Source organism: Lissotriton helveticus, unplaced genomic scaffold (genome assembly GCF_964261635.1).
Source record: "Lissotriton helveticus unplaced genomic scaffold, aLisHel1.1 SCAFFOLD_468, whole genome shotgun sequence".
Classification (NCBI taxonomy): domain Eukaryota; kingdom Metazoa; phylum Chordata; class Amphibia; order Caudata; family Salamandridae; genus Lissotriton; species Lissotriton helveticus.
Genome location: NW_027612038.1, coordinates 22,173 through 310,530, shown reverse-complemented (window position 1 = coordinate 310,530; position 288,358 = coordinate 22,173). Strand labels below are relative to the sequence as shown.

General features: G+C 44.8%; 1 long non-coding RNA gene across 2 annotated transcripts; it reads right to left on the bottom strand.

Annotated features, from left to right (window-relative positions):
* Nucleotides 1-261,564: 261,564 nt before the first annotated feature.
* On the bottom strand, nucleotides 261,565-262,476 carry LOC144807614 (uncharacterized). 2 transcript variants are annotated; one of them, XR_013606360.1, is made up of 5 exons: nucleotides 262,430-262,467; nucleotides 262,279-262,338; nucleotides 262,129-262,188; nucleotides 261,932-262,004; nucleotides 261,565-261,845 (listed from the first exon to the last, which is right to left on the bottom strand). It is a non-coding gene; the product is annotated as an uncharacterized LOC144807614 (long non-coding RNA). The 2 variants fall into 2 exon arrangements; XR_013606359.1 differs by having other exon boundaries at nucleotides 262,129-262,476.
* Nucleotides 262,477-288,358: the final 25,882 nt, after the last annotated feature.

Sequence of the window (288,358 nt, the reverse complement as noted above, 5' to 3'; positions counted from 1 at the left end):
CCGGAGGAGGAAAGGTCTCCGTTCCACCCTCCCCCCGACCTCAGCAAGAACAAAAATAACAAACGAAAGACAGAATAATCACAATGTAGAGGGGCGCCGGCCAACACTCCTGATAGTGTATACAAAATAAGACATAAGAGCCGAACAGTTAGATCTCCACACCACCTTCGGCACCACCCGGGTGAGCGGCGGAGTCAGTCTCAGGAGGACGATCAGGCAATGAGTCCAGCCAGTCATTAACAGCATCTGGCCGATCAAAGAAAAGGGTACGCTCATTGTATTCGACCCGAAGTCTGGTGGGAAAGAGCATGGCGTAACGTAGGCCCCGATCCCGAAGACGTTTCTTGGCACCACGAAACTCCATACGTTGTCTCTGAACCTGTTGAGAAAAGTCCGGGTAAAAGTTCACCGTAGCATTCTCAAAGGCCACCGGGCCCTTCACCCGCGAGGCCTGCAGGATAGCGTCCCGGTCTCTATAATGAAAAAGCTTCGCTACAATGGGTCTCGGCGGGGCTCCCGGCTTGACTTTGCCCCCTGGAACACGATGTGCGCGTTCCACCGTGAAAAATTTTGTAAGACCAGAAGGGGCCAGATGGTTCAAGACCAGATCCTCAACAAGGAGATCCACCGAGTGGGGTTCAGGGTTCTCCGGTACACCAACCAGGCGAACATTGCAGCGACGCGCCCTATTTTCAAAATCCTCCAGGCGACGGGTCATGAAGTCGTTCCCCCGACGGAGATTTCCGATCTCTGTCTGGAGCTCTGAGACGTCCTTCGTAAGGCTAGACGATTTAATATCCAATGATTGTACCCTCTCATTCGTCTTGCCGAGATCAGCACGAATCAGATTCACCTCAATAGCCACGGTGTCAAGTTTATGGGCCAAGGCCTCGTACTGTAGGCCGATGGATTCCCTCACACCCGAGATGGCGCCCATGATATCCTGTAGGGAGGGCTCCGCCGACTCTTCCAAAACTCGTTCGGACGCTATACTGGAACCAGGCAGGGCAGCTCCGGGGGACCCCTTAGAATGGGTATAACGGTCCATGACATTTGATTGAACTGGAGCTCCGCGCAGAGGTGTTTTCGTCTTGCGCGTCTCTCTGTCCCCTCTGCCCGCCATTTTGAAAGATGCGTCACAGGACAAGCCACCAGGGTCGACGGGCCCGACACCCAAAGTACAGGATCAAAAGTACACTAAAAAAGGGGGCACCACTCGGGTAGAGGTCGCCAAGCCAGCAAATAGGTCACATGAAAGCCCAACAGCCGATCTGCCTCCAAGTCTCGGCCGCAACACGATATCCACACCCGTGGCCCAAGTCGGAACAGAATCGAAACCGAAACTTAGGAAGGGGGGACCCACAAGGCCAGATCTCCTGCCGTTGTTGTTCAATTGCAGGACGGCTACAGAACCGCACCCCGTCCCGGGCGCACCTCAAGGGCGGAGCCCAAAAGTTCAGAGCACCATATCTCAGGAATACGAGATCCAAATCAATTTCCGAAAAGTGCCAGGGTAATCAGCCAAACGTCCCCCACACGAATTCTTGCAAGAAATCAGGATTCAGCCAGGATAAGATGCCGGGAGCGGCGAGGGTCCGGAGAGCGCTGTGCTCACGCGGCCATCTCGGATGCCCGCCAAGCTCCTCCTCCATGTATTTGTACTTTTAATCCCTAAACTGAGCTAACTACCTCCACCCTCACCCTCCACCCCCCTTCCTGGTCTGTCTGTGTTCCGCCATCTATTCCGCCTCAAAACCTTGAGATAGCATTGATTTCAACCTAGACCTCTGATGTACTAGGGACCTTTCCACATAGTTTGATCTAGTTGTCGCTGGCTTTATGACAAGTGTTGAAGTTAATCAGGAGAGTGGGTCAAGAGATGTAAGTGGGATATCCAATTGTGTGAGTCCTTCTAACATAATGTCCCATTCCATGGAGATGGGACGTTTCCTCAACCCCCTCGCCTCTTCACGTCTAAGCGCAGCGCTTTAAGTGCTACCCCATCTGATTACCTTCTCTCTCCATATATGCAGTGGGGGGCTCATTGGGATCTCATAGTAAGTGCTCTAATAGCCAATATAAGCGCTAGGTCTAGAAAAAGCAGGTAAACTTTCTGGGCTTTGGTGCGCTTGCGTAGGCCCAGTAGGCACTCTAATATGCTGTCTGTCATTCTGAGATGTGTGATTTCCCCTAGCATATTACGAATGTGTCCGCAATAATCCTTAAGGTGTGGCCAAGACCATAACATTTGAACAAAGCCAGCCTCCTCCTCCTTGCATCTCGTGCAGCAGGTCACGGCCTCTGGGAACATGCATTGTATCCGCTTCGGGGTTAGATAAGCTCTATGGAGGGCCATATATTGTATAAACTTCCAAAATGCTTTCCCAGGCTTTATCTGAGATTACCATGTCTGCAGTTTCTGCCGATTTCCCACAAAGGTCCGTAAGGCAGATGGAGGTCTGTGCTCGAATGCCGGTATACAGCCACTTAACTAGGTGTCCACTCCTCCCCATGTAGTAAAGCAGATGTACCAAGTCATGTTGTGGGGGCTTGCTACGTTGAGGTGCCCATGTCGTCCTGATGTAGTGCACTATCACTGCATGTAGCAAGTAAAGGCGGTCAGGAGCCCCGGTGTTTGTCACGAATGTAGCATGATCTAAGAGTACACCATCTCCGAAGAATGAACGCACCTCTGCCACTCCCGCACCTATGCTATCCTGCAACCTAGCCATTGTAAGTTTACCACCCATGACTGGCAGCCCCACTAATGGGATATTAGACGCATAGGGAATCGTGGTCAAGGTGTACTGTAGGGCCGCTGTTGAAGTGCCGTCTTCAACAGCGGTGGGCCGTCTGAGGGCAGTTTCACTTTTTGGGAGCAGGATATTGTGCAGTGTACCCTTTTCCAGATCTTGTGCATTATAGTTAATATCTTCTAGGTTCCTGCCTGCCGTCCAGAAATACAGCCATTGCAATTGGGATGCATAGTAATATGCTCGGAAATCAGGGACTACCAGCCCTCCCCTGTTCGATGCCAATTGTAATTTCTTGAGGCTTACTCTGCGCCTGCCACTGCCCATATAAGTTCCAACAAGAGTGTGTCTAGGGTGCAAAATGTGGACTGAGGCACCATCAGGGGCAAATTAACAAAGAAGTCTAATAGACTGGGAAGCATCACCATCTTGGAGATGGCTATCCTCCCCATCACGGACAGTGGCAGGGATGTCCAGAAGGAAATGCCGGGGCGCAGAGAAACAATGGCCTTCATTAAGTTACCTTCTAGTTGGTCCAAAGTAGTCCTGTATACGTGGATACCCAGATACTTAAATGTATCCAGTGCTACAGGTATCTGATAGGTAGCGAATTGGATTATATCTGGGCGCAGACCCTCTTGGAAATAAAAGGCATGAAACTTCATTGCATTAATTGCCAACCCCGTTATGGCCTCGAAGGCGGAGAAGACAGCAGGAAGCGGGCTCGCCTCGCCCTCCAAGTCTCGCAAAAATATGAGGCTGTCTTCTGCATATATTGAAATAAGGTTTGTAGCATCATGTATGGGTATTCCCAAAGCCCCAGACGACTGCCTCAAAGCTATGGCCAACGGTTCCAGCGTGAGCACAAACAGGCGAGGGGAGAGCGGGCACCCCTGCCTAGTACCTCTGTGTACCGCGTATTCTGGGGAGATATACCTTCAAGTACGTGCCCTTGCAGTGGGTTCGTCATAGAGTAGGAGTATCCACCTCAGAAAATTTGGGGGGAGGCCAAAACGCAATAGGGCTGCAAACATGTATACCCATGTTATGGAGTCAAATGCCTGACGTAGATCTAACACTAGGCATCCCGCCCTGTTGTCCTCACTGGGAATGGTCCTCCTTATATGATGAAGTCTCCTAGTATTGAGTGAGGTGCTACGTGTAGGAAGAAACCCGCATTGGTCACGGTGTATAAGGGTGGTGAGAGCAGGTACCAGGTGGTTGGGAAGGGCCATACTAAGGATTTTATACTCGGTAGCCAGTAAAGACAGCGGTCTGTAGTTGGACATCTCAGTGCTGATCCCGCCCTGGCTTGGGGAGCTTGCATTGTGGATTGCGGTAGATTATCAGTTTTCCATGCCGTCTTATATAGCTCCTCTAGTTTAGGTATTAAGACATCCGAGTATGTCGCATAAAATTCAACGGGCAGGCCATCTAGGCCCGGGGCATTATTGCGGTTAAGACCTTTGATCGCTGCTCCTATTTCATGTTGGGTGATTGGACCTAAAAGATCCCTCCGTATAGCCTCCATGATCTTGGGGAACTGCAGGCGATCTAGGAAGGCATCCATTAGGCCATCATCTGTATGCATTTGTGCTGCATACAGGGTGCTAAGGTAATTACAAAATGCTTCATTAATCTCAATTTGGGTATGGATCAGCCCCTTCAGTGGTGAACGGATACAGGTGACCGAAGGCGTATCCAGGTTATCCCACAGTAGCCGAGCTAGTAGTGTTCCCAATTTGTTGGCGTCTGTGTGTTTCAGTTGTGTGTAAGCTCGGTAATCCATGAGCATAATTGTTTCCAGAGTCTCTGCGTGCCTAATACGAGCCTCCTGAACAGATGCCTGTTTTTCATCGTCTGTTACTGCAGTTGGTTCTAGTTCTGTCATCAGCGTCTTTGTATCTATAAGTCTTTTGTGTGCTTCTTGTCATGCCCCTACAGTAGCACTATTTGATGATCCTCGAACCACCACTTTGAACGCGTCCAGTCTATGAGGTTAGAGGAGGCTGTATTCCAGTTGTCTGTGAAGTAATTATTAATGGTGTCTAGAAATGTGGTCCGAAAGGGGGCATCCTCTAGTAATTGGGGCCAGAGTTTCCAAGTCGGTACAGGTGTCAGGACCCTGCCCCACGTCAGATTTACTTCCAGGGGATTATGATCTGAGAATGTTTTGGCTAGATATGTTGATTGGTGCATTTGTGCGGCTATTGTGTGGGAGCAAATAAATCTATCAAGCCTGGTATGAAGCTGATGAACTGGGGAGTAAAAAGAATATTCCTTGTGTGTAGGATGTAGCATTCACCATGCGTCTATGAGTCCCCAGCCCCGCATCCAAGTATTCAGAGGTTCAGCCTGTTTGTGTGTACTGGCCCAGTGCAATGGAGGATGGGATCTGTCTATCTCTATGTCTAGGATCGCATTGCAGTCTCCCCCTAAGATCCAGGGAAAGGTATCAGAGCTCTACCCAGGTCAGAGAAAAATGTAACTTGATCAAAATTCGGTGCATATATACTACCTAGGATTACGGGTAGGCCATCTAGAGTGCCCCTCAGAAGGATATACCACCCTTGATCATCTGTACGCCGGTCAACTTCCGTAAACAGGACTCCATGGCGAATCCAGATGGTCGCCCCTCTAGCAAAGGCTGAATAATTAGTGGTATACAATCGGCCTCTCCATTTTTTCCGAGTTTTCACTGACTCTGAGGTGGGACTCCTGTAGAAACACAATATGTGCCCTTCTCCTAAGAAGGTAGGCGTGGACTCTGTGGCGCTTGTGCACAGCCCCCAGCCCCGTACATTCCAAGTCAACAGGTTCAATGAGCATAAGCTGGTTTGTTTACGAGACATATAGTTGCTACATGTGTTGTTCTCCGTGCAGTATGGAGCCCATGAGTATGTACAGACCAGAAAGTCCCCATCCCTTGCAAACTAAACATACATGGTGCAGCCAATAAACAATGCTGAGCCAAACCAATAACTAAAACATACGAGAACCATAGAACGGTGCATGCACTTTGTGAGGGGCAAGCGATGCCAACCATACTGCTGACTGTGTAGGTGTAGAACTCCGGTGGCTCTACTGTACTGGACCCCGGGGGGGAGGGGGGGTTTACCTGTCAAAATATACTCATCTGCGCACTTTATAGGAAGGGTTACCAAACTTGAGACCGGCGGTCCACTATAGCATTCTGACCATGATTACCCGGTATTAGAAACAGACTTTTAGAATCCTACTGGTTGAGATTATCAACCATTGTGCAATTAAAGTAAAAACATAGCCAAAAGGATCATAATATATGCATTACATACATTATTATGTGCACAGTCAAACCATTTCAATAAGAAAGGATACTGTCTAACGTTTGATATCGTGTTAGTGCTCAAGCAGTCAGCCCCATGTGGGCCTAGTGTGGGAAGATTTCAATTACGTCCCTCAGTTGTCAAGCAGGCCATCCCCTGTTTGGGGCGTCGCAGAGGGGAAAAGAGTAATGCTATGTTCCGAGTCTGATTGTAAGGTACTGTCCTCTGAATCTGTTGAGATCTTTGTATTGTCCTGACGGAAGGATTCAGCGACTGCCAACGCCTCCGCCCTGTCCTCCATCTTCTGAGCCGGGGTCGGACCTTGTCTTTTAGAGTTCCTCGAGCCTCCTCCCCGGCCCCGGGGTAGCTGTTGTTCTGACGGTACAGGTCTATGTCTCACCGAGCCTGACAATCTCTCCTGACTGTGTTCTAGGTCCATTACCTATAGCCATTCTTCCACATCATTGGGGCTGTTCAAGAAATAAGATTTCTTATTGTGCATGACTCTGAGCCTAGCTGGGAACAAAAGCGCAGCTTTTTTTTCACTGCCTGGAAAGAGGTTTGCTGGCGCTGTACCATTATAGTGTAGTCCGGGTAGAGTGAGATCAGCTGATTTTCAAATTGAATGTTCGTCTTTAGCCTTGCTTTTTGGAGTAGCATGTCTCTGTCCCTGTAATTCAGGATTTTGACAATCAGAGGGCTCGGGGTTGCTCCCACTTTTGGTGCGCCAGTTGGAATCCGGTGCGCCCTCTCCACACAGAAATATGGGGATAGAACTTCAGGGGCGACATGCTCTCGGAACAATGCTTCCATAAAATCTGCTGGTCTCGCACCTTCGCTTCGTTCCGGTAATCCTATAACTCGAACGTTATTTTGTCGATTGCGACCCTCCACATCCTCAATCCGGTCCTGGAGTCCAGTGACTTGGTGTTGCAGTTGTTTTATTTGTGTTGCGTGTTCCTTAAATTGGGGGTCGATGCTTGTCAATGCCTTCTCATGAACCCGCACCGTATCAGCAAGCTTGCCATGTTCTACCCGCCGGAGAGTAAGGCCGGTTGTGAGGGCCCCTATCTGCTGTTCCATTATCTTCTTACATTCTTGGATTTCCTTCAGTATTAAGTCCAGTTTCTCCGAGTGGGACTCAGCTGGGTTGGTGGTGGAAGTGCCCGGCGCCGGGTCTCTGTCGTTAGATTCGAGTCCCCGCTGCCATGCCAGTGTCCAGAACTTTACCCTTGAGCCTGCCCATCTCAGAACCCAGTCAATCTCTAGCTTGGGTATTGATGTTGTGGCTGCCTTCTGTGCCCAGTATGTCCACCTGTTAGTGACCGCACCTGGGATCCCCACTCCTCACCAGGCAGTAATCTGCTGTGCCCACAGACCTGTTAACGTTGTCTTTCCCCTCTCCTTTCCAACTGTCTCTGTCTCACAGCGCACAAGTCCCCACAACAGCACCAGGACCCGTCTCCTGGCAGGTTGTTGTCCGCGTCGCTGCACTTTAAGCCGTCACATCAGTCAGAATCCTCACACCCTCGGATCGTGTCCCGATCGGCTCCAGTGCAGCTCAGCAGAGATCGGGTTAGTCCTAGTTTGCACCCCTTAATGGGTGGGGGAGGAGCTCTCACACTGCCCAGCCGGGCGCCGCCGCCGAGAAGGCACTACTGCGCCGTGTTCTCAATCCAAGCCAGCCCCTATACCTGTGGAATTTTACTTCGTGTACTGAACATCATCTACGCCATCTTGCAGACTCACGTACGAGCATACACGACAGCCATTTTAGGTACCATGGTCTCCCTGTTCACGATCGCCCGTCAGCACACTTCCCTGAACCTTGCAAGCCTTCCCCACGCACCCTGGCTGCCCCCGCACTCAAATGCACAAGTCATGAACCCTCCCCTCCCATGACTCTGTCTCAGGGAGTCACACCCCGCGCCTGACCAACACCTCCTTTCCGTCCATGAATACCCCTCCTTTGATGACCCCTTCCTCTGAGCCCGACTGCCTGTACGAACCGCTGGTCATCCTTTAGCCCGAGGATACAGTTTATTGCCCACTACTGTATGCACTCGCCTCTCCTGAAAGGAGCCACTATTGATCATGACCTCCCCACCCCATGAGATTCGATCAGGCGCACACATTCCGTAGGAATCGGCAGAACACTCAGCTGCGTGATAGCCTCCTCCCAATCATATGAGGGGAAAGGGCCTCTACTGTTGTCATGTGTTGGAATGGGCCGGAACTGGGGGGTGCCAGGGATGTCGTTCTCATACTTCACAATGCCCTTGTTGTAATAAAGAACGTTCACATGTCTTAAACCAGTGTATAAAAGACCAGGTCTCAAAGAGGCAGAGAGAGCACCTCGAGACGATACCTTGTTGTCCGATCTGATGTGTTCTACTCCGTCGGAATAAAACTTGTTTCCTGTCTTCCTGTCTCCAGCGCCTGCCTCTTTATTGAATAACTTCGTATGGTATTAGAGGCGTTTTTACGCCGGGCAAATTTAACTTAGGAAACATCAACTGAAATCGCCTGACCATTTTGAATTGATCTTTATCAATTGGCGTCCCAAACGCGGGGCCCATCAGCGACACGTGGATCCAGTGGGAGAGGTCCCGACGACAGAGTGAACGACTGCAACGATCGGGAGAGCTCCTGTCCAATAGACCCTCGTCTGACAGCCGATCATCTGAACTTCACTGATTCCGAGCAGACCTCTCCCGAATGATCTACGGTCCTGACTGGGAACCACCAGGAGTGCCGCGATAGCAACAGAGAGTAGAGGACTATCGGGCGCTGGAAGCGGAAGACGAGAAACTGTCCATGCGGTCCGGGTAAGGTCGTGACACACGACAAATTGCGAAATTGATTGATTGATTGTTTGAAAATACTAGTATTACTTATTGATTGTTTCTGAGAGATTCTCTATTTGCAAACAAGCACAGAGTCGCCATACTCTGTTTAGTCTTTGCAGATAGTGAAGGATAGGTAACGCGGACTTTTGTCCCCCATTGTAATCTGCCGTGCCTATTTTTCTCCCCATTGATTGATTGTTTGAATCGAGCATTGAATTGTTCGAAGTTGGTTCTCTTAAGGATCTTCTCTGCCTGCAAACGGGGAAGAATAGGAATATTCTCTCTCCCTTTGCAGATAGTGAAGGGTAGGTAACGCAAACCTTTAACACGTCGTGCCTATTTCGTTCCTCATTGATTGATTGTTTGTCCAAACATTGACTGTTTGGAATTGGTTCTTTCTGGAGGTATTCTCTATTTGCAAACAGCGTAGAATAGAATATTCTGTCCAGTCTTTGCAAGTAGTGAAAAGATAGGTAGTGCAGGCTTTTGCCCCCCATTGTAATCCGTCATGCCTATCTTCTCCCCATTGGTTAATAGTTGGGTCAACCCGGACCGCTTATTAGAGATGAACCATCCAGCTCCACTGGAAGGCACCCCTAATAAGGACATGTTTACTAAGCAAGGACTAGTCGCTATAGCTTATAGTAAGTTATGGCATAAATATACAAAAAAGGATCCTGAAAGTCAGTGGCCACTGATAGGTTCTTTTGATGAAAATAAAATAAAAACACTAGAAGCAGCTGTAAAAATAAATAAGGTAACGCCCACTATGCTCGATAGTATTGGCATGTGGCGCAAAGAAGCAGAACAGCGAAGGAAAAGAGAAGAAGCGAAAACAGTGAAAGAATTACAAAAAGCAGCCCATCTGGCCGCAAAAGAACTAGATGAAGAAATAAGAAGAAGAGAGGAAGTTAAACAAACACAAGAATCAGGCCTGGCAGGCCAATGCCCTGTCAGGACCACCCCTACGCTCTACCCGGAGATGCCCTCCAAACAGCGGGCAAATGACGAGTTACTGCTCGGTCCTCCAATTATCTACATGCCTCCTCCATATGCTCCCTGCCAACCTCTAGCACAACACTCACCAGTTCAAAATGCAGGCGTGGGTGACTCTAGCGCTAGTGCCCCGGCTCTTACGGCCTTCGTACCGGCCGCATTGGTAACAACACCAGATGAACTCGAGGCTGGCAAACAGCTAACAGCCAGACCAAATAGGTTGAGCAAAGATGAGCGGGATGGAATCAACCAGATAGCAAAGACCCTGGTAGAACGGAAGGAGAGCGAAGAGTATACGATGAATATGCACAATTCACATGCCGGTAGTCACAGACGGCATTTCATTTTACGGTTCAGCTACCACACCCTGAACGCCTATGAGGATAGGTACCAGAATAAGGGTCCTGCTAAACTAACGGCTCTATATAGAAGGGTCGATGTTGGAGATGGGACTGAAAGCGATGTGGCGGACCTCTTCATGCAAACGCTTGAGGTTTTCCGCTACCTCGCGGAACAGAAACCAGAGGTCAAGATCACAGTCCCTGAGACGATTGAGCCCTCATTAGAAGCAGCCAACACTATGATGCCTATCAGAGAAGCCGCCCCCTACTGGGTTCCCCCAAGAGGTCAGGGAACAAATGATGATATCAACCACGCAGATGCAAAAGGGAGGGTTGTGTACAACTGGGTTTACCAACCATGGGATCGGCAAGATATTTTAACTTTCAGGCAAACCCTGCCCGATTTAAGAAAGAACCCTACAGCATTTTATACCGAACTAGGCACAGCCTTGGGCTCAACCATAATGACTCTATCGGACATTGATTTGTTTTTCGGGTTGTGTCTACCGGCTGATGTGTGGAAGCAAATCCGGAAAGCCGACCACACGGATCTGTTCGGACACACCTGGAAACAACTCACTGAACTAGATGGGCAGCGAGAGCCCGGAAAGAAACCTGTAAAAGACATACTGGAACTCCCCGACAAAATAGTGCAGAAGCTAAAGACGTTGATCCCAGAAAAGAAGGTAGACTGGTCGGTAGTCACGGCTTGCCGCCAGAAACCTCAGGAGGACGTATCAGAATACTTCTCCCGATTTGAGACGGTTTTCTCCGACTACAGTGGCCAAGACATGACCACCGCAACCGGACAACACCTATTCGTCCAAAACTACGTAAAGGGGCTATCGCAAGAGGTCTCCCAAAAGTTACAGACGAGTGAGAGTAGTTGGGGAGCCTCCAAACCTGCAGCTATCCTTCAGGTGGCTCAGTATTATGAACACCAAAAGAACGAGAACGAGAGGGCGAATGAGAAAAAGAAAAAGGACTTAAAGGAACGAGTGATGATTGCTCAATTACATGAAGTGACTACAGGAAGGGAACGGTGTAGGGGAAACTACCAGTCGAATGCCCCTAGGAATTCGCCCCCTAGAGACCGCAACCCCACACCTGGTGCTCCACGAACCGACCTCGATGAGAACCAGTGTGCCTTTTGCAAAGAATTTGGACATTGGAAGTCCCAATGCCAGGCCCTTCGGGAACTGATTAAAAATAAAGAGACAAGGGACATGGCAAATGGCCCCAAAACTGGAGGGCAGAGGCGAGGGCAGACCCGCGACACCACCAATGACCGACCTGGCAGACCAAACACATTTGACCGCCCCCGACAGAATCAGTGCCAACAGTCCGACTGCAACAATGCTCACGACTCTGCATAGGACTGCCAGGGGCAAGGGAGGGATCCAGTCGAGCTCTGTGTTGACCAGCAAGGTCCTTACGTCACTGCTAAGGTCCTGGGTACAAAGTCTCCATTTTTGGTAGACACTGGAGCGACACGTAGTGTATTATCAAAACGACTGATTCCAAGGGCACCCTTGTCTGGCTCACACATTACCTCAATAGGTTTCGATGGAACGCCCTCCACTAATCCCCTGTCTGTACCTATCTCCTTTGACCTAGGAAACAATCCCACTGACACCACGTTTCTGCTCTCCTCCAACTCCCCTGACGCCATTATGGGTATTGATTTACTGAAACATTTCCGCGCTACTATTAGGTGTTCCCCGGATGGAGTCCGAGTCATCCTGTACGACAACCCGAACATGTCCAGACCCTACCCCGCACGACATATGTACACCATAGCAGATGCTGACCTATCCTTGCTCGATACCCTACCCCTGTACCTATGGGCCAGAAACGACTCGGATGTAGGACGAATGATGATCGATCCTGTACACATAACTGTTCGACCAGATGCAATACTCCCGAAACTCCCACAGTACCGGATATCGCCCGAAGGCGAGAAGGCATTGGTAGCGATTATTCAGTCCTTGGTAGAAGCAGGAGTGGTAGAGGAAGTGGTTAGTAATGTCTGCAATAGCCCTATCCTACCCATTGTTAAAAAACAAGGTGAGGGAGATGAGAAAGCGTACCGCTTCATCATCGACCTGCGAGAAGTCAACAAAGTAGTGGTGCCACAGTACCCCGTAGTCTCAGACATCGCCACCATTCTGACTCTCATCCCGTCCACTGCCACCACCTTCACCGTTATTGATCTTAAAAATGCATTTTTCTCTATCCCCATCCATCCAGACAGCCGTTATCTCTTCGGCTTCACTTTAAAAAAACGTTCATACCGATTTTGTAGAGCTCCCCAGGGCTACACTGAAAGTCCCAGCATTTACAGCCAGGCCCTCAAAAGACAGCTGGACGCCGTCCAGCTACCAGATGGAGTGGTGTTGATCCAATATGTTGATGATATCCTTTTGGCGGCCGACACCACTCCACTTGCAATCACAGCCACCATCCAACTCTTGCACTTTCTTGCGGAGAATGGCCACAAAGTCTCCAAAAAGAAACTGCAGTTCTGCCAGCCCCAAGTAACATACCTATGCCATCTCCTGTCCAAAGAAGGGAGGAAACTTACGCCCGACCGAATCCAAACCATCCTAGACATCCCCATTCCAAAAACACAGAAGCAAGTCCGTTCATTAGTGGGCCTTACTTCTTTCTGCCGACAATGGTTACCAAATTTCAGTCTCATTATAAAACCCCTACTTTCCCTGTTGGCCAAAGATGTTCTGTTCCCACTCCCTTGGACTCCCGAATGCCAAGCATCCTTTAAGGAGTTGCGGGATGCCCTTTGCTCGGCACCCGTTCTAGGAACACCAGATTACTCCAAGCCCTTCTCCCTCTTCACTCACGAAAGGGAGGGATGCGCATTGTCTGTTCTAACTCAGCCCATCGGCGCCAAACAACGCCCTTGTGCCTACTTCTCTGCCACTCTTGATCCAGTCGCCAGAGCCCTACCTGCCTGCCTTCGAGCAGTAGCCGCTGCTGCTGTCTCTATCCGCCAGAGTGAGGGAATTGTGCTTTCGAACTCTCTCACGGTATTAGTGCCCCATGCAGTTGACACCCTTTTGAACCAGACCAAGACTCAACACCTGACTAGTGCACGACTGACAGGGTATGAATTGACTCTACTTGCACCCCACATCACCCTGAAGAGATGCACGACATTGAATCCTGCTACACTGTTACCCTTGCCCGAAAATTACCCCGACGTGCCCCCTATACACGACTGTGTGACCCTCACGGACGAACAGACCAGGAGTAGAATTGACCTCCGAGACGTTGCTTTTACAGACCCTGATGGAGAACTATGGGTAGATGGCTCTTGTATCAAACTCCCAGACGGCACCACTTCTGCTGCCTATGCGGTGACGACAGCTCGAACAGTAGTTGAAACAGCTCGCATCACACAACGATCCGCACAGGCAGCAGAACTAATTGCCCTCACTCGAGCATGTATCATAGCAGCAGGAACCACGGCAAACATTTACACGGACAGCCAGTACGCCTTCGGGGTGGTTCATCATTTTGGGCTCCTGTGGAGGGAAAGGGGATTCCTGACGTCCCACGGTACGCCCATCCTTCACGGAGATTTAGTCTCCGCCCTGATTGAAGCAGTTCTTCTCCCCAAACAATTAGCAGTGATCAAATGCCAGGCACACAAGAAAGTGACAGATTTAGTTGGACAGGGAAACGCACTAGCCGACATCACTGCCCGAACCACAGCTGAGAATAGGACAACGACACGCATGTATGTGACCAGGTCACAAGCAGAAAAATGGACCGACGCTAGGGAGACAATCAGGGACATCCAATCAGCCAGCACACCACACGAACTGACTGAGTGGGCGCGGGTTGGTCTAAGGGACGATGAAGGCTGCTGGCGGACAAAAGACACGAACAAATGGTTGCTGCCTGATGCATATTTGATCCCCATGCTGACAATGGCACACTCCCCTGCACACATAGGCTCTGCCCCCATGATTGAACTCATTTCCAAAGTCTGGCACAACAACAAGATCCCCGACTCGGCCAAACGCCTAGTCCAGCAGTGCCTTATCTGCCTACAACACAACCCCGGGAAAGGAACTGTGGTACCCCGGGGAGGGTTTGGGATCCCCGACCACCCCTTTGAGGTCCTCCAGATGGATTACATCCAATTAGAGAGGTGCCAAGGCTAGAAGTACGTATTAGTCATTGTATGTGCCTTCAGCAAATGGGTGGAAGCCTATCCGACCCGAGATAACACTGCCATGACTACTGCCAAAGTACTACTGAAAGAGTTTTTCCCTCGCTACGGCCTTTGTCGAATTTTATGGAGCGACAATGGCCCCCACTTCATAGCTGAAGTTATCCAATTAATCCTGAAGGGGTTGGGGGTAAAACAGAGGTTCCATGCAGTCTTCCACCCCCAATCTGCTGGCCTGGTTGAACGACACAACGCTACACTGAAACTGAAACTGTCAAAAATAGTGGCCACCACAGGACTTAAGTGGCCAGATGCCCTTCCACTGGCATTACTATCGATGCGCTCCACTCCCACTAAGCACCACTTGACCCCCTACGAAGTTGTGTTTGGGCAGCCTATGAACCTCTGGACTGCCCCCAAACCGACCTCCATTCACGATGTCCCCGACGTCCTGCTGTCAGATTATTTATACAAATTAACTAAAACATTGTCTGTCATTCATCAACAGGTGCAGCAGGCCATCCCCGATGCTTCCAGGGGTCCCGGTCACGATATCCAACCGGGAGACCACGTCCTAATCCGGAACTTTCAACGAGCGAAGAGTCTGGAACCCCGGTGGACGGGCCCCTGGCAAGTACTGATCACCACTCGGACGGCTCTTCGAGTGGAGGGGAAAAAGAACTGGCTGCACGCACACCACTGCAAGAATGTTTCCTCGACCCTGGCCACGACAGACAACGTCAGCACCCAAGAAGAGCTCCTGAACAAAGACCGACCGTCACTGAACTGCTATCCTGATACCGAGGCACTTGAACTTGCAAAACACTCTGATCCCACTGTGCCTTCCCGAGAAGGGTATTTCCTGCGTCGAAAGGAGGGAGCTTCGGCTAAGTAGGCCACTGACTAAGTTAAAAATCTCAGAACGGTTACCCAAAGCAACAAAGGGTTACCCGGAGAGAAGCTAAACAAAGTCTGTGGTTCTGCCCACTACCGAGCACCTTGAAGATGAAGATGATGGAAGTGCCAGATAAGAAGATGATGGAAGCGCCAGATAAGAAAACGTCGGAAGCAACAGGAAATACCCGCTACAGGAACCCAAAGACTGATAATTTGCACAAATCAAAGACAATCGCTTTCTTCATTGTCTTCCTCTTTTGCCTCCTCCTCATGACTTCCTTCTGGATCTTGGAGGAAAGCACACCCGCTCACCAGATGTTGCCAACCACTGTCCAGCCAAACACCATGAAAGAGCACCACCTGATCACCCTTTCACCTCAGCTCCGAGAAAGGCGTAAGGAGTTCTGGAACAATTCCTTCGTACAACTGTTGCACCAGCACAACCTTGCTGCAAATGCCACGAACTGCTGGATATGTGGGTTGCTCCCACATGCTACCGGACACTCCATCCCCTTCATCCCTTCTCCTTTCTCAGTTCACGGCTCCTGCCTCGCCTGGTTGATCCTCATGCAGGAAAGCCACAAGGACAACGCCGCTTCTGGTCAAACAGTGTCACACTTCTACTATGGGTTCTGGCTGAACAAAACAGGAAAGACATCTGCTCCCTTTTGTCCTGCAATTTCAGGTTCAACCTTCCTTACGAACATCCCTGCCAAAGAAAGGGTCGAAATGCAAGTGCTCCACAATCCAGCCAGACCCACCTTCTCCCACCTGCGGAAACAAACGGCTGCCACCCTGACCGTGGCCCTGTCTGTCATCAATGTCACAGGACTCGTATGCCTCGAAGGACAAGGAACGCAGCTGGTGGGTCACAGTTCTTGCCGCATCACCAAAACATTGGTCTCAGCTGACCCCCCCTCCTTTGTTGCTTCCCCGAATATGTACTTTGTTTGTGGCACCAAAGCTTACACCTGGCTCCCAAAAGGCTGGAGGGGTACGTGCTACATCGCCTTCATTCTTCCCCCCACGTATGTGGCTTCAGCCTACCACCACCGGCAAAAGCGCGCCGGAGATGTTGAACAAGCCGACTCCACCGGAGCACAGTTCCTGGATGCAGCAAAGGGACTTGTTCCTCTGTGGGGACCAATGGCAAATAGCCGCGCTATCCGACACCTGACTCAGGCAGTAGAAACAACCATTAACATCACCGCTGGCATCCTTGCTAACAACACGGCTGAGCTTCAGGCAGTCCGCCTGGTGGCTCTTCAAAACCGCCTTGTTCTAGATGTGGTTCTGGCCGACCGTGGAGGTGCATGCCGCATCATCGGCTCCAGCTGTTGCACCTACGTGCCAGATAACTCACCTTCAGTCTACAAAGCAATCGAACACCTCCACAGACTGTCCTCGGAGGTTCACCAGGAGCAGGAAGGATGGTCGCTTGGAGGCTGGTTCTGGGACACTTTGAAGGACTGGGGATGGAGATTGTTTACGTTTATATTGATACCAATCATGATACTGTGTGGGTGTTGCTTAGGTATTCAATGTTTACCACCTTTATGTGCACTCATTTCCAACTGTATGTGCCCAAAGACTTTGAACTTTAAAACTGAGCACATGAGTCCCCTATACGAGATAGAGGTGCGTGGTCTCATGGGGATTGATCCGAACTGACAAGCTGGCGAGACATGTTAAAGGGAGGACTGTGGAATTTTAGTTTGTGTACTTAACATCATCTACGCCATCTTGCAGACTCACGTACGAGCATACACGACAGCCATTTTAGGTACCATGGTCTCCCTGTTCACGATCGCCCGTCAGCACACTTCCCTGAACCTTGCAAGCCTTCCCCGAGCACCCTGGCTGCCCCCGCACTCACATGCACAAGTCATGAACCCTCCCCTCCCATGACTCTGTCTCGGGGAGTCACACCCCGCGCCTGACCAACACCTCCTTTCCGTCCATGAATACCCCTCCTTTGATGACCCCTTCCTCTGAGCCCGACTGCCTGTACGAACCGCTGGTCATCCTTTAGCCCGAGGATACAGTTTATTGCCCACTACTGTATGCACTCGCCTCTCCTGAAAGGAGCCACTATTGATCATGACCTCCCCACCCCATGAGATTCGATCAGGCGCACACATTCCGTAGGAATCGGCAGAACACTCAGCTGCGTGATAGCCCCCTCCCAATCATATGAGGGGAAAGGGCCTCTACTGTTGTCATGTGTTGGAATGGGCCGGAACTGGGGGGTGCCAGGGATGTCGTTCTCATACTTCACAATGCCCTTGTTGTAATAAAGAACGTTCACATGTCTTAAACCAGTGTATAAAAGACCAGGTCTCAAAGAGGCAGAGAGAGCACCTCGAGACGATACCTTGTTGTCCGATCTGATGTGTTCTACTCCGTTGGAATAAAACTTGTTTCCTGTCTTCCTGTCTCCAGCGTCTGCCTCTTTATTGAATAACTTCGTATGGTATTAGAGGCGTTTTTACGCCGGGCAAATTTAACTTAGGAAACATCAACTGAAATCGCCTGACCATTTTGAATTGATCTTTATCAATGTTGATATCATCGTTTGTTCCCTGACCTCTTGGGGGAAAGCACACCCGCTCACCAGATGTTGCCAACCACTGTCCAGCCAAACACCATGAAAGAGCACCACCTGATCACCCTTTCACCTCAGCTCCGAGAAAGGCGTAAGGAGTTCTGGAACAATTCCTTCGTACATGGTGCAGCCAATAAACAATGCTGAGCCAAACCAATAACTAAAACATACGAGAACCATAGAACGGTGCATGCACTTTGTGAGGGGCAAGCGATGCCAACCATACTGCTGACTGTGTAGGTGTAGAACTCCGGTGGCTCTACTGTACTGGACCCCGGGGGGGGAGGGAGGGTTTACCTGTCAAAATATACTCATCTGCGCACTTTATAGGAAGGGTTACCAAACTTGAGACCGGCGGTCCACTATAGCATTCTGACCATGATTACCCGGTATTAGAAACAGACTTTTAGAATCCTACTGGTTGAGATTATCAACCATTGTGCAATTAAAGTAAAAACATAGCCAAAAGGATCATAATATATGCATTACATACATTATTATGTGCACAGTCAAACCATTTCAATAAGAAAGGATACTGTCTAACGTTTGATATCGTGTTAGTGCTCAAGCAGTCAGCCCCATGTGGGCCTAGTGTGGGAAGATTTCAATTACGTCCCTCAGTTGTCAAGCAGGCCATCCCCTGTTTGGGGCGTCGCAGAGGGGAAAAGAGTAATGCTATGTTCCGAGTCCGATTGTAAGGTACTGTCCTCTGAATCTGTTGAGATCTTTGTATTGTCCTGACGGAAGGATACAGCGACTGCCAACGCCTCCGCCCTGTCCTCCATCTTCTGAGCCGGGGTCGGACCTTGTCTTTTAGAGGGGTCTGGTGGCTCAGTGGACTAATGCGTCTACTGCAGGGGCCTGTGTTCGACCTCATGGTCACAGGTTCAAATCCCGGCGGGTCCACTCAGCCTTTCATCCATTGGGGTCGATAAAATGAGTACCATTGAGTTGGGTAACAACAAACATCTGTTATTTCAGCGCCAAGATGCCCGTAGTGGTGAACGCGCGCTTTACAAATACTCATGTTAGAGTTCCTCGAGCCTCCTCCCCGGCCCCGGGGTAGCTGTTGTTCTGACGGTACAGGTCTATGTCTCACCGAGCCTGACAATCTCTCCTGACTGTGTTCTAGGTCCATTACCTATAGCCATTCTTCCACATCATTGGGGCTGTTCAAGAAATAAGATTTCTTATTGTGCATGACTCTGAGCCTAGCTGGGAACAAAAGCGCAGCTTTTTTTTCACTGCCTGGAAAGAGGTTTGCTGGCGCTGTACCATTATAGTGTAGTCCGGGTAGAGTGAGATCAGCTGATTTTCAAATTGAATGTTCGTCTTTAGCCTTGCTTTTTGGAGTAGCATGTCTCTGTCCCTGTAATTCAGGATTTTGACAATCAGAGGGCTCGGGGTTGCTCCCACTTTTGGTGCGCCAGTTGGAATCCGGTGCGCCCTCTCCACACAGAAATATGGGGATAGAACTTCAGGGGCGACAAGCTCTCGGAACAATGCTTCCATAAAATCTGCTGGTCTCGCACCTTCGCTTCGTTCCGGTAATCCTATAACTCGAACGTTATTTTGTCGATTGCGACCCTCCACATCCTCAATCCGGTCCTGGAGTCCAGTGACTTGGTGTTGCAGTTGTTTTATTTGTGTTGCGTGTTCCTTAAATTGGGGGTCGATGCTTGTCAATGCCTTCTCATGAACCCGCACCGTATCAGCAAGCTTGCCATGTTCTACCCGCCGGAGAGTAAGGCCGGTTGTGAGGGCCCCTATCTGCTGTTCCATTATCTTCTTACATTCTTGGATTTCCTTCAGTATTAAGTCCAGTTTCTCCGAGTGGGACTCAGCTGGGTTGGTGGTGGAAGTGCCCGGCGCCGGGTCTCTGTCGTTAGATTCGAGTCCCCGCTGCCAGGCCAGTGTCCAGAACTTTACCCTTGAGCCTGCCCATCTCAGAACCCAGTCAATCTCAAGCTTGGGTATTGATGTTGTGGCTGCCTTCTGTGCCCAGTATGTCCACCTGTTAGTGACCGCACCTGGGATCCCCACTCCTCACCAGGCAGTAATCTGCTGTGCCCACAGACCTGTTAACGTTGTCTTTCCCCTCTCCTTTCCAACTGTCTCTGTCTCACAGCGCACAAGTCCCCACAACAGCACCAGGACCCGTCTCCTGGCAGGTTGTTGTCCGCGTCGCTGCACTTTAAGCCGTCACATCAGTCAGAATCCTCACACCCTCAGATCGTGTCCCGATCGGCTCCAGTGCAGCTCAGCAGAGATCGGGTTAGTCCTAGTTTGCACCCCTTAATGGGTGGGGGAGGAGCTCTCACACTGCCCAGCCGGGCGCCGCCGCCGAGAAGGCACTACTGCGCCGTGTTCTCAATCCAAGCCAGCCCCTATACCTAGTTCTCCCATCGTGTAGCCCTGCAGGATTTCGGCATGCCTCAGAGGGGAAAAGAGGTGGAAAGGGACGGCCGCTCCCAGTCCGATTCATTGCATTGGCGTCTCTCACCTCTCTGTGTTGGTGCGTCACTTCTCGGCTCACCCGACCCGCTGTCGATCACTGATCCCTGTACCATCAGTTGTCTACATGCAGGTAATCCAGAGCCAGGCAGCGATGTGTAAATGTCGGAATCCCATAGACACCGCTTAGAATCCGTAGCACAGTGATTTTTCAGAATGTTTCAACCCCAGGATCCGGAGCCTCACCAGGTCGCGTCTGCCATCTTAGGCAGTTGGCCACGCCCCCTCGGTTCTCACTCCTTGAGGGTAGCCTTATTGTGTGTCATGCAGCTGGCCATTTGATTCTAAATAGGCATAGAGTTATCTATTAATTAGTTTTTCTGCTATTTTTGCTGCTGTCAGCATGATGGAGATTGGTCTGTTTTGCTCTGTATGCCCGGATTGGCAGATGTTTTTTTTTTTTTGTCAAAGATATGTTTATTAATTTTTGTAAACAACTCATGGCACAATCCGCCCATTTTCCCACGCAGGGGTGACCTGGTCATAGGAATGCGAGCAAACGAGCAAGAATGAACCCCAAGAACTAGGTTCACGTACCCCGGTCCCAACGTACAAGTCTATTTATAGGTTACAGTTTTGAAGAAAGACGGGTACTCCCATAAGCCATTCTTAGCATGAATGTCAGTAGCAGTGCAATTGGTTCCAACGTCCCTGAGGACGAGCCTGCGCTCAGATGGGTTCATCAGTGGGTAAAGTCCAGTGCTCGTAAGAGAGGAATGATCGCCCCCTGGGGCTCAAAAAGAGAGAGATAGATGAAAAAAAAACATTGATAGCAACCATGAGGCAACCCATAAACAGAACTCCCCCTCCCCTCTCCTCAAGTACCCCCCCGCCTCCCCCCTCCCCCCTGGTGGTGGCGTTAATCTTTAAAGTGATGTCGCAAGAATGGGTGTAATTAGAGTTGAAACAGATGTAAAGCCCGTACTGTGGGCGGGCAGACCGCTGAGGGCAATCCGCGAGACAGGAAGGTGACTAATGGACCCCACCGGAATTCAAAGTTCTTGAAGTCCTCCCCAAAGATGTCGGACATGCGCTCCATACTGAGAAGCCTCCAGAGACGGGAGTGCCACAAGTACATTGCCGGCGCCTCTCTCTTCTTCCACGCAGCTGCGATCGTAATTTTAGCAGCCCCTATACAGAGCCACATGATCCTCTTGTCAGCCCTGGTTTGGTGCTCCAGCATAGGGTCTCGGACACCCAACAGAGTCTCAGCCATGGAAGTCGGTATAGGGTACCCCAGCATGTCCTTCATTTGCGCTAGAATTTCTTCCCAGAAGGGTTTAATAGAGGGACAGTCCCACCAAATGTGTTGAAAGTCTCCCAGAAGACCGCACCCCCGCCAGCACCTATCTGATGTTCCCGGGAAAATTCGAGCAAGTTTAGATGGGTAGAGATACCAATCCATCATTGTCTTTAAGTGTGCTTCCCTTAAATCTGCAGATTGATTAAATTTAAAAATGTCTGACCATATATGAGACCACTCCTCGTCGGTAATGTCCCGTTGGATCATCCCCTCCCACATTGTCATGTATCACGGTCGCGGGGATGGTGATGTGGATAGCAGGAGTTTATATAGAAAGGAAATGGCCCCTTTCATACTCGAGGATTTGACTAGGAAGGATTCGAATTTGGTGAGGGATCGAGTCTCCCCGTCGCGTACCTGTGGACCAAGGGCCCAGTGTAGCAACTGAGTATGGTGGAACCGTTCAGAGTCTTTTATCCCATAATCCCTCTTGCAGTTGTCAAATGTGAGGGGATCGTAATTGTGGAACAAGTGGGTCAAGGCCAAACAACCTCCCTCCCTCCAGGTGTCGAATGGTCCTTCTTGGAGTGCCGGGGGGAAAGCCAAGTTGAAGTGGATAGGGGTAAAGGGCGAGGGAAAGGAAGACCAGTCATCTAGAGTCGCCACAGAGTCCCAGACTTTCAGAGTGGTGCGTGTAGGGGTGCTAAGGTAGGCGTTCTTGGGCCTATCGTGTTTCGGTCGCCAGATTAGGTCCCAGATCGTCCTTCCCGCCACGCTACGGTCCATATGGAGCCAGTGTTTCTCGGATTCTTTTTGCGAGTATTCTAAGTTGGGCTGCTTTGTAGTAAAGTTGCATGTCTGGAAGGCCAGTGCCACCTTCTCTCTGGGGGCGTCGGAGCATATGGAAAGAGAAACGCGCGCGTCCTCCCTGCCAAATAAAGCGTAGGATCATTGCCTTCACCTTCCTGAAGAATTCTTGGTCCATCTCTATAGGGAGGGACTGGAATAAGTACAACAATTTGGGGAGGAGGGTCATCTTTACTGCATGGATGCGCCCCAACCAAGAGAGGAAAAGCGGCTTCCACCTTGTGAGGTCCGCTTGGATGCGAGACAGAATAGGAGGAAAGTTGGCCTCGTACAGTTTCTCCACTCGTGGTGTAAGCTGCACTCCCAGGTACTTAAGCGAGGAGGGCGCCCATGCCAGGGGTGACAGTGTCTTAAGGTGACTGGTCTCTGCCGGGGAGAGGGTAAGATTCAGTATGTAGGATTTAGTCAGGTTGACTTTGAAGCCAGCCACCCTTTCGAAGCGGCCCAATTCTGTCTGTAGGTGCGGGAGAGACGTTCCTGGATTGGAGAGGGACAGGAGGACATCATCCGTGAAGAGCGATATTTTATGGGTCTCGCTTGTGAATGGAAGGCCTTCAATCCCCGGGTTTTCCCTGATGGCGATAGCCAAAGGTTCTATACTAAGGGCAAACAATAAGGGGGATAAGGGGCACCCTTGTCTAGTGCCGCGGGAATGGTAGAAGGGAGCAGATTGGATGCCATTAACCGAAACCCTAGATCTCGGGAGCTTGTAATTGGCTTGAAGTATTTGGATAAATTTGGGGGAGAAGCCAAACGCATTAAGCGTAGCTAGAAGAAACTTCCAATCAACACGATCGAAAGCTTTCTCCGCATCGAGTCCGACTAGGACGGCAGGGATCTTAAATTTGGTAGCCTTCTCAATTAGGTGAATGATACGCCGGGTGTTGTTGTGCGTTTGGCGTCCCGCAATAAAGCCGGACTGGTCAGGGTGGATAATGAGCGGCATCAGACCGTTGAGCCGTTTTGCTGGGATCGAGGAGTAGAGCTTGGCGTCGATGTTTAAAAGGGCGATCGGTCTGTAGGAGGCGCATAGCGTGGAGTCTTTCCCCGCTTTAGGGATCACCGAGATCACTGCTTCGGTCATAGAGTTCGCCGTGTCGCCTTCGGAGGCCATCTGGTTAAACAGCCGGACTAAGTGGTGACTAAGGTCGGCTGCAAAAGTTTTATAAAAAAGCGCAGTGTATACATCTGTGCCCGGTGCTTTGTGGGGTTTTAAGGCTTTGATAGCGGAGAGCACCTCCTCCAGTGTGATCGGAGCAGTCAGCTCATCATTCCAGGCCGGGGAGACCTGTGGGATAGGCAGTCGTTGGAGAAAATCTTGCTGCGCGCCGGAGTCTAAAGCGTCTGCAGAATACAACGCTTTGTAGAAGTCCCCGAACAGATTAGCTTTATCCTCATCACCGTGGCAAAGCGCTCCCGAAGGATACCGCCTATGTACTCTCGCTCCCGTTTGTCTCGCAGCTGCCTTGCAAGCTGTTTCCCCATTTTGTTACCCTGAGTGTAAGAGAGGTTACGCAGTTTAAGGAGAGTAAATTCAGCCCGGTTATTATAAATGGCCAGTAGCTTGCCTCTAACGGCCGTGAGGTGGCGGAGTGTTTGTCTGGTGGGTGCAAGTTTGTGGGAACTTTCGACCGCTGTTAATTCCTCCTCCAAGGCTTCCCTATCTTTTGCTCTTCGCTTATTGAGGGCGGAGTTGAGAGCTATGCATTTACCCCGGAGCACAGCCTTAAGGGCATCCCAGGTATTGTATTCAGAGGTGTCCTCCGGTTTATTATGCGCATAGAAATCCTTGATAGCCTCCCGTAGGAGAGTGCACAATTCCTTATCCCGCGTCAGGGCTGCTGGGAAGTACCACCGGGCCGGTGAAGGGGCGTTGCCAAGCCAGGACATGCAAATTTAATACAAGCCGTGATCCGATACAGAGATAGGAAAGATCTTAGCCTCCCTAAGGCTGCCCTGGAGAGACTGGCTGGTGAATATATAATCCAGTCTAGAGTAGGAATGGTGTACGTGGGAGAAAAAGGAGTAGTCTTTGGTGTGTGGATAGAGGGTGCGCCAGGTGTACAGTAGCCTCATATCTTGGATAAGCCCCTGAGTGTCTGAATGGAAAGAGCCCAGACCAGAGTGGTTAGTGTGTGTGCTATCAAGCGCGGGGTGCCAAACCAGATTAAAGTCACCTAGGAGAAGTAAGGGGCCCTCAGCAAAGTCTGTCACCTTACCCAGGAGTGTGTGCAGGAAGTCCTTCTGCCCGCTGTTGGGGGCATATAGCGTCACAAAGGTGCACAGTTTCCCTTTCAGTCGTCCCTTGACCATCAGCCAGCGGCCATCCTTGTCCGACAGTATACCCAGGGTTTGAAAGTGAGTGGAAGAGTGGAATAGGAGTGCCACCCCCCTGTGCTTGGAAGGAGCGGAGGACTTATAGATAAGCGGGTATAGTTTATGTTTCAGGCGAAAGTCCTCCGTTTTCATGAGATGGGTTTCCTGCAGTGCGATGATATCTATGTGGTGGTCTAGGATGTACTTCCACACTTTCTGCCTCTTCTAGGGAGAATTAAGCCCTTTAACATTCCAGGTGCCTATTGTTATCGGCATTGCAAATTGGATCCTAGGGTGCCGATACGGAAGAGGGTATCCAGTCCCCAGTCAGGCACCACGCGACGTGTCTCCCCCTATCACTGCTCGGGGGCCGACCTATCGCCGACTCCGGAGCTGAGTCTGTACCCCCCCCCTCGTGTTGCAATGAAAGTTACCGTTACTTCTCAGCCAGACTGTCTTTCCCTTACTACTCCCCCCACCTGAGCCAACCCGCAAAAGCAAGAACGGGCCGCCACCACCAGTTATCCCTCCCTCCCCACCCCCCCCAAAATCGATAACAGAATAAACAACCATAACAAAAAATGTGAGAACTTAGGTAGTCGCCGCGTGGGATAAATCACCCCACGCATAAACTAGTGGGAACTACGGGTCCTGGGATCCGGACCGCGCGACACTACAGCAGTAGCAATATAAAGTCAGTGGAACTAAGAAGTCACTTACAGTTCGTCTCTGACCACTTAGCGATAGCCAACCGTCTGAGCGGGGTGGGCCTCAGCAGTCGTAGCAGGGTAGATTCGCCCCCCCAGCCAGGGGGAGTCGGCCCTTATCTCCGCAGTGTCTCCTCATGATAGAAATGAAGGTCTTGCTCGCCTGGCAGATCCATCAGTGGTTTTTCTTGTTCGTGCTCTGTGACCAAGGCGAGGTGGAAGCCGCTCCGCCTGGTGAGGTCTCCGATGTTCCCGGTGCTGGGTCTACCTCCTCCGCCTGCAAACCCAGTATGCGTATGCCTTCTCCCAGGGTGGTGAGGTGGTGTCGTTTGTTGTGCATTTCGAAGCTGAGGCCAAAGGGATAGGTCCACCTATATTTGATGCCGTCGTCCTGGAGCTTAGATGTGATAGGACGCAGAGTTTGTCTTCTCGCCAGGGTCGATGGTGCGATGTCCTGGAAGACGGAGCAAGTAAAGTTCTGGAAGGAGACAGAGTCTTTGGCTCTTGCTGGTTGCAAGACCTTTTCCTTCACTTTGAACGAGTGGAATTTCGCCAGGATATCCCGAGGCCGCCGCCGATCGCCCTTCGAGGGAGGGCACACTCTGTGTACTCTGTCAAGCTTGATTTTGAGCACCGTGGGGTGTAAGATTTCCGCGAAGAGGCCCTCCACGAAGGCCTCCAGGTCAGGCCCCTCCGCGCCCTCCTCCAGGTCTTTGATGCGGACATTTTCCCACCTCGCGCGGTTCTCCAGGTCCTCGGTCTTCAGTTGAGTTTGCAGGAGCTGATCTTTCAGAGACCGGATGTCATCTTGGCATTCCTCCATCACTTGCTTATGTGTTTGATGATTGGCTTCCAAGTCAAGCCCTCACGTACCCACTGAGTCCACATCACGTTGAAGTGTGGCCATGCGCTCCGTGATGTCTGAACGCAGCTGATCAATGGACGATTTCATGTCCTGACTCAGCTCCTTCCGCAGTTCTGATTTGAAATCTTTAAACATAGACTGGAAGTCCGCCTTAGAGAGAGCCATGTTCGCCTTTTCGGTAGAGCCCCGAAGAGCTGGCCTGGGGCCACTAGATGACTTCAGCGCTGTCCATTCGCGCTCACCACAGTCATTAGCGGGAAGCTAGAGAGTGCAGGGGCGTCTGCAGATCCCTACGAGGCTGCTGCTCGGTCAGGACGTCCCAACGGCCGCCATCTTGGGGTCAGGCAGCCGGGGTGTCTGCCTCCGTGTAACCGACAGTCATCCAGCTGGCACCTGGACCTCAGAGGGGGCCCATGTTCCTGATAGGACCCCCAGGCCGTCGCTCACCTCCCGACGCTGGTAGCTGGAAGCCGGTGTTCCCGGCGGCCGACACGATTCACTCGTCAGCCGCCATTTTGCGAGTCGGGTCCGGCGCCGAGCAGAAGGAGCGTAGTTCGGAGTCCCAGGGCCTCTACGGTGGCAGGAGAGGCAGGTTGAGGCATCCTAGACGGTCCGCCTGCAGCCTCGCACCCGAGCAGCGAAATCCGTTCCACTGCACCTACAGGTGAGCCCGCTGAGCGCCGCGCGGTCCGGGAGCCGAAGCAGGTCACGTCTGCTCGGCCATCTTGCCCGGCCAGGCCCCGGCAGTTGGTTTTTTTAACAGTGGTTAAAGAAAGACTTGTTTCTATTCTGATGAAAAGAGACCTACTTCTAAAGATTGATTCAGAATCTTGTTGAAAACTGGATTATTAGTTGGAGCAATCAGTTTATAAATTCTAGGTGGAAATGGGTCAGTTGGGGATCCTAGTTTGCATTTTGTTAGTTTATCTAGAGAAGTTTCCGCAGGAATTTCAAGGAAGTTTGCTAGTTTATTTTTGTGGGTAGTGACCATGTCTGTCCAAGTGTCTGTTCTAAAACTTCAGGGAATACAGCATAGATATTTTTTCCTCAAAAGATAATGACAGGTCATCACACAATTCCCTAAAATTATTTTTGAAAACCTATGGGGAAAAAAAAGAGTGAATAATTTGTGATACTTCCCGAAAGGTGTTTGGCGCCATCAACATTCGTGAGGCAAAATATTCTTTCTGCCCTTCATGGGTAGCCTTGGAAAAGAAATTCACAGAGTGTTGAGAAGTCTTGAGAGACACTTCTGACGTTTCCTCTTGAGCTGCAAACTCCCAACTCCCTCAAGGATCAACCAACCCAATCAGGAGGTAAACACTGACTGAGTTAACTTCTCCTCCAGGGAAAGGGGAAGTGGACAGAGAAGACTCACAACAGATAAAGAAACAAGAGCTTTCGTTGTAGTCTCTCTAGGAAGTGTTCCAGGTCTAGGATCCTTCTTTGTTGGGAATTTTGAACGGAATCCTTTGCAACTCTGCAGTACAATATTTACAAATATTTAACTCTTCAGTCAGACTTCTTAAATACTAAATATGCTTAACATTCACTACTACTGACCGTTAATGTTGTAGACCCTTGTTCACACTTAGTTGAAGCTGATTTTTGCACAGACTCAGACTCAAGGCTTCAAAAATAAATGTATTACATCAGTTAAACACTTCTTTAACAATGGTTAGTTAGTTGTTAATAAGTTTTAGTGGAAGAACTTCTAACTTGCTACTTGGTCCTACCTTGCTGTTTCAGCTTTCATCAAAACTGAAGAATCTGTATTGGGAAGACAATAAAGAAAAACAACATCCTACTCCCAATACAAATGAGACTTAGAGTTTCTCCAGATTACATTCAGGAATTAATTAATTCTAGAATTCGTTCTAATTCCAAAATCAGTTCTTAATGCCTGTCCAGAAGATTTGACTCTTTATAAACTTTTGCCTTTGCCAAGTCTTGTTTGTAGGTTTAACATATAAATAATAAGACTTCAAATTCACTGAAGACAGTTGACTCCTTTCAACGCTTTGCCCTACTGTCCAAAGCTGTATTAGAAACCACTCTTCTATCTTTCAAAACTCTTGCCTTAGCCTATGCTTGATTAAACCTCGCACTGTTTGCTTCACAACTTCAACTCGGAAGTCTGTCTTGTCACTGGAATCACTGTTGGCAGCTGACTGCGTTAGCGCGACACAACCAAACACTGCGCCACTGAAATAAACTTAGCAGACCTTACTGACTTTTCAACGAAGTGAAGGTATTCGAGGGTTCAGGATACTCGATCGTCATCTGGCGCAGGAAACGTCAACCCGGGCTCCCGGCTGACGGAAGACTGAAGGAGGCGGGACACGCGATCACAATTAAGATCGCGACGCAGCTGAACTTACAGCTGAAACAGGGAAATGTCTTTAAAATACAAAGGGGAAAGGTACTCCCGGAAGACTCTCAGGAGAGCCCAAACTCAAGGGTTAGGAAGGAATTAATCCAACGACGACGCCATCTCGGAAACAGCTGTGCTCTTCAAGACAGCAACGAGAGACGAAGCGTCAACCGTTGGCAGGGAAACCTATTTATAGCCTAAGTCACGAGCCTCTGCGCGAGCTCGTTTCTTGATGCAATTTAACACTTGAACCAACACGCGCCTCTCTCAATTGAGCGCACAATCTAAACAGTTGCTTAAAATACCATTACTAAACAAGCATTGTCAAATGCAAATTTTAAAATATCCTTAACTTTTCATAGAATTAAATTGTAGATCTACAGAACGCTTTCAAAAAGCCAATTTTTATTTAATTATTCCTAACCATTAAAGGACTCTTTAAGAATTCACAGAAAATTTACAATATTTACAGAATCATTTCAGCAATTAAGTGAGACGACCGGTAGCACCCCTAACAGTTCCTCCCCCCAAAGGTCGTCTCACAGGTCGAGGTTTTTCAGGATGTAAGGCATGAAAAGATCTAACAAGCCTGGGAGCATGAACATTCCTTTCAGACTCCCAAGATCTCTCAGAAGGATCATAACCCTTCCAGTCAACCAAATAAAACAAGACACCCCGCACCCTTTTTGAATCTAGGATAGATTTGACTTCATATTCAACATGATCACCAATAACCACAGGTGGAGGTGGATTATCCAATCGAGTACTAGGCTCAAAAGGTTTCAAAAGCGATACATGAAATACAGGGTGGATGGCATATTCAGCAGGCAGAATCAATTTCACAGACACAGGATTCAGAATTTTCTTAATCTGAAAAGGTCCTATAAATCTAGGTTTCAACTTTCTAGGACCCTCTAACTGAATGTTTCTAGTAGATAACCAAACAAACTGACCTTCTTGATATTCAGGGGAAGATTTACGATGAGAATCAGCTGTTCTTTTCATAGTCATCTTACTTTTCAACCAAAGTTTCCTAGCTTTTTCCTGAATACCCATTAAAAAGGTCAATCTGTCTGTAACTGCTGGCATGGATTGCTGCTCCTCAGGTAAAAGAATGGGGAGAGACCTAGGATGCAGACCCGTGAGAAAATAAAAAGGAGAACAACCCAAGGCCGAATGAGTGGTGTTATTATAAGAAAACTCAGCCCAAGGTAAAACTTCAACCCAAGAACTAGAGGAAGTAGATAACAAACATCTTAGTTCCTGTTCTAAATGTTGATTAACCTTTTCCGTTTGTCCATCAGTCTGAGGATGAAAAGAAGAAGACAATGCTAACTCAATTCCTAACTGTTTACTAAGTTGTGACCAAAACTTAGATATAAATTGAGGACCCCTATCTGAAATAATCTTTGAAGGGAGACCATGGAGTTTAACAATATTAGCTAAAAACACCGTACTGAATTCTACTGCAGTTGGAATCTTGTGTAAAGGAATAAAATGTCCCATTTTAGATAACAAATCCACCACTACAAGAACTGCTGTGTAACCATTAGATTTTGGGAGATCAGTAATAAAATCTAAACTAATCGTATGCCACGGTTGAGGCGGTATAGTCATAGGACGTAGTAAACCCATAGGAGCTGCATGTAAGGCTTTTTGTCGTGAACAAACTGGACAAGTTTTAACAAAATTCTGAATTATTGGAATCATCTTTTCCCACCAAAAATGACGTTGGCATAAATCCAAGGTTTTATTAATACCAGGATGTGCAGCCATTGCCAAATCATGATTCCAATGCATAACCTGATCTTGCAAACCTTTCGTGGGAACGAACAATTTATTGTAATGATAGAACAGACCCTCTCTGATAGAATTCCCTTTCTTAGAGAGCCATTCATCAGAATTAAAGGATTTCAACTCCTCCTTAATGGAATTCAAAAAATTTTCAGAATGGATCTCAGCACATATTTTTTCCACGGGCAAAATACTAGGCGGTTCTTTAACTGGACTAGATTCCTTTTCACAAACCAATCGTGAAAGTGTATCGGATTACAACTGCTTATTACCAGGCCGATACATAATCAAAAAATCGAATTCACTAAAAAATTGCAACCATCTCATCTGTCTAGGAGTAAAAGCCTTAACAGTAGAATAAAATTGTAAATTTTTATGATCAGAATATACAGTGATAGTGTGTTTAGCCCCCAAAAGATGATGCCTCCATTCCTGAAACACATCCTTAATCGCTAACAGTTCTCGTTCTGCAATTGTATAATTCTGTTCAGCCAATAATAGCTTCCTAGAAAAAAAAGCAATGGGATGTAAATGACCAGAATTTGAATCCTTTTGAAGCAACACACCACCAATAGCTGTTTGCGAAGCATCTGCTTCCACAAAAAATGGCCTATCCGGATCAGGATGAACTAATATTGGAGCAGAAGTAAAAGCCCTTTTCAATAAAGAAAAAGCTTGATCAGCCTCCTCAGTCCAAGAGAAAACTTTCCCCTTTTTTAATAATTGAGTAATGGGAGTAACAATTTCTGAAAATTTTGAAATGAATCGCCTATAAAAATTGGCAAATCCCAGTATTCTTTGTGTGTCTTTAATAGAAACAGGAGTTGGCCAAGTTAAGATTGCTTCCACTTTCTTAGGATCCATATAAATCCCCTCGGGTGATAAGCAATAGCCAAGAAACTCTACTTCAGAGGCATTAAAGACACATTTTTCCAACTTCGCAAAAAGTGAATGATCACTCAGTCTCTGCAAAACAGACTGAACATGTTGTACATGTTCTTCCACATTCTTAGAATAAATTAAAATATCATCTATATAAACTATGCAACATACATCCAACAGATCATGCAAGACTTCATTAATGAAATACTGAAAAGCTGCAGGAGCGTTGCATAGACCAAAAGGCATGACAGTATATTCAAAAAGGCCAAATTTCGTACGAAAAGCGGTTTTCCATTCATCTCCTTCTTTGACTCTAATCAAATGATATGCCCCCCTTAGATCCAGTTTGGTATAAATACTGGAACCCTTAATTTGATTAAGGAGCACAGGTATCAGAGGTAAAGGGTATCTATTTTTAATTGTTGCTTTGTTTACAGCTCTATAATCAATACAAGCCCTCAAATCACCAGTCTTTTTAGCAACAAAGAAAAGAGGAGACGAGACAGGCGAAGTTGAGTGACGGATAAAACCTAATTCTAAAAGTTCATCTAGATATTTTTTCAAGTAATCATTTTCTGGTTCAGTTAACGCGTAAATCCTACTGCAGGGTAGAATAGCACCAGGTACTAAATCTATCCTACAATCATAAATCCTGTGCGGTGGTAATTTAGTTGCTTCAACAGGATCAAAAACTTTAGAAAAACTTTTATACTCATTCGGGAGTCTATTGATCTCAGGATTCATGGCAGCACAAAAAAGAGGCATAACCGGATCCCTGGTCTCCTGATAACAATGCAATTTACAAAAAGATGACTCCAGAGTTACAGTTCTTTTAACCCAATCTATTTTAGGATTATGTGTTTCCAACCAAGGAATACCTAAAATTACTCCAAAGGTCGGGGCATCAATAAGATCAAAAACCACCTTTTCAGTATGCCCATTGTCTGCCACTAAAATCAATGGTTCTGTGTTATGTTGAATCATACCAGAAGATAAAACAGAACCATCCACAGCCCTTACAGACTCTGGTTCTTCCTTAGTGATAAATTTTAAATTTAACTTATGTGCAAATTCAATATCAAAAAAATTCCCAGTGGCACCAGAATCTAAAAGTACCGGAATACTATGTCTCTGAAGAGAGGTTAAAATAAAAACCATCCGAATAGTAAAATGCTTAGGAATGAGAGTAGTTACATTAGTGACAAATTGAGAGATCTTAGAAGAAGATTTTCTCGAGGAAACAATCTCAACTTTCTTCGAGAAACCTAGTTTTCCGACAGATCAGATGAAGGAGTCTCAATCACCAAGATCTTTTTCTTTGCAGGTTTAACAGAACAATCTTTAGCAAAGTGTCCAGGCTTGCCACAATATAAACATAAATTCCCCTTACGTCTACGTTCCTTCTCCTCAGGAGTTAATGGCCCCTTGAAACCTCCCAACTGAACAGATTCAGCTATTGAATTTTTAACATCAGGCTCCTTTTTCTCAATCTTAAAATGTGAACTTCTAAAATTGCTCCTAGTCTTCTCATTTCTACGTTCACCTAACCTATGTTCAAGTTTAACCACCAAATCCTGAAAATCCTTAAAATCCTCAGGCAGATTAACAATATGTGCTAGAGAATCTTTCAAGTCATCCTTAAGCCCTCTATAAAACAAAGAAATTCTTTTCTCTTCGGGCCAATGTGTCTCAGTCAAAAGTCTATTAAAGGTGGTCATGTAGGAAATTAGATCCTTAGATCCTTGACGAAGATTCAGCAATTCATTATCCGAAGCCTGAACCAAGGTATGCTTCCCAAATAATTTTGACATAGCTGATTTAAAATTTTGCAGATTATGCAGTAAAGGATCATTACTATCAACCAAAGGCATTGCCCAATTTGCTGCAACCCCTCCAAGATAAGAAATTATAAAAGCTATCTTAGCCGTATCAGAAGAAAAAATTTGAGGCTTACACATAAAATGCAACTGACATTGACTAAGAAAAGTGGCAAATCTACCACAATCTCCGGTAAACCTTTCAGGATTTGCCAGTGGGACAGGAGCTGGGGTAATTACAGTGACTTGGACTGGTTGAGTCCCAGACTGATCATCAGAGGAATGAGACAGATGGACATCAGAACCAAATCTAGTTGGAGCTAAAACTGGTTTTCTTTCCTTTGTTGGATCCCTCCACATAGAAAAACTTGCTCTAGTTTCGTCTAACTCTTGACGAAGCGATAGATTCTCCAAACGGAGATTTTCCATTTCAGCACTCAATTTCTGAACCAATTGCGTCAACTGAGAAGTATCCATGGGGATGGGTTCACAAGCTCAAGAGGAAACGAATTTTTATTGGCTTCGTCTACTGTTGAGAAGTCTTGAGAGACACTTCTGGCGTTTCCTCTTGAGCTGCAAACTCCCAACTCCCTCAAGGATCAACCAACCCAATCGGGAGGTAAACACTGACTGAGTTAACTTCTCCTCCAGGGAAAGGGGAAGTGGACAGAGAAGACTCACAACAGATAAAGAAACAAGAGCTTTCGTTGTAGTCTCTCTAGGAAGTGTTCCAGGTCTAGGATCTTTCTTTGTTGGGAATTTTGAACGGAATCCTTTGCAACTCTGCAGTACAATATTTACAAATATTTAACTCTTCAGTCAGACTTCTTAAATACTAAATATGCTTAACATTCACTACTACTGACCGTTAATGTTGTAGACCCTTGTTCACACTTAGTTGAAGCTGATTTTTGCACAGACTCAGACTCAAGGCGTCAAAAATAAATGTATTACATCAGTTAAACACTTCTTTAACAATGGTTAGTTAGTTGTTAATAAGTTTTAGTGGAAGAACTTCTAACTTGCTACTTGGTCCTACCTTGCTGTTTCAGCTTTCATCAAAACTGAAGAATCTGTATTGGGAAGACAATAAAGAAAAACAACATCCTACTCCCAATACAAATGAGACTTAGAGTTTCTCCAGATTACATTCAGGAATTAATTAATTCTAGAATTCGTTCTAATTCCAAAATCAGTTCTTAATGCCTGTCCAGAAGATTTGACTCTTTATAAACTTTTGCCTTTGCCAAGTCTTGTTTGTAGGTTTAACATATAAATAATAAGACTTCAAATTCATTGAAGACAGTTGACTCCTTTCAGCGCTTTGCCCTACTGTCCAAAGCTGTATTAGAAACCACTCTTCTATCTTTCAAAACTCTTGCCTTAGCCTATGCTTGATTAAACCTCGCACTGTTTGCTTCACAACTTCAACTCGGAAGTCTGTCTTGTCACTGGAATCACTGTTGGCAGCTGACTGCGTTAGCGCGACACAACCAAACACTGCGCCACTGAAATAAACTTAGCAGACCTTACTGACTTTTCAACGAAGTGAAGGTATTCGAGGGTTCAGGATACTCGATCGTCATCTGACGCAGGAAACGTCAACCCGGGCTCCCGGCTGACGGAAGACTGAAGGAGGCGGGACACGCGATCACAATTAAGATCGCGACGCAGCTGAACTTACAGCTGAAACAGGGAAATGTCTTTAAAATACAAAGGGGAAAGATACTCCCGGAAGACTCTCAGGAGAGCCCAAACTCAAGGGTTAGGAAGGAATTAATCCAACGACGACGCCATCTCGGAAACAGCTGTGCTCTTCAAGACAGCAACGAGAGACGAAGCGTCAACCGTTGGCAGGGAAACCTATTTATAGCCTAAGTCACGAGCCTCTGCGCAAGCTCGTTTCTTGATGCAATTTAACACTTGAACCAACACGCGCCTCTCTCAATTGAGCGCACAATCTAAACAGTTGCTTAAAATACCATTACTAAACAAGCATTGTCAAATGCAAATTTTAAAATATCCTTAACTTTTCATAGAATTAAATTGTAGATCTACAGAACGCTTTCAAAAAGCCAATTTTGATTTAATTATTCCTAACCATTAAAGGACTCTTTAAGAATTCACAGAAAATTTACAATATTTACAGAATCATTTCAGCAATTAAGTGAGACGACCGGTAGCACCCCTAACACAGAGCTTCCTTGTATAGGGCTTTCACTTCCAATCCATCGGATTTACTGCAGGCCTGTTCTAACTTTTTACAGTGGCTTTTTTTCTCCCTCAGTTCATGCGAGTACCAAGGGGATGAAGGCTTGGTCGTTTTTAATCCTAGAGGGTTTCATGATCTTAATGGTGACTCCAAGGCATCAGTAATCAATGTAGTAAACTTGGCCAAATCTGCTATCTAGACTCCTGGTTAAGAGGGCTGTCATGGATTGTAACTTGTGTGTGAGAGATGTCTCTGTGATTTTGTGCCATGCTCTGGAGAGTGATGGGTAGAGATTACTGTCTTCCTATTTAGTATCACATTAAAAGAAATAGGGATTAAAAAGTGAGCAGACTAAATAAGACATTTTGCTGGAGAAACCTGTAGAAACCTGTAGGTCATGAATATTTTAAGAAATCTGGTCAAAGGTAGGTCCTGCCTTATGGGTGGGTGTTTGAACCCATTGAGGGAGGTTTAGGCCTGCTAAAGTAGAACTAAGATGTACTGCTTGCGAGCATTCCGGGCCATCTGTGTGCACATTAAAATCCCCTAGAACTATGAAATTTGTATATTGTTGAGACAGTTGGACAATCAAATGAAAGAGTTTAAGGAGGCCATTCTTACACAAGTGTGCAGGCCTATATAGCAGTATCCCAGAGAAGGAAAAAGAAGGAGCTAATTTAAGACTGAAAATCATACCCTCAATACCATCTTTTTGCTCTAGTAGGGTGGAAGTGCCCTCAAAGGTATCCCTAAGGATTACTTGATTACTGTGACCCCCCCATGTATTTACCATCTTGACTGACAAATAGGATTCAATATCCTGGGGGATAGCTAGCATTTAGTCAGGGCAAGTAACTTCATGGAGCAATGTTTCTGTTAAAAATATGCCCCAAGTATTGTTAGAGAGTAGGTTGAATATCTCAAAAGAGTGTTTGGATAGGGATCTACAGTTAATTAGATAGGCGCTATCTTGCGGGGTATGTGCACTTACACATAGTGACTCATTATTCTTGAGCTTAGAATTTGAATCAGCTAGTGAGTTACAATACATGGTCAGCCCACAGCTGTCGCAGGCACAGTACTGATCTAGGTTGAGGGCTAGGAGTGTAGAACATCCAATTTTACTTAAGTTGAGAAGCATCTCCTTAGTGTATGATGTCACATGGGGTATGTCTGAATCCATTTGGGCAGCATGGTTGGTGCTGGCCACGCTCTGCCTGCAGATGGGCTTCCCTTTGACATGCCTGCTCCACGCGTCCGCTGCACATTAGTGACAGGCTCGTCTTTTATCTGGCCAGATAGTGAGGAAAGAGGAGGAGGATTGCCCTGTTCATCTGACCACTAGATCAGTGACTAAAATGATGACTTCTCAGTGGTGGTGGTGAACAGGATTACAGATGGCCATCCTCCCTGAAGCACTCATTACAGTAGTACACAGCTCATATTATGTGCAAAATAGCAATTTAGATATGTGGCTTCCCCTGACAGAGGGGAAGACTTCTCTGTGCACTGCTTCAAAAGACAGAGTCTTAACCCTGAATAGGGTTTGAATATAAGTCGATTTGACAATAAATTGAGCTTTACTTCATTTGAGTATTTATTTTTTCATTCAATAGTTTGTGTTAACTCATTCCATTTCTTGATTATAACACATCGGTACATCCACATATAGTCCAAAAATAGATCAAGTGTCCCAATGCATTTCGGGCTATATGTCAGCCCTTCATCAGGGGATAACTTTGGGAATGTGAATGCTACCGCTTCCGTCCGTTCCGTAGCTCAAGAGAAGTGCCCTGGCTTTGCACTTACAGAGAAGTTCATTCCTGAAGCGGCACACCACCAAAGCTGCCGGGTGGGGCTCAGAACAACTCCAAAGGTCTCCAAAAAATTGAAAGGCTGTTTTTTCAATGGCTGAGAAGAAAAAGGCCACATTTCCAGCAATTGTGAAAGATAATCCTGAGGCCAGCATGTCACAAGGCCTCAGAGATGGTTTGCATGAACAAGATCAGCAAATAGCGCCTGAGAGAACGCTACGCTTAACGATAGTAAGTTCCACAAACAACTATAAAGATGCTGTCTTCCTGAAACCACACCACCATTCGATACCAGAATATTGGCAACTGATGGATTCCTTGTATAGAGACATTTGATGATTTTATTGATGCAATGGAAGAAACAGATAACAAGAATAGTTTCAAATAATGTAAGAATCTTGCCAGAAGGTGTAAAAGTAGTCATAAAGAAAATGCTGCAAGCTGATGAAGTTACATACTGTCAAATAAAAAAAACCTTGAACCTCAAATTTAATCCAACGCCGAATGTTGATTACGAGCGATACATTTTTAGTTGAGAACGGCAGAAAGACGGTGAAACAATTGATGAATTTGTTGAGAGACTGAATATGCTCATCAAACACTGTAAGGTCAAATAATTCAATGATGAGGATGCTATATGCCTCAGGGTTATTTGATGGATGTCTGCCAGATTGATTCAGATGACAAATGCTGAGAAAAACTCTTAGTCTGGAGCAAGTTCTCATACCTTCCAGAGCTAAAAAGTGTGCTGACCGACAAACTGCTGACATGGAGGCCAGAGGTGCCCATTAACATCAAAAGTAAGCCAAAACACAAGGTTGAATGCACAAACTGATGTCTCTGCAAAAAAAATTGTGCTTCAGGTGTGGCTTTTCCTTTCCACACAAAGGTAAATGTCCCGCCATTGGACAAATATGCAGAAGCTGTGGAAAGAGGAACCATTTGGTGATGGTTTGCAAGGGGAAGGAAAGAGTAAGAATGTCACGGCAAGAAGACAAAACGGCTGCTCGAACGTTCCAAAAGGCTAAGTGGCAACACCAGTTGAGGCAAATCGACACCAAACGAAGTTGATCGTCATCTAAATCTTCGTCAAAAGTTCTTCCGTATCAATATTCAGTGAAAGCGAGGATGATGGTTGTGCGATGTCAATGTTTACCTTAGAAAATCATGCACATGTCAGACTAGCTGGGTGTGAAGAAAAATGCAAGTCAAAGAAAAGTTGAATAGAAAAAGCATCAAAGTCCTTCAAACATCATCATAGCATTACGCAAAAAGTAAACAGTTGTTTAATATCTTTTATTACGATGGTGGTGGTCGATAAACATTATGCCTGAGGCGAAGTACAATGATCTGTCTCCATTGCCTGGCCTGATGCTACTGCGTTTTCTACTGAAAACAAATGTGTACATGCCATTAGAAAGTCAAGGTTCATTTGTAGCAACGATGATACACAAGAAGACAAAAGTACAAGCTCCCATTCACGTACTTCAATGTACTGCACCAAGTGCCTGTTTAGTAAGTTTTAGCACAGCTGCTGATATGGGACTGATATTCGTGAACTACAGCATGAATGCTCATCGTAAAATAGTAAGTCAGTTCCCTTCGTTGTTTCATGAGTTAGGAAAACTTAAGACTATGAAAGTACAATTGCATATTACTTAGTCCTGTTGCTCAAAGACAGACAAATTGCATTTCATTTACAAAAGCTGTGGAGAACATGATATAATTGGTTGTTCTACTGGTCCATCCTCATGGGTTTCTTCCATAGTGGTAGTGCCAAAAAAAGAAGCTATATGCAACTGTGGTGATATGTGTCAAGCTAACAAGGCAATTGAAAGAGGACGACATCCAGATCTGCAGCTTGTTGACATGATCACACAATTGAATGATGTGAAGGTCTTCTTTCACCTTAATTTGAACAAAGGACATCATCAGTTAGAACTCTAGGAGAATTGCAGGTACCCTACCACCTTTCATACACATATTGGTCTGTTCTAATATAAGAGACTATGTTTTGGTGTGTTATCAACTGCAGACCTTTTTAAAGATGTCACTCAAAGTATCATACAGCCTGTCATTAATGCTTTTATAATGATGATATATTGGTTTTCAGAGTTGCGCAGAAGGAGCACGATAAAGCTCTCACACAAGTGTGTTGTTTACTTGCTGATGCAGGCTTAACTTTAAATGATGAGAAATATGAGTTCCTTAAGACATAACTGAAATTCTTTAGCCATATCTGTTCCGATGGGGGTATGACATCTAATCCAGCTAAAGTGCAAGCATTGTCATCTGACAATCCCCCGCAAGATGTTTCCATGGTACGTTCATTATCTGGCAATTTTTATTCATTATGATTTGGAATTCCGAAGAATTCCACATAAAAATACATCTTACAAACACATTACATTCCCAAAAATTGCCAATCTAAATTCATCTTGTCATTTCATCTAAAAACACAGATGAGCAAATCAGTAGCAGCCATTCTAGAGGTTTTCCAGTGCCAGAAGGGGTGAACCATGAGTAGTCGGATTGCCATACATGAATTCTTACCGATTTATACGGGCTTATAATCTAATACTATCATAAAACATTCAGAATTAAAACTTATTGTAAAGGGCAGATATTTAACATTTGCTACACACTACTAGATAATGAACAAAATGACCATGTAATAAAATATAATGTGTCTATTCACTAAACCGTACTGTATAACCAGCAGCATAATGACTGTGCAAAGCAGTTCAATGCTAAAGACTCGCCTTTGTTAGGGTGAAGTACATGATACTTTAGCAGCAAAACAAGGATTTAGTAAGGTACTTGAGATCCTTGAGAATAAGTAACTAGCAGCAGAAAAAGTTTATAATAGTGCACATGCTTGATTTCAAACATAGTAAATCGGTCTTAAAGACCGAAGGGTCAAGAAAGTGCAAATGCTCAGTGCATACATAATAAAAAGATTGTGAAGTACATGGTGGTTTAGCAGCAAAACAAATTTAGTAAAGTGCTTGAGATCCTAGAGATGAGTAACTAGCAGCAGAAAAAGTTTTTGAGAGTGCACATGCTTGATTGTAAACCTAGTAAATCGTCCTTAAAGACCGAAGGGTCAAGAAAGTCCAAATGCTCAGTGCATACATATTAAAAAGATCCTTACAACATTAATATATATTAAAAAAGTGTTTAAAATAGCTAAAACATTTAAAACACATGAGTTCAGATGGGGGACAGCAGACAATTTCGGGCCTCTTCTGCTGTGGTAATATTATACTTTAAAAAACAATTCCTTAGGGGCGTGGCTTGCGCGCCGCCACGAGATGGCGGATTGCGCTTGAGCTCGGGAATCACAGCGGCTGTCGGGACGATTTTGGGCTCCCGTTTCATGCCATTTTTCAGTCCCGAACTCGGAATATTGCCTCGGAATATATCGTGAACGTTTTGCTGCACGTTCCAACAGCTGAAGAAGGCAAGAACTGATCTTTTCCTCGTTTGGCAGTCTCGCTATTGGAATTGCTGCGAGCGGCCGCCATTTTGTTTTTGCGGTGGCGACGCTCGTGTTTCCTCTCACAAGCGCAATGCAATGGAGCGCTTCTCCTATTTTGAAGTCGACATGAGGTGATATTTTCTATTTTTTATATATTGTTGATTCTTCGAAAGTGTTTCACTGCTCGCAGGCGCAGAAATAAGCTTTCTGCTTCTATGGATTCCTGACTGACATTTCTTACCTCCCTCTGCTCTCTTTTTATGCTATACTACCTCATCTGGAGTGTTTGCTCTACGTAACCTGATCTAGAGGTTACTTCTCAATAGAAAGACACTGTTTTTCTGCGCTCCTCTGGTAACTTAAATACTTTTTCAAGTGCCTCAGCTGTTTATATCCGCCATTTTGTGCTCTAAATGTCACGGCCATAGTCTGAGCTTTTTGGTCATCCTGTGTTCACTTCCAGTGGGACTTGGTGAGGTGTCATTTGTGTCACATTTGGCCTCTCTTTTGCTTTGGCCCTCTACGCATTCCTACTCTGGTGCATTTTTGGTGCGTTTACTGGGTCCTGCTCCTATGGCAGACACCATGGGTCCTTCCCCCACTACTAAAGACTCTAAAGGGACTCTAAAAAGATCTAAACAACAGTCCCCCACTCCTGAGTCTTCTCAGAAGGATGCTAATACCACTTTGGATGCTATTTTGGCGCGCCTCAATGCTGTACATGATATTGCGCAATATACCAAAACTAATACCGATTTATTGCAAGTTGAGTTCGCAGCTATCAGAAGTGACTTTAAGGCATTATCTCTCAGAGTTACAACTGCAGAATCCCATATCAGTGTGGTGGAGGATAATGCACATCAACATTCGAGGGCTCTTCACCAGATGGAACGTTCAATGGTGGCTTTGCGAAGAGACCTCACAGAACAAGAGGATCGTAATCGGAGGAGTAATTTACGTATTTTTGGTCTTCCTTAAGATGCGGAACAATCGGCCTCCTCAATGATTGATTTTCTATCCAAATGGCTTCCTTCTACCTTACAAATTTCTTTTCAGAGAGACTTTGAAATTGAAAGAGCCCATTGAGTTCCTATGTTCAAACCCAAATCTTCCACACATCCGAGGGTGGTAATTTTTAAACCGCTGCGTCATTAGCATTCGGAACAAATTTTGGCTCATATGAGGAAGGTTAAATCGGTGACTTGGGAAGGACATCGGATTGCTATCTCACAGGATTTTGCTAGGGACACGGTAAATTCGAAGGAAAGGTTTTCTTAATCTGCGCAAACGTCTTTTGGACATGAACATTCCCTTTTCTTTTGCTGGTCCTTCCAAGTTTCGCATCACTTTTAAGGGTCGATACCGTATTTTTGACGAACCTTCTGATCTTTCTTCCTTTTTGGATAACCATTCTGAAGCACAGATGGATTCTTCGCCTGCTCCTGGTCCTTCGTCTCCTACTCCTGGCTCTTCTGGAACTTGATTCTCTTTATGTTTCTCCGTTTGTGTAGATTCTTACATGTTTCTGTCTGCAATATGTAACTGTTTCAATGCTGCGTGTTGCTTTTGGCTCATCTCACCCTTTCGGGTGTCTTGTTATTCGTATTTCCCTCATTATTGCTACCTGTGTTTTTCTTCGTAGCCTATTGGTTTCTTTGTTCTCCCTGACGTTTTGGTCTCTTCTTCTTTGTATATTATTTTATCTGCGTTAGTTGCTCTTTTTGTATCCTTAGTTCTTATTCTTCAATTTTAGTGTTATTTTATGGCGGTTCCGTGTCATTATCTTTGACATTAGCTGTATGTGGTGTTCTTTTCTCTTTTTCTAGTCTTTATACTTTTTGTCAGGATTTTTCACCTCCTCATCTTCACCTCGCGTGCTATTATCCCGCTTCGTATTATCTTGTTGTTTTTTCCTTCCCTGCATTGTCCCTCGCCTTATCTGTTGTTGTTGATGTTGTTGTTGTTTTGGTCTTCATTCCACTTATTCTGTTTTTTTCGTATATACCTCTTTCTTATACGCCTCAATTCTTTCTTCTTCGTTCTGATGTAATGTTTCTTGTAATATTTCTGCTTCAATATTGTTACATAGTTACAAGGTCTATTCATGCTATCTTTGTATTATGAACATTGTTCGCTTGATGGACTCTCTGTTCCACATGTTGAAAGTACTTCATATGTTGTTGATTCCTTTCTTCTTGTTCTCTATTGATCATATGTTGATTTATATCTTTTTGTTTTGTGCCTACGATGTTCATTCGGTTTACACTCGGTTCAATAATTTATAAGCTCATTGTACCCTCTATCTAAATGTTTCATTATACGTTTCCTTTTCTTACACTTTTGATGACTTTCTATTTATTGTTATTTCTGGTTCATATTCATTCATGATGCTTTCTATTACAGTATTTATTACGCATTATTCTGTCTGTTGATATGTTTGCTTCCTTCCCTGGTGGTTTATATTTTATGTATATAGTTCATTATTTTTTTATTCCTCTCAGGATTTATATTGTCCATTTCTGGCTCATAGTTTTGCATTATATTTCTTTCTTATAGAATTTCTTAAACGATAACTCTGCATATTTTGTACTTATGGTCCATATACAGGGTACTTGTTATTTCTTTTCATTTAGTTGTTTGTTTGCTTTTTAGATCGCCTTTTTTATATGATGATTGCTTGCTCATATATTTTCATGATGTTTTTATTTTACTCTGTATTGCGCCTTTGTTTTCCTAATTTTATTTAGCTCACAGACCTCTTAAGACCTTCACACTTCTATCTCACTCTCTTTTTTCCATTGCTCTGCTTCTTTTATTACCTTTTTTGCCTATCACCTACTTTTCTGGCTATTATTGGGTTGTTACCTTCAATTTGATTATTGCCTGTCTCCCGGCAGTCTGCTTGCTTCCCGCATCCATGTCTCCCCTGGTATGAGTTTGGTCATCTCTAGACCTCCCCTGGTGGGTCTCTTTCCTTTGCTTTTTCTCTCCTTTTCTGGTACTTCTCTTTCTCTTTCTCCTCTTCTTTTCCCCTTCTTCTCTTCATTCCCTTTTCTTCCCCTTTTTCCTTCTGGATCCTCGTGTAGTGATCTCTTTTGGTATAGAGCATTGTTGGTTCCTGGTATGTGTTTTGTTTGACGTCTTACTCCCTCTACCATACGTCTTGCTCGGTTTTTATTTCTATGTTAGCCTATGTCTGGTTTGAATGTAGTTTCCCTTAATGTTAAGGGATTAAACCATCTGGTTAAGAGGGCTAAGGTTCTTGATTATTGTAAATCTCTCTCTTCGGATTTAGTGTTCTTACAAGAAACAAAGGTCTCCTATAAAGAAGCGTTGTTATTACGGAAAGAATGGGTTCTTGATGTGATGTGTTCGGATGCCCTTGGCAAGAAGAATGGGGTCATAACACTTATTTCCAAAAAATGTGGGTTATCAGTCATTTCTATTGAGCATGATTCTGAGGGCCGTTGGTTGTTATCTCGATTGTCTAATGGTTCTGCTGATCTTTATGTTTTGAACATTTATGCCCCAAATGCTGATGATCCTTCTTTTTGGCAAAAGATCACTAAACATTTAGCTCTTACTCCACATAATGGTAATTTGATCGTTGGTGGTGACTTTAATTTACCACTTGATCCAGTGTTGGATAGAAATTCGGCTTTCTCTTTCCGCCCTCCTAGATCTCATAAACAATTGTTGAATATGTACTCTTCTGCAAATCTTCAAGATATTTGGCGCCTCCATAATCCTACGGGTAGTGATTTTTCCTTCTTTTCCCCCCCCTCATTCTAGCTTTTCCCGTATTGACTATCTCCTAGTGCATTCGTCTTTAGTACAGCACTCATCTTCTCCGTACATTCATCCTATTCTTATCTCTGATCATGCGGCTGTTTCTTTTTCTCTCCTAAATCTCGCTCCTAAAAGTAAACCTTCCTCTTGGAGACTTAATACCGAAGTTCTCTATGATAATGTTCAAGTTCAAAACATACACGATGAGATTGAACATTTCTTTTCTGATAATGAAGGCTCAGTTAGTTCTCCGGTGGTCTTATGGGACGCTTTTAAATGTACTCTCCGAGGACACAGTATTAAAGTTATGGCGAAAAGAAATGCTGACATCAAAAGGGAACTTGCGGAGTTAGCAGATAGTATTAAACAGCAGGAGCTTCTTTTTCGACGTACTAATGATAAACAATTGTTGCACTCCATCAAAAATTTGAAATATTCCTACAACACTATCGTTACCAAAAGAGCTCATATTCGGGTTCAGGCCCAGAAATCCAAACGGTTACTCCTGAAGAATCGGGCTGGTAAGATTCTAGCTGCAACTTTGAAATTTCAGGAGTCTAACTTTAAATCCTCTCAAATTTCTTCTATTACTGATAAATCTGGGGTTAAAAAATTTCAAACTAAAGAAATTCTTGAGGTGTTTCGAGATTTTTATAGTTCTCTCTATACCCCCACTCATCATTTGAAGCTTGCCAGGAATTTTTAAAAACTATTCCTCTACAATCTGTCTCTTCTGCGGATGGAGAGAAATTAGGTGGCCCCATCACATCTGCTGAAATTACACATGCTATCAAGTCAACCCGGTCTGGCAAAGCTCCTGGGCCGGATGATTTTCCCATTATGTTTTATAAGACCTTCCTCCCTTTTATGGTTCCTCGTCTTAAAGCTGTTTTCGATGTCTTTATTCATGAGAGCGTGGTTTCTGGTACTGCGGCAGATGCCACTATTGTCGTACTTCCGAAAGATGGCAAAGATATCTCAGACCCTAAAAACTTTCGCCCTATTTCTCTTCTTAATATGGAGGCTAAAATCTTTGCTAAGATTCTTGCCAAGCGGTTAGAATCTTATATTCCATCTTTAGTTCATTCATCTCAGACGGGTTTTGTGAAGGGTAGACTTGCTAGAGACAATATCCGTACCTTCTGTCATATTCTCGGTATAGCTAAACGGTCTACGCTTCCAGCGGTGGCTCTCACCTTAGATGCCGAAAAGGCTTTTGATAAGGTTTCTTGGCCTTTTCTCCATGCTGTTCTTCGTGCCCATAATCTTGGTGACTCTTTTGTCAACATGGTTATGTCCTTATATGCCCAACCGAGAGCTAATATCCGTGTCAATGGGGCTACTTCTGAGTTTTTTTGTCTCCGTCAAGGTACCCGTCAAGGCTGCCCTCTATCCCCGCTTTTGTTTTTATTATCTATTGATCCTCTTCTTAGACTCATTGATCTGCATCCAGATATCAAGGGGTTTACTTTTGGTCCGCATCGCATAAAAACAGCGGCTTATGCGGATGATGTTCTTATTTTTTCGGATGATATTGTTTCAGCTCTTCTCGCGCTTACAGATATTATTGCTTGTTTTTCTACGGTCTCTGGTTATACGCTTAACAGAGACAAGACTGAGATGTTTCCCCTGAATGCTTATTGTTTTCCTGCACATATGGGTACAGCTGGCTTTAAGTGGCAATCTAAACATCTCAAATATCTAGGGATTTGGTTTTGTGGTACGCTCTATGATACTGTGGCACATAATGAGGCGCAAACTCTTCTCAAAGTTCGTCAACTTCTAGATACTTGGTTCCCTAAACACATTTCTTGGTGGGGTCGTATCCAAACTCTTAAAATGATGGTTACTCCTATTATTAACTATGTTTCCTCTATGCTTCCGGTGAAATTGTCCTCTTCTTTTTTTCGTGAGATTGAATCCATTACTTCTAAGTTTCTTTGGAGTGATAAGAGGGCTAGAATTGCATATAAGTATTTGAGGAAACCTTATGAGATGGGTGGTTGTAATTTTCCTGATTGGGAAAGATACCAGACTGCTTTTTTGGCTTCCCAAGTTGCTTTGTGGTTTTCCTCGTCTCCTGTACACACGCCTTCCTGGGTGTTTATTGAGCAACATCTCTCATTTCCCTTACCACTTTCCTCCTTTATAACCAGATCCACTTTATCTATTCCTTTTTCACGCTCCATTATCTTAGATACTATTGCAGCGATTAAGTCTGTGGATAAGAAAGTGGCTACCCCGATCCATAAATCGAGGTGGTCTTCTTTATGACGTAATCCTAGATTAAAATTTGTTATTTTTCCTGCGTTGATCCCTTACTGGTCCTCTAAAGGAGTAACTTTAGTTCGTCATCTATATGACTCCAATAATGATCCATTGCCCTTTTCCTCTTTAGCTCAACAGTTCTCGCTCTCCAATTTGGACTTCTATACTTTTCTAAAAATCAAAGTAGCTCTTGCTAAAGTACGCCTGGAGCCCATTTCTCCTACTGTTATGTCATTTTCCTTGTGGCTTCGATCTGGTCATGTGGCTTCAAAGATCTATAAATTTCTGTCTTCCACTTCCCCTGCCTTACCTACTGTTACCCAACAAAAGTGGTTACATCATTTTGATAAGGATCTTACCGACCATATTTCGCCAGAAACCTGGCAGCTGATTGGCAAATTTTCTCTCCGTGATAAGATCGCCCCTTCTTTAACCCAATCTAAAACAAATTCTCTCAACCTTCTCCATTGGACTCCTGTGCGTTTGCATTCGTTACACTTGAAGGACGATGATCTCTGTTGGAGCTGTGGTCTGGCTACTGGCGATTATCTGCATATGTTTTTTACAACCCTTCTGGGATCTCATCAATAAACATCTCATATTAATTTTTAATACTGATTTTCAGCTTTCCTTCCCCATGATCCTCTTGGGCCCTTTAGCTTCCCGAGTGCTCTTCCCTTTGGATACCTTAGATATGCAATTGCTTGATCTTTTACTGACAGTTGCCGTTAAGGTAATCCTTATGGAATGGAAGTCTTTTTCTTCCGTATCATATCATACATGGTGGGCATGGGTTTCTTTTTTACGCAGCGCGCACATCTCAGTCGATGTGGCTCATCTTACCCCTACGATTTCTAGTAATGTTTGGAAAGCTCTGGACGCTTATATGGATTTGGCTTCGAAGGGTTTGGTTGCCCAGTATCCTTTTGTGTCCTCTACTTGATTGCTGTTTGTTATTTATGTAGTGTGTGATTGTAGTACTGCAGTGGATCCTTCCCTTCCCTTCCCTCTCTCTTTTTTTCCTTCTCCTTGCTACCTCTTTTTCTACTTTTTCTTCCTCTGTCTTCTTTTCCTTTTTTTTCTCTCTTTCTACTTCTCCCGTTCATAATAGTGATACTATTTACGGATATTCCACTTATGAGTTTCTTATATTTTACCTCTATATTGTTGCGGGAATTATTTGTATTTGATTCAATTATAAGTACTATGTCTATGGATTTCAATTGTATCACTATGTATTGTATTTATCTACTTCTTAAACTTAATAAACTTATTGAACACAAAAAAAAAAAAAATTCCTTAAATATCTATGCTGTGTTGATGGTAATGCGGGACAAACAAATAAAAAAAGAATCAGGTCTTGTATACAGGAATTACATACATGACAATACCTTTCGTGTCCAGGAATACCCTCCCAAGCTCCTGTTACAATTCTTAGAGGGAGTAAATTCAATCTCAGTAGCAGAATCACCCTGCACACTCCATATTTAAGATTCCATGAAACATAAGGTTGGTGTTTTTTAACAATACTGCTCCCCACGATACAATCAGTGTTTCTATTCTCTGAGCACATTTTAATATCTCTTTCTCGAGAAACCTCGTAGATTGTTTTCTTAATTATAGTTTTCAAAGCCCTTTTGCAAAGAACCACTGCCCCATCCTTATCTAAACCAAACATTGTTAATGCTTTTAAATTATTCCTAAAATAGCACTTTTTTCTTTCATATTTACAAATATTTCTCTGTACAGTGCTACCCGTAGCAGGTTCTCAGAGCTATTTAACAATGCATTGCACCATCTTAAGCATGCGGCCATTGATAGCACATAAGTGGAAAGTAGACCAAATTCGAGCCTAAGCGCTGCAAAAGGTGCCGCACGATTCAAATTGCATATTTAGCACCTGATTTGCCCTTCCACCTTCTCAAATTTGTCCCACTCTTGTGCATCTATTGTTTCACAGGCGTAGCTCAGGCTTGGTGGGATCTTTATTTTATAGACCGTTATAATGTGTGAGAAATGTCTTTTCCCACAGTGTGTGTCCAGACGGTTAATTGCAAAGGCTTGTGAAATTGCTTTGCCTTTGCAATGGTCCATATGTCTATTTGCTGAACACCTATTTGTAAATATTTTTCCCAAATATGGATACAATTTTACTTCTTCCAATTTCTCTTTTCCCAAGAACCAATTCAAATTTTTTCTGACCGTACATCCTTGATAACAAAAAATCATGATTTTACTCTTTAAAATATTTATTTTTTAAAAATACTCTTCTGTGTATCTAATTAGCTCAGCAAGTCGTCTTTGCAGTCCAATTAGGGTTAAATCCATTATTATGGCATCATCTGCATATGGCAAACAACTCAGCTCTAACAGCCAGATGCATCAACCACAATAGCGATCGCAATAGGTGCGAATTAGCTATAGCGATCGCTAATAAAAAAAAGCTATTCATGATGCGAAAAAAAAACAAATTGCGAATTCGCAAAATCGAATATGCGAATTCACTAAATAAATCGCAGATTCCAGGTGGAACCCCCTTAGCGAATCGGAATTTGCGGGAATCCAAGGATACTGCGATATATTTTGCGATTTCTCAAAATCGATTTTGCGAAATCGCTAAATAATCGCAAACACAAATCATGAAAAATCGCAAATAGCGATTATATAAAAAATCGCTATTTTGCGATAGCAGTTTAAAGGGAATCACAATCAGGTGGTAAACAAAAAAAATACTTTACTCACCTGCTATCCATCTGAAGCCTATTTAAACAGACCCATGAGGCCATAGTGGCCTTCCACAATGGCAGCACTCTTCATTTTTGCGAGGAGGAGGAGGATACTTGCAGCAGGCCAGCCCAGAAGGAGAATCCAGGAGAGAATCTTCCGCCTGCGCATTACTTTGTTGGGACAGACTTGTGAGCAAATATATGACAAGTACAGGCTGAATGCTGCAATGATTCACTACTTAATAGATGAATTGGACCCACTATTGCAGCACCGAACACTTAGGACCCAGGCCATTCCAACTCATGTCCAGGTGCTATGTTGCGGGCACCTGCTTGCGTCAGGTAGCATCCATGATGTAGTGGCAGAAGCTGGAGGGGTATCACAGAGCTCCCTTTCGCGGTTCTTTAAATCCTTCCGGGCCGCCATGATGTCTTTGATCAACAACCACATCACCTTCCCCACAACCCAACAGGAATTGACCCAAACAAAACAGAACTTCTACCAAGTTGCCCAGTTTCCACACGTGATCGGATGCATAGATTGCACCCACATAGCCATATGTCCCCCTGCCGTAAATGATTATATCTCCCGCAACCAGAAAGCATATCACTCAATAAATGTCCAAGCAGTGTGCAATGCAAAAAACATCAATACCGACCTCGTAGCACAATACCCTGGGAGCAACCACGATTCCTACATCTTCCGCCATAGTGGCATGCACACACGTCTGCTCAGGGGTGATTTTGGCGACGGACACCTGCTAGGTAAATTGAATACAATACTCATCACTGAAGTATGTAATGGCAATGCATACCTGACACTAACACATTGCTTGTAACCCTGTAGGTGACAGTACATACGCGGTGAGGCATTACATCATGACTCCATACTTGAACCCAGCCAGCCCACAACAACAGAGGTACAATGCAGCCCACATCAGGACACGTAATGTAATCGAACGGACATTTGGATTGCTCAAGAGTCGCTTCCGCATCCTGCATAAAACTGGAGGAGCAATGCTGTACCAACAGGAAACATGCTGCAGGATAGTGGCGGCATGTGCTATGTTGCACAATATAGCAACAAGGAGAGGTATCCCCATTGAGGAAACCGATACTGAGGGCAACCAGCCCCCAGCACACCCACGCCGGGCACATCTTGCGAGTTCAGCGGAGGGGCAAAGAAAATGTACAGACATCACCCAGCATTATTTCTAAGGTATGTAATGATGACACACAACACTTATTTGCATTTGAAGAAAAATATTTATTACCATGTGAAGCGGTAGGGGTGTATAATTGAACATAGCTGGTGTCCATTAGCACATTAACTGCTTGCACTGAAGGACATATGAGATACACAAAGGACTTGAAATGCAGTCACAAAGAATGTCTTGGACATGGTTACGTCACCATGATGAATTCCACCCTTCTGATTATGTTTAGCGTTTCCTTCCTCTCACACCCGAACGTCTTTCACCTGCATCTGAATCTACATTCCCGGATGCAGCGGTAGGTGTTTGTCTACGGCTACTGCTCCTCCTGACAGTGGTGAGTGGCGCAGTGATGCTGCTTAGGCTGGATGCCTCACTAACCTCTTACCCTGTAACATTGCCGTGCTCACCAGTGCTAGACTGCATCAGTTCAATGGCAGTGGTAATTTGGCCAAGTGCTTTGGACACATCCCCACAACAATGGCCCATATCAATCTGCATTTCCACCAACCGATGTGACAGCTGTGCTATGCTGTTGAAAATCTTGTTGTTGGACCTGGTATAGCCAGCCATGCAGGTCACAAACTGGTGATGCCTCCTCCTCTGTGTGGTGTGTCCCTCCTGCATCACACGCGCCACCTCCTGCAGTGTGTTGTTTGATTGTCTGTTTGCTTCCACAAGTGCAGTAGTTAGTTCCCTCACACACTAGGCCATGACTGATATGCTTTTGTTCATTTTCGTCATCTGCAGGTTGATGGCTCCCATATGCCACGCTTGCAGGCGCTCTACCCGCAACATCTGTGACTCCACGCCACCCCACTCATTGGGAGTTCCTGCCTCCTGTGCCCAGATATGGGTCCTTGGCCTGCGTCTTGTTCCTGGACAGACATGTGCCTGGGGTGTAGTTGTGCGGCTCTCACTTGGACGGCTTGTCCCAGGAGCAGTTTCTGGTTCCTGTTCTGTCTCCATTGGCTGCAGTGGTGTAACTGTGGCCCTGCGTTTTGCTGGTGCCTTGGATTTGGGTGGTGGTGTCACAGGTTTTGACACGGCAGCCTCTTCAATGACCTGTGTGCTGTCTCCACAATCACTGTCATCAGTGTGTACTTCTGCTGCATCTGTGATGTGAAACAGTGCAATGTTATTTTATGTTGTTGCATAAGTTGAGCAACATTGAAATTCTTTACATTTATGCTTTCACTGTCTCTCATCAATGACTGTACTGCATTTTGGTAGCATTTGGGCTTACAATGTTGGATTGTGACAGGCAATTGGGTTCTACAGCCTACAGGTCCCATAATGCATTAGTGTCCCTATGTAAAATGTGGACTGGACTATTTCTACTGTGATTTTGTTGGTTGATTAAAGTTTGGGTACAATCAGTATGTACATTGATATGTTGATTATCATGCATCTTACCTTGTGTGCTACTGGCCGCCCCGGATGTATCCAGCTGTGTTACTCCCACCACTGCTTCAGGCTCGATTGTGCCCTCAACCATGTCCTCCAGGGCTGTGTTGTCTGGTACTGTTGAGCTTCCTCCTCCGGTCCCCTTCGCCACCTTCAGCCTTTCCGCTATCAGCTCCTTGTCACGGCTACGCAGGTCGTACCATCGTTTCTTTAAGTCATCTATGCTGCGGTGGGTGACCCCCCACAGCATTCACTTTGTTTTTAATCCGGTTCCAGATCCTTCTTTTTTCAGCCTCTGGTACTTTAAGGGAGAGCTTCCCAAAAAGCTTCTCATGGTTGTTTGCCACCTCCTCGATGAGGTTCTCAAGTTCACTCTCACTGAACTTTATTTTTCTCTTCCTGGCCACTGCACCCTCCTCTGTAGCTGTTTGGGACATTTTGGCTGTCTGCACCTGTCAGCAAACAACAGTTTGTGTTTTCTGCTCTCTCCCCCAGCACTCTGCTTCTGCCTCTCTGTTCCTCTGTGCACAGGTGGCAGCATGGGCTGATTGACTTCCTGATTGTGATGTCATCAGCCTGCTCCCAATGCGACTCTGTAGTTTTCACAATATCGCTATTTGCGATATCGCAATTTGCGATATCGCAAATAGCGGGATCGCACAATGCGAGAATGGAGGTTTTTCACGATAGCGATTCCTTAACATGGAATCCCTATTGTATTTAGCTAATTTTAGAAAATCATTATTTTTTCGCTATCCTCATCATGCATAGCTAACAGCAAGTCCTTATTTGCGATTCCTTAATAATCGCTAATAAGGAATCGCTATTTCTTTGCTTGATGCATCTGGCCCTAAGTTTCCTAATTTAAATGGAAAAAAGAAAAGGGGCCAAAAGGCACCTCTGCTTCAACCCATTGTTGTTTACTATTATCCTGGAGAGGCATTGTGTTCCCCTCAATAAAACCTGAGTCCAAGTGGAGGAGTGGAGAGCAATTATTAATCGTAAAAGAATCCCTGGTATCCCCATGGTGACCAATTTCCCCACAGCTTCCCCCGATCTACCCTGTCGAATGCTGTGGAGTAATCTATAAAAGCCAAATATAACGGCACACCTCGACTTACTGGATATTTTTCAGTTAAAGTTTGCAGAATGGTGATATTATCCAGTGTGCCACTATTTGTATGAAATCCTGTTTGTTCCAAAGGGATAAAATTATTTCCAAATGCCCACTCTTGAAGATGAGAGAGAATACTCTTTGCAAACAGTTTACCGGTTGCATCCAGGTGAGAAATCTGTCTAAAACTGGCAGGGGAATTTTTTGGACCCTTTTTGTGTAGCGGAACTAGTATACTTCCCTTCCAGTATTGTGGAATATCACCATGGATACAACAATGGACGAAAAACGGATGCAGAAATTTTGCTCACTCTTCACAATCCTGTTTTATTATGGCTTCTGGTATATCATCTGGGCCCATTGCGCTGGAATATCTTGCCCCTTTAGTGTAACCCTCAATCTCAATTCTCGATACAGGAGGATCAGTGGCAGTGGTCCTCCTGGATTTGAGCGCGGCCTTCGACACTGTCAGCCACCAGGTCCTAACCCAACGCCTAGAAAACATCGGAGTGAAAGAGACGCTGCTGAAATGGCTCTCGTCCTTTCTTTGCCAACGCTCTTTCCAAGTCTGGGAAGGTGAAGGCCGCTCCCCCGCCATCCCCCTCCGGTGTGGTGTGCCACAGGGCTCTTCACTAAGCCCCACGTTATTTAACGTGTACATGGCCCCACTGGAGGGGTTGGTCTCCCCATTTGGAGTCACCATCGTCAGCTATGCTGATGATACACAGCTGATGGTAACTCTCTCTCACCCGAAAAAAGAGCCCTCCAATCTCCATGACTGCCTCTCCAATATACATCAATGGATGAGCGACTCAGCCCTGAAATTAAATGGGTCCAAAACAGAAATTCTTCTCCTAGGTCAAAAAACACTGAATTTACCCCCAAACATCTGGCCCGCCTGTCTGGGTGAACCCCCTACCCCTAAGACAGAAGTTAAGAGTTTGGGAGTATGGTTAGAGAAAGATCTCACCTTCAGAACGCAGGCAAGGAAAACGGCCGGCATTTGTTACGGCCTACTTAGATCATGTAGGAAGGTGCTCCCCCTACTCCCTTTCAAGTCCCGACTACTGCTGATCCAAGGCCTAATTGGGTCCAGGTTGGACTACAGCAATGCCATTTACTTAGGAGCCCCGGAAACCACTCTCCAGATACTACAGAAAACCCAGAATGCTGCGGCCAGGCTGCTCACGAATACCCCATCCAGAACATCAGCCAAACCCGCACTGAAAAAACTACACTGGCTTCCGATCAGGGAAAGAGTGATATTCAAGGCACTATGCCTGGCTTACAAAGCACTTCACAACGCAGGTCCACCAATCCTCAACAACTGTATTGTACCTTACAGACCTACTAGAGCGCTTCGATCAGACCATGGAAACCTTATTGTGGTTCCCAGGGTGAAAAGGGCCCGGACAGGAGGCCGCCGCTTCTCGGTCCACTCAGCGAAACAATGGAACGCGCTCCCACTGAAACTTAGATCAGAACCTAACCTCCTGCGTTTCAGGAAATCCCTCAAAACTTTTCTTTTCCCTTAAACCACTTTCACCCCTGCACGTTCATCCATCAGGACCACGAGGTTAGCGCTGGGATACTCTTGGGTGACTACGCGCTCTATAAAAACCTAAAATAAATAAAAATAAATAAATAAATGCATGATGGTGCACCATAATCGCTCCTCGCAGTTGGGGTAATGCTAACCTCTTGGTTCTGTCCAACTGCGAGATTTGAAGCATAAAGCTACATGGACCATTCCGATTCTGGGATTAAAATAGGTTTTGACTTCTCTCTCCCATTACAACATTTTGCTATCAATGCCCAATACTTCCTAGTGTCCCCAGAAAGAGCCACCTCTCAAAGTCTAACCCATTTTGCGTCTTCAGCCCTCCTACAATCAGATGTTATTTTCCTTTTCCGTACCTGTTTCAGTCTACCTATTTCTCTCTGACTTTGTATCGTGGGCTCCCTAAATTGGTCTCTAATTAAACCATTAATTTCCCAATTCAGTTTTCTAATTTCCCATTTCCTAATGGAATAAAACTAATGACTTGCTTCTTTCTTCCAAAAGTTCTAATTGCAGCCATGATTCTCTCAAACCTCTGAGCCAGGGTTTCTTGGCTGGAAATAAAGGCAGTTTCAAAAACCCTCTTAAAATTTCGAAGCAAATTACGCCCATTATTATGATTATAAGAAACTTTTTCATCCCTCTGATTCCAAAGTTCAGGCTTCTCAATTTCTATGTCCATTTTTACAGCTAAAATTGTGGCAGATACCTTAAATTGTGTACATACATTAAATAGTTGAAGAGATACTGCAATATAATCAATTAAGGAGTGACCATATACACCCCGGAAGGTATAAGCAGCGGGGGAATCCTCCGGAAATATACAGTTTAACGTTACAAGGTCTATACTTCTAAAGTTTTGCAAAAGTACCGAGCCTCGTTCATCTGACCCTGGATGGACTGGCAGTACAGAATCTGGGATGGCCCATGCCTCCTCCAGTTCCGGGTTAAAAAAGACGTAACTGCACTATTGGATAATTTTGCGTTAAAATCCCCCACCATCATTATATGTGAGCATTCTTCATTGTTACTTAACCTTTGCACAAAGGTACAGATAGAGTCGACCAATATGTTTGACGCTCTCCCTGGGGGAATATACACATTTACCAGTAAAAGAGAAATTGCTTGCCCCAGGTTATCTTCATCAATCCTCAACTTTCCTCCGATACAGCATTTTGAGGGGTGCTTATTGATCACTGGATCCAAAATTATGTCACAGCTAAGTAAAATAGCTAAACCTCCACTTGCGTGCCCTTTTACAGATTCTTTTGCTATACAACAGTACACATAAAAATTCTCAAACTGAAACTCCTCCCCCATCCACGTTTCCTGGAGGCAAATTCTTATTGTGATTTAAGCTTACAGCTCGTTTTTCCTACCCCGCCACATTCCAGGATAAGATGTTTCCCAATTGGCTACCCCCGCACTTTGGGCTTTGTGGTAGATATTTTTGACCCATTCAAGGTACCTGCTACCCAGCTCCATTTTGCTACCTCATCCTCCACATTGGGACTACTAGGCCTTTGGGCTTCAGGTGCTAAAATGTTAATTTTTCGGTTTCCTAGGCTTCTCCCTACTGTCATTTCGATGTCTTTAAGTTTTATGGGAATGTTTGCACCCCTATTTTTAGACAACCCATACCCTTGCATCTGATGAATCGTTCCTAAGTTTTCTGATTGGACTCTGCAAGGGGGTACACTAGGGATCACATCTATACCTCTTTTTCTAAAGCAGTCTGCATTAGCTATAACCAGTGTTGAAACTACCCCTGACGAGAATGTAACTCTAGTACTTGGGGGAGTGCTCCTCCAGTCTAAATAGACCACCTCAATATCTTTACTTGTTATTGGACCCAAGTCCTTTATTTCTCTTAACAACTAATGGAGGGCACTTCTATTAAATAACATTGGTTCAGTTTCAAACAGTGAGATGAAAGTCAAGGTCCTGCTCACCTGCCCGACTCCTGGCCCTGTATTCCTTATAGGACTATTACCTGGCTGCCCTAAAACCGAGTCTCTCTCTTACTTGACCCTATTGCTGTTAAAAACTGTGAACAGGTCCCCCACTCCAACTGTCCCCTGGCTGGAATCAAACCATGCTGGGAAAGTATCCCGTCTGCGGGGATGGAAAGGGGCACCTCCGTTAGCTGAATATTGATCTATTACAAGCTCATGTAAGTTTTCCGTTATATTTCCTGATATGGGTCTTTACTTATCTCATGATTTATCCCACTTTCTTCCTTGCCCTCTTGGCGCTGTTGGTGAGTCGGCACCAGATTTGAACAGATCGACTGGTTATCATTATCTTGCCCAGTCTTTTGACCCGTATTAAATATGAGTTGCCCCAAAGTCCCTGTGTCCTTTCTACTTGGAGGAGATTTTGTACTATTTACCTCCTCGCTTACTGGAGGGAACCACAATTTTTTCTGTATCCGTTTAGGGATACGTCGAATCCTGTTCTGCTTCTTACCCCTTCGACCAATTCTGATATTACTTTCATTCAATACTGGGGCCTCCCCTGAGGGTACAATATCTGAAGAATTTACTAATTCTTCAATTAACTGTAGGCTTCGGTTGTTTGCAATGTTCCCTCTAATGTTTTTCTTCTGTGTGTGGCTGTATAAGGTCTCTGTGTGCTGCAGCCAAGGCTATGTGTGCCACGAACCCAACCGGGTGTGTGAGTGCAGCGACAAATATCAGTGCAAATATCATCAAACATTTGCTTAATAAAGTTAAAAGACAGTGAATTTATACACATACAGCACCACATGAAGGGTCTTAAGACAGGTTTGCAACTTACAACAAACATAAAAAGGATACAGTATTCAAAAGCATATTCTCTATTAAAAGTCTTTTAATGTAACAATGTATACCTTGCTATCACTTTTGTTAAATACCCATAACGAAGCACCATACAATCTGAGGCCAGTCCTGAAAGGCCAGGCCAGGCCCGGCCTCTCTCCTGCAATAATCAGCAAAGCAACACCAATTACCCCTAACCCCATCTCAACCTGGCCTGAATCTTGCCTGGCACAGGTGAGCTGAACACTGCAGATGTGAATGTGGTTAAGATGGACTGCAAAGGAGCAGGTTGGTTCCGGTGGATATGAATGGAGTTAGCTCTAATGGCTGTGTGGTGTTTGAATGGACTGTGTGGGGCAGGTTTGTTCATATTGGGAATGGGGTTCTAGTTTACTGGGTAGAATAAGGCTGAATTTGCTCTCAATAAAGTGTCACTCAAAGCCGTTGAAATGTCACTCATAATTGCACTCTGGGTACGAGTCGGGGGTACATGTGGGTGGATGGCGTCCACTCACTTTTTTCACAGGGCGAATGCGGTCCACTCTGCCAAGAATTTGGGCCCTACTAAATAATGTTCTGAACTCGTCCAGGTATAATTTCAAACAATGGGACACTTTCAGCAGCACCTGCATGTTGTCTGCTTTCCATCTGCACCAAGCAACAACGTTCAGGCGAGGATGGGGCTTTCTTATTTAAGACTCCTGCTGGGCCCATTACAAAGGCGGAATTTGAGGGGTCATCAGGCCTCTTTGTGTTTGAGTCCCTTTGCTGTGAGCAGTCAGGAGTCTCACACCTGATGTAAATTAAGCAGAGGGGAAACAAAGGCTCAAACCTTGATAGCTCTTCACACTTACTTAAGAGAGGCAGTTTTTCACTCCCTGCAGTCCCTGTTTAGGAGATATGTAGGAACTGGAAGAATAGAAATAGACCAAACAGTGGAACCCCATGGGACTCTGCACCTAACTCACTACCAATATATAAATGGTGTGGAATTACCCAGAAAACAAGTGTGCACACTGAAAAACACCCACTGTCACAGTGTAATTCCCATACAGGAGTTTAGCAATTTTTACTCATTAGCACAGGTGCACCACATAACAAATTGGACAACGGATTATATAAAATACATATCCACAAAATATTCTTCAAAATGTATATATTATATTTATATAGAGCTTACTTCCCCTGAGGTGGCGTTGAAATAATTTAAGTACCACTATTTTTTCTTATATAGCACTACCCATTCCAATGCAGGGTGTCAAAGTGCTTTACATCAACACGTGCATATTACATGTACAATAAGTTATATAAGTTTGTAAATGAATGTACAGGATGTGTAATGTAAAACTGGGGGATTGCGAGGTGTAGAAGTCACATATCCTCTTCATAGCTCACTGTGCTATTATCCTCGCAATGCTCTCAAACATACACATGATAGACCCGCTAAACATATATGTGAAGGCTTTAGATCTGATGTCACTTCCTGTAAAGTCGTGGCTTGTGATGCCACTATGATGTCAATTCCCGTGATGCCATGTGTGATGTCAATTCCTGTGATGCCATGTGTGATGTCGCATGCCGTTATGTCGTGCGCCTTGATGTCACTTGCATACTGCCTAACTAGGTTAGTCCCCCCACTTCTATTTTTTAGGACTTGTGCCTTGATTGCACTGAAATTCTGAAAATGTCACACATAGCAATCTGATACCTTAGCAGCTATGTGTAGTCCATTTTCTGTTTGAGTGAAATGTCCCGTTTTTGGCTTTACAATTCTGGTCGCCCTATCTACAAAAGGCACACAGCAAGCCTAACAGCACTTCACAATCCCTAATATATATTAGGGATTGTTAAAGCACAAGTCGTGTTTCGTGCCTTTTGTTAATAGTGTGCAGCAGATAGTGTGCCTTTTTAAGAGTGTTCATGTTAATTTGCAGCTCCCGACTTGCTCGGGCTGCAGTTAACTTAAAAACTTTCAAAAAGGCACACAAACTGCAGTGCTCTGTTAAGAAAAGGCAGGCAGCAAGCACAACTGCACCACTTGTGCTTTCACAATCACTAATACATATTAGTGATTGTGAAAGCACACTTGTGCTGTTAGGCTTGCTGCCTGCCTTTTGTTAATGAACTTCGGCGGATTGCATGCCTTTTTGAAAGTTTTCTTGTTAATTGCAGCTCCCTTAATGCTTACGCAAGGGGCTGCATTTAACATAAAAACTTTCAAAAAGGCACAGAAACTGCTGTGCTCTGTGAAGAAAAGGCAGGAAGCAAGCTTAACAGCACGACGTGTGCTTTCACAATCACTAATGTATGTTAATGATTGTGAAAGCACACATTGTGCTTTTAAGCTTGCTGCCTGCCCTTTCTTGATGGAGCGTGCTGGGGGCAGATTGTCTGCTTTTCTTCAAGTATTTATGTTAATTGCAGCGCCCATCATGCTTCTACAGGGCGCTGCGATTAACATGAATTCTGGCCTCTGGTGTTGTGCGCGCTTCAAAGAGGTTACTGCGCACTCAGATTCAACAGGTGCGCGGGCGCACAGGCGCGCAGGTTAAAAGGAGCAGTGGTTGTTTGGGTTACTTTTTTTAAAAATAGGGTAGACTCATAATGGGGGAGTGACTGGGGATACTTTTAAATTTAATTTTCCCCCTTGGCTGGTATGCTATGCACTCTCAGGGAGTTTAACTGAGGGTAAACTTACAATTGGACTACCTCTAAGCGAGACACTTTTAGAGCCTTCATTCATTTCTTTTGTTTCCCCGTCCACAAATTTAGTACCACTTTTTGGCATCCTGTTACATATTTGACATAGATGACTGGGTACTTTAGGAACCTTTACCAAATTCTTTATGGCTTGCTTGATCTGATTGAGCTCTTGGACCCCTATTAGTATGGGCGAGAGGACTTCCAATATATGATCAGTATTTACTGTGCTTTATTTCTAGCAAAGATAAAATTGAGGCGAGAATTCTCTCTAGTGTGTAAAAAATCTCCAAGGTTCCCTCCATCCACGCATTCTCAAATGAGTTCATAATATTCTCTACCCCCTTATCCAGTAATACTCCTGATGTCCTTTCAGCAGAAAGTTCTAATAAATGAGCATGGGATGAACTATTGGGTGTACTACTATCCAGAGCAGGCATATGTGGTTGACCGGCTATTAAAACCGGAGACAGTTCCTGATCCATCTCCATGGAGCCTGTCTTTTTCAGCTGTACCATCAGTTCTTCATTCTTTTCCATTTGTTTAGCAATATCCTGTAGGGTATAATCCTCCATTTTCGCCTGCTCAGAGCTATTGCTAAGGCTAAGTTCTGTACGCTGTGACACTTTTAGTGACAGTTCGCCCAGTTTAGTCGGGCATGGCAAGTTACTGTTCCACATACATACAAGACTTTGCCACAGTGAGTGCTCCGTTGAGAGACGACAAACATTTTTTTTCATTGCATTGGTCTCACGAATGTGAGCAAAGATTTAAGAAAATCAAATAGGCTATCGAGAACACCACTGAAATGGCATACTTTGATCCAAAGTTTTATAAAGAGGTTGCTGTCAATGCTAGGTCAGTTGGGTTAGGAGCAATCCTTGCACAGCACAGTGGACACCCAGATGCTCAAAGGCATATTGTGGCATATGCAAGCAAATGTTTGTCCCAAATAGAAGGCCTTGTCCTAATCCGAAATGAATACAATCAACAACAATTTATCAGTAGTCTGTGCTGTATTCATATATAAATTATTTTATAGCAAATATCATTTCCTACGTTGATGAAACTCAACTCATCTTCTCACGAGCCCACAAACCCACAACCACCAGGACCAGTTTTCACAGATGCATGACAAACATCATCAAATGGATGAAGAATACCTGCCTGCTGCTGAACACAGACAAGATGGAAATATTGGTCTTTGGCAACGTGCTGGTGGCCATCAGACCTAGGTCCTGCACCCACTCCCTCCAACCATGCCTGAAACCTCTGAATTATCACTGGCAACAAGCCTACCATGAAATCACAGATCAACACCATCTCCTCCGCCTGCTTCTTCACTCTGTGCATGCTACATAAGTTCTTCAAGTGGCTACCCCTACACATCAGAAGCACCGTGACACAAGCCCTCATCACCAGCCAACTGGACTATGGCAGTTCCTGATATGCAGGAATCACCATACACTTTCTACAAAGACTTTAGACAACACAGAACGCCATGGCCAGACTCATTCTTGGCCTTTCCTGACAAACCCACATCACACCCCACCTCGGGAAACACCACTGGATCTCTGTACAGAAGAGATGCCAATTCAACCAAGGACTGGCCTATATTATCCTCCACCTGAACTTCCACCAACCATAGAGAAGACTACACTCCACCTCCCTTTCACTTGCCCATACTACCTGCATCTACTGAAGAAGAAGTGGAAACCCTCCTTCACCCACATCACAGCAAAGACCTGGAACAGCCTCCCCATGCACTTCCGGATCATTACCTCACTTCCGGAATTCCGAATAGCTCTCAAGACCTGGCTGTTCGAATAAGTCTCCGGGGCCTGCAAGCGCCTGGATACCCTATCGGGTGATGAGCCACGCTTTATAAATCCTGATTGATTGATGGCCACTGCGAAGTGAGTCGTGAACTGTGTTGGACCAAATAGGGTCATCTTCCAATTGCAGGTTGGAGGTCAGCCAACCCCTTATGCCAGGTGGAGCTGTTTGCTGCTGTGCCGATCGGGCCATAGCTGAATGAGTGAGGACGGTGGACCCAGGGCAAGGCAAGGAGCGTGGTCTGGTCAAGACCTTCGTTATGAGGAGGAGGATGCCATAGTGACCAAAGCAGGCCCAAGCCTTGACTGAGAACCAGCACCAGGAGCTACACACCCCCTAAACCTATGGGGGAGATCCCAGGAAACATACCGGCATTGAAGGAGCATCGAAGATGTCCCGGCTGCTGCCTCTGCAGGACTGCATGAGAGGAACTCGAGGCCTTACTACTGCTGCCCCTCCTAGGTCGTGTGTGAAGAACATACTGGAGAGAGCAGCTGCAGCTTTAGTGCCCACAAAGGGGGCTCGCACAGAGACTCCAGTTGTTCAGAGCCTGCTGGTGCAGTTAAGACTGATTTCCAGGCCAGACTGCCCAGGAGGAACTTGCCTGCCATATAGAACTTCGGAGCTTCAATAGTGGAGCTTAGCCTGAATGTAGCCTACAGTGAATGAGGAGTGGGACACAGGAACCTGCCTTTAAAACACTAGGCCTGACCTCAGAGGACTGTGTGTATTGTTTGTGAATGCTGTATTTTTCTTTGTGTTCGCAAATAAATATTCCTTTTTTAAAAAAAATAAGAGTATCAAGTATTTGACTGGATAATAATTTATTGCTGCTGCTGAATGCATTTTGAGTTGTGAGTGTGTGTTCATCCGTCTGTGTCTACCTTCCCCCCAAGAAGCCTTGGACTGCTCCACCTGCGCTACCACTGAGAGTCAAGTGCTGAAATGATACTTGACCCAGTTACTCAGGATCCATAGTAGGTCATTCACCAAGCACAGTAGCTCCTGCTCACCCCATGGCCTTCTAAACAGAGTTCTACCTATAATGACATATCTCCTTTCCTTCAGGTACGAACCAAAGCCTACAAACAGTTCTCTCAATAAGTAAAGTCTCAGAAACACAAGGTGTCGACCAAGCTGATACTGCCACCCTCGGTGGCACTTGACGCAAATTCACCACTAAAATATACAAGAATGCTGTCCTTTGAACAGATCTTCCATCATATCCAAATTATCAAACTGAAGGCTACTGAAACATAAAATTAACCTGAAGATGAAACCATCTTCCCAATGTTCTGCCCATACCACAGTTAGGATACATCACAAGTCCACCAGCCTCCCATTCTCCCAGTCTCCTGCAATACCACTTCCGCTTCTATGAAACCCCTGGTCCAGGGAAGAACCCTTCTCAACACTAGTCCTTTGTACCTGAACCAACCTGCTGCCACCATGCCACCCAGCCAAAACCTCACATAATCCAGATGCCCTTTTACTGCCACCCAGAGCACTAAATAACTGCAACCACCTGAACCTCAATTATGCACACTTTGGAAACCCTTAATTGTTACATGAAATGCTTGAGATGACGCCACTGTGCCATGTCTGGTATATGAGTAAGTAAGTACAATCTTTATTCGGCATTCATTTTCCATGAGTTACCATAAAAGCAGATGTGTTATGTCGTGTATATGAGAAAATCCTGTCTCAGTAGAACAAGAAGAACATAAACGAACCAAACGCTAGCAGCTGTGGTTCACGTCATGTGCCAATGAAGATTTATATGAAAACATGAAATCCAGAGGAAACACAATTATTGTTAGTAGCACTAGTAATATTACCAGTTAGAATTATCAATAATAATAATACAAATCTTCATCTTAATAATTATGCCCCAACCCAGTACGACGGGGGTCATGATGAGTTTATTTCATGTGCCCACTAATTATTCTCAGAAATATTCCATTTGCCTTTACTGGTTCTTTTAAACTCCTGGTTGCTGTAGATCCTATTTTCCGTTCATTTTTAAATGTGGACTTTGAGAATATTTCAAGTAGATTACAGTCATTTAATGTAGTTTAAAAATCTATCAACTACGTCTGCGGGGTCAAAACAATAGCACTGCGTAGACTTCAAGGGCGCTTCATAACCTGCTGAGAGAACGTTAATGTGAAAACAATTCCAACATGACTGTCCCAGTATTTCAGTGGAATTTCAAAAATTGACAAACAATCTGTTTTTAATTAACAGATGTCCATTGTTGTGAGATAAATTATTATGGGACTCTTTTAGAGTTGGATGAGAATGTCTGAGGATCGATTTTGATTTCAGGGATGAGCGCGAGAAGCATGCAACATATCTCAGGGAGAAAAGGAGATGAGAAAGGGAGACAGAGGGGCAGAGAGAGCTGGGTGGGACCAGTACATGCCAGAAACTGAGGTTTCTCGAAGCCTTACCTGACATAAATCTGAAAGTGAGGGCCATACATGTGAGGGATTCTGAGACATACAAGAAAGGGAGTAAGGGGGATGAAAGAGATAACGAAAGAGAGAGCGAGCGCTCATGAGCTAGAGAAAGGGAAAAAATAAAGGCAGAAGCAGACTGGCCTTGCTAGCTTCCCACACATCTTTCTCGGAGAGACCTGCGGGAAGTCTGGAAGAGAAACGCACGTGAACGAGAAGTCTGATAATATGAGAGATTGTGGGGCAAAGAAGGGGAAGAAGAGGTAGGACAAATCGAAGGATGTATATGTACAAGTGTCAATTTACATATGTGGTTGTGCTTGTGAAGGCGAGAAAAAGCGAAAAAACGAAAGCAAGATTCTACTTATAGTTCTTAAAAGGGGACAGAATTGTGAGATAATCGAAAAATCTGAAAGCAAAGAAGGTTAGACTGAAAAAGTAAGGCCGGCGGCGCATTTCTAAGAAAGAACGGGTCAAAGTGAGAGAACGGGCTGAGTGGGAAATGTGACTGTTTCCTAGAGACAGAACTCAATTAGAAGAGGGAGGTCGACAGTGGTAATAAAATGAAACATTCGTTGCCATGAGCAGCCATTTCCTTTGGGGGAAGTGCTTAATTTGAGCCAGGGTTTGCCGATGGGGGCCTATGGCACTTATTTTGCAAACATTTACACAGTGTAAGAGGACACATACACAGATCGTAAAGACAGAGGAAATAAAAGAGAACTCCACAAAAACAGAAAGCAGGAACCTGCAATAGTGAGAAAAAGAGGCAGGGACTCTGGTAGTGAATTAAAGATAGGGTGGCCAGAATTGTACCGGCCTCCAACTTTTGAACAGAGCTTCGGGCACCAGCGATCTTGCTTTCACAAATTAAGTACTGCTTTATAGAAACTGTTGTGTCAGGGATGCGCTCACAGCGTCCGACACACCGTGAAATGTAGCGCGCTCCAGGGGGGTCACAGCATCCATGACGCACATACAAAAAAGTGCGGACACAGTGTTGGTGATTGTGGAGTCCCGGCTAATGTGCTCCCCTGACGTCACATCTGCCTGGGCTCTCATTTATTAGCGCTCAAACGTGACTCAAGTGCACCACGTTAATGGCGAGGTCAGAGGGGTGGTTTACATGTGGTTCCCTCTGTCCTGCATTCCCAGTGGTTCAATCAATCAATCAGGTGTTTTAAGGCGCTGGGGGGACTGGGGGTGTAAGTAGGCTCCAGTCCATAAAGGGGTGGGTCTGTCGAAGAGCCAGGTTTTGAGGTTTCTTGGGAAGATGGGGAATGATGTCTGTCTGAGGTGGAGCTGCAGGGCGTTACAGGTTCCGGCAGTGAGGAAGGAGAAGGAGCGCCTCCCGATCTGGTCTTTCTGGTGCGGGGGACCACAGTGTAGGAGAGCTGGGCAGATTGTAGGGTCCTCTGGGGTGTGTGGAATTTGAGTTGGCTGTTCATGTATGCTGGATCGGTGTCGTGGGGGGCCTTGTGGGCATGGGTGAGCATCTTGAAGGTGATTCTAGTTTCAATGGGGAGCCAGTGGAGAGTGCGCAGGTGCTGGAAGATGTGGTAGTGTCTTGGCAGGTCGAGGACCAGTCTTGCGGCGGCGTTCTGGATGTTCTGTAGGTTGCAGGTGAGGTTTTTGTTCATTCCAGCATAGAGTGCGTTGCCATAGTCGAGTCTGCTGGCGACCAGGCTGTGAGGGACGGTCTTTCTGTGTTCGAGGGGGAGCCATTTGAAGATCTTACGTAGGAGGCAGAAGATGTAGAAGCAGGAGGACGAGACGGAGTTAATCTGATGGTCCATTTTGAGCTCGGAGTCCAGGATGATTCTGAGAGAGCGCAAGTTAAGAAAAACTGTAGAAGTGCAACATATTTACAAGCACGTTGTATTAGTCTAGTAAACATGTTATAAGAGTGTCGATTTAAGAGAGTGAAAATATACAAGAGTGTTTAACTAAATGTAGAATGCATATATCTGTGTGAGAACTAATGTAGAATTGTGTAGAAATAATAAGATGAGGTTGGAATCCTACATTATGTGGCTGTGGAAAGGGAAAATGTAATTCTGCTAAACGTAGAAATGTGTAGGCCACATGGCAGTTCACAAAGAGTACAAGAAGCTGATGCATTTCCACATAATCTGGATTTTAATGTTATTATGGTTCAAGTATTATTGATCATGGAACTGAAATATATTTTATAGAAGTGTTTTCCATATAATTTGTGTGTGTAGTAATTTAGAATACTGTTTAACAAAGAAATTAAATGTTTTACAGAGTGCATAGGCTTGTTTCATGTAATCCTAATAAGCCTAAAAGGACAAAGTCATTCCTTTTGATCTGCATGTGCTCGTTAGAGAAAAGTCGTGTTAGGCACAAACTGTAGAGCCTGTTCAAATGTTTTACGACTTAAAGATATGGTAGGAGGCCGGAATTTGGGGCCTACAGAGAGAGTGTCTGTTTGCAGGTGCGAGGGGGTCTAATCAGGAAAGTGATGAATAGACTTTTGTTCAAGAGAGCCAGGCACAGGCCTGTAGGAGTCTTCAGGAATTTCTAGGGGGTACCGTCCTGCCGGAGAGAAGCCTGGGAAGCAAGGTCAACGCTAACGATGGGCCTAGAAGGAGTACCAGCATGGAAGTTGCCGCCAGAACCGACACCACGTGAGGGGCGTCTCTAGGGGCGTTTCTAATGTAAATGTGATTTTGTATTAGGGACAGCACCCCTGGGTGGAGGCAAGGCAGATGATCTGAGGAACCTAAGAGAGCGGATGGGTAGGCAGATAGGGAACTGCGAGACTTCGACTTTGAAATAAAGACTAAGGGAAGTGTGTGATCTTCTTTGGAAGTCACCACTGCTGACACCTTTTTAGGTTAAGATCTTGCTTAGTAGGGATGTCACTTAGTCTAGAGTAGGGACAGTCTAATCTGATTTTCTTCTTTTCTGTAAATGACTCATAAGCTACAGCTTGTGTTCATCCTCGTAACTTTGCTAATTCTAGAATTGGTTTTGGTGATATTCTTTTGCCGACTGAAAGCATTCAGAAAATTTATGTTTGTATTGATACCAGTATATCTCTTGAATCTTATTTTGAGATGTTTGTATCTCCAGTTAAGTTTGGCTTTGTAATAAACTTTTTTAACTTTTAAGTTTCAGTGGTTCTTTAGAGTGGAGTAAGTCTTTAACTGATTAACCTAGAAGTGGATTGCCTTTTACTCAATGACAGGTACCAACGGTTCAGTCGACCTGAGTTGGGATCTAGATCTATAACTATAGACTAGAAATCCCGCGTTAACAGTTGGTAGCAGAGTGAGGATGGTTACCTTCTTGAGGAAGGTGATCTAGACTAGGTTAGTTTATCCCAAGGTCCCTAGAGCTCGAGAGGCGGCCTGCCGAAGAAGGCACTGACGGAGAGAGAGAAAAGCAGCAGTATCGGACGAGAGTGAGTATAACAAGGGTCATGCGTGGACAGATTGCGGTGTTTTGTGTTGTATTTGTATTGTAATGTCATGCGGAGTTGAATGCCTGTAGTGTGATTGTGAGAAGGTTGTGAGCGCGCGCAACCTGGTAAAATCTTAAGTTCGGGGTAGAGCTTAAGTGGTTCGGGTGTATCGAACATCCAGAGTAATTGTCGACCAGAGTAAGGAGGTCATGAGGTACCATTGACCGCCGCAGGACCGAGATAGGGGGAATGCAAGAGTGCGTGTGTGGGTAGCGGACGCAGGTCAAAAGTTACCGTGTGCAAGTAACCTATCAGAGAAGGCGATTGTCTGGACGTACAAGAAAAGACATTTCGTCGGTTAAGGTGACAATTACAGTTAGACTGTGGACGTACAGTCAGAGAGAAGTGATCGCTTGGTCGGAAGTAATCATTTTTTTCAGAGTATGAATGGGACGCATGCATGACCGGGAGACGAGCGGAGAAAGGAGGGGAACTGCTGCAAAGGGGGACGAGTGACGTCAGCGAGAGCCGCGCTGAGATAGGTCGGTCAGTGTGAAGCCGCGCTGGAACGAGAGACGTCAGCGAGAGCCGCGCTGTGATAGGGCGGTTGGGGTGACGTCGGCTAAAGCCGCGCAGTGATAGGGCGGTTGGTGTGACGTCAGCGAAGAGCCGCGCTGTGATAGGCTAGTTAGCGAAAACCGCACTGGGATTGGTGGATTGTCATCAGGAAGTAAACGAACGCGGAGAAAATAGAAATTCGTAGATTTTGAACATGAAGTGTTTTAAATGTTTGAGAGGGATTTTTAAGAGAAAAAGAAGGGAATCTTATTCCAGGGAAGAGGCACCGCCAGAGGGTACACCAGCTTACTATATGGCAGCAAATGTTGGGTTGCATACTATACTGTGGCTCGATACTTGGAGTAAGATTACAGAAGGGAATGAGGAATTGACCTTTCCGAAATATGGAACTTTTAGATTAGAAGTGTTACATCAGCTCAAAGCAGTCATATCCTCACTGAGACCTTTGCCTAGACCAACACAGTTTGAGGCCCTTAATGCGTGGATTAGGGCGGCGCACGACAGGAATCAGAACAGACGCCAAGAGAGGGGCGATCAGTAAGGGCAGTGCAAGATGCTAAATGGGATGAGGAAGCCAAGAAATGGAGGGTACGGACGATTGAAGTAGACAAGTTGTACCCCATGAGAGAGGTTACAGGTGAAAAGAAACCCATGGAAGAGGATAATGAGAGTGAGTCGGAGGACGGACTCATAAATAGGTTGTTGATAGATAGACCACCTCCGGACAATATGGAGACAGAAGGTACGGGGCTCCCAAAAGAAGACAGGGTTGGCATAGAAGGGTATAGGTCACTCCCTATAGCGGATTGGGTACCTACCAAAGGTGAAAAGACACCTCAACATGGTCCTGTACAGAGTGTGGTCGGAAGGTTTGTGGTGCAGAAGGTGCCAGAAACAGAGAGGGTTGAGTCTCATGGATTGCCAGATGCTCTTCAAGTACCTGTTACCATAGGTCCTATACGGTCGATTTATAACCCAGAGAAAGCGAGGGAAGAAGAACAGGTACAGCTAGACAGAGAAAGAGTCGAGATGGAAAGAAGGAATAACATGACCAATGCCTGGAGGCAATTGCCAGGACCAGTTACTTGGAGCACCCCATTGGATTCAGCAGTGGGTCCCATAGTAGAAAAGGGGGTTCAGAGAGGACCGATGGATCTGAGGGGACCACGGCCGAAATCTTACAAAGAGCTGAGGGCTGACTTGAGAGAATGGGAAGCGTCGACAGAAGCACAGAGCAACAGGCCAAGAGCAGAAGCAGAATGGGGAAGTCGAGGCAATGGAACATTGTCTCACTGCGGGGCTAGCGCAAGCAGTCAGGAGTGGGATGGTAACAGTCAGGAGAGTAGAGGAGTTACACGTCATATTGACGGTGGAAATGGGCAGGAGAGAAGTGAGAGAAGTACAGGATGTGGAGAGACGTCCCGTCTCATTACAAGTGAGGGAGACCGAAGGACACAAGAATACAGGGATAGGTTTAGGTGCACTCACCATGCACCTAATGATAATGTACAGCACTGGAGTCGTGGGAGCATGGGGAACAGTGAAGGATCTTGCCATGGGTCGAGAGATCAGAGACCACTGGCAAATGATGAAGAAAGGGGGAATAACGGAATGTCTTATCATGCATCTAGGGAAACCATGCAGGATGGGACTTGTGGGACTGTGAGAAATGGGAAGGTGTTTCACCATACACCCAGAGAGGATGGAACTGCATGGGATCTGGAGAGATGGGAACATGGGAGGACTCCCCACAACTCGCCTGAGCCTAGACGTAGGACTCAGAGCTGTGATGGGAGAGATGTGCACAGACTCTCTAGAGATGGCGTACTAAAAGCTGTGATAAAAGCCAAAAGACTCGATGTGACCAGTTTAAGATCTGATCTGAACGATATCATAGACGGTACATTGGCTTTAGAAAGGATTGAGATGTATGAGCAGGATGAGCTACTGTTTATAGCAAAGGACATCACTCGAAAAGCCAGAGAAACTCATGAGAAACTGTCTGAATTGGCAGACAAGTATATGGTAGATTTGTCCAGAACCAAGGCATTACAGGGTAACCACAGGTTGCAATATTCAGATCAGGATTTAGATGAGAGGAGGACAACTGGGTTAAAAACACACATAAGGGAACTGATCACCGGAATAAGAGCATGGAGGGATCTGGACAAATGGGAAGAGAGGTGGTCCAAGAAGGGAACTGTCAGGCGGAGTGCGAATGTGATGTCTCCAGAGGGAAGGCTAATGCAGATGGAGGCATTCCCTTTGCGGGAAATATCGAATGGGAATTATGTACATGTGCCCTGGAGTAGGGGAGATTTGGCTGCATTTACCAACTCATTTCCGAAATTAAGGGAGAACCCGGTCGAGTGGTACAAGCAGGTAGATAGGTTTGTGAAGATCTCAAAGGTATTGTGGATTGATTTGAACACCTTGTTTGACATTGTGGTCCCAGGAGACTTGTGGATGACATGCAAGGTTAGTGTTGAGTGGCCAAATGCAGAACCAGAAAGGAATCCTCGTACTAATGGACCGTCAGAAATAGTAATGTTAAAATACGATAGGGTAATAACATGGCTAAAGGAAAAGGTGCCACTACAAGACATAGATTGGGTAAAAATAGACCGAACAAGACAGGAACCAAAGGAGACAGTCCATGAGTATTATGAGCGATTACTGAAAGCATTCAAACAATACAGTGGACTAGATGTAATGGACCCCAAGGATATAGGACAGTTTGTATCAAAGTTTGTTTTGGGGTTGAGACCTGATATTTGTCTGATGATTCAGCAGCATCTAATTTGTTGGCAAAACAAACCCTTGGATGAGATTTTGAGATACGCAAGATACTGTAGTGATGAGATAGAGTCCAAAGCAAAGAAATTAAAGGAAAAATTGATGGTAGTGCAGATGCAGTCAGCCGGAAAGGGTGGACAGCACCAACAGGGAACAGGGACAATGGGACGAAAACCAAACGGTCAGAATAGAGACAGCGAGGAAAACCCGAGACCTAGAATAGACCTTGCTACGTTGAAGAAAACGACGAAGTGTCATCAGTGTCACCAGGTGGGACATTGGAGACGCGAGTGTCCCTATAACCCTGAAAATGGAGAAATAGAAGTAGAGGAGGAAGTTCAGGAAGTTCCAGTTCAAAGGGTGACGGTGTCAAGAAGTAATGTGGCCAAAGGGGGGACTTCGGCTCCACGAGCTCAGTTCCCTCAGCCACCAAAGATTGCCACAGGAGGAAAGGTCTATAGACAAATGCCTTTGTTCACAGGTAAAGAAGAGTGTTACTACGTTGATCCATTGACGGGACGACGTGTAAGTAGAGAGGAGGACTGCACCCTCGGGGCAGTTCTAGAAGTGGATCAAAGAGGACCGTTCGTTGAGGCAGAAGTGGCAGGGTGTCCTACAACATTTTTGGTGGATACTGGAGCTACTCGATCAACTTTGCGATCGGCAGTGGTTCCAGGTCTACCAATGTCGGGGGAAACGATCCAGGTGGTAGGAGTTGCAAATAAGAGAATGAATAGCCCTTTGACGGAACCAGTGTCAGTGAAAATAGGAAACTACTCGGATGAACATCAATTTGTGGTATGTGATTCTAGTCCTGTGTGTCTGTTAGGAAGGGACTTATTGTGCAAACTGAACTGCACCATATACTGCACACCTCAGGGAGTAGAGGTGGAGACGACAGATGATGACGCTACCTTCAAAGTTGTAAATTCGAGAACATGCATAGAACTGTATCCTACACTGACAGTGGAGGAGCTCCCATGGGATTTACGAGGTGCAGTGTCATCCGAGGTATGGGATTTTACTGGGGAAGAGATAGGACTGATCCAAGGAGTAGAGCCAGTGAAGATTATGGTTAAACCAAATGCGGAATATCCAAGGACGCCCCAATACAAACTGACCCCGGAGACGATTGCAGGAATAAAACCCGTAATCGACTCTATGATTCAACAGGGAATACTGAAGGAAATCGTGGGAAGTCCATGCAACTCCCCGATTATGGGTTTGCAGAAACCTAGTGGGAAATTTAGAATAGTGCAGGATCTTCGAAAAATTAACAACATAGTTGTTTCGTGTTGTCCAGTGGTACCGAATCCATCAGTGATATTGTTTCAGATACCATTCCAAGCTGAGTGGTTCACAGTGATAGATCTTTGTCAGGCTTTCTTTTCAATCCCATTGGATGAAGAGAGCCAGTACCTTTTTGCTTTTAAAATGGAAGATCGCGTTTTAACATGGTGTCGAATTCCACAAGGGTTTACAGATAGCCCATCAATCTTTAATCAGATACTGAAGAAAAACCTTGAAAGTCTGGTACTGCCCCATAACTCGGTTCTGGTCCAGTACATAGATGACCTACTTGTTGCGTCAGAGACAGAAGAGGCTTGCAAGACAGATACCATTGCCTTGCTGAACCATTTAGCTGAAAATGGACACAAGGTATCTCCGAGCAAATTGCAGTACTGTCTGACAGAAGTACTGTACTTGGGTCACCGGATAGAAAAAGGAAAGCGCAAGGTGTCACCAGATAGGATAGAGGCGATAATGAAAATGAACGCGCCTACGACACAGAGAGAAGTCAGGATGTTCCTAGGAATGGTTGGTTATTGCCGACAGTGGATAGCTAACTTTTCACTGAAAGCAAAACCCTTACAAAAATTGACGCACACGGAGGTGAGTGATCCGGTACCATGGGACAATGATTGTTTGATGGCGTCCTGCAGCTGAGAGAGGACTTGTGCCGTGCTCCGGCTTTGGGAATGCCTGATTATGAGAAACCATTTGCACTTTTCTGCTGTGAGAGGGAGGGTTGTGCTTTATCAGTTTTAGTGCAAATTCATGGAAATGCCCGTAGACCAGTTGCTTACTTTTCGGCTACCTTAGATCCAGTAGCCGCAGCGTTGCCCGGATATCTCAAATCCGTTGCTGCAACAGGTGTCAGCATTGAGCAGTGTGAAAATATAGTAATGGGACACCAGTTAGTGGTGTATGTACCGCATTCTGTAGAATTGTTGATGACCAGGACCAAGACACAGCACATGACCAATAGTAGGCTCACGCGCTACGAGCAAGTTATTCTTGCTGCAGAGAACGTGACCCTTAAGAGGTGCTCTGTTTTGAATCCTGCTACTCTGATGCCACTTCCTAACGATATAGAAGGCGAGGAATGTGAAGATCACGATTGCCTTGATGTGACTGAACTATGCACGAAACCAAGACCAGATATCGTGGATGAACCATTGATCGACCCCGATGAAATCTTCTTTGTTGATGGCTCATGTTTAAGAGACGATACTGGTCGGTTGAGAGCAGCTTATGCTGTTTGCACCATTACTGGAGTTGTGGAAGCCGCTTGCCTGGAAGGAGTACACTCCGCTCAGGTAGCAGAAATCATTGCATTGACACGTGCCTGTATAGCAGGAAACAAAATTAGAGTCACCATCTATACGGACAGCCAATATGGTTTCGGTGTAGTTCATGATTTTGGGCAGTTGTGGACTCAGAGAGGTTACATGACCTCCTCTGGATCGCCTATTCGAAATGGAGAATTTGTGCGATTACTGTTAGAAGCATTACAAGGTCCAGCTGCAATCGCAATCGTTAAATGTGAAGCTCATACTAAGAATACTGATTTTGTTTCACAAGGTAATAGATATGCAGATGAAGTTGCCCGCTATTGTGCGGAGCAATTCCCAGGTTGCATGCGTGGTCCGTGGGGGCGGGTGGGCTTCCGAGGGAGGGGGGCCACCAGGTGTCATTCCATGCGTCGGGGTGTGGGCCCATGATGAGTACTTCTGGTTTATCCCGTGTCTCACCTATTGCGTCACCGGGGCGACACTATAGAAATGGTGGTTCACTAACCAGTAACATCCTCAATGTTTGAGAAGAGCTATTAGGGAAAGGCAATCAACGCCCCTGCAAATCTCACAGCTTTTAAACTCACCTTCCAAACACACAACTCAAACAATCATGCCATTGAAACAAAATAAGCAGTTTAAAAAATACCTTCAGTATTAAAACCATAGTTAAAAAAGAGACGGGAAACATTAAGTCTCCAGCTGGACGCATCCTTCGGATGCAGTACCAGCGAGACCTAACAAGGGCTAAGTAGGATCAGCAAATGTAAATGTGTTTCATTTGGTACCAGAGCTGAAACATCTGCACCCATTTATTTCCTCTCCCAAAACCACTCATTTCCTGTTCTAATGGACATTCGAGACCGGAGATTTGCTAGTAAAGTGCAAGCACACCTTTCGTAATGTACAAATCTTACTTTCACTTTTACCTGAAGTGCACTGCTGTAGATGTTACCAGTCTTATTTGAATCTTCGATTTCCCAGTCCCCGGCATCAGGGCCAGGGGGTGTGGGTGACTTTAGCTACCCCGCCAACCCTGCAGTCTCCACTCCCGCCATTCCTGCCATGAGGTACCGAGGACTTTCTGGTGCAGGCAGGTGCAGGTGCAGGTTTGCTACTACAGCCTGTGATCATCAACTCATTAACCCATTAGTCTCCAGATTACAGTGGGCACCGTTGCTCCGCTCAGTTCTGCTCACCTGCTGTGCCATCTTGTTTGCTGTGGGCTGTGGAGTCAGTTGGTGCTCAGTGCACCCCTGGTCCCTGTCCCACAGCCCCCGGCTTCCCCCCTGGTTGGAGTCGGCTCGATTCAGGACCCAGGAGCACTGACTAAATCACCTTGCTTTGTCTGAGCAACATGCGGAGCACCTAGGACCTGGCACCTCTAAGCTTCCTGGCCAAGGGACAAAAGGATCATAGGACCAGTCTGTAAGAAGAAGAAGAGGTGAGGAGGCTGAGTGTGGAGGGCGTAGTGTCCCTCTGTGTAGAGCAAAGCCCGGCCTCCCCCGCGGAGACGGGCCAGCTAGGACTGGGTGCTGTTTGTGGAATGGCCTGGTGAGTTCCACTCAGTCTTTCCTCGCATGTTGGCCTACTTGTTCTCCACTGTTCTTCTGTTCAGCTGCTCAGCCAGTCAACCTCAGTTTCTTTTCCTTGTATGTTTTATTTGTGTTGCTCACAGTGCTGCATCAATCGCTGACCTGGGCTACTGCAGTTCACATTTAATAAGCATTTACAGAGCCCAGAGGAGCTCTACAAGGGCCCAGGGGCAGCCGCTAAACCCTGCCTTTAGAGCATAGGATCATAACATTGTAGTTACTTGCCACTGCCTCAGCAGCGCCTTGTATACCTCACAGTACCATTGCCTTTTCCACAGTTGAAGTTACTGCTGAATCTGGTGCCACTGCCAAAAAGTCACTGGAGTCATTGGATGAGCCAGAGGGCTGGTTGTTGTAGAGAGATTCTTGTTTGCAAGCCACAAATTATATAATTAGCTGGTAATGCCCTCAAGGTGCTTACGCTCAGGGCTCTCAATTGCCTCTTAAGGATCACCAGCAGGATCGCCAGGGTCCACATTAGGGCCAGCTAGTCTCACCTCTGATCACGCTAGTCCTCTAAGTTACTAAATACCATCAAGCAAAGAAACCCCGGGGTCACTTGTTACATCTGAAATCCCATCCCACTGTGATGTCGATGTTCTCAAAAGGCACGAGGGGCACAGTGTTCAAGGCTAAGGTCCCAGAATTGGCCTACAGGGTAGTTTGTGTGGACGAGGTGGGTGTCTGCCCCAGTCTTTCAGAGCTGACTGTTTCCCATTTGTAAGAGTTTTATCAGAATATTGGGGAATAACATCAATACATTCATTAACACAGGCCATTGATGAGTGCGCTCTACGGTATACAACCGTTTCAACGCAACTTTTACAACAAACTACTTTTACAACGCAACTGTTACAACGCAGGATCCATTACAATGAATGTCTTTACAACGCATGTTTTTACATCGCAGGTGCCTTTACAACGCATGCCATTACAACGTAAGTATTGGTAAGTATATAATTATATTAAAATTGTTATTTAAATATTATTTATTTAAAAAAATAATTTATGTAATTTTATTATTAATTAATATTTTTATCTCTACACTATCCAACACTTACCCTACTATTACACCCCCCTGGAGTTAGAATAGTAATTTTTACCCCTACACTATCCAACACTTACCCTACTATTTCACCCCCCTGGAGTTAGAATAGTAATGTTTACCCCTACACTATCCAGCACTTACCCTACTATTTCACCCCCCTGGAGTTAGAATAGTAATTTTTACCCCTAGACTATCCAGCACTTACCCTACTATTACACCCCCCTGGAGTTAGAATAGTAATTTTTACCCCTAAACTATCCAACACTTACCCTACTATTACACCCCCCTGGAGTTAGAATAGTAATTTTTACCCCTACACTATCCAGCACTTACCCTACTATTACACCCCCCTGGAGTTAGAATAGTAATTTTTACCCCTACACTATCCAGCACTTACCCTACTATTACACCCATTATTTTAAAATACATAAATTATTTAATAAAAAAATATATATTTATAAAAAAAAGTAAAATTAAAATTACATTAAATTAAATTATATTAATTTAAATTAATTATATTTAAAAAAAATTATATACTTACCAATACTTATGTTGTAATGGCATGCGTTGTAAAGGCACCTGCGATGTAAAAACATGCGTTGTAAAGACATTCATTGTAATGGATCCTGCGTTGTAAAAATTGCGTTGTAAAAGTAGGCGTTGTAAAAGTATGCGTCGTAACGTCATACATCCGCGCTCTACCATTTGTGGCGGAAGATACGGAGATGGAAATGGACATGCCCATGGAAAATGTTGAGGTTTAACCTGAAATAAATTCTGCTGAAAAGTCGTTGTCTGTACCTGCGGGGCCGGTATTCTCTGTCAATAAATTTAGTCCTTCCAGCAATGCTGCGCAATCTCTTGGTCATCTTTCCCTTAAAATGTTCCTACACATGCCACAGACTGTAGACTGCAGCCTTGAACCTGGGGATTTGGAGGATTATACAATGCCGGCCATTGCCATACTAATGGAAAAAATTAAATATTGGAGGCCAATTTGAAAACACCAGTCGCTAGGGAGTTGGTACAGAGGCTGTCATCAGATATTCATGCTAGTTGCTCCTATTTGCCAACTCTGTACAGTAGCACCCCCTCCAGTGTGTCCCATGGACATTCATTAGATTTGACAAATCTGGGGGCATCAGAGGAATCGCCAGATAAAGGGGTACATGATTTTCTGCAACTATTAAATGTAGCAGAGAACAGATTGGGGGGTAGGGGCATTCTTGAGATATTTTATGTTTTAGAGAGGATTCTCTTGTCTGTTTTATCCTTGTTGGAGAAAACCACTATTAATTCTGATCATATACTGGATGTCCTTTCACCAACTTTAATGGGTTTCAGTAGCTCAATTCTCTCAATCCCAGGATAAGTAAGCTAGAAAAGGGCTTTGAAGTAAAATCTCAGGCATGCCAGATATGTATAGAGGTGTCTGGGTTGGGAATCCAAGTTGAGGTTCCGGAAGATAAGGGGGTTTCCTCCACCTCACCGGTTAGAGGTAGTTCCTCATGGTAAGCCCCTGAAAAACAATGGACAGGGGATATTTCGTACATTAGTCCTGGGGGTAAACACAAATGTAACCGTACCGATGAATCCATTACAGGTGTACCCTATTATAAATAAAGGGAACCCTAACAGGTCCTGCTCGACCAAACTATTAACCGACACCCTCCATGTCAAACGGCCAGGGATAGTTTAGATGCTGTTCCCCTTGAGTAGGGTGCCCTTCCAAAAGAAAGTAATGGATTAAAAGGTCGGAGGGAGAAGAAGAACAGGATCCGGCGCATTCCAAGGCGTAAGACCAAAACATTGAGGTGTCCTATGGTAATTGAGGAGTCAGATATTTCAAATCTGCCTCAAAGTAAGAATGATCCTAGACATCTAGTCTCTGATGATGGCTAAAATTTGGGGTGTTCGGAGATAAATCCCCACCTTCCTACTACTATGGCAGTTGATCCTTCATGGAAGGGATTAAGGGAGCTGAAAGGGCAGGCAGATAGAGGGATACCAAAAATAAATGAGGGGGAGTGGAAAATATATGGGAGAGATTCAAAGAACAAATCAACCCGAAGTTGCGCACCGCGGAATCAGGAAACACCATGATTTAGTGAGCTTAACAGTACAAACTTATGCCGCTATGCCAGATTTAGGACAGGCCATGGATAATGTCCCCTTCATCCTTTCTGTCCGGAGTACTCTCTCAGTACGGATTGATCCCGGCCATGGGAGGTTCTTGAAGGGGTCCCGACTTTTTTGCTTCCCGTACAAGGCAGATGTCAGTGTTGGGGATCTGACCTAAGGTTAAGCGATAATATGTGTGCAGGAAATAATTCTGGGCAAGCAACTAAAATTCTGATCTTTCCCGCCCTGTTTGATACAGAATCAGCTCTTTTCAACAGAAGCTCTCCGCTGCAGTTGCTATTAGACTTAAAATTAGTAATAAGTAAAGATATTGAGCTGGTTTACCTAGATTTTAGTAGTGGTCCCCAAATACTAGAGTAAAATTTAGTTCAGGGATATTTGCAATGGTAGTGCTCGCTAACGTTGATTATTTTAGGAAGAGAGGGATAGATGTATTTCCAGATGTGGACTCTTTCGTGGCCCCTCTCGAATCCCACAGGAAAGAATGCTAGGAGCTAGGTAGTACATTTTCCAATATAAGGGGTGTCATAATCCGAAAAATATATCCACTCCTTCATTATAAAAGTGTGCTGAAGAATGATAAATATTAGGAGAGATATATATTGAATGAGGAACTGGCTTCAGTGTGTGGGCACACCCCAATTCAAGGTCAATGTCCGGACCACTAGCCCTGAGACCTACCCGATTCAGCAGGGGCTGCACACAGGTCAACATCCAACCTTCTGGGTAGTGAGCACAGACCAGGACCATAGAGCGGCTCAGATCGAGGTCACCAGTGGTTCCCTGATCATTCTGTCAGCGAGCAAAACAGAGATGAATATAGAGCCAGCTCCAGTCCGGTAAATGGGGATCTGACATAAAATGGCAGCCATGTGTACTATCGACACAATTCACGATCATTGATAAAAATCGAAATCTGACTTGTAAATCATAGGGACAGTAATTAAATATTTCACTTAATAATGTTTTGGTGCAGCCGCGGCCCAAAGTGGGAGTTCCGTGGGGCATAAAGGCGGGGCGGGGAGGGGCAGGGTGGAGGGAGCTAAATACCGGAATATGGATAATGTGAGGTAAGTAAACAATTTAATAAATAAAACAAATTTCGTAGCGCGCCCTGCATCTCTAAATGCGATGCAGGGCGCGCTACGAAATTAGTTTTATTTATTAAATTGTTTACTTACCTCACATTATCCATATTCAGGTGTTTAGCACCCCCCACCCTGCCCCTCCCCCGCTCCGCCTTTCTGCCCGACGGAACTCCCTCCACGGGCCGTGGCTGGTTTGGTGGCAGAACAGTACATGAAAATTTTGTTGGCTGAACTGAGGGAGTATTAAAAATCGGCCTTAGACCTAAAGTAACATCAAAGATTGTACAAGTGTCAATCATATAAAAAATTTAAGTGTGGCTATGTTTCTTTGAAAGAAGCTCTTTCTTCCAGGGAATCCTTTCAAATGACTCATGAGTTGATTCAATGTATTGCTCAATAGTTGCACATGTAAATTTCACCAAAAACACAATATCAGGATTCAGCAGAGATCAACATTCAAGGTAACACAGCTGTTTGAAACGCTATTTTATTAGTGTGTATATCAAACACAGTCATTTGGTGGTTTAGTTATATCAGATAGCAAGGAAGCAGACAGTAGGTATGGGGTGGAGTCAAATAATATATGTCTACTTAAAAGATATTGGAGACTTTGTCTGAGTCAACAGGGTATGATGGTGCTTCTCCATAGATGCAAAAGAACAGTGGAGGAGAAAGGAGAAATATTCCGTAAAGTAAATGTCATCTACCTAAGTTAGTCTGGGAGTTGGGGAATCATAATCATTTGACTCACTTCAGGCTACTTCTTGAGTGCACATCCTAAACACTTGCTGCAGCATTTACAGGGCCCAAATGTCACATAAATATTTTCAATTGCTGGACATAACTATCTTGTCTTTGGTCCTCCGATTGATCTTTCTCATTGCATTCAAGGGGGGAGAAACTAGGGAGTCAACTATTGGCTACCCAACAAGGACCAGCAATTGGTAAACAACTTTACAGATTAGAAATTAGATTCACATATACCATTCTCATGAACATATTAAAAAGGTATAGGATGGCAGCAGGAAGTCAAAACCTCCTGAAGAAGTTTAGTCAAACCAGAATCCTACCAACTAACAACTCTGCTACAGCTATAAAAAAAATAGATATTGATGTTATGAGAATCATCTATGACCATCTCTGTTATACATTAGAAATTCAGGTATCGTATGGAAAGAACATTAGTGAAACTCTAAAGACTCAAACATTTAAGGTTTCAAATAGTCTTGTATTAAGTAATTAGAGAAATCAATGCAATAATCAGCATTTCAGAAAGTTCAGTCATGAGTCTTTGTTTACAAGTTCAGATGTAGTATAAAACTACACATTAAACAAAGCCTAAAGAACAAAAGATCCAAAGTCCATAGGGAAAGCTAATTAGGAAAGCAGGTTCATTGGAACTCTCAGCTGGGCATTGAAAGTTATGGTTCGGTCAAGTACTCCAAGGAATGTCCGCTAGGCATGGTGTTCCTGCCCCCAGCAAGGGCAGGGGAAGTCCACAAAGTTCTCTCAGCTGGCATAGAGAATGGTCAATAGCAAAGGTAGTAGAGAACTGAGAAGCCGGCAAACCAGGAAAGCCAGCAATTGCACTAGCATGAGCTCAAAGGTCATCAAAGCTAAAAGGGACATCCGCTCGAATGGAATGAGAGAGAGAAATGCACTTGTGAGTGTCTCCGCCTTTCCTCCAAAGAAGCACTCGATAATATAGTTCAACAAGTCCAGAGATTACATTGACTGTCACACGATCAGTGTTCGAGATTCCATGAAGTAATCATCTGCTCACAAGGAGCAAGAGTGACATCATTGGAATATTTTCCCATAGCAATCATGGGAATCGATTGTCTGTCCTGGGCACACAGGTTAATTTACAAAAGACTATTCATTGTTGGAACTTCCAATGTGCTAGTAGCAAAAGATAATGTCACACAGTAGTATCAATATTGTATTGCAATATTTATCGATTTACTCCAGAATGCCATGGAAAAGTACAAGAAAGGTACGCGAGTGAGAGCTTAAGTAAGATTCTTTCTCACAAACATCATGAGAAAGTGAAGGCCCAAAGAATAAAGTCAAGTTAAGGCATTAAAAGATAACACATCATAATTAATATATAGGTGTACCTTTAAATATATGCAGGTGTGGTTTAATTAATACAGTTATCAGGATAGTCAAGTGTCATAAATTGTCCCATGAAATCCTTCAAAAGTAAGTATGACCCATTGGCACATTTGCAAAGTGTATACATGTAATTAATGTGCAAACATTATTATAACATTTTCGTTTTAGGAAATTTAAGACTCTATTAGTATTAAGATTAAGTATGAAAAGTGCCATCTTTCTAAACTAGTTGATTATTAGTTTTGTACCAACTTTTCAATGTCAATGGTTCATTGCAATGAGAGTAAAATAAAGATTTTCTTTAATGAATGTACATTGGTATTTAGCATATAAGTCCACACAATTGTAAATGAAGATCAATAATGCATCAATATTCAGTTGCCATAAAGTAATTTCTTATTAATAGCGTAATTGCAGAAAGGACAATTTTGTGAGTGTCTTCAATGTGGTTAGTATGATTTAGAACTTTACACAAAATTCAACTGTTAGGTAAGTTAGACACACAGTATATAATATTTCTATATCTCTACACTCCAAGCTCTCTTTTTACGGTGCTTGCACAATACGTTTTCTCATAATCATTGTCATTCTCTAAAACGTGTGCAAGGTACATGTACATTTTATATATGGGTTTTCGTTCTCATATTCAGTTTATGTGTTGTGCAAAGAATAACCAGCTTTTAAAGGTGGATCACACTCAACTAAGCGTATTGTTGAAAATCATCATTAAAGGAAGCTGAACCCTCACCCAAGCCTGGGTGGTGGTGCAGTGCAAAATTGCCCACCTTCCCAGGTCACAAATGTGTCACAGATTCTTAACAGAAACACAGCATGCAGGAACACTTAGCACACACATCCTGTGTGGTTGAATGAACTAATGTAGGATTTGCACTTGACATAATTATTAAAGAGTGCATTCACATTAGGACTAGAAAATGTACTCAAACTATGGGCCCGGTTATGACCTTGGCGGTGTGGTGCCATGTCCGCCCAGGTGCCGCACTGCCAAAGCCGTGAGAACGCCAAAAACAGTTCCTGCACAGCTTAGACTGAAATGTTAATGTCATGCAGGAACTTGTGTGTGTGCACCCAGGGGGGCATAATTTGTGCCCCCCTGTGTGCATCCACAGGGTGCTGAGGCAGCAGGGAGCCCTGTAAGACCCCCTCTGGTTCCTCTCCCCCAGTGTTTTCATGGCGAAGGAACTGCCATGAAAATCCAGACGGAGAGAAAACATCTAATAAGCTTGGTGGGACCGTGGCGGGCCGCCCAAGCATATCGATGCCTCTAGACCGCCACAACACCACCATGAAATGGTGGTTCCCTGACAGCTGCACGAGGCTGTAGTGGTCCTACTGCCCACCGACACGCCCTCGCAAGTCTGGCAGTACGTGGACCGTGGAAGTCAGTTGCAATCATTGTATATTATTGATTGGAAATGACATTTTTTAAAGCATTTCAAAGCCTAGTGAAGGGAGATGTGACTGTGCCTGTTAGAAAGGGTTTGTCTCACACAATGGCATAAACTCACTGAGAAAAATGGTGTATTAACATTTTCTCTTTATGGAACAGTTAATTTGAGAATCATTGAGCATTTAAGGAGGAAGGTTTATGAAATTAAACCGATTCCTTGACCTGCACAATACGAAGCACTTAATGCCTGGGAACATATGGCTCATCTTAGGCAGAGAAAGATTTGCAGGGAGAGTCAATAAAGCCATACGCATTTGTGGGGATGCTAGATGGGATGCAGAACCGAAATCCTGGAGAACTGACATGGAGCTAGACTATATCCTGCATTAACAAGAGAGGAAGAAGGGAAAGGGAAACACAAGGATAAGAAAAAGAAAAAAGAGCCAGATGGCACTGAGAACAAAGCTGAGGACATTGACAGCAATTCAAATGAGGATTTGTGGCTGAATTACTGTTAAACCATGTACCTCCATAGAATGACACCCAGACCTGTGGAGTGTGTATTGTACATATGAGTGAAATGTTTGATGTGCCCACAGCACCAGTAAATATGAATTCTAATCTGATGGGGGAGAATTCAGGATTGACAGCCCCTTCGACATCACATGCTCTAAATGCCTGAAATGCATTGCCCATTCCTGTCACAATTGGTCCTGTAGTTCCTTTGTATAAACCTGGAGTATCAGGAAATACTGCACATACTTTGGCTGTTCCTATGGAATGAATGCAACCAATAGCAATTCAATGGGCTCAACAATAAGAGCTATTACTCAGACTCCTATGGTTCTGACACAAGGGAATACTCCATTTAATGTGAGTGCAGACCCTACATTAAATCAGACAGAGGTTGACCTCACAAGGACATTTCCTCAGAGATCATTACCCTTTGTCCTGCCCAATACAATTGCACCTCCAAATGTGAATTACAGTACTCCTAGGGCAGAGGTGCCTATGGGAACTCCAACGTCTGACATGACCTTTTGAATCCACCGCCTGGTGTAATAGTGGTACCTATAGCAGAGAAAAAATACTTAATACCCCAGCAGAACAACCAGGTCTTTCTGCCTGAGAATTTGATGATTGGCTCAGAGGTATAGACACCCGGAAAGTAGTGGGAATCCTGGAATGAATGGAACAACTGCTCACGTTCCAGAGAGATAAAGGGTAATGGATGTGGCTAAACTCAAAATAGAAATTAGAAGAAATGATAATTGGAACTCTTGATGTGTCACAACTGAATGCCTACCAGGATGATGAACTATTGTTCCTGTGTGAAGATATTATCAAATGTGCAAGATAGGCTCATGAAAGATTGTCTAAATTTGCTTCAAGAAATGGAATTGATTTTACAACAATCCAAAGTTTTACAACTAAGTTACAGGTTAATCTTTAGTGATAGGGGTCTTAGTAACATGTGTCCACTTGGAATTCATTTACAGATCAAGGAATTATTTGCATATGTTCAGAAATGGAGTGAATTAGATAAATGGGAAAAAGGAACCAAAGAAAGTTAGGGTGCAAATGCCTCGGTTGGAATAGAGGTGGAAGATGAGGAGGGTATTTCCATATACCATGGAGCAGGACTGATCTTGCATCATTCACAAATGATTTTCTGAAATTAAGATAGAGCCCAGTGGAATGGTACAGACAGCCTCACCAATTTGTAAACATATCAAAAGTTTTATTGAAAGATTTGGATACTTTATTTGAAATTGTGGTACCAGGTGATTTGTGGGGTGAATGGAAAGTTTCTTTAAATTGGCCCCAGGTGGAGCCGATGAGGCATCCCCAATCAGATGCTCCATCACCATTGGTAATAAGAAAGTATTAGCAGGTGAATACATTTTTAAATTGAAAATCTCTCCTAAAGAGAATGATTTGGTCATGATTGACATACATGCTTACTGTGAGAGGCTGTTGCAGGCTTTGAAACAGTTCAGCGAGTCAGAGACCATTGAGGTAAAGGATATGGAACATTTTATTTTCAGGTTTGTATATGGATTGTAGCCAGAGGTTAGTTCCATGATTCAGCAGCTTTTGGTTTATTTACAGAGTAAGTCCATTGTGGAGATATTGAGATATGTTAAGTACTGCAGTGATGAATTGGAGATGAGACAAGAAATTGAAGGAGAAATTAATGATAGCACAAATGAAAGCTGCACAGAGAGGTCAGAATCAACAGTTTGTTGGGAATACTAGCCCCACGCAGGCAGAGTATCAGCAGGGAGCTACAATGATGCAAGGTGGTAATGGGTTTCAACAGCAAGGGTTTCAATCCACAAGGCAGAGGATTTGGTGTCCCGATTGATCTGAGTACAGGTGTTGAGGTGCCAACTTTGAAGAAGACTTTTCCCCTTCCATGTTTGTGGCAGTTTAGGGCATTGGAGTACGAGTGTTGGTTTAATGTTAGTAACATGGTTATTGGGAAACAGGTTCTGATTATTGGATTTGTGCAATCACAGGAAAATAATATGGTTTAGACACAGCAAGTACAGAGACAAAGAGTTCACAATCCCACTGTGTGCCAGTCTCAGGTGATGCAGGTTCCACAAGCACCAATGGCACAACAAAGTGTAAATGTCCAAATCAAATTCCCAGTAGAAACATTAATCCCTTTATAAATCAGGGTATGTCTCAACAGTACTCTATGATTTAACCAGATGATGATTTCAGCTCAGACTTGTCGCAATGATGGGTCTGAGAGTGCAGGAGGATTGCATACTTGGTGCAACCTTAGAGGCAGTGCTTAATGTGTGCCGGTGCTTTCCGGTGCTCCGCACCGGCACTTAATTCCGAGGGCCGGGACTATAAACTCCTTCTTTTGCGGTCAGAATTTCGGATTACTGTTTAAAATAAAATTAACATACCTGCAAATATAACTGCCAGAGAGAATTCCTGATATGTTTCCACAGACTGGCCCACCGCTTTCACTGACTGGCCCACAACCGCGTTACTGATCCGGAATTATGAGTGTTTATTTTTATTCTGTAAGTGATGCCATCATGTCTTCGTGTCTCGGCCCTCATCAATCACTGAATGAACAGAGCACAGTTTGCACATCCAATCATCCATGCCCTTGCTTGATGTAGCCTGTCTTCGCCCTCCTATTGGAAGATTTCAGATGAGGGCTGGATCATTGCTAAACGTAGGCAAGGTAGGCTGTGAAAACACCGGCAAATGTAACGTAAAGGCACATGAGGAAAAAGTAAAAGCGCAAACTTTGCTTTCGCTTTGCTGCCTACAACTGCCAGCGACATGTGGTGCTCATGGCTCACAGCACCCCAACTCCTCCTTATAGCAGTCTGCTTAGGACTGTGCCTGCTGGCCTCACACCTTCTACGGTGCCCCATTCATCTAGGCCGACTAAACAATCTCTAACAGATGGAAGAACTGGTGACTCTCGTCGCAGATTCTGCAGTCGGGCACCATCAATTAAGCGTTAAGCCGCTGCTGCACACTCCAGTTGCTGAGCTGGGCAAGGGGAACGAACACTGGGCATCCGGATACCAGGCCTGGATTGATTAATGACCTCACCAGCGCCTGGATAACCTGCTGTGACCCGCCATCCCCGAGGTCTGCATGGAGCGGGAGCAGACGTGACCATGGTTGGCAATACGTTTCCAGAGTGCCTCACAAATCTGAATCTCCCACAGTCCAGAGATTCCAGCACTGTTTGAGCAGCAGCGAAGTGTGTGGAAACAGGATCTGATTAACATACAGACATTACAGGCCATGCAGAGAGCCAATGCCAGGAGGTTAGTAGATTATTTTCCAGTGGTAATCAGGATGCCCAGAGTAGCTCGCATCGTCAGATGATTTAGGGGTTGGCCACTTGGCTGGCAGCGATATAGAGCTCTTAAGAGTATCCACGTCATGATTCTAAAGCAGTAGTATTCTTCTGATTTTAGCTGTTTTTGATTTGCCCATATGGGGGATGGACATGACAAATAATGCAATTTGATGATGCCAGGAAAGTACCTGGGTGGACAACTGGAAGAAGTAGCAGCAGAAAAAATTTAGAGCACCAGGACTTCTTTTTTTACAAATTAAGCACTGCTTAGAGGTAGACCAGAGTGCCCCATACGTGGATGGTGAGGTAAATGGAAATCTCATTTAATTCCTCATTGACACTGGTGCTACCCACTCTACTGTGAGAACAGCAGAGGTTCCTAACCTACCCCTCTCGGACAAAGAATCCAAGTGACAGGAGTGGCAGATAAACAGATGACTATCCCAGTTTCAGAAGCAGTACCTGTCAAGATGAGGTCCTTTGAGGAGAATAATTGATTTGTCGTGTATGATTCAAGTCCTGTAAATTTGCTTGGATAACATGCCTTGTACAAGCTGAATTGTTCTATTTGCTGTCCTCCAAATGGAATCGAGTTTCAGACTTATGATGAGGACATTGCCTTTAAACTTGTCAGACAGGGATCAGAACTTGGAATGTACCCTATGTTGACAAACAACTATTTCCCCCAAAGTTGAGAGACACAGTGTAACCTGGAGTCTAGGACTTTTCAGGTAAAGACATTGGACTTATCAAAGATGTTGAACCAGTCAATTTTATAGTAAAGCCCAATGCTGAGTACCCGAGAATCCCACAATATAATCTGACCACTGAGACTATTGCTTGGATTACTCCTGTGGTTGACTCAATGATTTTTTTTTTTGCAGAGTTTTATATAGCGCGAACTAGAACCGAACCGAATCAGTTATCAGAGCGCTTTACATAGCACCAGTTACGTTACATGAGGACACACTTTCATTTTAGGCACGGGGAGATTAAGTGATTTGCCCAGAATCACAGGGGGTTTTTGGCGTCGTTACCGAGACTCGAACCCAGATCTCCAGGTCCGAGGTCGAGCGCCTGAGCCGTTAGGCCAACCCCTCTCCCCATTTGATTGAGGAAGGCATTCCAAAGGAGATTATGGGGAGTCCATTAAACTCACCCATTATGGGTTTGCAGAAACCCAATGACAAGTACCGCATAGTGCAGGATTTGAAAAGGGTTTAATTGTCATTCCTTGTTGTCCCATGATAACGAATCCAGTTGAGATTTTGTTTCAGATTCCATGTGAGGCCGAGTGGTTCTCTATCTTTCATTTGTGTCAAGCCTTCTTTTCTATACCATTGCATTAGGCTAGTCAGTTTCTCTTCACTTTCCATTTCGGCAGCTGTGTTTAGACATGGTGCCGAGTACCACAAGGGTATATGGAGAACCCCTCAATCTTTAACCAGATATTCAAAAAGAATTTCGAATCCTTGGTGATGCCCTATACATTGATGACCTACTGGTGGCGTCAAAAGAAACAGGAGTCTTCCAAACGAGACACAATTGCACTCTTGAACCACTTAGTTCAGAATGGACATAAAGTGTCTCGACCAAGTTGCAATCAATCAATCAATCACTAAGCATTTGTAGAGCGCAGTATTGTGACCCCTGGGGGTATCTGGGCACCAGAGTATAGGTCTCTGTAGACATGCCAGGTCTGCTGGCTCGTAGTGAAGTGAAAGGGAATGTGATGGATCTAGCTTTCTGAATCGAGCAAATCAGATTGGAAACGCGAACTTTATTGACCCCCAGCCAGGGACGAACACCTTTCAAAAACTGATTTGTCTTTCAAAGACAACACGATGCCCAGACTTTGTTTACACCTTCATTTTTTGAAACTCTGACTGCAGAATTTTAAGAATCTTTGGGTCCTGAGGAGAATCCCATAACAAAGGGATTCGAAACGCGTCGACCACTTTCTGGTCTCTCTGTTACTGTTGATGGTTTTTCGCAAAATAGTTGTCTAGATAGGTCATGATTTAAATCTTTATGGATTTGTTTTTCTTAATATTCAAATTCAAACGACTAGACAAACATCATTTATGACTGTATATGAGTTAATAAGACAGTGACATAGGGACCACTTTCTAATGACTTTAAAGTTTCTTGTTAGGGTTTGAAAGATGTATGCTTGAGGAGCGAAAGTGATGTGTATATGTGTTGTTATAGTGTAAATTTGTAAAAATTTCATGCAAACGGATTAATCATTGTGTTTTGTATATAATGTTTATATGCACAAAAAACTGTCTTATGAAATGGAATGAAAATAATTCAATTTAGAGACTCAAATTGATTAAAATAAATCACTGACGTAAGTAATAAACGGTTTGGTATGCTTGATTCGTACCATCATTTGTTATAAAGAATAGTGACTGTAGTCCAGCATTGGCATTTGTTTCGTTGTTTACATTGAATTGACTCAGCTTTGCTGGGAAAGAGTCAGGACCCTGTGTTGTTGCTCAGGTCTTGAGGAAACAGCGGAAAGATGGAAGAAACTAGCAGAATAAAGCAAAACCGAGGGCAGAAAAATGAGCGAGCAGAAAGGGCAAAACAGAGAGCAGAAAAACAAGAAGAAAAGGCAAAACAGACAGCAGGAAAGGCAACCAAAGCAGAAGAGGCAAAATAGAGGACAGAAAAATGAGCAGAAAATGCCAAATAGATGGCAGAAAAACAAGGAGAAAACAGAGCAGAAGAGGGCAAAACAGAGAGCAGAAAATGCTAAACAGAGGGCACAAAAATGAGCAGAAAAGGCAAAACAGAGCAGAAGAGTGCAAAACAGAGGGCAGAAAAGGCAAAATGGATGGAAAAAAGGCAACACAGAGCAGAAAAACAAGCAAAAGAGGCAAAACAGCGGGCAGAAACATTAGCAGAAAAAGGAAAAACAGAGGACAGAAAAACACACAGAAAAAGGAAGAAATGAGCAGGTGAGGCACAAACAGAGGGCAGCAGATAGACAGGTAGCAGAGGGTAGCGGAGGACTGTGACGGGGGAGCTGGCACAAGGGCCAGCTGTAGTAGTTGAAGTTGCACTACTGTAAGAAAGAAGTCCTGTATCTAGGACATTTCATTGAAAAGGAACAAGGAAGATGTCACAAGAGAGAATCTCGGCGACTCTGAAAATGAATCCGCCAACAACCCAGAAAGAAGTCAGGATGTTCTTGGGAATGGTGGGTTATTGGCAACAGTGGATTCCCAACATTTCCCCGATGGGCAAGCCTTTACAGAGGCTGACACACAAAGATGTGTCAGATGGGATGACAGCTGGATGTGTTTCTTCTCAGAGCTGAGAGAATGTCTCTACTGTGTGCGAGGACTGGGAATGCCTGATTATAATAACTATTATAATAAATGTTTTGCTTTGTTTTACAGTTAAAGAGAGGGCTGCACTCTCTCAGTGCTAACCCAGATGCACAGGAATGCCTGCACGACTTTGGCATATTTTTCTGCCACTCTGGATCCTATAGATGCTGCTCTGCCTGGCTGTTTTAAAGCTGTTGCCTCCACTAGTGTCAGCATTGAGGAATGCAAGAGCATTGTTATGGGTTACCCCTTAACTGTTTTTGTTCCCCACTCAGTCAAAGTGTTGTTAACATGCACCAGAACCCAGCATCCTACCAATAGTTGGTGTACCAAGTATGTACAAGTCATCAATGTAACCAAAAATCTGTCATTTTGGAGATGTAATGTACTAAATCCTGCTACCTTATTGTCTCTACCTGGGAATGAAATTGTTGAAGGTGAAGTAGCGAATGACTGGTTGAATGTTACTGAACTATGCACCAAGCCGAGACCTGACATACAAGATGGGCCACTACCCGAATTTGATTATGTGCAGTTTGTTGATGGCTCCTGCTTAGGAGTTCAGGATGGATGTATGATATTACAACGCATGCTTTTACATCGCATGCCTTTACAAGGCTGTTTTTACAACGCATGCCTTTACAACGCATAGTGCTTTGGGGTGCTGGATAGTGAATAGTTTAATTTACTATTCCAACTCCAGTCCCCGTGGATAGTAGGGAAGGTGTTGGACAGTAAAGTAAACCTATTCCCTATCCTAGAGCGCCCCTAGCACAATGCGTTGTAATGGTTTGCGCTGTAAAAGTTGCGTCGTAAAGGCACTGCGTGGTAAAAGTTGCGTTGTAAAGGATGTTCCCCGTTCAGGATGGTTACCTTAGAGCTGCCAAAACAGTCTGTACTGTTTCAGGTGTTGTCGAAGCCACCTGGCTTCAGGGCATTTTTTCAGCACAAGTGGCAGAATTGTTTGCTCTTACTATAGCATGCATGTTTAAGACCAGCTGAAAGTGACAATTTTCACTGATAGCCAGTACGGCTTTGGTGTCATTCATGACTTTGAACAGTTATGGTCCCATCTGGATTCATGACCTCTTCAGGTTCACTGATTTGCAATGGCGAAAGTGTGAGGACTCTTTTGCAGGCTTTACAGTTACCTGCCCAGATTGCCATGGTTAAGTGTGCTGCACATTGACTATGTCCCAATGGGCAATAGGTATGCTGTTGAAACAGCACAATACTGCACTCTGAATTCTTGCACCTTTAATGGAGAATATGAAAATGTGGGTGCCACAAATTGCAATCTGTTGTTAACTGCAGTTGATACATGGGAGACAGTAAAGAGGTAACAGCGAGAAGTGCCAGAAGCATAACAGCAAAATTGGATTAGAGCAGTTTATGTCAAAAGGAATAAGGATTACATGTGGGTGTCAGTAGATGGAAGAGCTGTGTTGCAAGATAGCTTTTTATCCCCAATGTCGCAACATGTCCTAGTCTTGTACATGTAGGGAGAGACGTCATGGTGTGCCTATTTAGACAAACATGGTCTAACCCCAGATTCAGAATGATGGCTGAAAATTTGCGTCACAGACGTGTTGTGTACCAATAGCAGAATGTAGGCAGAAGAACAACAGTAACACTGAGTCACATAGGGAGATCAGGTTGTCCCTTCAACAGGATGCAACCGGACTTTATTGAGATGCCTGTGTGCAATTGGTTGAGATATCTCCTAGAGATTGTGTGACTCCTTTCACGGTGGGTTGAAGCTTACCTGAGTAGGAGAAATGGTAGCCACAGAGGTCCTCATTTAAGAGGCGCTAGCAGCACTATTGCGTCGCCGGATCGTCACTTTTTTGATGCTCCGGTGGCGCAATGTGCCACAGCATATTTACAAGGTCACGCAAAGCCACTTTATGTGGCCTCTCATCGCCTTGTAAATATGTGCTCCTTTTACGCAGAACACTGCATGAAAGGAGAATTCCAAGGGTGTTGCTAGCAACATCAATGGCATCTGAAACAGTCCCAGTTTTATGAGGAATTGTAAACCTAGGAATGCGTCACATTCTTATGCCTCCCCAGGGGAGGCGTAAAAGTGGCACAACGAGTAGAAATGCTTTTATTTCTCCTAATTCTTTCCTCTTTCACAGCACGCATGGAAAGAGGAAAATGCCATCAATTATTGTTTTTGGTCCCTTTTGTCATGAAAACAATCATCCCCGCAATGCAGGCACCCTTGCAACATGTGCTGTTTGTGTGCTGGTGCAGGGGAGAAGGAAATGAATGTGACTTATCTTGTAGATATGGTGCATTCCTGCCCTTTTCTTTTGATGCACGGCAGCACAGCAGAAAGGCTTGCTGCACTGTCATGCGTCAAAAGTTGGCAAATAAGGACCACAGGGGCTAAATTGTTGAGGGAATTGATTCCACATTTCGGCTTCTCGACTTCTTTGAAGTCAGACTGAGGAACTAATTTTAATAATGCTGGACCTGTCCGCCGCATTCGATACGGTGAGTCATGACATCCTGCTGACAAGGCTGAAAACTTTTGGAGTAGAGGGAGCGGCGCTCGACTGGCTTCGCTCTTACCTGACAGATAGATGGCAGGCAGTGACACTCCCTCCATACCAGTCTGAGTTTGCTATAGTTCCACATGGGGTCCCACAGGGGTCTGCGATCAGTCCGATCCTTTCTAATGTCTACATGCAACCCCTGATGGGCATCATCAAGGCTCACGGCATTAGCGTGATCAACTATGCGGATGACACGCAGCTGATGATCTCTCTTGATGGTGCCCATGCAGAATCACTTGAGACATTCCACACCTGCATGCTGGAAATGGAAACTTGGCTAAAAAGTAATTCACTACAGTTTAATAGTGGTAACACTGAGATAATGCAATGCAAAGTGGGTAGAATCGCCAGAAACCTGCCTGTTGATTTTGGCCTCTGGATTCAGGTAAGTTACTGACACCAGTAAAAACAGTGCGGAATTTGGGGGTCAGCTTTAATGACAACCTGAGTCTAGAGACCAACGTCAACAAACAGGTGAGCAGCTGCTTCGCCTTAATGCGAGGCCTTCGAAAGCTGCTGCCTCTCCTCCCAGCACAGACTAGAGCTACCGTAGTCAGGAGCACTATTCTCAGCCGTCTGGATTATTGTAACGCTCTGCTACTGGAATCTCCTGCATATTTGATTTCCAGACTCCAGAGCATCCAGGCAGCGGCAGCGAAAATGGCACTCTCTCGAGGACGACGATCCTCTACCACCCTAGCATTGGCCGAGCTACACTGGCTGCCCGTGCATCAGAGGATCCTTTTCAAATCTCTATGCACTGTCTTCAAGGCAGTACATGGGCTGGGTCCTAAACCGCTACAAAACAAATTCAAATGGTATGAGCCCACACGGACCCTCCGTTCCTCTTCCACTAATCTCATTAGCATACCTAGGATCAGGAAAGCTACTCATGGTGGCAGAGCCTTTAGCATAGCGGCAGCCCATCTCTGGAATAGCCTCCCTATTGCAATCAGGAAAACAAGCGAACTGATGCCTTTCCGAAAAAAGGTAAAGACATGGCTCTTCCCCAAAGTCTAACTGCCCCAGGAGAAAATTGCTCACCTTCCCTATCCTGCCCCATGATGCTCACTTTTTAGTTGCACTCTCACAGCGCCAGGATGCCCGTAGGGTTGCAGCGCGCTTTAGAAATGGCATAAATAAATAAATAAATAGGTCATTGAGATGTTATGTGTAGCATTATAAGTCAAACAGAGGCTCCACAGCAGTTACCGACCAGACGCTTCTAGAATCGTGGAACAAGTCATTGGCACTTGAAATCCAGATTCGACATCTCTGAAGCGGCCTTATGCTTTGCCCTTTGTACTGATGAGTCTGCGCAGTACTCTAGATAGGAGGACAGGTTTGTCGCCCCATTAAATCATCCTGGGAAGGGCCATGAGTGCTAGCTGTGCCTGTGAATGCTCTTGTGAACATTACAGATGACAAGATTCTTGATTACTGCAAAGGACTGGCTGATGTGGTGTCTTCTGTGCCTCACCAGGTTGAAGGGGCTACAACCCTGCCTCAACAGGAGCAGTGCCATGACCTCGTTCTCTGTGACTGGCTTATCCTCGGTTATTTTGACGAAGCATGTGCGGAGGTCATGCTTGGATTCTCAGTGGCGTGGGCCGTACCATGTGATATTGGTCACCACAACTACTGGGAAGTCCAGAGGTCTCCCCAATAGGGTACATGCTGCCCATACTCACAAAGTCCCTTGTTACTGATGTGCTGGTGGTTACAGTCAGACAGAGGGAGCAGGTTAGTCAAGCTGTTGGGGATCACCAAGAAGCTGGGACAGCACTTGTTAAGCCTGAGGGGGTCTGAGAGAGTCAACAGTTGAAGTCGGTACAGAAGGGTCTCAACCTGTAGTGTTGACTGCACCAGAATCAGACACTGGTGAAGGGCCTAGTGCAGTAGTAATGTAAGTTGTACCTCGAGACCGGTGGGCAAGAAGTCAGGAGAGAGGGAGATGCAGTGTATCAGAAGTGCATGTACCACTCACTATCCCAGAATATACTGGAGGATTTGACCTTAATGACAGTAATGAAGAAGGGCCAACAGTAGGGAGATCAAAGAGAGCAAGAGTACCCTGTCGGAGGTACTGGTCACCTGAATGAACAGCATTGTTCAATTTATGCTATTATATTTTGCATCCAATTGAGCCTCCTTACGCTGAACTTTGTGGTTAAACTGAGTTTCGAAACTGCATTTCAACTAAAAAGTCAATTTATTCTGGAAGTTATCATTCATGAGTTTTAACTGCACATGTATTAGAGACAGAACTTAATAGATATGCCAAAAAGACAGAGAGTACCAAGGCCCCAGTTGGTGCAGGAGTGTAAGGTTGTCCCTTAGAAAAACACAGAGTAGGGCTAAGGAAGGGTCACGAAATTCATTTTACATATTTCACTGGAAAAACATTTGAACTTTGCTTTGCGGTTTGCGCACTTGGAAACTACGTGAAAGGACTGTGTTTTAATCTACTAGTTAAACGGTTTGTCCTCAAATAACTCATGGTGACTAATGCAAATCCTAATAAACATAGACGCATATGTGTAGGTGTATTTGTTGTTGTGCCTTTAGTGCTAATTGCTTTTCTTGTAATTTTGAGTTTATCTCATTATTTACAAGTAGAAGATATTAGATCTACACAAGCCTCTCTAACATCACTTCCTACTGACAACAGTTTACCTGCAATAGATGAGAAAGAATTACATGTAGATGCTTCTAGAGGAGATAATTCATTGAATGTTTATTCAAAACTGCTTTATGAATATGTTGACATTATGGATGCTAAGGAGTGCTACGTTTGTATGGAATTACCTGCATCAGTTGTTGAGGGGATTACTTATCATCACCTCCCCTTGACATATTGAGTTATCTGTAGTTTATTCTATGGAATGGGAAATTTCCAATACTATTACTCAAATCATGATTTTTTTTGTTGCTGAAATTCCTGTGTTGAAACACTTGAATCGACAACCTGATGCTAAAAACACCGAGATAGTGGGATATTTCACCTAGACCCACCATGACACTGGACACAACATATGCCCATAAACACAACTTAACTTGTTCCTTAACTGGTGTCACATTCTAGGCTATGGTCCATGATGGAGGGCATGGGTATAAACCCACCGATTATTGGGTTCATCCGCCAGCTGTATGCAAATGCCACTGCCTGTGTAAGGTATGGTAGAAAGGGGGAGTGCACACGTCATTTTAAAATTGAAAAGGGAGTTAGACAAGGGTGTGTGCTCCCCCGTTCCTTTTTTCAATCTATAAAAACGGAGTCAAGTCCTCCCTGTCTGCTCTCTCTTTGGACGTGCCCAAATTTGATCAAACCCCCTCCCGATTTTGGCATACGCCGATGATGCAGTGCTGATGGCAAGGACGGACATGGCCCTACAAAAACTAATTAAAGCTTACGCCATCTTTATGGCTTCCCTTGAACTAAAAGTACATGAAACAAAATCTTTCCTAATTGTGGCCGGAGCGAGCAGAGGAGAAAAACTGCCACAATTCCAGATGGCCTGCAATGAAATTAAGGTGGTGGACTCCTTTTCATACCTAGGAGTGCTCTTTGATAAGGGTCATTCTTGGTCCAAACTAGTAAAAACAAGAGCCCAGGGTATGCAAAGGAGCCTAAATGCATTTAAAGATTTGCAAAAAAATTGAGTGGAAGCTCACTAGACATAATTTAAAATATTTACCAAGTCAAAATAAATCAGCCACAACATATAGAGCAGGCGTGTGGGGGATGGCCAATACCGGCCAGTTACAGCAAATGGAAGACTCCTTTTTTAAAACTGTTTGTCCTTACCCTATTTGGCTTCAAATCATATTCTACATCTCGAATTACGGCTCTCCTTTCTGAGCGACCCCATAAGAATGGCCCGGTCCTCTTGTTGCTATCCATTTGGCAAAGAACTACAGTAGACTTGACACAAACCATTATAAGAGAATGCTGCAACCTAGATTATTACAAAAGAATTGGGTGGCTAAATCATGTAGAAATTGTATTGAAGGCTATAGGGATAGAAAAAACTCTTTCTGGACCCTCACTCCTGTAAGGGGATCACGAAGAAATGGTTAAAAGATCTATATTCCCAAAGGTCAGAATATGCCCGCAGGGAAAAAAAACAGATCCATCACTCTACTATTGCATATGACTTGGTCCCATTAATACCAGGAGATGGTTTCCATTACTTAGCATGGATAAACAACGCCCAGCACAGATTTATTCTACTGCGCTTCAGATTAAACATGATCCTGTTACTCCTGGGATATCCACAAAATAAAGTATAGGGTAGCAGATCTCGATAACTGCCCCTGTAACAACCTTGCGGCACAGACAGGTCTGCATATCCTACTATTTTCTCAAAAATATTCTGGGGCAAGGAAATTGTTTATACTGCTAATTCTGAGGCATCATAATTGTAGGCAATGTAGGGTCACAATGTATTTCTTAAAAGCTCTACATGACCCATTTGTCTGTTTCTGTGTTGCCTCATATCTATGGGCCTGCCTCAGGAAGAGGAAAAGAGTGGGCATAGTTTCTAGCAGCACCCTGTAACCATATTATGAACAGTTTTTCTTTTATTATAACTGATTTTAAAGGTTTTAATTGGACCACAGCAAAATGTGTTTAATAATGTTTTAACTAATTTATACATGAATATTTATTGATCTAGATAGTTTTTATATGTATTCTCTTGCTTTTATGATCTGTTCACAATGATTGAATAAAGCTGTTTGTAATAAAAAACTGGTGCAGAAAAGAAAGTCATAGATTTAGTAGAAAATAGAAGAAGAGACATCTTAGCTAAAGCAATAAATTATTCAAAAGTACCACAATGGGCTAAAGATGAAAGTGAGCATAGATTAGTGGGGAACATGGCAGCATTTGCTTTAGATAGGCAACATATAAAGGAGATTATGCATATTCATTAGGAAATCCATAACTTACACACATTTTGTAGAGAATAGTGAAGTGATCCTACTTTTGAAGTTTAAGGAACCAGGAACTGTATTTAGATGGAGCAGGTCCTGTTTGTTCTGGAGGCTATTACGTTTGTGGGAAAAATGCAATTTACAGGTTACCCAAGAGATAGTATGGGACATGTTACATGTGGATAAAGTGTTTAAAGATTAATCATGTGGGACAAATTGATGATTCAAAAAGGAACAACCTGTAAGAAAAAAGTAAGGAGCTAGTACTAGTGAAATTGTAGTTGGCATTTTTGGTGTTTTAATACTATCTGTAGGAATGATACTCAACTCACACAAAACTAGAAAGCTTTAGTGTAGTTGACAAGTTATCTACTAATATAGCTGGAGGATTTTTAGATATAGATTTAGAAATGGTTGTGATCAGATCCATGGTTTTGCAGAATCGACTCACATTAGAAGTCCTCCTCACAAAAGAGGGATGTTAAAAAGTCAACAATGTTGTACTTGTATTCCTGAAGACAGTAAGGACTTGATGCAATAGATTATTAAAATTACTGATTTAAAGAAAGATTTGAAAGGGTTGAACGCAACAGGTGCCTGGGAAGCAATAGGGAATGGATTTTCTACTATAGGCAGATGGTTTGGAAACCTTGGTAGTGGAATTGCTGGAAACATTCTAGAACCCTTAGTGATAATTGCTCTTTGTGGATTATGTTTGTTTTTTATACAAACGTGTACAAGTGAAACAGGGAGTGAGGAGAAAGAGAGCAGATAGGGAACTGGAGGACAGACAGAGCAAATACTATGATGACATGAATGTTTTGGAGGATTCTAGAAGAAAGGTGATAAATACAACCAGATTGTGATTTGTCCATCTGATAAGACATTAATGTGATGGCTTAAATCGCCATCAGAGGCGGGATTAGTGTGGCGCAAAGTTGCCCACCTTCCAATGTCACAAATATGTCAGAGATACTTAACAGAAACATGGCATGAGCATGCACTTAGCATATGTTTCGTGTGTGGTTTAACCCCTTGCCTGCTGCCCTCGGCCACTGGCTGATGACAGCACTACCTTGCTAGTGCTGCCGTCGGCCAACGGCCGAGGCGGCCCTGCTCATTTTGCGGAAGTGCAGCACTGCAGCGAAATCGTGGCCGCGGCAAAGGGGTTAACAAACTAATGTAGGTGTTGCACTTGACATCATTATTAAGGAGCAAATTCACTGTATGATTAGAGAACTTACTCACACTGTGTGTTTACCATAATTAATTGATTTATTAATTGAAATCTTAATGAATTACACCATCCTCATTTAGTAGTTGATGTGCTCACTTGAAAATGAAACTCAACTTTCATAATATGTGCTTTAATACATTAAACAACCCCTTCTTTTTAGATAATTGGATACAAACCACCCTCGCATATGCAGAATGTGATTTTTCATTCTTAGCCACACTGACGTGATAATTTTGAAGACTTACTGAATGCTACATGTAATGGGATTCTGATGTAATAGTAACTTATATTCATTTGTTTAAATGTGCATACGCTTATTAAATGTGCACCACTGTAAGTAAACTTTATTGTTTTAGGTTAATTAAAACCAATACAAAAATACATTAAAACACATATCCTCGGATAAAAGTTAAAAAGAAAAAGTTAAAAACAGTAAACTTTAGTTATAAAAGTTGTAGTGATAAAAATCAATGTCATATGGGAGGTCAGCGTTGTTCATTGCATCATGTCTTGACCATAGTTCCAGAGGTCTGATCAGGGGCGAATTCATAGTTTGTTAGTTTCAGCTCAACTAGTTTCAGGAATTTCACCAACTTCCCATTTAGTTTGGAAGACCTGGGTCAAAACAAGCGAGAACTGCTTGTCTGCATGTGCGTATTCTTTGTTCATTGAAACCGTTTTTTAGCAGGGCTACTCTTTCCTCTTTCAGCCCCAAGCAGGTGCATGGCAGATGTTCAAAGTTTTCGTTACCTGCACCGCACAGCCTACTTTTTGACCCACAGTTCCTTCTCAGCCATGGTTGTAGATGTGGTATGGCTGGTAGGATTCCAAGCTTGTGTTTTAAAAAAGCTTCTTTAGTTTTCCATCCATACCCCAGACTGAAGTAAGCTTGTAGCCCCGATGATTTGTATGTGCACAGTGTCATCCAGGCGTGACGCCTGTGGGAAAAGGTGGCTTTATCTTCCACATGCGAATGTCTTTTTATACTCTTGTTTACTACACGCTTGAATTGCGCGTGCGATAGTGGGGTTTCCCATAATTCTTTCAGACCTGTGACAGCCAGGGTCTCCTCTAAATATGCTTTCGCCGATGATTTGGAGAAGCTGCTCAAGTCTTGCCAGAGTTGGTGGTTCAATGTGTTTGCTGGTGAATTCTTTATTTTATGCCAACACTTTAAATATGCCCCTCTTCTTGCAAGCATTTGGCAAGTCAGTCCAAATTCTAACCGGATCTGGGCTTGTGAGGTTTAAGTTGGCAGGTTGAAGAGCAGTCTGTAGGCCTTTGCAATGATTATGTCCAGCAGTTTCGCGTCTGTACCTCTTAGAGCCTCACTGCCATACGTAATAGATGACTCTATCTTAGCTTGGGCCACGCGGAGCATTGGCAGAAGAGAAGGACCATTCAAGTTTGACTTTAGCTGTTTAAGTGTCATAGCTATCAGCATACCTTTCCTCTTGATGGCCTCTAGTTGATTTGAAAAACAACCACCTTTGTCGACCAAGATTCCGAGATATATATATTCCGAGCAAAATGCGACAACCTTCGTTCCAATGAACCATGTGTGCGACTTTTTATTCCCAGATATACACAAAACTTTGGTCTTAGCGATGTTTACTTCTAGTAGGTTTGCTTCGGCGTATCCGTGCAGCGTATTGATAAGATTCTGGAGACCTACTTTCGTATGGCTAACCAGGACCACGTCGTCTGCATAGGATATGTTGGGTAGGGCTTTGCCTCCCAAGCGCGGTGCGTGCGCATTGCAAGCCTCTAGAGCAGGTCGGCTGTAAACAGATTAAAAAGGGTGGACGCTAAAACGCACCCTTGCTTTAAACCTTTTGTAGTCGGAATGCGTCTGGAGAGGTGAGTGCCATTCCCGAGCTTGACCTGAACCCACGTGTTGGTGTGCAATTCGATCAGAAGGTTTAGTAGAGGCGCGGGGATCCTCCAAGAGGCCAGTTTTCTCCAAAGGTTGCCCCGGTTGACATTGTCAAAAGCCGCCTTAAAGTCCACAAAGCAAAGGTGAAGAGACTGTTTAGTCACCCTTGCCTTGTCGATAAGTAGCGAAATTGCCAGCAGATTTGTTGTTGTTTCCGTGTCTCTACAGAATCCCGTTTGGCTGGATGGGATTAAGTTACGGTTTGTTGCCCATTCGCGCAGCTGGGTCAATAAAAGCCCCGCGAAATATTTTGCCTCAATATCCAAGAGTGCTATCAGGCGGTAGTTTTTTGGTAAAGCCCTGTCCCCCGCCTTAAATATTGGAGAAATGGTAGAGCCCCTCCATGAGGCAGGAAGGTACCCCGAGTGACTGACAGACATGTAAAGGGGAGTCAGCGTTTCTGCCCAGTATTCCGGCTCCATTTTAAAGAAGGCCGGAGGAATTCCGTTTGGCCCTGCTGCGCCATCTTTTCTTCCTTTGGAGATTAGTTTCTTAAGTAAAGCAGCAGTGGTTCCAAATCTGAATTCACATAGTGTTGTTATTTGTGGGGGTTGGACCTCTATTGGAACGTGGGGCTTGCTTATTATAGCGACCTGTTGGTTGAAATGTTTGTCTAAAAAAGATTCCCACAAAGTTTTGGTTATGTGGGATGTTATTCCACAATTTTATGGATTTAACATTTTGTTTATTGTGGGACCAGAATTGGACTGCCCATTTCAATTTTTTTAGGTCTGCCCGGTGTTTATGAAGCTGCGCAAGAAGACCACCGTCCCTCGGGCTTTTTCTCAACAGTCTTGTGCACCACTGAGTTAATGCTTTAACTTGTTCTAAGAAGGCCTTTATTTCACCATGCTGCATAAAGACTGTTTTCCCATTTTCTGCTAACATGACTTTTCCTACACATATTCACGTGCATTGTTGGTTATAGAATGGATACATCACTGCACTAGTAATAGAGGAAAGAGCCTGAGAAGAAGACCTTGACAAAAGAACACAGGGAACCAGACAGACAACTGAAAAGCTCTTTGAGCAAATGTTACAAACTGATTTGTGTGTGAGAAGGAGATGTTGTTCCCATGCCCAGTGTGAGACTTTCCTCTGATGTTGCATTCTGCAACATGAAAAATGGACAAGAACAATGAACCCCTGAGGATGAGTACAAAGGAGGTGTTACCTAGAAGACTTTGTGTGTTATAATTTAGTGTTCACCTCGTTAGAAATTCAGATGCCCCTTTGGATTTTTGCAGATGCTTCCCTGATCTTTTCATGTTCCCTTACCACAAATTCTGTACATTTTGAAAGGCTTAGACCTCTATGCTTTCTCTTAATCCTATCCTGAGTGTGGCTTAGGCTAACACTGACTCTCTGACCCATTGAAGACTCTTGACCGAGCTTCTGAGATGCTGACACCTTCCCTATGCACAGTTCCCGTGCTTAATTTTAATTTCCTTTATGGAATTTATGATTTGAGACTCTTCGATTTTTTAGACCATCCTTTTGCAGAAACTCTATCTTAGGTAGTCTAGATTAATTCATGCATAGACAACAGTACTTGAGACTCTTCTCTGAGCATCAAGTGTTACTTCTAATCTTTTGGATTGCTGTGACTGAATTGCTTGTTTGCCTCATACTGGTTCGCCTTAATGTCTTTAACAGGCTAGGACTGCCGGTGGCTATTTTGTATTTCTATAGCATGTTTTTAAGAGCTGTGTATCTTGATTTGATTTTGAATTTGTAATAAACCTTCTTAACTCCAGCTACCGATTCCTGGTCCTAACTGTGTAGCAAAATGGGTTGCACTGTTAATTGAAAATGATTGATGTTAAATGCAAACTTCTATTACCTCTCAGTCATAGACAAAGGTCCATTGGAGGACCAATGGTAAGCAATTGGGCCAGAAAATGCTGGATCAGTGGCATGCTTCATCATAGGGCAGAAACGTCACTAGTGTAGGATGGTGATGACTCAAGCAGGTTTAACCTCATGAATAAGGGAGTACTTGCAGCAGAGATGACACACTCAAAAGGGTGATTATGCGCTCCTTATATATTGTTTTAAATGTGATCTGGAGCAGGTGGAATATATCTAATTAATAGCTGGACAATCCTTTTATTAGGGTCCCCAATTTCTATGATTAAATATAGGAGGAGAACTCAACCCATGGATAAGGTCAACATGTCTGAGACCCTGATGTAATCCCAAATTGGATGTACGCTTGCTTCAGGGGCCATGGTCACAGAAAAACAGTACCTAATTGGAGAATGGAAGGAGTCTACCAGATCAGTGTATGAGCAAGTGATGTGAAAAGAAAAATGTACTATAAAATAACATAGGTTTTTGGTGGATCCTGCAGCCCCCTCGATCCCTCTATGCACCTATTAACATTTTCATAGGTAGTTATCCTAATAAAAAGAGAATTTCTCACCATTACCTGCCTGTCATTTTATTATCTTGTCCTTTTTAGTTGTTGCATCGTTTCATATCCATAATATAGAAAAGGTTTAGCATTTAAAGGCTTCTTTTTTTTTTAATCAGCACTACTTAATGGTTCAGGAGTTGTCAAAGGACTACATTTAGGAAAACTGCATGTAGGAAAAGTTTTTAAGACTGCAAAAAATGTTTATCAGATCCAAGAAATGAGAAAATCATGATGGGATTACAATAATAATAAGCAACTTATTTCATTATCAAATACAGATATATACAAATCTATTGTGTAGGGCTGTCGAGAACCCTAGTACTAGCAAAAGGATGCTTAGTTAAATTGGAGTCAGTAGACAAGTAGTATTGAAGACAAATGGTTTAATTATTGCAAGATTTTGCAATTGAAGTAAATGTATGAAGTAATTTGAAGTGCACTATAAAAGGAGAGTGAACTATTGAAGGAGCTACGGGTCACATGTCTGAACAGTTGAAATTGCGAATTCCTAATTCCGATTCCAAGCAATTCGTAATTGGGAAATTGCAATTTCAAATGTATGAAACTCTTTAGAGCTTCATTTGAAATTTCCAGTGGGCCGCAAATAGACCTGCCTCATTAATACTCATGAGGTAGGTCACTTTTTGCCACCCATTGGGAATCGCTAAAAACACAGGGATGGTGGCCTGCTGGGGACAGTAAATCTCCATGTCTGTCTTTGCTTTTGAATAAAAGCAACGTTTTTCTCAAGGGAAAAAGAGATGCATTTCAAAAAGAAAAGTTAAACGTTTCAGTTTCATTTCTAATGAGCAGGCAGTGCTCCTTGCCTGGTCCACTGCCTACTCTTAAAAAATGTTTTTGAATGCAGTCACAAGGAGGAAGGGAACACTTTCCCATTTGCGAATGAGTTAAAAAGCTAATTTTTTCCAACCCTTTTCAGGTCACAAAAGATTGGTACATACCCTTGTGATTCAGTATTAGGCAGGGACACCTTTTCATTTCATCTCATTTCATTTTACATTTATATAGCGCATAAATCACCCAAAGGTCTCAGAGCGCTTGCAGAGAACCTCCTGGCAGAGACCCAAAACAGGGCAATAGGCAGGGCTAGAAGAGCCAGGTTTTTAGCTGTCTGCGGAATCTCAGGTAATCGGGTTCTGTCCTAATCTGGAGGGGGCAGGGAGTTCCAGGCTTCAGAAGCTGTCTTGCTAAATGCTCTGTCACCGTTTCTGGCCGTACGTACCCTAGGGACACTTAGGAGAGACTTGCTGGAAGATCTAAGCGTTCTCGCCGGGTGGTAGATCTTAAGCTTTTGTTCTAGATATGTTGGACCATGACCATTGATGGATTTATGGACCAGGCAACATAATTTGAACTTTATACGCTTTTGTATTGGGAGCCAGTGCAAGGTTTTTAAGCAGGGCAGTGACCAGGTGCGGGAAGGAAGGTCGAGCACCAGCCTTGCAGCGGTGTTCTGAAGAACCTGTAAGCGAGCCAAGAGCGTAGTATTTATTGGGACAGAAGTGCATTCCCATAATCAAACCTGCTGACAATGAGTCCCTGTACTATGGGCATGCGAGCTGAAAGGGGAATCCATTTAAAGATTTTCCTCAGACTACGCATGAGGCCAAAGCTAGTGCATACTACTTTACTTATGTGATCAGACATGGACCTTTAACACGCCCTTTTTAAAACTGATTCATCAGTCCCAAATTGTTATTCGGTAACAAGTTACCAAATTGCAATTTGGGCTTTGTACATCCCAAAATGCATTTTTCCTGTTCCAAATGGGCTGATTCTGCGAATCAGGCCATTTGCGACAGGAAAATTGCTTGTTATATGTGGCCCTCAATTTATTTTTTCTGATTTGAGGGGTCCGGTCATGCATTGACAGTGAAATATAGGTTTGTGAAGTCTGTGGATTTCTTTTTTTTTTGTTCTTATATGACTCAGCATAGACGTTCATACTGTCACAGCTCATTCTTCTTTCATTATTGTTCTTTTGTTTGACATAGGCTCATTCTGAATCTAATTGACGAGTTTCTGTGTTAACCAGTGTCGATAGGCCATTTAATAATGAGTTGTCTCTGCACCCATAATTTTTATTTTTTTTTTATTTTTTTTTATTGAAAATTAATAACAACAATAACATGTTACACAAGGCAAAAATGAAGTAGAAATACAGTCATGGGTCCACGTACTCGGCGCTTCAGCAATGTAGCACACATAACACAGCACAGTGTTCCAAGGGGAGGGGGCAGTGAGGAAACCAGCAGCAATACAATATAATTATTATTTGGAATGTCAATCAGGGGGACAAGGTGGGTTTGGGAAACAAATCTTGAGGACGGGTACATATATTGCCACGATATGCGTTCCATTGCGACCAAATTCTACCCCACTTCTTGGGCCTTCCACGCGACAGATAAACAGTCTTCTCACGAAACATGCACCAGTCCATATTCTCCGCCCACAATGCTACAGTCGGAGACCTATGGGAACCCCAGAACTGTGCAATATCTCTTTTGGCGATAATGTTACCAAGGGTCGCCCAGGTAATCTGTGCCGCATTGTAGTCGTTGGGCTCCCAGACATTCAGGAGACAGCGCCTGGCCTCTGGCAGCAGCGCCACCCCAGTGACTCTCTCCATTACGACATGCACACGGGACCAAAACTCAACCATCTCCGGGCATTCACACAGAATATGAAGAAATGTACCAGTCATACCATAGCCGCGCTTACACAAATCATCAGAAGAATATCCCATGCGTACCAGACTCGGGCCAGTGACATACACACGGTGGAGGATCTTAAATTGAACAAATCTAAGGCATGCAGGTATGGCAACTTCTTTTGGCGAGGACAGGGCGGACTGCCAGTCCTCATCATCCAATTCCAGACCGTCAGCAACCCACGAGGCCCTCAGGCGCACGAGCAGGTCAGCCCTGTTATAGATCAGCTTCTTGTAAATTAAGGAGATAGTGCTGTCGGGCACATGTCCATCAAGAATACGATCCTCAAGGGGTGAGGATTCAGGGATAGCTGTACCCACAGCAAAGATCGACAGTAGGGCATGCCGGACCTGAGCGTACCTGAAGAATTCCCTGTCCCCGAGTTCATACTCCGCCTTAAGTGCAGCAAAAGTCTTAACATCACCTTTGGACCAAAGATCCCCCACCTTAGTGATTCCGATCATATCCCATTTGCCAAATCCTTTCATTCGCCATAAATTACCCAGACATTCAGAGTCATACAAGGGGGTCGCTCGAGTGAATCGATCCTTCCATCCCAAGGCCGCATTCGCAACATGCAACACACGTACCGCGACTTTAGTTGGGCCAGTCAGTGATGTACAGAGCCTCCTGGAATACAGCGCCCTATTGAAGTTCCCCCTGACAGAAGGTGTTTATCCATTGCGAAGGCAGGGGCGGGACCGGGAACATACGTTGCGTGGTTGACCGCACTCAATTGGGAGGCCCAATAATAGCGCCTGTTGTCAGGAAGGGCGATGCCTCCGTCATACCACGGTAGCGTGAGTTTAGACAGAGCAATGCGTGCACGGCCATCCCAGATCAGTTGCCGTTGTAGACTCTCCACCTCCCAAAAGTAACGGGAGGGAACGGGATCAAACGAGTTCTGGAGCGCATACAAAAATCTAGGCAGCGACATCATCTTAAAGAGAGCCGCACGACCTAGCGGTGACAGTGGCAAACGACGCCAACGTGTAACATCCAACTTCAGCCGTTGAAGAGGGGGCAGCAAGTTGCGCTCATATCGAACGGTGGGGTCCAAGGAGACATATATCCCCAGGTACTTAAAACCGGACTCCGTGACTTGAATCGGAAATCTACGAGGCAATGGGGGGAGACCACCGGCCAAAACGTAGACACAGGACTTAGTCCAATTAATAACGAGTCCCGAGTTCTTCCCGAAGGAGGTAAGAACATCGAAGAGCACGTTTAAGGACTTCTGAGGGGAAGTTAGATATAGGAGAATGTCATCCGTGTATAGCGAGACACGATCCTCGAAATCGGGAGACCACCGAATACCTTTTATGGAAGGCTCCCAACGGAGCCACTCCGCCAACGGTTCCAATGCGAGGGCGAAGAGCAGAGGAGACAGCGGGCAGCCCTGCCGAGTGCCACGTCCGAGTGTGAAAACACCGGACGCCTTCCCGTTAACTACCACCTGGGCAAGGGGCTTCTCGTAGAGAATCTTCACCCAAGCGATGAACACGGGGCCGAATCCAAATTTTGATAGGGCAGCCCAAAGATAAGGCCATTCGATAGTGTCGAAAGCCATGGTAGCATCAAGGGAAGCCAAAATGACCGACTCAGTGAGAGTCCCAGCCCTCGCGAGAACTCCATGGAGTCTCCGAAGATTAAGGGCGGTGTTCCGATGAGGAATGAAACCGGACTGATCCGGATGGATCAGGTCCCCGATCACCTTAATCAAACGATTAGCTAACAATTTAGCTAAAATTTTGGGTTTGGCGTTAAGCAACGATATAGGCCTATACGAGGCACAGCGATCCCGAGGCTTTCCCTCCTTGTGAATTACCACAATCGTGGCAAGTCCCTGATCAGCGGGAAGGGAACCCGAGTCCAGAGCCTCAAGGAACATATCCTTCAAGTGGGGCGCCATTTTGTCGGGTCGCAGTTTGTAAAGTTCAATGGGTAGTCCATTGGGGCCCATTGCTTTGCCCGAGCGGAGGGAACGTATAGCCTCCGCTACTTCATCCACCGTGAGGGGTGCATCCATGAGGTCTTTGTCATCGTCGGAAAGGCAGGGCAACGAAATGTCACGAAGTAACAACCGGGAGTCTTCCTCGTCCCTGTCGCAGACAGAGGCATACACCGTTTGAAAGTGATCAACAAAACACTCAACAATCCCAACAGGGTCAGTAACACACTCACCATTCAGCCTCTCAATCACGGGGACAACACGATTCGCTCTTTCCTTCTTGTCAAGCCAAGCAATCAATAAACCGGCCTTGTCACCCACATCATACAACCTGCCCTGTTGCTCCCTGTTCATCACCTTAGCCGCGTCAGTGACGACGGACCTATAATCGGCCTGCTTCAGACTGAGGGAATGCATTTTTAAACGTGTTACTCCTTTATCAAGGTCACTCTCTAGTGCAGTTATCTCAGTTTCCAGGCGCACAAGCTCCTCGTTTTTAGCCTTTTTGGCAGCGGCAATCAGTGAAAGAGAATGCCCACGAATGACAGTCTTATAAGCTTCCCACAAAGATACAGAAGAAGAAACAGACCCCACATTGTCATTAAAGTAGTGATCCACGGCTTTAACAAGTTCAGAACGGGTTTTTGGGTCACGAAAGTACCAGGGGTTAATAGGAGCCACTCTGCCCGCGCTGACCACACCCATCGCAAGCCGAAGCCACAAGGGGGAGTGATCAGAAATACCCCTGGGAAAATGGCGAACCTCATTGATGGAGGAGGATTGAGCCGATGGCATCAGAAAATAGTTTAACCTAGAAAGACTACCATGTGCCCCAGAATGGAAGGTGTACTGAAGCTGTGTAGGGTGCAACAACCGCCAGCTATCGACAAGCCCAAAGGTATCAAGGAAGTCACTCAGCCACATCTGGGATCTGGCCAAATCCCTGGGGGGAAAACGGTCAGATGTGCCAGAGACAACAGAGTTAAAATCACCTCCGAGGATGAGAAGGCCCTCAGGCAACCCCAGTAAGACCCTACCCAAGTCGGCATACGTGGAAGCCTGAAGGCCCGGAGGGATATATACCGAAAGTATGGACAGTGTCTTCCCTTCCCATCTACCCGTGAGCGCAGCATAGCGCCCTCTATCATCAAGTATAACTTCATCGATTTCGAGGGGGAGAGAAGACCGAATAAGAATGCCAACCCCCCTGGAACCAGAGGTGAAACCGGAGTGAGCCACTAGGCGGTATCCACGTCTGTTCATGGCTCGACACGTATTCCCTATAAGATGCGTCTCCTGTAGAAGAACGACATCGGGAGAATGGCTCCTAAGGAACTGCAACACCACCCCTCGCTTTATCCTGTCTCCCAACCCATTAACATTCCATGACAGTAGATTCAACTCACCACCCCCCATCCCCAAGAAGAAGCAGAGCGCCCCCGACACAGAACCCGAAGACCGAGACAATTAAAGAAAACAGTTGAATGCCTTGTGAACTAAAACAACCACACACACACCCCTCCACCCCCCCAACTGAAACCCGTTACAACACCCCCCACCCTGCACCCCTGCGTTAGACTCAAAATCCACCCCAACTTGCAGTGTGCCTGTCGCCCCATGAAGAAACTAATCTACACAAAGAACCCCAGAGGAGGAAGAGACCCATTCACCCCCGCCACCCTCAGACCAATGTGAAGGAAGAACTAAAGAATCATTGTCCAAACTCCGCTGGAGAAGTTGAAACGTTCAGACGTCAGGATCCACCAGTCACTCCTGCTCCGGCAAGCCACCATCGGTTCCGCCGGGGTGCTCAGTACGATCATCCTTTTTTGGCAATGAATCAAGCCAGTCACTGACATTGTCCGGGCGATCGAAGAAAAACGTTTGTTCCCCATACTCAATACGAAGTCTGGTCGGGAACAGCATGGCGTACTTGAGGCCCAAGTCCCGTAGTCGTCTCTTGACTCCCTGGAATCCCATACTCTGCCTCTGAACGAATGGGGTAAAGTCCGGATAAAAGTTCACGGTGGCATTCTCGAACTTCACAGGGCCCTTGCCCCGAGAGGCTTGCAGGATGGCATCCCTATCCCTGAAGTGGAACAGTTTGGCAACGATAGGTCTCGGGTGGGCACCCGGCTGGGCCTTTCCGCCAGAATTCGATGTGCGCGCTCGACCGCAAAGAACTTAGTGAGTCCGGCGGGAGCTAGATAATTGGTGATCAGATCTTCCACCAGGAGGTTGGTCGCAGAAGCCTCGGGATTTTCAGGGACCCCAATAATACGCACGTTGTTGCGACGGGCCCTGTTTTCATAGTCCTCCAGACGACGGGCCAGCACATCCCGGGAGGAACGCAGATTCCCAATCTCGGTCTGAATGTCGCCTTGACTATTGTAACGCTCTGCTGCTCGAGTCCCCAGCTGTACTGTTAGATCGACTCCAAAGGATTCAGACGGCTGCCGCCAAATTAGCCCTTGGTTGGACTAGGAGATCCTCGGCCACAGCGGCCTTAGCCGAGCTGCACTGGCTCCCGCTGAAGCAACGAGTGGCTTTCAAAGCACTCTGCCTCGTTTTCAAGGCATTGCATGGAGTCGGGCCCAGACCCTTGCAAGCTATGTTCACTTGGTACACCCCCACAAGAGCTCTTCGCTCGGCCTCAGCCTACCTTGTCACAGTACCAAGATTCAACAAGGTCAGGACTGGGGGAAGGTCCTTCAGAGTCGCAGCTGCAAAATTGTGGAATAGGCTGCCCCTGGAAATTCGCCAAACATCGCAACTCCTTCCTTTTAGGAAACGTATCAAAACTTGGCTCTTCCCCTAATTACCTACGATGACTACCCGCTCTCAGTTCCCTCCACTTTCCATCTGAGGAGTAATTTCTCTTGTCCAGCGCCAGGATACCTGCAAGGTGACAGCCGCGCTATAAAAGTGTCTTAAATAAATAATAAATAAATGTCCGTGACATCAGTGGTCAGGCTGGAGGTCTTCAGATCTAACGCCTTGACCCTCTCATTAGTCTTTGCCAGGTCTGCTCTAATCCGCGTAACATCCACGGCTACCGTGTCGATCTTGGAGGCAAGAGCCTCATACTGTTGCCCCATGGAGGCCTCCATGTTGGTGATAGCACTCATCACGTCTTGTAGCGACACTCCTGGTGTCGTACCGGAGGCAGCCTTAGGGTCACCAGGTGTACGACCAACACTACTGGGGGAACCCTTCAATTGGCAGTAATGATCCATGATATTCGTCTGGGTCTGTCCCCCTCGGTGAGGCGTCTTGATCTTGCGTCTCTCCGTCTCGGGTCAGGCGGCCATATTGGGGATAGGACCCTTCAGGGGTCCGCGCGACCTGGTGAAAATGGCCGGCTGGGATGTGGTCAAAAACAGTGAAATCGGCCAAAATCGAAGTAAATGCCAATAGCGCAGACTAAATGGCAAAACGCCAGGAGGACACACCACGGTGCGAGGGCACCAGGCAGGGCCAAGGGTAGATCCAAGCAGCGTTTCAGCCAATCATTGCCGGGAGTAGGAAAATGAAACTGAAAGTCAGACAGGAGACCGCTGGAGGGGGAACCCCTCCGGCCGATGTTATTCAACTACTCCCCGGCTGGCCAAGTGGCCGAGCCCCCGGTCTGGCCACGGGGCGGGCCGCAAAGTTTGAGACGGCGTAAAAGTGGATCCCAACGTCCGATTTCAATTCGTCAAAGAATGTCGGGATCAGCAAGAGTTCATCTTCAAAAGCCCATCTTCAAAATCAGGATGTTATAAGGATATGTGCGAAGGGCGGCGCGGGTCTCGGGAGCCCTCTGCTCACACGACCATCTTGGATGCACGCGAAGCTCCTCCCCTCTGCACCCATAATTTGATCCACGTTTGAGCTATGTATTAGCAATTTCGCATACGAATTAGAGTCTACTAAAGTTCATTTAGATTGAACTGTGCACATCGTTGATCAAATTTCAATACTATTTTTCCAATATCTGCCAAATGTTATGTTATTCTAAGTTTTGCTTTATTGTGGTGTGTTACTACAGTGCAACCTGTCAATATGTATTCACTTCTTACCGCTTGTCACAATGCAGCTCCCTCCATGTAGTCTTTCCTTTGTACATCTGAAATACTTTAGCTTGCCCGTATATGTGAATGGCTAGAACACTATCAAAATACAAAGATGCACATATTAAACATAAACGTTTCAAAATCAAATTGGAAATGGAGGGTAGCTCAAAGGTAACTCACAATTCTCTATGAACAAAAGTTGTTTATTGATAGTATAAATATATTTGAAAAGTCTCCCTTTCTAACATAACAGACACAAATAAACAAAATAGACCCTGCACTTAGTCTTCTCTAAAAATGTTCGATAAATTAAAATAAATAAAGGCAATAGTGTCAACAATACTGACCTCATGTTAATTCTAGTGGAGTACATCTGAGGATTGGCTGGGACCAGGTTTATCAAATTTCTACAACAGCCTTGACTTATCTGGCAGAAAGGGATGGAATGTAAATCCCGAGACACTCTATGTAAAGATATGGACTTGAATTGCAATACATTCATAGATTTCCTTTAGGATCTAGACCGTGTGTTTATTTATTAAAAAAATATCTCTTCTCCTGCAGATTGCTTCACTAACGCCACGGGTAAAAATACACACCATGTGCACTAGTAATCAGGATGTCTTTACCTCTTTTTAAACCCATTGAACTTTTAAACATATAAATAAACTACACTGCTGTGTGTTTTAGCTAAAAGCCAAGCTACTTAAGTGTCAAATACATCCCACACTAAAAGAGTTTCTGATCGTTTAGTTGCTTGCTCAATGGGTATATTTCTAAAATTCAAACAAAAAAAGTAATCTTAAGAACTTTCTTTGTTTCAACTCGATAAGTAGTATTTGTGGAAACATTTGTAATGAAAAAAAAGGCAGTTTATTAAAAAAGTGACATGATGTAGTCAGCCACGGCTGACACTCTACAAACTCTAATCGCTTTGAGAATCATCAAGACAAAGGAATTTGGGTGCCAAATGTATGAAACGTCTGGTCGCAAAAAGTGATTGGAAATAGAGCAGCAACATTTGTTGTTCAATCTTTAATTGTGTGATGCAATCTCTGTACTAATAGTGTTAGCATTTTCAGCTATAAGTGGCAGTTTGCCTCTGGAAAGGTCCTCATACTTTAATAAAGATTACATTTTTGAGCACCCGAGTTGTGCCCAACCACACAAATCTCCTAGTTGAATACAATTTAGTTTCAATTCCTGAAGAGTCATTCCAATTAAGTGTTAGAGGTTAGGATTGCGATCTGACACAAAAATCCAGTAGTCTGAAAGCACACATGTATCTCATCTCACAGTGTGCCGCTTTTGAAAATGTACCATATACCTTCCTCTTACACCTGTTGTTCACTGTGGGACTGGGTGACTTAAATCTTTTCTGGAATATAGAGGTCAATCAGTTTGGCTTGCTTATTTACTTCTGAGGTTATTTATTTATTTATGTATTTATACAATTTGTAAAGCGCGCACATACCCGTGGGTGTCTCGATGCTAAGGACAGCGAGCAAGAACTAGAGACTATAGATTATTGACTGAATAGCCATGTTTTTGTCATTTTTCTGTAGGCAAGTAGAGTCAGACTAGCTTTGATGTGGATTGGAAGGGAATTCCACAGCTTGGACGTGGCGACAGTGAATCGCTTGTCACACCACAAGGCAGTCTTTGTGAGGGGCACCCTTAAAAGGTTTGCTGTGGATGATCGTAGAGCTCGGTTAGGGATGTAGCCACCCAGGGCCTCTTTCAGGAACAATGGTCCGGAGTTGCGTGAAGCTTTATATGCAATGCAGAGGGTCTTGAACTTAATGCGTTTTTTTATCGGGAGCCAGTGATACTGTCAAAGTATGTGTGAAATGGATTTGTAGTTGGGGGTTCCTGATAAGATTCTGGCAGCTGAATTCTGGACCAGCTGTAGTTTGTTGAGGGTTTTGCTCTGTGCATTTGTGAAGAGAGCATTGCAGTAGTCAATAGTAGATATGACTAAGGTGCTTACAAGGGTCTTTCCAGCACTGAGTGGTAGAAAAGGTAACATCTTTTTTATCATTCTTAATTTAGGGAATGAGGATGAGACCACAAACTTAACATGAGGTACAAAGGACAGCTTGTCGTCAAATATGACGCCCAAGTTTCTGACCTTAGATACTGGAAGTAGAAGGGGTCTCAATAAGGACGGCCACCAGGAGGAGGACCAGCTTGGCAGCAGTTTGCCAAATATCATTACCTCTGTTTTCTCAGATTTAAGTTTTAGGCAATTATTGGCCATCTATGTGCTGATGGCCAACATGCCTTTCTAGAAAGTGGCTGCTACTGCCCCTCCATCATTATGCACCGCGAGGACCAATTCGGTGTCATCAGCATAAGACATAAGACCCATCCCATGTGCTTTGATGACTTTGGCCAAGACAGGTTAAAGCTGTCAATTATGTTGTCCCCCAGGGCTCTTCGCTAAGTCCTATCCTATTTAACGTTTTTATGTCTCCTTTGGCTTCGGTAGTTGAGCCTTTTGACTGTAAAATTATATCTTATGCTGATGATGCTCAGCTGCTCTTTGCCTTTGAAGGTCCGTGTTCCTTAATTGTATCATCCTTTAAGGACTGTATGCTTGCTGTCTTTGAAAGGATGCATGGTAGTCAACTCAAATGCAATGCTGATAAGACTGAAATCATTATGTTTGATCACATGTGTTGAACTGGTGGGAAAACATTTGGAATCTTGCTCTGCTGGCCACGCCACCCCCATCTTTGGTGGTTAAAAAATTAGGGATTAAGCTGGACAATGCCTTCTCAATGTGACTGCAGATTTCTACAGTTGTGGGCCAATGCTTCTCTATGCTCCGCACACTAAGAAAACTTATTTTTCTACTTCTTCTGGATTGTAGGAGAGCTGTGATCCATTGGCTGATTACATTGCATCTGGATTATTTTAATGTTCTTTATTTGGAAATCTCCGATACTTTGTTGAATCATCCTGAGGTGAATTCTGAAATCTCTCAACTGGCTACTCGTTAGGAAGTGGATTCCATTCAAAGCTCTTGTTCTGGTTCATAGGTCAGTGTTTCTGTCCCGCTCACGGTATCGGCTAGGAGATTCAAACTGTACCGCCTCTCCAGAGCACTGTGTTCTCCCTCCACCTCAGTGCTGACTATTCCTTGCTTCAAGCATGTGAGGAGGGGTGGCACGGCCTTCCTTTTTCTCGCTGGCAAAAAACCCATGTGAACTGCGCCAGATCCCACTCGAAGAAACATTTCCTAGGAAGCTAAAAAAGTGTGATTTTTTTCCTTCTGGAAGTTAGGGCTTTGTTGGATGGTTGCGTATCATTTGTCCCTCCTCCAGCACTGAGACACTCTCCTGAGTATCCGTTTGCTTTAAAAAAAATCATTAATTCATCCATTCATAGCGCATGTTGCTAGATTGTCAGCAGAAAGTGGAACAGAAGATAATTCCATTGGCCTTTCCAAAGGTCAGAGCTAGAGTTAGCAATATGTTTAGGTAGCTACATATGTTTAGGTAGGTACATAACATAAGTAAGTGTTTCGAATCCATTAAACGATAATAAGAAACAAGATGGACGACGGAACTGGGGTGTTCATTTGAGCTTCCCGCGGGCAGGGATCATTATCCGTTGAAAATCCCTGTAATGTACCAGCCATCCACCCAATACGCAGACCAAGAATTAACAAGAGGACGCACACACTGGAGGGAGTGGATACTCATCGACAGGAGTCCCATTTCAGCAGGTCTGCTGTCACGGGTTGCTGGGGTACTGATTTCCCCGTTGCCCCAGCTCTACTTTTCGAGGTGAGTTCCAGGCGACCCACTCCCCAGGACAAGAGACCCAAGCTGTCCAGGCAAAAGTGGTTATGGTGCTGTCAACTCACCTGGCAGGGATCACTGCAGAGTTACGGAGCACCCCCGAGCCCAAAACCTGGAAAAAGCTGTGGCCGATAAAAAGAAAGATAAGGACCGCTGGCGACCCCAGCCTGAGTCTCACCGTGGCCACTGCGGAGTCAATGAAGTCTCAGGACAAGATTGGACCTATGTCGGATCCCCATTTCCCAGACTGGAGATGGCTCTATATTGATCTCTATTTTACTTGCTGACAGAATGATCAGGGAACCACTGGTGACCTCGATCGGAGCCGTGCCGTTGTCCTGGTCTGAACTCACTACCCAGCAGATTGGACGTTGACCTGTGTGCAGCCCCTGCTGAATCGGGTAGGTCTCAGTTCCTCATTCAATATATATCGCTCCCAACATTTACCATTCTTCAGCACACTTTTACAATGAAGGAGCGGGCGGTCTAGCGACCTGCTGCCCCCTGATTGATAGAGTGGACGGCTAAACATCAGATGCTTAAGTTGGACAACTGCTCCTTACAAGGGGACCACTAGTGTGCACACTGCAAATTTACCATGTCAGGGTGTTGTATGACCGAACCCTGCATGCATTTACCATGCTTGCCTTTACTCCGCATTCAGTATCCCGAATGCGACGTTACCCTCGATCCCTTACCATACAAGTAATTACAATGACTTTTAGGGGGACGCTGGACTTTGGAATAGTATAAATTACTCTTCCAACTCCAGTCAGTGTATCAGTAGGGAAGGTGTTGGACTTAATATCTAACACCAGTACAACACTGCACTCCGTAAAGCAAGTTGTTATAATGACTTGTGGGGTAATGGAATGCTTGGTAATGTCGGGGTAGTGACTGCGTTTTAAAGGCAGGTTGTTGTTCTCCCTTCAGAGTAAAGGATGTTTCCTGTGTCAGGGCCTCCACTTGGTGAGCCACTCTACACTCCTCAGCTCTTTGATGTGCAGAATCAGTTTTTGGGCTAGACCGTCGTGTGTAGTGGCCCCCTCTTTACACTATCGGTGGGGGCCACCGGGGTTCCATCACCCCCGGCATTTTAAGCCTTCTTGACTTGTGAACCTCAGAAAGATAAAGGAACCACAGAATTAAGAGAGGTCTCCACCAGCCCCTCTTCCCTACAACAAAGAGAGGACTGTGGCCATCTGGGATTGGGCATACTAGTAGAAAGAGGCTTTAAACATCAAAAGCAGAGGCCATCTTGTATTGGGCATGTACCCACCAACTAAAACACCAAGAACAGCAGTCATCTTTGATGGGCTAGCTTCATACCAATGTCAATCCAATTGCTCTCACACCTTCACCTCCCCAAGATCAATACCTAATAGATAATCACCCTCTTGGCCTCCCAATTCGGAGTACAACCTTGAAAAGTCAGAATCTCTACATGCAGCAACACAAACAAAGACACATTTTTAACAATCGATATCCATGAAAAAAAAATATGCACGCTTCCACAGCATCCCCCACCCTTGACACTCCTCAGCTACTTGAAACTCCACAGACCTAACTCCTCCTCCAAAACTTACCCACTGAAACTCTCAGTTAAATGCACCAAAAACCTCAAACATAGACTGATCAAGCAACACCCTGAAACACTAATAGCCAATATATACTACAACACCTCCAAAGGGCTAAAGAAAACGAAGATCATTTTCCATACAGCCTGACCGTTGAAACGGCACATAACCCTAAGTAACCTCCTTAATATTACAAAATCTGCCAACGTACATTAAGACCGAAAACTGATGCTCACCAACTCTCCCACCTGCAAGGGTAAAACCACCATAACCATCTACAGGAATGGAAGTATCATGATCCAAGATAATAACAGCAACATAAGTTCCTTCAACTTCATTTTCCGACACTACGGAACACCATTCACTTCAAGACCAACCACCCCCACCCAACCCAACCTCCACCTCTGGTTATAATGCAGGATAGAAATCATCCCAATTCTAGCTCCTCCGCCATATCAGTCTCTGCCCACGCCACCGCACTAACACAACCAGCCCCTGCCACCCCTCTCCAATACATCAAATCCCTTCACCCTCAAGTGGTAGACCACACAGCTAACGTGATAACGGAGATCAGATCAGCTCTTAACAACATCAGCAACCCTAATCCACAATCTTTCAACCCCCCTGTCAACCCCACACCGAACCCAACCCACTGATCCCATGTTCACGGACCACAAACAAAAAAGCGCCTGCACCCGACAATCCTAAATGGCCCCCTATTCCATTCGACACAGCGAAGGCTAAACTACAAATATACTCCCTGAATCGCTACTCCAACCCTGCCCAAACCAGAGTAGAAACATGCTGAAACTAAACCCTCGTCCTCACCAACCTATTCCCTCTGCATCTAAAATGCTTCACACAAGATAAAACTCTTCTCAACCACTCCTCATTCCGCTCACTTAAACCTGTGTCTGATCTAAAGGAATAACCAACTCACATGGAAAATCAACTCAATAAAGTAAAGTAAGGCATTAAAAATACACTAATGATCCTCAAATCTTATCCTGAACAGACCCAAAGAACACAGATACCATCCTCCCACTCTTCAAGGCAGCTCCCACGAATGTCCAAGATCCAGTCTCACAACTATCTCACAACTCCTCTCGAAAGCCAGGAGAAACTTCAACCCTCCACTAATTGCCAGACCTAAAGCCACCACATCAAGATTCCCCTGGCACCACCCCCTCAGAAACCCCCCTGCAGCAGTAACTTCAACTGCATGCTCATCAACTGCAGACTATGAACTAAACATGCAACCGATCTAGCTTGAGCCATCCTGAGTCATGACATTGACTTCGTAAGTATCAGTGAAGCATGGCTGAATGACACCGCCTATCCTTCAACTACTCCTCCCTCGTGACTTCTCCATCATCAAGAATGAAAGGGAGAATCGCACTGGGGGAATAGCCATTATACACAAGAAAAATATCCACATGGCAAAAACAGACTCCTATACCTGCACCACATTTGAACATTTCAGCATGAACTTAATGACGAGGAACAATAAAACCACAAAACGCCTTCTCCTTTATCAACATGCCCAGTTTTGGAGAACACCTATCGGAAGTGATAATGTACTGCTCACTCTCCAATGTCAATAACCTATTCTGAGGTGAATTCACTCTACACTGGAATTATGAGAAATTCACACTTATACAATCCTTAAACGATCTCCGTCTCAGCAATAAACTCATCCGGCATTGCACAGGACAAAAATATACCAGAGGTGCAACCTGGACCCCATCATAGTCCACAATGAAGTAGTAAGTATTGGCAACACCCTCTGAGTCAACTGGTCGGACCACTACGTCATTCTGCTCCACCCCAACCAAATGGATATTTCCCCTATTAACACACAGAAAAACATACAAAGGATCTGGAAGATAGAATGATGTCTCTACTCCCTCCCAACAGACCCTCTCAACAGACAATCTTACATCCCGCTATAACCTAACAAAGTCATCCATCCTCGGCCAACTAACTCCCCAAAAATTTTGAAAAATCAGAGACACTCTCTTGAAATCCTGGTTCAATAAAGACCTCAATGCAGAAAGAAGATAACTGAAAGCAGCAAAAAGACTCTGGAGAAAAAATCCTCTTTAACCCACCTTCAATAGCTCAGAGGGGAATGTAGAAAAAGACGCTCTTTTCCACAGAGCACTGGATAAAGCATAAAACTCCGAAAAGAACTGTGTAAAATCATTAAACAACAAACTTTGAGACCAGCTAACCAAAATCCCCATGTCTCCAAAGGACCCTGTGAGAAAATCGTGAAATGCTTCAATGATAAAATCACGAAGATCACACTCTCTTTAGACCACCAGACTCTGTCATCCATTGGAAGTCCTTCCTTCGGAATGGGGGAAACCAACACACCTTGCCCCTCACTGAACTCACCCACAGCCCTCTGGATGTAAAATAAACCCAGGAGCCTCCACAATGCACAGGAGCAGGAGGGCATTCAACTGGCTCATGGAGTACGACATCTCAAAGACAATTGTGAATTCTAAGCCCTTCTCTCACCTTGCAGAGCCTCTTCTGTCCTCACTAGGAATGAGCACCTCTCTGGACCAAGAATTTAAACAACTCCCTGAGTAATGTGTTGATTCCCAAGTGCCTCAAACTAGGGCAAGTCACTCCCTTACTAAATAAACCAGGTGCAGACCCAGATGACCTAAACTCTTTCAGGTCCAGCTCACACTTTCCCTTCCTGGCTAAAATAGAAATGACAAATGGATTCTGGTCCAACTCAATCACACATTGACTCCAACAACCTTCTCAACTCTCTTCAATGAGGCATTAGAAAAGGGGGTAGCATGAAAACAGCCCTATTCGACACAGTCAATCACAAGTTGCTTCTAGAATTCCTCCTAAAACAGATCAGTGTTGACGGCCTGCCCTAGAATTGGTTCACCTCTTAGGTTAATAACCGCTTGTAACAAATCAAAATAAATAATTTTACCACAAACACGTACACCATAACCAGGGGTATCCCCAGGCTGAGTTCTCTCACCTACACTCTTCAATTAATACATGGAACCCCTCATCACCATACTCAAACAAGCAAATATCCTTTACCACCTCTATGAGGGTGACACATAGATAAACCTAGAAGAATCCTCACCAGAGGACTTACGACAATTAAACACCACTCTAACAAATATCTAATACTGGCTCTCACACAGCCAACTGAAACTCAACCAATATAAAGAAGAAATCCTACTCCTATCCAACAAAGGATGGACCAACCAAGTCCAGGAGCGAATAAACACCATTAGCGCTCTGAACTACAAATTGACGCTATCGTAATCCATCATCTCTTTGAGGATCTCCCTTAACCTAAACCTGAGCATGAACAAACACATGAAGATTACAGCTAAGGGGCCGATTACGATGCAGTTTGGAAGGCCTCCTTACGGTATTTGATGAGTACGAATCGGATTGGGAATGTGTCTTTCTGACCTAATTGTAAAGTTTTCCGACCAACCAAATTACGATGCAAGTTAGGCGTTAGGAATAACCCTGGGCGGACAACTACGCTACGCTCGCACAGTTTGTGAAGTTTGCGCTACTTCGCACCACGCGAACTGCATGTATCACAGTGCGAAAACGCGTAGCGTAACGGTCATTTTTTGCTTGCTTGCGGTCCACAACGTCAAGTTAGCGACCGCGAGCGAGCAAAATGACACCCCGGCGAGACTTTTACCTCGTTGCGATCAGCAACATCAAGTTGACGATCACGAGCGCCGAAAATTAACCTCCCGGCGAGATTCTCAACGCGGGGAGGTCAGGTTTCTCATTGCGAGTGGTCGCGTATGCTCGCGACGGATCACTGACATAATATCAAATACAAAAATATAGAATTACAAAAATAGCGATGACAAACTATAGAATGCAAAAATATCGAAGTCCTATCTACAAACAGGTAAGTACAAAAATATCGAATCAAAAATATCGTTAAAAAAATATAGTTAGTCAAAATATCGAATTTTTTTTAATGTCTCAAAAGTAATTTGAATGAAAATGAATGAAATAATAAATATAATTAACTAAAACATACTTAAAAATACTTAAATAACCTTAAAATGAGTAAATAATTACTTTAAGGTAAAAAAATCAATATATAATTTTTTTAATACATATATATATATATATATATTCAAACAAATCAGGGTGCCCCTGAGAGGATGCCCACTCGAAAAGTACTCTCCCTGGATTGAGGCGCTGAGCACACATCCGCCTCCTTCTTTCGATCTTGTGTAGCGGCTTAACGCGTTTCAAACTGTTCGTTCTTGATCACAAGCCTTGACATACTGGAAACAGCAAACAGAATGTATGACACCTGCTCTTTATTAAAACAACCCACCCTGTGGGCGTGGACTTCTGCCCGAATATATATATATATATTAACGTAATATTAATAAAAAATATACAATATTTTTACTGTAGGATAGCGGGAGGTTAACATTTACTAGTACCACTCCAGTGAGTGCAACAGTAGGGAAAGCGTTGGATAGCGTAGGGGTAAAAATTACTATTCCCACTCCAGTGAGTGCAACAGTAGGGAAAGCGTTGGATAGCTGCGGGGTAAACATTAATATTCCCACTCCAGAGAGTGCAACAGTAGGGAAAGAGTTGGATAGCGTAGGGGTATAAATTACTATTCCCACTTTAGAGAGTGCAACAGTAGGGAAAGCGTTGGATACCGTAGGGTTAAAAATTACTATTCCCACTCCAGAGAGTGCAAAAGTAGGGAAAGCGTTGGATAGCGTTGGGGTAAAAATTACTATTCCCACTCCAGAGAGTGCAACAGTAGGAAAAGCGTTGGATAGCGTAGGGGTACAAATTACTATTCCCAATCCTGTGAGTGCAACAGTAGAGAAAGCGATGGATAGCGGGAGGGTAAAAATTACTATTCCCACTCCAGAGAGTGCAATAGTAGGGAAAGCGTTGGATAGCGTAGGGGTAAAGATTACTATTCCCACTCCAGAGAGTGATATAGTAGGGAAAGCGTTGGATAGCGGGAGGGTAAAAATTACTATTCCAACTCCAGAGAGTGCAACAGTAGGGAAAGCGTTGGATAGCGTAGGGGTAAAAATTACTATTCCCACTCCAGAGAGTGCAACAGTAGGGAAAGCGTTGGATGGCGTAGGGGTAAAAATTACTATTACCACTCCAGTGAGTGCAACAGTAGGGAAAGCGTTGGACAGCGGGAGGCTAAAAATTACTATTCCCACTCCAGAGAGTGCAAAATTAGGGAAAACGTTGGATAGCGTAGGGGTAAAAATCACTGTTCCCACTCCAGAGAGTGCAACAGTAGGGAAAGCGTTAGATATCGTAGGGGTAAAAATTACTCTTCCCACTCCAGTGAGTTTAACAGTAGGGAAAGTAATGATTTAATATATTAATACAAATTAATTGAATATCAATACCAATAAAACATTAATTAAAATTAATTACCAATTTAATACAATGTAATAATTAATTAATTAGACATACAAATAAATATTAGTTATTCAAAATTAATTACCCATTCATAATTAATTAACAACTAATTAATTTTCAATAACAAAAAGGAATTAATAATAACAATTAATACCAATTAATAATTAATTAACAGTAAATGAATTATCAATACACAAAAAGTATTTTTAATATGTAATTAAATACAATTAAATTACTTCCCACCCTATCCCCATATAAACCCACAATCCGCTACAGAAAATACATTAATACAATTATTGTAATTCTCAATTAATCAATTAATGCAAATTAAAAACCAATTAATAAGAATTAATTACCAATAAAAAATTAATAAACAATAAATTAAAAATCAATACCAACAAATAAATAAATATTATTTACTTAATTACAATTAAATTACTAAACACTCTATTCCCCTATAAACCCACAACCCGCTAAAGAAAATCAATTAATAAAATTAACATAATTATCAATTACTCAATTCATAAAACTTAATTACCAATTAAAAATTAATTAACAGTAAATTCAAAATGAATACCAATAAATAAATAAAAATATTTAATTAATTACAATTAAATTACTTCCCGCCCTATTCCCCTATAAACCCACAACCCGCTACAGAACTAAAACGCAAAATGTAAGTAAAAATAATTAGTAATTTCTAAAAAATAATATTTAATTTAATATAATTAAACTACTTCCCACCCTATTCTCCTATAAACCCACAAGCCGCTACAGAATTAAATTATGCAAAAATTAAGATAAAATTCATTACTTAAAATAAATTACAAAAATAATATACACTTTTCACACATATACTAACATAAAAAACACTTTAAAAAATTTGATATTATTAAAAATTGGATATATTTTAATACCGATATTATATACTTTGATATTTTGACTTTCTATATTTTGAAAATCGATATTATATTACTTACCTTCAATTCGATATTTTTCACCACTATACTGTGTCCATTCGTTATTTTGTCCATTCTATATTTTAACTTCGATATTATGGCTATTCTATATTTTGAATTCGATATTATGTCTAGTTACCGCTCGCGACCGGTCGCAATGAGAAACTACCAGTCCGCGTTGAGAAAGCTGCCATTTGAGTAAAAATGTACTCGAGCGGCAGAAAACGACAGCTCGCACTGTGCAAGATGCCGTTTTTAATGATTGCACAGTGTGGACAAGCATCCGTCACTGTACAATCATCGCGAACAGCGCACTACGCAGTTTGCGTAGTGCTACGCGTAGCTCGCGCAGTGCAAAGTGCACTTTACGTAGCTACGCGTTGCGCTACTTTGCAAACTACGCCCAGGGTTAGTTAGGAATATTCTAATCCAAACCTGATGACATTCGGAAAGACCGAGCCATACGAAGCAGACTCATACGTCTCTACGGGACATGTTTCCGAATGACTGATTACGATGCTGAATGCAGACAGTCTTTCTGAATCGTGTTGTCCGACTCGAATCAGTAGTCAGAATCAGACTTTGGGGGCCCGTAGCAGACCCCCCTACACCTGGAGCCATACCAATTGGGCACGTGGAGGGTACCCATGGGTACCCCCACGTGCCTGCCATGCACAGTATGGCAGGCAACAGGGGGGCCCACAACAGGGTGCCCGATTTTCCCCAGCCACCCCTTTCTTCAATGGGAGCCTATGCATTTGGTCGGAAATAGGCTCCAACTGAAGTCAATGGGAGTCTGACCAAATTGTATCTGGAAGCACCAGAATGCATTGTAATCAGTCGGTCGGACTCTCCCGGTCCGAGTTGGTCAGAAACCATTCCCAAATCGATTCGGTTGGAATGATTTCTCAACCGCATAATAATCAGGCCCTAAGAGTGCATTATACAACCCAAAACTCCTAAACTAAATCAGGTTGTTTCTCTCCTCAAACAATTTAAAAACCACCACCCATTGGTACTGTGTAGGCTGGACTACAACAATGCCACCCTCACGGGCTCCGCGAAGTTGCGCCCTCCTCCCTTAAGAGCCACATTTAATGCAGCAGCAAGAATGGTTATCGGAGCAAAAAGACATGATCTCATCTCTCCCTCCCCAAAAAATCTTAAATGCCTCTTGATTGAAACCTGCTGTTGCTTCAAAACAGCCTGCCTGACTCACAAAGTCCTCCACACTGGGAAAACAGTTTACCACATGTCCAAACTATCAAAGACAGCAATCAAGAAATCTAAGAAGCTGCAACTGTCTGCTTCTCATACCAACAAAAAAGCTCAAATGAAAATCCCTTACTCACTCCTTTTCGGGCAATGCACCCAAAATCTGGAACTCCCTCCCAGTGCACATCAGGTAAAACCCCTTCTTTATGAGCCTCAAAAGACAATTAAAGATAATTAAAAGTTCTACTCAACCGACACTTCAACCCTTCAGACTCTAACACCTAGCTCACAATTGGACTTTTTTCTTCATATTATTGACTATATGTATGTTTTCTTTTCATGAACTACTGCTACCCGAACCCTAACATGCCTGTATTTTGCAATTTACGCTCTCCAACGTGGCCTTGTCTAGGCCTCGAAAGTGCTCTAATACCCCCAGGTCTTGCCAGTACTATATAACGTTCTTTAAATAAATAAATAAAATAATTAAGTAAATTGGAGGAGAAAGGGAGGTATCTTCCTGTTCTCAGTCACAAATGGCCCTTGTAACAGAGGATGGTGGGAGAGTGGGTGAGAGGGAGCACCAGCTAAAGTCTGGAGCTCACCACAGAAACATGTTTTGTTTTCAAGGAGATACATGAGAAACATCTCCAAAACTTAGTTGTGCAGTGGGTAACCCCTCACTGTGTAGTACTAATTCTGTAGGCTTGACTGGTTCTGGAAGGAGGGTGCCTTTGTCATGATTAAATGGCCTTGAGCAGAGCCATGTTCCTACCTTTGGTGAAACACAACCACTCAAGTACATTATTGTTTTCTCAGGCTTAACCCAGATCATATTGGGCTGCCATGCACTAGACTTGGTTATCAAATTAGGGCTAGAGATTGCAAAGGGATCTGCTGTTTATTTGGGAACATTGTTCAAGGATTAGCTAGAAGTCAGTCAGGTTGAACAGGGTTTTGGCTTTACGTAGGTATTATGCCCTTCTGTATAGCCTCAGATACATAGCTCAAGTGCTTCATTGTTCCACCACTCTAAATACACACTTCAGCATTCTATCAGATCACCATTTAATCTCAGCATTCCAGACATCAATTCAGACCTTCATGGAATGGGGGCATGCATGATACTACAGCAATATTCACCCTTTTCCTACCCACCTTTAAAAAGTGGATTCAGTGAAACACAAGAGATTAAAGATCCAAACTAATTGCACTATATTTCTGTTCTGCATCATCAATCAATTAATCAATTGGTATTTGTATAGGTTGGTGTAAAATTTAACAAATATATAAATGATGAAGGGTCCTTGTATTGCTTTATCCAATTTTATTCTTAGTAATCAAGAATTGATATACAGGATATAAGTAGGAATATAATGCAGTAAAGTCTATGATGAATCCCCACCGGGAGCAGCAGGCAGCTGCTCAGCCTCAGATGTAATCAACTGTTATTTCAAACATACACACCCAGCACTCTATGTGACATCATAGATCTATGCTGAGGTAATTATAATCAACACTAAAGAAGGACAGAAAGAAAGGAAAAGCAGAATGCAACACATCTTTCCCCTTGAAAGAAACCAAAACAATAAAAACAACAACAAAATAGAAAAGATAAAAACATCAATAGGTGAAAGTATGAAAGGAAGTAACGTAAATAGATAAGATAAAATTATCAAAAGGTGAAAGTAAGAAATGAAGTACAGTTACCCACAAAATAATAAATTCACATGAATGGAAATATAAACAACAATAAAATTAGATAAGGTAAAAACATTAAAAGGTGAAAATATGAAAGTAAGTACAGTCACCTACAACATATCAAATCCACAAGAATGGAAATAGATGGATTTGGTAAAATACATATGAACTCCTCTAAAAACATTAGAGCATTTAAATGTTTCATAACAATGAAAAACATTAGAGCATTTAAATGATTCATATCAATGGAAATTATCTCTAAAATTGAACAACCATCGGCTTTTTAAACATCGAATCATTTATAGAGCACCCTGTGGCTCTTTAAACATCTAATATACTGAACCCCTATGGTTCTATACATGAGCACCCTGTGACTCTTTAATATACTGAACCCCTATGGTTCTAACATCTAATATACTGAACCCCTGTGGTTCTATACATGAGCACCCTGTGGCTCTTTAATATACTGAACCCCTGTGGTTCTATACATGAGCATCCTGTGGCTCTTTAATATACTGAACCCCTGTGGTTCTATACATGAGCATCCTGTGGCTCTTTATGCATCAAATCATTTGAACACCTCTTAAATTGTCAGAGCACAATGTGGTTCACATAATAAAATAGAGCAATAGGGCTCCTACAAACACTGAACAAATTGAACACCTCTAAATTATTAGAGCACATATGTGGTTCACATACCAAAATTAGAGCAATTGGGTTCTTACAAATATTGATAAACACGGTTTATCATCGGACGGTTTATCATCGGATGCAAACCGTAAACTCCTAAAACCACGAAGTACTAGAACTCCTCACATTAAAAGGAATGGAGCACCTCAGAATTTGGGCACTAATGTGGCCCTGCAAACGTACACATTCAATATTTCCCTAAATGAAATTGACTGCAATAATCATATGAGCATATGAATGTCTGCAATCAATAAAATCTGAATCAAATAAAACAGAGCACCTCAACCTAAGTTAAGCATATAAATGGCTCTCTTCATTAATTAAACAAAATCACCAATAACTGGAAAACTCAAACTAATTAAATTATGTATACGAACTGTAGATAAGAAAGTATAGCTTTTAAAGTTTGCATGTAACATAAAGAAATACTGGAGCTATCTCTCAACTGTCATACATAAAACAGATGAGCACACTGAATTTCTGAATCGTGCACGTTATAACTCGTTCTTGAGCTGTGCATATCAGCGTAGTAGAGAGTCACAATAGGTAACCAAATATTTTCAAAGTACCTTTGGATTTTGGTTTTCACAAATTAATGAAAAGTTGTCAAATTGTGTTTCTGATCGATGTAGGAAATATTTCTCGGTATTTCTGACGATGATATCGGCAAAGTGAAATCAAAATGGCTGCCATTGACGTATTGACGCTATGTTGCGAGTCGCGTGCGCTGTGCTGCGTAAGCAAGGTGATGACATCAGGTGTTAGTTTGGACGGAGTGAACATGGAGAGCAATCCGTTGTCAAGGTGATGATCACGCCATTGAAACTTCGTCACACAGTGTCCTGAAGACGATGTAGGTGCTCGAGCCATGTACTCGTAAGTCGTTACTTTTTTGAAAATCACCTTATGAGTAAAATTCCAAGTAATATGTGAAAAATCATTGTCAGGCACCCAAATTGCGCTAGAAATTTTTAATTTCGAAACACTGCAATTGTCACACTCCCAAAATAAAACTGCACGTCTTTTGTCGATGTCATATTTTGTTCTTTGGTAAATCTCCGAAAGAAATGAAAGCGTCATGTCCAATATGCCACTTTAAATATGATAAGTTAAATAGTTCCACTTTGAAGATGATAAATTTAATAGTTCCAAAATAGTAACTGCCTTATGTTATAACAACGAACATTACTCGAAGACACACCATTTCTTATTTCAAGTTCACTTCACACCGGAACTCGATACTTGTCCCCGGTTGAGGTGTGTTTCACATCTTTTTTCTCGAAATGTTATAAATTGTAAAATTGATCCAAGCAGTGGCAATTTTAGTTTGTTCAAGACCGAATTAATTTAGCAGGTGGCAATTTATATATCCAATCATTAGGAATACTTCAGCTTGTCTTACGCTCATACCAACTCTCTACTTACTTATGGCTGTCAGATGTTGTAGACACCGGTGGGGAAATTAAAGGGTTGGCATGAAGTTCTGGTAGTTCATTTCAATTCCTTTTGTAGTGTCATCACGCGTAGTTTCTTCCGTAATCGTCGCCAGTGTAAAATTTAACAGATATATAAATGATGAAGGGTCCTTGTATTGCTTTATCCAATTTTATTCTTAGTAATCAAGAATTGATATACAGGATATAAGTAGGAATATAATTCAGTAAAGTCTAAGATGAATCCCCACCGGGAGCAGCAGGCAGCTGCTCAGCCTCAGATGTAATCAACTGTTATTTCAAACATACACACCCAGCACTCTATGTGACATCATAGATCTATGCTGAGGTAATTATAATCAACACTAAAGAAGGACAGAAAGAAAGGAAAAGCAGAATGCAACAGTTGGCTATTCACCCATGAGGGTATTCAGGCGCTAGGTTCTTGCTGGGTTCAGTCAAAAAGCCAGGTCTTGAGTTCCTTTTTGAATTCCAGAAGAGAGGACGATACTCGGAGGTGGAGGGAAAGGTTGTTCTAATACTTACCAGTGAGGTAGGAGAAGGAGCGTCCTCCACTGTGACTTCGGCGGATATGTGAAGTGTGTGCAAGGGTGAGGGAGGCGGAACACAGGAGTCTGTAGGGTTGGTGGGCGTTCAGACAGTGGTTAATGTATGATGGTCCTTGGCTGTGGAGGGTCTTGCAGACATGTATCAACATCTTGTATTGGCGTCTTTTCTGGATGGGGAGCCGGTTGATCTTCCTGAGGTGGGGGTGATGTGAGTGTGTTTGAGGAGGTCGAGGATGAGTCTATCAGCTGAGTTCTGTATCATCTGGAAACTCTTCAGGTGTTGGGTATTGATTCCTGCGTAGAGTGCTTTGCTGTATTCCAGCCGGCTGGTGACTAGGGCTTGAGTGAAGGTTTTTCTGGTGTTAATGGGGAGCCATCTGAAAATATTTCAGAGCATGCATAGGGTATGGAAGCAAGCGGAGGAGACTGTGTGGATCTGGCATTCATGGTGAGGTTGCTGTCCAGGATGATACTGAGGTTGCTGCCATGGTCTGTTGGTGTGGGTCTACGTTTGGAGGGCTACCAGGTGTAGTTCCAAAGAAAGCTGTTGTTCCCAAAAATCAGTGCTTCCATCTTGTCCGTGTTGAGTTTTAGGCAGTTTGTCTTCATCCAGTCGGCAACACTCATCATGCAGTTGTGGCAGTTTGTCCTGGTGGTGGATGGGTGTTCTGAGAGCAAGAGGATGTGATGGTTGCGTAGGATAGGATGTTGAGTCCATGGGTTCTGAGAATGCTGGACTAGGGTGTCATGTAAGTGTTGAACAGGGTTGGGCTAAAGGTTGAACCTTGAGGGATGCAGATGATGTTCTTGAGCTCAGGGGTGAAGGGTGGTAGGCAGTTTCTCTGCATTCGTACTTTTGAGGAAGCATGCGATCCATTCCATTTGAGGGCGTCTCCCTGGATCCCAATGTAGTGGAGACCTTCTGGCCAGAATCTTTGCTCTCTGCCCCGGTAGCTCCTCAGTCATGCTGCTGCCACAAATATATACCATAACATCGCATGTGTTACAACAACTGCATTGATACATCGCAGTACATTACAACGCAAGTCGTTACAACAACTTGCTCTAGATGGTACGCCGGACTTAGGAATAATATCATTTACTATTCCAACTCCAGTGTGTGCAACAGTAGGGAAGGTGTTGGAATAGTAAATTACACCATCCCTTAGTTTAGAGCGCCATCTAGAGCAACTGGTTGTAACAACTTGCGTTGTAATGTACTGCAATGTAACAACGTGGTTGTTGTAACAACTGTGTTGTAAAGGTAACGCGATGTAATGACCCCGTTGTAAAGAGTGTTTCCCACTGCCACCTATTCAGCACCGTTAGGGGTTCGATCCTGATGTCAGTATCATTCTCTGTATTGTGATTTTTCTGATTCCTCCTGTTTCTTTGTGCCTGTGCCCTTCGTTGGGGTCATTCCTGTGATTAATTGAGCCTTTATTCTTTTTTCGTTTTCTGCCTGTGCTCTTCGTTGGTGTCATTCCTGTGATTACTTGTGCCTTATACTTTTTTCGTTTTCTGCCTGTGCCCTTTCTTCTAGTCCTCTGTGCCAGTTTTCCTCCACCCTTTCCCGCCGCTGCTGCCCCGTGGCCCCTCCCCCCTGTCATTCCCGCTTCCCGCCTCCCAGCTCTGCTTTCCCTCCCTCTCCCCCTACCCCCCTATTTAATGATGGCCGCGCGCAGCGGGTGTGCCACTGGCATGCCAAAGGCAAGCCTCTCTGTGCCCGTCCGTGACCGTGACCAGCACCAGGAACCCTGGATCTGTGACCCTCCACCACTATAACTCCGCAGCCCTCCTCACACTCACCCCCGGAAGGAACAACTGCCAAACATCACCCACGGCCAATTCTCCTGCTTCAGCTGAACCTTCACCTCCAACCACACCACCAAGGCCATCGCCCCGCACCGAACTCAAACACCTCCGAAGCCCTGAGGTGCATCTTCCTCAACGTGCGCTCCCTGCACAGACATGCAATAGAGATCTGGGACCTCCACGACACCCTCTCACCAGATGTCACCTTCTTTACAGAAACCTAGACCAACGCCTCCTTCGCACCCGACATCGCCACCGCCATCCCTGATGGCTACCAGATCCAGAAGAATGATTGCCCCAACAGTCCAGGAGGAGGACTCACCATCGTACACAAGATCTCCCTCTGACTCATCACCTCCACCATGAGCGTCCCCTCTGCCACCACCGAGCAACTCCACTTCCAGATCCAGCCCAGCCCTAGAACCTCACCTACACACGCCCTGGACCCCGCACCTCTTTCGCCACTACCATCGCCGACCTCATCGCACCCCATACCATCGCCTCCACGGACTACATACTCATCGGAGACCTGAACTTCCACCTCGACAACCCCAATGACCCCAACTCCGCCACCCTTCCAGACAACCTCGGACTGAATCAGCTCATCACCAGGCCCACCCACGGGGCAGGACACACCCTCGACCCCATCTTCACAGGAGGGAACAACATCCACTTCAGCCACACCACGCAACCCCCTTAGACAGACCACCACTGCGTACATTTCTACGTCGACAAACCCACGCCGTCTAAACCTGCACCACGCCCTCCATGAACAAACTGGAGCAAAGTCACTGAGTGGCAGCTCAACACCACCCTCAACCGCAACGCCCCCACCACCTCGACCGACGCCACCTCCCAGCCAAAGAACTCCACAGACAGATCTCCAAGTGCGCAAATGAGCTCACACCCCTACATAACTCAGACAGACAGTGCCCCAGGACAGCCACCTGGTTCACTGCCAACCTCCAGCAATCCAGCCGCACCGGCAGACGTTTCGAGAAGAACTAGAGAAACAGCAAAACGTCAGAAGATTGCACCACCTACATGAACGCCATGACGGAATACCACCAATGCATCAGATCCACAAAAAGGACCTTCATCCAAAATAAGATCCTCGCCAACTCCAGCAAATCCAAGAAACTCTTCAGCTTCTTCCAGGAATTCACCAAGCCCCCCAGTGAGACCACAGACATCACCTATTCCCAGGACCTCTGCAACAAGATCTGATCCTTCTTCCATCTGAAAATCAAGGGCCTCTACGACAATTTCAACACCCGACTCCAAATCAACTTCCCTCTCCAGCAACGCTAGCCAGCCCACCATCTCTTCCTGGACCCCAGTCACCACCGAAGACACCACATTGACCATGAAAGGCAACAATTCAGGAGCCCCCCACAGACCCATGCCCTCCGCACATCTTCCACAAACCCACCACCGCCATTGCTCCCCAACTACGACGCACCATCAACGCCATCTTCAAGACCGGCATCTTTCCCGATGACTGGAAACGGGCAGAAGTCAAACCGCTGCTCAAGAAGCCCTCAGCAGATCCCACAGATCACAAGAAACACCGACCCATCTCCCTCCTCCGGTTCCCGGTCAAATTCACGGAGAAGATCGTCAATACACAACTAACCAGATTCATCGAAGAAAACTCCATCCTTGACCCTTTCCAATCTGCATTCCACTGCAACCACAGCAACAAGACCGCTCTACTCGCCACCACAGACGACATCCGCACCCTCCTCGACCAAGGACTCACCACAGCCCTCATCCTACTCGACCTCTCGGTAGGGTTTGACACCGTCTCCCACCGCATGCTCACAGCCAGATTCCACGACACCAGCATACAAGGTACAGCACTCGACTGGATCTGCTTGTTCCTCACCGGCAGAACCCAAAGAATCAGACTGCCACCCTTCCTCTCCGAACCCATGAAAATCAACTGCGGAGTACCCCAAGGATTGTCGCTCAGCCCCAAGGTTTTTAACATCTACATGAACCCCCTCGCCGCCATCGTCAGACATCACGGACTCAGTCTAGTATCCTATGCTGATGACACCCAGCTCATCCTCTCCTTCACCAAGGACCATATCACCACTAAGCATGGGCGTAAAATCCGTTCCGCTCGCGGATTTTGCGGATTTTCTGTAAATTCGCAATCCGCGAACTCTCGCGAACTTGCCGAAAATTCGTAAAATCCGTGCAAAGCGGATTTTTTGCTTGCCAACTAGAATACTATACAATTTCGCGGGAGTAAATACTTGCGAACACGTAGATGCAGCGGGCAGCGACAATCTCGCAATTGCGAGATTGCAAAATTTGCAATTTCGCACAAGAAATTCACCAGCAGGCAGCATAAACCTTGAAAATTATGATTTTTATCAGAATAACTCCTCAGGTTGACATTTGCCTGCACTTTTTCTTTGCAAGGAGTCCATTTTGGGGGGTGGGGGTGGGAGGAAGGAAGTGCCCCACAGTCTCCAACTTCCTGTTCCTGTCCACCAGGCTCCTCCCAGTGCTTTCTTCATGTGCTGGTCACTTTGATTTGGATCTTGACCTGGAAGGATTACTTTTGTGGATGCTGCTGGATATTTGGATTTTTGCAAAACTGAAAGCACTCAGCAGGTGCAAAAGTTCAATCTTATCATTAGTAACCCTTCCCTGTAGTGCTTCCTGAGGGGCCCCTTCAGAGTTCATTTGCCCACTTGCAACTATTCTATGACCCTGCTCTGACCCTCACAGCAGGCTCAGAGAATAGCTACAAGTATACAACAAAGGTCCTGTTAAAAAAATTACACTGCAACAGAAAGCAATTACAGACAAAACTGAAAGCACTCAGCAGGTGCAAAAGTTCAATCTTATCATTAGTAACCATTCCCTGTAGTGCTTCCTGAGGGGCCCCTTCAGAGTTCAGCAAATTACAGATAAGGAAGCAGGTGCCAGCCAGACTGGAAGTTTAAATTCAGTGACACATTAATCAACCCCAAATTAATTCATGTCAGTTGAAGCAGGGCAGGTGTGCTTGCTTTTTTTCACCCCCATAATCTACAGTGATAAACCAACCAGAGGGTGGCAGTGATGTACCAGAGGGTGGCATGGGTGTACCAGAGGGTGGCAGTGGTGAAACAGAGGGTGCTGTGAACCTGTGATGATGAACCAGATGTAGAAACAACATAGTCGCGGCCGTTGCGAGCCGACAAGTAAGTTCGCAATTGCGAACTGGTACAGAACCCTCGCGAACTGGCAGAAATCCTTGCGAACACAAAAAAAATCCGCAAATTCGCGAGAGTTCGCGGATTTTGCGGATTGCGAATCCGTAAATACGCAAGTTCGTGGATTGCCAATTCGTAAAATCCGCCCATGCTTAATCACCACCAGACTCAGCTTCCAGGAAGGAATGAAGGACGTTGCATCCTGGATGAGCAGCAGCTGCCAGAAGCTCAACTCGGAGAAGACAGAGCTCCTCATCCTCGGACCCTCCCCCTCTGCATGGGAGACCTGGTGGCCCTCCGCCCTCGTCAGCACCCCCACCCCCATGGACCATGCCCAAAACATCGGCATCATACTCGACTCCTCCCTCTCCATGACCCGACAGGTCAATGCTGTCACCACCAGCTGCTTCAACACATTCTCCAAAATACCTTCAGATGGATCCCCCCGAATCAAGGAAGGCAGTTACCCATGCACTCATACCCAGCAGACTAGACTATGGAAAGGCCCTCTACCCTGGATCAACAAGTCTCTGTTCCAGACCATACAGAACACCGCAGCCAAACTCGTCCTCTGCATCCCTCGACACGAACACATCACCCAACATCTGTGGAACCTACACAGTCTCCCCATTTAGAAGAGAATCACTTTCAAGATACTCACCCACACCTACAAATGCTTTCACAACACCGGCCCCCAATACCTCAATGAGAGAAGCTCCTTCCAAGAGAAAACTCCCATCTGCCGACCTCACCCTTGCTGAAGCCCCTTGCATCCGCAGAGCCAGGACAGGCAGAAGAACATTCACCTACATCGTGGCCAAGACCTGGAACGAGCTCCGATCGACATCAGGCGCGCCCCCTCCCTGAACATCTTCAGGAAGACGCTCAAGACCTGGCTCTTCGACTGAAGGGAGCTGCACAACACCCCACCCCCTCCATGCACCTTGGGACCCTCACGGGTGAGTAGAGCGCTTACCATTCCCCTGATTGATTGATTGATTGATTGAGTCTCTTGATGAGGTTGTGGTGGGATACGGTGTTGAACGCTGCTGAGAGGTCAAGGAGGATCAGGGCCATGGTTTGTACCGGTCGAAGAGGGATCTGATGTTGTAATTGGCAGTGATCAGGGCAACCTTAGTGCTGTGATTGGTGTAGAACCCGGATTGGGAGTTGCCTTGTAGGTTGTTTCTCTCCAGGTGTTCGGCGAGTCAACGGTTGATGTCCTTCTCAAGGACTTTGATGTAGAAGGGGAGTAGAGAGATGGGGTGGTAGTTCTTAAGATCGCGGGGTCGGCTGAGGATTTTTTGAGGAAGGGTCTGACCTCTGCGTGTTTCCATCTTGTCAGCTGTGGTGATGGACACGTTGATAATGGAGGTGAGTTCACAGCTAATTACCTCACTGCCGAGGTTGAAGAAGTGGTGGGGACAGGGGTCCGTGGGTGCTCCATCATGGTTGGAATTCATGTTGTGAACTCTTCCCATGCGGAGAGTGGGTGGTTGTGGGTTGCATCCGTTGGTGTGTGGAGGTTGCAGAGGTCAGTGGGTTAGGATCTGAAGTTTCTGTAGACTGTGAATATTTTGTTGTGGAAGTAGTTTGCTAGGTAGTCGCAAGGTTCCTGGAAAGGGGACATAATCTTGATGTCTGCCAGGTAGGAGAACTCTCTGACGATGCTGAAAAGTTCCTTTCTGTGGTTGGAGCTGGCTTCAATGCAATCTTCTAGGGTGCCTCTTTTCATTACTTTTAGGTGCTGGTGGTATTTTTTTTAGGACTGAGTTTACGGTGGCTCGGTCTGTGAGATCTTTGCTGGTGTGTCATCTTCTTTCTAACCATTTGCAGTTGGTACAGTACAGTTGTCTTATCTGTGACCGCTCATTTAGATTTCTGCTAAGACGAACTTTGCACTTTGGCCAATTTGATTGGCCATGGACCGACCAGACAATCTTATTGGCTGAGCCTATGTTACTAGGAGGGTCTTAGTCCATTTCACCTAGGCTCATAGAAAAGCGTGTCATGCCTTGAATTCCAGCGCAAGGTCGAGGAACAGATTTCATGTGGTTTCAGCCTACTCAACCTTCCTCAGGAATGTTTCTATTGTGATGGGGAGGGGCCGCGTGTGTGTGTAATTAGCGCCGGGGCCGCAGTAATTACATGAGACGGCTTCTGTGCTTTACCGCGTGGTCCCGACTCCCTGAGCAGGGCCACGCTCTTTTTTTTATAGCTGGCGCGTGACGACACGCGCCAGCGTTAACGTGAAACCTCCGATGCGGGTACCGCTTCCCCACGCCAGAGGACACTACATTCCTTCCAACCTTTATTAAACAACAAACAAAACATTGAATATGTAGATCTGTTACCAGTCACTAGAATTCCAGTCCTTGGTTTGTCACACCATGAAGTCTGCCAGCCAGGTGGATGGAGCGGGATTGCTTCTCAGGGCATATCTGGAGTGTTCTCCCCGTGAGGATGGCAATGACGGGGTCATTTCCTGCGAGACTTCACCCTCAGGAGACCTCGCTGGGAAACTTGACAGTACTCCGGCTGGCGTTCCAGACAGTGAAGGGGTGCCATGGGCATATCGGTCACATCTTCAGTGGGGGTCGTTCCTTGGTCACCATCTGTTCCTTCCTCCCCTGGCTGTTGACGTGGTCTGGCGTCCAGGCTGTCCGATAGCTGCTGTTCCAGAGTTCCGGCGTGTACCTTTTTGAAGAAAGAGATGTTGCGTGTGATTTCCTCGGTTCCTCTTCTGGCTGTTATCATCGTGCCAGTTCGGCAGATAACTGCCCATGGCTGTTGTTCGAACGGAAGCCGGAACTTGCTCCCAGGGTACCTGTCCTTGAGGTAGACTCTGTCCCTTAATTGAATGACCGACATCCGGGATCGTCGGTCGATGCTGGCTTGGTCATTGGAGCTTGTCCGGTTGGCTAGGACTGTAGTGTAGTTCCTATATTCCCAATAGGCTCTGCGCATTGGAATAATATATTCAGCAGTGTAGACGTAGGACTGAGGTTATCTAGGTCTCTACTGACTATATTAGACTTAAGGTTTGCCAGCTAGCTCAGAGGTCACTAGAAACTTTTTCGAATAATCGAGGAGGAGTTTAACCTCCCTGGATAGACAAGAAGGGATTAGCTTCTGACAACCATAAAACATGACAACTTTCCTCTCCCTGAATAAGAGTGTATCTCTAGAGTCGTGTGAAAACAAAAGACAGCTATTTCACTCAGTCAAAATGTGCGTACTTAGTTTCACCGGAATGCAGAGAAAAGAGAGACGGGCGTTTTCAATAAAAGGTGTTATTTATTGAGCAGTCTTCTTCCTCATACAAGAGAAATTAATTGCCACGATTGTAATGCTCATGGTAAAGTAAAGTGCGTACAGTAAAAGGAGGATTATAAAATAATACTGTAAAAGCATTGATATGGTTTCTTAGCCATATGATACTTTAAAATAGATAAAATAGATACATACATATATACATTGACTAATCGTACTCAACTGGCGCTTCTAACTACGCCTACCCCGGTGTACCTGACCTAAGCCTAATACGTGGGAAGGAGTAAGTAAGTAGCAGTTTAAGTTAAGTTTGTTTTGCCAAGAATCTGACTCAAGAATTCTCTGTAAGGGTTTAGTCAGTTCCGTACCTGGGTAATAGAAAGCAGGAGGTCTGGTATCTCTCTCTCAGGACTCGATATCCCAGCAACCCGCAAGGGTAGGCTGGAAACGCCGGAGCTGGATTTCTCGGCAGGAGAAAAGACAGCGTCTTTCTCAGCGCATCACGGAGGAGGGGCAGCGTCCGTGGGCTCTCGCATCAGCTGGGCTCTCGGAAGTAGATAGCTGCTCTGCTCCAGAATTACCACCGTGTGTTTGCTTAAGGCAACGTTGGTATATTTATACCTGAAGGGTGCCTGGGTTTGACGTAAGGTTGGACATAAGACGTCAATAAAGATGTCACTAAGAACTGGCCGTTCTTACAGTGCTTTACTGGTGTTCTAGGACGAAATCAAAACAAAGGCAAGGGGGATTTCCCAGGTTGCTGGAGGCTTGGTTTTGTTTAGAGAACTCGGTGTGCTTACTAGGGGGCCGGAGAAGTAGCCTTGCTTAATGTGACAGCATGTGCTACGACTGAATTATGGATATGATTATTATGCCGTTGTATGGATATTATTGATTATAACCGGACAAGGGCATAAAATAGGAATATCGATACAGGTTTCCTAGATAACACACTACACCCACTCCACGAATTAATGTCCATCATTACTAAAACTTAAGCAATAGTAAACATTAAAGGTGCACGTGTATACCAACCCACCCCAAAATACATTTTTGCATTTGAAATGGTGTATGCGAAATACATGAAAATGATTATAGGTACTGTACACGTTTCAAGCAGTGTAATCATTCATTAAAAAAGATGCATATATATATCGGCATGAATGATTTGCGAAATTTACACATGAAATGGCTCTTAATACAGAAAAAAGGTGCGAGACCATTCATCACTAGTCTACTTCAAGCAGAGTACATGTGCCAAAAAAAAAAAGGTAAATATTTTGGAATCGGGAAAAAATAATTTCGCTTTCAGGGGAGAGAGAAAAAAATATATACTTCCAAATATGTTCAGTAGCTTTTGTTTATCAAAGCCGAAGGCCGAATTCAGAGTTCATGGAACGCTGTGTACTAGTTTGCTTAAAAGTTATTCTTTTTGTTTGGGGGAAAACATCATTTCAGACAGACTTTCAAAAAAGCGGTTTACCGCTTCAGGTGAAAGTTCGACCAAGTTGGAAAATGCCGCAACTGTGCAGTCATGAGCATGATTGTTATCATCGATGACAGGTTCAGCAGTGCTCACAGAAGGTCGTACCTGGGTGATGTTGCTCTCATCTCGTACTTCACTACCCTTTAATCGCAGTGGTGAGGTCTCAACGAATGCCGTCATCAGGATGGGTAACCGCTGGGGACAGAACGGTTTGAGGGTGGATGCACAGCTATTTGATCTTAGTTACTCCTTGTTAGGTTCTCCGTGGGTGGCGTTAATACCTCGTAAAACACCTGCTAATACTAATAAGAATTAGGAGGAGTGAATAGTGTTCCCACGGGGATGGTCCCAGTGACCCACTGGCATCACATTCTTATTAGTAACCGCTGGGGACAACACGATGCATGAGCCGTTACAGGACTTAGCAAAGTATCTGTATCCAATGGTACTTCTGATTGTAGTGTAAGACAGACGTCCAACATGCATTATTCTCCCCATAGCATACATCGTAGCACAGGTAAGATACAGTTCTGCCAGATGGGTCTGAATGAAAGAAACCAGGTCATATTCAGATCTCTTAGCCGGGCTAATCCAAGGACTTTAGTTATGCGGTCCTGATAGCGTATAGCTAGGATCGTTTCTTCCATTGTTGCTGAAGTCTTGTCTGCGTTTTGGCTTGCCATATCGAAGCAGGAGAATCAAAAATAAAATGCCTGCTACGAGTCCCAACAGGAGTGGTAGGCCACCAAAGACAGAATGGAGAAAATTAGGAAAAATGCCCAGAACTGTTGTGAAGGGTGTTACAGTCCCGAAAAAATTGTCTTAAATACATGTGGGATACCGCCAGTATCGGACATATTTAGGATTTGGCTTAAAATTTCTATGAAATGTAGGGGGCAATTTGCTGATAAAAGGCTATGTATCTCTGCCGTTGTCTTTGCGACTTGCAGATCATACGTTTCTTTTGATGACGTCAAGGGCACAGTTGTCTGCAAAAGGACAGACTTCATTCTGCTTAAAGTATCAATTCGAATAGAAGAGATATTCAAAAATGGCCAAATGTTTTCCTCCCTGTCTGGAGTGCTGTTTGGAAACAATACTTGCATACAGCAAGTGACCATGGAACTAACGCTAACTAGATAAGCTTTTCCTGGCACCATGCCACAACATCTGTGGTCCACTATTAGAATGTAGCTCCCGTTAGAAAGCCGTCTAAAGAATGGCTCTATTCGAGTTGCAGGTGTGCCATGCTGGTGACATGAAAGGTTATTTGAAGTCCCCTCACAGGCCCCATGCAGGTTAATACCTTGACACAGAAGTATACCACTTAGTGATCTTTTACAATTATAACCACTAAGAAATACATTCTGTTCCTTTTCACTGTAACATGTGTGTGTGTAAGGTAATTTGAAAGTTGTTATCGGAATAGTTATTATTCCGTGTATTATCCATTCAATGACAGGTCGTTCTGACATTGTCAATGGTAATCTCTCAAGTTTTTCAATGCTCAGAATTGTATATTCCCCTCCTTTCTGTGCCAAGCTGATTTGTGTATCAGTAAGGTTAAAGATAGAGAATAATGACGTTGTGTTGATTAAACGCCAAGGCACGTAGCCTGAACGCAGATTTTGTAACGTCCAGCCAAGCTGTACAATAGAACGTAATTGGGACTGACCATGTTGTAACATTAACAGGTCCTGTTCTATTATATCTATAGCAGATGATACAATGCTGTCCAGTGAATATATTCTAGAAGACAGAGTCATTAACCCATTGTCCACAACAGAAAGTGATTTTTCCAAATTAATACGGTCAATTTCCAGTATTTTTTCTGCTGTTTCAATTTGCGTTTCTTTCCAAGCTTCGTTGTAAGCTGCATATATACCGGCCGCTATGAAACGTTTTTGACGCTGTTTGCGTGGTCCCATTATGAAATCACGCAAGTCAGCACCATCTTTAAGTAAAGTCAAGTGTTGCTTAATTTCTGCCAGTGTGGATTTCTGTAGCCATTCGAGGCAGAGTTTTCCTACACTGTATGTTGTAACTATCCCTGGATGTTGTCTCTGGGAGTATCTAGGGTCTGGCCTGGTCAATTTGAACCCCTGTATTTTGTTCAGGAATCTATCTTGACAGTTATTTGTGTCTGTGGGCCAGATCAACCATTTTTTCCAATCAGGATGTGTTCTGTTTTGGTTAAAAATATGGGATACGTCTATCTCAACATCTGTAGTGCTATTATTGTCAGGTGTTGGCTTTGGAATAGACGGTTTATTTAAGTCTTTAATTTTGGCTAGGCCAAGACAGGTTGTCTGTTGAATGGTATCATTCAAGAATATAATTTGTTCTGGGATCATGCAGGCTCTAAATAATGATTCTATACCTTGGACCTACCAATCTTTGGTACCCCAGATGGTTTTTGTTTCAATATTGTTTTTCCAAAAATCAAAACCAAATGTAGTAATTTTTTCATAAAATGCTTGTGAATAGATTAATTTAGTGTTTGTCAGCATTGTTTTCATTCCTGTCTTATTTAACATTTTGAAATAAAAGGCTTCTGCTTCACTTGTGTTAAACCCTGAGAAATATGGAAATTTCTCACAAAATGTTTTTGAACTACATTTTGGTGGAGTTGCACAATGTTCCCATTGATTATAATTTAAAACATTTTTAGGTTGAGCAGATTTATGCAAATAGTGATGCGCAAAGTGGTTGTAGCAGTACAATTCGTCATAATTAGATGAACCCTGCAAGTAATCATGTTCTGTAAATTTTGCTGACATTACTAAATCTGACATCATATCATTAATACTTTCAAAGTCCCAATCATCAGAGAATGTGCTCGGTTTTACAAAGTCACTCAATGAAATTTTGAACTGGTGTGGATACTTCAAGAGCTCGACCGGGCCATAAATATTGTAATCTGTTTTGTCCCAAGCTACCCCACCGGGTATTGGATTGGCTGTGACATTCACGGATGATAGTTCTCTTTTCTCAATGTGAGATGACTTGTGTGGCTTTAGGACCAAGTTGATGTTCTGACTTGCTGTGTCCATTATACTGTATTTTCCCTCAATGAATTTTCCCAAACAAAGTACCATGATGAGCCAAAGCAGGAGGAAAAGTACACCTAACACAATCCAAAATTCAATCCATGGAGAAATCAGATAGGTTTGTTTGAGTTGATGAAAGAGTTCTGTTACTTTGTTTTTAAAAGATTTGGTTGTTGGCTGTTCTTCAGGTTCGCTCGGATCCTCAGAAAAGTCATTGAAGTTGATGAAGTAGCCAGATGCAGTTCTGTCAATTATTGGAATTGCTTCCGGTTTTTTATTTGCTTTTGGAATTTTCTTTGGTTCATTAGCATAGTCTGTGGCTACATTGTTGTAGACAGGTGTTTCTTGACGAACTGTTTCAATTTGGGTTTCAAGAGGCACAAGTTCCATGGCATTATTGCATAGTCCTTTTTTTATTCACTGCAGGTTTATCAATAATAATAATAATATAATAATCCACATTTGTAAAGCGCACAATCCCCCGTAAGGGTCTCTAGGCGCTGGGGGCCGTCGGGAAGATTAGGCAAGCTATTGCCCAGAGTCACATGGTGCTGGGCTAATCTGCCGCCGGAGCCGGGGATCGAACTATGATCCTCAGATTCCGGAGTCAGTCGCCCTAGCCACGGCGCCACACCTCTCAGTTTGAACCTCTTGTATTGTAGCAAACTTTGGTGTTCTGCTATTTCTTGGGAGTCCACTGGGCCTACTACTTATTATTGGCCACATGATTGTGGTTTTACCAGGTCGATGGATACAACTCGGTTCTCCTTTTTACCAGCAAGGGGCGGTAGTACAACTGATCTTGTTCCGTTGACAGCTAAGACAGGTACTGTTTTTCTGTAAGAAGGCCCAAATTCCTTCTTCACCGCGATCTTCTCTCTGACCAGATCCCCAATCTTTGGAATCCAGACAGGCCTTGCTGGGACAGGTGGTTTCTCTTCAGTGGCTGTTGGCTGCTGTTTTAGCTTTATATTGCTCATGTCTTTTCTTATTTCATTTAAGTCCTGTAAAATAGCCAAACAGTCTTTGATATCAAAGCATTTGTCTTCTACCACTGAAGTCTGACTATCGAGGTCCTGAATATGCATTCTAGTCCCGAACAATAGTTCATACGGACTGAAACCTTTTAGAGAATTTCTTGGCAGATTATTAAGACTACGTTGGACACTTGTTAAATGTTTGACCCACCCATCACCCGTACCTAATACCCTCGCCGTTATAGATTGCTTTATGTCTCGTTTTTTTCTTTCCACAATCCCGTTTCCCTCAGGAAGGAAGTGACAAGAGTACCGCAATGCAATGCCCATGCTGGTCATGGCCTCCTTATAAGCTCGAGAGCTAAAAGCAGGACCCTGGTCAGAATGTAGCATGCCAATTGCGTATGTGCCGATATAGACTCGCAAATCTTTTATAACAGTTCTGGCGTCAGCCGAGCGCTGGTGTCTACATTTTAAGTGAATCTAGTCTTAAATAATATACATTGGGACGCATGTTTCCTGTTTAATCATGCGTATAGATCGCCTTATGCTTTCTATTAGGTGTTCTGGCACTACTTCGGGCAGTTCGCCACTGCGATCTCTGTTGCAGTTCTCACAATTTTTTGCAAATTTGTGATTATCCCCGCTCATTCCCGGCCACCAGTATTCTGATTGTAATTCTGTCAGAGATTCTTTGATCATCTGTGCCTTAGACCTAATCCCATGTGTGCTTCTTGTATTAAGAAGATTCTCCTGTTCGTGTTTGGAATCACTCTATCCCCCACTCCAGGGATTCGAGCAAAAGGAATGGAGTTTGCATCGATTATGTATGTATAATTGAGTGGATAGTTCACGGGTAGTGCTGCACAGTCGCTTTTTGAAGACGTTTTACCCGCCAGCATGGTTTCCCCGTCTATGTATTTTTCTGAACGCTTTTTTGTGGCTACGGAAGCCGGATTATTTGCTTCCGCTGTGGCTGTCTCAGCCAATGAATTCCCTGCAGCGTGAACGCCATCACGCTGATGACTTAGTGTATGTATCACGTGAGTCTTTTGTAGTTCTTTCTGTAAAAGAACTACTTGTTCCCAAAGCGATTTTTGCTTGATTGTGGCACCTGTGTCATCTTTGTAACTGTTTTGAACCCATTTCTGCAAGTCATTATTGTATGATCTGACGCAGGAATGCGAATCGCACACTATTAGTGTCGGGAATTTGCGATCGGCAATGTCGAGCACCATTTTTAAAGCTATTAATTCAGTTTGTTGACCTGAATTGTCTTTTACAGATTTTGACATTGTTACCAGTGGCATCAATTTACCTCCGCGCCACCGGCATTTAACAACCTCGCACGTAGCGTTATAAGCTTGTTTTCCCCAAACTGAGGGTTGTGCATATCCGTCTGTATATATTACACAGGCGTACTGTTGTATAGGCAGAATGTCGTTAGGCAGAGGATATTCTTTTTCATATGTTAGAAATCTCAATTTTTTCATTTCCGGATCAAAATAGTATTTCACTTTTTCTGTAGCAAGAGAATTTTCCCATAGTATCCATTTGGGATCTAATGCCACGGTAGTTAAATTACATGGACTTGTTAATGCCTCGAAGGCTGATTCTGCTGTTAAAACAGTAATCCGTCTGCCTTTGGCCTGGGCTCTTTCTTTTGCTACAGCTGTTTGAACCACATTTACAACATTTTTCGCAAGACTGAATGATTTTTCAGCTTGTGAGTACAAGTGTGATTTCTATGCCATTGGTACCTTTTCCCCCTCATTAGAGGTCAGGTAAGTGAATCCGCATCTTCCTGGGATGACTCGGATTACAAGGTTGCGTGTATTATCGCGAGTTTGCAATTTTGTTTTTGCTAACATGTCTGTTTGTAATGATCTCAAAATTTCTGTGTGTTTTTGAGTCCAAATGATTGGTTTAAAATCAGGTTTTATTAATTCATAGAGAGGTTTAACCCTCTCTGCATAATTTAGAATGTAAGTTCTTCCGAAATTCAGGAAACCTAGTATTGATTGTAAGTTCCTCAGCGTTTTTGGTGCTTGGAGTACAGCGCACTTCTCTAAGAAATTGTCTGCCAGGCTTTTGCCTTCACTTGATAATTCATATCCTAAAAACAGAACTGTTAGATGGGCAATTCGTGACTTTTTAAAGTTGGATTTGTAACCCTCTGCCGCAAACCCAAGTATTATGGTGTTTACTCTTTTCAAGTGAGTGTCCAAGTCATCATTTGTTAGATAGATGTCATCGACATAAGATAATGCCTCATCATCATACATTTGTAGTAACTCTGTTACTCTTGCTGAGAATAATCCTGGGCTGTTCTTGAACCCCTGTGGGACTCGACAGAAATTTCCTGCGAGCCCATTATTGAGAAAGCGGTCAAATACCTGCTTTCAGGTGCAATGTTTTGACAAAAGAATCCTTTAGAGATGTCTAATGTTGTTTTGTATTTTTTGCGCACGATGTTATTCATTAGTGCTGCACTGTGTGAGTTTTGTACTGCAAAAGTTTTGCAACATGAGTTAAGGTGTCTGTAGTCCAAAACTAGACGATATGACTCGTCTGGTTTGGAGACAGGAAACAAAGGATTGTTCATTTGTGAGGTGCATGTTTCAATCACCCCCTGGTATTCAAGTTGATCTAAGATCTCCCTGACCTGTTTTTTAGCTTCTTGCTTAATTGGGTACTGCCTTTGTGCAGTTGGTTGGCATTTTAATTGGATTTTGTGAGGAGGAGAGTCCTCATCCCATCCTACATGATTTTTATATAATGCAGGAGCTTGGGCTACTGCCCACTTTCTTGCAAGTGTATATTTATTATGAATTGGAATGTGATTTGAGAAGGCAGGCATAATCATTTCTTCACCATGAGGGCACTCCCTGACAAACTCTGGTGGCCAGTCCTTTTCAGCTAAAAGGATATCATAGCCTTTGGAAAGGTTATCCCAAAATAGACCCCTTATTTTCCTAGTCTTATCTCCCTCTATAAGTAATGTTATCTCGTATATTTTATGAGGTTTGCTAACTCTGCTGTCTCCAGTTTCCACTTGAATGTATTCATTCGTGTCCACTGTCTCCAGATGATTCATCAGGATCTTGCGAGCTATGGTCACTTCTGCTGCGCTGTCTAGCGCTGTCTGGGCCCACTCTCCGTTTTTCAGCTGTGTCCTCAGTATCCTCGGCATGTTTGACTATTTTAATGCTGCCTACCTTTTTTCTTGTAAATTGTAATTTTTTACTTTGATGAGCAGGTTCCTTGTCTTTGGACTTGACGTGCTCTTCCCTTTGTTCTGACCGTCCTCTTCTTTCCGATTTCTGCGAGGAAGTCTGAAAAGATCGAGAGGGACGTGTATCAATATCTTGATATCTATCACGTTTCTTTAGATTATCCCCATTTCTAAGGTTGTATCTTTTCTCAGAGGGCTCCCTCTGGGGAGACTTGTGTCCTTGGTCCGGAGATCTTTCTCTCCGCCGAGGAGACCTTCCTCTGGACTAGAATCTTTTTTCTTTGGGAGTGGATTGTTTATTTCCATCCCAGCTCTTTTTTGGAGTGTTTAGATTATTTTTAATAAATATCTTTTCAGGATTTTCAGTTAGTTGGGGTTTTACGGGTTTCCCACCCAAACTCTCTCTTCCTAGTTCTTCCTAGGATTTTTCTATGATTCTGGCAAGTTCAAATGGTTGTTCTGCTATATCTGTTTCTTTCAATTTCTGGAGGAATGTTATATCCCCCGTTGCCAATTGAACCAACTCTCTATATGCCTGTGTTAATTCTTTTATTTTAACTAAGAGTTCTTCACTTTACATGTTTTCAATGTCTGGATGTGGTGTGTAGCTGGCTAGAACCGGCCACGTTGCTCCTGGTCTACCTAGTGGACCGAGCCTGGTGATGTGATTATTATGTTTTAGGGCGCCTTTAAACCAGAGCAGGTGCTCTTGGTATTTTAATGGGATTTCCACCTCCTCGAAAGGGGTGTACTCTTCCGGAGGTTCCTCTATTTTGTAATAGTGGAATTCGTGTGTGACAGCGTTTGCTGCTGGAAAGTTTATCCATGAATAGAATACCTCTGTCTGCCGATATTCATGTGCCTCAATTACGAATATGACTGTACCACCTCTCGATGTCAGTCCATTTTCTATAAGTTTAAGAGTTATAGTTTTTCTTATGTTGACCGGAATGAGTATTGCATTCGGGTCACTCTGTAGGAGACTTGTGTTATCCTCTAGGAGTCGAGCTGCTATTCTAGCTGCCTCTCTTTCTTCTTCACTTTCTGCCATTTTACAGACAGAAAGGTTTTTGTTGCAGATCAAGTTTCAAGGAAACAAAGATTAGGTGCACAATATTTTGGAACACTGTATCCTTCAACGTTGAATAAACCAAAAACTATACATAGAAATCTCTTCCTACTAAGTTCCGGCGGATTTTTAACCTTTTACCCACTCCAGACGTCTTTTGGAGTATTTACGGGAAAAAAGGGTCTGTGTGAAAAAGCACGACTGAGTTACTCTAACGTCTTGCGTTAGATTTATCGCCTTACCAAACGTTGGGCGCCATGTAGTGTAGTTCCTATATTGCCAATAGGCTCTGCGCATTGGAATAATATATTCAGCAGTGTAGACGTAGGACTGAGGTTATCTAGGTCTCTACTGACTATATTAGACTTAAGGTTTGCCAGCTAGCTCAGAGGTCACTAGAAACTTTCTCGAATAAACGAGGAGGAGTTTAACCTCCCTGGATAGACAAGGAGGGATTAGCTTCTGACAACCATAAAACATGACAACTTTGCTCTCCCTGAATAAGAGTGTATCTCTAGAGTCGTGTGAAAACAAAAGACAGCTATTTTACTCAGTCAAAATGTGCGTACTTAGTTTCACCAGAATGCAGAGAAAAGAGAGACGGGCGTTTTCAATAAAAGGTGTTATTTATTGAGCAGTCTTCTTCCTCATACAAGAGAAATGAATTGCCACGATTGTAATGCTCATGGTAAAGTTAAGTGCGTACAGTAAAAGGAGGATTATAAAATAATACTGTAAAAGCATTGATATGGTTTCTTAGCCATATGATACTTTAAAATAGATAAAATAGATACATGCATATATACATTGACTAATCGTACTCAACTGGTGCTTCTAACTACGCCTACCCCGGTGTACCTGACCTTAGCCTAATACGTGGGAAGGAGTAAGTAAGTAGCAGTTTAAGTTAAGTTTGTTTTGCCAAGAATCTGACTCAAGAATTTTCTGTAAGGGTTTAGTCAGTTCCGTACCTTTGTAATAGAAAGCAGGAGGTCTGGTATCTCTCTCTCAGGACTCGATACCCGCAAGGGTAGGCTGGAAACGCCGGAGCTGGATTTCTCGGCAGGAGAAAAGACAGCGTCTTTCTCAGCGCGTCAAGGAGGAGGGGCAGCGTCCGTGGGCTCTCGCATCAGCTGGGCTCTCGGAAGTAGATAACTGCTCTGCTCCAGAATTACCACCGTGTGTTTGCTTAAGGCAACGTTGGTATATTTATACCTGAAGGGTGCCTGGGTTTGACGTAAGGTTGGACATAAGACATCAATAACGATGTCACTAAGAACTGGCCATTCTTACAGTGCTTTACTGGAGTTCTAGGACGAAATCAAAACAAAGGCAAGGGGGATTTCCCAGGTTGCTGGAGGCTTGGTTTTGTTTAGAGAACTCGGTGTGCTTACTAGGGGGCCGGAGAAGTAGCCTTGCTTAATGTGACAGCATGTGCTACCACTGAATTATGGATATGATTATTATGCTGTTGTATGGATATTATTGATTATAACCGGACAAGGGCATAAAATAGGAATATCGATTCAGGTTTCCTAGATAACACACTACAGGACCTTCTCAGTGTCAATCTGAGACGGGGTCCAGCTTGGGTGATGCGGGATGGTGTCTCGCACTACTCGGCCCATGCTTGCCGGTCCTGGAGCTGCCTCGGTTGTGAGATGGGGCGTCAAACGGTATTCTCTTAGGAAACTGTATATGGCCCTCTCGAGTGGTGATCCATCCGCAAGCGCGATGCGTATTACTTTGTTGAGAGAGCGCATGAACCTCTCTACTTCCCCATTTGCTTGGGGCCAGTGCGGGGTCACTTTCAGGTGCTAAATTCCCCAGGCTTTGAGATAGTCTGCAAATTCTTGCCCATGGAAGGGTGGGCCGTTGTCTGTCTTCACCACTCCGAATATTCCGTGGGAAGCAATGGTGTTCGCGAGTTTTGTAATCACATCCGTGGCTGTCTGACTTCCTACAATCTCGACTTCGGGGTACTTCGTGTAGTCATCGTTGAACACCAGGGCATAGCGTCCATCTGGGAGGTTTCCAAAATCAACACTCACTCACTCCAATGGCTGTTGGAGGTTTTCTTCAGTGATGACGGGGTGAGGGCGATCCGGTTGGCCTGATGCCTGGCACCATGAGCAAGTTCTGACTGTTTGTTCAACCAGTGGGTCCATCCCCGGGAACCACACCATTGCCCTCAGCCAACCCTTTATTTTTACCATGCCTTGATGTCCCCTGTGTGCGAGGTCCACGGCTTGTTGAGCCAGGCTTGATGAGATCACCAGTCGCAGGACTCGGAGCAGGCAACGCTGCTGTCGACCGAAAGTTCATCCTTGATCAGCACAATTGACTCCAGGACGGTCTTTGCTTGCGGCGGCCGTCTGGTCATGGTGGACTGAATGGGGCGCCAGTCATTCGATTGGACCGTTATTATGGCCAGTTGCAGGCATTCATCAATCAGGGCGGCTTTTACGATGGTCCCAAGACTCATGGGAAGTGGTCGGGATCTTTCCGATACGAGCCGGACATATCCTTCAGTGTCTTCGGCATCCTCTTCTTCCGCTTTGGTGGCGGCCCTGGGATGTCGCGAGAGGTAGTCGGCTGGATTGGATGTGCCTGGTTTGTATTATACTCGATAGTCATACCCCTGCAGCTGAGGGATCCATTTTTCAATCCTCGGGGGAGGCTTGGATGCTGACCCTTGAAACAGGGGGATGAGGGGTTTCTGGGCGGTGGACACAGTAAATGGATGGCCGTACACGTAGACGTGGAAGTGCCGACAGGCCCAGTGGATGGCGATCGCTTCTCGTTCTATCTGTGAGTATCTCTGTTCTGTGTCTGTCAGGGACCGGTTCACGTATGCTATCGGGCCCACTCTCCATTTCCTTGCAACTGCATGAGCCCGGCTCCTAGCCCATATGGGCTTGCGTCCACAGCGACATTGGTGGATCGGGCCGGGTCGAAGTATGACAGTTTTGTGTCTGCCAACAGGGCTGCTTTGGTATCCTTGAAGGCTTGTTCCTGTTTGGGTCCCCACTGCCACTCGGTGGTGGATTTCGTCCGTATCCTGAGGGGCTCTGTGAGGTTGGATAAATCGGGGACAAACCGCCTGCAAAAGTCCACCATCCCTAGGAAACTCCTTATTTCTGAGATGTTGGAGGGTGCTGGGGCTTCCTGTACGTCTCGCACCCTGTCGGGGTCTGGGGCCACTCCTTTGTCAGAGAACGTGTAGCCAAAGAAGCTGATCTTGTTCTTTAAGAACTGGCACTTTTCTCTGCATAGGGTCAGTCCGGAATCTTTGATCCTCTGGAGGACCCGTCAAAGTCTACGGTGGTGTTCTTCCATCAACGATGCGTATATTAGTAGGTCGTCGCTTACGTTAAAGACCCCTAGGAGCCCGCTGAGGACTTCCCGGATGGTGTTTTGGAACACCTCTGTGGCACTTGAGTTCCCGAAGTTGAGGCGTCGGTATCTCCTGAGACCGACGTGCGTAGAGAATGTGGTGATGTATCGAGAGTCCGGGTGTAGTGGCAGTCGGTGATAGCCGGACCGTAGGTCCATCTTCCAAAACCACTTTGCACCGTTCAGTTCTCCCAAGATGTCATCGATGGTGGGGGCTAGGTGACGTTCCCTTTTTACCCCGGCGTTTGGGAGGCGCATGTCAACGCAAACGTGGACCTGCCCCGGCTGTTTTGATTTCCGTGCCACTACGATCGGGGACACCCATGGGGTGGGTCCACTGATCTTCTCTATAATCCCTTGCTTCTCCAGTGCCTCTAGCTCTTCTTCGACCTTCTTCCGCAAGTGGAACGCAATGCGCCTGTGCCTCAGTGCCACCGGTTGGACTGACGGGTTGATGTGGAGAGAGACTTCTTTCCCTTTCAGGCATCCAATGTCTTTGAAGACGTCTTCGAACTCCTCCATGATGGCCTCCAGTTCCTCCTCTTGTACCGCCATGGCGAATGATATTAGCTTCAGCTCTTCTGCTGATTGACCGCTCATCAGCATACCGCTTCCTTCCTTGGTCATGTACACTGTGGTGGGGATCTTGAGGTCCTGGTGTCTCAGCCCAGTCTTGAAACATCCCAGGAGCAGGATGGGTGTCCTCTGTCCACATGCAAATACCCTGATCCTTGCTTCGTGTAATGGCGGGCGTGGACTTAATTGATTATACACATTGGCAGCCATTAGTACGATCGAGGCCCCGGTGTCTCATGTTCACTCTGAGTTTGGACGAGTAGCACCCTTGTATTATCAGACCTCGGATTTCTTCTTGTTCGTCTCGAAATCTGCATGTTCTGGCCAGTTCTTTCAAACGCCCCTGGAATGCGTCTAACGATTCCTCAGCTTCTTCCTTGGCCTGGTGAGAGATGAATCTTTCATAGTCCCTGTTTGCTATCGGCTCACAGTGCACATTTAGGGCGTTGAGAAGCGTGACATAAGTTTTGGGTGTGGCCTCCACTAAGGTTTTGTAAATACGTTGGCTGTCTTTGCCTCCTAGGTGGAGGAGTTGGGCTCTGCGCTGTCCCGGGCAATGCCCGCCCCTTCAATGTAGATCTGGAGACGGTCGGTCCAGTTCCTCCATCGCGTGGCAATGGATTAGGGTGTGCTGTCCACCACAAAGGGCTCAATGGCGGGGATCGACGCCATCCTGGCGCAGACGCAGTCACACCTCGCAGCACGTGCACTGCTTACCTCCTGGGTGTGGTAGTAGCCGCCTGGCCAAGGGTGACGAAACCGCTGTCGGGGTCTTCTCCTGTGGCCTGTGGCCTTTGGGTGTTAGGCCTCCTTGCAGCTTCCTTCTCTTCCAGGGTGTTGAGGGCAAACATGTGTGTGGGCTTCAACAGGTTGAGCAGAGATGGCCCCCCCTTCTTTCCAGGCACCCTCAGGGGCTGCAGGGCCTTCCCTGGATGCAGCAGACTTGCCAGGGGGTACACAGCAGGCTTGCAAAGGGCAGGCAGCACCTACTGGGATTCACTGCCTAGATCAAAGGCACCATCTTCCAGAAATTACAAACCCATTAAGTGCCCTCCATGGGTCTGTTTTGCTCCCTGTCACCAGTGTGATGGGGGAGGGACCGCGCGCGTGTGTGATTAGCGCCACAGCCACAGTAATTACATGACACGACTTCTGTGCTTCACCACGTGGTCCCGACTGCCTGAGCCAGGCCACGCCCCTTTATTTATAGCTGGCGCGTGACTACACGCACCAGCGCTAACGTGAAACCTCGGACGCGGGTAGACGGCACCGCTACCCCACGTCGGAGGACACTACATCTATCACCCTAAGGGATCAAATCGGCTTCCTGTTCTCCTTCACTCCTCCCTTTTCTTTCTGATTGCTATGGCTACTAACAATGGAAGGAGAAAGATCAGAAATTGATGTTAAAAAAAAATAATGATTCCCATGTGTGAGACTCTGATAGAAAGGGGGGCAATAAGGCTGGCCTGAGTCTGTGCTTCGAAGTATGGGATTCCATTCAAGAGAAAGTAGATATTGAAACAAGTCCTAGTGTGCTTCAGGGTGAGAGCTTCACACAAAATCAGAAAGTCTGGGCTTTCATCCGTGACGCCCACAATACACCAACCCTTCTTCGGGCCTCCTGCTCTCCATCCTAAATAAAGTTTAATCATCATTTTTATGATGATAACGATATTCGACGAGGTGCGTGTCTTCTAAGTTCTGCAAAAGCTAACGTTAATTAAACCTCAAGGTAACATTTACAAATGGCGTTTGCGTGCATTAGCAGTTCTGTGCTCGCACGGTATGAGGACACGCTGGGCCTCATTTATGAAAAGTGACGCATCGCTGCGTCAAAACAGCGATTCGTCACTTTTCATTGCGCCCTCCTTGCGACACCAATGATGCATCATATTTACAATATGACGCATCATTGCGCAAGGAGCTACAGATACGTCAGTATTTCTGACGTATCTGCATGGCGCAAAAGTGACGCATTGCTGGAGTGTGTCACAAAAGTGACGCAACTCCAGCAGTGTGTCCTTTCACATGGGGCAAGCCCCATGTGAAAGGGCCTGCGTAAGTCTTACGCCTGCTGTGAAGCAGGCGTAAGAGATTGACGCATTTGCGTCCTAGAAGTGGCGCAGTGAAATCTTATAGATTTCACTGTGTCACTTCTATGACCTTTTCTTGTCAGAACGCCCTCCTGCATACATTATACCTGGTGACGCATCTACCTAGATGCGTCACTTTGTAAATTTGGTGCAACAAGGCACATTTTTTAAGCTGCTGGTGCGTCACAAAAAGTGGCGCACCAGCGGCGTAAAAGAGACGCACGGCCTCATAAATGAGGCCCGGGGTTTTTAATGTGGTGGCCTTTGAGCTATTTCAGGCATGTTAGTCAGCCACCTGAGCACAAAGGCAGATTCAGAGGCAGCTACAGCCGTTTTTAATCGGACTGTTTAAATTTGGAGAAGGCTACCCCAATAGGAGTTATGTTGCAAGTTATGTTCATTCTGTCAGAATAAGAGTTATGTTGCAAGTTATGTTCATTCTGTCAGAATAAGAGTTATGTTGCAAGTTATGTCCATTCTGTCAGGGGAAAAATACAGAATTTGTTCGCTCTGACCAAGTATTAAGGCTAAATTGAACGCTTGGTGAAACAGCACAATTTTTGGAGCCAGCGTGGACTTATACTGCCACCTAGAGGTTATAATAAAAAATACTACTATAAATTGGCAGTTTTCTGTAGCTAGTCACAGAACACCCGTCCGACCACGCATAGATTTGTCCATGGTGCTGGTTTATACGTCTACCATTACAACAGAGCCCATATGTAATTTCCAACCTAACCCGGTTATTTCGTAATATATTGCAGGTACGATTTCTGAGTGAGCGAAGGACGATAGTATCGTACATGACGGGTGAGAAGATTGTTTGGGGCCAGATTTAGACAGCGCAGCCATGCATGGAGTGACCATCAATACCTACAAGGCACCAACCGCAAATTCCTACCTGGATGCCCATTGCCCACTTATATAAAAATTAAAGTTGTCCAAGCCAGAGTCAGGCTTCTTCCACCCCTCGATGCGTTTCCAAAACGGTGCTGGAGCCGAAATGGACTTTTCCTCGATGGTTCAGTCCTTTACATACACCCATTTACAAATGGCACCAGGGAGAATCCTTCAGGCTCCGGAGAGGCCGATGAACCTTTTCCACCTTATGGAGAATTAGCGCTCCCTATGAAAAAGTCATCAAAACATCATGGACATTTATTATTGTGATGAGTCTATGAAACGAGATTAAGACAGTTTTAAAGGCTTTATTTTTAATCTAAAAGGTTAGAATCTCACATATCTTTATTCATTTTAGTAGTTTACAGAAATAAAAAAGGGATTGTAAATCAGCAAGCAAGACGTGTTCCATAAAAAAAAAAACAATAACCTAGCTAAAGGACCTATTCTAAATAAGAACACGTAAAGAGTTCAGTTGGAAAAGAGCGGTAAGTGAGGGAGGAACTTCTCATGAAGAGTAGTTCTGGTAAACTCAGCCTAGTTTGCCTCAAAAGCTTTTGGTCCTGGTGCTACTGCACCTGTTGCACCACTCAATTGACATTATTGGTTGCTAGATAAATGCACTTGTGACTCTCTTGTGTAGTAGTAACATTTAGCAATACATTGGGTTCAGATGGGTCCCTAGAGCTTTTGGACCCACTGCCACTGCACCTGCTGCACCATTCAAATCAAGTCCCTTTGAACTGCATGGTAACTGCAATTGTGACTGCCTCTTTAGTAGTCAAATATACCAATATATGGTGTTTTTTGGCGACAACTTTTGGCCCGTTGTCTCTGCATCTGTTGCACCATTCAAATTATGACCCTGTTGTCTGTAAGATAACTACACTTGTAACTGCCTGTTTAGTGGTAAAATATAGCAATATTGGGGTTTTAGTGGGGTGCCTAGAGCTTTTGGTCCTGGTGCTACTGCACTTGCTGCACCATTTAAATCATAACCCAATTGGTCGCTAGATAAATGCACCTGTGACTGTGTTGTTTAGTAGTAACATTTAGCAATAATCAGGGTTTAGTGGGGTCCCTAGAGCTTTTGGCCCCAGTTCCACTGCACTTGCCACACCATTCAAATAAAGTCCCTTTTAACTGCAAGGTAATTGAAAATGGTGGCTACCTGTATAGTAGTAAAATATAGCAATATTAGATGTTTAGAGGACTTCGGGCAACTTTTGTTCCCAGTGCCTCTGAATCTGCAGCACCATTCAAATCACGACCCTATTGTCTGCAAGGTAACTGTACCTGGGCTGTCTGTTTAGTTATAAATCTTATCAATAATCTGGGTTGATTGGGGTCCCTAGAGCTTTTGACCCCAGTGCCACTGCACCTGCTGTACCATTCAAATCAAGTCCCTTTTAACTGCAAGGTAACTGCATTGTGATTGCCTGTTTAGTTGTCAAATATAGCAATATTATGTGTTTAGAGGAGTTCAGAAAACGTTTGTGCCCGGTGCTACTGTTCCTGCTGAACCATTCAAATCTCTACCATGTTGTCTGCAAGGTAACTGCACTTGTGGCAGGCTGTTTAGTTGTAAAATATTGCATAGCTATTGTATATTAACTTTATTTTTAATAAGCAATGTTTATTACAACATTTAGAAATTGATCATAAGGACCAAATAGATTAAGTTGAAAAAATCAATCTGATAATGCCTACAGAGTGCAAAGAAAAGTTCTGAGGCATGAATAGGAAATGCCACAAATGTTGTAAGGCTAAACCATCTGCTTTAAACAACTAAGTAATAAAAAGCTAGCATTCCATCATGCTATTAGAAGCGGTCTGTCTTTTCTGTTGGAGGAGATCTTATCTTGACATTGAGTGCGGCTTAAACAGTGTGAACAGCTTTAGCAGCAGTATCGTAACTGTGTACAGCCAGGGGAAGTTAACAAAAACAAGTTCCACACAAAAGTGAATTAACACAGCAAATTCAGCTATGGTAACTAATGAGGGACCCCTTTCAAGAAATATTAAATAAAAAGAGATTTCACAAGCACAGTGCAAACGCTGTGCAAGAGAAATGCAAAAGTAGTAAATCTGTTCTCATTTATAGGTGCACATTTATGGGTGCAGATTTACCACTCTTTGTGAAGTTCCCCCATTGATGTGAATTACTAAGGGCTACCTGATGTTAAGGGAGAAGTGTCACTCTAGAGGAGGATTAGCTATCCGCATTTCAAGCCAAAAATGCATTGCCATCCAAGCATTATTTGGTTGTGTCACATGTGCGCAATATGAAGAAGAAGACATGATCAATTTTTGCATCAGCAAAATGATGTCGAAAACGTATTATTTTATATTATTGGTGAGGTTGTTTTCAATAATACAAAACCATGCAAAGTAATTCAAGTCTACAGGAACAGTATACAGTGATGAAAACCTTCATTGATTAAGCATAATATTCAACACTTGGCTATAGCTTTTTACAGTTAAGATAACATTATTGCTACCTCATAAAAAAATAAAAATAAAATCCCACTCGTCCTTCAGCAGTTAATTTTTCCAAGACTGAGCATAAATGCAAAATGTTAAGTATTCTAGACTCATCTAATTATACAATTTCATATCCAGAAAATCATGCATGTTTTCTTTAATTATATAATTAGTTTATTCATAATCCTAATTAGTTTAGCACTGATTTATTGTTTCCTGTTGTTCTATACAAAGGGAACTATGTCGCTGGTGGCCCAAGAATGAGATTTCTGCTCATGTTCAATAGGTACCTTTGCCCATTGAAAGGACTGTGTGCTCTGTCCTTATTGAGGCATTTGGGCTGTCTTGGTGGAGTGTTAGAGCCTAGTCAGTTTACAGGAGAGGTATTTGACAATGGTAGGAACTAGGGGCGGTGGGTGACATTTGCTAGTGGTGGGCGCAAAGTGATTTGCATACAGCACCGTAGCGAGCGAGCGAGACCGAACCCCAAAAGGGTGGTTTAGGGGGATTCCCCCCCTCAAGAAAAGTTTGAAAAAAAAGAAGAAAAATCGTGCATTTTCAAGCAAATTTAAGAAAGCAGGAAGGTTAATAAAGCAATTGTGAAAGTGCAGTTATTACATTAATAGATGGCATAACATAGGTAGCTGCTTATTCAGTATAACCACAGAGCAACATACATTCTGTCCTATTACACTCAGGTGCGGAATTCTGACTATAAGACTTTCATGAAAATCTCAGCTCTAAGGCCATATATAGGCCAACAACTGATTTTTCTATTTTTTGTTTTAAATAGCGAACTAGACCAGAGACGTCGGATGTCAGAGCCCTTTGCATGAGCACCAGTTTCGTTACATATAAAATGTCCTAAATAAAACATATAAAACATATAAAGCAATCAACACCCAAAAAAATTATCATTAAAAAAGTCACAATTTATTATCTAAGGAGTCATGATATTGTTAGAACAAGGTTGAACGGCCTGTGAAAACACTGAAATATTTTGCCGCACAAATGAAATGGTCCATGTTAATTTCTTCTCCAGCTTTAGCAACCGCCTCTGACTAAGTCTCTTGATCCTATCTAAATGCCACACTTCAGACGTTCACTCTTAAGGACCATTTCATGAGAATGATTATGTGCTTTAGGCATGATGGTTCACAAGAAATAGAACTGATGAGATGTATTCCACCTTGATTAAGGCAACCGCAAAACCTGTCCTCTTTCACAGTTATTATTTCTTTTAGCTATCGACCAACGTCTACAATACATCAATAACCACCCAGATATTACTGCCTTTAACTATAAATCACACACTCTCAAAGTGGCAGCATATGTGGATGATATTTTATTTTGTTGTGCCTATGATCTATTCTAGTCCTTCTAGACATTATCCAAGAACAGTTACTCTCTGAACAGAGATAAAACAGACATTTTTCCACTTAACATGTTATGCCTCCAAGGCTTCATAAATAAGGTGTGCATCCACTAGCAACCTAAATTCATTAGGTGCTTGCGCATTTGGTTCTCCAGTGGCCTACTTAAGTCGGTAAGGCAGAAAGAGAAGATCCTATTCAATATTGAAGACCACTTGAAGTACTGGTTTACAAAGTATATATCTTGGTGGGGGAGAATGGAAACTGAAAATTATAATCACACCAACTGTACTTTTCCTCTCCAAAATGATGCCGAACAGACATCTAATTTCTTTCCCAATCTGGATAAAAGTGCTGTTCCTTTCTTTGGCAAGGGAATAGAACAAGAATCTCAATAAAAAGCTCTGCTCAGGGTAGAAGTCTAGAGGATATAGACTACAAAACTGGGACAACTGTAAGCCACATTTCCTGATAAGGTGGGTCTCTCTACGGTTTTCTAAACCCTCAACTACCCACCCTATTTGGGTAGATATCAAGATGGACTTGATACTCCTGACTCCCATCATCCTCACTCTTAAAATGAGACCGCTCAGATCAGTTCAGACAATTCACATCCTACTTGATACAGCTACTGCTCTACTCGATACAGCTACTGCTCTACTCCAAACAGACCAAAAAAATACCATTAACAAATCAAGCTTACAAGTATTCTTGCACAATAAGAGAATTAAAAATAATAAAATCATTTTATGGCCCTTCTGGATATAGAATGGCATTATGTTCATGAAAGATCTAGAAGTTTCAAAGCACATCTCACCTTTGCAGAACTCCAAGCCAAAGCATGCTCTCTCCAACATAGAATTCAACAACTTTCTGCCACTCAAAGAAATATTTCACCAGACAATTTGCTATGCAATAGGTCTCGCATTTACACAAGTTTAAGCTATTGGCATTGTAAATGGCAATGCTTTTTATTTATATTTTAAAAACCAAAACATAAATAAAAGGCATTGTCATTTACAATGCCAATAGCTCAAACTTGCATAAATGCAAGACCAAGTGCATTGCAAATGCTTGTTTTAAGTGCACTCACCCTTTGTGCATACTGCTCCTCCCTCTGTTTTACTAGGCCCATTTTGTTTACCCAGGATTCTTACGTCGGGGTGGGGGAGTAGATTTCTATCCTTTCGGCGTTAATAACTTAGCAACCAACAATCCAATAAATAAGTAGTGTTGTTGTCTTCATGTTAAAATGATGGTTGTTGGTTGAAATTCTGAATAATGCCACTTGTAGGTCAGGCTCAATTTGAACTTTTAGTTTTGCGCTGATTGAGGTTAAGATCTTGTCCCAGAAAGTACGAAGTATGTGGCACAAGAGCGTGACAGGCCAGTCCCCTCGTTGATGCCCACATCAAAATCATAGAGCTGATGTTGCTGAAAACATTTGATGCAAGCCCTGCAGGGTATAACAAGGTCCATTTGGAACAAAATGCCATTCTTTTAAAGTTCGCTCCTCGGATAGCTTTACAGCCCATAAGATTAGAACAACCCACAACAGCCTACGGTGAAATTAGAGCCAGTGCTGCAGCGTGATGCAAATAAAGATAAAGTACCTGGTACCAGCTGCCCAAACATAAGCTAAAGTCGAAATAATGTGATAATTTTGCCTTGTCGATGCATAAGCATTCCCTTCACTCTTAGTCAACGTGATCCCAGGAGAGGCGCGCAGGCTACCGTTTCACCTGCTCACAGCCTCTACCCAAACAAGAAGAGGTCATACGACACGGGGTTGAAAATCAAGGAATATTGCTTCCCTTCACATGTACCTTGCATATCCTACCCGCCCCAGGAAACAGCGAAGCCTTTGAAGCCACATTGCGGTTTGCAAGACAATTAAACTCAACCACATTCAGAAACATTTCCGTCATAACAAGGAACAGTTGTTCTGGGGAGAGAACGGTTCTCGACCCACCTTACTTCATTTAAGTTTTGCTGTTTACCTTCCGGCCTCCACCTCCATGCGTAAATAAATGGTTTACTCCGCCTCACGCTGGGAGCACCTACAATGTAAACCAGCTTGAGTGGCACTAACCATGAGCAGCCTGAAGATTCCTGGGAGCAGCACCCGCCCTGCAGTGATTGCTTAGACCAGTGCTTAATTTGTGCCGGTGCTTTCTGGTGCTCAGCACCGGCACTTAATTTTCAAGGCCGGGTCTACTCCACATGCGATATTGGCTGCACACCTGTGAAGAGCTGATATTGCATCACAGCAGCCCGCCTTATGAAGGCACACGCTTAGAAACTGCCAGGGTCCCTGCCTTATAATAAATCACACGCTACCAATGATGACCCCTTAGTTGCAAACTATACATTTAGCCCGCCCCGTCCCTACTTGACAAATCATCAAGTGTGTGTCCTGAGTTGGACCAGTGGGATCACTGTGCTCGCTGCAGCCCGCCCAGGCATACTGCGCAGCTGCAGCGATTTTCAATGGATGTCATGAAGCGAGCAGCGTGTTGCGCAGCAGGCCACTGATGAAATAAAACTAAAAGGCTGTCCCAGTAAGAAGTGATTTAACATGATGCTGCTGGTTGTAGTGTGTGACCAGGACCTCCGGGTGTGAGCTGTTGATGAGCCAGGATACTGCCCTATTCTACACGGGCAGCCACTCCTGCCCCCCTCTCCCTCGTGGCATAAACATTTCGCTTTAAGTTTAACACGTCCATGACACATCTTTGGGCCCCGTTACGAGATCAGGAGCAGTTCACAAGGACACTTCAGCAGCTGAAAGCAGCGAAATGTTCAGATGAAAGTAATGGAAGAAAGTAGTAAATCAGGTGCTGAAATCTCGCCCCCCCCCCCCCCTTGTAATTCCTCATTTCAGCGAGGTACGTACACCCCTGCTATCAGCAACTTTGGCAGGAGTGGGGCACGGGGAGGGAATAGCATTCCTGGTAACTGGGCACCATATATGCATAAGTGGCGTATTCTGTAGGAGCTCCGTTTTAAACCTCACTCCAGTTTTAGTTTATGTATTCTATGAAGTGGGTGAACATAGACTAATGTTACGTATTTATCTGATAGCACGAGACAGGCGCAAGAGTGACTCTAATTTCACTTACACTTTGAGGCCTCACACATTTAATGCCTGCCAAACTTCGATCAATTCCAGAAACACACTGAAGTGTTTACTATGGCTGGATTCGGAAGTCAACAAGATCCCCACAAGGCGTGTGAATTCCTGGTTTCATCTCTTGCTAACCTGCAGTCTAGTGACATTTGAGTGAAATCAGTACCATCACCACAAGTTAAAACTCAAATCGTGAAACAAGCAAAACTTGTATTGTATTCCGAACATCGAGCTGAGCTAAAACAAAAAAAAACAGAACAAAAGAGGAAGCACATGTGGATGATGCTCAGTATGTAGAATAACGTAGCACAAACATATCTAATCTTCCTCTTAGCCTCGAATGAATGCGCAAATCAATTAGGAATAATGTTCAGTCTGTTTCCTTCTGCTATGTTCGACCTCCTGGTTGTGCTTAATATGAGCTGGCTGAACAACAGCACCTAATCATTCATTTTTGGTGAGCACAGGTTGATTAAGTGATTCGCCCAGAATCACAGGATGTTGAGTCCAGGCCGAGGCTCGAACCTGATTCCCCAGCCCCAAATTCGGCAGCTCTGGCCATTACGCCACTTCCCCCATCCCACTTGTAGGGTTTGTTGGCAATGTGTTAGGCAGTGCTGATAGGAGAAATTTGCCGGTCGAAACTGCCTTCTGATGAGAGCCCCGGCACTTCTTTTTTTTACAAATAAGCCACTGGCTTAGACTAGAGTCCAAGTCCCCGCTGCAGCCTTTGCGACCTCCGAGTGTTTGCACAACCACGTTCGATGCTTTGCACTGCTACCTCACGCTCCTACTGCTACATGGTTAAGGTGCAGGTCGGCGAGCTGTACATTTTTAAAAGTAGTCGACTCGCCACTACACCATATGTTGTCCCCTCACTCTACACCTGCGCGCTTACCTCAATTTACGTCAGGGCAATTTCCTCTCCCTCAGGTGCGAGTGTTACCGTCGTGACTCTGTTGCCTGTGGACAGTGGACCATCTGGCGTCTGCCGACCAGCCGCGGTCGTCCATTGGGGCGTAGGGGCGTAGCCCTACTAAGCCTGGACGCACCGTGGCAAGCACACTGAGACAGAAGAAATTCCCAAACAATAATAAAGCGCCGCAGCGCAACGCTTCAATCCTGACACGGAGATGATGGAATGCGGAGTGCAGGGGGCGGGGCTGCTGGTCTGCTGCAGCTTGAGTGACAGTCTGCAGAAGACCAGCAGCACTGTGCGCATGAGGAAGTTAGGGTTGTGACTTGCCCGAGCATGCGCGCCAAACACCAGTGAAGGTCCGCAACTGAGGGAGGACCGGGGATGCTGCTTCAGCCGGGCCCGGGGTTTACTTAGGGCACCAGGGCGAGTACTCAGTATGCCCCCCTAGCCAATCCTGGCGCTGCATGCAGCACCAGGATTGGCAAGCTGCATATCATGGCCAATCACTGTGTGACTTCAGCATGAAGCCATGCAGTGATTGGCCATTCGGGACGCGCGCCGTGACGTTCTTTAGTTTGAGTTATTCACTACTAGTAGTTTCTGTTTCTTTGTAGTGAAGGGCAGCGGCCAGCTCGAGTCGTCGTTGCAGCAGCAGTCAGCAGACGTCCGACGGTCCACTGTCCACAGGCAACAGAGTCACGACGGTAACACTCGCACCTGAGGGAGAGGAAATTGCCCTGACGTAAATTGAGGTAAGCGCGCAGGTGTAGAGTGAGGGGATAACATGTGGTGTAGTGGCGAGTCGACTACTTTTAAAAATGTACAGCTCGCCGACCTGCACCTTAACCATGTAGCAGTAGGAGCGTGAGGTAGCAGTGCAAAGCATCGAACGTGGTTGTGCAAACACTCGGAGGTCGCAAAGGCTGCAGCGGGGACTCGGACTCTAGTCTAAGCCAGTGGTTTATTTGTAAAAAAAGAAGTGCCGGGGCTCTCATCAGAAGGCAGTTTCGACGGCAAATTTCTCCTATCAGCACTGCCTTACACATTGCCAACAAACCCTACAAGTGGGATGGGGGAAGTGGCGTAATGGCCAGAGCTGCCGAATTTGGGGCTGGGGAATCAGGTTCGAGCCTCGGCCTGGACTCAACATCCTGTGATTCTGGGCGAATCACTTAATCAACCTGTGCTCACCAAAAATGAATGATTAGGTGCTGTTGTTCAGCCAGCTCATATTAAACACAACCAGGAGGTCGAACATAGCAGAAGGAAACAGACTGAACATTATTCCTAATTGATTTGCGCATTCATTCGAGGCTAAGAGGAAGATTAGATATGTTTGTGCTACGTTATTCTACATACTGAGCATCATCCACATGTGCTTCCTCTTTTGTTCTGTTTTTTTTTGTTTTAGCTCAGCTCGATGTTCGGAATACAATACAAGTTTTGCTTGTTTCACGATTTGAGTTTTAACTTGTGGTGATGGTACTGATTTCACTCAAATGTCACTAGACTGCAGGTTAGCAAGAGATGAAACCAGGAATTCACACGCCTTGTGGAGATCTTGTTGACTTCCGAATCCAGCCATAGTAAACACTTCAGTGTGTTTCTGGAATTGATCGAAGTTTGGCAGGCATTAAATGTGTGAGGCCTCAAAGTGTAAGTGAAATTAGAGTCACACTTACGCCTGTCTCGTGCTATCAGATACATACGTAACATTAGTCTATGTTCACCCACTTTATAGAATACATAAACTAAAACTGGAGTGAGGTTTAAAACGGAACTCCTACAGAATACGCCACTTATGCATATATGGTGCACAGTTACCAAGAATGCTATTCTCTCCCCGTGCCCCACTCCTACCAAAGTTGCTGATAGCAGGGGTGTACGTACCTCGCTGAAATGAGGAATTACAAGGGGGGGGCGAGATTTCAGCACCTGATTTACTACTTTCTTCCATTACTTTCATCTGAACATTTCGCTGCTTTCAGCTGCTGAAGTGTCCTTGTGAACTGCTCCTGATCTCGCAACGGGGCCCAAAGATGTGTCATGGACGTGTTAGACTTAAAGCGAAATGTTTATGCCACGAGGGAGAGGGGGGCAGGAGTGGCTGCCCGTGTAGAATAGGGCAGTATCCTGGCTCATCAACAGCTCACACCCGAGGTCCTGGTCACACACTACTACCAGCAGCATCATGTTAAATCACTTCTTACTGGGACAGCCTTTTAGTTTTATTTCATCAGAGGCCTGCTGCGCAACACACTGCTCGCTTCATGACAGCCATTGAAAATCGCTGCAGCTGCGCAGTATGCCTGGGCGGGCTGCAGCGAGCACAGTGATCCCATTGGTCCAACTCAGGACACACACTTGATGATTTGTCAAGTAGGGACGGGGCGGGCTAAATGTATAGTTTGCAACTAAGGGGTCATCATTGGTAGCGTGTGATTTATGATAAGGCAGGGACCCTGGCAGTTTCTAAGCGTGTGCCTTCATAAGGCGGGCTGCTGTGATGCAATATCAGCTCTTCACCGGTGTGCAGCCAATATCGCATGTAGAGTGAAAATTAAGTGCTGGTGCTGAGCACCGGAAAGCACCGGCACAAATTAAGCACTGGTCTAAGCTATCCCTGCAGGGCGGGTGCTGCTCCCAGGAATCTTCAGGCTGCTCACGGTCAGTGCCACTCACGCTGGTTTACATTGTGGGTGCTCCCAGCGTGAGGCGGAGTAAACCATTTATTCACGCATGGAGGTGGAGGCCGCAAGGTAAACAGCAAAGCTTAAATGAAGTAAGGTGGGTCGAGAACCGTTCTCTCCCCAGAACAACTGTTCCTTGTTATGACGGAAACGTTTCTGTATGTGGTTGAGTTTAATTGTCTTGCAAACCGCTATGTGGCTTCAAAGGCTGCGCTGTTTCCTGGGGCGGGTAGGATATGCAAGGTACATGTGAAGGGAAGCAATATTCCTTGATTTTCAACCCCGTGTCGTATGACCTCTTCTTGTTTGGGTAGAGGCTGTGAGCAGGTGAAACAGTAGCCTGCGCGCCTCTCCTGGGATCACGTTGAATAAGAGTGAAGGGAATGCTTATCCATCGAGAAGGCAAAATTATCACATTATTTCGACTTTAGCTTATGTTTGGGCAGCTGGTACCAGGTACTTTATCTTTATTTACATCACGGATGCAGCACTGGCTTTAATTTCACCGTAGGCTGTTGTGGGTTGTTCTAATCTTATGGCTCGTAAAGCTATCCGAGGAGCGAACTTTAAAAGAATGGCATTTTGTTCCAAATGGACCTTGTTATACCCTGCAGGGCTTGCATCAAATGTTTCCAGCAACATCAGCTCTATAATTTTGATGTGGGCATCAACGAGGGGACTGGCCTGTCACGCTCTTGTGCCACATACTTCGTACTTTCTGGGACAAGATCTTCACCTCAATCAGCGCAAAACTAAAAGTCCAAATTGAGCCTGACCTACAAGTGGCATTATTCAGAATTTCAACCAACAACCATCATTTTAACAAGAAGACAACAACACTACTTATTTATTGGATTGTTGGTTGCTAAGTTGTTAACGCCGAAAGGATAGAAATCTACTCCCCCATCCCGACGTAAGAATCATGGGTAAACAAAATGGGCCTATTAAAACAGAGGGAGGAGCAGTATGCACAAAGGGTGAGTGCAATTAAAACAAGCATTTGCAATGTACTAGGTCTTGCATTTATGCGAGTTTGAGCTATTGGCATTGTAAATGACAATGCCTTTTATTTATGTTTTGATTTTTAAAATATAAATAAAAAGCATTGCCATTTACAATGCCAATAGCTTAAACTTGTGTAAATGCGAGACCTATTGCATATCAAATTGTCTGGTGAATTATTTCTTTGAGTGGCAGAAAGTTGTTGAATTCTATGTTGGAGGAGCATGTTTTGGCTTGGAGTTCTGCAAAGGTGAGATGTGTTTTGAAACTTCTAGATCTTTCATGAACATAATGCCATTCTATATCCAGAAGGGCCATAAAATGATTTTATTATTTTTAATTCTCTTATTGTGCAAGAATGCTTGTAAGCTTGATTTGTTAATGGTATTTTATTTGTCTGTTTGGAGTAGAGCAGTAGCTGCATCGAGTAGAGCAGTAGCTGTATCAAATAGGATGTGAATTGTCTGAACTGATCTGAGAGGTCTCATTTTAAGAGTGAGGATGATGGGAGTCGGGAGTATCAAGTCCATCTTGATATCGACCCAAATAGGGTGGGTAGTTGAGGGTTTAGAAAACCGTAGAGAGACCCACCTTATCAGGAAAGGTGGCTTACAGTTGTCCCAGTTGGGTAGTCTATATCCTCTAGACTTCTACCCTGAGCAGAGCTTTTTATTGAGATTCTTGTTCTATTCCCATGCCAAAGAAAGGAACAGTACTTTTTATCCAGATTGGGAAAGAAATTAGATGTCTGTTCGGCATCATTTTGGAGATGAAAAGTACAGTTGGTGTGATTATAATTTTCAGTTTCCATTCTCCCCCACCAAGATATATACTTTGGAGACCAGTACTTCAAGTGGTCTTTAATATTGGATAGGATCTTCTCTTTCTGCCTTACCGACTTAAGTAGGCCACTGGAGAACCAAATGCGCAAGCACTTAATGAATTTAGGTTGCTAGTGGATGCACACCTTATTTATGAAGCCTTGGAGGCATAACTTGTTAAGTGGAAAAATATCTGTTTTATCTCTGTTCAGAGAGTAACTGTTCTTGGATAATGTCTAGAAGGACTAGAATAGATCATAGGCACAACAAAATAAAATATCATCCACATATGCTGCCACTTTGAGAGTGTGTGATTTATAGTTAAAGGCAGTAATATCTGGGTGGTTATTGATGTATTGTAGACGTTGGTCGATAGCTAAAAGAAATAATAGCTGTGAAAGAGGACAGGTTTTGCGGTTGCCTTAATCAAGGTGGAAGACATCTCATCAGTTCTATTTCTTGTGAACCATCATGCCTAAAGCACATAATCATTCTCATGAAATGGTCCTTAAGAGTGAACGTCTGAAGTGTGGCATTTAGATAGGATCAAGAGACTTAGTCAGAGGCGGTTGCCAAAGCTGGAGAAGAAATTAACATGGACCATTTCATTTGTGCGGCAAAATATTTCAGTGTTTTCACAGGCCGTTCAACCTTGTTCTAACAATATCATGACTCCTTAGATAATAAATTGTGACTTTGTTAATGATAATTTCTTTTGGTGTTGATTGCTTTATATGTGTTATATGTTTTATTTAGGACATTTTATATGTAACGAAACTGGTGCTCATGCAAAGCGCTCTGACATCCGACGTCTCTGGTCTAGTTCGCTATTTAAAACAAAAAATAGAAAAATCAGTTGATGGCCTATATATTGCCTTAGAGCTGAGATTTTCATGAAAGTCTTATAGTCTGAATTCCGCACCTGAGCGTAATAGGACAGAATGTATGAAGCTCTGTGGTTATACTGAATAAGCAGCTACCTATGTTATGCCATCTATTAATGTAATAACTGCACTTTCACAATTGCTTTATTAACCTTCCTGCTTTCTCAAATTTGCTTGGAAATGCACGATTTTTCTTCTTTTTTTTCAAAATTTTCTTGGGGGGGGGGGGGGGTGGTAATCCCCCCAAACACCCCTTTTGGGGTTCGGGCTCGCTCGCTATGGTGCTGTATGCAAATCACTTTGCGCCCCACCACTAGCAAATGTCACCCACCGCCCCTGGTGCAAGCATCATGACGGGCCGATTTCCACAGCTCGTTGAGCTCAGTGGAATCTCACAGAGTTTTTATGTAACTCTGCTGGAGTTCTGCTCACCCCTAGTGCTGACCCGTCTTCAATCAGTTTTACTCTGTTGCCTATATTGCAATTCTGATTGGACAGGGTAGTACATGTACATGTACTGAGTGGTGTATGTTTCTTCTGTTGTGAAACTGTAAAAAACAATGTTTCAATTAAACACTGTTCTACAGTGTTGAGGTACATTCTGCTGAAATCATCATTTGTGCATTGAAGTCACACTGACATGTTCTGTTGCCATATCAACACAAAGTGAAAAAAGGAGAATAATAGGATCACAGAGCACATAATTCTATATTTAACAATGAACTAAAAAAAGGTGCTAGTAGTCAAAGTCTCGGGGAGAGAGAAAGAAGGGGAAGTGGGGAAGTGAGTTCTATATATTTGAACAAGGTGTACCGTGGAATTTTTGCTTGGCCAAAGAAAACCACGGATTGCCTTTTTTCAATTTATCACATAATGAGATGCAGCTTTTAAAACAGTTGGGAAGTAGTCCTGAAATTAATATTAAACAAACAGACAAAGGAGGCACCATCGTTCTACTATGTACATTTGATTACAAGCAAGAATGCCTGGGATAACTGGATGACAAACAATATTATTGTAAGCTCTATACAGATCATACTACTGGATTACTAGGAGACCATACTCCCTTCTACTTTTTGGCAGCTACAATCTTAAAGCCCTGAAGGATAAAATTCCCCTCAGACAATTTCTCTGACTTAGAAGAAACTGCTCTCAGCTCTAGACCTTTAACGGTCTAAATGATAAACTTCTACTAAGACCCTGTCCCGGGAGACTCATTAATTGAGCTGCAAAGAGAGCTTGTAATAGCAACAGACTTGCTCTACTCAATACATGTCAGATCTACGTCAGATACAAATTTCTGCATCAGTACTTTTTCTATCTTCCCCAACAATATTAAGAAGGCGATCCAGAAGATCCAGAAGAACTGGCATACGCTGAACACAGGAAATGTCTCTGGACAAGATACTATGTGCATTTTGACTTTACCACAACCCCAGGGACTTATTAGTCCACACTAGACCAAGAGTGACCCCTGTGGTTTTGCAATTTACCCTCTGGTCCATTCCCAAAATTAAGGAACATTGTCCCTATGTTAATTGTGGTATCTGCAAAATCGCATAGTATAATACCCATCTCAATTTGGGTTTGACCACATTGCGGGAACTATGTCAGAACACCAATTGCAACAGTGAGGGATTGATCTATCTAATTACATGCCCCTTGAGGACTATGGTACATGAAGATGACTGCACATAGAATCAAAACCATTATCATAGAACATGAAAGTAATATAAGATGCAAGCGTTTAACAAGCATCACAACATATTTGTGATAATTGGGCTATTACAGAGACAATGTGAGGTGGACAATCATTGAAAGACCTTGGGGCATATTCTCAAGAACGTGTGATTACCATCGCTAATTTAGCTTAACGCAACTTTGCATATTGCAGTCTACCACGAGAAAATAACGTTGTCTTAACGTCCAATTCCTAACCGGGCGGCACCATGCGATAGTACCATGATAACGTGCCAAATGATCCCGCAAAATTCAACGCAACTAACTGAAAATGCAAAACACGAATGCCAAAAAGGTTGCGATGCCCCAAAGCGCGATACCAAATTCACCGAAAACCAGCGACAGCCCTGCAATTCCCACTTGTCATGCGGGAAAATGCACTATAAAAACCAAAACAAAAAACCACACCAAAACCTATTCAAACTGCGTAGCACCATGGAATCACCCGGACCGAGTGCAGAGGACAAGCCGAACCCCATAAGCTCCACGGAGGACAAGCATGGAACCCCGTGTTTGAGGAAGGGCAAGGAGAAGAGGAAGAGGAAGACGGGGTACAGTCTGCTGGAAGACCGGATCATCGTCACGGAGGTGAGAGAACACTACCAACAACTGTTCATCACCTCCACTGTGGTACTGGCAACACAAACAGAAATTTGACAGACCATCGTCAACAACGTCAATGCAGTCAGAGTGTCGAGGAGGTCAATGGAGGAGCTCAAGAGGCGCTGGCCTGAGGTGCGGAGCCACACCAAACAGATACTCACCGCCAACAAGAAGGCAGCAACGGCGACTGGAGCTGGGAGTCCTGTGCCACAGGAGGAGCTGGATGAGCTGGAGGAACTAGTGGCCACAGTCACCAGTGTGGAGACAGTGGCAGGGGTCGGGGGCCTGAACACAACACAATATGACCTGACTCAACAGCAACAGGGTGAGTAACGACCAGGGACTGGGGGGAGGGAGGGAGATGGGCACAATGGCACACTGCCCAACGATGTGTAGCATGCTGCACACATACAATTACTGTGGAACATGTCCCTGATACCCTGGGCACACTACAGCACATATACAAACACCAAGTAGGACCCTGTCCACCATGTGAACATATGGGCCCCCTCCGAATAACCAACGACACCAGCAATCCATGCACATGTGATGAATCCAGAAAAGCAGCAGCTCTGTGAGCCACACTGACTGAGCAATTGCATGGCCAATAGCATGGCAACAGCCAAAATACATGACGTGGTGCACAAATCGACATGGAGGTGGCCCAGTGGGGGGCGTGGCTTGGATGCCGAGGGGAATGGCAGCGTAAGCCCGGAGCTCCGCGCCTGATCCCCGCTGAAATCCTGCAAAAGACACGGAATCCGGCGTGCAAGGAGGCATCCTAGCAGCACGGAACATCGGAGGGGCAACGGAACCCCGGGGGCTGAGATTAACGCCACTCCGGCGTTTTAAAACTTAGCTGGCGAAAACAAAGATTATCGGGACGCTCTGGCCAAAATGGCGGACGGCACTTGGAGCCAGTGCAGCTGAGAACCGAGGACGTGCAGCACCCCCCCCCCCGGACACAGCCGGAAAGTAAAGAGGCGCCGCCCGGGACCCCCCGATCAGCGTCAACGACGGGGACCGTGACTTGGACCCCCCGAAAGCGGAGGTAGATTCGACCGCTGGCCGACCATTTTTATTGCGGGAGTCTACAAGATGAAGGCTACCCTGCGAATCGGCGGATGAGGGAGTCACAGTGACTCTAAGCGGAGCAGGAGAGCCGGGGATACGGCGGACAGTGAAAACTCTGCACGGGGCCTGCCTGCGAGGAGGGCAGCACACCTGCCCACACGGGGAGCGGACTACCCGGCGACCCGGAGCTGGAGTGCAGCGTGCCTATCCAGGCTGCGGGAGGACGGGCAGAAGCCAGCAAGAAGCAGGTGAGGAGCGACTTTCGCCGGTACTCTGGGACTGAGAAGACACGGGAACTGGGCGGCACTGGGACTGAACGCGCTGCCGGGAGCAAGGGAGGCAAGCTCTCTGACCGGCCTGGGAGTGCAAAGAGCCCTATGGAGAGGACTGAATAGTGGCTGATTTGGTGGTGCTAGCAGCGGCTGTGCAGCCTACAGGGCGTTCAAGCGGAGGAGAGCCCCCTGTGAGGACCCAATCTGAATAAGCGACACCGGAGACGGTAATGTTTGCAGGGGGGCCCTGGGACTGCGAAAGGGGGCCTTAAAGCGGGTCGACACTCAGGCCCAGGCTAAGATAGCGCTTGGGGACCCGGGAGGCATGGAGCTCTACAGGTAGAGCAGCAACAAGAGAGGGGACACAGAGATAGCCCGAGGCCTCGTCATACACAGGAGGGCAGCGAAGCAGCGAATACACAGTACTTGGGGATCCTCTGGTCCCTGGAGGAGCGCCTGCCTGGAAAAGGTTGAAGGGCAGAATGGTGCACCGGGGCTGACCGGACCCAGAGGAGGGGAACTGTGTGAGCCGGTACTGTGAGTGACCCCTTGGAACTGGAAGCTGCTACGAAAGGGCGCTGAACAGCGGTTGGGGCATTGGGCGCTGGCTGGACCTTACGAGCTAAAGTCTGAGGTGCACTCGAAATGACTTAAAGAGCTCGGACTAGCGAATCTGTTGACCTGGAGGGTGCAGCTGCTGAGAACACACTACTCGAAGGGGTGCAGTGAGAGAACCCCCCTCTGGAATTGCGGGGGGGAAGCGGTCGGCTGGCGGAAAGGACGAGATGGTTAAATCCAAGGGGAGAGTGGAGGGAGCTGCCAGCTCTGAGGCGCCGGATGGATCGGTGCAAAGCCCTACGGACTTACAACAACTGCAAGACCGTATCCTAGAAGCCATTACGGCCACGAAAGATGCTCTGCGGCACGATATAGCCCAGGTGGTGACAGGATTGGAGCTTCTGCGAGCGGACCACGATAAACTGAAAGACAGGGTCAAAAGCGCGGAGGATACCCTACAAGAGATGGTACCAGGGCATAAATCCATGGAGGGACGATTGGGGGATGCGCTTGAATGCATACAAGCACTGGAACGGCGGGCAGAGGACGCTGAAAACCGCAGCAGACGTAACAATGTACGCTTGGTGGGTCTGCCGGAGAAAAAAGAAGGCGATGATATGGTGGGATACCTGGATAACTGGTTGCGGACAGAAGTGGCACTGGAGGGTCTTTCACCTTTCTTCACATTGGAACGAGCGCACCGGGTCCCGGCTAGACCCCGTAAGCCGGGCCAACTGCACCGTCCAGTGGTGATAAAACTGTTGCACTATAAGGACAGAGACTGGTTGTTGCAAAGGGCCAGAGATGTGGGCCCATTCCAAGTAGATAATAACAACGTAACACTGTTCCCTGACTTCACATTCGAAAGACAGAAACTGCGGGCCTCCTTCTTATCACTCAAGCGGGAACTGCGAGCGGAGGGCATAAAATACTCGCTCCTCTCCCAGCCAAGCTTAGAGTGGTGGTGGATGATAAGACGCTCTTCTTTCCTACATCAGCGGATGCCTGGGCGTGGTGGGATACTTACAAGACCGGGACGGACGGAGCACAATTCAGAGCTGAGGAGGAGTAGCGTAAACAGCCAGTCCGGAAATCGCAGAGACTCCAGAGACATCAGCAGAGGTCTAGGAAGCCAACGGAATCGCAAACGGAAGAGGAGAGAAGAGCAGCGCTGCAAGCAGTGGTGGATTTGTAGGGGACAGTGAGCAGCCGATCACGTAAGGGCTCGGACTCAGAGGGCCATGCTACGGGCTCGGAAACGGACCTGTCGGAACTTGGTGGCCCCAGGGGCCCAGTGGTGATGCCGCAGACTTCGGAGGAAATTATTGAAGCTTGACGGAGGAGGTGAACAGTGCTCACTATATAAGGTGCTTGGGGGGACCGGGGCCTTCCGATGCTGATGAAAACGACAAGGCAGATTGGAAGCTCGTGAGTGTTTATGGGGGGATTGCGGGGCGGGGGGATTGGGACTGTGATAACCACCCTCGGAGTCAAGTTACGCCCTGTTGGCCCATAAGGCCACCGTAGTGAAGACTGCGGATTAGGTGGGTAGCTGTGGATTAGCTAGCCCTTTACTAAAGTTTGGATAGGAGCTGCTTTTGCGAAGTTGGGTCCCGTTCTGTGGGGGAGGATGCCGAGAGTAGTTGGGGTGGCTCGAGGCGAGGGACATGGGGAGGGGGGGACAATTGGATTGGGGTGGGGTTGGGTTGGGGGGGTGCCACCACATACGCCTGGATGCGGATTTATGCTATTACATGTTGGTTAAGATGGGACTATGGCTAATACTGGAACAGTGAAATGTGTAACCTGGAATGTGAGGGGACTGCATACTATGGCAAGGAGACATAAGATTCATGCTTATTTAGTTCGTAGAGGGGTTCAGATTGCACTATTACAGGAAACACATCTGACAAAACAGGAGGGCATTGCCCTGCAGCGTAGGTGGAGAGGGCAACTGTTCAACACCACATACTCTGCATTTGCAAGGGGAGCGCTGATCTGGATTTGGGCGGGGACTCCCTTACAAATGGTTAGGCATATAATAGACTCAGAGGGTAGATTTGTGGCCATAGAGGGGAAGCTTAAGGCCCGGGATATAGTGCTATGTAGCGTATATGCACCCAATGTCGACCAATTGGCTTTTTTCACGAGACTCTCCGGGGTGCTAGCGAGCTACTTAGCGGGCCCCGTTATAATAGGGGGAGACTTTAACTCGGTGGTAGACACTGCTCTGGACAGGTCCCATCCACCGCTTGGGGCATCCCCGGTGCATCGACTGGCGAAGCGTAGGCTTGAGTGGCAGGAGAGATGGGAGTTGGAAGACGCTTGGAGAGCGCACCACCCAACTGTGAGAGATTACTCGTATTATTCTAGCCTGCACGACCTCCATGTCCGCCTGGAAGCTTTTTTGTGCTCCCCGCTCGTGATCTCCACTGTGGTAAATACTGAGTACTTAACCCGCACGCTGTCCGATCATAATCCCCTGCTACTAACGCTAAATTGGATGACTGAGGTCTCGCGAGTCTCGACGTGGCAATTGCGGCCAGATACACTGGACGACCCACTGTTTAGAGAGGCGCTGGGAGAGAGGATTACACACTATTTTGAGGAAAACGATGGCACCACGGCATCCAGGGCGATGGAGTGGAATGCCTTCAAGGTTGTTATCAGGGGCCACTGTATAGGGAAGTGTGCGGGAGTGCGTAAGGCTCTATTAGATGATTTAGATAAGGCAGAAAGGAAGTTGCGGACGGCTGAGCTGGCGCGACCTAATCATCCTGAGCTACAGGGGGCTGTCTGTGAGGCCAAGGAAGCAGTGGCGGTCGAAATGGAACGGCTTCGTAGTTTCGATCACAAGGCCTATCTGACGAGGGCGCATGCTGAAGGGGACAAGGCTGGGACGCTGCTTGCTTGGCTGGCTAACCCCACGAAGCGCAGCCACCCGATATTGGCCATCGAGGGGGAAGAGGGCCGAATATGCCACGCCCAAACAGAAATATTGGACAGCTTCCAATTGTACTATAGTACGCTTTATGAAAGCGCGTTAGAAGGACGAGACAGTGAGATCGACACCTTCCTGGAGGGGCTGCAATTACCGCAGCTAGACCAAGAGCAGGCAGAAGCCCTGCGAGGGAACATTACATTAGGGGAGATAGGAAATGTTGTGAAGCAGATGGCTCGGAACAAAACCCCGGGCTTGGATGGTTTGCCCATAGAATTTTACAGTAAATACATAGGGCAACTTGCTCCGCGGCTCCAAACGGTATACAATGAAGCTAAGATTAGAGTAAGACTACCTCAATCCATGTGCGAAGCTCTGATGATCCCGTTGCTGAAGCCGGGGAGGGAGAGCGATAGTCCAGCGTCCTATCGCCCGTTGTCCATGCTTACAACGGACTACAAAATCCTGAGTACCATATTGGCGACCAGACTATTGCAGCACATGACGGGGTTGATCCATAGTGACCAATCCGGCTTCATCCCCACGCGAAACACTACTATCAATATACGTAGACTGATACGGTTGATGGGTGACCCACTGCCGAGTGCGCGAACGCCCTTGGTGTTATCAATCGATATCCAGAAGGCGTTCGATAGCTTAGAGTGGGAATATCTGTACAAGGTCATGAGGCACTTTGGCCTTGGAGACAGTTACATAGGTTGGACGAGAGTGTTGTATACCTCAGCGATGGCACGAGTGCGGGTGGGCTCCCTTATATCGCACCAGTATCGGGTGAGCCGTGGCACTAGGCAGAGATGCTTGTTATCCCCCCTGTTATTTACTTTAGCTATAGAGCCATTTGCGGTGGAAGCCAGGACGGGACATTATTATAAGGGCCTAACCTACAGGGCAAGCCCGCAGGTTATCTCGCTATATGCGGACGATCTCTTATTATTTCTAGAGGACGCAAGCGAGGCACTGCAGGGTGCTGAAAGACTTCTAGCGCTCTTTGGCAGGCTGTCAGGTCTAAAAGTCAATTGGTCTAAATCCTGTTTATTTCCACTGCGACATGGGGAGATACGACCAGCCACTCGCCCGCTGCTCAATTGGGAGCCTAACTGTTTGAAATATTTGGGGGTACATGTGTATCACAAGGCTGCAGACATGCTGGAGGGCAATGTGGGCCGCTGTATCCGGGCACTGAGGGGCAGCATGTTCTTTTGGGCCACCCTCCCGCTTTCGGTGACGGGACGCATTTCATTAGTGAAAATGATAGCTTTGCCACGCCTACTTTACTACTTCCGCACACTACCTGCGTGGGTACCCGGTTCTGTCTTTCAACAGCTGAGGTCGATACTGATATCGTTCATTTTGGGCACGGGCAGGCGTAGAATAGCGCTGGCTATGCTGCTCCGTCTGAAGGACGAGGGAGGCTTAGCGGTCCCGGATTTTGAGCTCTATTATTTAGCGGCTCAATTGCAGATTTTCACACAGGAAGTGGAGAGGGTGTACCGAGGTCCGGAGCACGAGAGGGACGGGGGCACCCCCGCCATGTGCTGGCATACATCACCCTACAGCAGAGGCTCACTCTCAGAGACCTTTCTCTGGAGGAGCAGACGTTTAGGCTCTGCTGTAATCGTTCGAGACGACGAGCGGGAGTGCGACGTATGTACGCACCCGAGATACCGCTGGGAATGGTGACGGCACTCCCTCACGGAGGTGATTGGTCGCGATTACAGGAATGGGAGGACGCAGGACTGCAAATGCTAGGGGACCTGTACGAAGATGGGGAGTTAATCCCTTACCAAACCTTGCAGGATCGATGTGACCTCCCGAGGGGGGACTATTTGATGCACGTTGCTGTGACCAGAGCCATGCAGGCGCACTGGGGGGAAGGGCTACTGGAGCCCGCCACGACCATGGCTTGCCAATACACTATGATGGCTGCTGGCACTTATAAAGCGGTAACGTGCCTGTACTCTAGAATGTTGCGTGAAACTTTGCAACCTCTGGCAACACTGAAGGCTAAATGGGAATTAGACCTCCAGATAGAGATCCCTGATACCACTTGGGTGCAAATAATGAGGCGGGCACGGAAGAGTACGAGGAATGCGTGTTTCCAACTGATACATTTTTATGTCCTCCATAGGGCCTACCTCACGCCAGGGAAAATAGGGAAGTATTTTGGAGTAGAGAACGCGGCATGCCCCAGATGTAATACGGCAGGGGCGGACCTGGGCCACATGTTATGGGACTGTCCACACCTACAGGACTATTGGAGGGAGATTGGTGAGACAATAAACGAAGTAACGGACAGAGAACTGCAATATAACAAGGCTGTTGGTGTATTGCATTGGTTTCCGTATACAACCAAGAATAGGATCACGAGTAAATTTATCGATATGGGTCTGATCCTGGCCAAGAGGGAAATAACTAGAAATTGGAAATCGAAAAAGGGTCCCACGCACAGGAGGTGGGTTAATGAGTTTCTCAAATGGGCGGCGAGCGAAAGTACACTCAGGTTTCAGCTGGCTCGCCGCAAATCTGACGACAGGGCACTGGAGGCGACAACGGCGTGGGAGACGCTGGTGCAAGCCTTGCGAGATAGCACGTTGGAGGCGGAGGAAGAAGGTTCCAATTCAGGTGCTGAAGCCCCCACAGACACACCAGGTGCACTTTCTCCATGATTAAGCAATCACTCCTGTTGGCACTCATACATACACACTAATAGCGAGCTCAGGCGTAGGTGGGGGCACTTGGAGGTGGGTGGGGGAGGGAGGAAGGGAGTTAAGAAGTTGGGGGGGAGGGGGGAGGAGGGTTGGGAGGTAGGGAGGACAAAAAAAAGTAAAAGCAGACTGAAGACTTCCTTGCATGGGAAAATTCCAACGTTCAGAGGTTGCTGCGAATGATGATCCATCGCTTCACGCCGCCCGACCCCCGGGTTGTGGGCTTACAGGCCGTGTATGAGTAGCAACCGACCGCGACATACGTACTAATGATAGTAGTGCAAGGTGTTTATAAATGTATGCTATATATCTTGGTTCTGCAAAAAAAACGGTAAAAAAAAAAAATGGAGGTTGCCCAGTGTGGATCACATCCGTAAAGGAGCAGGTCACACTCTGACATATCTACGTGCACCCACAACCCATGCCGTCAAATACACGCAGTAGATAAACAATGCACAAGGCCACAAAATCTGTCCAAGAACACACATGACCCAAGTCGCAAACATGAAAAGCACACAATTCAAAGGCACACCCCTCAAAGGGACAAGGGTTCGCGTAATCAGAGCTGCACGGTCGACTCCGCCACAATGCAGCACACACACATAGTAACCACAGTACATCACCAATGACAGCAATGTGGGACAAAGTGTAACACCTACACCACAGGACAATGTATGGGTACTTCCACACATCTGTCATGTACTCGAAAAACCCACTGTCTGCCATCAAATAGCCAGCTCCATCAAAACAGTCACAATGTGCATTGTCATGTAGTCTGTATGTAAACATCTGCAAAGCAGCAACATACATGGGAACCTCTGTTAACCTGCATCTCCCCTTAACATTGCAGAGGGACAAACAGCACTTACTGCAGTGCAGACCACAAATCCCATCAGTGAAGATTGTGACATGCTGTAGTATTTTCTTTAGTTCTACACATTCATAACATAGTTAGAATGTCATGAATAGAATGTATATGCTTTGGGAAAGTTAGGGTTTGACTTGTGGGCAGTTGCTCTGTAAGGTTCTGTGGCTGAGGTGCAATAAAACCTGCGTGCCTAACTTCTCTCTCGTTTGAGGTTATTTAATTTAATGTGGTAAACACCACATTATTTTAGCGACGATCGTAAAGGCACCTCAACACAAAGCGGAATCAAGAAGAATTGGTCAGAGGATTTTAAAAAAAAGAAAACGCTCCTCCCCAGCGCCAGAAAGGAAAAGGAATGAGAAATGAGTTTTATTTCTCCAGCGGCTGATTATGTATTACCGGTGCAGTAGAAGAAAAGACTCACAGTGAGGTGTTAGGAGGGAGGCGTTGCTGGCGCAGAGGTTGGCTGCTCGAGTGTTCTTTGTTGGAGATGTCGAGGCCATGTTAGAACTTCTTTGCGCTCCACCATTGCGTTTCAGTGACGCTGCACAGTGACGTTGGAATTTGTCTGGAAAGAACGTCTTTCAGTCTTGAGTTGTTCATCACACGCACGTTCGTCACACGCAGATTTGTAGTTTAATGAGCTCTTCTTTGCGTTCCAGCAGCGTGTTATTCTATCTGCATTGTGATGCTTTCAAAAAGAGCTCTGCTTTGTGCATTGTGACGTGTGCAAGTCTTGATCTCTCAGAGTTAAGCAGTCCGGCTTTGTGACATGTTAACAATTACTGCTCTGTGCTTCAAGGGATATTTTTTGCATTGCACTGCCATCTAGTGGATAAAGTTCTCTATTGATTCTGCGAGTCAACAATGTTCTAACAAAAAAAATGGTTCTTTTCAATTAAACTGGTCCATATTCATTTTTGTTAACAGGACTACATTTAGAAAAACATTGTTATCATTTTTAACACATTGTTAGTACTATAGTAACAAGGGAAAAAAAAGTAGGAGTTGACAGTGGGCTTTACTAGTTTAAGTTGAACAAGTTTTAAGAGTAAACATGCAAAACGTAACGCAAACACCATTTTTTTTAGCGAGTCCAGGAGAACTAAATGTGAAATGGCAAAAGTGGAAGAAGATTTTTACAAACTATGCTAGAGTTTGTGGCCATAATTTAAATGCAGAACGTAAACATTCGGTATTGATGCATTGTCTGGGAGGCGAAGGACAAGAAATTTTGGAACATCTTCCTGAGTTAAGTGCAGTGGATTCAAGGAATCTGAATGAATATGAGATAATCATTCTAAACTTGGACAGACATTATCTTCCACGTCTCAGTACCATTATGGAAAGATACCATTTTGGATTAAGAGAGCAAAAAAAGGATGAGACTGTAGAAGATTTTCTTTCTGCACTGAGAAAACGTGCATCTTCATGCAAATTTGGTCCTTCTTTGGAAGAAAGGATAAGAGACCAATTTGTTTTAAAGTGTGCACATGATAATATAAGGAAAGAACTATGGTTAAAAGATGAACCTCCTTTAGATGAAGTTATCACGATTGCCAAACAAGTGGAACATATGATGAAATGTGTAGATGAACTAAATTCAGATAAAAAAAAGAGATAGTAATTGAAACAAAAACGGAAGAAGTGGTGTGTTTAGTGGAAAAGAATGGTTTAGTAGTAAATGAAAAAATTAATGTTGCTTAGGGTAGTATGAAAGGTTTGTCTAGTGGCAACAAACTTACCTGTTTCAGGTGTGGTCATTTTGGTCATCTTGCAAATTCTCCTGCTTGTCCTGCCTTACGCTTTCAGTGTAACTCATGTGGGCGAAAGGGACATTTTGCTAAATTTTGCAAAAGCAAGGGATCTAGACCAGAAGCATTTGGAGGTCGGAAACAATCTGATGTAAAAACAGTCACTTTTCCGATTAATGAAGGAATAGTTGAACATCCTTCACACTTAGTGGTCATAGAAGGTGTATCTTTGAAATTTAAATTTGATTCTTGTTCACATCTAACCTTGATGGGAGAAGTCATGTTTAAACAGTATTTCTCGGATACGGTATGTCTCAATAAATGTGATGTATCTCCTTTAGGTTATGCTGGCATACCAATTAACATGACTGGGTACTTCACCGCCAATATCAAACTTGGTAGCAAAGTTATTTCAGGTAAAGTTTATGTGGCCCGAAAAGGTGATGCACTTCTTCGTTGGGCTCATCAACGTCTACTGGGTGTGCGTCTCAATCTTAATGGTAATCCACAGGAAGACATTCAAGAAGTGAAAGATTTAGGAGTCATACTCAGTGAAGAATTCAAAGATGTTTTTAGTGACAAACTAGGTTGTCTTAAGGGATATGAACATCAGATTAAATTGAAGCAAAATGCTATTCCCATTGTTGCAAAAGTCAGGAGAATTCCAATAAGTGAACAAGATAGTGTTCAAAAGGAGATTGACAAGTTGATTAATTTAGGTGTAATTGTACCTGTTGAAGCGACAGAGTGGTTGGCGCCTATTGTTGTCGCTTATGTATTGATCTTCGGTCTTTAAATAAGGAGGTTATTGTTGATTGGTTTCCCCTACCTAATATTGATGAAATGATTAGTACATTGGGTGGTGCCAAGTTCTTCACGACACTTGACTGGGCATCTGCCTACCATCAAGTTGTATTGGAGGAGAGCTCACAGGATTTGACCGCTTTTATTACCCCTATGGGAACTTATACGTTTTGTAGGATGCCTTTTGGCCTCATATCGGCTGCATCAGTCTTTCAACGTATGATGTCAAGGGTACTAAAAGGGTTACAAGGTGTAAAATGCTATCAAGATTATCTTATTTTTGGCAATACTGATGAAGAACACATTTTGCGTGTGAAAGCTGTTTTAGAAAGGTTACGTACTTCAGGTTTGACAATAATGAAATAAAAATTTAGATTTGGGGTTGAAGAACTCAATTATCTTGGGCATAGGTTCACTGGTCAAGGTGTTTTCCCAGAGAAAGAACTTGTTGACACAATAGTCAATATAGCTGTACCTAGTAACAAAGAGTTGCTCTCATTTCTTGGTATGTTTGAATTTTATAGTAAATTTATTCAAGACTATGCTAAGAAAACGTTTCATTTAGGGAAACTAACTGTAAAAAATTGTGTATTTCAATGAACGAATGAATGTAATGATGAATTTACATCTTTAAAAAATGAACTTAAACATGTTTCTTCCCTGCAGGCTTTTGATCCTTCTGATCCTACATATTTAATGACAGACGCAAGTGAGAAGGGTCTGGGGGCTGTTTTTTTTCAAAAGAAACAAAGGAAAGAATGTTGGATTGCTTGTGCATCCAGATGTCTCAGGGGTGCAGAAACCAGTTATTCGGTTATTGAAAAAGAATCCTTGGCTATATTCTGGGCTATAAGGAAGTTTAGGAATTTGTTTTGGGGTATAAGTGTAAAGGTATTATCTGATCATTAACCATTGAAAGAAGTTTTTTCATAAAAAGGTCTTGATGCCATTTCTTCAAGAATAAGAAAATGGATAATTGCTTTGCAGGAGTTTAATTTTGTGGTTGATTATATTCCTGGAGTATATAATAAATCAGCTGATTGTTTGACGAGACTGGTTACATTGAATGAAGGTTGTGGTGAAGAAGAGTTTATGGAAGAAGATGTAATCAATGTCTGTGAAATCACACAAGGTGTAGTTATTGAGTCTCTCTGGAAAGAAGAATTAGAGAAAGATACTGAAGTAAAACTGGTCATGCAGATGTTGAAAGGTAAATCAAAACTAGACAAATCTTGGTCTCTTGTTGGTGATGAGCTTTACATATCTGATGGGTTTCTGGCCAGAGGTACGAGATTAGTTCCACCGGAAGGAGTAAGGAAAAGTCTACTTGTTTTTGCTCATTGTGGTCATTTAGGCATTGTTAAAATGAAAGAATTGTTGAGGTCACAGTTCTGGTGGCCTGCCATGGACTTAGACATAGAGAGGAGGGTACGTGAGTGTGTGGAATGTAAAACTAGACAATCTCCCATGGTCTGCAGAAAACTTCCCATACATGTTTGGGATGAGGTTGCTATAGATATTGTAGGTCCTCTACATGGTGTTAATGACACTCATTATCTTGTTGTTGTTTTTGATTTATATTCTAGGTGGATTGAAGTTGGTGCTGTCGGAGAGATCTCTACTGATAGTGTTATTAAATTTTTAGATGACATTTTCAAAAGAGAAAGTTTTCCAAACAGTATTCTTTCGGATAATGGACCTCAATTTTGTTCAAATGCTTTTGAATGTTTTTTGGCCACCAGAGGGATAGTTCATAAGAGATCCTCTGTTTATCATCCTGAAACTAATGGTGTCGTTGAGAGGCTAAACAAAATGTTAAAGGAAGGTATGCAACTTGCTCGGGTCAATGGTTTGTGTTGGAAAGTAACTCTTCAAGATAGAATCAATGCTTATCGTTTTGCTCCTCATTTGACGACTGGCAAGTCGCCGTTTGAACATTTTAAGGGTAGAATTCCTAACACCTTAATGAGTCCTGGCTGGATGAAATTAAATAAAGGTTTTGTAGACAACAGAATAGGTGAATGGAGAAAGAGAGAAATTACCAAGCAGCTTGATAGAAAGTTAAGTTTTGACAAAAGGAAGAATGCTGAATATCTTGATGTGAAAGTTGGTGATCTTGTAAAGATTAAAGCTCCTGTTGGAACTAAACCTTGGTCGAAGTATACCAATGTTAGATCTGTAATCAAGATTTTTAGGAATGCAATCAAAACCAGTGATGGAAGAATTTGGAATAAGAGTTGTGTGGTTGTTGTTAAAAGTGATGGTTCTCATGCTAGTGTTAGTAGGTCTGTTGATGAGAAATTACTTAATTCAGTTCCAACTTCTTCTGGTACTTCTCACTTGTCTGATGTCACTCGTGAAAGAAGTCAAAGAGTTCGTAGACCTCCTGCATATATGAAAGATTATATATGATTTGTTTTATTCTTGGTTTTCTTTTTCTCTCTTATGCATTTTATTTATTTTTGTTTTATCTCATCATTTTCATTGTACAAGGGAAGATGTGTGACATGCTATAGTATTTTCTTTAGTTCTACACATTCATGACATAGTTAGAATGTCATGAATAGAATGTATAGGCTTTCGGAATGTTGGGGTTTGACTTGTGGGCAGTTGTAAGGTTCTGTGGCAGAGGTGCAATAAAACCTGCGTGCCTAACTTCTCTCTCGTTTGAGGTTATTTAATTTAATGTGGTAAACACCACAAAGATGAAGAGGACAACCTGCACGTATGGTTAGACACCCTCCAATGGCTAATGGACAGCCTCTGCACCCCACCCCCAGGAGCAGGGCAGCCCAGCTGCCTCGAGGTTACCTCACCACCTGCACAGACCACACAGCAGGAAACACACACCACCACGGCTGTCTCTCAGGACCCCCAAGAACAACACATGAAATTTTAACTCTGTGTGTTGGGTTGCCAGGTGGAGTTGGCTGATCAGCTGCGGCTGGGTTTTGAGTTCGTGGCAGCCAAACTCAATGCCATACGTGGGTGTCTGAGTCCCATTAGGGACCACTTACAGTCCCTAACGCTCACACACTGTCCGCACCATGCTCCACAACAATCCCTGGCTGACATCGCTGGGGCCATCTCTCGGATACAAGAACTGTCTAGTCAGACCGGCAACAGCGATGACAGCACAGAGTTGGCACTGATGCCCAGGACAATGGAGACCATGGAGCAGATGCAGGCTGGAAGTATTGCTGCCCTGGCTGAACACTAGAGAGATGTAGCTGAGATCTTCCATGCCTAGCAGTTCATCATCCTGCCATTGCTGCCACTGAGCCGCTCCCAGATGACTGCAGCGGGAACTTCGACACACACATCTCCGACCTCTGATGTGTCAGTGGCACACAGGGATGCAGCCATTACCCCGCCACACACACTGGACACACTGGACACAGAGGAAGTAGCAGAGGACTGAGATGTGGATGCTAATTACTATGTGAGGAAGGAGGTAGTAGCATCTATCACCGCCATATGACCTGTCCCTGCCTGGTTCTGCCCTATGCATCATGCCCTGGGGCAACACCTTCCACAGACCCCCGGAACACTCTGAAACATACACCTGGACCCCGACATGGACTGCCATATCTTCATTGGTTGATAATTACACAGCAATCCTGCTGTAGACTGCACTCTCTATCGCCCAAATCACTTGTCAATCCCCAAAGGACTCAGGTTGGTCCACCACTGGGCTCCCAAGTAATGTGGGCTAGGCATGGCCATGTACAGCTCCAGCTCCGGATTTCACCAGAATGTGAATAAAACATTCAAAATCACACAGATGTGTCATGACTATGTTCACTCAAGTATGAAAGTATGGATGTATGTATGGACAATGATTGCACAAGAAGGTACACCTTGGTAAATGATGTCAATGCGCATGTTGAACCCTGAGCCACATGAATAGGGCTGTGTGTAGGAATGACTAAATTGGTAGCAGGCCAGAAGTGGTGTCCTACATCACATGTGACAAAAGAAGTTCACTTTGCATACCTAGTCACACTGGACACATTCTGTTTAGATTCATAGCATTGCTCCACATGGTCAGAGATTGGACACCACAATCACATATCTGGAGACACGTAAGTGTACAGGCTTGCCAGCAACTATCCCACACACAGTGTTTGGCTCACAGAGGTGGAGCAGTCAAAAGGGACCAGCCACGGCCGGTGGTAGGTGTAACTGCAGGGCGGTGACGTAGGGAGGGGGAGGGGCAGGGTGGGGGGTTGTAATGTATGGATTACGGACAGGTAAGTAAACATATAAATAAATAAAATGAATTTCGTTGTGTGCACTGCATCACCAAATGCGATGCAGTGCGCGCCACGCAATTCGTTTTATTTATTTATATGTTTACTTACCTGTTAAAGTCCGTAATCCATTCATTACAACCCCCCACCCTGCCCCTCCTCCTCCCTACATTACCGCCCTGCAGTTACACCCACCACCGGCCGTGGCTGAAAGGGACCCACCTCCATTGTACATGCGTCACTCAGTACCTCACTGTGTAGGGACGATGCTCATTGTGGCACACGATTTTTAAATCTAATCAACACTCATCACAGTTAGACAGTAGTGCAGTTGCTTAGACTTTATTGGCATGTGCATGTCAGTATGGACATGGCAACGGCTACAACATGCAGGGACACTTACACATAGTCAAGTCAAGTCAAGACAGGGGCATTTGTATCACGCACCTATCACTCCCAAGAGTCTCATGGCACTTGCAGACGGCTCTGACAAAAAGATGATGAAGTGATGGCTTAGTTTTCAAAAAGCCATGTCGTCAGCTTTATACGGAAGCAACTGTGTTCAGAGATGGTATGCAGGTATGAGGGCATTTTATTCCAAGATGCTGGAGCAAGAAAGGTGAAAGACCGACCCCCTTTTCTGGCAGTATGGATGCTAAGGGGAGTAAGCAGTGCTTCCTTACTGGATCTGAGCAGTCTGCGTGGCTGATACCAGCATAGCTTTTGCGACCAGTACTTGGGACCATTTCCATACATTTTCTTATGGGTCAGGCACAAACTTTTAAAAAGAATTCGTTTTTTCCCTGGAAGCCAGTGGAGAGCTCTTAGACTGGGGCAGAGAAAGATATTTGCGGAAGGTCAAGGACTAGCCTGGCTGCAGTGTTCTGCAGCACCTGAAGCCTATTCAAAAGGTTTTCATTAATTGAAAGCAATAGGGCATTACCATAGTCCATTCTGTTTATAATTAATCCCTGTATTAATGGTTTCCGTGCTTCAATAGGGATCCATTTGAAAACCTTCCGCAGACTGCGCATTACGCCAAAGCAGGTGCCGATAACATGATTTATTTGGTTCTTCATGGACAATTGGTTATCCATGTAAAAACCAAGGTTACGAACCGTTTCCTTGGATATTGGACAAGGGCTAAGTTGGATGGTACCAATCATGAGTCCAATGCTCCGTTGGCCTTGCCAAAGAGCATGATCTCTTATTTGCTACCATTCAATTGAAGATGGTTGGCCCTCATCCACTTGTCAACATGGGTTATACAGTGTTTAAAACGCTGCTTGGTTTCATTGGGGTCCGGGCCTAAGGTGATCAGAATCTGAGTGTCATCAGCGTAGGATATGACACCAAAGCTATAGGATCTGATCACCTTAGCCAGTGGGGTCATGTACAAATTAAAAAGCGTTGGGCTCAAAATAGAGCCCTGCGGTACTCCCATCTCAACCGATCTTTCGCATGCGACGCTGTTACCGATCTGGACTGTAGTTACACTGTCCGACAGGTAGCTGTTGAACCATTTAAGGGCATTTCTGTAGTGACTTCACTTCATATTACTTTCCCCATAGTCTCCTGCGAAGCCCTGTAGAATGTTGACATCTTGATGATGGAATAGAATGCTGCAGAGCTCTAGGATTTCAGTTGAGAGTTAGGGCTGAGCTGGTTCCATGCTGCTCCTGGTCTTTATTTCCTTTACTTTTACTTAATGAATGTACTACTATCCTGTACCATCCTAATTTAAATAAATATATTTCATCAACTACCTGGATTCCCGATCATCCTTCGCTACCCTTTTTTTTGGCGACGATTTGGGCCTCCTCCTGAAACGGACCTTCAGTTACCTACTTTAGCCTGCTTCCTACAAGGACCTTCAATTTCAAGCAACTACAAGGTAACCTGCTTCCTACAAGGACCTTTAATTTAAAGCAACTACAAAGTAACCAACTTATACTTCTTTCTCAAGCATACTAGCTAGCCCCACCAGTGACCAATCCACCGGTTGCCCTCTTCCTTAAACTGCAAGTCCCTGCTGTAATTGGTGCCTTCTTGAAGCAAGCCTTTCAATCCTTGCTGTAATTTACTACCTGCCCTTGTGAGGATTTCCCTACAATCTGGCATTCGTTTTAAAAACAAACTGTCAGTGTTCTAAGTTCTTTCATCACTTAATCTAACAATTTCTTAAATCTGTCTGCCACGATGAACTCCTGCTACCTTTTTGCTATGTATTTAATATTGCCTGTTCTTTTTCTTACTTTTCTGAATTCTTACATGGAGCTGACACCACTGAGGCTTCTGCCAAAATATATGGCACTAGTGGGGAAAGATCGATCTGTTTCTCCTGACCAAGTAGTGGCATACCTGTGGTTTGCTGTGAGTTGCTGCAACTGGAAATGGGAACCTCCTGACCCCGTAATAGACACAGCCGGTTCTCCTTGTCCTGATTTGTTTTGCCAGCTTAGCGTTTGCCTGTGTGGGGATTTGTGTAAACGATTTTTTTTCTGCAAACCACCTTTCACAACTCATGTGATTTTATAAGTTTGTGGTATTTTGGACTTTGGCTACACCTTGTTGAAAGTTCAACCGCTATTTTCATTTGAACTTCCATTCCATTTTTAAACTTTGCACAAGCTGATGTCTTCACGCATTCTTCTCCACGCGCTCTTACCTGTGATGTTCAGAGAAGCCTCCATGACGTCCTACCTTTTTTCACCTGCACAGAGACGTTTGACGCATGTCTGTGCTGGGAACCACCCAATATTTCTTCACGTCGACGTGCCGCCATTCTAACTTGACCTTCTTTATTATTATTCCAACATTGAACATGCACTGCCAACCATGCTTCTGCCTATTTCTTGCAGAAACAGAGCGTTTTGCCAACCACATTTTTTTCTTCAAATAAATCTTAATAAAGTTATTTTCACAACGTCGTTGTTCACCTCAAGTCTTCCAATTCCTCACTCTTCCAACATTAAGTTTTCCAAGTTGCGTCTTGCACCTTATTGAGGTCTTCTACATTTTCATTACACCATAACTTTCATTGCTGAAGAATTTTCAACGTTGCGACCTGCATTTCAGTGCAATCTTCGATCTTATTGCCGAATTGTGGAATTACCATCTGTTGTCTGAAAGTTTATTTGACCGGGACTTTTCTTCAAAGATAGATTTAGTTCAAGGGTGTCACCTAGTGGTTCCAGCACCATCGTGCTTGAACATTCAATATTATTAAAATACAATGGAGCACCTTAACAACTCATGTTTTTCTACTTAGAGAATGTGACCTTCCTCAATAAGCTGGCACGAAATTGCGTGAGTATTTTATTTCTTTCTACATTCCTGATGACAATGGGGACTTCTTTTCTTATTTTATATCTTTGTTTTTACTTCTTCACCGGAGTTTGCTTTTACAATATGTATTTATCTAATGTTCTGTACAATGCTTGAATGTGATTTTAGCTTGTACTGCAATTTATTTCTCTTCATTCATGAAATAATTTCAATTACATTTTCCAATTTTTGCATAATGTAATTCTGTTAGCTTATTGTATTGTCTGATATGACTTTCCATATTTATTTCAAACAGCTTTTCACAGTTTCTTAATTTTTTTATGATACATTCAATTTACTATGCTTGTTTGGATGCAGAATTTTCGCACCTTTGCTTACGTTCTTGCACTGTGTAGTTCCTCACAGGTTTTAATTTAGAATATTTTTCATTTCACATGATTCTAATATCTTGTTCTAGGATATTGACTCCTGCATTTCTTATTCATTCACTATGTTCACATGAGTTTTCACAGTGGTTCTGTGCACGGAACCACTGTTATTTAATGTTCTTTTGAAGTTATGCCAGGTTCTGTTCAATTTTGCACAAAGTTTTCATTCTGACATTTTCCTGTCAATTAAGGTTTACCTTTAATTCATTCTTTATTATTACTCTATTTGGGTGTGGTTTTTCCTCACTCATCTTCTTAACACTTTCATGTGTTTGAGATCTCTTATGCGCTCCTGTTGGAGTAATTTTCTTGCTTTTATTTGTCATCTGGTTTTTCTTTTCATTATTCAGCGTTCTTTGATTCATGCATTCATTCCAGTATGGCAAACTGGTGTGCCTCGCTGTATCTTGAAAAACATTTTTTATACATGTTACCTTACGTCCTTCTGTGCATTCTTCGTTTTGTTTTCCTCTTTTTCTTTCCTATTATGTCGTTGACGGAGAAGATGTTCTGTCTTCCTTCTTTCATTCTTGTTTATCTTTCTTCTTTCTTCCTGGCTTAGTTCTTGTCCTTCTCAGTGCACCCTAGTAGTGTTTCTTTCATGTTTTCTAGTTTTTTGTTCATGTGTTGTATACCTGTTCCACCTTATGCTTCTATTGCTTTCTCCTATTCTTACTCTTGATGTTCTTTTCTTGTTGTTCTTTCTTTTAGTGTGTTTCTTCTTCTTTTCTACTTTGTCTTCTTCTTATTGCATTGTTAAGCCTTATGTTTGTTGATATTGTAAAAAGGGAAGATGTGCGGAGACTTCACTACATACTTCTTTCCCCGTAGTCTCCTGCCAAGCCCTGTAGAATGTTGACATCTTGATGATGGAATAGAATGCTGCAGAGCTCTAGGATTTCAGTTGAGAGTAAGGGCTGAGCTGGTACCATCCTGCTCCTGGTGGGGTCTTTATTTCCTTTACTTTTACTTAATGATTGTACTACTATCCTGTACCATCCTAATTTAAATAAATATATTTCATTAACTACCTGGATTCCTGATCATCCTTCGCTACACTTTACTCTGACACCTATCTCCCATAGTCGATATTTTAAAATGCTATGGGAGATGGTGTCAAAGACGGTGGACAGATCAAGCAGGATGAAGATGACTGACTGATGTTGTCTAAGGCCAGTCTTATATTATCAGTAACCTCGATCAGTGCTGTCTCAGTACTGTGCGCAGACCTGAACCCTGACTGTGTCGGGTCTAAAAGTCCATGGCTTTCAAGATGGTCAATAAGCTGTTGGTTAACAAGAGATTCCAGCGCCTTCCCGAAATAGGGGAGTAGTGATATGGGGTGGTACTTTAGGAGAAGTTTGGGATCAGCCGTCGTTTTTTAAAAATCGGTCTTACTCTGGCTGCTTTCAATATTATGGGAAAGTCCGCCTCCAAAAGTGACTTATTAAATAAACCAGTTAATCTTTCCGATTCTGCAAGACAGAGGTGACTGACTTGCAGTCACATTTTGCAAAATCATTCAGAATATAAAGAGGATCGGGTAATGGGCAGGATGGATCTTCACGATTGGTGCTATTGTGTTGAGATATAAAAGAATGGTGCATCGCTGTGATTTTTTCCTTAAAGTATTTAGATAGGGAATCAGTCCAGTCTTGAGAGTCAGGTATTATTGGCTGATTGCTGGGAGTAGTGAAGTCCTTCAAAATTTGATATAGTTCTTTATAGGAATTTTCTATCTTATTTATCAGTGAACCAGGGGGCGGTTCTAGTCTTGATCTTGACCTTACTGAGAGGGGCAATTTTATCTAATGCAATCAGAATAGCATTATCAAGATGTTTTGTCGCTTGGTTTACGCTGGCTTCTGGGCCTAACCGGTCATGGCAAAAATGCTTGAAAAAAAGGGGCAAGGTGACTTTACGCGATGGCCTACGCAATATGAGTTCACTTTTCCGGTCAGTTTTTACCGCAGGTATGGGAATGGTGAATTTCAATAGGTAGTGGTCTGTCCATAATAGCGGAGTTGGGGGCTCCACCGTTATTCCGGGGAGTTCATAAAGAGAAGATCCAGAGTGTGACCTGCGTAACATTTGGGACCTACGACCAACTGAGCGAGACCAAGAGTGTTCATATTAGAAATCAATTTCTCAGTGTCAGAGTTAGATAGCATTTCTGCGTGAAAATTAAAATCTCCGATTAGGAGAAAATTGTCTGAATCTAATACATGTGGCGCAACGATCTCTAATAGTTTGTCCGTAAAGTCCCCTTTTGCTCCAGGGGGTCCATAAATTAAGGCCCCTCTCCATCAGCTGCTGGAAACGCCATTGATCTTAAAGATACTTATTTCTGCATGATTATATACAAGACTTTCTAAGACAGTGACATTTAAGTCATTTGTAGAGGCAATTAGTAGACCGCCCCCTCTGGTCTCTCTCCTGTCTATTCGAATCACTTTAAATTGCAGAGGAAAGGCAATATGCACATCAGGGGAGGCGCTTTCATGTAGCCAGGTCTCCGTAACAAAACAAATATCAGGGGCTGCCATGTCTAGAAGGCTACATATCTCTAATGAATGTTTGGAGATGGAGCAGGCATTGAAATAGATTGCTCTGAGCTTACTCGAGGAACTGAGCTGATTTAAACATGGAGATGTAATGACCTCCTTAGGACTAATGGATTTGACTGAGCACAAGATTTCTGGAATGCTGAGTATTTCTGTTGCCAATGCATCAGTAACCTCTATAAGAGAGGTGTTCAAGTTTTTTAATTCTTTGCTTGAGTATCTAAGATATGCCATGTTGCCTGTGGGTCAGAAAGTGTCCCAAGAAATATAGATTTCTAAGACGCGGGGAGATGATGCAGGGGTCCAATGTCTGGCGGCAGTCAGGCACGGAATGGCGCAGACGGGCTTGCCTTTGGCATGCCTTCGGCATGGGAACATGTCGAGGTGCAAGACATGGGGAGGTAAAAATGTAAATGAAATCATTACAGATGTCAACGGTCTCAGCCCACCTTGCCTTGCTGGATGAGTCCTGTGATGTTTGGCATCTGCCCATTGCCCCGTGGGAGGGGACATGACTCTGCATAGTATTGTGCCACTGGACTGCGCCAACTGTCTGCTCTGCTGACAGTGATCAGGTGGTAGGGTCTGACAAGGTCACATGTCCTGCTAGATTGCCCTGTGTGTACTCTCCCCCTATCAGTATGTCCGAATTGGGAACGTTGCCAAACGACGCTGTGCTGCTCCGACCATGGATGTGAATCACCTTGCACAAGTGTGTGTACATATGCGTAGTTCCACGCATATGCATTCAGAGTCCAGACGAAGGCAGACATGTCAACTGTTGTGGTGGGATATGTGACCATTCCCCACGATGCAACAAGATGTTGGGACCTGTGCTGTGGGGTACAATCCGATGTGGCTGGAGGAACGTAGTTACTCGTCCATGAATGCGAGTGCAGCTTCATGGACAATCTGTTCCAATAGTACGTTGTTGACGAGTTCAAGGAACACCAGGGTGACCCAATCCATTAACTGGTCCAGGCAGATGTGCTCAGTCCACGCGATTTCCCCAACCAGCAACACAGCCCAATAGGGTAGCGCCTCGATGTGGTCACTGCACATGAGGAGTTGTGAAATCTCCCATGCACAACTGCCAGCACAAACGCCAATGATCAATGTATCCCATGCCCGGGTATCCCGGTGACACTCTTGTTCGTAGACCAACAGGGGGCGCACTGTCAGGTCATAATCCAATTTAGCAACCATTGTGTTGGATAGGCAGACCTCCATGGGCCACTCGAATGTACATGATCGACAGTGGAACAAGGGCTGGACGCAGGTGATGTAGGCAAGACAGAAACTCAGGCAGTAACTGATTCGCAACACTGCCATTGGCATAGATCCCAGCAGATGCAGCTTTCGTGCATGGTACAGTTCCACATGACAGGGGTTGTGCATGTGCCCGGGAATGCCTGCCATTGCGTTTGTTGGTCTCATAGCACCGGCACTCCTCAGACCAGCGCCAGTTCTGTGGACAATATGCCGCAGCTTAGGGCAATGAGTCATTTGTGTGTGCAACGTTTCGACGTATGGGTAGTTTTTGGCCAATGTGTCGAGGGAATCCCTTGCAAGTGTAGGTTGTGCAGGTACAAGTGTGCGTGGGGTGTGGGCACGTTGGTTCTTCATTAGCGCAGTTCGTGTTGTGGGAGTCATCGGAGGCTGATTTGGTATCTCACGCAGGGTGTGCCAGCAGCATTCAGGACCAAGGTCGGAGGGTCGGTTGACCTTCCACCTTATGTGTTGAGACAAAGGAGCTTTCATTCCTAATTTTAGTCTGACTACTGCTTGCATTCCTGAAATGTGTTGTGACCTTCGTGCTGACGATTTGGGGTTCACGAATTTCGAGACACAAGCAGATGTTGGCATGTTTACATGAGCCATGGACCCGATTGGCACTGCGCTCTTTCTCTCTCTTTCGTTCTCTCTCTCTCTCTCTCTCTCTCTCTCTCTCTCTCTCTCTCTCTCTCTCTCTTTCTCTCTCTTCCTGTCCTTTGATGAGTGCCTGACACACCTTCTCTTCTTGGATATTGTCTTGCAGGCTGTGAGTCACAGATTGTCCAGGGATGCCCCGCCATGACTCTCCAAAATAGTTGTTTGGAGCATATTAGTATGTGACATTTTGTTTGGTCTTTCAATGGTGCATGAATGAACCAGGATTTCTGTACTCACATTTACGTTGATTGCTGCAATTGTGCTACATCAGGCGGGTGCTTTTTTCATATTTTCGGGCCGTTGATGTGCAGTGTCTTGGTCCGCGGGAAGGTGGGGTGGGTCCCAGGGGGGGTGGTGAGCACCGTGCCCTTTAGGCGCGCGCACCTCCCCCCAAGTCAGCGCGCACCACCTAGCGTGGAGCGCGCACACAGGACGTTGCTAGAGAGTCGCGCTGCTCGCCGCTTTTAAAACGCGAGCGGCGCGAACATGAGCACTTTTCCAGTGGTGGCGGTGGAGCGGGCCTGAGGAGTGCAGGTAAGGAGGCGGGGGGGCTGGTGGGGATTATGGCGCTTGTGGCTGTGTGGAAATGGGGCAGACTTTGGCCTTTTGTTTAAATATTGCTGTTAATCGGATCCCCTTCACGGGCTTCGATTAACAGCAATACTTAAACAAAATGCCACAGTCTGCCCCGTGCTTTACTAACAAAAGCGTAGACACTTTCCAAACACAGCGCGAGCACACGCTGTGTTTGGAAAGAGTCTACGCTTTTGTTAGTAAAGCGCGGGGCAGACTTTGGCATTTTGTTTAAGTATTGCTGTTAATCGGAGCCCGTGAAGGGGCTCCGATTAACAGCAATATTGAAACAAAAGGCCACAGCCGCTGGGGAACGAGCGGAACAGAAGGCAAGAGGGCATAAAGGCACGAGTGGGACACAGACAGAGGACAGAAAGGCACACAAAAACGAGTGGGACACAGACAGAGGACAGAAAGGCACAAAAAAACGAGTGGGACACAGACAGAGGACAGAAAGGCACAAAAAAACGAGTGGGACACAGACAGAGGACAGAAAGGCACAAAAAAACGAGTGGGACACAGACAGACGACAGAAAGGCACAAAAAAACGAGTAGGACACAGACAGAGGACATAAAAGCACAAACAAACGAGTGGGACACAGACAGAGGACAGAAAGGCACAAAACAACGAGTGGGACACAGACAGAGGACATAAAGGCACAAAAAAACGAGTGGGACACAGACAGAGGACAGAAAGGCACAACAAAACGAGTGGGACAGAGGACAGAGGGCAGAAAGGCACAAAAAACAAGTGGGACAGAGGACATAAAGGCAAAAAAACGAGTGGGACAGAGAGCATAAAGGCACTAAAAACGATTGGTACAGAGGGCAGAAAGACTGGGACAGAGGGCAGAAAGGCACAAAAAACGAGTGGAACAGAGAGCATAAAAGCACAAAAAACGAGTGGGACAGAGGACAGAAAGGCACAAAAAAACGAGTGGAACAAAGGGCAGAAGGGCACAAAAACGAGTGAAACAGAGGGCAGAAGGGCACAAAAACGAGTGGGACAGAGAGCAGAAGGGCACAAAAAGCGAGGGGAAAACAAAGTGAAAAAGAGGGCTAAAAGGCACAAAAAATGAGTGGCACAGAGGGCAGAAGGGCATAAAAACGAGTGAAACAGAGGGCAGAAGGGCACAAAAATGAGTGGGACTGAGGGCAGAAAGGCGCAAAAAAAACGAGTGGAACAGATGGCAGAAGGGCACAGAAAACGAGGGGAAAACGAAGTGGAACAGAGGGCTAAAAGGCACAAAAAACGAGTGGAACAGAGGGCCGAAGGGCACAAAAGACGAGTGGGACAGAGAGCATAAAGGACAAAAAAAATGAGTGGGGCAGAGGGCAGAAAGGCACAAAAAAACGAGTGGAACAGAGGGCAGAAGGGCACAAAAAACGAGGGGAAAACGAAGTGAAAAAGAGGGCTAAAAGGCACAAAAAATGAGTGCCATAGAGGGCAGAAGGGCACAAAAATGAGTGGCACAGAGGGCAGACGGGCACAAAAAACTAATGGCATAGAGGCAGAATACAGAAATATAGGGGCAGCTAAGAACAGAAGGCAGAACGGGCAGAGAGGCCCAGGTGCAGCGAGGGAAACATAAGGGAAAACTGGGCAGAGACACGGGCAGCGAGGAGTACAGAAGGAAAGACCGTGCAGAGAGAGCACGGGGATAGCGAGGGGAACAGCGGGAAGAAAACGGGGCATGGACCACGTACAGGCAGCGGGGAAGACAGACAACAGTAGTCAGAGACACAACAATGAAAATACAGGCAATACAATAACTTTGCAAACTGCCCTTAAGACCCTTATTGTGGCTGTGTATGTGTGAAAATGCATCATCTTTTCACTTTTTAAAGTAAACGTTTTGAGTGCCGTTTGGTGCCGCAGACGCGCGCGGTTTGGTTCCTGGCGCACATAGCCATGGTTGCAGCGCACAGAGACCCTCCAGTGCCGCACACAGAGGAAAACAATTAGAGGGAACATTGGTGGTGAGTGGTCCTGGGTGTGGTGGCGGTGGGTGTTGTGGCCCTCTTGGGTGTCCAGCCCGCATGATCAGTGGCTCCATGGCATCTCTTGCCCTTCAGGTTTGGCTCTGGGCTGGGCTCCCTTTTGTGGTGTAGGCTGTCGTCCGACTTTGCACCAGGTCAGAGCAGGTGTTACTTTCCTGCTGCTAACGCGCCTTATTGCCTGTTTTGTGATCTTATCGCTAATCTGGCTGGTCATTGATAATGTTGCGGAGTGGTGTTATTGCGGCTTTTGGCATAGGAATGCCTACTCTGCATCTCATCAGCGATAGTTGATGGGGTCGTCTGCGGCAATGATTTTTTTGGGAGCTATCACGGGTAAACTGGTGATGTCGGCTGTTAGCACCTGCTTGTGAATGGGTTAATACATTTATTGCAACTTTGGCTGCAATAAAATGCTGTTAACTCAGTGATAATTCCTTGAGACTATGCCCCCTAGACTATTGTCTCTCACTTAGGACCTCAGTTGCTTTTCCGGCAAATAGAACAACAATGGATTGTCAGACTAGAGACAAACATTAGTGGCCTCAATGATGATATCCCATTGAACTCCCTACTGAATATAGAAGAGATGGCTCTTCTTCACCCACCTTTATGGTTTGTACTGTCATCAGAGCAACCAACCACTTATGTGCACTCATAGCTTTTGATCCATGCCCATTTCAGTTTGGGACTCCTTCACTATACCCAGGTAACATGTGTAATACATTGATTCTCAATTTGTATCAATTGTCCCGGTCATACTCCTTATGATTCTGCACCTGTATTACACAAAAGAGTTGCACAAGTGTTTCACGTTTCTCTGAGGACCCATACCCCAAACACTAAAAACCACCCCAACTACCCATTCCCCTCCCACTGCCCTGAGGCCTAAAACCCTGCACACTAACATGCACTACCCCGGCCCGCACCCCTGGGCTGTCCCTTAAACTACCCCAACCCCTTCTACCGCCCTAAAACCCACCGACCCCCCAGTCATACAAACTACCCCAACTACCCATTTCCCTCCCACTACCCTAAGGCCTAAAACCCTACACTACCCTACCCTACGCTGTCCCTTAGACTGCCCCAACCCCTCCCACTGCCCTGAAACCTATCTCGACCCCCTGCCCTAAAAACATTTCCCAACTACCCAGTCCCCTACCACTGCCCTAAGGCCTAAAACCCTGCACACTAACTTACACTACCCTAACCCCCTACACCCATGCTCTACACCTTAAACTATCCCAACCACTTCCACCCCAAAACATATCCTGACCCCCCAGCCATAAAAACCACAACAACTACCCATTCTTCTTCCACTGCCCTAAGGCCTAAAACCCTACACTATTCCACCCCCCCAAACTCCCACCCCCATACTGTCCCTTAAACTACCCCAACCCTTCCACTGCCCTAAAACCTACCCAACCCCCACCCTAAAAACGAACCCAACTACTCATTCCCCTCCGACTGTCCTAAGGCGTAAACCCTGCAACCTACCTTACACTACTCTGACCACCCCGCCCCTCTGCGCTGTCCCTTAAACTACTGCATCCCCTTCCACTGCCCTAAAACCTACCCCGACCCGCACCCAAAAAACTAACCCTTTACCCATTCTCCTCCCACTGCCCTAATGCCTAAAACCCTGCACAGTAACTTACACTACCCAGATCCCCCTGCCCCCATTGTACTGTCTCTTAAACTAACCCAACAACTTCCACTGCCCTACAACCTACCCCGACCCCCTGCTCTAAATACTAACCCAACTACCCATTCCCCTCCCACTGCCCTAAGGGCTCAAACCCTGCACCCTAACTTACAACACCCCGAACCCTCTACCCACCTCCACTGTCTTTTAAACTACCCCAACCCCTTCCACTGCCCTAAAACCTACCCTGACCCTCCTAGCCCTAAAACTACCCCAACTACCCATTCCCCTCCCACTGCCCTGAGGCCTAAAACCCTGCACAGTAACTTACATTACCCAGACCCCCCTGCCTCCCATTGGACTGTCCCTTAAACTACCCCAGGCCTTTCCACAGCCCTAAAACCAACCTCGACGCCCTAGCGCTAAAAACTACTCCAACTACCCATTCCCCTCCCTTAGCCCTAAGGTCTAAAACCCCACTCTACACGGCCCCCTAACCCCACACTGTCTCTTAAACTACCCCAACCCCTTCCACTGTCCTATAACCTACTCCGACCACCTGCTCCAAATACTAACCCAACTACCCATTCCCATCCCACTGCCCTAAGGCCTAAAACCCTGCACCCTAACTTACACTACCCCGACCCCTCTGCCCCACGCCGCTGTCCCTTAAATTATCCCAATCCCTTCCACTGCCTTAAAACCTACCCCACCCCTCCCAGTCCTAAAAAAAAAAAACAGCCCCACATACTGCACCGCAGCGTCTTCCTGCTTCCATCTTCCAGCAGCTAGACCGCGCATTGCCTTCACCACACATATGAGTGGTTACGGCATATGCGTGGTTAAGGCAAGTTTGGTAGAGCTTGCCTAGTCGGAACACGCTTGGTTCTGTATCCCTTGAATTATCCAATAATGTGCTTCAGTGCCCCACAATGGTCAGGAAGTGCTATATAAATGCTGCAATACAACCCTCACATACAATCCTGAGGCTTCAGGCTCTCATCACTGGGGAGTCAGAAGAGCGACACACCGGGCACTGTGTTCTGAATTTTCCCCAGAGCTGATGCCCTCAGGAGCTCCTCATGGCAGGGAATACACATAGCTTAAAATGTTTGCATGATGTCTGGGCCCTTGTGCTGCTCATAGGGCTTTTCTCACTCCCAAGTGGCAATCTTTTGTAAATAAATAGTACGTGCATCAGGTCGTCAGTGTTTCTCCCCAGGACCTATGCAGCAAATTGAGAGCCAGCAGCAGTGCCAAGCCTTGGGCGGTACACTTCGGGTGACAGTCTCCTACACGGGGCTGGGTGGTCAACTAGACTTACTTTGAAATGACCTTGCCTATAAAATGCACCATGAAACTGAAAGCATGCATGTGTTCCCCTCTATTTTATCACATGTGTCGATGGAGAGCCCTAGGCTTTCTCCTCCATTTCCCTGTCCCAAGATGTAAAACAAAAAAAGGAATCACATACTCCGCTGGCTCGCCTTCCCCGCTCCTCATACTTCAGTCCCTCGGTGTTGGTGTCTGCAACAGTTGAATACTCCACAGCAATCCAGACGCTGCTCTCATGCTGCTGATAATGTTCAGCAGCAGGGGAGCAGTGCCAGGATTGGCTGGAGCAGCTGCCTCGACGCTCCTCCAGGAACTGGGGACTTGCTCTGCTGGGTTGAGTGGTTTATAGTGCGCATGTCAGGCTGGCTGTCACAAGAAGCCGGAGTAAAGGACATGTGCTCTCTAAACTGGTGGAGTGAGCACCACTCCCCTGCTACCAGTCAGGAGCAGTGACCCCAGCCCCAAACATGGCTCGGCTGGGGAAAGGGAAAAATAAAGTGGTGATAAACTAATTTTATTACCATTTTATTTTTCACCTTCGCGGTGCTAGCAGGCGGGGGTGGTGATGCTCCTCCACCCTAATGGAGGGACCTAGCTTGACGAAATGTATATGTTGTCAAGCTAGCTAAATGTGGATAAAATAGTAGTAAATCTATACTTCCCTCTACGCGCTTACCTTTCGATATGCAATCCCTTATATTTTGTTCACTATATTAGTGTGCCATGACATTCTTATTTTTGATCTTCAAGTGTACAATCCACATTTAGCTCCCCTAAAACCATAAATAATGAGACAGCTGCATTTCGGTGGAATGTTGGTTGTCCACCTTTTAGAATGAGGCCATTATGACTTCTTCCTGTTATATTAACTAGGGTGTTAAGGGAATGTACTGAAGGGTCTTTCACCTCTTAGCGACCAGTTCTATTGTGAAATAGTATTGCAAGCGCAGATGCTTACCTTTGAACTTGGAGCCTGGGTGCGCTGTTCCTAACCCACCACATCATAATTGCTACCTTGTGTTGCTGCTACAAAGAAAGGCCAATGAAGGAATGGAGACAGTCCTTCTTCTGCCACTGTAGTCGCTAAAGACTATCCCCCAGGGTGGTGATGCTGAGGGCACCAGCTCGAAAAAGCTGACAGTCACAATTATTGGCTGTGTGTGCCACATTGGTGTCTACGTGATTTCCTGAGCTCTTAATCCAGCAATTTTGAGAAACAGTAACATTCACAAGAATAAACATTGCAACTACAAAATATGTACTTTTTAGTTTAACTAGGAATTATAATTTTTCGAAAGTGCATGCAGTCACAGGCCTGAAATCAGTCCTTTCTGTCATCGCCTGTTACGTAAAAAGAGCAATATTATTATACTATAAATAATGTTCTAGCACCTCGACCCCTATAAAAAAAAAGTGTATTAAATCCTATGAAAAATCCTTACATTAATGCTATACCACCTCCCCTCAACGGCATACTCCCGTCTCTTCCCCACAGTTAGCTGTTCTGCCCTGCAGGTACTTTTCCAAACGTCACCCTCATACTTAATGTGTTTTCTTGACACTCTGGCCAAATGCATTCAGTGTACATCCAACCACAATGCCCTCTGATTTGAGAAGGATATGATTAGAATCAAAACGGGTATGTAATGTGTTCTGCTCGTTACTGTTACAACAATTGTAAAGCTCTCTGTGGAGGATACCTGTTCACCCTTGGATCGCTTTGTGTAAATGAGGAGTCTAATCGGGAGGGCTCTGGCGGCTGAGGATATCAAATTAGCGGCTTAATCCTTGGCTCACAAGCCCTTCTTCCCCACATTCTTGGGAGATGAATATTGAATACTCACGACGTTTATTATAAATGAGCCATGGAGCGCAAGAAAGCAGAAACTCCTACACTCCTCTCTACAGTGCATAGTCTACCTCAACCGGTCTAGAAACCTAGCTAAAGAACAAGAGATATCCCTCGCCAAAAAGTCCTACTGGGGTGTTTTATGTTTTCTACATTGCATGACTGGAGTAACACATATAACATCTGCCAGATAAGTTAAAGCTGCCACCATTTAGAGCAGGCAAAAGACACACAATTGATGGATGGAATGCAGAAGAAATTAAAACATTCACGACCAGTCAAGGGATCTGGGTTAAATCAATCCTTATTTTGCTCACCATGCCACCCCAGTTTAGACCTGGCCATATGCAAATCAGTCTTGATCCTGTGCCTCATGGGAACAGTCCAGCCTGAACTGCCAAGCCAGGTCCTCCCTGGTCCGGAAACAAGCATCCTAGGACTGGTTTCGGGGTTTTACCCTTCATCAGCCAGGATAGTTTGAATGCAGTGGCACAGTGAGCCCCGGACCCACGTCTTTGTATGACCAGCGCCCTTAGGGTGAGGTAGCAAAGGACACAAAATTGATGGATGGAATGCAGAACAAATTAAAACATTCACCCCAGTCAAGTGATGAAGGTTAAATCTATCATTCTTTTGCTCACCATGCCACCCCAGTTTAGACCTAGCCATATGCAAATCAATCTTGACCCTGTGTCTCATGGGAACAGTCCAGCCCGAAGTGCCAAGCCAGGTCCCCCCTGGCCCGGAAACAAGCATCCTAGGACCACTTTCGGGGTTTCACCCCTCATCAGCCAGGATAGCTTGAATCCAGTGGCACCATTTGGAGTAGGGGTATTCAAGACTGTCAAGGGGCAGATGTGTGTACAGATACGTAGTACAAATGAAATCTGCTGCTCCTAGGGAATGTTTCTCATCTGACCCTGGTGCAAGAATTCACAGATTCAGGACCAAGGGAAAGCTAGTACCTTGGAAACAACTGGAGGAAAAGGATTGGTAACGCAGACCTTACTCAGCACTTAAATGAAAAATCTGTGGAGTGACCGTTTGTGGGACTTGGCAGGGTCACCCCCAAATGTTTTGCCTTCTTACCTTATATTGTTTGCTAATTTCGTTTCTGTTGGCTTTAGTACTAAAGTGCACTTTACCACTGCTAACCAGTACTAAAGGGCTTTTGCTCTCTTGTTTAAACATAGTGAAATTGGCTTGTGCTTTCTCCTTTAAACATGGTACCATTGGCTTACACCTGATTGCCACATTTAATTTCATTATAGGTCCCTTTTAGAGTGGTATTTCATATACTCAGGAGGACCTAGAAATTAAGTGCTATTAGTGGGCCTGCAGCACTATTAACTTTTTCAAAGTTTTACATATCCTGGTAGTGAAGAACTCCTAAATTCATTTTTCACTATTACTATAATGTATAGCTCAAAACTGCTATGAGAACTGAGGGAAGACTGGGACCAACCTGCTCGTCTATCCATCCATCGTGCATCGGCAGTCAGCCTGACTTTTCTGCAGCTCCCACTATCTTCTTCTCCACAGCAGCAAATCCTGTTCAGCGATCGCTCTGCGAAAGGGTTTTCTGGCCTCCTGGAGCTCTCATCGGCTACAGCATCCAGCTTAATCCCACTGGTGATTTTTGACTTCCAAAAAAGAGACTACATCCAAACTTAGAAATATTCATCACATCGCTTCCCTGATGACTACGCCTCCTCCTCGGTCATGGTCTGCAGCCTCGCTCAGTTGGACTTTACCTTCTCAGAACTTGTTCTTCAAAATTTCTTCTAAGTCCGAAGGCAAGCTCTGACCCAGCCCAATCTGTTTCCTGTATCCAACCCCACTTTGTCTTGGTCAGCCATATTTTTCGACTGTGACCCGGTCTTGCAGCACTAGATGTCTGAGGTTGGTGCTTTGATCTTTTAAGAGGTGTTTTTTTAAAACAACTTAACATTTTTAAACTTTGGTTCTACTGATTGGATTTTTGATCTTTTGGCGTCAAATAGTTTATTACATTTTACTCTATTTCTCTAAATTGGTGTAGACTTTTTCTTGTGTTGTGTTTTCACTTTATTACTGTTTGTGTGCTGCATAAATACTTTACACATTGCCTCCAAGTTAAGCCTAACTGCTTTTGTGCCAAGCTACCCAGGGATAAGCAGAGGTTAATTTAGTGACTTTGGTGGTTACCCCTGAAGAGAATTGTGGCTGTTCCTTGATCAGGGGCTCAACCAAAAACCCAATTTCTCACAAAATATGAAGATGTATATTGAGTGACGATTAACTAAGTATAGTTAGGTTTGTGAGAAAGGATGAATATGCCTTGTTAAATTTTGTGCCTTCTCCTTAAGATCAATGAAGCGTTCAGAAGATTGAGCCAAGCTAATTTATTTTGGTAATTATAGGATGCTCATTGGTCTGTAAATAGATGGCTAATGTAAGACTGATGTATTTTTAAGTGGCAGCTCCTTAAATGAGAGTGGTCATTGCCACAATGAGCTAATTGAAACATGATGAATAGAGAGTGGTGACTCTTTGCTGTTCAGACTTGATTAAACATTTGAGTCAATCTTCAATATCTTTACCCACTGGTCAAGATACCCTCAGAATCATACAGGCCCACCAAACTTTCATGACAATCGAATTTCTTTTTCCAAAGAATGAATAAGTCAGGGATGACTTCTCAAGGTTACACGCGTAATGTCCCTCCCATTCCTACAAGTGTATATTGCTGCTAAAACAGCATTTAGAATGGGCCATATATTTATAAAATCCTTAAACGTGGACCCAAAATATTGCAACTAAACCTACAAGCTAAAGACCAAGATGTCTGAATTGTGAAGAGAAACAGCGTACCATAGAGTGTCTGACAGCCCCTTATTGAATGAAACCAAAACCCTGAAAAATCTGACGGAGTTACTTCAGGACTTTCCAAGAGCCGCCAGCTTTCTTTTCATAAGACTCACAAGAGGATCAAAAAGTGACTGAGCCCAGAAGATAAAGAGAGAGGTTCAGTAAATAGAAAGAACTCACTTCAGTAACTTGCCTGTGCATGTTTTGGAGCAGGCACTGGTAAAACTGCGGTGGCCATAGGCCTCTCAATTTGTGTGCGCATTTGTGCCAGAACAAAGTTATCTGCACAAATGCAGTTCACAGAAAGTGTTGAAGAAATAGGAAAGAAGGCAGACATGGAAAGGATACAACTGATCTTGATTTCAGTGGTACATTAAAAAACCATATGGAGGAAGGCACCGTAAAAGAGGAATCACAACTGTGCATTCAGGATTTCTGAAAGGTACAAGTAAGAAGAAGACCAAAACTGTAATAGTGTTTGAGGGGGACACCAGATGGTGCTACTGTGTATCACAGATACCTTTGAACAAGGGCGTGCCACCTAAAATGCAGCCACGAAAATAATCTTCTAGTGAGATCTATGGCATGCTAGCTAAATCACAGCAGAAAAGCACTAAATCCCATGTAATGCAAGAAAGTTTCAAGTCGTGAGAGGAAACAATGAATGAAATGACAAAATGGGTGACCTGGTGAAAGGGGGCTTAAGGAAACATTGGACACCATGATAAAAGGCTTTAGTCATCTGGAACAAAATAGCACAAGATTATAAGAATGACACACTGTCACTCAACCTGACAATGCTGTGGCAGAAGGTTGGGAAACAAACAGGGAGGACCACGGCAGCAAAAAGTAAAATAGGGTAAGTGGAAGACTAGTACAAGAAATTAAAAGAAATCGTGGCACTGATGTTGGAAGCCAATTAGTAGAAGCACACAAAAATTTGTATGAAGGACCATTTAAAAAGGAAGAACATCTAATCCGATGGAACATTCTGATGAAATGTCCTCCCATGCTGTTTGACAATCCACAAAACTACAATGGGTTTGGCTCTAATCAGTGAGTGCAGAATACTCCGCTTCGCGATGTGCAGCAGAGTTTTTTCCCCACTCAGTTCGCGAACGGTAAGTTTGCGAGCGCAAAGGGTAAGTTTGCGAGCGCGACTTGCCGCTCGGGTAGAATTTCTACACGAGCGGCAAGAATACCAGCACAAACTGTAGTTTGCACTGCACTCCGCCACTTGCGGAACTTCGCAGAGTTTTTTTGTAACTTTGCGGAGTTCCATGTAGCAAAACTCGGTGAATTACTCTCAGGCCTAGTCCCATTCAAACTACGCGAATATGAGGCAAATGTGGAGGGCAGGTATGTTATAGTACACGGTGTTCTGGATGGTGTTGAGGTATTCCTGGTCAATGTATATGCTCCAAACATAAACAATGGAACTTATTACACACACATAGAATCCCGGCTTCTCCCATATATTGGGATACCTTTGATCTGGGTGGGCGACTTTAATTGCGTGTTAAATGGCTAATTGAATAGGGCTCCACCGAAACAACACACTAAACCACAAATGATGAAAGATTTGAGCGGGGTGATGTGCCGGCTTAACTGCGTAGATATTTGGAGAGATACACATGTAGGAGAATGCAGCATTCTATACCCCTGCCTAAGATGTACAGAGTAGACTAGATCATTTCCTGCGATCTAGAGAGCTGTGTGCTGAGGTGACAGAGACAGAGTTGCTGGGTCGATTCCGGTTGGACCATATCCCAGTGCTGCTGATATGGGGGCCCAGCAGGGTTATGCCACGGGTACCTCTGAGGGGATTGCACCCTGCTGCATTGCGGGATATGGTATTCAGAAAAGAATTCAGGGAGGTTGTTGAAGGCTACTTCAACTTGAACTGGTCTACTACTGAGACTAGGAGCACGGAGTGGGATGCTTTTAAGGTGGTGGTCAGAGGGGATTGTCTGTCTAGAGTGGGAGGAATGAGAAGACGACTAGAGGCAGAGCTAATGGAGGCTGAGGACAGGCTGGCTAGGACTCAGCGCGAGAACCAGGGACCAATGCCACCCAATGACTTGCTCCTGCAGGAACAATGCAGAGTGGGAGAGATATGGAACAGATTGGACTGCTTGGTTCGCAGGAAATATCGGCAACTACTACACAAAGAGGGAGACAGGTCAGGGCGGTTACTGGTGTGGCTTTTAAAGCGTGAGAGACTGGCTTTGTTGATATTATCACTGCAGAAACCAAATGGGGAGAAGGTCACCACGCAGATATGGGTTAACACCACATTATTCCAACACCTATCAGAAACGTATTCGCGAGACTCTTGGACAATGGGTCCCAATGGAGGAGGGGTGGTTTCCTCGACTTACGGACAAGGAACAAGTAGAACTAGAGGCAGCAATTCAGCTGGGTGAACTACAGGAAGCACTGCATGACATGTTTAGCGGCAAGTCGCTGGGCCCGGATGGCCTCCCAGTGAGTTCTACCAAAACTATGCAGATATCCTGCTCCTGTGCTTACTGGAAACCCTGCAAGAAGCAAAAAAAGTCCAGACACTTGCCGCAGTCTATGAGAGAGGCACAGATAATAATGCTCCCAAGCCCGGTAGAGACACAGAGGATCCGGCAGCGTATAGGCCCCTGTCTTTGCTAGGAGTAGATTCTAAACTGCTGGCCAAGGTTCTGGCTAATAGACTGTGAAGAGTGGTAATGTCCTTGATACGTGAGGTTCAATGTGGGTTCACGCCAGGCAGAGGAACACACAAGAATTTGAGACGGTTGTCTCATGTGTTGCACTCGGTAGCGGAGAGTAACCATAGAGATGCAGTGGTGGCCTTAGACCTCGATAAGGCATTTGATATGCTGTGTTGGTAATACCTATAAGAGGTGCCGGATAGGATGGGGTTTGGGGAAGAATATGTCTCATGGGTTAAGTTGCTATACCACCAGCCAAGAGTTCAGGTACAAAATAGGAGCCTAGTCTTGGAAATTATCTGGATTGAGAGGGGCACAAGGCAGGGATGTCCGTTGTACCCACTCCTTTTTGCATTGGCGATGGATTGACAGTGATGGAGAGTCGGCAGGCAGGTGTCTGACAACAATATGGCGCCTGCAGGTCTGGCATTTAAAGGTAGGTTGGACAGTGATTGGAAAGCCGGTAGGTCTGGTAGATGAACTAAGGGTCTGGGTCTGCATGAACGTCATCTAAAGGTCTCCAAGGCAGTCTTGGGGAAGCCTGCAGGCTAAACTCTACAGGACTTACAGGAATAAAACAGCATGTGTTCTGGGTGCTGATAGTAGGCCTGGCAGAAATAGTGGATGTCTGCAGTGTCTGCGTCTTAGTCAGGAATAACATGAGTTGCTACAGGCTGGTCTGGCACTTTAGGTAAGACCTGACATGATGGGGGAGCCTACAGGCTCAGAGTATAGGCTGTAGGCCCACAGTTGAAGGCAATCTAACTATGCCTTACAGAGCCGGCGAAGTCTGCAGTCCCAGTGCCAGGATAAGGGTTAGGTCTGGCTGTGATGACGCAACATCCATGCGCAGCAAACTTTATTTGGTTTAGCGTTCCTACTTACTTGGGGCCATATTATCAAGAACAGCAATAACATTATCGCCGTTTTAGCAACAGGAAACTGAGATAAGGGGCAGGTTATGGTGTGAACCTCGGCTTCTATGGGAATTTACAAGGCATATTATCAAGCCCCTTATTGCCGCTTTAGCAGCTAAAGCGGCGATATATGTTATCGCCGTTCTTGATAATATGGCCCTTGGTACCTGAGGGACCGGTTCATTAGTATAGGCCTGAGAGTGATATAGATGCTTGCAAGCTTGGTAGATTTTGTAAGTCCAATTGGTCGCACACTGCTTGTCCTATCAGCGTGTTGCCCCAAAGCATTGTGGTCCATGAAGTAAGCATCAGCGGGTGCGCCTCTGCCAGGGTCTTGAGCAAAAAATCACTGTCGCTTTGGCCATCCCTGGACACGTGTTTCGAGGTTGTTACCTCTCATCAGCAGGGAATAGGCATATATGTAGGGGTGCTGCGTAGGCTGCCATAAAATATCCTCAGGTCCGGTACCACTCGTGGCACGCAGGTGCGTAACCCGGGCTCGTCAGCCCCACCAGCTCAAGAGAGCTTGAATATGAAAGTAAGTCCAATTGGTCGCACACTGCTTGTCCTATCAGCGTGTTGCCCCAAAGCATTGTGGTCCATGAAGTAAGCATCAGCGGGTGCGCCTCTGTCAGGGTCTTGAGCAAAAAATCACTGTCGCGTTGGCCATCCCTGGACACGTGTTTCGAGGTTGTTATCTCTCGTCAGCAGGGAATAGGCATATATGTAGGGGTGCTGCGTAGGCTGCCATAAAATATCCTCAGGTCCGGTACCACTCGTGGCACGCAGGTGCGTAACCCGGGCTCGTCAGCCCCACCAGCTCAAGAGAGCTTGAATATAAAAGTAAGTCCAATTGGTCGCACACTGCTTGTCCTATCAGCGTGTTGCCCCAAAGCATTGTGGTCCATGAAGTAAGCATCAGCGGGTGCGCCTCTGCCAGGGTCTTGAGCAAAAAATCACTGTCGCGTTGGCCATCACTGGACAAGTGTTTCGAGGTTGTTACCTCTCGTCAGCAGGGAATAAGCATATATGTAGGGGTGCTGCGTAGGCTGCCATAAAATATCCTCAGGTCCGGTACCACTCGTGGCACGCAGGTGCGTAACCCGGGCTCATCAGCCGCACCAGCTCAAGAGAGCTTGAATATAAAAGTAAGTCCAATTGGTCGCACACTGCTTGTCCTATCAGCGTGTTGCCCCAAAGCATTGTGGTCCATGAAGTAAGCATCAGCGGGTGCGCCTCTGCCAGGGTCTTGAGCAAAAAATCACTGTCGCGTTGGCCATCCCTGGACACGTGTTTCGAGGTTGTTACCTCTCATCAGCAGGGAATAGGCATATATGTAGGGGTGCTGCGTAGGCTGCCATAAAATATCCTCAGGTCCGGTACCACTCGTGGCACGCAGGTGCGTAACCCGGGCTCGTCAGCCCCACCAGCTGAAGAGAGCTTGAATATAAAAGTAAGTCCAATTGGTCGCACACTGCTTGTCCTATCAGCGTGTTGCCCCAAAGCATTGTGGTCCATGAAGTAAGCATCAGCGGGTGCGCCTCTGCCAGGGTCTTGAGCAAAAAATCACTGTCGCGTTGGCCATCCCTGGACACGTGTTTCGAGGTTGTTACCTCTCGTCAGCAGGGAATAGGCATATATGTAGGGGTGCTGCGTAGGCTGCCATAAAATATCCTCAGGTCCGGTACCACTCGTGGCACGCAGGTGCGTAACCCGGGCTCGTCAGCCCCACCAGCTCAAGAGAGCTTGAATATAAAAGTAAGTCCAATTGGTCGCACACTGCTTGTCCTATCAGCGTGTTGCCCCAAAGCATTGTGGTCCATGAAGTAAGCATCAGCGGGTGCGCCTCTGCCAGGGTCTTGAGCAAAAAATCACTGTCGCGTTGGCCATCCCTGGACACGTGTTTCGAGGTTGTTACCTCTCGTCAGCAGGGAATAGGCATATATGTAGGGGTGCTGCATAGGCTGCCATAAAATATCCTCAGGTCCGTTACCACTCGTGGCACGCAGGTGCGTAACCCGGGCTCGTCAGCCCCACCAGCTCAAGAGAGCTTGAATATAAAAGTAAGTCCAATTGGTCACACACTGCTTGTCCTATCAGCGTGTTGCCCCAAAGCATTGTGGTCCATGAAGTAAGCATCAGCGGGTGCGCCTCTGCCAGGGTCTTGAGCAAAAAATCACTGTCGCGTTGGCCATCCCTGGACACGTGTTTCGAGGTTGTTACCTCTCGTCAGCAGGGAATAGGCATATATGTAGGGGTGCTGCGTAGGCACGAGATGTAACAACCTCAAAACACGTGTCCAGGGATGGCCAACGCGACAGTGATTTTTGCTCAAGACTCTGGCAGAGGCACACCGCTGATGCTTACTTCATGGACCACAATGCTTTGGGGCAACACGCTGGTAGGACAAGCAGTGTGCGACCAATTGGACTTTCTGGTAGATTTTGTTGTTGGCATGAGAGCAGTGGGTGGGGCTAAATACCCCGCACACTGGCCTTGCTTAGACTCCAATGGCTACCCTGGTGGCTTGGTGCATTCACCTAAGCCTGATCGCAGCACGGATGTGTGCAGGTGAAGTGCCTTTGACTAGGCCTAACACCAGCAGAGAAGCTTGAGTGGCAAGTACCTATGGATTGGCCTGAAATTAACACATAAGACATATGTCCCTTGCCTGAATGTAGACCTGGGGGCACAGAGAAACATGCATACCTATTGCCTTAGGATATTTCTGACAGTAACAGGAAAATGCTGGCCTGACGCTATGGATATCAGCTGGATAGTGATAGGCGTCTCGAGGCCTCACCTTTACGCTAAGAATGACGTCGATGGATGTTGCATAGCTATGTTGTCCTGACACCTTCCCCGACGGTGATAGTGGAGGATGCGCACACGGTGCTGTTACTCGTTTAAACATCTTTTTTGACTGGGCAGCTGGAGTCATTGCAGTGAAAGTGGGCTGATAATGAAGGGGCTGCGCCCCAGGAAATTAAATTGACGTACACGTTTCTAGTTAACTGCAGCACTCACTCGCTCAGAGAGCAGGAGCTGCCATTACATAGCCGCGGAGGCCCGAGCATCACTCTCTCTACAATGAGCTCACCCCGGTAGAGATTATTGCCTGGATAAACAAAGATTGCACAGTGACCCAGGCTCATTACTACAGGAGACTGATGAAAAGTTGTGTTATTGGAGTAACAGGATTGAAATAGTGCGGTGTTTTTGAAGTGATGCAATGTGCACGCACGTGGGGCCGGGCTCTTGGCGAAGGCTGTCATCGCTGTCACTAATGATGGAGTGAGGTAGGTGTGTGTGCTCACGAGCCCGTGAGCGTGGGGCTGCTCGCCAGCCACAGCCTTCCAGTATGGTGTGGCTACGGTAAGTCTGTGCTATCACTGCCGAACGATGTGAGAGCAACAAAGAGAGAGAGAGAGACTCCTAGTTGTGACATCGGGAATGTTAGGGCAGCTAAGTACCTGAAAGGTTTCACTGGACCTCTGCTTTTGTAACAGAAAACACAGAACGAGGTACCCAGGGCAGTGCCACTCTCGAGGCCATCTGGACTCAACTTCTTGCACATAGGTGTAGGGATTTGATCCAATGCTTAATATGTAAAAAGAGTAAATGCCAGAACCCTTCACAGGAGACCAGTGCAGCTTGTACTACGCATTAGCCCTGCAGCACTGCCCATGACATACCAACATAACTACTAACCATAGCACTCCGACGTGTGTGGCAAGTCAGATTATTCCAGGCCACTCAAACCAAAAAAAAGAGCTCTCCAACCCCAACGCCGGAAACAACGACATCACCCCTTCGCAAGACCTCTGCAACTCCCTCGCCTCCTACTTCCACAACAAGATCGCGGACATACACAACAGCTTCAGCACTCAACCAACGCACGCCACGACCGAACCGCCACCCCCCACCACCACCCTCCGCGCCTGGACCCCGATCAGCACCGAAGACCAGGCCCGGACTGGTCACTCCGGGCACCGGGCAATCCCCCGGTCGGCTGGACCGGGTGGGGGCCGGTTTTTAGACCAGGGGCCGGTTCTGTTGTTGGGGCCGATTTGGACCGACCGTGACTGAGTCACGGTCGGTCCAAATCGGCCCCAACAATAGAACACAGTGACAACCATGCTCCGAAGAATGTCCGCTGATTTTCATTTCAGGCAGGCAGGCAGGCTCTTTGATCAGGTGGCAGTCCGCCGCCCTTCGCATTTTAATTTATTGAACAACACCACCTGACCATGATGAGATCACCTGATGTCATGTAGATGACGTGCGTCACGTCCGCAGCACGCAGATGTCACCGCCCTCCGTGTGTGCGCGCCCGATGATCAGGGGGCTGGGCTCCTACGCATTGGAAAAAAGTGCGTGATGCTTGTGACTCTGAGGCAGGATGAGGCATCTTAGAGGCCAGAGGGAGACTGGAAAGAGAGCGGCTCAGCGGCACCCCATAATTTAATTCCCCCTGTCTTCCAGTGCCACCCACAGGTGAGTGCTAATTGTTCCTTCCTGGCAAAATCTGAGGATTTACGGGTGGCGTTGTGGTACTGTAGTGTCTGGGGCAGTGGGCCTGCATATTAAACACTGGGAGCCTCCCTTGTTTCGACAATTAGTCAAAAGTTAAGAAATCAATCCCAGAGGGGGACAGGCAGTAGGATCAGGCCGAAATAGGGCACAGAAGACTAAGGGTACAGAAAGGGACATACGGTTCGGCTCACACAAGGCAGGAGCAGCTTTTGCCCAGATTGGTCCTGAAGGTGGCATCACACTAAGGCCCACAAAAGCCCGGAAGGGGCATCATGTTCATGTTCAGGCTCTGATGAGGCCTCGAAAAGGATGGGCAAATGCTCCAGCTCATACAGGGCCCGAGAAAGCACAGGCTGTAGGTTCTGACTTACACAAGGCTCAAGGAAGGGCAGGGTATATATGCTCTCGGACGCACAGGGTGGTACGAGGCTCAGGCAGGCCCACAAGATTCAGACTCCAGCCCACACAGGGCCTCGATAGGACAGGGTGCATGCTCCAGCAAACACAGGGACAAGAAAGGGTGCAGGGACCCATCTGGAACTAAAAATACATGAATAATCAAATCCATCTGACGAGCAAAACAAACACATGACTCACTGTAAGCAGTGTAATATCCTCGAGGGACGGCAGAAGAGGTACTCGAGGCATTACAACGAAAGAATCAGGGCCCTGTGCAATATCCAATGGAAAGGTAAGTGGAAGTTAAAGCATTCCATCCATAAGAGAGTCCAGGACTGGGTACAAATGCAGCAAGAAGAAAATAGACCATGACAGCCCATGATGGCTTTAAAAGAGAAGATGGTACTGGTGCAGGCGGGGGAGGGAGGGCAGGGGGCTTGATTGGTGGAAGCTTAGCAGCGTGGCAGGTAACCATCACCTAACGCTGCCTATCAGTCACTATAGGATTTTTTTGTTCACCCTTCCAGCCAAGGGTGCTGATTCTAAGGAAGCAGGAGGTGCTGCAGTACTCCCAGAATAACCTTGAATCCTGCTGTGCTTAATTTATGCCTGTGTTTGCCAGTACTCTGACCAGCATTTAATTCTAAACACCAGCACTTTACTTATGACAGGCCCCCACATGGAGCCACTGTCTGCCTATTTTCAGCAGAACATGTCAATTTAGAAAGTCAATATAGACTAAAAGATGATGTGTGTCTAGGCCGTTGGTACTGGCACTTTACAGCACTTGCAGGGGCAGAGGGCGGGGCAAGCTGTAGCTACATCCTAAGCAATGTCTTGGGTCCTGGCACATAACTTTCTAAATTGAGCACGCTTGCAGGAGTTCAAATGTAGAATGTTCACCTAGGGTGAGAGGTATGGCGCAGCAGCCAGAGAGGCTGACTCCAGAGCACAGGGACCAGGGTTCAATAGCGGGCGGCAGTCTGCAGATCAGCATCATGTGAGACTGGGTAATAGCTCACTTAATTACCCCAAGGGCCCCCAGGACCATGAACACTTAAAGGGTGGCATGTTCGCGCTTTACACATATGGATTAATAGTATTACTATCAATGATGAGGCCTTTCAATTTTGCTATTATCTTGTAGTGTTTGAAGACAGAGGTGAAATGCTAGGCTTTATCTTCTGACAAATTATTCCTTAACGTTTTTTAATAAGGAAATTGGCATTTACTTTGCCCTTCTCATACTGCAAAGTAAGTGAATTTTGCAATAAAGAGACAATCTTTGTGGGGTACAGAGAGTTTGAAAAGAGAAGTCTACATTATGTCAAAAGTTTTCCAACACACAACAAAATTGAAGTACTTGTAAATTAACTTTACAGTAATTCAAAATATATCTAATTCTGAATTGTGATGGTTACAAATAGTTTAATAAATCAAAACAAACACTATACTTGTGCGATAAATATGCTCAGAAAACAAATTTCAACAAGTTGTTGTTTGTGTGACATATACGTATAGCAGTAAAACTGCATGCCCGATGCAAATGTAATAGCCATTTCAAGGGGACTTTTCCATGTAAAATGTGCTCTCTGTATTTGGCATTACCGTGCTACTTCATGCTTTACTCCTATATTTGGGACAATGTGTTTCAAAATGCACTCTGGCCACATACTACAACGCTACCATACTCCTGCCGAATCTACGTGGCTCATTTGCTACACTTGTCCTTTATGTAGCGCTTTGTGTTTTCACAAAATCTCTAATTTCAGTGGCATAACATTAATAGCAGCATCCCCTACTCAAAAAAATTGTCCCATCACTACTACCTCTAGGCACCATATGTTTTTGCTGGAGGTCAGGTCATGTATATAGGGCATGGTAAGGACCTGTTTCAACGTCCCTTTTTAGGTCGAGCCTGGGCAGCTCATGCGCTGCTGCGAGACATGCAGTAGTGGAGTATGGCTTTGAAGCCCCAATCAGTCTCCGGACATATTTTTAATTGCCGTGTGTCATTGTCCTTCCTAAACGCTGGCTTCGGAGTTATTAGGCTTGTTAGTTCGCCCTTGATACCGCCTTGTCTGCATTTGTTAACTCCCATAACAACTGGACCTTTTACTGGTGTTGATACATGGTCTGCTTTATAAGTCGGTGAGCACTATTTTCTTTAATGCTCTTCCCCTATTCCACCCAATACATCACAGCACCCGCCCCTTTTTATTTTAAAGTAATGTAAATATTCAAATTACAGTGTGGTCCGCTTTAACTATAGCGGCTGCTCTTATGTAATATATCCCATGGTCCTCTTTCACATTAGTGGCTGCGCTTACTTAATTAATTAATATACCGCGCAGTCCATTTTCACTTTAGTGGCTGCGCTTATTTAATTATTTAATTACCAGCAGGCCGCTTTCACTGTAGCTGCCACGCTACAGAAACTTTTGAAAATATTTTTTTTTCACTTTGGGTGAAAGCACCATAGTTGTTTTCACTTTGTTGGCCGCACTCCTTTGTTTATATGCTGCTCATTGTAACTTGAATATGCGAGCAGCGTCTAAAAAAAGGGGCGCGGCAACCATTACAGTGCTCTCTCATTTGCGAGAGTTTGAGCTCTTGGCATTAAAAATAATGCCTTTTATATATGTGTTGCTTTTAAAAAAAACACAAATAAAAGGCATTGGTATTTACAATGCAAATAGCTTAAATGCTGGCAAATGCGAGACCTATTGCATTGAAAATTCTTGTTTATTACTATGTGTGGTGAGCATTGGCAGGATCCACCACATGTAAACTCCTAGCCTTGTGTCCTTCAGTTCAGTCTGTATGTATCTGTTGTTTTGGCACGCTCATATTTTATTATGAGACAAGTTACATGTACCTTTGGGTTTTTCTTGTCAAGCACTCTAATGCCCTGTGACCATGACAATGCCTGTGCTATACAATACTACTAAAATGTACAGATCTTTGTTGGTCTGCCAAGGGCAATACTGCTGCAAAGCAAAGTATCTCCATGTGGCGAATGGCCTGCGTGATGTGTTGATGGCATCAGGTTGTAAATCGTCTACTTCCTGGTTGTTAAGAGCACATTCAACAATAGGTAGGGCCGTAACATAGGCCCTTGCAGCGCTGGGAGCTTCCAACGTTCCAAGGGGCCACATCCCTTCAAGTGGGCCCCATTAAGCCCAATGTCAAGGAATATCTGGGAGTTATGAGGGACGTAGAGGCCTTCATCATATTCTGCAGGTGGGTCCCATCATTTTCCGCACCTGCTGACAATATGAAACATTTATCATTTCTTAGCAGATATTCTACAGGCAAAATAAAGTTGGTCAATACTTTGTAAAAGTAAATTACTCCCTGGAAGCCCGTCCTACAACTTAAGGAGTATGCTGTTCTACAGCATCAGAGCATTCCATCTCTTTCAGCCTGCAGGCGGCCTCCAACTCTTCAGAGCTGGATGAAATGCTGATGCTGCATATCTGTAATTTAAGACTCCCTCTTGGCAATTCCCAACGTCCTGTAGAAGGAAGGGTGCTAGATGAAACCAGATGAACTTGAACCCCAAGCAGACAGATCCAAGACTATAGTTCCCCTTCTTTCTCTACAATTATTCCATTTTCCAAATATTGGTAGCAAATTGTACAGCAATTGTTTGTGATTGGAATAGTATTCTGCAAACCGACCTATGTACAAATAGGTCAGCTCACAAAATGCTCAATCGCAGTGGGATCACAGAACAAACTGCCTAGTTAATATTCATTAGGGCACTCACAATGTACACCACCATGCGATTGGGCACAATTACAGGGATGGTGGCCTGCAAGGGTAAGCAAACCACCATGTCTGTGATTATGTTTAAATAAAGATTTTTTTTTTAAGTGCAGCCCGTTTAAACAAAATCCTTTCTTCTCATAAAAAGTTTCACTGAGAGTTGGCAGTGGTCCCATGGACCACTACCTATTCTCCCTGAAACTATTCTGAATTCACAAAGAGGAAGGGATTAAAAGGGGGGTTTTCCTCCTTGTGAATCAGTTACAACCCAACTTGGGAGCAGGTAACCTTTCAATGGATTAGGGCTGTGAAATATTGATACATCAGGGTTACAATCTACTTGGAAGGGACGCCAAAAACATGTCTCTGCCATATAGCAATTACAAAACTATTAATGGTCGGGCTCGCTCGCTGCGTTCCCTCGGAACACGCCGGACGGGGGCTGGTCTGGCAAAATTTGCCAGGGCTGCTTTCAGTTCCCAGTCCGGCCCTGCCGAAGACACCATCCGCACGATAAACTCCATCCACTCCGGATCTCCGACCGACCCCTGCCCTCACCACGTCTTCAACAAGGCCGACGCTGTCATCGCACCCCACTTGCGGGACATCATCAACACCTCCTTCGACATCGCCACCTTCCCGGAGAGCTGGAAGCACGCCGAACTCAGCGCTCTACTCAAGAAACCATCAGCAGACCCTACCGACCTCAAGAACTACCGCCCCATCTCGCTGCTCCCGTTTCCGGCCAAAGTCATCGAGAAGACCGTCAACAAGCAACTGGCCGCCTTCCTCGAGACGAACGGCTCCCTCGACCTCTCGCAGTCTGGCTTCCGGGCCAACCACAGCACCGAGACCGCCCTGATCGCAGCTACAGATGACATCCGAGCCCTGCTCGACAACGGAGAAACAGAGGCCCTCATCCTCCTGGACCTCTCCGCGGCCTTCGACACTGTCTGCCACCGCACCCTAGTACAGCGCCTCAGCAACGTCGGAATCCAGGAGAAGGCACTGGAGTGGATCACCACCTTCCTCGCCGGAAGGACACAGAGAGTCCGCCTCCCCCCGTTCAGATCGGAGGCCACCGAAGTCATCTGCGGCGTTCCTCAAGGCTCCTCGCTCAGCCCAACTCTCTTCAACGTCTACATGAGCCCCCTCGCAGCCATCGCACGCCAGCACAACCTGAACATCATCTCCTACGCAGACGACACCCAGCTGATCCTCTCCCTCACCAACGACCCCGCCACCGCCAGAGCCAACCTGCACGAAGGGATGACAGACGTAGCCAAATGGATGTCGAACAGCCGCCTGAAACTGAACTCGGACAAGACGGAAGTCCTCATCCTGGGATCCTCACCCTCCGCCTGGGACAATTCCTGGTGGCCCCCCGCCCTGGGCAGCGCACCCAAACCAACTGACCACGCACGCAACCTGGGCTTCATCCTGGACTCCTCCCTCTCCATGACCAGACAAGTCAACGCCGTCTCCTCGTCGTGCTTCAACATCCTGCGAATGCTACGCAAGATCTTCTGATGGATCCCCACCGAGACCAGGAAGACGGTCAGCCAGGCCCTCGTCACCAGCCGTCTGGACTACGGCAACTCCCTCTACGCCGGTACCACCGCCAAACTCCAGAAGAGACTTCAGCGGATCCAGAACACCTCAGCACGACTCATCCTGGACATCCCCCGCCGCAGCCACATCTCCGGACACCTGAGAGACCTGCACTGGCTCCCGGTCAACAAGAGAATCACCTTCCGGCTCCTCACCCACGCACACAAAGCCCTACACAACCAAGGACCAGGATACCTCAACAGCCGCCTCAACTTCTACGCTCCCACGCGCCAGCTTCGATCGACCAGCCACGCCCTCGCCGCCGTCCCCCGCATCCGAAGAGCCACCACAGGAGGAAGGGCCTTCTCCTACCTGGCCGCCAAGACTTGGAACTCCCTTCAGACCCACCTCCGCCTGACCCAGGACCACCTCGCCTTCAGGAAGCAGCTCAAGACCTGGCTGTTCGAGCAGTAGCGGTCCCCCCCCCCAGCGCCTTGAGACCCTCCAGGTGAGTAGTGCGCTATACAAATGTTCTGATTGATTGATTGAAACCTTTAAGAATGGCCTGGCAGAAGGTAATATTCATGTTTAAAGTATATTAAAGTATTACACACTTGTTGTGCTCATCCCATTATTAGACAAAACAATATCCTGTTAGCTTGAATGATATCAAGAAATGCAGAAAATAATGGCTTTAGCCTATCCTACTTTCCATTATTACTTTTCATCACACGTTTTGGGTGCCCAGACACTTTTCCACACAGAGATACCATAATAGACGCTTATTCAAGGAAATTGCCATATCATGCCCTCTCAAACTTAGGGCCCTATTATGATGGCGGACGGACTTGCGTCCGTCCGCCACCTCTGAGTAAGAGGGACCGTCCGCATAGGAAGCGGCAGTCCCTCCATGGCAATTAGGATGTGACTGTCACCCTGGAGGTCACATCCTGTATTTTTTACATTGCGGCGGGTGCTGCTTGAAGCAGCACCTGCCGCAATGTAAAAAGCAGTGCATTTGCATGCACAAAGCGGCAGGCACCGCAAAGGCAAAGGCAGGGGGGTACCATAGGTACCCCCCATGTACACCCCCCACACCACCTTCACCCAGGGGGCCCGCAACGGGCCCCCGAAGTGAAAGTCCGTATGCTTTTCCACAGCGGAAAAGCCGCCGTGGAAAAGCATTCCTTTTACACCATCCTAATATGGCTGACGGTGTCTGATAGACACCGCCAGCCATGTTAAAGCTTTTCCGCCGCGGTCAGAAGGCGACCGCGGCGGAAAAGCTGCTGACGGAATGCCAGACCCACCAGCCATCCTAATATGGCGGCGGGTCTTTCGAGGCTCCGCGGCCGTTTTCCCGCATCCTCCGGGCCGGTGGTGGCTTCCGCCGGCCCGGAGGATGCGGAAAAACCGCTATCATAATAGGCCCCTAAATTAGGAGCCTGGTCTCTGTGTCTTTAAAAGATATAACTTTGGTGGACACATTGAGACTTTACCATAGGGACCCCTCTCTACAGGTTTCATCCTAAATAGTTATGATTACATTATATTTTCGTGGCTGCAGTTGACAGGTAATGACCACATTCACCCACACTGCCCCGATTAATAATACCCTAAAACACAATATTATGGGGCCTATTATGATAGCGGTTTTCCCGCATCCTCCGGGCCGGCGGAAGCCACCGCCGGCCCGGAGGATGCGGGAAAACCGCCACGGAGCCTCGGAAGACCCACCGCCATATTAGGATGGCTGCTGGGTCTGGCATTCCGTCCGCACTTTCCCGCCGCGGTCGCCTTCCGACCGCAGCAGAAAAGCTTTAACATGGCTGACGGTGTCTATCAGACACCGCCAGCAATATTAGGATGGTGTAAAATGAATGCTTTTCCACGGCGGCTTTTCTGCCGTGGAAAAGCATACAGACTTTCACTTCGGGGGCCCGTTGCGGGCCCCCCGGGTGAAGGTGGGGTGGGGGGTACCTTTGGTACCCCATGCCTTTGCGTGCACGAAGCGGCAGGCACGGCGCGGTGCCTGCCGCTTTGTGCATGCAAATGCACTGCTTTCACTTTTTACATTGCGGCGGGTGCTGCTTCAAGCAGCACCCGCCGCAATGTAAAAAATACAGGATGTGACCGCCAGGGTGGCGGTCACATCCTAATTGCCATGGAGGACGGTCCCTCTTACTCAGGGGTGGCGGACGGACGCAAGTCCGTCCGCCATCATAATAGGGCCCTTAGTGCGGTCTTCTCTGTCACCCAGAGGTGCTGGGACAGTTTTCAGAGTGGGGGTGCTGCCATCAATGTTACATCACTTAAGATAAGGGGATTGAGAAAAGTCCAAGAGTTTCACGAAGAATGCGTATAGCGAATGAGCTACGTCCATCTTGCAGGAGAGTCGTGAAGGTGTGGCATGTAGTCAGAGGTGTATTTTGGAGAACACTGTCACAAGTTTATTTCTAAAGCATAGTGTGGTAGCACACTGTCAATTACAGATAGCACTTTTTCTATTGCAATGCCCACAAAATGTACACTAACATGCAGTTTTACTGCTAAACGTATAAAATTGGGTTTCAGCAAATATTTATCATTTGCACATCATCAAATACTGTGTCTTTATTTGTTTTGATTCTGTAAAAATCTGTCTTTCCTTCACACTTCAGACTTACAAAAGAATTACAAAAAAATTGCTTCATTTGTGCTTTCCTAACTACTGATCTATTTTGAAATATGTGTACAGTTCCTTTACAGGTATTCACATTTAATGTGTGTTAGAAAAAAACCTGACATCCCTTCTCCTCTCAGTCTCTGTACCCCAGCAAGATTGTCAGAAAGTTCACTTTTAAAAATCCTCTAACTTTGGAGTCAAAGAAAAGGAAACACCAATCTCCATGTTAATAGAATACACAGCAGTTTGTCAAAAACATAGCATGACATATGACCTGTCTCTAAATTGGCACCAAATGTAATAAGATAAAAACAAACTTTAAAGGGCTCTTTATTACTCATTCATCTTCTGATCTCTAACATCATTATTTAGGGAGTGCTGCAGCACCACCACAACCCTACTTCCAGGGCCTATGCTCTCACTACAAAGATGCCCGGAAATACCAAACTTCCAATACACAGCAAGAGGAGTATGAAATTCCTGAAGTCACTAAGTTGTATTTTCACTTTTATATTGACTGTGAATTGGTTTGGACAGGGTATATAATAGAAGTTTCACTAGTGGGTCACATGAAAGTCATTGTGAAAAGTGGGGCTGTAGGCACGCTCTATTGTTTGAAAAATAGGGCATTACCGGGGGAGGCCTGTATGTGGACCATTAGAAAATTTAAATGTTAGGAGCTCCACCCAAGAGAAGGGAGAAGGCACACCAAATGATGGCTGTCATAGGCCTGCTGCTCCAACATCAGAAAGTTTCTCTGTAAAATGTAGAATAAGCAGTAGGTAGAATGTTCCAATAGCATTATACTTCATTTGGCCAGGGGCTGTGCCATCTGCTAAATACACTCCTGTCTGTTATAGCCTTGGGGCAAAGCTCTCAAAGTGGGCTATATAACATTACTTCTATATTCGTCATCCTCGTCATGGTAATTACTTGTGAGGCTGTCCCCCTCACGAAAGAGAGTGCTTCCCAAGCTTTCTTCTATTTCAATTATAACAGAAATACCCCATGAGCATATAGATCCCTCCCTTCACTTCCTCTTCCTGCTACTTGGTGCAGGCATTAAGGTTAGAGAATTTGACACTAACCGTGTTCAGATGTAGCATTCTTCTACAGGGTGCATACAACCTCGAAGCTTCCCCACCCAGGTGCTGCAGCTGGAGTAGGCAACAAAATAAAGTGTTTGTTGCTGGTCTGAGTATCAAATCGAATGATCTTGTCCCTCGCCTGAAAGGGCCGTGCCCATAAGTTCTGGACCTACTCTAGAATCACAATCCAATGGTTCATTTTATCAGCATGTAAGCATAGAGGGGAGAAAATGTGTTATTATTCTAATGAATTCAACAGGGATTTCTACAGACACATAGTAACCACAGACAACTACATCAGGTTAGTTAGTTTATTGAAAAGCCAAAAATAATTGGACATAAAGACACCTCAAGATGAGAGTGTAGAAATACATGGAATTAGCATCAACCCAAATCTACTCATCCAGCTTAATGGATACAACATATACAACACAATTAATTAAAAAAATAAGATGCAGAGGATCAGAAAGCATGAGTCAAAATGTGCCTGCAACGAGGGTTGATGAATATAAAGCATGAACCTGTCTCTACACTAACACTAAGATGACATTCCTACTTAAACACCCTCAGGAAAAGAAATAAAAGGTGTCAGCATGTGAAGTCTTCCTAAGAGGTCTCCCCACCATCAATGGGTCATATAGCATAAAGCTATCGAGACAGGGCTTGATCAATGGTGCTCTCTCTCTCTGAAGGCAGAAGAAGAAGTGGGCACTTTCCCTACTCCCAACCATCCAACATCGAAGAGAAATATCACAGAATCCTTTTCAGGTCACGCCATCCACTCTGGGTTCCGTTCTAAAGGTAATTTTCAATGGAACAATGGTGTTCTTCCCCTTCGGTATATTTGTCCTTGGTTCCAAAGCCTTCTCCTGTGTGACGCACAAAGTCCTTCCTTCATTGATTCCACCCATACCATGTAACGTTTTTGCTCCTTGCTTGACTAATAAAAGACATTGGGGCATATTATCAAGGGATTTATCTCTGCTTTTTTGGCTTTAAAAGCCAAGAAAGCGGAGATAAAATTATCTGCCTATTACCTAGCTGTCGCTAACACCAGTTAGCGACAGCTAGTAGGAGATAGCGACCATCTTGGGCCCTGCTTTGCATGTCAGAGATATTTATCACTAATGACATGCAAAGTGGGCGTGCCAAGATGTTAGCGACAGGAAACAGTTGCTAACATCGCTATCTCCTATTACCAACTTTTGGAGATATTCGCGCTAAGCGCGAATATCTCCAAAAGCTAACACCTGCCCTGAGCAGTTCTTAGCCATGTTATCCAATGGGAGGTGGATAACATGGCTAAGAGTATTCGCTCGGTAATGCATGAATATCGCTGACTTTACAGCGATATTCATGCATTTCGGCCGAATTTTATCTCTTAGGAGATAAACCTTGATAATAGCAAGGCTCCTAAGCGATAAAAATCGCAGCAACACGGCGATGAAATTATTGCCGCTAAGCCAACATAGCGATAACTATCGCTAGTTGTTGGTAATATGCCCCATTATTCTAACTATTAAGAGCGCTTCTTTCACCTACAACACAATGCATGAGAAAGAAAAATTCCACAGAACTCATAAAATTCAACTATTAATTTGAAAGGGAAAGCTTCCGGGGAACATATATTTCAGGCCAACAAGATTCAGCTACCATAAGAAAATGACATGTGAGGTTTCAAAAATTGCATAGGAAAGTAAGTCTCGTTCAGCTAATATTTCTACATGTAAACAACTAAGGGGTATATTATCAAGGGGGTTTATCTCCGCTTTTTTGGCTTTAAAAGCCAAGAAAGCGGAGATAAAATTATCTCCCTATCACCAAGCTGTCGCTAACACCAGTTAGTGACAGCTGATAGGAGATAGCGACCAGCTTGGGCCCCGCTTTGCATGTCAGTGATATTTATCACTAATGACATGCAAAGTGGGCGTGCCAAGATGTTAGCGACTGGAAACAGTCGCTAACATCGCTATCTCCTATTACCAACTTTTGGAGATATTCGCGCTAAGCGCGAATATCTCCAAAAGCTAACACCTGCCCTGAGCAGTTCTTCACCATGTTATCCAATGGGAGGTGGATAACATGGCTAAGAGCATTTGCTCGATAATGCATGAATATCGCTGACTTTTCAGCGATATTCATGCATTGCGGCCGTTTTTTATCGCATTTGCGATAAACCTTGCTAATAGCAAGGTTTATCTGCGATAAAAATCGCCGATGTGCGGCGATAATTTTTGTCTCTAAACAAGTTAGAGACAAAAATTATCGCTAGTTGTTGGTAATATGCCCCTAAATTAATAAACACTTTTAACAAATGGATGATTGTTAGTTGCACAACATGAGTTTCTATACTTTAATATTTTCTGCTAGTTTCATTTTCCTTCTACGTTAATTCTTTATGTTATTCTTCAATGGCCTAAACACATCCCATTTCATGTTATTACATTTCAAGATTTTAACACTTCATGTTAATACGACAAAATATTATATGCAGGTGCACTCTACACGAGTATAATGCACCCCTACAAATAAAATATTGATTACCGCTACATCACACCCTAATGGTGTTTTCAGGGGTGTGTGCTTTGTGGTAGGCATGCACTTGGTTGTTTAGCACCAGATCTCATCATGTGCAAGATCTGTTTGCTAAGCAACCTATCTAAACAGAGGTCACATCTCTAGCACGACTTGAGGGAAAAGATTGAGCCTCTGCCATGCTCTTCTACAGCAGGTAATATGGCTGGAGAAGAGGTTAACACTGTATCAATAACTGATCTAGAAGCAATTCTAGATGATGGGGCTAATGCAACACTATTGCAGCTTGCAGCAAGAAGACTGACATCTCTTCCAGATGATGAAAATTATTCCGAGTTCTGTTCTAGGAGGAGATCTGTGCAAGGAGTGCAACTGCAAGACATGCTCAAGCATATAAGGGACGTCTTAGGCTTTCACCTCAACGGCAACCAAGAGGATGAGTGTTTTTCTCTCGATACAAAACCCCTGTAGCAAATGATCTCCAAATCACAATCTCATTGCAGGCGGTATTTGAAAGAGTGGAAGTATATTTGCAAGTCAAACTTTACCTACTTACTATCAAAACATTATCCATTACAGTCCTTAAAGAGACATTTCCTCAAATACCAAAAGTCAATGCAATCTTGGCCAGCATGACATCGACATCTTCCCTCAAAAACAGAAGAGGTTTTCTTATCAGAAACTAGTAATAATAATGTAGAAACTTCTCTAAAACGGGATTTCATGGCTTAAAATTGTACCCTTCTAGTGGCAACATATGCAGCCTATTCCTCACGTACCATGCCAAAAGATTATTAACGTCTTTCCGATTGCCTCCAACAACAGAGAGATCCAACAGAACTTCTTGCAAGCTTGGAGATTTTTACACAAGTTTTCTCAAATGTTTTATTTGCGCTCCTCTAGTCCCCTGCCACTTTTGCAGGAAGTTTTGGCTTAAGTTGTGGAAACTGGAACAAGCCCATTAAGATTAGATTTTATGTCTGCCTTTCACTGAGAATAAATTTTTTTCATCTTAGCTGGATGAGTTAGTTAAAAAAAAGCGACAGAGAAGAAGAAAGTACTACAGTCTGAATACATTGTTTATCCAGAAATGTTGTAATCAGTGTTTTCACAACAAACAGCCTTTTCGAGGCTGAGTTTGTGGTCAGAGCACTGCGGCAGCCGGAAAATCCTGATCACAATTGTTCCTGAGCCAGCTCCAGCATCAGCAGCAACAAAACAAATTACATTCAATAAATTTCTGTGAGTGGAAGAATAAGCCTCTTTCTTTATCAGTGGCAAGAACTAGTCTTCAACAAGTGGGTTCTGGAAATACTTCTTCATGGTTACCAACTAGAGTTTCAGACTTGCTCACCTGATGTTGGAGTATCCAGGAATATGTTTCTAAGTAAAGTAGCACATTCTAATGTAGAACTTAATAATTAACGCATATAACTTGCGCTGGAAAATTTAACCAATAAAAATTGTTTATAGGTCTTGTTAGTGAATGTGATTCAATGATGTATTAATTATGTCCAATGCTTTTGTAGGCTAACGATGTAGATGCAAGATACGTATTAATGTAGTTCTCTTTTGAATGCTAATGATTTATGTAACTCCTAACACATACTATATGGTGAATTCATTTTTTTTGCCTAAGTCGTAGGCCTAGATTTGCAGTACATTTGTAATGTCCTCATTTATGAAAGTAATGTTAAATTATCATGTGAGTTTTCATAAAATACTTTCTGTCTCAGGTTTTCTTTCAGGTGCACAGGTGCACAACGTTTGCTAGTGAAGACTAGGGGTTATTGCTCTATTAGACATGGTTGTGGAATGAAGGAGTTACAGTTAGCTTGGCATGAGAAAGATAAGGCAAAGGGAGGTGTTTTCACATGGGAGAAGGCGAGACGACCAAGGACGAACTACTACTGAAGGCTGTACATGGAGATGGCCGTGAAGAGAGTCGATGTCATGAAAAGGTTTGTGGGTGAGCCCATTGTGGAGTACGTGTGAGAAAGGCATCATGGGATATTTTCAGACTACAACTTTGAATATATGATGCATCACAGAGAGGGACAGACCCCCCATTCCTGCCTGCCATCATGACAGAGAGCACCTGAGTGCTATCTTGCTTCTCTTTCCTTGTTTGTGGCTTCATGCCTCAGACCCATCTAATGGTGGAGTGACTTCTTAGAAAGGCTATACCCACTGACTCCTTTTCTCTTGAAAATCCTCTGTTTCTATGATAACTTATGGATGCCACAAGAAGAGTTAGAGTGGGGATAGTTAGAACTAAATGCTGTATATATAAGAAGTGCCGATGCAGGGGGACTTGACTTTTGCTTTCTTATTTCATGCACAATCGTCATTGAACTTATTGTTCTTTTAATGATACATCGGGTGAAGCTTTTTAGAAGATTAGGCTTTCTTCTGTTTCCCCTGTATTATTATACTATCATGCTAAGATTTGTGTATGTCGAACTATTTTTGAATTCGTATTAAACTTTACTAACCTTCAATCGGTTGTCGATCTGGGTTCTTGTGTAGCCATTTGTGTTACACTGTATCTCCATTGAATTGCGACCTTTACTCCGTCTACTCTTTTATGCTGCTAAAAAGAACCATTGAAAGACCGACATTGTATTGGAACTGAACAATTGGGTCCAGGCTCTTTCACAAGCAATCCACCAAGGAGTACAACCCCCTATCCAGAAAGGAGCATTAATGTTGGTCCCTCAGTTGAAAGGAGAACAAGTTTTTTTACTCTATACTATTCCTGGTTTCGAAACCAGATAGCATATTCTGCCTAGTACTGGAGGAAACTAAACAAATTTGTGAAGCATGTTACATTCAAAATTATATCGCTCCAACAAATAATTCTCTTAATATCAGAGGGAGATTTTCGAATAACCTTGGCCTATTATCACACCCCAACATGCCAACGCTGCAAACAATTCCGACGGTTTGCTATAGAAAGCGACCACTTCCAGCTCAAAGTGTAAACTTAACGCCTAACCTCTCCACTTAGAGTCTTTACAAAGGTACTAGCTCTGAGGAAACCCATTTGTACATGTTGGGGCTGCATAAATTCCCATACCTAGATGATTGATTAACTATGGCATCTTTATTCCAAGGAGACGAAGCTGTTTGTGAGACATGTAAGAATCTTTTATCTCTGGGCTCTCTGTTGAATGAAGAAGAACTACAGCTAGTTCCCAGTCGACAGAAGAAGTTCATTTGGGAACTGTTCGACTCAGAAAGACCAAGAATCTTCCTGGCAAAAGAAAGGGAACAAAATCTACAAGCCCGCCTTTGACAACTGCAACAGAACTCTGCTCCAACTTGACAGTGGCTGAGAGTACAAGGGTTGATGTCATCTTGCACAGTGGTGGTAGAGTGGACCCATTACCATCCAAAAACACTGGTTCAATCAATCAATCAATCAATCAATGCATTTATAGAGCGCGCTACCCACTCGTGAGGGTCTCAAGGCGCTGAGGGGGGGGGTGCTGTTACTGCTCGAATAGCCAGGTTCAGGATATAATGGCGTACCAGTCCCCAGAATCCTTGGACTACAAGAAGGAAATTCCTGTTTCATTGAAAGTTGGCTCAAACCTCCAGTGGTAGTAGTTTCCTCAGAACCTACAAAAAGGGGTTCAGATGGTGGAACCCTTCCACAAATTCTCACAAGAGATGCCAGTCAATGGAACTGAGGTGCAACTCTGGGAGAACAGGAGACTCAGGGCAGTTGGTTCCTTATGGAATCCTTCAACTCTTCACATTTGAGGGAGCCGGCAGCAAAAGTAAGAGTCCTTCAGAATTTTGAGACTTTTCCAATCAACAAACCGGCCTTAACCACATGAGCGCTAGCGAAATTCCGCTCCTGTGCTCATGTTTTAAAAAACGCACTTTACATGACGAGCTGGGCTCGTCATGAGCGTGCGAGGAGGCTACCTCATGACGAGCCCAGCTCGTCATGAGCGTCGAAGGGGTTAAGCAGAACAGACAGTCAAGTTTCAAAATCATACATAAACAAAGAAAGGGGGTACAAAGTTGCTGTTTCTTGAGATTTCAGCAAGGGAAATGCTGTCTTCATAGAAGTGAATCTTTTGTAAATTTGGGCATTGTGCATTCCAAGGGCAGTCAATCCCCAGGCAGTCTGTATGAGCCAAAATATTCACTTGTCAATAGAATTCTATCTGAGCTATTAAACATTTTGCCTGGTGACGGTGGCAGACCTTTTTAGTCAAATTACTCTCAACGTATTTTAATCAAGAGCAAATGCTTTAGTACCTCTCAGCTGTACAGCGAGACCAGTCAGGAAGTGTGGGGGGACAGATGCTCTGTCTCTTCCATGGCCTCAGGATATTTTGTATGCCTTCCCTCTGTTTCCCTTTCTTCCGAAGGTTCTTCAGAGGATTCTTAAGGGGGTACAACAATAAGCCCCAGAAGCCTTGCTTTCCATTCTTAACCGAGTTGTCCATAGCACCTCATCTTGTTCTCCCATTTATTCCGAGCCCTCTTCAATTTCCATCCCTTGCATTCAAGAAGATACATCAGTTAAGACTGCCCACCTGCAAATTGAAAGGGACGAGTTCTTACAACTAGGTTGGTCAAGAGAGGTACCTTTGACATTCAGGCAGTAAAGAAAAGGTCGCACTACAGGCATAGACTAAACACTGGAAAAATATGTGCTCCTGGAGTTCAGTAATGAATCCTGATCCGGTTTCAGGTGATCCATTTCAAATCTTGGGTTTCTTTAGAGATGGGGTTGATAAGGGTTAAGCCCTGTACACTTTATCCTTTCAATGGGCAGCAATATGGTCTTGTAGAGAGTCAAGTTGGAAACATTTGATGGATGCTCCGTAGGGGCACTTTTTGTTTGGGTTTCAGAAACAAACTGCTGCTTCAAAGGTTTCTGAAAGACAAAACCAGTACCTTTAAGTCAGCATGGCAAGGTGGTCTGCCTAGCATGGAGTTATCTTTCAAAGTATTTATCCTCATGTTAGTAGGAGCACTGTCAGGAAAAATGTCCCATCAAAGGAGCAGGGAATTCTTCAAGTGATGTGCCGGATGCCTCCGGGATGTTGACTCAGGGCCTCAGACACTTGAGTTGTGTGGCAACACATCTGCTGTAACCGTAAATGAAACCCTTGGATTACAGATATTTACTGTTTAAATTTTGGGAAGCAATCCTTCGCTTTCCTTCCATATGAATTCATGTATGTATATGTGTAAATTGTTCCAGACTAACCCTTGTTTCACCATACAGGAGGTGCAATCAATATATCATCTTTAATTGTATATGGTATGAAAATAAGTGCTTTCTATGGCAAGTTCCTAACCTCATTCTACAAGTTTAAATACAATGCACTAGGGGCCATATTATCAAGAAAGGGCGATACATTATCGCCTTATTTATCTGCCGCTAAAGCGGCGATAATGGGCTTGATAATATGCCCTTGTGAATTCCCATAGAAGCCCATGTTCTGGTGTGAACACGGGCTTCTATGGGAATTCACAAGAGCATATTATCAAGCCCATTATCACCACTTTATCAGCAGTTTCCAGCCGATAAAAGCAGCGATAATGTATCGCCCTTTCTTGATAATATGGCCCTTGGTTTGTTAAAGGTATTGTTATAGGTGTGTCTGGTTTTCCCCCAAATTAAACCTTTCCATAAGAGTAGCCAGGATAATAAAATACCCCCATTTTGAACCATATCATGAATGGCACAGAGCGAGAAAGTGAAGCTGAACATTGCCTAGAACTATTCAGGGGTTGTGTTCTTCCCATGGAAATTTTAGAAAGAAATGGTGCCCACATGGTGCATTTCACAGCACAATATTAATAGAATTTTACGAAAAAGTTATACGAGTGCAGGCAGATTAAAAGGGAATTCGTAGACATTTTTGAGAAAATGAGCCCAAATTGTAAATTTTGTAATAATATTGGCTACAAAAGTCATTGGATTTGTTGGTAATTCTGAAGAGGCACTCACAAAATATTTAGATAATTTTATGGTGTGCCAGAAATGTCTTATTCTCTCCAGGAGTGATGGAAGTCTAGTTCCCTTAAAAAACCTGGTAAAAATGTACGCCAAAGTGCCCCATTTTTCAATCCAATTTATCTAAAAAGTGATCAAAAATAGGAATGGGCATAACTTGCGTAATTTGCTGTAGCATAATTATGCGAAATTACAGCAAAATTACGTGAGATTACGCAGAATTTTACAAGGCATTTAGAGCTATTTTCTTAGCGCAAAATGCACCAGTACTTCCAAAATGGACCTTATGAGGCATTTTACGCTAAGCACTTTGGGCAGATTTACAAGAAAGTGACGCATCTGTAGAGATGCGTCACTTTCTCTGTGCCACCATGCAAAACCCTTGCGTCACCATTGATGCAAGGATTGACAGATGCGTCAGAAATTCTGACGCATCTGTTGACGGTAAAGTCACGGATTGCTGGAGTCGTGTGGCAAGCATGACGTGACTTCAGCAATGTGTGTTGTGGCCAATTCCCAATACATTGCGTCACTCCTTATGCCTGCTTCAAGCAGGCTTAAGGTTTTGGCATCCTAAAAGTCACACAGTGAAATTATGTAGATTTTCACAGCTTTACTTTTACGAGGCTTTCCTGCATGGGAATACCTACACTACATACATTATACCTGACGCAGGTATAATGTCACGCAGGGCTTTACAACATGAAGCATCTCCCTAGATGCGTCACGTTGTAAAAGTGACGCAACAACGGCGCAAAAGTGACGCAAGGGGCTTGTGAATCTGCCCCTCTATTCCTGTGGTCTTTGCTATGTATTTTTGCACAACGTTAGGCAAAATTATGCAAGCGTGTGTACTCTGATAATTTTTGGTAATTTCATGCCACAAAAAGTTACCAACATTACTGAGATTACTCATGCGTAATTCAAATCTCACCCAGGGCCAATTAAAAAGCATTATAAAATTTGGCAGTTTTAGTAATCAGGCTTAGCTAAGCAATATAACATTTTCAAGATGAATACAACTTCACCTTTCTTTAGTTCCACCTTCACCGTAATTTGATTTTTCCATCCTTCCCTATCTATATTGATTTGAAGTTACATGATAGAGAAAATTCTTGAAGAGGGCATTATCGGAAATTAACAACATCAGTAAAGCCAAGGAAATAGCATTAGGAGTAAGGGCATTCAATTCAGCATGAACCCGCTTTTCGTTATAGGTAAATAAAGATGATTTCCCCAGAAAAGCTTGTACAGTTCTGTCACTCACAGTATTTCTATTCATAAGTCCTTTTCTGCTAAGCAAAAAGCTGTAGGGAGGTTAACTGTGCTGAATAGCACACGAATGTTTCTGACGCATGAAAATGTCTCGCGGTGGGCTCCGACACTTCAGGAATTTTATGCACTTGATATGTCATGCCTCAGCTTCTCCACTGCAATATGTTGTCAATGCTCCAGTCATTATCTAGGCCATTCTCTGATTCATAACAGAGAACAACCAAAATTTTAGCAGCACGCATCACTTGAATCAAGTGCCTAAATTGCTATATTTGATCCCTCCAGCTTAGTATGTCTCAATGCTGACAAAGTAAGCTTGGGCTTTGTGGAATCAGTAAGAACATGACCCCACCTCATATGCCCCAGAACGTCCTTCTAGCATGTTTTTATCTGTGGCATTCATAGAAGATGTGTGACGGACTCTTCTCCAAAAGAGGATCTCCAACATCTGTCCAGTGCAAGTGTTAAGTGAGCATCGTGGGGTAAAGTACTACTAATACATCATTTTGTAAGTTCTTCATTCTTGAAATGGGGCACCATCAAACTTGATGTCCACAGTCAATAAAGATATGCGTAAGATCATAATCCTTTTAATTCTTTGTTTATTTTTTCAATTCAAATCCTTTGCATCATCGCACAACACCCTGCCAACACTTGAACTTCATCAGGGCTTTGTTCAATAATAATTCGTTGAGATGTCCAAGTTCCTCTTTAAATGCTGTAAATGCACAGTAAGGCATGTATGTTTTTTCAAAATGTGATTAGGTTACATCCCTGCATGGAATGCTTCTGAAGGTGTGTGGTATGTCCTACCATAGTTCAGACCATGCTTGCACCCCAATTACCTTGCTTCATGTTGTATCCCATCTTTCTCAATGATCTATCTATCTCTATAAACTATTTCAGTACTGATGGGCTGTTATGGAATATTTGGCTAACTTATTAGCCGGGAACAGGTACCAATGATGCAACTGATGTAGTCTATGCTGCTCCTGATTGTAAATCCCCCCTCAATTATTTAAGGATTTGACCCACCTTTGGAAAAAAAGATCAGGCAATGTTATCCACTTCCACATTTCCATATTTCAAAAAAGTCATCGAACAATTATGGGGTGAAGTTCAGATTATAGTAAATTGGTGTGTTAGGGGACTGAAACAACTTTAAGTTCCCCTACATGGCCACATAATTCCAGACCTCGAATTAATAGTCTGTGTCTCTTTTCTAGACAGACTAGGTCCCACAGTGTCTTGCCCACTACTTCCTGACCCACTAGCGGCCATATCTTTTCGCATTCTCTAAATGTCCTCTCCACTATCTCCTTAAGATGTCCTGGTTTGTAGTACTTCAAAACAATCAGAGCAGGCTACCCCTCTTTGCCTTTCTATGGGCCTAAAGACATTTCTTATTAATACTTAATTTGACTCCACCCAAGCAAAGTTGATCTTGAACTATAAACCCAATAATTTAGGGCTTGACTAACTACCTGTAGGATTTGGAACAGATACAATAGTTGGGGAGGACATTCACCTTTATCATATGAATACAGCCCAGCCAAAATATTTGAACAGTCAATGCCACCATCTCAGGCATTCCAAAGTGTGCCAGCATGTCCTGGCCAATTGGCCACATACCAGCCCTACAGCTTATTTGTCAGTTATACACTTAAGTAGCTTATTTTTGGAGTTGTACATTTCGGCAGCAATGTTCCCGGTACCATTCAACTTGGTCTTGGGGTATGGCGATGTTCAAGAGGTCACATTTATGCTTGTTTACTTTGAATCCAGAGACATTTTAACTGGTTTAGTAGGTCGAGTAGAGTATGTATTGTTTTTTTCCAGATAGGTTTAGCATAATGTCCTCAGCATAGAAGCATAGTTTGGGAATGTCTATTGCGAATGTAACCCCCTTAATCTTTGGGTGCGCACTAATTGATAAAGCAGCTAGTGGGAATTATAAGACATCCTTGTCTTGTCTCCCTCTGCAGCAGGTAACTATCTCATGACCTGCCATTTACTCTGAACCTTCACTCAGTGCTTTAAAGTTGACCAACATCCACCCTAACAACTTAGGGCCCAGACCTACCATCTGGAGAATTGCAATCTCAAAGTGCCAGATCACTTGATCAAACGCTTTTCAGGATTCAAGCGTACTAGACACATCGAGATACACTTCCTTGTTGCCTTTGCAACTACAACTTTTCTGATTGTGTCTCTCCCCTGACTATGCTTGATAATGTCAGCCTGGATGGCCTATCGCAAAAATGGCATCAGATTGTTCAGCCTAGTGACCAGAATATTGGTGCACATTTTTTAGTATGTAAGAGTGCTGCAATAAACCTGAAAGATGGACACTCTTCTAGGTCTTTCCTTGGCTTGTAAATTAGAATGTCTGGTTCATGCATTGAAGTGTCACCACCTTATCTCCAATGAATGTATTACAAATGTTGGTGATCTCTGTGCCTAATTATGAGAAAATTGCTTTGTAAAATCCCAATGAAAAAAACATTTGGTCCCAGGGTTTTTTGAGGCTACATGTGTTTCAGTGCTAAAACGATCTCTGTTGCGGGGGTGTGCATTTCTAGGGACATAACATAATCTTCCTTGAAACTCTGGTAAGGCTTCACATCTCCTTTAATCATGAAGATGTAAAATTTCCAAACTAATATCACTTCTGTTAACTACTCTACATAGCCATGCCCACCCAGGGGGTGTTGTTTCATTGATGTTGTGGTCCACTGGCTTAGTAGACATCCTCCTTTGGCTTGTGCACCAGCTGACCACTTCTTTTCAGTTATGGTAAACTGTGCAAGTACCTATGATTGATTAATTGGAATTTAATATACTTTTTGTGCGAATCCCACTTCTGTATGTGTGGTGGTTCGTGACAGGATTGTGTTGTAAATATTAGTGAATATTTGGTACTAGTATAAAATGTGTCATGCATTTGTCCTGTATGAATATGTGACAATGCCTTTCTTTGGTCCTGAGGAAACCACAATTTAACATGGCCAAAATGTGTTCACCTTTATAATTGGAGAAGTACTTATGTATGAAATGGACTATGCACTAATTAATTTAGACTGCAAGGTGCAAGTTAATAAATGGATGGCTCTTCATCTGACACCCTTTGTTTTTGACTACCTCCCAGTGGATTATGAACTAAATTAATATATTCTAAACTTACATCTGGAGACAAGGAACAAATACATTTTTAAAATATTTTTATGTTGAATGCATGGGCGGGTGGTACTGGTAGAGTTTCACTCAGCTAAATTCCACAGTTACATAAAAACTCTGTGAGATTCCATGGAGTTCCATCAAAAGAACTGCCTGCGCTGCAATTTAGCACTGGTATCACAAGCTGCACAGAAAAATCAATGTGAATGGTACCATGCGATGCACAAGAGTGTGCAGCCATTCGAGTTGAGTTTGCTGCCGCATGATAGAAAATCTACAAGAGCGACAGCAAATCTACCTGATCTTTTCCTCGTAGCCCCGCCCCCCCACTAGTCTCCCGCTCGCCTCCTCCTCTAGCCAGCCCCCCTCCCTTTCATAACGACGGCCGCTTCGGGGGGAGCGCGTGTGCTGTTCTGACCTCGGCCAGGCAGCATGCTCTCCAGCAGCTCCACCAGAAGTTTTCCGCCGCATCCAGCCCAGCAGCAGAGTTCGAGCCTTGCGCCCGACTCTGCAACAGGTTTTCAGCTTAATTGGTTTTCGCGCTCTGACAGTGTTGTCATGTTGTGTGCTTGTGTGCTCCCTGTCTGTTTTTCTTTTACAGGTTTCTGCCTCACCTGCCTGATTGTTTGTCTTAAGCGCCGGAGCGCCTTGCAGCCTCCGGGCCCCCAAACCCCGGTGATCTTTTCAACATAGCCCCGCCCCCACCAGTCTCCCGCCCGCTTCCTGCTCTAGCCTGCCCCCCCCCTCCTCTTCATAATGGTGACCCCTGCGCGGTCACGCCGCTGGCGCGCCTAAGGCAAGCCCGTCTGCGCCCGTCCGCGATTGTACCGCGCCAGGACACCTGGTTCTCCAGTCCGCCACTGCTACACACCCGCCATCCTGAAATGAAATGAGGGAATTTGGAAAGCACACAGCTACCTCACCCGAGGTGTCCCGGCGCTGTCCGTATACCGCTTAGGAACCCTTCCTGGCTTTATCCCTGTGAAATGTCCACTCCTGGGCATCCCCAAGGTGAAGCCAGGCATCCCAGCGCTGTTGGGGCCATTGTGGAGATTAAGCAAGCTATTGCCCGGAGTTGCAGAGTGGGACCCATGATTAGAATAGGCACCGAGGCGAGAATTACAAGGTCCTAGGAAATTGAGCCTAGGACCCGCCAAGGCAGGTATTGAACCCTGGTCCCGGACCAGACCTCTGCATCAGGGTCTGCCGCTCTAACCATTGAGCCACACTTCTCCAAAGCCTCCATCCAACTCTCCTCCTCCAGTCCTAGCAGCACTCTTCCCAACCTAGAACACATCCACTTCCAGACACACACCAACCCCAGAACTAGGCTTCCGGCATGCTCATCTACAGGCCACCTGGTCCCCGCGCACAACCCACCACCACCATCACGGAACTCGCCGCAGGCCACGCCATCACGTCCACGAACTACAACTTGCTCGGAGATCTCAATTTCCACCTCAAAAACCTCCGGGACCCCGACTCCAACGTGCTACTTGAAAATCTCGCCAACCTAGGACTCAAGCAACTGGTCAATATTCCCACCCACATCGCGGGGCACACGCTGGACCCCATCTTCACCGAAGGGTCAAACATCAGGTTCACCCACACGACCCATCATTCCTGGACAGACCACCACTGCATCCACTTCACCTTCACATCCAGCACCGCACCCAAACAAGCCCCGCGCCCACCCCGACGCAACTGGGGCAACGTTACCGAAGACCTTCTCAACGCCACCCTCCTCCTAGAGCCCCCCTCATACACCGCCAATGGCGCTGCCAGGGAACTTCACCGGTGGATCGCCAGTTGTGCAGACAAGCTGACTCCTCACCGGCAGTCTTCCACTGCACGCCTGGTCAAAGCCGCCTGGTTCACAATGAACTCCTCGAGTCCAGACGCACCTGCAGGCGTCTCGAGAAATCTTGGAGGAACCAGAAGACCACCGAAGCCTGCACCGACCACATAATCGCCATGAAGAACTATCACCAGCTGATCAGAGAGACCAAAAGAACGTTCATCAGAGAAAAGATTAACAACAACGCTACCAACACTAGCGAACTATTCAACGCCATCCAACAGCTGACCAAGCCCTCATGCGAAGCCTCATACATCACACACTCCCAAGATCTCTGCAACAAGCTCAGCCCCTTCTTCCACCAGAAGATCATGACTCTCTACGAAAATTTCAACGAGCCTACCATGACCTGCACCCCCACTACCACCACCACAACCACCAAAACTACTATCACCACTTGGACTCCAGCATCCGTTGAACTCATTGCCACCATCATGAAGAAAACTCGCTCAGGAGCCCCGACGGACCCCTGCACCCTGAAAATCTTCCACAGAGCGTCCGTGGCCATTGCCCCGGAACTAGCACGTACCATCAACTCCTTCCTGGCATAGGGCACTTGCCCAGGGAACTGGAAACAGGCAGAAGTGAAGCCCCTCCTCAAAAAACCATCGGCTGACCCAGCTGACCTCAAGAACTACTGACTTATCTCCCTCCTCCCTTTCGCGGCCAAAGTCACAGAAAGGCTCGTAAACACCCAGTTGACCACATTCATAGAAGACAACTGCATCCTGGACCCCTCCCAATCCGAGTTCCAGTGCAACCACAGCACAGAGACTGCATCTGATCGCCGCCACCGATGACATCCGTATTCTTCTCGACCAGGGACACATCGCAGCCCTCATCCTCCTTGACCTCTAAGCTGCATTCAACACCATCTCACATCACACACTAACCACCAGGCTTCGTGACGCGGGAATTGAGGGTGACGCCCTCAACTGGATCCGATCCTTCCTCTCTGACAGAACTCAGAGGGTCATACTCCCCCCCTTTCTCTCCAAACCCACCGACATCATTTGTGGCGACCCCCAAGGATCCTCTCTGAGCCCTACTCTGTTCAACATATACATGGCCCCCATCACCGCCATCGTCAGACAGCACGGACTCAGCATCATGTCCTACGCCGACGACACCCAGCTCATTCTCTCCCTCACCAGCAACCCCGAAGACACCAGACTCAGCTTCCAGGAAGGAATGACAAACATGGCCAGATGGATGAAAGACAGCTGCCTCAAACTCAACTCCGAAAACACAGAGGTGCTCATCTTCGGGCCTCGCCCATCCGCTTGGAACGACACCTGATGGCCTCCCGCCCTTGGACCCACCCCGACGGATCACGCTCGCAACCTCGGCATAATCCTCGACTCCTCCCTCTCCATGAACCGTCAAATCAACGCCATCTCCTCCACGAGTTTCAACTGCCTCCGGATCCTACACAAAACGTTGAAGTGGATCCCCCCGGACTGCAGAAAGACCGTCACACACACGCTCATCACCAGCCATCTCGACTACGGCAACGCACTCTACGCCTACTACGCAAACTCCAAACTATCCAAAATGCGGCCGCCAGGCTCATCCTAGGGTTACCACGCCACGAGCACATGGCTCCACAACTGCGAGAACTCCACTGGCTTCCCGTGAAGAAGAGAGTTACCTACAAACTACTCACGTACGCCTTCAAATCCCTCAACAACATCGGACCCAAATACCTCAACAACCGAATGAATTTCCACGCTCCCAAAAGGAACCTCCGCTGAGCCAACCTTGCATTGGCAGAGGTCCCCCGCGTTTGTCGGAGCAGAGTGGGAGGTAGAGCTTTCTCTTACACCGCAGCCACAGCTTGGAACTCTCTCCCATTGGTCATAAGATGCTCTCCAACCCTGCAAACCTTCAAACGGACACTTAAGGCCTGGCTTTTTGACTGACCGGAGCAGCCCCCCACCCTCTTTCCTTTCCCCAGCGCCTTGAGACCCTCACAGGTGAGTAACGTGCTTTACCAACCCCTGATTGATTGATTGATTGACCTGAAAGGCTGCCCTCTGACTGCTTGTGAGTGCCCGTGACCACCCATGTTAGAAAATCACGCATGAATTTTCTGGATCCTCTCGGGAGAAAATTACAGCACACAGCAATTGGCAGAATTTGGCAGAAATTCCGCATTAAAGAGTAACACGGTGTGACCAAAATGTAACCAATTTGGCAGGCAGAATTAAACATTCTGCCCATCCTAGTTTCATATTGGGTATATATGTGATTTAATGTACGTATATTGTCCAGAGACACAAAAGTCTAAAGAAAATGTAATATGCCAAATTTGTGTTGTACTCTTTGAATAAATTATATTGATCAGTTGGCAAAACAGCTATATTTAGATGTACAATGATAAATTAACATTTCGATGTAAAAACAAATACCGTAGCAGCCCCATAGTTTTCTTTTCTCCTTGTTTGTAACTCTGAGGCCTTGAGGCACTAATTAATATGCTGCATGTCACATTTTAGTTCTGAGATGTCTTTGCTTAGATCAATTCCTAGATTTAGGCTGACTGTCAGTGATAGTGTTCTTAAGGTCACGTTCCAGTTCGTATTTAGTGTTCTTAAGGTCATGTTCCAGTTCAGCCAGTGACGTTTTTAAGTAATTCGTCATCTGGGCTTAGCTGGTTGTGGTGAGAAACATCTATTACAACGCAGGCATTACATCGTAGTGCCTTTGCAATGCAGTCAGTACCATGACTGCGACATTGCCACAAGTCCCATTACAGCGGAAGTCATAACTGCCACTTGCTTTAGGGAGTGCAATGTTGAACTGGTGTTGGATTTTAAGTCCAACACCTTCCCTACTGATACACGGACTGGAGTTGGAATAGTAATTTAAACTATTCCAAAGTTCAGCAAGTCATTGTAATCACTTGCGTTGTGGTGGAACTCGTGGTAGTGACACAGTCATGGTACTGATTGCGTTGTTAAGGCACCCATGGTTTGGGCATGCGTGGTAACAGATGCTATTCAGTTATGATTGCCATGCTGCTCATTAGATAGTTGTGCTTCAGATGTTAAAAGTATCTGTCAATCTCATCAAATGTCTGCTTCTTATATGGTTGCTACATTTATATGGCCCTTCAACAGGTGAATTCTACAACATTTTAAGCTTTTAATCTGGTAAGGCTAAATGTCAAACAAACACCCTATGTATTGTAGAGCCTTCTGGATGTTGCTAGACGGTTCTGCTCCCCTAGCTGGTACCGACAGGGAGACTACTGGATGTATCTTAGATCACTTTCAGGAAGTGTTACACTAGTCACTCCCTCTCCTTCACTTCTCTCCGACCAAGTGCAGGGCATCATTTATATACACAAATCAATTGGACTCCAAAGGTCTGCACAATCTTGTTTGCAGAATATTACCGTGTAAACAAGGTTTCACTCACAGATTGCTTTGTCACATCTGTCTCCATATTACTGTTGGTTACAGTGTGCTTTCAGAGCTGGGGATAAGTCAGAAATAGACTGATGTCGATCTACATCAGAAATGGTTGGTACCCTTTCCATGTGGTGTAGTCAGCTCCTTATCTTGCCCACCTTGGCCAGAATCCATCTTGCTCCCTCTAGTTCTTTAGCAGTGCCAGGATGGGTCGCCCACTCTCCATTGCTTTGCTGTGCTAGGGATTCAGGGTCCACTAACTTTCCTTTGTATGAACTTTGGGGGCACCAGTGAGTAGTAGATCACTTCATGGCCTTAGCCCTCATTTGCGGTGATGAGTCAGCATATGCCACTTCCACCATGTGTGGCCTTCATGTTAGCACTGCTATCAGACCCATGTGGCTTCCTTTGTGTTGCACTGATTCATGCCCACACTTTGTGCATGCTGGGCCCTGCCACAACTCCCAGGATCGCAATGACACCCAGGGCAGTTCTCTGTGTGGTTTTGGGCTTCTGGGTGCTATCAACTCTCAGCACCTCTCACTGACACAGAGTGAGATGTGCATTGTTGCAAGACAAAGTGAGTTCCTCTGTGTCATTTTGAAGCTTGCTCCGCATTGCGCTTTTTCCACTTGAAGCATGATTCCCCAACAATTCCCAGTGCACCACACCTCTTTTACTTGGGCTCCCAACTGGCACCTGCACGGGTCTATCACTTTGACCAAAGAAATGAGGAGTCTGAGACAGCTATGGAGCTCAGCCACAGATGTTCTCCACGGTCACCATCTTGACTGGAATTTGCAAGCAGGCTTTTGCGCAGGGTGAACCACGGAGACGATAGTGGTGGCTGCTTTGAATGAACTATGCTGGATCTCGGATGACTTTCCTTCTGCTGCCCTGATATTACTCGACTGTTAGCAACACTTGTCACTGTAGGTCACCCAGTTTCTATATGTAGGCTAAGTGCTCTCGACTTCAAAGATTCTGCTCTATGTTGGTTTTGGGAATTTCTGTGACAGCGAATGCAACAAGATATGTTGACTCCTTTCAACTCCTCTATCCATCTCTTTCCTATGGAGCTGCACAGGGATCCATTCTTTCGTTACGTCTCTTTCAGTCTTAACATGATTCCTTTAGCTCACCTCCTCATACCATCCTTTGGTTTTAATTCTTCATGTATGACGATGACATCCAGATGGCTTTGAATATCTGAGGTTATCTACTCAGCGTGCTTCTTATCTGCTTGACTGTTCTGGTGCTGTAGAAAACTGGATGTGTTTCAGCCACATCAAACCTAATGTAGCTAAGAGAGCAGTCCTTTTTAAGTTTAAAATGTATTTGAGAGAAAAAGATATAATTGCCTACATAGGAAGTAAATATCATATGAAAATAATCGCATAATGTGCAATTTAAAAATACAAAGTGAAAACAATACAAAGAACCTAGAATATTATATGAAAAGAGGGAGGGGAAGAATAAAAAGAAATAAGGGGGGGAGAAAAGGGAGGAGGAAAAAGTCAAAAATTCATATTACAACATTATTTTGAAGTAATAATAATAAGAACAATAATATGTGAACCTGAATTTCTACTTCATATAACAAAATTAATTCCAAATATAAAAATTGAGAAAAGAAAGGAGTAAAATGTCAAACGTAGAACTAGAATTAGTATGAAAACGACAACAACAAGTTATGGAGGTTTTCTAACTTCATCAGGAGTATGAACTAAAGTTGAGGATTTTGCAGCATTATCAGTTAAATAAGTGGGTAAAGGAAGCCATAAAAGATCCCTTTTAATGGAGAGTGATATGGGAGAAACATTGCAAGTGTCCAGTCTATGATGAAAGCAAACAGCATTCCACCAAGAACAGCATTCCACCAAGAAAGAGAGCAGTCCTGCTGCCTTCCAAACCCTTTCCGTTTGGGTATTTAACATTTTGACTGCAGTCCTTGGGTGACAAACCTGTCCCTGAGCCCTGTGTAAAAAAAAAACAACTAAGAATTACATTTGACACACTCCTTAGCTTGTTAAATCAAATTTTGGTTTTGAATAGAGAGCATAGATCATATCTCCCTAGCCATGACACAATTATATTAAATTGCTGTGAACAAAGGGGCTATTTTCACAACTTTCGATCTTGAGCCTGAAGTTTAAATGGCCAAAGAACTCCTCGGCTTGTTGCTCTTTTTGTTGGTATCAATCAGACCACTGTTGGCGGTGAGGTCCACTCAGAGGCCGTTGATGGCGACTAGCGCTCCCTACCCCTTGATATCTGGGCAGAACAAAACTAGCTGAAAACTCAGGAAAGTCTTAACGTTTTGGCTTTTGGCTCCCAAACTGGACCAGGCTCTATACTCAGCATGGTCTTTTCATAAGATGTGTCCGCCAGCTCCAAGATGCCTTACGGCAATGCTGTGCTTAAATTCATGGATAATTAACAGTTTTGGCACTTGGGAGGGTGAAGAGTATGAAAGTTTGTGAAGGAGTCCAAAAAGAGGACATGACATAGTTTTATGTGCCACACATACATTTAAAAGCTAGCTCATCATTCCCTTGCTCCAAAATGTTACTTTTTCCAGGAATTAAAGTTATTAGAGACAGAAATTCATTGATCAAATAAATGGGCCTGATTTTACACCTGTGCCACTCCTGTAGTTTCATTTCCCAGCTAAAGCCTTATATTTGCCAGGATACAGACCGCATTAACAGTACCGTTGGATTCACGTGCAGTGTCAGGTGGCCACAAGAAAGCTCACTAAAACACAGTATCATTGTACAGTACCTTGGCAGCTTCGCCCACTGAAAACCCAGTAAAACAAGTTCAGCAAAGTCATCCATGCTGGAGAGGAACATTTGACGTGCTATAGAAAACATAAAGTAAGTACACATTTCTATCACATTGGGATAGAGCAGAGGAGTTTTAAGGCATTGGTAAAGTGTGCCCCCTTGATAGAGCCAGCTCTGTTCTGCAGAATCTTGTACTGGTTGCTCTGAATAATTCTTTTTTTTGCATATGTCGCCCTAAGTGGGAAGGGTATGCCCAGATGTGGGTCCCGTGCTCACTATGCCACTGGGAGGGTCTTCGTTTTCGCACCTGTAGCTGCGCCTGTGATATGGTGTGGGTGACCTGCCAGTTTTCACAGCCAAGAGGCAGCAATTCTGTGACTGAAACCTGAGTCTGCTTTCAGTTCTATGCAAATCCAAGCAGAGGTTAACCTTCGTTGCAGAACATTGCTAAAGCTAAGGAGTACCGGCAGCGGAGTGTTGAGGAGCAGGAGAGTGCCACAGGAGGAGCGCTAGCGGGCGCACATTGCCAGAGACCGCCATCACCAGCGCACATTGCCAGAGACCGCCATCACCAGGCATGCCACCGTCGCACCGGGACTCCAAATCCCAGCAGTCCTAGCGGCGGCGGCGCGTTCCCTGACGCGACTTCAAGGCGCCAGGAGGGGCGATAAATTGTGAACGCCCTCAGCTCCGCGGGACGCGAGCGGGGCGCCCGGGGCTAAGCCCGGGCAAAGGGCGGGCCCTCTGTGGCCCTCAGAGGCACGAGAAGGCCAGGCTAGGCCACCCCCCTGACAACAGCTGCTTTGAGATGTTAAGGTACTGTACTCGTTGTTTTGTATTTTAGCACATGCCTAAGTGCTGATTAGAACTGATTCAAAAAGCGTTATCGTTGCACGATAGTCACATCCAATTGTCCTGCTATTATTATCGTTCGAATCCATCGGAGTCAACACCCTGAAAACCGTTCAGCCATCTGATAGCCTTCAAAAGTCTGTAGTAAATATGGGGAAGAAATTGGTACCTGCAGCCACTGAGCCACTTAATACTTTAGACTCTTATTTAGTACAAGTGGTCAGCAAGATTAACAATGAGAGAAGACAATCTCTAGGCCTGAGCCAATCGCCAATCTTGTCCCCAGAAAGCCCTTCCACAAGTGCTTTAAGCATAGTGATGCCTGACATACCGCTAGAAAACCCTTCTATAAATATATCAGATCCTAATTCCCAAGATAATGGCAATGAGGACGAAGACTCAGATCCACCAGCAGATTTGTCAGCCAACGTCGTCTCTGATTACAATCATCAGATAGATATAGTGGATGAAGTCCTATCACCCCTGCTGCCTGTACCACGGGCTGTGAGAACCTGTAGAAAATTTCAGGCAAAGCGGGGGGGGGAAACAGCAAGGTAGGAAAAAGCCGGCTTGACGTTGACGCGGAGTCAAGACGCATTATTGATGATGACCTATTTAACAGGATACAAGATATGATAGACATTAAAATAAGGACAATTATTAAGCCTCTGATCGGGAAACTGGACAAATTAACTTCTGAGGTTAAAAAGTTGGGCGGGGTACATAGCAAGCTGACTGAAGAGGTGGAGAATCTATCTACTCTTGTCACAAAACTGGTGGCCACGGATGTGGAGGTCACCCCCATGGAAAGTTTATTACAGACCATCCCACAAGGGCAGCCACTACCAACTCCATCATTACCTGCACCTAGCCAGGAAGTAGTAGGAGATTTCTCCACCATTCCAACTGCTGTCTCAGCAGGATTGCAACAAGAGGATGACTCAGCCCAATTCATTTTGGAAGCCTCACCAGTAGTACTCGTATTGGCAAACGTCCCCGCTCTATCACAAGGTAAAACAGAGTCCAACCAAGCCCTAAAGGACAAAGCGCTACATTGGCTCACCAATAACATGCATATGGCATACCAAGGGTTTGATAAATTAGCAGGGGATATCGTCATGACTAGGAGGGTATCATGGATTGGGAACAAGCCAAAAAAGTTTAAGGGGGACTGTGTAATCTTAAACTTTGCCAATTCGGAGGTTCTCCCAAATATTCTGTCCAATATCTTTCCACCCCAACGACGAAGTGGTTCCATTATCCCCCTCACCCTAAAATTCTTCTATAGCGAGAACCAGCTTGCCATCTTCCCCAATATCCCCAGATCCAAGAGATTTATAAACACTACTAGCTGGGGAGGGGATACTAGACCTCGATATACTAATGATCGTTTCCAGCCTATGACCAACTTCGAGACAGGAAGATTTAACTACCCGATTGAGCCAAACGCCAGAACAGTTATGATACATGAGCCTACCACAAATGGTTGGGGTTCTGGCTTCTCGGGATATGATCATAGAGGCCGGGGTAACAGGTTTATACCCCGGTTGGGAAACGACCAGTCTTTGATACGCCCAAATACCCCACAACCTATGTGGAATACAACAGCCAGTGGATGGGGCCAGGTAGCTACCCCTTTTGATTGGGGATTTGGAATGGGGAACAGGTATGGCCCCTTATCCGACCTAAATAACTGTGATTGACTTAAGGTCGGAATTGATCCAGCAAGAGACGCTTTGAATATGCCATCATTCAAGAGTGGTCAACATAGCATTGTCCAAGACCCTAGTGAGCCCATCCATAAGGAAGCGTTAGAGAGCCAAGTGACGCTAAATTGTGACCATCTTGCTATACTAAATCGGCTGGAGGCCTGTGCAATTCAGAGCCTGGTCAGCGATAATACACAGAGTCTTTCTGAAGTGGGAATAAATGAGGGGATACAATCGCCACGAATAGTCGAAGGGGATCTGGCGGGGGTCCAAGAACTAAAGAAACCCACTGATTCCTGCAAGATCATAAGCTGGAATGTAGCAGGCTTAAATGCAAAACGACAGGATAAGGCTTGGTCGAGCTTTGTTTTAAACCATCACATTATTGCTCTGCAAGAAACCTGGGACACATCCGCCAACCTCTGGTGGGATGGGTTCACTAGTTTCACCAAACCTGCGGTCCCTAGTCGTATGGGAAGAGCCAAAGGTGGCCTGGTAATCTTGTTCTCCTTAGACTTAAAAGGAAGTTATAGCCTATAGGCAGATCAGTACTGATTCACACAACATTTTAATGGTTGAAAGGGTGATTAACAACACTAGCAGGACCCTATACGTAAACTTCTATAATTCAGGGAATAGTGACTATAGAGGTTGCAATGTTGCTAACTTAGATAGCATTTTAAACACAGTCTGTCAGAATATCAAGTTTGCCTTTGAGTTTATTTTATTAGGCGATTTTAATATTCATTTGTGTAACCTAGCCTGTATGGGAAGTAGTGACAATGATGAAGGTGATGTGGGTCCACAGGGACCCCACTTTGAACATTCCACAGAGGGGCAGGAGTTAGAAGAATTACTCGCTAACTTTGACCTGCATGAACCTGACTGGGGTTTGAGAATGCCAACTTTTATTGGCGCCCAACATGGCACAGTAATAGATTACATTTTTGTCTCACAAGGCATTCTAAACCGGACTATGGATTATCGTACAGTTCTAACACATTTTAGTGACCATAACCCGGTAGTACTCGAAGTGGCCTGGGGAGCCCAGATGGGAGTACCCCCAATAACAGTAAAACTTGCACATCCCTTGAGGACCACTGATCAAGATAGGCGAGTGAAATGGGCTAAAGTGATCCCGGAAAAATTTTATGCAAAAAACTTTCCTAAAATCAAAGATAAGGTAGAGATCTGCAAAAAATCTTGCGCTCAAAGCAAAGAAATAGTAGAGGCATATGAGGCAATATGCGGCCAGGTGTCAAAGGATCTTCTAGTCAAGCCAAAAAAGGGAACCCCTGGAAATAAGCGCTGGTTTGATTCAGCATGCTCAAATGCCCATAGATCACTGCTGGTAGCCTTAAAAAACATTCCTAGGGTAAAAGATGATATTTCCAGACTAAGGAAAAATTACAAGGCAGCCATAAAGAATCGTAAGGACACCATCAAACGCGAAACAGCCTTTATTCTCAGAAGATAAAAATGAACCCATGGACTGCGTGATTACCGATGAAAAATGGCTGTTTAATTTAAAAAATATCTACGGGGGCGAGGACGAAGAAATCAAAGATGTCCCGCAAGTCATTGCAGCCGTACACCCCATCATCTTTAATCCCCAAGAAGTGGAAAAAGCTTTAATGGCTACTACAAAGCACAAGGCACCCGGCCCTGGCGGCGTCCCTGCTGACTTTTTTATGTACTCACCAAAACTGCGGTCGGAGGTTTTGACAAACGTGTTTAATGCAGCTAATGGTAACCCAGCCCCTGCCTCATGGGCCACATCTACCATTGTTCCTATTTTCAAAAACAAAGGCCAGCGGGATGATCCCGCCTGTTATAGGCCTATATCCCTCTTGGACTCAACCATAAAAATTCTGGGTAGAGTACTTCTATCCAGATTGAGGGAGAATGTTGAGAGTTGTGGCGGGCTGTCCGAAATACAATACGGCTTTAGAGAAAGAAAAGGGACCATTGAACAGTGCATTAATTTGCATTTGCTTATTTCCAAATACACTGTAGCCAAGGAGGGGTCCGTGTTTCTTGCATTAATGGATCTCTCCTCGGCTTTTGACTTGGTCAATAGGTCAAAATTGTGGTTGATCTTGTTGGAGATGGGCATCGACGAAGCCTTGGTTGCGTTCATGGCCACTCTGCACCAAGAGCTTTTTGCAGCTGTGCGCGTAACAGATGATGGTAGACGTACCCCACTGTTTAAATCTTTAAAGGGGGTACGGCAAGGTTGTATACTAGCCCCCTTGCTCTTTACCATCTACATCAATGGTCTGGGCGCACACCTGCGGAGGCAGGAAGCTGACGTCCCGTATGCAGGAGGTGCCCAAATCCCGGCACTTCTGTATGCGGATGACGCCGTGCTGATCGCTCGTACTGGTGTTGGCCTTCAGCATCTTTTGGACGCCTTCGGTTCATTTATGGAAAATTTGGACCTTAAGGTAAATGTCTCTAAGTCACACACAATGGTAATGGGGCGTGAGTGCAACAAAAAAAGACAAAAAACATTTTTTTGCAGGGGGGACCTTGTCTCAAAGGTATCAACATTTCCCTATTTAGGTGTATTGTTTGACCAGAAAGGATCTTGGGGCCCACAGATAAGAGCAAAGAGGCTGTCTGTAATTAGATCGTCATCAGCTCTCTTGGGTTTCGCTGGTAAGATAGGAGCCAGGCCTATGGAAGCCCTCTTAAAAATCTGTAAGTGTAAACCTGTGGCCATTGCGCTATATGGTTCTGCTTTGTGGGGGTATGCAAATTTAGACCTAATACAGAGAGCAGAGAATAGATTTATTAGAACCCTGCTTTCTGTACCACAGTCAACCATAACTTACTCTATCCACAAAGAGGTGGGCCTACCTTATCTGTCAGACACACTGAGTCTGTCCCCTCTGATTTTGTGGCTGAAAATGTGGTTGAACGAAGATCTTCCCTTGAACCACAAAATTTTGCACGACGTTTTATCTCTGGACAAATTTAGCAATATTCCATGGCTGGCCTATTTAGCTAAAACATTTACAGATCTGGGTCGCCCGGAGCTTTTTTCATTCCCAGAGAAAATTAAAGTACATGATATTGACTTTATAAAAAAGTCATTTAGGGAAAGGAAGGAAGCATGCCGTGAGGAATATGAATTGTTGAAACCATCGGTAAGGGAACATAGCCTCCTGGTTAGCTCATCCTCATTGGCATCTTATCTTAGTTTTGTTACACTCCCTTATCACAGGTTTTTATTAACTAAGTTTAGATTTAATTTGTTACATTTTTACCTAGGTTCTTTTAAGAGCTGGCAGAAGCCAGACCTAGCCCCTCCCTGTAGTTGTGACCAGTTTTCTGTGCAGGATACAATGCATTTTGTCATGTTTTGTGGTTTGTACTTAGAGCAGAGGAAAAAATATTTGTTTCCCATTTTGAAAGAGGCCGGCTTCACACAGGTGAGACCGGCTCTGCTCTTTTTACAATTAATGCCTAATCCCCGCATTACTTTCTGCATTGCTAATTTTCTGGTAGCCGCTGCAAGGGCGAAAACTGTCGGCCAAACTTCGCCTTAAAGCAAATGTTTTATTACGTATTTTTACTTCTGAATGAAATACCTTTTTTTAACTATGTATAATACTTTTTAAACTGTATATTTATATCATTGTTTTTTAGGAAAATGTAGGAAAAAGCTTTGCATGTAATGTTTTTATTGTTTTTCTTTGTATGACTTTGAACAAGTCGAATAAAGATATTCTGACTGTCACTGGATTCAAGTTAGCCTGGCTGATGAAGAGTGATGCCCTGAAACCGGTCCCAGGATGCTAGTTTCCGGTCCAGCGAGGACCTGGTTTGGCAGTTCGGGCAGCACTGTTCCCATAAGGAAGAGGGTCAAGACTGATTTGCATATGGCTGGGTCCAATCTGGGGTGGAGTTGTGAGTAAAAGAATGATGGATTCAACCTAGATCCTTGTGACTGGGGGTGAATATTTGTATTGTCCACATTCCGGCCATCAATTGGTTTTTTTTTTGCATTGAATAATTCTTAAGCATATTTTTTCGAATACCATTTTCCTTCAATATATTTTTAATATGGGTGATGTGTGAGAATCAATTACAGACTTTTGGCAGAGAAATATTGTGTTTATGTCTTATGCAACAGCCATAAAAAAGTTTCTTTTAGAGCAAAACATAATGTCACATATGAGAAATGGTAGGGTGTCACAAAGTTTATTTGCAGTAATGTCGGTGAATGGCCACGCCACCCGCAGGGGGACGCTAGAGGGGACAGCCGATTAGTCTTTCCTCGCTGCCCAGGGTATTATTTTTTTTGTGGCCATCTGGCCTTGAAGCAAGCCACGCTGAGTGTGAGATCTCACCTTCGCCGTGACCCCGGGCACAATGTCACTTCCAGGATGGCAGCTGGGTATTTAGTTGGACGCCACACCTGGATATTCCTCTTTTGCTGGCCAGCAGTAGTTGCGACAGATTTCCCACAAAAAAAGTATGTGGCCTGTTTCGTTTATGTTTATGTTTTTTGTCACAAAAGTATGTGCATAGACATGTCAGGTACAGACGGGCTAGGGGTGGAAACGCTAAATGAGCTGCTACTGTGTTACAATATTGAAAACACAAGTCGCTATCCCTGAATATTAGATGCAAACACATTTAGAGGACATGAAAGAGCATAAAAGGTATCATAAATTCAAAGCTGGTCCGAACAGGGGGCCCCAAAATACGTTTGGCTCAGGGCCCCCAAAATCCTTAAGATGTCCCTGGGATAGAGTATTAAATCCCAGTTTATCAAAAGACTTTTAAGTGCGATACTATGTCTTTCAATATTGGCAAGTGTAAAACTTCACTCCTCGCCCAAGCTCTGGCGAGGTATGTAACAGGCAGCAAGATGCAAGTGAGAAGAATGAGGCGGCTGTCATAGGAAGGCTCCTGCTCGCATTCCTCGAGAGCCGGAGACAGTGTTGTCTTAGCCTCCCTGCTCTTGCTGTATCAGTGATCACAGGGTTACTTGCTTACCCCATTAACCGGTGATCCGTCATGCCTCCCCAGGCCTTCCTTTAGTGCAGCCTCGCTCTGGGCAGGGGAGGTCCATGGTGGAAGGCCTTCTTGAAGGGGAATCCATCTGCACAGCCAGATCTGTAATCAGCTTAAAGAGGCCCTGCCCAGGGTGCGGCCAGACTGACAAATCACTGGGAGGTCGACGACCCTGGACGCCCACTCCTGTTACAGCTTCTGAGAAGAGAGTGGAAAGTGAGGAGCTGGGTCTGTTGCTGATAATTTGTGAGCCCAGAAGGGTATTACATCAAATAAAATAATTTGTTTTAAAGAGTGCTTTTATGCCGGTCTATTGGCTTCGGGCTGCTATAAATTACAGGCGTTTATATTAGCCAGCTGAGGGTAAACAGCAAGCTCAGCTCAGAAGATATTCAACCCACAACAGGAAGGTTCATAGATTTTCAGTTGAAAGCGTGTTAACCGTCATCGCTCTGCCCAACTGCTCTATGGGATTAGGGAAATGGGGCATGTTTTAAATTTGGTAATGAATTGAAGATGATGGAGGACTTTCCATGTATGCAGAAGTAAAGGGAGCGCCTTGAGTGGGGTGGTTACAAAGAACTTACTCCAGTATTATTTTGCCACTGAGAATTCAATAAAATGGTATTGATCAAGTAAATGTTCGTCTGATCACCAGCAATCAATTGCTCCCTGCCTGAGGAAGTAAATCAGTACTCATTCCCATCACTGATGACGTCCACTTGGCAACCAACCACAGACACGCGGTGGCTGTGACCTCGCTCAATCTGTCCATGGTTTACACAAAGGTGATCCTTCTGTCCTCCATGACAAACTGGCTCAGGCAGTGTTGATGGGGACACTTCTGTATTGTCCTCAGTAATTTCTTTCAGTCTATAGTGAATCCTTCGCATTGCCGTCTGCAATGTAGGTGTTGATCTTTGGCGTCCGACAATGCTCCTCGCTGCTACCTTTTATTTTATCTGTATGTTCTACCCCTCACACCAAGCCTCTGGTCTTCTGTGCTCCAGTTCCTAAGTGGTTGGCACTAAGATCCTGCTCTGGCCGGATCTGGGCATAGTCACCACTTGAGGGACATTCAGGTGTCAGTCGACTGGCTATAGTGCATTGATAAGAATGAGATTGTGATTATGAGTTGTAGCAACAATCTCGGGCAACCCCCTCTCTTTGGGACTGTTATGGGGATCTCAACAACCCAGTAGAATTTGTCAAACCCTCTGGATTAGAGCTGGATTGTGATTTACCCTGGGTTCCTTACTTTCATTTGAAAAGTATAAAGAAAACGTGGCCGCCTTTCCCTGTCCTAGCCTCTATATCTATACGTCTCAGAGGGGCTTGACTGGGGCAGTGCCTTTATTTGAGAATGCCCTTTCCCTGGTTAAACATGACACTTGTCTGTAAAACCCATCGTGCATAAAATGTACCCGGGTTTTGCAAATTATTGAATAGCGCCAAACTTAATGACACATAACACCCAATTAACAGACAGAGACAGACCTTGTTACATGAACCCAACACACACCCCCATATGCCCACCAGCATTTTCTACAAAAAAACCCTGCCACACATTCAGCTTGAAGCATGTCATAATATACTTTTCAAAAACATTGTTTTGTTTGTTAAAAAAAAAAGAAAGGTTTAACACATCTTTTACAGTAGCCACGTTTTTCATTACATCTTAGATTAAATTTAACATCCACGTCTCCGGCACAACAACAAAATTCAGCCTAAAATATGTATTTATACTTTGGCAATACAGTAAAAAAGCAAGATTTATTTCCGTCCAACACTAATATCAAAAAAGGAATATAAAGAAATAAACACACTTTTTTTTTTTTGCAGAGTTTTATATAGCGCGAACTAGACCCGAACCGAATCAGGTATCAGAGCGCTTTACATAGCACCAGTTACGTTACACGAGGACGGACACACATTCATTTAAGGCACGGAGAGATTAAGTGATTTGCCCAGAATCACAGGAGGTTTTGGCGTCGTTACCGAGACTCGAACCCAGATCCCCAGATCCGAGGTCGAGCGCCTCCTCTCCCCCACTTTGAACCTTAACAAGTCAGTATGCTTAAAATGAATAGTGATTTGCTATGGTTTGGCTTGCCAAGTTTTGTACAGATCAGTCAAAGGGGCATTAAAATTAAGAGAAGTGGACAGAGGTAAAAAACATTATTGCTCTCTACTAATGTTAAATGAAACACTGCTTGGAATGATACTAAATGCGGTACGGCAGTATAACTTTAATCAGAGCTGTGTCTTTGCGTGATTTCGAGTGAATATGTCCAAGAGTATTTGAAATGTTTTTTTGGTGGGCTTCAAATGGTTAATTATAGAGATATGTTGACGGAGTTATGGATTTGCTTATAACTTTAGCACTTTTGACGAATATTGAAAAAATGTAGCAGACTATTAGCATGTTGAACTTACTCAAACGATTTTAAATTTCAAGTAGTTATGTCAAGTGGATCCCCCTTACAAGGTGGAGAGAAGAAAGAGGAGACACATGAGTCTTCATTTGCTCATGACTCTGGAACCGGTTGGCAAATTGTGAGCCTGTTTAGCTTTCTTTTGGTACATGAAGTTTGTTTTTGATATGTTAAGGGGGTGGTGGGGGGTTAGTGGGGGGCAAGGTTGAAGCGTTGATAATATTTCTTTATTGTGTTTATTTTTAGAGCGTGGGTAGGCACATGATTCATGGCACCAAATCCAAAATATCAACTGAGTTAGAGAGATACTGTAAATTGAACAGATGGGCTTTAAAGGTTTACGGACCTGTAACAACCCTGAAACGCGACGCAATGTGTCAGAGAGTTTATTCCGTTCTCTTCCTACCATTACTGAGAAAGCCGGATTCTTAAATGTATATGGGGCATATTATCAAGGAACGGTGTTAAAATTATCGCCGCATTAGCGGCAAAAAACTGCCGCTAAAGTGGCGATAATGGGCTTGATGATATGCCCTTGAGAATTCCAATAAAAGTCCATGTTCTGGTGTGAACTTGAGCTTCTATTGAAATTCTCCAGGGCATATTATCAAGCCCATTATCGCCGCTTTAGTTGCAGTTTTCTGCCGCTAAACCAGCGATAATTATAACGCCGTTCTTGATAATATGCCCCCAGGTTTTTATTTTGGGGACAACGGGTACATTTGCACCCCGTGATTTTAACAATCTTACTGGCTTATAGGATTGGACCTTAATTAGTTAGAATGAAGTACCCGTGAGTCCACTGGGAGCAGCATTCTGGACTAACTGAAGTCGACTGAGTAATTTGTCAGGAAGTCCAGTACCATTGGGTTTACCCTTCTTTATGCATAACACATTACATACATGGCGACATTAAATATGACAGATACTTCGGCCCTTATTACGAGTGAAAATCACTGTTACTTCCTCATCTCAGAATTATTGTTACTGGGAGTCCATTAATTCTGGGGACAGGAAAACAGCATGTTGAAATCAAGTGGCGGCTGATGCTTAATAGACGTGGTCAGCTGGGTGAAAAAAAATCCACTTACCGCCGCCTCTCGGTCCTCAAGGCAAGAAATAGGAGGTATGAAGTACTCATTCTCCCTTAGCCAATCACGACTCTGCTGTCATCATAACAGCAGTGTTGTGATTGGTCGTAGCGCTATGGTTCGGTGCTCAGACAGGAGCTGGTAGCCTCTGCATGTTCTCCACCCAGGCAGGGAAATCTTAAGGATTTTGGGGGCCCTGGGCCAAACATATCTTGGGGGGCACTGTTCAGAACAGCTTTGAATTTATGATCCAATTTGAGCCAATTTGAGCCTGTTTCCCATGCAGTTTCCGCTTCCTCAGCTCGTTTGCGATCCAGTTTGCATCATAGGCATTAGCCTATTTATTCCTGATAAAAACAGACGTGTGCAGCTGACAGCGGTAGGATTTAGTATTTCCTGCCCTGCTACTAGGTTTTTTATCACTTTTTAAATTGTATATGTGTGGCTGAATTACTCTGTGCTTTTTAACAATTTCTCCTACCTACACACACTTGCACTTTACTTGATCCTGCTTGCCTACACCTCCTTAGCTGCTCCGATTCGCATCTCACTTTTCCTCTATTCCTGGTCCACCGCGGCTGATATACCGAATGTGCGGAGGGCTGGGGCTACCATCGGGCTCCTCACTTCCACCCACGCAGTTTCCGCTTCCTCAGCTGTGTTAATGATCTAGTTTGCATCATAGGCATTAGCCTATATATTCCTGATGCAAAAGGACGCGGGCAGCGGGCGTGTTGCCCAGTTCCCCTCCAGTGAGTTTCTTCCACTATATTACAATAGGGAAAAACTGCTTATCCTTAGGCGGTTACCATTATGTCAGTGTACAGCGGTTGATACGAGCTTGGAGGTAGACGTTCGATGCAATAAGTGCAACTATAGCTCCTCTAGCCCAGGAAACTCGCACTCAAAACCCTCCCACGCAACAATAAGTGTAAAAACAATAAGAAAACAGAGGACTTAAAGGTGGAGTGGAGAGGTGTGGCTCACTGGTTACAGGCGGCAGACCCGGAAGCAGAGGACGGCCTGGGACCAGGGTTCTATTCCCGGCACGGCAAGGCCGAGGACCAGGGTCAGCGGACTCGATAATTCTCGCCTCGGTGCCTACTCTAACCAGGGATCACACTCGGCAACTCTGGGCATTAGCTTGCTTCATCTCCACAACGGCCACCCACATACACTGGGGATGCCTGGTTTCACCTTGGAGATACCCAGTAGGGACCATATCACAGGGAAAGCCAGGACGGGTTCCCCAGTGGTCTAAAGTGCAGAGATACTCCTTCGAGAGTCGATTCTAGCGCTTTAGAAACCCACAATTAATTAATTAAAGGCCACCCTTTTAAACTGTTGCTCTATGCAAATGCATGAACCACACATTTATGACCTACTTTTAGATGAACACACTGATCTTTTATTTCTCACTGAGACCTGGCTGTCTGAAGCCTCCAACCCTACTATCACCTCGGCCATCCCTATGGGATATAAAATCCTTAGGCAGGACTGATTGAGTGGGAAGGGGGCGATGTCGCCATAATTTACCATCAAAAACTAGACTGCTCTCCCATCCCGATGGAAAGCATCGAGGGTGCAGAGTCCTTAGGCTTCCGCTGTACCTTATCCCCCATCATAGCATGGTAACTAGACATAATATCGACTCCACAATATCGAATGGACAAAATATCGAGTTAAAAATATCGACAATAATAAAATATCGATTACAAAAATATCGTTGAGAAAAATATCGATTAAAATAATGATAAAAAAATATCGAGTACAAAAATATCGACTCAAAAAAATCGACAAGACAAAATATCGATAAATAGTCAAAGTAAAAAATATCGATAATATGTAGAAAAAAGGTATAAAAAAAAAATAATTTATTAATAGTAATATAAATTGTAGTTAATGTTTAGGAGCGGGATGTTGGGTTAATAGGGGATAAGGGTGGGGAGTAATTTAAAATAAATAATTAATTAATATATGTTTGTAAATATTTTTAATTAATAATTAATTGATAAATAATTAATAATAATTAGTTAATTAATTAATATAATTTTGTACATATTTTTTATTAGTAAATAATTGTTAATTAATTAATATTAATTAGTTAATTAATATTAATTAGTTAATTAATTAATATAATTTTGTACATATTTTTTATTAGTAATTAATTGGTAATTAATTAATATTAATTATTTATTTAATATTAATTAGTTAATTAATTAATATAATTTTGTACATATTTTTTATTAGTAATTACTTGGTAATTAATTAATATTAATTAGTTAATTAATAAAATTAGTTAAATGATTAATATAATTTTGTACATATTTTTATTAGTAATTAATTAGTTAATTAATATTAATTAGTTAATTAATATTAATTAGTTAATTCATTAATATAATTTTGTACATATTTTTTATTAGTAATTAATTGGTAATTAATTAATAGTAATTATTTAATTACATTAATTAGAGTTATGTTTTTATATATAATATTATGTTCTTGTTAATTAATTAATTGGGGAAAAATAATATTAATTATTACATTACATTAATTACAGCTAATGTGCTAATATATTAACTTCTTTGTTATTGTTAATTAATAATTAATTGGTAAATAAATAATAATAATTAATTTTGTGTAAAGGAGTTTTTTTAGGGTTCAGGGTCAGTTTTGGGTTTTTGGGTAAAGGGGTATTTTTAGTGTTCAGGGTCAGTTTTGGGTTTTTGGGTAAAGGGGTATTTTTAGTGTTCAGGGTCAGTTTGCAGTCTTTAGGTAAAGGGGTATTTTTAGGGTTCAGGGTCAGTTTTGGGTTTTTGGGTAAAGGGGTATATTTTAGGGTTCAGGGTCAGTTTAAAGTTCTTGGGTAAAGGGGTATATTTTAGGGTTCAGGGTCAGTTTAAAGTTCTTGGGTAAAGGGGTATTTTTAGGGTTCAGGGTCAGTTTTCAGTTCTTGGGTAACAGGGTATAATTTTGGGTTCAGGGTCAGTTTTCAGTTTTTGGGTAAAGGGGTATTTTTAGGGTTCAGTGTCAGTTTTCAGTTTTTGGGTAAAGGGGTATTTTTTGGGTTCAGGGTCAGTTTTGGGTTTTTGGGTAAAGGGGTATTTTTTAGGGTTCAGGGTCAGTTTTAAGTTCTTGGGTAATGGGGTATTTTTTGGGTTCAGGGTCAGTTTTCAGTTCTTGGGTAAAGGGGTATATTATTGGGTTCAGGGTCAGTTTTCAGTTTTTGGGTAAAGGGGTATTTTTAGGGTTCAGGGTCAGTTTTCAGTTTTTGGGTAAAGGGGTATTTTTTGGGTTCAGGGTCAGTTTTGGGTTTTTGGGTAAAGGGGTATTTTTTAGGGTTCAGGGTCAGTTTTAAGTTCTTGGGTAAAGGGGTATTTTTTGGGTTCAGGGTCAGTTTTCAGTTCTTGGGTAAAGGGGTATATTTTTGGGTTCAGGGTCAGTTTTCAGTTTTTGGGTAAAGGGGTATTTTTAGGGTTCAGGGTCAGTTTTCAGTTCTTGGGTAAAGGGGTATTTTTTGGGTTCAGGGTCAGTTTTCAGTTTTTGGGTAAAGGGGTATTTTTAGGGTTCAGGGTCAGTTTTTTGGGGGGGTAAAGGGGTATTTTTAGGGTTCAGGGTCAGTTTTGGGTTTTTGGATAAAGGGGTATTTTTAGGGTTCAGGGTCAGTTTTGCGTTTTTGGGGTACAGGGATATTTTTAGGGTTCAGGGTCAGTATTGGGTTTTTGGGTTACAGGCGTACAGGGTAAATATAAAATAATTTTATATTAAATCAATGAAATGAAATTATAAAAAAAAAAATCCCTGATAATAGTTTGACTGGAGTAGGAATAGCAATTATTAATTGGTCAGTGTCCAGCACCTTCCTTGATATTAGTTTGACTGGAGTAGGAATAGTAATTAATAATTGTTCTGTGTCCAGCACCTTCCCTGATATTAGCTACACTGGAGTTGGAATAGTAATATATATTTTTTCTGAGTCCAGCACCTTCCCTGATATTAGCTAGACTGGAGTTGGAATAGTAATTAATCATTGGTCACTATCCAGCACCTTCCCTGATATTAGCTTGACTGGAGTAGGAATTGTAAATAATTATTGGTCAGTGTACAGCACCTTCCATGATATTAGCTTGACTGGAGTAGCAATAGTAAATATTAATTGGTCAGTGTCCAGCACATTTGCATATAATTGTACATTACCGTGTTATTATATTACAAAATAATGCAAAATGGATGTTTTCACAAAACTTTATTAAATTTTTTTAATTTTTTTATGTGTACTACAATACAATCACAATCAAAAAGAACATAACATTTTTATTAATTGTAGTATTTGCAGAATAACACATTATCATGTATGTACATGCTGTACATTATAACACAAAATTATTTTACAACATTTTTTCTGTAAATAAACATATTTATCATCATTAACTTTGAGTAACAAGTATTTATATTGAAATAAATAAAAAAACAGTTTTTTTCAGCTTCTTCCATTTATATTTAATAATGTTAATATTATATATTAATATTATTAAATATAAATTTTTTAAATTTACATTTTTATAAAGTAAAGTAACATGACAATTATTATATTTGCTCAAAATATGGAAATACAAAGTAAGACATTTTTTGGTACATATTTCAGACAATGTTATTTTTAAATGAAACATATAAATATATTATGTTGTAAACTTTATAACTGTATAGGATAAGAATATGTTTTATAATAATATCTGGTATTGGCAAAAGATTATTTATGCAATTATATACTTTTATAATACTTAGAAATTATTATAAAACATTTTGTAATAATTAATAAATATAATAACAATTATATTTATTATTATTATTATTAATTAATAAACATAATCATTTATCTCTTCTTTTCTGAAAAACATACATTCAGAGAAATAAAAATACATTATTTTTGGGCATTGTTTATATATTAAATGGTTATAATTTTTTTATTAATAACAATAAATAAGTTATATTATTTATTATTATTAATTATTACCATAAACAATTATAATGTTTAGTTATAAACAAACACAAAGTTATTCCAATAAATGTACACAATAAGAAATTATTTACATATATTATTTCAAGTGTTACATAATTTTTTAATATTATTAATATATAATAATTACTATATATTAATTAATATTAAATATATTTATATTTTTCAAACAGTTTAAATTATAATGAGTCTAGTGTATTAATTTGTTAAAATAACAATGTGTATGTATTATATTTTTTTACTATAACATTGTACTTTCTATGATACCTTTTCAAAAATGGTTTAAGGGGACTACTTTTTTACCGCGTAAGGTTATTGCGCTTCATTCAGGACTGGAGAAGCTCGCGGTTGGGAGTTGCTTCGCGTGGAGAGAGGTAAGGTTAATTTTACATACAATTTATAACTGAGTGGTAATGTTTGAGGGTATATTCGAACTGTGTAGTGTTTTTGTGTGTATGTATGAATTGTTTATGTAGCGTTTAGGTGAAATGTCGTCGTTATAGATGCGTCGTGTATGTTTTAGTTCTACTGTTATTTTAAGTGTTAGGAAATGTCTTCTTACATGGTTAATGTTAATTGTGAGTGTATTTACAAATGTTATGGGCTATTTGTGGGTGGGTTTCGTTATGTATGTTTTTTTCCAGGTTCCGGTTCCTCGCATGAAAACTACATGGAAGGAAGCGTGTTTTTTTCCGGAGAAACTAATGTATGACTTATTATGGTTATATTTTGACATGTATCTCCTATTTTTCGGGTTTGCTAGGAGCGGATTTTAAATTTTTAAACATTTTTCGGGTTTTTGGAGGGTTTCGTATTGGATTGATACATTGATATGCGTGACCGTTTTTTAAAAGTTGTGTGTATATCACTTTAAATACTAAAGTGTCCACACTACTGTTTTCGGGATTTCCTGGAGCGTTTATTTCATTTTTACATAATTTTCGGGTTTTTGAGTGTTTCCCATATTGGAATTGTCCTACATTGCAATGGATTGTATGGATTGTATTTTGCTTCATTACGTCTTTTTCATCTACAAAAATTGTAAGTATCTAAAGTAGTTTTTTTATTGGGTGGGAAATGTCGATCTTTATGTCATGTGTATGTGTGATGTAATTATAAATATTGCATATTTGTTCAGAAATAATGTCCCAAATTTTGATAAGTTTCTTAAACAAATATGTATTATTTATAATTGTTTAGAAATGTTTATGATTTTTATATTTACCATTATTGTAAGAAGACATTAGTATATTTTGTAGACATTTTTATAGTAGGCTTTTAGCTATTATTGACAGGTATTCTAATCCTCTAGTTGTAGGATATAGTGTGACTTGACTTTGCAGTAGTCAGAACATTTGTTTAGTTTGTTTAGTTAGTTTTGGACCAATTTGGGTCACAGATTGTTCCATTCTTAGTTCTTGATAGCTTTGTTCTTTTTTCAAAGCTTCTAGTAGGTTATGGAATGTGGGTTTGGCTCTGCTTGTGGTAGCTTGGAAAGCATTATGCCACCCTTCTACACTGTTGTTTGTTTTAGACTCTTGGTTTAAAGTACTAAGATAGACATTCCACCAAGGGATTTGGAATTTGGGTTGGCGTCGATGTCCAGATCTGTGCAACCTTCCCACCCAAGTATCTTCGAAATAGTCCAGTAATGGGGTTAGTTTATCTTCATTCCTCTTGTAATATGTGCTGTCAATTAATAAATTATAGTGTTCCGCTACATCGGTAGCAGGAACGTAGGCCAGTGCTATCAATTTTTTAATTTGATAGGCAAAGGTGCTATCTGTTGAGTATAGAATACTTAAAGTTGATTTCTGGAGATGTCTCCATATGCTCTGATTATAATGATAGTAGCAACCCTGGATTGCTGTGTGGGGAAATGTTTTCAAAATGCTATTAATCATAGCTAATTCAAAATCAATAATTATTTTTTGTGGAAAATAATTATTGATTTCATTTTTGAGAATATTTAATAATTCTGTATAAGTGTTTTGCTGTTTGTTAGGTAGCAAACAGTAAATGAAAGGGATGTTATAGTTATGGTATAAACCGTGGATGGAATATAGTTGATAAAAAGGTTTTGGGCATGGTTTAAATGTTCCATCCATCATCCATTGGGGACACTGTTGGATTTTTCTTAAATTACTTGCAGTTGCAAACATTATGATTCTGTTTGTACTGCTTTCATTGTCAAAAAGGATAAATTTGTCTTTATTGTGTGTGATGCACATTTCTGGTGAAATAATAATTTCCTCAAAAGTAGTAGGGTTGGGTTGTGTTGTGGTAGTGAGTCTTTTAGTGTATGCAATTGTGCGTTTAAGGGAGTCAATAGAGGGTAGTTGACCTGAAGCATGGGCTGGGACTTTTAACAGTTCTTCTTTAAGGATTTGTGTTGTTGGTTTATCACTTTGTGTGCTAGCAGTTTTTATACTTTCTAAAGCATCTCTTATTTCAATTTCTGTGACATTGGGGGGATGATTGTGTTCCCTGGTAAATAACACATTAGTTTCCTCAGTAGTAGCCCTTCCATAACATTTGTTTGAGTAATATTTGGTACATTTCCAGAAAACTTTTCTACCACTTTGTCTTTCCTGATTATAAACATAACCCATATAACATAACAGTAATTTATTTTTCTGTGACATAACAAATTCTGCACCTTCTGTCATTTTGTTTTACTTGTTCTAGGAAAGAGTAGAAAGAAACAAAATCAAAAAACATATATTTCACTTTGTGGCGTAAACATAATTAATGATGTTTTTATACTTACAGTTACTAAAAGTAGTAATCACAAATGCAGAACTGTATTTTGAAGGATTTTCTTGTATGTATTTCTTTATTTACTGTTGGTATGAAAATATAGAAATGCTAAGTTAATGTTTACACATAACAAACGTTTTTCCTAGGAAAAAGCAGTTTTCTATTTTGCTTAGTAGTACATTTGATGTAAACATTACATATACTTACTTGTTTAAATAGTTGAGTTGTAGTATTTGGTGGAGTACATCAAGGTAGTAAAGTTCAGATCTGTAGAGAAGATAGAATAAATAAATGTTAAATATTATAAATAATATTTGGAACCGTTGGGAAATTGGAAATATTTAAAAGTATACAAACTTCTAAATAAGTAGTTTTGTTTGCTGTAGGTAGAATAGATGTATGATGTATTCAGAATATCTGTAGAGGAAATATAAAATAAATAACATGGTGTTAAGAACATAGTTTTCGTTTTTTTCCGAAGTTTTAGACAAATTACAAGTATACTTACATTTTTTACAAGGGTAGTCTTGTCTTTTGGTATAGTTGATGTTGGATGTTTTTATTGGATCTGTAGGGAAGATGTAATATGCAAGGTATGTTGTTTAGAAAATAGCATTTTTAATATTGGGTGTTTACTAACAAAAACATATATACTTACATGTTTAATTAGTGTAGTTTTATACATTTGTAGTGTTGAAATAGGAAAATCTCAGAATATCTGTGAATAAAATGTTTAAAATAAAGAATGAATCTTGTGAAATAGTGTTTAAAAACAGCAGTTGGTGTATAACAGAGCATTATTATATACTTACTATCTTATTTTCCAGGTGAAGAAATAGGAGCATGTATTAGGAATTTATTTGGAGTAGTTTCTATCAGAAATGTAGGAGGAGATAAAAATTAAATAAGTGCAATAGTTAGGAGATATAAGTAAAATAGTAGACTACTAAATTAGATTTCTAAATAATGCACTGTAACTTACTTGAATAATTAGCTAGTGAGCTGGATCTTTAAAGATGTTTGTTCAGGAACAAAATCTTCAGAGTGTTGGCATCTTCTTTCTATAGAGTTAGCAGCAACAAATGGTAGAATGTATGTATCCCTTTTATAGTATGTGTATTTTGTGTGCTTTGATTTGATTAGTTGTAGGATGAAATGAAGCATTGTATAGGCTAGTTTGATTTTTTTTAGTTAATTGGTGTGTTTGTTGATGTGAGAATGGTGGTATGTGGTGATTTCCGCATTAAAGCAGGTTAGTTGTTAAATAAAATAGATGTGTACGTGAAAAAAATAATGAAAATGTTAGTTAAATGTAAAGAATATTTTTCAAGTGATAGAACGCATTTAATAGAATGTATAGCAAATGTAGATAAATAGGAATGTTATAAAAGTAACAGGTATTATATGTAAAATGTTTTTGTATAGAGCAATGACTTTTATTGACGATTAATATGGTATTTTAGACATGAAAGGGTAAAAAAAAGAACTCGATATTTTATTTGAAACAATATTTTTGTACTCTATATTTTAGTAGTCGATATTTTTGTAGTGTTAGGGGTAATTTCATGAAAAACGATATATTTGTAGTCGATATTTATTAAGGCGATATTTATGTACTCGATATTCTAAAGAGTCGATATTTTTGACTCAATATTTTTGTAGTTGGTGTAATAAGTATACAAAGTCGATATTTTTGTAGTCGATAATTTTTCAACGATATTTTTGCAAGTCGATATTGTGACCGTCGATAATATTTCAGTGATCCTCATAGCATAGCTGTTTTTCTGATTTAGGAACCTCCCGGTGCAATGGAAATTTTATTAGTATGCTTAATACAGCCACCACCTCCCTGCCCTTAAAATACAACTGCCTTATTCTGGGAGATTGCAATATACATATGGACAATGGAAAAGACCCTCAAATATTTTCCTTGTTGGAGACGCTGCAGGCCTGCAACATGTTTCCATCTATTTCTTCGGCCACCCATGAGAAGGGCCATACCCTAGACCAACTCTTTAACAACTTTGACATATCAGTAAGCGTACTTCTTCGCATTACCTGGCCTGACCACATCTTATTAAAATTAATCATTCCCAACTCTGCCACAGCCCCTCGGGCTAATGCAGAGCAGGGGGTCTCTAATTACAGGACGTTCCATAAAATATCCATCCCAATGTTAGCAGACGCTTTCAATCGTAGAGCATTAAGTCTGGCTCTCCTACCGACCTATGTCCAGCAAATATCCTGAACCTAGTAGCTCCCACGCAAAACCCCACGGTAAACCAGCTCTTAAATGTTTCCCTCTCCTCAAGCAACATGCCGACATTATGGAAGAATGCTAAGATTCTTCCCCTGATAAAAATGGCTAACGCCAAACCAACTGACCCTGCCAACTACAGCCCAATATCCCTTCTTCCTGCCCACTCCAAAGTATTAGCGAAGCATGTAAACAAGGCCCTCCAAACGCACATTGAAGATGGGAAGCTCCTTCATGAGCCCCAATCCAGGTACGGCTAACTACAGTACGGAGTCCGCTCTGCTGGAAGTGACTGAATTTTACAAGGGTAAGCTGGAGTCAAAGCTGTTCTAATACTGCTCGATTTATCGGCGGCCTTCAATACGGTCCCACATGAGAGGCTCCTGGGGACACTTGCCAACATCGGCCTGGGGGGGGTCCTTAACATGGAAGTCATCCTTCTAGGAAAATAGATCTCAGGACATCTGGCTTCCCCCTTTTTCATCCCCAGTTCCAGCCATGAATGTAGGTGTCCCTCAGGGCTCCATTCTCAGTGCTACCCTTTTTATTATATATCAACCCCCCCTTGCATTTCTGGTAGAGGAAATGGGCGCCAAAATTGTTACCTATGCTGATGTCACTTCGCTGATTTTTGCATGTGAAAAAGGAACCGATTTTGACGGGGCAATGATTAGGTCTTGCCTCACAAAGGGTTTTAACTGGCTTAGGATCAATTACCTGAAGTGCAACCTTGACAAAACTGAAGTTGTTTTCTTTGGTAATCCAGAAATGCCTGACTGGAGCTCTTGGTGGCCAAAAGATCTGCCGCCCCCTCCCGCATAAAAGGAGAAAGTCAAAAACTTAGGAATTGTCATAGACAAGACACTCTCCATGCGCTTTCAAATCCAAAATCTAACTGGCACTTGCTTTGGCATACTCCGGAGGCAGAGGGTCCCAATTTATAGGACGTTCCATAAAATATCCATCCCGATGTTAGCAGACGCCTTCAATCGTAAAGCATTAATTCTGGCTCTCCTACTGACCTATGTCCAGCAAATATTCTGAACCTAGTAGCTCCCACCATAAACCCCACGGTAAACCATCTCTTTAATGGTTCCCTCTCCTCAAGCAACATGCCAAAACTATGGAAGAATGCTAAGATTCTTCCCCTGATAAAAATGGCTAACGCCAAACCTACTGACCCTGCCAACTACAGGCCAATATCCCTTCTTCCTGCCCTCTTAAAAAGTATTGGAGAAGCATGTAAACAAGGCCCTCCAAAAGCACATTGAAGATAGGAAGCTCCTTTATGAGTCCCAATCCGGTTAGGACTAACTACAGGACGGAGTCCGCTCTGCTGGAAGTGACCAAATTTCTCAAGGGTAAGCTGGAGGCAAAGCTGTTCTGATACTGCTCCATTTATCGGCAGCCTTCGATACAGTCCCACATGAGAGGCTCCTGGAAACACTTGCTAACATCGGCTTGGGGGGGTCCTTAACATGGATGTCATCTTTCTTGGCAAATAGATCTCAGAACATCTGGCACCTCCCTTTTTCATCCCCAGTTCCGGCCATGAATGTAGGTGTCCCTCAGGGTTCCATTCTCAGTCCTACCCTTTTTATTATATATCACCCCCCCCTTACATTTCTGGTAGAGGAAGAGGGCACCAAAATTGTTACCTATGGTGATGATTTTTACATGTGAAAAAGGAACCAAGTTTGACGGGGCAATGATTAGGTCTTGCCTCACAAAGGGTTTTAACGGGCTTAAGATCAATTAGCTGAAGTGCAACCTTGACAAAACTGAAGTTGTTTTGTTTGGTAATCCAGAAATGCCTGACTGGAGCTCTTGGTGGCCAAAAGATCTGCCACCCCTGCACGCGTAAAAGGAAAAAGTCAAAAACTTAGGAATTGTCATAGACAAGACACTCTCCATGCGCTTTCAAATCCGAAATCTAACTGGCGCTTGCTTTGGCATACTCCAATGCTAAAACAAATCCTGCCACTGTTACCGCTTGAGAGTAGAAAGATCATGGTGCAGGCTCTGGTGACATCATAGTTTATTATACAAACAGCTTGTACATCGGTCTTCCCAAATCCCTTATCAAGGGCCTACAAGTGGTACAAACCACGGCGGCCAAAGCCATCCTGAGACCTAAACCCAGATCTAGTATGACCCCTATTCTTAAGTCTCTACACTGGCTCCGCATAAAAGAATGGATCGGCTTTAAAGCGATGAACATCTTCTTTAAAGCTTTCCATGGCTTAGGATCCGGCTAATCGCTACACAACATCTAGTTGCAAAATTGTGGAATAGACTCCCTGAGTCTCTGAGACTAACCACAGACCTACTCTGTTTAAGGAAGAACTTAAAAACCTAGCTTTCTAATAACTGATGGGTCCTTTACGCATGTTTTCCTCCCGCTGTCACGCACCAGTACACTCTAGTGTGAGTGGCTGCGTGCTTTTTTAAATACACCATTTCATTTCATTAGGTCCCTGATAGTGCACAGGAACACATCCTCCAAATTCTAAGGGCCTTATTTATGAGGCCTTGTGTAGGAAGGTGGATATCTGACTATGGTTGCCCCCAACTTTTTGCCTAGTGTTTTGCTGGTTTTCGACTTAGTTGGCCTGGGATCCTGCTATTCAGGACCCCAGGCTTCCTGCTCTCTCTGTTAAAATGGACTCCATGTACCTTAGGTACATATCTAATTGGATACTGGGTCACCTTATCAGTCCCTGTACAGTGTACCTTAGGTACCAAGGGCATAGGTGTACCCAGGGCCTACCAGGGGCTGCAGCATGTATTATGCCACCCCTGGCTGACCATCCAAAACTGACACAACTGGCTGCAAGACAGCTGGGGCAAGGTGGTGTAATCACCCTTTGCTGTAGATATAGTATACCTATATCTAACACTAAAATGGACACATATACTCCTATCAGTCACTCCTATGGCAGGCCTTATCAATCCTGAAGGCAGAGTGCTTGGAATTATGTGAGACGGTGTTCTGGCATGAGCTGAGCCCGTCTGCAGCTTGCGGAACCAAGTCCTAATAGCTGTTCCATGATAACGCTATACCATATACTCTTAAGTGCATTATCAACCTCGCAGTTAAATGCTAACTCTGGTATAGCATTATCAAAACATGTCGAGTAAGGTGTCATACGAATTGGAATACTACCCCCTCGCCAATTCTGGCGATGGGGGTAGCATTCCACCCTTCTAGAGGGGCACGACATGTATGTAACTGTGAACCCCGGTTAAAATTAACTCGAGCCTTGGCATCACAAAATGGATGTTGCCACCACAGACACAAGTCTGACCTCCTGCTGCTGGGAGTCCTTCCAGCGAGGGAGGCTTGGACGAAGGGTTTCCTGCCTTGGGAGGTGCTAGCACCACCCGAGACAGGATTTTGTGTATTGAGGTAGGGAGACCTGAAAGGAATGAGACATGCCTGGGGCACACAAGGTGCCCTGTGCATACACCGGTTCAAACCAGTTGCTGGGCCATCCCTGCCCCAGCTCTGGCGCGAAAACCGGACAAAGGATAGGGGGTGTAACCACCCCCCTTCCTGGTCCCACCCAGGGGAGGGACCTAGTCAGTAGTGCAGCCCCCTTTAGCAGGATAAAGGTAGGAGCTGGTCCCATTCCAAATTAGATTATCCTGAACAACTTTACAAGAAGAAACTCTGGACTTCGACGTTCTGCTCCACAGAACACTGAAGAATCTCCCTTGTGGGCAAGGAGTGTCCACCCTGCAACTGCAGGCACCATCAAGGGTCCAGCGGCTTCACTTTGTCGTCTTCCCTCGAGGATCCAGACTTCAGAGCCCAGCGAGACCCGGATTCCCAGACCTCTCCGACCTCAAATCACATCTGCAGCAAAGCTGAGACCCGTGGGTACGGCGAGACACGTGGGACCGGCCATCTTGAAAGAACCTGCACTTCGCTTCCAGCACGACTCCCGAGGTAAACTCGACCAAGTGCTTTGGGGATTGAGAAGCCCCAGCCCCGAGCAGCCCCTGCACCGAATATCAGCCCTCCAGCTTTCACGAGATCTGCGTGGGGCCCTTCTGCTTGTTTGCTGCTCGACGCATTGTCTGGTTACTTGCCGGCTGGCTAGTGGCCTCCTAGACGACAAACCTTGAAATCTTCACTGCTGGTCTGGTTGCTTCAGACTGGCCCTTGCTCCCTTCCAAAAGAGGGGCACCCCGGACTCTCCTAGTCCGCACCAGACGCCTTTTCAACTCACCGCGTGGGTTGCCTTTGCCAAGGCCTCTTGACGCCGAATCCGGAACCAACACTGCCGACAGCGAGAGCCTGCGTGGGACAGTTCGTGCCTCCATCCTGGTTGTCGAAGACACCTCCTGGTCCACGTGGCTGCAGAGTCAAGCGTCCACTCTTCACCTGATCGCGACGACAGCATCTGGTTCCTTCCTGGTTCCACACCGGTCACTGGCTAGTGACTTTGAACACTGTCCCCTCTGCTTTCAGGTCCTCTTCTTCACCGATCCACCCTTGGATCCCACCGGACATCTTCCTCCTGGCCGCCTGCAGCATCTTTTCCTCCAGGCTCCATAGACTTCAACGCGAGAACCGGACACACTTTAACACCTATGCACCCGCAGCCCGTGGGTGAGGTAACGAGAGCATTTTGGTGCTCAAGGGTAGTTTAACTGTCCTAGTGTCCAGTTCCACAGTCGTTTTTGTCCTAACTAGTCAGGATTGTCTGTACTCACCTTTAAACTTGAACTGTACTGTCCATAGACGTTGTTACGCATCTCGCGTGTGAGTTCACACTCTGCACACGCGTCCCGTGGGCCTCCTATTACTTACCTAAGGTGAAGATAGCGTAGTCCTAGCGAACTTCCAGCCTCTGGACAGCTCCATTCCTTCTATCGACTTTCACATTCCACTTACTTAGTATATGGTTTGTCGTGCCTCTAGGGCACCATTGTAATTTTGTGCAACTTGTCGTATTTTTCGTAAGAGATTGTCATGTGCTTAGCCCTCTGAGCTCATACAGATATAGTGTTTATTTTCATAACAACCTGTGTGGTGTCCTTTCATCTGGTATTCAAGGGGTTATATTGTGGTAAAACAGCTGGCTTCACATGCCAAAAGAGTTTAGCCTAAGACTGCTTTGTCCATGCTACCATTAGGATAGCTGGTCTATAAGGTTGACTTACAACCGATCACCATAAGGGTTGTTTGGACTGATACAAGGTGATCACTAGAACTAGTGAGCATCATATATCAGGCCAACTTCTCACATTGGTGTGCAGCGGTTGGGATTTGAGCTTGCTGTTGTTTTTACCAAATATAATCTTGAAATATTATTTGAAAGATCACATAAGGTACTCTAGGTACATATAACAAGCTTAGAAATACTCTGAGTTCTACTGAACCAGCTGTTGTAGTGGAAAGGGCCTAGCACACCCTGACTACAACTCTTAGCAAGGGATCAGTAGGAAAACCCATAGTGTAGGTAGGTGCATCACTTACACCTCACTAGAAAGCATGTCTACCCATGAAGAGACTTCAGAGACTCCCCTAGTGGTTAGGGACCCTCCACAGGTCCTTTCCAGATATGCAGCTCTCAGTTTCCAGGAGATGAGACAATTGTGTACCTCCAGGAAATCGAAACAGGGTTCTAACCCTACCACTCCTTTTCTGTTAGGTCTCTTAGAGACATATGATGCCAGAAGGGCTGCTACTGCAGGCCCCTCTAATCCAGATGGGAGCATGCCCCTCTAATCCAGATGGGAGCATGCCCCCTCTAATCCAGATGGGAGCATGCCCCCTTAGAAGGAACTCCTGGTGATCCAGACTCTAACCTCCCTGAAACTCCCTTTTGGTCTTAAGTCGTATTGACTATTGTAATGGCCTGTTGCTCTCCGCCAACGAAGGCGTGTTGGCCAAGCTTCAGGTCATTCAGAACATGGCAGCTCGCCTTGTCCTCAATGCCCCCCCCCCAGAACAGCATCTAAGCCCCTCCTTGAGCAGCTACATTGGCTCTCAATCCGACAGAGAACTAAGTTTAAAATATGTTGTTTGATCCATAAGTGTCTAAATGGACAAGGACCCGCCTATCTTGAAAAGAAATTTACTCCCTATACTCCCATTCGATCTCTTAGGTCTAGCAACCTTCTTCTTTTAGTGGTTCCCCGTGCTAAGAAGGCAAGACAGGGGAGTAAAGCGTTATCTATCATTGGACCTACCCTATGGAACAAACTTCCTCTGTCTTTGCGACAATGCAAGGAACATCTGACTTTCAGGAAACTCTTGAAAACTGTTCTGTTCAAAAATGAGATCTAGATTCCATTCCATTCTTTCCACTCAAACACAACTCCTGTTGTCACCGGACCAATAAGCGCAGAGATACTCCATCTGGAGTCGATACGAGCGCTATACAAACCAGCAAATAAATAAATAAATAAATAAAACAGAGAGTGTAGATGGTGGGGAAGAAGAAGAAGTATCTGGGGATGAGGCAGACAATGGGCAACCTTTAGTCAGCAGACTTACAAGGGCCAACTTAGACCTACATAGGGAAGGAACTGGGGGACCCCCAGTGCTGACCCTTAGCAGGCCTAACTTTGGGGTTAGGAGAGATAGATCTCCTTCTAGGGACTCCAACAGATCTGTGCACTCTCATGCATCTGCTCACAGGAGAATGACTTCCCCTCAGAGGAGAGAGCATGAAGCAAAGATGAGGGAGGCTAATCTGAGGATCCAAAGGGAAGAACTTGCCCTTGCCAAGGAGAAGCTTGCCTTTGCTAGAGAGCAACAGTTGAGTGGGGTAGTCCCCACTGGTGGCAGCAATATCCCTAGGGATAGAGAAAGGGGTTTTGACACTAGAAACCTGAGTAAAATAGTGCCCTCCTATAAGACAGGAGATGATATCCACAAGTGGATAACTGCTTTGGAGAGAGCCTGCAAAGTACAGCAGGTACCCCAGAGTCAGTGGGCAGCTATATTGTGGCTCTCCTTTGAAGGCAAAGGTAGAGATAAGCTCCTCACTGTTAGAGATGAGGATGCTAATGATTACCAAGTCTTGAAAACTGCACTGATTGATGGGTTTGGCTTAACAACTGAACAGTACAGGTTAATGTTCAGAGACACCCAGAAAAGATTGGACTGACTTTGTTGATTGTGCTACTAAGGCTTTGGAAGGCTGGCTACTGGGAAGTAAGGTTACTGATTACACAGGATTGTACAATCTAATTATGAGAGAGCAAGTCTTAAATAATTGTCAGAACCAGTTATTACACCAGCACCTGGTAGACTCTGATCTGACCTCTCCACAAGAATTGGGTAAGAGGGCAGACAAATGGGTCAGAACCAGGATTAGGCCTAAGAACCAAGGTGGTGACCAAAAGAAGGAATCAACCAAGCCTCAAGAGAAGGGTGGGAATAAATCTACAGATCAAACCACATCAGGGCCCCAAAAATCCTCTGAAGGGGGTGGGTCCCAGAATCCTTCCCATACCCAGAAGAAACCTTATTGCCATACCTGCAAACAGGTAGGCCATTGGAAAACTGACAGCAGTTGCCCAAGGGCCAACAGCAATAAGGAGAACATACCACCAAGTAACACTTCCAAGCCTCCTGTTACTACTAGTAGTAATCCCCTAGGTGGTGGGAGTGCACCCAAGAATTTGTGTGGTTTTACTTTGGGAGTTCCTGGGGACTCTGGCCTAACCAGGTCCCCTAACTCAGATACTCTTGTCTGTGAAAATGGCATGGGGTTTGCCAACTTCACTGATTGTCACAACACTTTGGACAAATACAGACAGGATCCCCTCATAAATGGTCTGAAAGTTGAGGCCTATAGAGACACAGGGGCTAGCATCACCATGGTGACTGAGAATCTAGTCCCCTCAAGGCAACTTTTACCTGGTGCCACATACCAGGTGACAAACATTGATGGAGTGCAGAAAAATCATCCCATGGCAGTGGTAAATCTCAGCTGGGGAGGTGTCACTGGCCCCAAGAGAGTGGAAGTCATCAAACTTGCCTGTAGATTGCCTACTGGGGAATGATTTAGAGATCTCAGCCTGGGCTGAGGTAGAGCAAGAAACCCATTTTAAAATGGTAAACCTCCGTGGAAAGGTTAGTGCGGCTGTGATGGCCACAGCCCCAGTCCAAGATGTCCTCCCTGAACAGGTTAGGAGGGTTGTTCCAGTCTCAGCCCAATCTCAGACAGATTCCTTCCCTGAAAAGGTTAGCAGGGCTGTGATGGTAACAGCCCATACCCAAACTGAGTCCCTTCCTGAAAAGGTTGGTGGGGTTGTGATGGCCACAGCCCAAACTCAGACTGATAATAGTGTTGTGAAGCCTGAAACTATGGATCACTCCACTCAAACAGGGAGCATTGAGGAGGAAGAGAAATCTCCCTCCCACCAGACTTTAGGAAAGGATCAGCCTCCTCAGGGAACTGATCTTACCCCTTGTGAAGAAACTGCCCCAGAGGTAGTCAGGCCTAGCCTGGCAGAACCCCTGATGTCAGTGGACCCTTCCAAGGTGGGACCCAGTCTGGAGCAGGTAACCTGCCCCTCTCTACCCTGCCTCAGTCAGCCCAGGGCTGTAGAGGTCAGGGAGGCCAGTGGTGGACCCCAAAGGGCTCCCTGTCCAAAAAAAAAAACCAATCAGCAGATTAAGGGCACTGAAGCTAGTAGTCCTAGCCAAGTGAAAATAAAACAAACTCCTGAGGGATCCCCCTTAAAAGTAGTTAGGGACCTCCCACAGATGGACACTGTTGGGCACAGCCAAACCTGGGACCTAAGGGCCCCAAACCTGACCTGACCCTCAAGTAAGCCAAACAGAGGGACCCAGCCTCCAGCTTTAGGTAGCCAGAGGTTGACCCAGAGAGCATACAGCAACTCAGTCCTGGAAAGAAAGGCATATATGGTGGATAGTGATTGGAGGAAGTTGAGCCCAACATTAGTGGAGCCTCACTTCAGTACTCCATCCCAGCACCAGCCTTTTACTTTGCCAAAACACACCACAGGTAGAGATTCCCTATGGTGGAGACCCTCAGATACCCTTAGGGTGAGGGATTGCTTAGTGGACCATGAGATAGGGGGTAACCATGCCAGTGCATGCACCTCCTCATATGGCCACTCAGGCAATATAGGCTTACCTGGTCAAGGATAGCCTTATCTCCTTTCGTTTGGGGGTGGGGGGGGTTATGTAGGAAGGTGGATATCTGACTATGGTTGCCCCCAACTTTTTGCCTAGTGTTTTGCTCGTTTTCGACTTAGTTGGCCTGGGATCCTGCTATTCAGGACCCCAGGCTTCATGCTCTCTCTGTTAAAATGGACTCCATGTACCTTAGGTACATATCTAATTGGATACTGGGTCACCTTATCAGTCCATGTACAGTGTACCTTAGGTACCCAGGGCATAGGTGTACCCAGGGCCTACCAGGGGCTGCAGCATGTATTATACCACCCCTGGCTGACCATCCAAAACTGACACAACTGGCTGCAAGACAGCTGGGGCAAGGTGGTGTAATCACCCTTTGCTGTAGATATAGTATACCTATATCTAATGCCTAAAATGGACACATATACTCCTATCAGTCACTCCTATGGCAGGCCTTATCAATCCTGAAAGCAGAGTGCTTGGAATTATGTGAGATGGTGCTCTGGCATGAGCTGAGCCCGTCTGCAGCTTGCGGAACCAAGTCCTAATAGCTGTTCCATGATAACGCTATACCATATACTCTTAAGTGCATTATCAACCTCGCGGTTAAATGCTAACTCTGGTATAGCATTATCAAAACATGTCGAGTAAGGTGTCATATGAATTGGAATACTACCCCCTCGCAAATTCTGGCGTTGGGGGTAGCATTCCACCCTTCTAGAGGGTCACGACATGTATGTAACTGTGAACCCCGGTTAAAATTAACTCGAGCCTTGGCATCACAAAATGGATGCTGCCACCACAGACACATGTCTGACCTCCTGCTGCTGGGAGTCCTTCCAGCGAGGGAGGCTTGGACGAAGGGTTTCCTGCCTTGGGAGGTGCTAGCACCACCCCAGACAGGATTTTGTGTATTGAGGTAGGGAGGCCTGAAAGGAATGAGACATGCCTGGGGCACACAAGGTGCCCTGTGCATACACCGGTTCAAACCAGTTGCTGGGGCATCCCTGCCCCAGCTCTGGCGTGAAAACCGGACAAAGGATAGGGGGTGTAACCACCCCCCTTCCTGGTCCCACCCAGGGGAGGGACCTAGTCAGTAGTGCAGCCCCCTTTAGCAGGATAAAGGTAGGAGCGGGTCCCATTCCAAATTAGATTATCCTGAGCAACTTTACAAGAAGAAACTCTGGACTTCGACATCTGCTCCACAGAAGGCTGAAGAATCTCTCTTGTGGGCAAGGAGTGTCCACCCTGCAACTGCAGGCACCATCAAGCGTCCAGCGGCTTCACTTTGTCGTCTTCCCTCGAGGATCCAGACTTCAGAGCCCGACGAGACCCGGATTCCCAGACCTCTCCGACCTCAACTCACATCTGCAGCAAAGCTGAGACCCGTGGGTGCGACGAGACATGTGGGACCGGCCATCTTGAAAGAACCTGCACTTTGCTTCCAGCACAACTCCCGAGGTAAACTCGACCAAGTGCTTTGGGGATTGAGAAGCCCCAGCCCCGAGCAGCCCCTACACCGAAGATCAGCCCTCCAGCTTCCACGAGATCTGCGTGGGGCCCTTCTGCTTGTTTGCTGCTTGACACGTTGTCTGGTCACTTGCCGGCTGGCTAGTGGCCTCCTAGACAACGAACCTTGAAATCTTCACTGCTGGTCTGGTTGCTCTAGACTGGCCCTTGCTCCCTTCCAAAAGAGGGGCACCCCGGACTCTCCTAGTCCGCACCAGATGCCTTTTCCACCCACTGCGTGGGTTGCCTTTGCCAGGGCCTGTTGATGCCAAATCCGGAACCAACACCGCCGACAGCGAGAGCCTGCGTGGGACAGCTCGTGCCTCCATCCTGGTCATCGAAGACACCTCCTGGTCCACGTGGCTGCAGAGTCAAGCGTCCACTCTTCACCTGATCGCGACGACAGCATCTGGTTCCTTCCTGGTTCCACACCGGTCACTGGCTAGTGACTTTGAACACTGTCCCCTCTGCTTTCAGGTCCTCTTCTTCACCGATCCACTCTTGGATTGCACCGGACATCTTCCTCCTGGCCGCCTGCAGCATCTTTTCCTCCAGGCTCTATAGACTTCAACGCGAGAACCCGACACACTTTAACACCTATGCACCCGCAGCCCGTGGGTGAGGTAACGAGAGCATTTCGGTGCTCAAGGGTAGTTTAACTGTCCTAGTGTCCAGTTCCACAGTCGTTTTTGTCCTAACTAGTCAGGATTGTCCGTACTCACCTTTAAACTTGAACTGTACTGTCCATAGACGTTGTTACGCATCTCGCGTGTGAGTTCACACTCTGCACACGCGTCCCGTGGGCCTCCTATTACTTACCTAAGGTGAAGATAGCGTAGTCCTAGCGAACCTCCAGCCTCTGGACAGTGGTAAAACAGCTGGCTTCACATGCCAAAAGAGTTTAGCCTAAGACTGCTTTGGCCATGCTACTATTAGGATAGCTGGTCTATAAGGTTGACTTACAACCAATCACCATAAGGGTTGTTTGAACTGATACAAGGTGATCACTAGAACTAGTGAGCATCATATATCAGGCCAACTTCTCACACCTTGCGTCACTTTTATGCCGCTGGTACATCACTTCTTGTGACACACTGGCAGCGTAAAAAATGTGCCATGTTGCGCCCTATTTACAAAGTGATGCATCTAGGCAGATGCTTCACTTTGTAAACCCCTGCACCACATTATACCTGCACCAGGTATAATGTATGCAGGGTGGGTGTTCCCCACGCAAAATGTCTTGTGGAAGTAGCTCATTGAAATCTACGAGTACTCAGTGCGCCACTTCTAGGATGCCAGAAACCGGTCCCCGGAAGCTTGTTTCCTTCCCAGTATAAGAATTGGCTTGGTAGTTTGGTTTGCCCTGTTCCCATCATGCACTGGGACAGGAACAGACTAATTTGCATATAGCCAGGTTCTGAGCTGGGATGGTGCAGTGAGCTAAAAAACGGTGATGGATTAAAACCATGATCTCTTGACTTGGTAAGAGTATTCTGCATCATTCAGAAACTCTGTCCATCACCACCTCCCTTTTCCACTTCTAGGATGCCATTGCATCAATATCTTACACCTACCTCACAGCAGCCATAAGACTGATGCAGGCCCTTTCACATGGGCTTGCCCCATGTGAAAAGACACATTGCTGGAGTTGCGTCTATTTTCAGACACACCCCAGCAATGCATCACTTTTGCGCCTACAGATACGTCAGAAATACTGACGTATGTGTAACTCCTTGCTACATGATGCATCATACAGTAAACATGAGGAATCCATCATGTTGCAAGGAGGGCGCACTAAGAAGTGACGCATCCCTGTTTTCACACAGCGATGCATCGCTTTTCATAAATAACGCCCTAAATGTGTTTACATCTAATATTCAGGGATAGTTATGTGTGTTTTCAATATTGTAACACAGCAGCAGCTCACCAATATTGCTGCAAATAATTTCTGTGATGCCCTCCCATTTCTTATATGTTAGACCTTGTTTTGATCTAAAAGAAACTTTTTGTATGTATATTGCATGAAATATAGACACAACATTTCTCTGCAAAATGGCTGTACTAGACTCTCACACATCAGGTACATAAAAAATTAATTAAAGGAAAACAGTATTTAAAAAAATCTGTTTTAAAAAAATGTCAAGGTCATTAGGGCAAAACTCTGGAGAACTGAGCTAACTCTGTCAGGTCCTGAAAGGCTGGTGCCCTGGACCTGAGCCCACTTTGCCCATGCATTAAAACGTCTCTGCACCCAGGCTGTGCAATACAGCCCAGTGGAGAACATGCTCAGTGTACATGAAGGTTTGGCCAACTGAAGGTGGCCGGCCAAACCATCATGTGCACTTAAGAGAGTGCCCACCACTCCTCCTGTGACATCCCAGTCCCACCCCAGCTGAGCCAGGATGGAAAAATTAAATGATATTAACTGTGTTATTATCATTTTATTTTTCCTTTTTGAACTGAACACAGAACAGTGGGGCGATGCTTCTCCGCCTAAGCGCAGGAACCTACCCTGTTGAAATCCATGGTTCCACACCAATTCCTGCATGTTTTCATCCGGAGTTTCGCATGGCGATTTCTGCTACTTTAAACAGCTGAGATCTCTGTGTAAAAACCAAAACCTATAATTCCGTCAGGCCGGTAAATCACATTAAAAGGCCCCTCAATATTACTCCTAATGAGTTCCTTTTTGTTGCTTTCCAAGCCAGAGTAAAAGTCCACAACATTCAGGTATCCTAACTGGCAGTCCAGCATCCCATTCTGAGTGCTGTTAGATGTTAACCTTGTGAGTAGTGTGTGAAGGAGGGATACACCTGTGTGCAGCTTCACATTACAGGGCTACTGTGGTCTACAGGAGGCCTTTCTTGGTTTTGGTATCTCCCCCATGCTGCTCTGGTAAACTACCAGCTTCAGTTTCGTCAGTTTGGAGGCAGGACCCAGTATTTAAAAACCACCAGGAATCCACAACAGCAGCTATAATAGCAGCTGTTCTTGTAGTCTCTATCTACTGCACTTTTATTGTATGTACATATCTCTGCACTAATAGAGTGTGTATAGTTGAACCCATAATAATCATAATTGCAGCTGAGTCCTACTTGCTATTAATTAAAGACACAGTGTAGGAAAGTGCCTCTTTTTACGTCTCGCACCTGGCGATTAAGGCGCGAGAGCGCTGTCTCACCTGCGAAACCTATAGTCACCGGCTCTGCTTTCAAGGAGACAGGAGATGGGCACGTGCAGCATGCCGGAATCGGATCAGGTCGCGCACGCGTTCACCAGTACAGTTACACGCTGTGCCCATCTCCTGTCTCCTTCTCACATGCAGTAACGGCCAACACACACACACACACACAAGCACACCCACACACGAGCACACACACACAGAGACACACACACACACGAGCGCACGCACGCACACACACACACACACGAGTGCACACATGCAGAGACACACACGCGCGCGCACACCCCCGCCGCCACCCCCACCCCCAGTACAACTAAGCCCCACTCACCGCATCTGCACCACTCCTGACTTCTGCAGCCTCCGCGGGGCTCTCCCTCAGGCATGGGAGCCCCGCGTCACCACTGCTCCTCTGGGCCAGCCACTCCGTGGGTGCGGGCTTCCCGCAGAAGACGGAAGTCCCGCCCCACGACAGGCGTGACGCTCCCAAACATCCGGTTTCAGGATGTGCACGCTCACGGCTTGTTTTCCTTTGGGTGAGGGCTTGTTTTGTTATTTATTGGAATTGGTACTTGCTTGTGGTAAGATAATTTGTTTTCCGTTATTTATCAATAGCGGCGCTGCACAGCTGTCCTTGAATGAGCTCATAGCACTGAGCAAGTTCTAAGATACGTCCTTAAAGTAATTTGTCTCTCCCCACCCACACTCCCTCCCTCCGAGATTGCTGTTTATTTTAAAATAATTAAATCATGCAGACCACGTCGAGGATCGAACCCTGTTCTCCCGCTTCACATCTGTTTTTTGTCGGGTTATAAGGATTGCTGGACCTTGTCAACCAATTAAGAGCCAACTGGCGCGTGTAGGCAGCGTGAGCAAGACACGCAGTAGACTAGCTGTCCCAAGGGCATGTCTTGCTTGTTTTCACTCATTTGGCTCTTAGGTCTCCGGTGCGGCACCCCCTTCCCCCACAGTGTTTCGCTTCATAGGAGCGAGTGTGTTTGTGCTCCGGGTGTGTGAAATGTGAATTGTCCCTGGTCACTCTGTAGTTTTTTGTTCATGTGTCACGGCTGTTTGTCCCATGTGCCGAGGAAAATGAAATTCCATGAAAACGGGTGTGATGTTATGTTGCTGTTCCGTCTATCGTTGGGTCTCTGGGAGTGTTTTCAATGAGTGTTTTAAAGTGTACACGTTTTGTCTCAAGAGAGAGAAATGTAAACCATCTTCATTTTGTAACACGTTATGAGGTTAGGTTGTAGTTCAGAAACTCGGTCAGGAGTTCTGTAAGCGTGCCTATGGGGGTGTGTGCTAAGTAGACGCAGATGAGACATTGCAGCTCTCTCGATTGTCAACAGGTCTTCTCGCTTTGCATCCTGGTACTTGTAGGCCGATTTTCCCTGTTGTCATTTCATGGCTGCAAGTGCCGGGATGCAAAACACGGGACTGCATGTGCTGCTCACGCCGAGCATTGGACACATTGAGATCTTTGGGATAATAAATAACGTGTTTTTAATAAAGTGCTTGCCACAGGGCTCTGCTGTTTCACGGCGCTGGGGGCAACTGGTGCTTCAATGCCAAATTGACCTGTAATGCTCGAGCTCTTTTCCCTGCCTGTCAGCAGCTGTAGGGGGGTTGCGGGGCGTTGACTGTTGAGCTCCCCAACCAAGCCACTGCTTCTATTGCCGGGGTGGAGCTGGCCCGGAGGACCTGCCGCACACAGCTACCAGTTAATGTAAGTGGGGATGCAGGAGTGGTTTTATCGGAAGGAACGCAGTCTTTCCTTATGGGCAAGGAACAGCTCTGTGGTGCCAGTCACATGGACCCAGTTGGCTTGTCACATGATGAGCAGGGATTCTGGTAGTTGTAGTTCACCGTGGCAGCAATGGGAACCCCGCCAGGAGCCAAACCATATAACCGGCGTATGTTATTGTTTGGTATGTAAACATCAGCTGCACAAAACTCGATTGATCGCCTCATCTCTCAGCAGGAAGTTTTGTGCACTTTTTTTATTTCAAAAGCACGAGGGGTGAATTTCTTCAAGCCACGTATCGGAAATTTCCACCTACTCGAGCATAATAGTCCAAAAAGTAAAAAAAAAAAGTATTCATTAAAAAAATCCTTTAACATGGCAAAGCATTATTGCATAAAATAGACTAAAATCATTTGTCATGAAGGGAATAGTTGAAGGCGGCATACACTGCATTCTGCAGCACCTCCTGCCTGGGTGAACATCAAACGTGTCCCGGGGGTTGGTGTGCAAACCTTTTGCGCTGTGTCTCGGATCACACAAAGCGCATTCCCTCAAAGAAACGGTCTCTTCTTTGTCGTCGCCACTTACACAAACATGGGATGTGGTGATGAGCGCGGAGCGGGGGCAGTTGTCGCCTGTTGGGGTCCCGGACCGCTTCATTTACCTCAAGTGTCGGCCTTAGCACTTCCCTTTCACACGGTAATCAGCGGAGGTGTTGTGGGGGGTGATGCCCAGTCATTAGAATACAACTTTACTCTTCGCCCCCTCCAAACCAGCAGAGTCTTACATCTCGTGCACATCTAAAGGGGTCTGTCCTTGCGCCCCTGGTCCCACAGATCCCGGCAAGTGATCACGGCCCACAATACTTTGGTTCAGGTACACGTCAAAGAAATCACCGAAATAGCCTTTTAAACACAGACGGGCATGTTAATTCTCTACACCAACGTTGTTCTTTGTACCCCTCCTCTTTCCCTGTTGTGCTTGCCCATGTGTGTTTGCCAGCCTTTTCCCTCCTGTACATCTCCCCCACTGCAGTTGTTCTTTGTCTCCGCCCTTCCCTGTTATGCTCACCTGTGTGTGCTCTTCCTATTGTCTCATGGTGTCGTGTAACTGCACCGCTGGAGGGCCTGCAATTTCGCTACACACCAAATATATCCAATTCATAACACCCCCATAGGTATACAGTGAGTCACGATATATGGGACAGAGTCTGTCTGCTAACGAAGCGCTTTGGTGCGTCAGTTTAGAAGTATTTTTATGGCCCCAGAGCTCCTTTCACTGCACTCTTACTGTGGGCCCCGCGTGCGCTGCCTGGGAGTGCTTTAAATGAAAATATAAAGTGCCAGTACTCTCCCATTACATATATTGCAGCTTTTTTTACAAGTGCAGGTACTCTCTCTCACCTTGAAGTGCAGGTACTCCGCATCGGACAGTATCTGCCCATTTAAAGCACTGTTTTCAGCATAAGAGCCCTAACATTCAGGGGTCGAGACTCAGGTGAAACCTCGAGTGTGTGAGTATCCAGCTCCGTCGTGCCCACACAGAAATATCTCCCAAGCTTTCCGTGCAGCTTTCACCTTGTACTGTCTGACCAGCCATAAAAGCTGTTAACGAGACTAAAAGGAACACTCTGTGCATCCTTTAACCTGACAGTTCAGGGACCAAGGGAGATACAAATCGATTTACACAATGTTCAAGAGTGAAAGAAAGCTGCATTTTTCTTTTTAAAATGTTACATTCCTGTAACATTTTGATCCTGTAGACTGTGTTTGCATAGCGTTTGATCTCACCACACTAACATTTCAATTCATGTGCCTTCACATCACTTAACGGTGCGTGTGCTTCACGGCTCAAGAGGTCCCAGTTAGTCCCAGTTGGAAACGGTAGAGGAACATACCAGCTGCGGCTTAAAGCGGGTCAGTCCCTCGGTTAAAGGACAAGAACCGCAGATGCGACCTCCGAGACTTAAGGAGTGACAACAATGTCCTGGGTCCGGTAAGTAACTTGCGTCAGCCGCACAAGTGTATGACTGCTTGGAAAAGATTGGGGACGAAATAATATTTAACATTTCCAAGTGAATGTAATGATTTCCAGAATGTGTATGAATGAGTCCTTGTGTAATGTAACTGGTACTCATGTAAAGCGCTCCAAACCCTTCGGGTCAAGTTAGCGCTAAACAAAACTGCAAAACAGACAATTGTATATAGTTTAGGTAATCACCGTAGCTGTCATGGTTCCAGAGTCAATGCGTGATGTTATGTTAGTTTGTATAGTGTTATGATATTTTATATTTATTGAGTTATGTTGCATTACGCGCCATAGTACTCTGGGTTATAAAAAGGGCAATTTTGAATGATCTAATTAATTCCACAAAATACCCAAAGTCTCAAAAAATCGAAATATATCATAATGTTAATTTGTTTTCTGGGCGGGTCTGGAAAGGACGTTGTCTTTAAAGCTGCCTGTCTTTTTTTTATATTGTTTCATTGAGGGATTTATTCCATTCTAGCCCATACCTTTAGGCTTTCAAATTAACAGTAGCTTTCCATTTTACTGATTTGTGTTTCCCCTAACACCGCCAGCAAAAGCCAAAAGCAGCTCCCTCCCCCCGCCCCCACCTTCCTTTCTATGCCCTCTCGTGCCTACTGTCCATTCCCTACTCCCAGTACCCCGTTCCCCTGCTCTACCCAGGTCCTTGCTCTCTCCTCTCCCCCCCCCCTTTACCGGCTTTCCCATATTAGAGTGTGTCTGAAAATAATATTTTTTCCAAACTTATCGCTGCCTGCAAACCACTCTTGCCAGGGGCTGTGGAGCAGGACTCACAAATACCCTTGGATCTGTGTGTGTTGTGGTGGAGGGTCAAGCTGATTGGATGTCGCAGCAAACTGTTTATTTGTTGTCTTTCTCTCTAACTTTGGTGGGGGCAGTGGAAGCGTGTCATTACTTAATGTTGTATGCTTGGTTATAACTGCTCTCAATTGTGGAAAAGTGGTACTGTATGTGTGAGAACATGGGGCTTATTCGCTGTATGTTATTCTGTTGGGGTGCTCTGCCTTCTCTTTGTAATGTGAGAGGGATTTGCCTGTGTCTATCAAAGAAGGTGGTTAATATGTATGTGAGGGACATCCTGCTTGCTCCTTGTTCTTGGGTGGCTGTGTTTTTTCTGATCTGAGGGAGGCTGTAATATCGGATCATGTTTCAGCAGCGCTGCTTCCCCCATCAGTGTCCAGCTGGTTATACAACCTTTACAACGAAACTTTTACAACGAACTACCATTACAACGCAACTTTTACAACGCAAACTATTACAACGCATTGCTCTGGGGGGCGCTCTAGGATAGGGAATAGATTAATTTACTATCCAATAACCTTCCCTACTATCCACGGGGACTGGAGTTGGAATAGTAAATTAAACTATTCACTATCCAGCGCCCAAAAGCATTATGCGTTGTAATGGTATGCGTTGTAAAACTTACGATGTAAAGGTAGGCGTTGTAACGTCATACATCCGTCCAGCTGCCTCAGGGTACCACTTCAAAGAGAAAATGCAGAGCGCCAAACTGCAATGAAGAAGTTTAAAAATTGCCCTGCGTCTTTGGAAGAGTGAGCGCCCAAGTGGCAAACTAAACATTTTGCCGGTAGTTTTGGCAATACTTGCGGCAAGTGGACCAGATTGCACGTGCCCGTGCCCATTTTACCCAGGCCAAAGTTAAATGATGTTAAGCAGCTGAGAGGGAGAGAAGGAGGCGCCCTGGCCAGTGATACCTGGCTATATGGTATATTGCATCTGAGTTTGATATGTATTCAGTGTTCTGTTTAATGTGTTCTGTTGGTGGTGTTTGATGCCTAAAAGAACTGTTGTGCCAGCCTCAACTTAAAAGTAATAGTAACAACCCTAACATCTTCATGACTTGCACACACAAGTGCAGGTGCTGTATTTGTGCAGTTGTATACCATTTATGCCATTGTTTCCCAAACTGTGAGTCGCGGCCCACTGGTGGGTCGCAAGCTGGTTTTTGTTGGTTAACAAAAGTCCAAGCAAAAAATAAAGAAGTATTAAAATTTGGAGCCCTCCCACCCCAAATTTGTCTTTAGTTGCGCCTCTGACTCCGAGTGTCCCACAAAAGGGTGTAAAGTGAACGAGAAATATCCAATACAAATAAGAGCCACTAATTATTTGGGAGACTCTGCAGGAACTGGTCTTTGGAAGAAGGGTCAACGTTTAAGTTAGTTTTTCACTATGCTGGATATTTATTGCCATCACATAAGCAAAGTAAAAAAAAAAGCATTTGTAATGCAAAAGGTCTCGCATTTACACGAGTTTCAGCTATTGGTATCATAAATGACTGCGTTTTATTTATGTTTTTTAGTAAAATCATTTTAAAAAGTCATTGTCATTTACAATGCGAGAGTTTAAGCTATTGGCATTGTAAATGACAATGCCATTTATTTATCTGTTTTCAAAACCAACACATTTACAATGCCAATAGTTCAAACTTTTGCAAATGCGAGACCTATTGCATTGCAAATGCTTGTTTTGCGTGGTTAACCCCCACTTTTTGCGTGATGGCTGATGTGTTTTCAAATTTTAAGTGCACTGGGTCCCTGCTAACCAGGTTCCCAATGCCAGATCTCTTTCCCCAAATACTGTACCATGATTGGCCCAACTTCTGCTACCCCTGTAAGTCACTAGCAAATGGTACCCATGGTGCATAGGGCATTGGTATTGAAGAGGGTCCTCTGGGGCAACAGCAATGGTTGTGCCACCCCAGGGACCTCTCACCAAGGCTATGCACTATGCATTGTAGGCTCTGTGTTTTGGTACAGAGAAATCAGAAGAGTCGACATTGCACACAGCCCTGTGGTGTAGAGGCAAGGAGCCACGTCTTTGCAGCGATGTAGGAGAAGGATCGTCCTCCAGCCTTGGCCTTGCAGATCCATGGGATTGTGGCCAGGGCCAGTTGGGGGAGCGGTGATGTCTTTGTGGGAGCGTAGAAGGAGAGGGGTTGATTGAGGTATGCGGGTCCGGCATTGTGGAGGGCTTCGTAGGCATGCATGAGAAGCTTGAATGTGATTTTTTTGTTCACAGGTACAGTGAAGGTTTCTTAGGTGGCCAAAGATGTGGCTATTATGTGGGATGTTCATGCTTAGTCTGGTGATGGCGTTCTGGAAGTTCTGCAATTTTATTAGGAGTTTCGGGGAGGTGCCGGAGTAGAGTGTATTGCTGTAGTAAAGTCTGCTACTGACGAGTGATTGGGTGCCTGTTTTCCTGGACTCAGTGGGAATCCACTTGAAGATTTTACAAAGCAGGTGGAGTGTGTGAAAGCAGGAGGATGAAACAGTGTTGATTAGGTGCTTCTTAGGGAGCGAGGAACCTTGGATTATGCTGAAGTTTCTTGTGTGGTCTGTGGGTGTGGGGGGAGTTCTGAGTGCTGCAGGCCACCAGGAGTCATCCCAAGTGGAGGGAGAGGAACTAAGGATGAGGACTTCCGTCTTATCTGAGTTAAGTTTGAGGCAGTTGCCCTTCATCCAGGTGGTAACTGCCTTTATCCAATTGTGGAAGTTGCTCTTGGTGGCAGTGGGTTTGTCTGTGAAGTAGAGAATCAGCTGGGTGTAATCGGCTTAGGCGACGATGTTGAGTCTATGGCTTCTGACGATGGCTGCAAGCAGGCTATGTAGATGTCAGTCGCGGCCGGCATGACTTGCGGGTGTGGGGGCAGGGGTCCTGTTGGGGATTATTTAAAAAAAATGTACTTACCTTCGTCGGCCCAGTTCCACGTTGTCTCTGCTCCTCTCCTGATAGGAACAGGAAGCAGGCAGCCTCCCTCCCCTCTCCTAAGCCAATCACAACGCTGCAATGGCAGCGTTGTGATTGGTCGGGATGTGGACCAGGCAGGCGCCTTGGGTAGGCCATCTTCTCTGGAGAAAAGATGGAGTGCACATGACTGGTTTGGTCGACCCCAGAGGGCCACCCAAACAGTCAGCGCCCTCAGCAGGTGGCAAGCCACTTCTCCCCTGCTCTAGAGCAGACCCGTACCAATCAAACCCTTCTGCTTTCTCGCAGTGTGAGAAGCAGAAACATAAAATGGTAATTTTACCATTTTATGTTTCTGCTTCTTGCACTGGGAGAAAGCAGTGGGGCGACGCTCCTCTGCCCTAGTGGAGCAGCCGCCCCTGATAGATGATGAAAATGGCAGGGCTTAGGGAGGATCCCTGAGGCCCTCCACAGCTAATCTCTGTGGGTTCTGAGTTGAACGGTGGAAGTCTGACTCTCTGCGTTTGGCAGGAGAGGAAGGAGCAGATCTATTCTAGGGCGTTGTCACAGATGATGGCATTGTGGAGTCTTGCGCAGAGGGTATGGTGGGATGGGGTGAGAGCCAGCACTCTCAGAGGACAGAGACAAAGCCTGCTCTGGGCGGGGGTGCTTCACACCTCCTCCAGGACAGTATTGCCTTCCTAGGTGGGAAGCTTCAACGGTAATGCTGCCTTTCAAATCCAATCCAAGAACCTCCATATAGTAAGGGAAGCCAAGCCTCCTTTCCTGCTCCACTTTTGGCGGGAGTAAAGGTGGGAAAATTAATTGGATTAGGAGGAGGGGCAGGTGATGTGAACCCCCTCCTGAAATTCCACCATCTTGGGATGGTGGAAAACAACCTATCAGGACTAGGGATATGCTCCTTTTGACAGAAAGTGGTAACTAGAAGGTGCAGACACCTTAAAGGCAAGTAGTTCAATGGCTTCTCCTTGTAACACCCCTAAATTCAATTTTAGATGGCACGAGACCTGAAAATCAGATTCTACGGACAAGAGAAGGCCCGGACAAAGAAGAACCGCTGAATCAGAACTGAAGCCCTGCTGCAGAAGAAAAAGGTGAAAAACCCTGCCTGCTGCTCCAAGAACTCAACAATAGCTGCTGCTGCAGTTCTACTGAAACCTGAAAGGACTCCAAGATTACTGGAGCTCCTCTAACCTTCAAGAAATCACCAAGAACCTCCCTGGGAGTGAAGGTATCACTCCTCTGCAATTCACAGGCACTGATCACATGAAGTCCGGTTTGTCGACTTACTGCTCCCTGATGACCAATACGCAGCACTAAAGCAAGAAATGGTACAACAGCTCCAAAGGGCCAGATCTGACTTCCCACCAAGTCGGGAGTCACCATGACTTACTGGAGCCACGACACACCAATACCTGAGGTATCGGACCCCCAACAACATAAAACAAGAAGAAGGGTCCACCCTGGACTCCAAAAGCAACCGGAAGCAATCACTTATCGAGAGACATCGAGACATGCTAGATCCACTTCCTATGGGGCCCATCTGTCCTGAAATCCCCTCTCCAAGTTGCCTGCTCTGGAAAATGAGGAACTCAAGATGCACCAAGCCCGACTAACCTGTTCACTCTGCACCCGGATCCACTGGCCCCAGCACTGACCACCTAGCTGTGCTCCCATGGTCTCCAAGCCCTTGCGGCCTCCTCTATCGAAAGACACCCACAGGACTTACCTATAAGTCCTCCTGTGCAGTGTGTTTTCTAGTGGCCCCCTTTGACTTTGCACACCAGCTTCCAAGACCATTTGCATTCGGCTCTCAGTCGATCCGGGATGCTTCCAAACTTCACCTGTTTAAACTTTGGACCTGGTCCCAACATCGATCTAAAATGAGAAGGTGAACTTTGTGAAAGCATTGTCTGATTCTTTACGCATTTCTCCACTTTTTCTTATTGTTTTCAATGGTGCGTAATTGCGCGCAAAAGTGATATATTTTCTAAACTTGGAAAAATTGTTACTCCAAAAGTAAAGAACTGTGTTCTTGGTCTTAAAAATTACAGAAAAATTGACTTTATTGTATAATTTGTTCTCGGATTTATTCTTGAGTGTGGGTCTAGTTTATTGCCTCTGTTAGTACAAATGCTTAACGCTACCCTCTGATAAGCCCAACCACTCACCCAAACTACAACAAAAACAGCATTAGATTTATCTGCTTCATGCACACAGGCATGACGTCTGGTAGGAAAATTCACTCGCAATATTTAAAAATGGATGCCCTTATGTCATATTGTTGTACCCTGAGAGTCTAAATGAGTGTTCTGTGTCATATTGGTGACACCCTTTCCATCTCTTATAGCTGCACATATATCTGGACACAACAAAACTATTTGTCTACGAGGAAATCTCCCATATGTCAGTTTAGCTGCTATGAATGACGGAGCATTATTCCCAGGAGTAGCGACGTGGGTACAAATTAATTTCACTTCACCTGGCTAGGCTGGCTGGCATAATATAATACTCAGGCGCGGTGCGTCCATTGGGGCGTAGGGGCGTAGCCCCACTAAGCCCCATGGACCCACCGCGTCGTCACGAAAATACAAATACAACAAATACTGAAATAATCTTGCTCGCTACCTGCCGCCCGGGAATCCGGGAGACACCCGACTTTTCCGTGCGGGGGGGCGGATGGGCCTGCTGCATCTGCGCAAGTTGATTTATGGGCAGAATCATGTTCGCGCATGCGCAGATTGATTCCCTGTGCATTTCCCCTTAGAGAGAGGACCTGGGGGCGGGCCGCAGCCCCCGGGGTTAACCAGGGGGACTGGGCGAGGAGTCATGGTG